The sequence below is a fragment of the Rutidosis leptorrhynchoides genome, chromosome 8 (genome assembly GCF_046630445.1).
Source record: "Rutidosis leptorrhynchoides isolate AG116_Rl617_1_P2 chromosome 8, CSIRO_AGI_Rlap_v1, whole genome shotgun sequence".
NCBI classification, from domain to species: Eukaryota; Viridiplantae; Streptophyta; class Magnoliopsida; order Asterales; family Asteraceae; genus Rutidosis; species Rutidosis leptorrhynchoides.
This window is the reverse complement of record NC_092340.1, coordinates 320,513,642-320,801,999: the sequence shown is the minus strand read 5'-3', so window position 1 is coordinate 320,801,999 and position 288,358 is coordinate 320,513,642. Positions and strand designations below refer to the sequence as shown.

General features: G+C 33.0%; 1 protein-coding gene across 1 annotated transcript; it reads left to right on the top strand.

Annotated features, from left to right (window-relative positions):
• Positions 1–212,345: 212,345 nt before the first annotated feature.
• Positions 212,346–213,557, top strand: LOC139861165 (uncharacterized). Its single transcript, XM_071849462.1, has one exon. It carries the CDS (start codon positions 212,675–212,677, stop codon positions 213,458–213,460), a length of 786 nt encoding a protein of 261 aa, XP_071705563.1. The 5' UTR covers positions 212,346–212,674; the 3' UTR covers positions 213,461–213,557.
• The last annotated feature ends 74,801 nt before the right edge of the window (positions 213,558–288,358 follow it).

Here is a 288,358-nt window from a genome sequence, read left to right as displayed (position 1 = left end):
TCATGATATTATGATATATAATATATCTTAGTATGATATATATACAGTTAAATGTCGTTACAACGATAATCGTTACATATATGTCTCGTTTCGAAATCATTAAGTTAGTAGTCTTATTTTTACATATGTATTTCATTGTTAATACACTTAATAATATATATATTTACTTATCATTTAACATAATTAACCAAGTGTATCAATATCTTAATATGATTCATATGTACCTAGTCAGACGTTGTTATAACGATAATCGTTATATACATCGTTTTCGAGTTTCTTAAATTAATAGTCTCATTTTTATGTATATAACTCATTGTTAAAATACCTAATGAGATACATACTTATAATAAAATCATGTTAACTATATATATAACCATATATATGTCATCGTATAGTTTTTACAAGTTTTAACGTTCGTGAATCACCGGTCAACTTGGGTGGTCAATTGTCTATATGAAACCTATTTCAATTAATCAAGTCTTAACAAGTTTGATTTGTTTAACATGTTGGAAACACTTAATCATGTAAATAACAATTTCATTTAATATATATATAAACATGGAAAAGTTCGGGTCACTACAATTGCGGCCATAACCCAGGACATTGCGGGCGTAACATTATGGGCTGTCCAAAATTATCATTTTTCGTTTAATTCTAACTATGCTACGCACCCCCGATCAACTTAAAACTTGGTCAACATGCTTATATATGATTAAAAACCTCAGAAAAATAGTTCGAGACCCGATCCGAACGTGTTTACTTTTTCGTTGACTTTGACCAAGTTTGACTTTTAGTCAAACTTAACTAAACACTTTTGCAATCGTTCTAACGTGCTTTTATACTTGATTCTTGCATGAAACTTGACAACGTGATTCACATGCTATACTAATCGAGTCGTAACGAGCCATAGGACTAATTGAACACATTTCACCCGACCTTGTGTCGTAACCGGTTAATTGATACAACATACTTGTTTAAGTCAAGGCTAAGCAACTATCATGCACACGTTTACTTTGTGAAGTACATTTATACTCGTACATTCGAGGTGAGATCATAGTCCATCTTTCAACAACTTTTATACTTTTAAATCATGGGATGAGAAACATATACAGTTTTATACTACATATTTTATACTTTGAACACAAGTACGGAAAAATACATTCCACAGCGAGTTAGAACAAAAATCCTCAATTCGATTATCATTAGTTACAATTTCAGGGTGTAAGCGAGAACTTATATTGTGTGGCCATACGGGTTTGACAAACCCTCATTCGAACGGTTCGCTACCGTTATGCGGATGAAATATATTTTTGAGAAACAGTGTATGTTCTAACACTATTGTGATGGGGTTCTATGTAAGGAAAGTTAAGTCTTGATAATTAGGTGCTCGCGAACATACTTTTAGAATGCAAACGATTTGGATAATCAACGTTATGGAAATACAAAATCTTGTGGTTCAAAAACAACGTTTATAAATACACCTATGATTTCACCAACGTTTTTCGTTGACAGTTTTCTATACGTTTCTCAGGTTCATGAATGGCTATTTGATACATGCTTCCGCGTACACTCTTACTTGCTTGGGGTCAAGCATACATGCATACACTTTAATTACTTGCTTGGGGTCAAGCATACATGCATACGCTAGTGATAGCACCTTTGGATTCAAATAAATGTTTACATACTTACGCTATTTATAGCAACCGTGATTTTCAACTAATTATGTCGCAAGTTATTTCATTTATACTTTATAACTCTTGTAAACTTAAGCTTGTTGTCGATCCGTTTGGTAAACTAAACTTTGCAAGTCTTACACGTTTCAAATGAACGCGACATAATTTTGGTCAAACACGTCTCATATAGGGACTATGACCACGTAACGGGACCTAAGTTAACGACGCCGTCAATGATGATTTGGACGGGTCGTTACAACCATGGTTAACCATAATGCACACAAGGGAATGGTACTCGCACAATGATCGTTGGTACTCGCACGATGACCGTTAGTATACACTAACCCCCTAGGTAGATGTCCGCACTTACCGAACCACCCTCCACGCACATGAGGTCTCCATCGCACAAAAGAGTAGTGAATCCACACGCCCGGATAACACTATAATGAATCCACACACCCGGATAACACTAACCATAAGTTCGCAAGCAAATAAACTATATACGCCTATACATAATTATTCCAGCCACCTTAGAGTTGCCCGCACAAGTCATGTACAACATGATCTACGTCCTCAAATCCGAGTAAGTAACCACCTATATCATACATAGGTACAATATCCACATAAATAGCCATTCTCTAAAAGAGAACCCGACACAAACATCCCTTAACCGAGGGATCACACCTTGCTCACCAAAACCCGCCCATTTAACACCTAATGGACACAAACCAATTACCAATTCGGGTGGTAATTCAAACCAACACAACAAAGTATAATTTACACCAATTAGACCAAACCTAGGTCTTAACACTAAATTACTACTTAGGTAGTAATCATTTCAAACGCCAATTACGCCAAAAAAACCCCCCAACACGTGCAATATTGATCCATATTACTTTTGACCACGTTTGACTTAATGGTAAAAATACCATTTTAACCTAAAATCACTTCCCACGTTTACTTTCATTAAAAAACGCCATTTAACACTTAACAAAAGTGTTTAACATAAATTTGACCAAAACTAGTGTCATCATCAAGTTTGACCCAAATCAATTTACCTATTTTGACCAAAGTTATAAAAATGCCCCATAATCACTAACAGCTAGTGATTATATTTCCAAAATACCAATTAATATCGGCCAAAAAGTCACGTTCTTACCCCCGATATTGAGCCCTAAAACCATAAATGTAACGACCCGACCAAATCGTCATTGACGGCGCCGCTACTTAGGTCCCGTTGCGTGGTCATAGTCTCTATATGAGACGCGTTTGACCAAAATTATGTCGCATTCATTTGAAACGTGTATGACTTGCAAAGTTTAGTTCACCAAACGGATCGACAACAAGTTTAAGTTTACAAAAGTAGTAAAGTACAAATGAAATATCTTGCGACATAATTAGTTTAAAATCACAGTTGCTATAAATAGCGTAAGTATGTAAACAATATGTTTGAATCCAAAGGTGCTATCACTAGCGTATGCATGTATGTATGCTTGACTCCAAGCAAGAAATCAGAGTGTATGCATGTATGCTTGACCCCAAGCAAGTATGAATGTACGCGGAAGCATGTATCAAATAGCCATGTATGAACCTGAGAAACATATAGAAAACTGTCAACGAAAAACGTTGGTGAAATCATAGGTGTATTAGTAAATGTTATATTTTGAACCACAAGATTTAGTATTTCCGTAAATTGATCATCCAAAAGTTGCATTCCAAAAGTTGGTTCGCGAGCACCCAATTATCAAGACTTAACGTTTCCTTCCATTGTATACCCCATCACTTAGTGCTAGAACAAACACTGATTCTCGAAAATATATTTCATCCGTAGACGGTAGCGAACCGTCCGTAATGAGGGTTTGTCAAACCCGTATGGCCACACAATATAAGTTCTCGCTTACACCCTGCAAGTGTAACTAATGATAATCGAATTGAGGATTTTTGTTCTAACTCGCTGTGGAATGTTTGTTTTCCTTGTACTTGTGTTCAAAGTATAAAAGCAAGTAGTACAAAATGTAACAAAGTATATGTTTCTCAGCCCACAATTTAAAAGTATAAAAAGTTGTTGAAAAGGTGGGACTATGATCTCACCTCGAGTGCACGAGTATAAAAGTACTTCAACAAGTAAACGTGTGCATGAAAGTTGCTTAGCCTTGACCTAAACAAGTAAGTTATATCAATTAACCGGTTACGACACAAGGTCGGGTGAAATGTGTTCAATTAGTCCTATGGCTCGTTACGACTCGATTAAGTATAGCATGTGAATCACGTTGTCAAGTTTCATGCAAGAATCAAGTATAAAAGCATGTTAGAACGATTGTATAAAAGTTTGGTTAAGTTTGACTAAAAGTCAAACTTGGTCAAAGTCAACGAAAAAGTCAACACGTTCGGGTCGGGTCCCGAACTATTTTTCTATGCTAGTTATTCATATATAAGCATGTTAAAACAAGTTGCATGTAAATTGGAGGTCTAGAACATGTCAAACATTTTTAGTAAAAAGGTCAAGGGAAACAGAATCTGGACGCGGCTTATGTCGCGCCGCGGCCAGGCCTGTCGCGCCGCGACAATGGCCGTGGCCTGGTCCCAGACCTGTTTCACTTGTTCAAGGCTTGGTAAAATTTCAAACAAACGCAAAACTCAAACCGTAAACAATTAGAAAGCGTATCTTATACCGTTGGAAAGCTCTTTTGACAAGGAACACAACTAAACATGTTTCATCAAACAAAAACAACATTTTCCATAACCGATTTCTCGTCAAGTGATCATTTAAAAGTCCATTTTCAAAGTTTCAAGTTCATCAATTGCATTTTAAGTTTCGGGAATCCAATTCACACATATGATATGCCGTTTCGAAGGTAATGAAGCATACATTACTACTAAACACTAACAATTAACATTCCATGGCATTTAAGCATCCAAAAGTTCATGTCAAGAACTATCAAACCCTAGTCAAACATCAAAAGAAATCATTAATCGGGTTTTTGAAGTTTTCTTAATCAACCTACACATCAAAATGTAGCTAATGATACTAGTAACACAATTAAAACATGCACTTTAACAATCTAACAACATTAACTCATCCAAAATCAAGGATTAAGCAAACCTATTTCAAAAACTCAAACTAGTTACTCCAAACCACAAATCGAGCAAACAAAACATATATTCATGTTACACACGAGCCATAGACACTAACTAACACAATTTCAAGTATATAAAACGAATTTAGAGAAATTTAGTGTTTTAGAAATGTTACCCAAAATGGATGAAATTGGTACCAAATCGAAGAGGATGATGAGAGGATCACGAATATGTAATTTGTTTTGAAGTTTGCTTCCCGATCCGAATTTAGATGATGAATTATGTTTGTGTTCTTGAGAGAAAAAAAAAAAGAAAGAGAGAGAGATGGAGGGATTGAATGGTGGTGATTGGGGTGGACTAGTTGACCTAGTCAACTAGTTTGCCCCGTGTCAATTTTAGTCCCTCGAGTTTAGAAGCGGGTGCGGGATTTAACCAAACGAATATTTAAAAAAAAAAACGCTCGAGTAGACGAGTGATGTTATAATTAAATAACGAGAATATTATAAACGTTAGTCAACAGAAATTGGGAATTTAAATAGCGAAAGATATTATTAAAAAAAAAGACGGTGTTAAAAATAAATTTAACGGAAAAACGCGGGATGTTACATTATCCACACCTCAAAAGAAATTTCGTCCCGAAATTTAGTTGGAAGTAGTAGTTGTTGAATTTTACTCGAGATCTTGCGTTGTAAATTCTACGAATAAGTGAAGGTACGTCCTTGAGTATTTCCACGAATTTTGACGGTCGGGATCATATGTTGTTTTAAGGTTTGGCTTCCATGATTCATGGTTTCAATCGGTCCTCCTAGGAAATGAGGTTTATCGTCGATAGTGAGTTCATCAAAGGAGATAACAAGTTCTCGTTTCGCAAAACACGTCTTTGAGTTGATACATCGAATGTAGGATAAACGGAGACTCAAAATGAGTCGGAAAATCTAAACGGCTAGCGACGGGTCCAAAACACCCCAAGAATTTAAAGGATCAAAATATCGCGGATTTAGCTTCCTACGTTTTCCCGAAACGGATTGCGCCTTTCCAAGGTGCGACTCTTAACGTGACGCGGTTTCCCACGTGGAATTTGAAATGTTTACGTCTAACATCGGCGTAGCTCTTTGTGATTACGAGTCGCGTAGGGTTTTGCCTGAATATGAATAAATTTTCTCGGTTGCTCATGAATAACCTCGGCCCCGGTGAATTGATCATCGTTTACTTGGTTCGACAAAGGAGAATGACGTTTCCGGTCACATGTGGTTTCAAAAGGAGTGACGTTAAAACTCGAATGAAAATCATTGTAGTACGAGGATTCGGTTAAAGGAAAATACTTTTCTCAAGTAAATTTGAAGTTGGTAATACAAATTCGTATTATGGTTTCCAAGGTTTAAATCGCATGTTTGTTCGGTCCGTCGGGTTGTGGATGGTACGCGGTACTCATGTCTAAACGCGGTCCCGAGGCTTTTTGTAAGGTACTCCAAAATCTAGAAGTGAAACGAGGATCTCAATCCGAAACGGGGTACATTTCCCTAAGGCATAGTGAACAAGTTTGCTAGGAATTGAAAACGTTAGCTAGGACAAGTTTCTCAAGAAAATTCGCGTCGCGGAAGATTTATCGGTTTCCAAAAACGTTCGTCGGGGCAAGTTCTTATCGGGTTTTGAAAACGATTGTTAGGACTATCCACCCTCGCGGCGAATATTTGTACGACGTGAAGAGTCGCTCTCCATTGCGAATTTAGAATAAGGACCTCCTGAACCGGAAGTACGAGGGTGATGCAAGAGAAGTTTCCGCCCCGATGTGAGCATAACGAGTAAATTGTAGTTAGTCAACAAGACTGCGCGAGGACGAGCTAGTATACCCATGTGACATACGGTTGAAGTCGAATGGAATCGGTAATTCATTCGGAAGCATAAATATAATTTGACAATAATTGAAGGTGTGTCCCCGGTATGGTTGTTATAAATATTCTCGGAGTTTTCGGATGTCCAAACCTGAAAAGATGAAGTCATGTACATGGCACATGGTGGTGTTTAGGTTGATCGAGTCTAACCACCATCACGCGTCACTAGAACTTTGGTATGTCTTACCGTAATATAACCACGTTGATCGAGTGTCGTTATATTACGCTAACTCATACCTCCATTCCCACATCACTCTATGGATTCAAGTTCGTGTAATCGCGAAAATCTAAAATAAACAAAATGTAACGACGTCTCAAACGTGACTCGTATTAAATCGAAAGAATTGGTGCAACTCTGAAGATGCGTTCCCCGAGGGAAGTGTATAGTTGATTGTTCACGTCAATGCGGTTCAAGTCAAGCGATAATGCCCTTAGGCACGAAAAGAGTAACGAATCATGATAACAAAAAGTACGCAACCGTAGTGATATTTAGCGATGACGATACTCACCTAGAGTAGTGATGGTAGTAACACCAAAAAGTTGATAGTAAGAAACACCAGTGGAAAACCGATAGTAAGTTGAAACGGTGGCAAATAACAATCCGGGAGACAGAGTTCCCGAACAAGTGTGACTAATGAAGTCGTTGTCATCCTTACGCGCATGAATCTTGAATTTACGTGTGTTACCAAAAAGTGGCGGAATACGAGTTCGTATGATGAAGGTTGGGTACCATTAAAAAGTTTGCCTAAGAATGATTCAAGTATAATGCACAAGTAGTCAAGTAAGTGCTATCTATAGCAAATGTATGTCAGAATGCAAATGTTAACTATCCGGTTGTAGTCTAGACTCACTAATGCGTCCTAACGACTCTGTTAGACACACTAATGCACATCCTAGTTCCCTACAACCAACGCTCTGATACCATCTGTAACGACCCGACCAAATCGTCATTGACGGCGCCGCTACTTAGGTCCCGTTGCGTGGTCATAGTCTCTATATGAGACGCGTTTGACCAAAATTATGTCGCATTCATTTGAAACGTGCATGACTTGCAAAGTTTAGTTCACCAAACGGATCGACAACAAGTTTAAGTTTACAAAAGTAGTAAAGTACAAATGAAATATCTTGCGACATAATTAGTTTAAAATCACAGTTGCTATAAATAGCGTAAGTATGTAAACAATATGTTTGAATCCAAAGGTGCTATCACTAGCGTATGCATGTATGTATGCTTGACTCCAAGCAAGAAATCAGAGTGTATGCATGTATGCTTGACCCCAAGCAAGTATGAATGTACGCGGAAGCATGTATCAAATAGCCATGTATGAACCTGGGAAACATATAGAAAACTGTCAACGAAAAACGTTGGTGAAATCATAGGTGTATTAGTAAATGTTATATTTTGAACCACAAGATTTAGTATTTCCGTAAATTGATCATCCAAAAGTTGCATTCCAAAAGTTGGTTCGCGAGCACCCAATTATCAAGACTTAACGTTTCCTTCCATTGTATACCCCATCACTTAGTGCTAGAACAAACACTGATTCTCGAAAATATATTTCATCCGTAGACGGTAGCGAACCGTCCGTAATGAGGGTTTGTCAAACCCGTATGGCCACACAATATAAGTTCTCGCTTACACCCTGCAAGTGTAACTAATGATAATCAAATTGAGGATTTTTGTTCTAACTCGCTGTGGAATGTTTGTTTTCCTTGTACTTATGTTCAAAGTATAAAAGCAAGTAGTACAAAATGTAACAAAGTATATGTTTCTCAGCCCACAATTTAAAAGTATAAAAAGTTGTTGAAAAGGTGGGACTATGATCTCACCTCGAGTGCACGAGTATAAAAGTACTTCAACAAGTAAACGTGTGCATGAAAGTTGCTTAGCCTTGACCTAAACAAGTAAGTTATATCAATTAACCGGTTACGACACAAGGTCGGGTGAAATGTGTTCAATTAGTCCTATGGCTCGTTACGACTCGATTAAGTATAGCATGTGAATCACGTTGTCAAGTTTCATGCAAGAATCAAGTATAAAAGCATGTTAGAACGATTGTATAAAAGTTTGGTTAAGTTTGACTAAAAGTCAAACTTGGTCAAAGTCAACGAAAAAGTCAACACGTTCGGGTCGGGTCCCGAACTATTTTTCTATGCTAGTTATTCATATATAAGCATGTTAAAACAAGTTGCATGTAAATTGGAGGTCTAGAACATGTCAAACATTTTTAGTAAAAAGGTCAAGGGAAACAGAATCTGGACGCGGCTTATGTCGCGCCGCGGCCAGGCCTGTCGCGCCGCGACAATGGCCGTGGCCTGGTCCCAGACCTGTTTCACTTGTTCAAGGCTTGGTAAAATTTCAAACAAACGCAAAACTCAAACCGTAAACAATTAGAAAGCGTATCTTATACCGTTGGAAAGCTCTTTTGACAAGGAACACAACTAAACATGTTTCATCAAACAAAAACAACATTTTCCATAACCGATTTCTCGTCAAGTGATCATTTAAAAGTCCATTTTCAAAGTTTCAAGTTCATCAATTGCATTTTAAGTTTCGGGAATCCAATTCACACATATGATATGCCGTTTCGAAGGTAATGAAGCATACATTACTACTAAACACTAACAATTAACATTCCATGGCATTTAAGCATCCAAAAGTTCATGTCAAGAACTATCAAACCCTAGTCAAACATCAAAAGAAATCATTAATCGGGTTTTTGAAGTTTTCTTAATCAACCTACACATCAAAATGTAGCTAATGATACTAGTAACACAATTAAAACATGCACTTTAACAATCTAACAACATTAACTCATCCAAAATCAAGGATTAAGCAAACCCATTTCAAAAACTCAAACTAGTTACTCCAAACCACAAATCGAGCAAACAAAACATATATTCATGTTACACACGAGCCATAGACACTAACTAACACAATTTCAAGTATATAAAACGAATTTAGAGAAATTTAGTGTTTTAGAAATGTTACCCAAAATGGATGAAATTGGTACCAAATCGAAGAGGATGATGAGAGGATCACGAATATGTAATTTGTTTTGAAGTTTGCTTCCCGATCCGAATTTAGATGATGAATTATGTTTGTGTTCTTGAGAGAAAAAAAAGAAAGAGAGAGAGATGGAGGGATTGAATGGTGGTGATTGGGGTGGACTAGTTGACCTAGTCAACTAGTTTGCCCCGTGTCAATTTTAGTCCCTCGAGTTTAGAAGCGGGTGCGGGATTTAACCAAACGAATATTTAAAAAAAAAAACGCTCGAGTAGACGAGTGATGTTATAATTAAATAACGAGAATATTATAAACGTTAGTCAACGGAAATTGGGAATTTAAATAGCGAAAGATATTATTAAAAAAAAAGACGGTGTTAAAAATAAATTTAACGGAAAAACGCGGGATGTTACAATAAAGTTCCAAACTTTATCGCCCAAATAATCATTTTGTTGGTTAATTTGGTAGATTTAGTCATTACGAAGGCTATTTTCAAGAATCACTAAGAACGGATGAGAAACGTGGAAAAACGAGCAAAACCGGCTAAGACGATTAACTCGCGTTTAAATAACTTATTTTATAATTTTTGGAAAAGTTTATTTACTTAATCTCATGTTGTAGGATATTCAATTACAAATGTGTGGGTGCAATAATCATCAAAAACGGAGCTAAAACGAAGATTCTAGAACGAAAACGGTGAAAGACAAGTTCGATCCAGCAAACGGCTTGCCAAACCCCTTGCCAAACGGCCTGCTAGGCTTGAAAATGGCCTGCCAGCAAATGGGCATCAAAAACAGCTTGCCTGGCTCATAAACCCCCTGCCAAACGGCTTACCAAATGGCCTGCCAAGTGGCAAGCCGTTTTTCAGCCATTTATTTGCATTTTTTGCCATCGAGCATTTTCTATAAATGGGGGTTTCATCCCACCATTTTAACACACACCATTCTTCACTTCTCTCTCTAAATATCTCTCTATAGTCGCTGTCTAGTGATCTATAGGAGATTAGTTCTCTCTCTACTTTCTCTCTAGATTCTAGAGAGAGAAAAGTACAGAGATTAGGAAATGTAATTATCTCTCTATTTTCGCTCTCTAGTGATCAATAGGAGATTAGTATGTAGTTAGTAGTAGAAGCTTTCAAGTATTGTAACGCTATGGATATTATGAAGAAATACAAGTGTTATTATGCCGACATTATTCGGTAACATCTATCCTTTCTTTTATTAATTTATTATAATATTCTTATTCGATGTTTGTAATTTATTAATATTAGAAATGCTTGTTGCCATGATGTGTGAGTAATTGCTCGATTGTTTGCCATGATTTAATAATGTTAGTTAGGGATGATTATCGTTTCGTACTCGCTTTCTGTCTATGATATTAAACCTCGTTATTATCGTCCTTCCACCAATAAACGTGATTAAAACCTTTTATAAAGTCGACAATTATAAGGTAATTAATTATCTGTGTTTATACATTGCTCAAGGTATGAACCTATCGAAAATACTATAAAGTACATGGAGGATTACCATAGGACCAGATCAAGACATTGGTCAAGAGAATAAGACTCGAGGAGATACTGTTGCAACAGTAGAGTACAGTGTTGATGTACTATAGGACCACTTGGGCATGGTCAAGGTTAGAAGCTATGGAACCACTATAAGTCTAGTACATGGTGGATAACTAAGGGATTTATTGGGTAGATTTAAGTAAGGTCTGGTTTAAATCATAAATGGGAATTTAACGCACTATAATACAAAGTAAGCTTATAAATCTTCAAGGATGACTGAGAACTATCAGATGTTCTAATTTGTCTACAAACCCTTAGATTTTACCAAACCATTGACAGAAAAGGGATTCGAAACACAATCATAACCACTCACTTGGGTGATACACCAAGGTGTTAAGAAAGGTTGGATATTCTATATATATGGCTATGCTACTTTATTCGTGCGCTCAAGGTATGCACTGCACCCAAGATGGTCCGCTTATATCCTTAAATCGGATAAAGCGTCGGGAGTTGAGCATAGTCCATCCGATCAGAATCTTCAAAGCCTAGTTCCTCGTGACATGCTAACGGGGAAACCGCTTAGTAGGGAATCTAGTGTTCACACCAAGGTATATCTATTCAAGGAGCGTCTCATAATCATCCCGACACTACGTTATCTTAAATTATGGTGAACCACGTCTTCTCTGTCCCTAGCTGTTGCATGATAGCTAGCTTATTTTAATTATATTGCTTTAATATCTTAATTACAATTATATAAACTATTTAACCCAACTATTGTCTTTACACAATTTGATATTCCGGATAAAAGTGGTGTCTAGAATAAATCGGTTGGACTTGGTTGTTGGATTTTCCGAACAGTCGCCAATTTATTGGGACCAAAAGGATCCTACCTCTCCACACAAGGTGTACCTGGCCACTAGTCTTGGATACTAAATTGTGTATAAACCCAATCTTAATTACTAAATTATCTAGATAAGCTCCATTTCAAATTCGACCGCTCAAGGAACGACCCTTGGTCATATTTTCCCTTGCTAACCATAGGAAGGAATAATAGATTTAGGCCCAGCATATATAAATTAAATAATCAACTTCTTCAGTTGATATCTTGAATTGACGTTTTTCGACCTAACGACACCGCATAAATAAACCGTCCGATTTGGGCATATCATAAGGGTAAGTTAATTTTTGGCGCCGCTGCCGGGGAGCGGTAGTACGATTTGGAGCCTGTTTAGATTAGTTAGTTTTTAAGAGACCCTTTTGACTGAGATTAGCTTTGTCAGAAGTTACTAGTTTACCGTAGTTAGGTTAGATAATATTAGCTTAATTTAGATTAATTAGAAAATTTAAAATGAACCTCCTTATTAGTGAACCTTTAGGATGGTTTAACCTACTTAGACCGCTAAGAATTCTTCCGACACATCCTTTCTTCTATCCGATATCATACATTGTACCCATCCGACGAGATCCACACTTACCTGCCTATAGTTCGATGATGGCCGCACGCATCACTCTCGCTGACATCACCAAACCCTCGTTAGAAGGACGAGGAGGACCGATATTCTATCCAGAAGTTAACGGAGAGTCTTTTGTACTTAAGAATATCATCATACAACTCATTCACAACCATTACCAGTTCCATGGCTTACCAAATGACGATCCCAATTCTCACCTACATAGATTCCTCTCTTTATCCAACTCATATAAGCAAAATGGGGTTGAGCAAGATGTAGTTTGTAGTGACCCGAACTTTTCCATGTTTATATATATTAATTGAGATTGATATTTACATGACTAAATGTTTTCAACGTGTTAAGCAATCAAACTTGTTAAGACTTGATTAAATGAAATAAGTTTCATATAGACAATTGATCACCCATGTTGACCGGCGATTCATGAACGTTACAAAATTGTAAAAACTACATGTTGTGGTATATATATAGACATATATATATGGTTGACATAAGATTATGATGAGTAAGTATTGCACTAAGTATATTAACAATGTGTGATATACATAAGAAATGAGATTACTAAGTTAAGAAACTCGAAATGATATATATAACGATTATCGTTATGATAACGTCTACTAAATACATATGTATCATATTAAGATATTGATACACTATATTTAACATGATAAAATGATATTTAAATATATCATTAAGTATGTTAACAATGAACTACATATGTAAAAACAAGACTACTAACCCAAGAATTACGAAACGAGTCTTATATGTAACGATTATCGTTGTAACGATATTTTAATGTATATATCATATTAAGAGATATTCATACATCATAATATTAGGATAATATAATAATTTAACATCTCATTTGATATAATAAACATTGGGTTAACAACATTAATTGAGATCGTTAACTTAAAGGTTTCAAAACAACACTTACATGTAACGACTAACGAAGACTTAACGACTCCATTAGAATGTATATACATGTTATGTTTTGATATGTATTCTTACACTTTTGAAAGACTTAAAGAGACATATCAAAATTCTTCTACTTAACAAAAATGCTTACAATTACATCCTCGTTCAGTTTCATCAACAATTCTACTCGTATGCACCCGTATTCGTACTCGTACAATACACAGCTTTTAGATGTATGTACTATTGGTATATACATTCCAATGATCAGCTCTTATCAGCCCATGTAAGTCACCTAACACATGTGGGAACCATCATTTGACAACTAGCATGAAATATCTCATAAAATTTCAAAAATATGAGTAATCATTCATGACTTATTTACATGAAAACAAAATTACACATCCTTTATATCTAATCCATATACCAACGACCAAAAACACCTACAAACACTTTCATTCTTCAATTTTCTTTATCTAAGTGATCTCTCTCAAGTTCTATCTTCAAGTTCTAAGTGTTCTTCATAAATTCCATAAGTATAGTTTCATAACAATCAAGAATACTTCCAAGTTTGCAAGTCTACTTCCAAGCTTTCTAATCCATTCCAATTAATCATCTAAGATCAAGGAACCTTTGTTATTTACAGTAGGTTATCTTTCTAATTCAAGGTAATATTCATATTCAAACTTTGATTCAATTTCTACAACTATAACAATCTTATTTCGAGTGAAAATCTTACTTGAACTGTTTTCGTGTCATGATTCTGCTTCAAGAACTTTCAAGCCATCCAAGAATCCTTTGAAGCTAGACCCATTTTTCTCATTTCTAGTAGTTTTATCCAGAAAACTTGAGGTAGTAATGATGTTCATAACATCATTCGATTCATACATATAAAGCTATCTTATTCGAAGGATTAAACTTGTAATCACTAGAACATAGTTTAGTTAATTCTAAACTTGTTCGCAAATAAAAGTTAATCCTTCTAATTTAACTTTTAAAATCAACTAAACACATGTTCTATATCTATATGATATGCTAACTTAATGATTTAAAACCTGGAAACACGATGAACACCATAAAATCGGATATACGCCATCGTAGTAAAACCGGGGGCTGTTTTGGTTTGGATAATTAAAAACTATGATAAACTTTGATTTAAAAGTTGTTCTTCTGTAAAAATGAATTTTCTTATGAACATAAAACTATATCCAAAAATTATGGTTAAACTCAAAGTGGAAGTATGTTTTCCAAAATGGTCATCTAGACGTCGTTCTTTCGACTGAAATGACTACCTTTACAAAAATGACTTGTAACCTGTAATTCCGACTATAAACTTATACTTTTTCTGTATAGATTCATAAATTTAAGTTCAATATGAAACCATAGCAATTTGATTCACTCAAAACGGATTTAAAATGAAGAAGTTATGGGTAAAACAAGATTGGTTATTTTTGCTTGTTGTAGCTACGTGAAAATTGGTAACAAATCTATATTAATCATATCCTAGTTAACTTATATTGTATTATACATGTATTCTAATATATTATGTAATCTTGGGATACCATAGACACGTATGAAACTATTTTGACATATCATATCGACCCATCTATATATATTATTTGGAACAACCATAGACACTCTATATGCAGTAATGTTGGAGTTAGCTATACAGGGTTGAGGTTGATTCCAAAAATATATATAGTTTGAGTTGTGATCTAGCCTGAGACGTGTATACACTGGGTCGTGGATTGATTCAAGATAATATATATCAATTTATTTCTGTACATCTAATTATGGACAACTAGTTGTAGGTTACTAACGAGGACAGCTGACTTAATACACTCAAATCTTTAAAACATAATAAAAATGGTTGTAATTATATTTTGATCATACTTTGATATATATGTACATATTTGTATAGGTTCGTGAATCGATCCGTGGCCAAGTCTTATTTTCGAGGAAGAAAATATCTGTGAAAGTGAGTTATAGTCCCACTTTTAAAATCTAAAATATTTGGGATGAGAATACATGCAGGTTTTATAAATGATTTACAAAATAGACACAAGTATGTGAAACTACATTCTATGGTTAAATTATCGAAATCGAATATGCCCCTTTTTATTAAGTCTGGTAATCTAAGAATTAGGGAACAGACACCCTAATTGACGCGAATCCTAAAGATAGATCTATTGGGCCTAACAAACCCCATCCAAAGTACCGGATGCTTTAGTACTTCGAAATTTATATTATATCTGAAGGGTGTCCCGGAATAATGGGGATATTCTTATATATGCATCTTGTTAATGTCGGTTACCAGGTGTTCACCATATGAATGATTTTTATCTCTATGTATGGGATGTGTATTGAAATATGAAATCTTGTGGTCTATTGTTACGATTTGATATATATAGGTTAAACCTATAACTCACCAACATTTTTGTTGACGTTTAAAGCATGTTTATTCTCAGGTGAATACTAAGAGCTTCCGCTGTTGCATACTAAAATAAGGACAAGATTTGGAGTCCATGTTTGTATGATATTGTGTAAAAACTGCATTCAAGAAACATATGTCAATGTAATATATTTCTATTGTAAACCATTATGTAATGGTTGTGTGTAAACAGTATATTTTAGATTATCATTATTTGATAATCTACGTAATGTTTTTAAAACCTTTATTGATAAAATAAAGGTTATGGTTGTTTTAAAAATGAATGCAGTCTTTGAAAAACGTCTCATATAGAGGCCAAAACCTCGCAACGAAATCAATTAATATGGAATGTTTATAATCAATATGAATGGGACATTTCAGTTGGTATCCGAGCGTTGGTCTTAGAGAACCAAAAAATTTGCATTAGTGTGTCTTATCGAGTTTGTTAGGATGCATTAGTGAGTCTGGACTTCGACCGTGTTTTCTTTAAAAATGATTGCTTAACATTTTTGTTGAAAACTATATATTATTAACATGTAAATATTATGTGATATATTAATCTCTTAACATGTTTGATATTGTGTGATAGATGTCTACCTCTAGCACAAATCCCATTGACTCACCTAATAATAACGAAGAGTCGAATATATATTGGCAAGATTCACAAGTTCCCGAAGAACCGAAAGAAGAGGAAACGGAACCGGAAGAAGAGGAACCGAAAGAAGAGGAACCGGAAGAAGAGGAACCAGAAGAAGAAGAGGTTCCGGAGGGGGAATAGTAGGAACCATAGAAAACCGGTCAAATAAAAGAAAATTCTCAACCAATGGACCAAAGTTAATAATGGTCAATGGTGTTTCCGCTAAGGAAGCAAAATATTGGGAAAATTACCAATTTTCCGATGAATCGGATCCTGATGAGGATTCCGATGATGTTATAGAAATTACCCCGACCCAATTTAATGAGGCAAAAGAAAATAATATGGGAAAAGGCATCAAAATAGAGAAATCTGATTCCGACCCCGATGAACTTTATATGTGCCGTCAACACCCGTATTTTCAATATCGTGACAATAACCTGGGAACCTCTAAACCACCAGGTTTTTCTAAACCAATGTGGAAAATGACGACTCGTATTAGAGGAACATCATATATCCCTAGAAGATTAGGAAAAAGAACCAAGTCCGAAGAAGAAGAAACCAGTGATTCAGATTAGAGGGGTGTGAGCATGTTGTGTAATAAATGTATTGTAGTGTACTTGTAATTTTATGTTCTATGTAAAAATTGCTTGTATTGTTTGTTATTACGAATCTAATTCTTGTCTATTTTACAGTATAAAAACAAAATGGACGTTAAGGGTAGACAACCGAATATTTTAGAAGACCTACCAGAGGATATGATTGAGGAAATTTTGTCTAGAGTCGGTCAGAATTCATCAGCACATTTAGTTATGGCGAAATTAACTTGTCAAACATTTGAAAGACTTTCCAGAAATGTCTTAGTTTATAAAAGGCTTTCCTTTAATAGGTGGGGTATATCACATGGGGGAGACTTTAAGTTACGCCGTGTTTTCTTTAAAGTGTTAAATGCGGGGAACCCAAATGCAATTTTACGCTACGGGTTAAGAACCTATTTTGACTCAACATATCCCAACATAGGATTTTGTGAATTAGAAAGAGCTTCTAACATGCAACATAAAGAAGCATGTTATGCTTACGGGTTAGTGATGTTCGCTTCTTACCAAAGTGAGAAAAAGAACATCGGATTGCAGCTTTTAAATAAAACTTTCCCACAAGTGACGGATTCAGAAGTTGGGGTGAGAAACAAGGTTTTTAGATTATTACGGGGCTGTTGGACATTACGAAATCCTCGTCCTTTTGACGACATTACAATATGCTGCCTAGCTAGTGGTCATAACGGTTATTTTCCACAAGACCAAGGATGGGAAGTCATCTTAGTAAAACCAGAATGCATGACTTGTTTCTGGACTTATGAATTACGTGTCTTTATTTCCTTTGCTGAACAACTTGCGTATTAACTAGATTTATCTTCAAAACTGTCCTGTATCATAGTGTACTATATTTCATGTTATATGTAATATAGCGAAGTTGTAAGTTTGAAGAATATTTGTATGTGATATATTATTATAATCAGTTTTTCATATGAAATTGTAGTAGTTGAATTGTATATTAGCTACTAAGTATGAACTTAACGGGTAGGTAGTACCCGAATTTAAACTTATAAAACGCTAATATGAAGAAAAAGCTTTTATAAATGAGTTCATATTATGCTACGAGATACTATTGACTACTCTTAATATTCTGTATGATTAAATTGTTTCATTTGACTATTTTGAAGGAAATGGCACCGACTACTCGACACACCTTGAATATGAGCGAAGAGGAATTTCGTGCCTTTCTTGCTTCAAACATAGCCGCAGTACAGGCCGCGCTACATACCAACAATAACTCTGAATCTAGCAATGCAGCTAACGGCGCAAGAAATCGTGTAGGATGCTCCTACAAAGAATTCACTGCCTGAAAACCTTTGGAATTTGATGGAACCGAAGGACCAATTGGATTGAAACAGTGGACCGAGAAAGTTGAATCGGTGTTTGCCATAAGTAAGTGTACTGAAGGAGACAAAGTGAAGTACGCTACGCATACCTTCACAGGTATTGCGTTAACATGGTGGAATACCTATCTAGAGCACGTGGGACAAGATGCTGCTTACGCGCTACCGTGGTCAGCATTCAAGCACTTGATGAATGAGAAGTACCGTCCCAGAACCGAGGTCAATAAGCTCAAGTCAGAACTTAGAGGGTTACGAACACAGGGATTCGATATTACTTCGTACGAAAGACAATTCACAGAATTGTGCCTATTGTGTCCGAGAGCGTTCGAAGATGAGGAAGAGAAGATCGACGCGTTTGTGAAAGGGTTACCGGAGAGAATCCAAAAAGATATAAGTTCACACGAGCCTGCCTCCATACAAAAGGCATGTAGAATGGCTCACAAACTAGTGAACCAGATTGAGGGAAGAATTAAAGAACAGGCGGCCGAAGAGGCCAACGTGAAGCTAGTCAAAAGAAAGTGGGAGGAAAACGGTGATAAGAGTCACCAAAACAACAACAACTATCCCAACAATCGCAACTACAACAAACGGCACAACAACAATAACAACAACTACAACAATCATCCCAACAACAATAACAACCGCAACAATAACAACAATCAGAAGCAGCTATGCCAAAGGTGTGAAAAGTATCACTCGGGGTTTTGCACCAAATTTTGCAACAAGTGTAAAAGAAATGGTCATAGCGCGGCGAAGTGTGAGGTCTACGGACCAGGGGTTAACAGAACGACAGGAACAAATTGTGTCAGAACAAGTAATGGCGGAGCAAGTAGTGTCGGAGCAAGTTATGCCAATATAGTTTGTTATAAATGTGGAAAACCGGGCCACATTATTAGAAATTGCCCGAACCATGAGAACACGAATGGACATGGCCGCGGAAGAGTTTTCAATATTAATGCGGCAGAGGCACAGGAAGACCCGGAGCTTGTTACGGGTACGTTTCTTATTGACAATAAATCTGCTTACGTTTTATTTGATTCAGGTGTGGATAGAAGCTATATGAGTAGAGATTTTTGTGCTAAATTAAGTTGTCTATTGACGCCGTTGGATAGTAAATTTTTACTCGAATTAGCAAACGGTAAATTAATTTCAGCAGATTATATATGCCGGAATCGAGAAATTAAACTGGGTAGCGAAATATTTAAGATTGATTTGATACCAGTAGAGTTAGGGAGTTTTAATGTAATAGTTGGCATGGACTGGCTGAAGGAGATGAAAGCAGAGATTGTATGTTACAAAAATGCAATTCGCATTGTACGAGAAGAAGGAGAACAATTAATGGTGTACGGAGAAAAGGGCAACACGAAGCTACATCTTATTAGTAATTTGAAGGCACAAAAACTAACAAGAAAAGGTTGCTATGCTGTTCCAGCACACGTAGAGAAAGTACAAACTGAAGAAAAGAGCATCAGTGATGTTCCCGTCGCAAAAGAAATTCTCGATGTATTTTCAAAAGAATTACCGGGATTACCCCCACATCGATCCGTTAAATTTCAAATAGACCTTGTACCAGGAGCTGCACCAATAGCTCGTGCTCCATACAGACTCGCACCCAGCGAAATGAAAGAATTACAAATTCAGTTACAGGAACTTTTAGAGCGTGGTTTCATTCGACCAAGTACATCACCATGGGGAGCTCCTGTTCTGTTTGTGAAGAAGAAAGATGGTACATTCAGGTTGTGTATCGACTACCGAGATTTGAACAAACTTACCATAGAAACCGCTACCCACTACCGAGAATCGACGACTTATTTGATCAACTACAAGGCTCGTCTTTTTATTCGAAGATCGATTTACGTTCTGGATATCATCAAATGCAAGTAAAGGAGGATGATATTCCAAAAACTACTTTTAGGACGCGTTATGGTCATTACGAGTTTATGGTTATGCCATTTGGATTGACTAACGCACCAGCTATGTTCATGGACCTTATGAACCGAGTGTGTGGGCCATATATTGATAAGTTTGTCATTGTTTTCATCGATGACATACTTATTTACTCAAAGAATGATCAAGAGCACGAAGAACATTTGATAAAAGTGCTAGAAGTATTGAGGAAAGAAAAACTGTACGCTAAGTTTTCAAAGTGTGCATTTTGGTTGGAAGAAGTTCAATTCCTCGGTCACATAGTGAACAAAGAAGGTATCCAGGTGGACCCGGCAAAGATCGAAACCGTTGAAAAGTGGGAAACCCCGAAAACTCCGAAACACATACGCCAGTTTTTAGGACTAGCTGGTTACTACAGAAGGTACATCCAAGACTTTTCCAGAATAGCAAAACCCTTAACTGCATTAACGCATAAAGGGAAGAAATTTGAATGGAAAGATGAGCAAGAGAAAGCGTTTCAATTGTTAAAGAAAAAGTTAACTACGGCACCTATATTGTCATTACCTGAAGGGAATGATGATTTTGTGATATATTGTGACGCCTCAAAGCAAGGTCTTGGTTGTGTATTAATGCAACGAACGAAAGTAATTGCTTATGCGTCTAGACAATTGAAGATTCACGAACAGAATTATACGACCCATGATTTGGAATTAGGCGCGGTTGTTTTTGCATTAAAGACTTGGAGGAACTACTTATATGGGGTCAAAAGTATTATATATACCGACCACAAAAGTCTTCAACACATATTTAATCAGAAATAACTGAATATGAGGCAGCGTAGGTGGATTGAATTGTTGAATGATTACGACTTTGAGATTCGTTACCACCCGGGGAAGGCAAATGTGGTAGCCGACGCCTTGAGCAGAAAGGACAGAGAACCTATTCGAGTAAAAGCTATGAATATAATGATTCACACTAACCTTACTACTCAAATAAAGGAGGCGCAACAAGGAGTTTTAAAAGAGGGAAATTTAAAGGATGAAATACCCAAAGGATCGGAGAAGCATCTTAATATTCGGGAAGATGGAACCCGGTATAGGGCTGAAAGAATTTGGGTACCAAAATTTGGAGATGTGAGAGAAATGGTACTTAAAGAAGCACATAAAACCAGATATTCAATACATCCCTGAGCGGGGAAGATGTATAAAGATCTCAAGAAACACTTTTGGTGGCCGAGTATGAAAGCTGATATTGCTAAATATGTAGGAGAATGTTTGACGTGCTCTAAGGTCAAAGCTGAACATCAGAAACCATCAGGTCTACTACAACTACCTGAAATCCCGGAATGAAAATGGGAAAATATTACCATGGATTTCATTACTAAATTGCCAAGGACTGCAAGTGGTTATGATACTATTTAGGTAATAGTTGATCGTCTCACCAAGTCAGCACACTTCCTGCCAATGAGAGAAGATGACAAAATGGAGAAGTTGGCGCGATTGTATTTGAAGGAGGTCGTCTCCAGACATGGAATACCTGTCTCTATTATCTCTGATAGGGATGGTAGATTTGTTTCAAGGTTCTGGCAGACGTTGCAACAAGCATTGGGGACTCGTCTAGACATGAGTACTGCCTATCATCCACAAACTGATGGGCATAGCAAAAGGACGATACAAACGCTTAAAGACATGCTACGAGCATGTGTTATTGATTTCAAAAACAGTTGGGATCGACACCTACCGTTAGCAGAATTTTCCTACAACAATAGTTATCATTCTAGTATTGAGATGGCGCCGTTTGAGGCACTTTATGGTAGAAAGTGCAGGTCTCCGATTTATTAGAATGAAGTGGGGGATAGACAGATTACGGGTCTGGAGATAATACAAGAAACTACCGAGAAAATCATCCAAATTCAACAACGATTGTAAACCGCCCAGAGTCGACAAAAGAGCTACGCGGACAGTAAAAGAAAAGATATAGAGTTTGAAATTGGAGAAATGGTCATGCTTAAGGTTTCACCTTGGAAAGGCGTTGTTCGATTTGGTAAACGGGGGAAACTAAATCCAAAGTACATTGGACCATTCAAGATTATAGATCGTGTCGGACCAGTAGCTTACCAACTGGAGCTACCTCAACAACTCGCGGCTGTACATTACACTTTCCACGTCTCGAATTTGAAGAAATGTTTTGCTAAAGAAGATCTCACTATTCCGTTGGACGAAATCCAAATCAATGAAAAACTTTAATTCATTGAGGAACCCGTCGAAATAATGGATCGTGAGGTTAAGAGACTTAAGCAAAACAAGATACCGATTATTAAGATTTGATGGAATGCTCGTAGAGGACCCGAGTTCACCTGGGAGCGTGAAGATCAGATGAAGAAGAAATACCCGCATCTTTTTCCAGAAGATTCGTCAACACCTTCAACAGCTTAAAATTTCGGGACGAAATTTATTTAATGGGTAGGTACTGTAGTGACCCGAACTTTTCCATGTTTATATATATTAATTGAGATTGCTATTTACATGACTAAATGTTTCCAACGTGTTAAGCAATCAAACTTGTTAAGACTTTATTAAATGAAATAAGTTTCATATAGATAATTGATCACCCATGTTGACCGGCGATTCACGAACTTTACAAAATTGTAAAAACTACATGTTGTGGTATATATATAGACATATATATATGGTTGACATAAGATTATGATGAGTAAGTATCGCACTAAGTATATTAACAATGTGTGATATACATAAGAAATGAGATTACTAAGTTAAGAAACTCGAAATGATATATATAACGATTATCGTTATGATAACGTCTACTAAATACATATTTATCATATTAAGATATTGATACACTATATTTAACATGATAAAATGATATTTAAATATATCATTAAGTGTGTTAACAATGAACTACATATGTAAAAACAAGACTACTAACCCAAGAATTACGAAACGAGTCTTATATGTAACGATTATCGTTGTAACGATATTTTAATGTATATATCATATTAAGAGATATTCATACATCATAATATTATGATAATATAATAATTAAACATCTCATTTGATATAATAAACATTGGGTTAACAACATTAATTGAGATCGTTAACTTAAAGGTTTCAAAACAACACTTACATGTAACGACTAACGAAGACTTAACGACTCCATTAGAATGTATATACATGTTGTGTTTTGATATGTATTCTTACACTTTTGAAAGACTTCAAGAGACATATCAAAATACTTCTACTTAACAAAAATGCTTACAATTACATCCTCGTTCAGTTTCATCAACAATTCTACTCGTATGCACCCGTATTCGTACTCGTAAAATACACAGCTTTTAGATGTATGTACTATTGGTATATACACTCCAATGATCAGCTCTTAGCAGCCCATGTGAGTCACCTAACACATTTGAGAACCATCATTTGGCAACTAGCATGAAATATCTCATAAAATTACAAAAATATGAGTAATCATTCATGACTTATTTACATGAAAACAAAATTACACATCCTTTATATCTAATCCATATACCAACGACCAAAAACACCTACAAACACTTTCATTCTTCAATTTTCTTCATCTAAGTGATCTCTCTCAAGTTCTATCTTCAAGTTCTAAGTGTTCTTCATAAATTCCATAAGTATAGTTTCATAACAATCAAGAATACTTCCAAGTTTGCAAGTCTACTTCCAAGCTTTCTAATCCATTCTAATTAATCATCTAAGATCAAGGAACCTTTGTTATTTACAGTAGGTTATCTTTCTAATTCAAGGTAATATTCATATTCAAACTTTGATTCAATTTCTACAACTATAACAATCTTATTTCGAGTGAAAATCTTACTTGAACTGTTTTCGTGTCATGATTCTGCTTCAAGAACTTTCAAGCCATCCAAGGATCCTTTGAAGCTAGATCCATTTTTCTCATTTCCAGTAGTTTTATCCAGAAATCTTGAGGTAGTAATGATGTTCATAACATCATTCGATTCATACATATAAAGCTATCTTATTCGAAGGTTTAAACTTGTAATCACTAGAACATAGTTTAGTTAATTCTAAACTTGTTCGCAAACAAAAGTTAATCCTTCTAACTTGACTTTTAAAATCAACTAAACACATGTTCTATATCTATATGATATGCTAACTTAATGATTTAAAACCTGGAAACACGATGAACACCATAAAATCGGATATACGCCGTCGTAGTGAAACCGGGGGCTGTTTTGGTTTGGATAATTAAAAACTATGATAAACTTTGATTTAAAAGTTGTTCTTCTGGTAAAATTATTTTTCTTATGAACATGAAACTATATCCAAAAATCATGGTTAAACTCAAAGTGGAAGTATGTTTTCCAAAATGGTCATCTAGACGTCGTTCTTTCGACTGAAATGACTACCTTTACAAAAACGATTTGTAACCTGTAATTCTGACTATAAACTTATACTTTTTCTGTATATATTCATAAATTTAAATTTAATATGAAACCATAGCAATTTGATTCACTCAAAACGGATTTAAAATGAAGAAGTTATGGGTAAAACAAGATTGGTTATTTTTGCTTGTTGTAGCTACGTGAAAATTGGTAACAAATCTATATTAATCATATCCTAGCTAACTTATATTGTATTATACATGTATTCTAATATATTATGTAATCTTGAGATACCATAGACACGTATGCAACTGTTTTGACATATCATATCGACCCATCTATATATATTATTTGGAACAACCATAGACACTCTATATGCAGTAATGTTGGAGTTAGCTATACAGGGTTGAGGTTGATTCCAAAAATATATATAGTTTGAGTTGTGATCTAGCCTGAGACGTGTATACACTGGGTCGTGGATTGATTCAAGATAATATATATCGATTTATTTCTGTACATCTAATTATGGACAACTAGTTGTAGGTTACTAATGAGGACAGCTGACTTCATACACTCAAATCTTTAAAACATAATAAAAATGGTTGTAATTATATTTTGATCATACTTTGATATATATGTACATATTTTTATAGTTTCATGAATCGATCCGTGGTCAAGTCTTATTTCCGAGGAAGGAAATATCTGTGAAAGTGAGTTATAGTCCCACTTTTAAAATCTAATATTTTTGGGATGAGAATACATGCAGGTTTTATAAATGATTTACAAAATAGACACAAGTACGTGAAACTACATTCTATGGTTAAATTATCGAAATCGAATATGCCCCTTTTTATTAAGTCTGGTAATCTAAGAATTAGGGAACAGACACCCTAATTGACGCGAATCCTAAAGATAGATCTATTGGGCCTAACAAACCTCATCCAAAGTATCGAATGCTTTAGTACTTCGTAATTTATATCATATCCGAAGGGTGTCCCGGAATGATGGGGATATTCTTATATATGCATCTTGTTAATGTCGGTTACCAGGTGTTCACCATATGAATGATTTTTATCTCTATGTATGGGATGTGTATTGAAATATGAAATCTTGTGGTCTATTGTTACGATTTGATGTATATAGGTTAAACATATAGCTCACCAACATTTTTGTTGACGTTTAAAGCATGTTTATTCTCAGGTGAATACTAAGAGCTTCCGCTGTTGCATACTAAAATAAGGACAAGATTTGGAGTCCATGTTTGTATGATATTGTGTAAAAATTGCATTCAAGAAACTGATTTCGATGTAACATATTTGTATTGTAAACCATTATGTAATGGTCGTGTGTAAACAGGATATTTTAGATTATCATTATTTGATAATCTACGTAAAGCTTTTTAAACCTTTATTGATGAAATAAATGTTATGGTTTGTTTTAATAATGAATGCAGTCTTTGAAAAACGTCTCATATATAGGTCAAAACCTCGCAACGAAATCAATTAATATGGAACGTTTTTAATCAATATGAACGGGACATTTCATAGTTCGTCTGTATCCGTTCCCCTATTCTTTAACTCTTCATGCAAAAACCTGGTTCGAGGGGTTAGAACCCAAGTCTATCACCTCATGGGAGGAAATGGCAACAACTTTCTTAATCAAGTACTTTCCCCCATCAAAACAAATCATACTTAGGAATGATATCGTAAGCTTTCAACTAGTGCACAATGAATCACTCTACACTGCATGGGAAAGATTCAAACATTTGCTTCGAAGATGCCCGAATCACCGTCTTGAGAGCTCTGATCAAATTTTGACCTTCTACAAAGGTCTTAATCGGAACAACAATTCTACTATTGATGCTGTTTCTCAAGGTAAATTCATGAAATTCACTGCTGACGAGGCCTGGAGATTGATCGAGGAGATGACTATGCACCATCACGATTGGAACACGGAAGAGCACATTTCATCAGCAACACCGCTTTCCGCCTCAGATCCTATCGAAAATAAAACCATCAAATTTCTCTCGGACCAAATAGAAAACCTCACCAAAGAAGTCAGAGAGCTAAAGAAACTCCCGCAACATGTGTCTGAAGTGCAATTATGCCAAAATTGTACTAACCCACATCCGGCCAAGGTATACGAGGCTGAATGTGAGGACTCTGTTGTCTACTCTGATAAGATCCTAGCTCATCCACACAACCCACCCACTAAACTCACTACCCCACCAGAGACAAGTCCAGATGATGTCCTACTATGTATCATCAACATGATCACAGCAAGACAAGACGCAGCTGACTTAGTCATGACTAATCACTTGAGTAGTCTTGAAAATAAAATAAGCCAGCTAAATCAATGTCTCGATTCGCTAGGTTATCCGAATAATGACTCGAAGGTGGCACATAGCCAACCTTTAGTTTCTTCTACGGAGAAGAAACTAACTAATACCCGTTCGTCATTGAGTCATCACCTAAACTCGATTGGAAAGCACCCATTCCATTCCCGGGCCATCTCAAGCAAAGACATAACAAGATGAAATCTTTCAAGCTTGACGTTAAATTTTTAGACACTGTATCTAAAAATCCTCATAGTAAGAAGTATTTTAGGAAACTGCTATCAACCAAGGATAAGATACCCGAGGTACCCAATGTCCCTCTGAACGCGAATTGTTCAGCCATTCTCCTAAATACTCTTCCCGAAAAATTAGGGGATACCGGACGATTTACCATTCCTTGTTCTATCTACCAATCTGGTACTATCTATTCTCTCGTTGACCTTGGTGCCAGCATCAATCTCATGCCCTACTCACTGTTCTAGAGACTCAAAATTGGAAACCTTAACCCTACCAAAATGAGCATCCAGCCAGCTGACCAATCCACTAGATATCCTAAGGGAATAGCTAAGAACGTCATGGTTAAGGTCGAAAAATTTCTCTTTCCGACCGACTTTGTGGTTATGGACTATAAAGAAGACATGAAAACCCCTATCATCTTAGGAAGGCCTTTCATGAATACAGCTAAAGCGACCGTTGACGTTTATTCACGGACTATCACCTTGAGAGCCTGTGGAGAAGAGGTCACCTTCACGATTGACGAGTCTATATGTCCTTCTGATGGGAACGCCGAAGTAAATACCATCTCCACTAGGAAAGTCACATTATATTCTGAGAATGTAGAGAAGGAGATAGAAGTAGAAGACAAGAAGAATAACCACTCCACACCTACCCAATCTTCACTCCCACCTTATCTTGAACTTTTAATGACTGGAATGGATTTCGTTCTAGAAGAACTCTCTGAACCAATTATTCTTGAAACTCCCAACCAAAGTGACGAGGAGGTGGATGAAGAAATAGAAATGGAGAGCCCAGAGAAGAAGAAAGAGATGGAGGATTCTAGCATCGAAGTAGTTGTTAATGTTGCTACCATATTGGAGATGTCAATGGACATCGTCCCACCTCCATTCTTACAGTACAACATTACGACCAACCAGAAGTCACAAAGAAGAAAGACGGGTTTTGCATCAGGGGTACCCTATAAACCAACACTCAAATACATAATGACATACACATCATTAAGTGATGAGGACCCGTTTGACTAACCCGCACAAATCAAGGAGGTAGAAGAAATTGATAGCTTTACTATACCTCAAGTTAAACAAAGCATTCACTTCAAACCACCTTCTCCTCTTACCCGACATACCTTATTCTATGTCCACTTTAATCGCATCGGTATGTTCCAATATTACCTCTTGTATCTAATGATGGATGCAAGGGAGCCGCCTAGATTTCCTGAGAAATAAGGCTAGAGTCAGGCTCGTGACTTGAACAAAAACAAGCGCTTCTCGGGAGGCAACCCTTGTGTTTATTTTTCTATAGCTTTAGTAGTAGTTAAATTAGGATAATTAGGTTGATTGAATATGAGAAAGTGAAACTTAAAATGAGATTTTCAAAGTTTCTTACTAGTCATGAACTTAATTGCATATTTTCAAAAGTCTTAAAATTAAAGGCAGTCAACACTTTAAGTGTGGGATTAAGCTTTTTAGTCATACATTGATTTGTTGAATTTAAAAAAAAAAAAAACTAATTTTGAAACCCTCAAGTTTTCAAATAACTTTTTCATCAAAACGCAAATCAGTGAGTTTGTGGCCTAAAGCTTAATCACCTGTCTAGGATTAATGTTTTCTATCTTTACAAGTAATAGACAATTATTGATGCCTGTGGAGGAGACTCTTTGAATAATGATGAAACGACAAGGAAACCCGTTGAATATTTCATTTCAAGTATTGGTGGAGGATGAGAACGCGCTAATGAGCTCGAGTACACTTCAAGAAGACCGATTCGAATCCAACAGAAGATGGTTCTGACTCAGTGTAGCTTCAGATCCTCAGCTTACAGCCGCACCCAAGGGGAGTAATTCGTTTCTTTTCGTTTATTTATTTTGCTTCGTTATATCCTTAAACTATACCCTATCCTAAGCTTATCAATAAGTGTGGGATTCCAACACAATATTGAGCTTAGATACATTTTTCGACATGTTCAAACTCTAAGTGTGGGATTTTAGATCCCTAAAATCTAAGAATGAACATTAGGGACAAAGTTCCTCTAAGTGTGGGATAGCAGTATAGTACACCGTAATTAGCTATGGGATGCTCGAAAAATGTTCTTAACTTAAAATATTACTAAGCTTTTCGAGTATACCTACTATTTAGATTCTTTATCCTCAACGTAAATTTTTCAAAATTTTTGACTAAATGATATTTTCTGAAAAAAGTACTTTCGAAAATCAAACTAGTTTTTCAAAAATTAAGACAAATGAGGACATAAATCTTCTTAAGGATGAACCGATTCTCTAAAAGAGCATTGCATGACTAGGCATTATTAACCCAATATAATTGTTGTTAGGCACCCCAAAAATGGCCCAATAAGCATTCATTTTTAATGCTTCACTATCTTTTCCGTTGAGAGTGCTCATGTTAGCATTTAGAGTTAGAACTTGACCTTGACATACATTTCGAGGCCAATGGTTAGTAAGCGCTATACGTGGTGTAGGTGCGATACTCCTTCCGAAATCATTCTGAATAGAGAAGACAAAAACCATCCGTTTCCGTTTCCACTCCACGCATTTAAACCGACTAACTCACGCCAAAGAGTTGATGAATCATAAAATACTCACCCTAAATTCACTATCAAATACGTTACCCTTTTCACCCTCTTTCCTTTCTCATTTCCAAAATCTAAAAATTCAAAGAGATAGATCGACCAAGTTTACTTCAAACACTTGTCGAAAAATTTCGAAATTCCAGATTGTTTTTATAGGTCATAAAAGACCTATTTCTGGGGAAATACCTTTCTCTCTGGGCACAAGAAGAAATAGACAAAGTTATGAAGATGGGATATGAAAAAAAAAACAAAAATTTGTTGAGCAAAGTCTCAAAAATAAAGAAGAGAAAAGTCTTCGAATAAAAGCATATATCCCCAAAGAAAATGAAGATTGTGACCCAGGAGGATTGCAGAAAATAAGCAAAGTCTTCGCTGAAAATCAGAACCCTTTAAAGGAACTCTTCAACAAAAATAGAGTACCATCTTTCTTAGAAAAAGTATATCCTCATGAAACCGAAATCTATCGAATCTCTCTAAATTTAAATGATTCGAAATCACCCTTTTTGCCATATCAAAACCTTTGCTTTTCTCCGAAAACCATCCTTTAAACCCGCTCTTCCTCTTGAAAGAATGATTAAGGAGAAGTTCAGTGCCTTCCTTATCTAACCGGTGGAGATTTGATTTTTGGTCAAGCCTATGAAAAAACTTGCAACATGACTGGCTATGAGCGAATTCATTTCATAGGTTGGTAGGGAACCCCAAACACTTGAGTGACCCGTGTAAGGAAGTCAATGTCATGTAACCTCCCCTCATGCTTGCAGAGATAGTTTCTAACCCTTTTAGAAGATGGTTTGTCAGATCTTTCTCTTATAATAAATAACAAGCTACTTGAATAATAGAATGGAAACCTCAGAAGCACCCTTGAACTCAAAATAAAAGAAAGGTTTTCTTGAGGACAAGCAAAGTCTAAGTGTGGGATATTTGATATCGGCCAAAAAGTCACGTTTTTACCCCCGATATTGAGCCCTAAAACTATAAAGTTCCAAACTTTATCGCCAAAATAATCATTTTGTTGGTTAATTTGGTAGATTTAGTCATTACGAAAGCTATGTTTCAAGAATAACTAAGAACGGATGAGAAACGAGGAAAAACGAGCAAAACCAGCTAAGACGATTAACTCGCGTTTAAATAACTTATTTTATAATTTTTGGAAAAGTTTATTTACTTAATCTCATGTTGTAAGATATTCAATTATGAACGCGTGGGTGCAAGAATCGTCAAAAACGGAGCTAAAACGAAGATTCTAGAGCAAAAACGGTGAAAGACAAGTTCGATCCAGCAAACGGCTTGCCAAACCCCTTGCCAAACGGCCTGCCAGGATTGAAAAAGGCCTGCCAGCAAACGGGCATAAAAAACGACTTGCCTGGCTTGCAAACCCCTGCCAAACGGCCTGCCAAGTGGCAAGCCGTTTTTCAGCCATTTATTTACATTTTTTGCCATCGAGCATTTCCTATAAATAGGGGTTTCATCCCACCATTTCAACACACACCATTCTTCATTTCTATCTTTATATATCTCTCTATAGTCGCTCTCTAGTGATCTATAGGAGATTAGTTCTCTCTCTACTTTCTCTCTCTAGATTCTAAAGAGAGAAAAGTACAGAGATTAGGAAATGTAATTATCTCTCTATTGTCGCTCTCTAGTGATCAATAGGAGATTAGTATGTAGTTAGTAGTAGAAGCTTTCAAGCATTGTAATGCTATGGATATTATGAAGAAATACAAATGTTATTCTGCCGATATTATTCGGTAACATCTATCCTTTCTTTTATTAATTTATTATAATATTCTTATTCGATGTCTGTGATTTATTAATATTAGAAATGCTTGTTGCCATGATGTGTGAGTAATTGCTTGATTGTTTGCCATGATTTAATAATGTTAGTTAGGGATGATTATCGTTTCGTACTCGCTTTCTGTCTATGATATTAAACCTCGTTATTATCGTCCTTCCACCAATAAACGTGATTAAAACCTTTTATAAAGTCGACAATTATAAGGTAATTAATTATCTGTATTTATACATTGGTCAAGGTATGAACCCATCGGAAATATTATAAAGTACATGGAGGATTACCGTAGGACCAGATCAAAACATTGGTCAAGAGTATAAGACTCGAGGAAATACTGTTGCAACAGTAGAGTACAGTGTTGATGTACTATAGGACCACTTGGGCATGGTCAAGGTTAGAAGCTATGGAACCACTATAAGTCTAGTACATGGTGGATAACTAAGGGATTTATTGGGTAGATTTAAGTAAGGGATGGTTTAAATCATAAATGGGAATTTAACGCACTATAATACAAAGTAAGCTTATAAATCTTCAAGGATGACTGAGAACTATCAGATGTTCTAATTTGTCTACAAACCCTTAGATTTTACCAAACCATTGACAGAAAGGGATTCGAAACACAATCATAACCACTCACTTGGGTGATACACCAAGGTGTTAAGAAAGGTTGGATATTCTATATATATGGCTATGCTACTTTATTCGTGCGCTCAAGGTATGCACTGCACCCAAGATGGGCCGCTTATATCCTTAAACCGGATAAAGCGTCGGGAGTTGAGCATAGTCCATCCGATCAGAATCTTTAAAGCCTAGTTCCTCGTGACATGCTAACCGGGAAACCGCTTAGTAGGGAATCTAGTGTTCACACCAAGGTATATCTATCCAAGGAGTGTCTCATAATCATCCCGACACTACGTTATCTTAAATCATGGTGAACCACGTCTTCTCTGTCCTTAGCTGTTGCATGCTAGCTAGCTTATTTTAATTATATTGCTTTAATATCTTAATTACGATTATATAAACTATTCAACCCAACTATTGCCTTTACACAATTTGATATTCCGGATAAAAGTGGTGTCTAGAATAAATCGGTTGGACTTGGTTGTTGGATTTTCCGAGCAGTCGCCAATTTATTGGGACCAAAAGGATCCTGCCTCTCCACACAAGGTGATCCTGGCCACTAGTCTTGGATACTAAATTGTGTATAGACCCAATCTTAATTACTAAATTATCTAGATAAGCTCCATTTCAAATTCGACTGCTCAAGGAACGACCCTAGGTCATATTTTCCCTTGCTAACCCATAGCAAGGAATAATAGATTTAGGCCCAGCATATATAAATTAAATAATCAACTTCTTCCGTTGATATCCTGAATTGACGTTTTGCGACCTAAGCACACCGCATAAATAAACCGTCCGATTTGGGCATATCACCAATTAACACCTAAATCAAGTATTTACATACTTGATTCACCAAAACTTGACTCAAAACTCATTTTGACACCAAACCAAGTCAACACCCATTTTGACTAGTAAACTTGTTCTTAAGAACATCAAAACCACCAATACACTTACAAACTAGTGACTAGCACCCAAATCCATGACAAATACTTCCGATTTCCATATCAAACCCTAAACCCACAATAATCGGGTTTACTTACACTAACAATACCCAAAACCCCCAAATTTCACAAGAAGTGGGTTTACAACTCATCACTAACATGAACCCTAACCCAAACAAGAATCAAACAATGAAAATCGGAGTTAAGACTTACCACCAGTGCTAAAATATAGCCAAGAACGAGATGAACAACTTTAACTCTCGCGACTTGACCCGATTCACTCTTCTTCTTCCTCAAACCAAGCTCTCTCTCTCTCTCTAAAATGGGTTCCTATCTCTAGAAATGGATGAGAGTGTTTGTGAGGGTGAGAAATGAGCTAGAGATAAGGCTTGATCAGTTTTGAGGCTAAAAAACCCGTCCTTAAAGTGAAAAGACACAAATACCCCTAATTTAAACCCCAAAAACGAGTTCAAAATGGTCTGTCGCGTTTCGCGATACCCCAAACGCGACAAACTCAGTTGGAACGCGATGAAGTGATTAGGACTTGGGTTTTTAAACCTGTCGCGTACCGCGACAGACTGGAACACGATAAACCCACTTAAAACGCGATGATACCAGTTCCTAGAAGTTCAGGGACTGAAGTTGACAGATTCTGATTCTGATGTAAATTCTGAAAATGCATAAGTGTTAGGTTCACTTTCAGTGGCACTTCTTGATGCACACATTTGACACTTCCTGATGCACACATTTACTGACACTTTCAGGAACATTTTCTGATGCACAAAATTCAGGATCTTACATAATATCACTACCGTCTTTCTTATCTCTGGCGATTTCCTTTCCTCTGCTAACCCTCGACTGATCTCAAGTGCAGTTATAGGGTAACTGGTACTCTATTTGCTGCAAATCGTGGGTGGTGAGTTATGCACCGTGGTTATAATTTAATCGTCAGTTTTCGTTCGTCGCCGAGAATCAGTGTTACTGGCTTGAGTTTCTGGCGGTGATATCTGGCAGTCTACGGTTTTTCTGTATTATGTTTCGCTGTCAACTTCGGTTTACGATTTGGAACTAAAAAATTTAGGGTTTATAGTTGGTTACTCGGTCGCGAGTGATTCCGATTTTCCTTGGTCACTAACACTGACTGAAGATGCACTTAACAGCTAAAATACCTCGGTATCACTATCTTATTGATACTTTTCATTTTTCTTTTTTCAGTTTCTCAATTATTTTTGCATCTCTTTTGCTGCTTCTTTCAGCTAATTGATCATTGATGTTTTTATTTATGATGTCTTTGGTAGTAGTTGTTTATATATATTGTTTTAATTTATCTCTTAATTTATTGTTGCTTTTTGTTACTATGAAGATGTTTGGCTCATACAGGTAATGTTTGTGGTACTGTTTTTTTATGCTTCGTTTTTGTTATATAAGTTCGTATTCAAATTACGTATCATATTTGTGTTGTTAATAGTTGTTTATATTAATTGTTTTTCATGATTAGTGTAATTATAGTTAGGTTTTGTGACTTAATGTTCTTTCTTACATTGTTTGTCTAATATATTTGTGTTGTTTGCCATTCTATTGTTCGTAGTTGTTTATATAGTCTTTGAATGGTTGCTCCTGCTTTTTGTGTTTCATTGATTTCGATAAAGGGTTATATGATCGATATTAGAACCTTCGGTTATATTGTCCTCATGATGCCAGAAAAGTGCTACATCAACAAGAATAGTTCGTTTTGAATAATTACATGAAGGCGTGCGTTACTTTATCGTTTAAATTTAACTTACTACCTGGAACATCTTCTTTTTTTTTCCCAGGTGTACGTAACGACATGGCAACTAATCTATGGAATGACCATCTTCTTTATGTGTTCACATTCAACAAGGACAACAGTTTTTTTTCCTTATCATGATTAACATATAGTGTCGTTTAATATAATTTGTCGAGTTAAAATACCGATTCTCAAAGTTATATAACATGAAGGGTTTTGAGTGTCCATTTTACCCTTTGACCCATTTAGATTATATAGTGTCAAACTGAGCATACATTAATTTAAACACACACATTGTGACTTATTAAACGATTTGCCAAGATTTTGGGTTCTCGGTTTTCTATTGCTACTTAATCAAATGCTTTTATTATTTTGAATGTACTAATTTTGATTTTGGGTTCTCGGTTTTCTTAAATGACTGCTATAAAAAAATAACTATAGAATTCTCTAATAGATGTGAAATCTCGCCCATTATTATTATGATGTTTGGTGATATGATTTCTTAAGAGTTAATATTTCACGATTCATTGCTACCTTCTTATAATATTTTGTTTATATTGTTTTTGTTTGTTAATTTAGCACATCAGTTTCGTTCTGAAATAACGCCTCCTAAAAAACGCCAAAGATGCTCCACAATACTAAGGAGGCTAAAGTATCGTTAATGATGCTTTTTAGGTCCTTGAGGTAATGGAACTTCTACAGATAACAAGAATCTTTTTCTTAAAAGTCATTCCTTTATGTGATAGCATTTATAAAAAACCTTCATTTTAGTAGTTTACCAATTTTGTGATATGAGGCCTTAATCTACGAGCCTTTTAGCCTATGTAAATTCTTTTGTAAACAATTCACGAAAATGATTTGACCGCTGCAACGCACAGTCCACCAAATGCTAGTTCATCATATAAGAACTATGTCGCCAACATGTAAAGTAGAAGAATATAAGATGAGTACTTCCATTAAAATTTGCACTTATTTACTGGGTAGTCTAAATCTATCCAATATTTTCACTTAATCTACCCATGTCAATATAATGGTGGACGAAGACTTGTAGAGTAGGGGCCAAAAAATCAAAATTTCCGGCAATCGTTCTTGGTAGCGCGTGCGAGAACTTCAGTCGGTGTGTTCGGTCGGGTTTAGTTTGTAAAATTTGTTAGACTTATTTATTACTCCCACATTAATGTGTCCTAACCTATTAATAATAAGTCACCATCTTATTGATATGGTGAGATCACAAGATATCATTATTAATAACAAGTCACCATCTTATTGATATGGTGAGATTACATGTTGTCTTTTATGATCATACTTAAATACCATAATGAATGCACTTAACTAATCTTGATGGGAGATATTAAGTTGCATACTCTTTAATATTTGGAGTTGATAATGCTAAAAACGAACATATATTTCATAGCATTATCCCTCAAGAAAGACAAGATTTCAGTTGCAATTGTTCTATTTACAAGTGATATTCGTTTAAATAATAAAAGGTGAAGACAAAAGACAGATTCGACGAATTGAAGACGCAAACGACCAAAAAGCTAAAAAGTACAAAGTACAATCTAAGTGGTTCAAATTATTGATGAGAAACGTCTAGAAATTACAAAAATACAAGTTATAAAACGCAAAGTACAAGATATTAAATTATACGAAAAGGCGTTCGAAAATCCGGAACCGGAACATGAACCAACTTTCAACGCGCGACGCAACTTAGTTAAAATTACAAGTCAACTAAGCACATAAATATAATATAATATATAAATAATTCTTAAAATTATATATATATATATATATTATATATATATTTATAAACCGTCGGCAAGCTAGGAGCCAAAGTTGGTGAGCTGGAATCCAACACTCCGCGATCGCGGAGCTGTGAAGAAGAATTCCATCGAGATCGCGGAGCACACCAAAACAGAAATGGGGCCTATAAAAGGCAACGCATTCGATCGATTTCATTACACTTTTATCAATCTATCTCTTACGATATATATATATATATATATATATATATATATATATATATATATATATATATATATATATATATATATATATATATATATATATATATATATATATATATATATATATATATATATAATTTTAATTTAAGATTAATAATAATAAGGTTATGTTAGCGAATGTTTTAAGGTTATAAGTCGAAACTCTCTCCGTGTAACGCTACGCTATTAATACTCATTGTAAGTTATGTTTAAATTATTTTTATTAATGTCTCGTAGCTAAGTTATTATTATGCTTATTTAAGCCGAAGTAATCGTGATGTTAGACTAAATATTAATGACGGGATAATTGATCTTTGGACCATAATTGGAGTTTGGATAAAAGAACGACACTTGTGGAAATTAGACTATGGGCTATTAATGGGCTTTATATTTGTTTAATTAAATGTTAGTTTGTTAATTTAATATAAAGATTTACAATTGGACGTACCTATAAATAACCATATACACTCGATCAGACACGATGGGCGGGATATTTATAAGTACTAATAATAGTTCATTTAACTGGACACGGGAATGTATTAATAGTTAATGGACTTATTAAAACAAGGGTGAATTATATACAATGACACTTGGTATAATTACAGTTTAAGTCCCCAATTAATTGGAATATTTGACTTCGGATATAGGGATAATTTGACGAGGACACTCGCACTTTATATTTATGACTGATGGACTGTTATGGACAAAAACCAGACGGACATATTGAATAATCCAGGACAAAGGACAATTAATCCATGATAATAAACTAAAATCAACACGTCAAACATCATGATTACGGAAGTTTAAATAAGCATAATTCCTTTATTTCATATTTAATTGCACTTTTAATTATCGCACTTTAATTTATTGTCATTTTAATTATTGTACTTTTTAATTATCGCAATTTTATTTATCGTCATTTTATTTATCGCCCTTTTATTTATCGCAATTTCATTATCGTTATTTACTTTACGCTTAAAATTAAGTTTTATATATTTAATATTTTACATTAGGTTTTAACCGCGACTAAAGTTTTAAAATCGACTAACCGGTCATTAAACGGTAAAAACCCCCTTTTATAATAATAATAATACTACTTATATATATTTTTGTATTTTTACAATTATAAGTTAAAAATATAGCGTTAAACTTGGCAAGTTCCCTGTGGAACGAACCGGACTTACTAAAAACTACACTACTGTACGATTAGGTACATTGCCTATAAGTGTTGTAGCAAGGTTTAGGTATATCCACTCTATAAATAAATAAATAACTTGTGTAAAATTGTATCGTATTTAATAGTAATTCCTAGTAAAAATATAACTATTTTGTATACACCTCTACGCACATCAACTATTTTTGGCGCCGCTGCCGGGGACTGCCGAAGTGAAACGCTATATAAAAAAAATTATAAAAAGAAAAACAAAATATATCTATTTTTAAGAGTTTGTTCAAAATATATAAAATTATAAAGTATTTTTATTTCCATTTTAGTTTTTAAATATAAGTTTTTATTCAATTTATATAAATATTTTATATAAATAATAAAACAGAAAAAAATAATAATAATAAAAATCGAACTGGGCCAGATTAATACGAAGCCCAAAACTGTTTTTAATTAAAATTCGAATTGGGCCGAACTGTTTTAGCCCAATACTGAGTCCGGTACTATTGAGCTCCGCGATCTCGGAGGAGACAAGGCAAAAAGCTACGAGATCGCGTAGCCTATTCTGACACGTCTGGTTTGACCTAATTTCGCATTAATTATGGAGTATTTTTATTTATTATTATTTTTAAACCCTAATTAGATTAATTATTATAATAATTTAGTTTAAGTTTTTAATTAATTTTGTATTTTAAGTTTTAATTAGTTTTATTAATTTATAAAATTAATACTTTTATAAAATAATAAATATAAAAATAATATTTTTATAAAAATATGTAATTTTATCACTTTTTATATCTTTTTATATTTCGTAACTTTTTAATCGTTTATTCGTAATATTTGTATTTTTATCGTTCGTAACTAATTTTAAGTTCTAGTATTTTGCCGTAGCTTATTTTTATTTCTAGATTTTTAGGCTTTGCCGTAAAATCCATTAAGTGCTTTTTCTTTAAACTAAGATTTAGGTGCTTAAGAATTTTTTGCGACACCGTTTTAAAATTTTAGTACCTTTTAAGTTTCGACGCGCTACTTTCTTATTTTTATTTTTCGACCTTTTATTTTTCGACGTTTTCCGACGCACTCTTTTTCTTTCTTATTTTTCGCCGCTCTAGTTTTTAGGACTTGGAATTTTTTCTATTTCTTCTCTAAAATTTCTTTAAATTTCAACTAAAAATTATTTTAAGTGGTTAAATTGATAGACATCCAAATTTTCTGCTTCGTAGTGATAGTTGAATTTGTTAGTGGCTGAGTTGTGAGCTTCCGATTTAAAGGGTTCTGGCTCCCTGCTACATCTTTTGGCTATTCGAAACGTGGGCAAAAGCAGAAAAGTCTATTAATTTGATAACTTATATAATTTTTATCTTTTATAACTAATAGGATATTCAGTGAATGCACCGAGCAAAACGTTCACCACCTTTTAAACGTTCACCACCTGTAACTCGATCAAGACATCTAGCCAATATTGTTGCTGTTGATTTTTCTTTAGAATCGTCATCAAGTCGACAAAGTACTCCAATTCAAATTTCCGATAATCCATTTTTTGAACCCGACCTCACAATTGAGAATCCAGAGGATATTCAGGGATAATTCAGAGATCCTGAACCAGTAATCTTTCCTCCGGAACCACCAATCATTCAAACAGAGATTGTCGAGGAACAACCCATTAAATCAGAATCCTCTAGTGATTCAGATTCAACAAATTCAATCATGGAAAATCTTGAACCTCTAAGTATGGAAGACCGAATGAGAGCTAAACGCACTGGCCAAGGTCACGCAATTACTCAACCAGACATTAATGCGCCAGATTATGAAATCAAATGACAAATCCTACACATGGTGACTAATCAATGCCAATTTAGTGGTGCACCGAAGGAAGATCCAAATGAACATCTTCGAACCTTTAATAGGATCTGTACTCTATTTAAAATAAGAGAAGTTAAGGATGAACAGATCTATCTCATGTTATTTCCCTGAACTTTAAAGGGAGAAGCCAAAGATTGGTTAGAATCGTTACCTGAAGGGGCGATTGATACATGGTATGTTTTAGTTGAAAAATTTCTTAAACAATTCTTTTCGGCATCTAAAGCCGGAAGACTTCAAGGAGAAATTGTTACGTTCACACAAAAGCCAAATGAAACTCTATATGAGGCGTGGACAAGATTTGGAAAATTGTTAAGAGGATGTCCGCAACATGGTTTAGACACTTGTCAAATAGTACAAATATTCTACCAAGGATGTGACATCACTACAAGAAAAGACATCGATATAGCAGCTGGTGGTTCCATTATGAAGAAAACCGCAACTGACGCTTACAAAATTATTGATAACACTGCTTCCCACTCACATGAGTGGCATCAAGAAAAAGATATCATTAGATCATCTAAAGCAGCTAGAGCCAATTCTAGCCATGACTTAGATTCCATTTCCGCAAAGATAGATGATGTCGAGAGACGAATGGAAAAGATGACTAAAGATATTCACTCAATAAGAATTAGTTGTGAGCAGTGTGGAGAACCACATTTGACAAAAGATTATCTCAGTATTGAACAAATAATGGAACAAAGAGAGAATGTTTCATACATGAACAAAAGGCCTGGAAATAATTATCAGAATAATTATCAACCACCAAGACCAATTTACAATCAAAATCAGAATTATAACCAAAATGTTCCATACAACAACCAACAAGGTCCTAGCAATCAACAAGTATCCAACAATACTTACAATCAGCAAAGACCTATTTTTCAAAACAAACCACCACAAACCGATGATAAAAAGCCAAATTTAGAAGATATGATGTCAAAGCTAGTTGAATCTCAAACTCAATTTTTCACATCTCAGAAACAAACCAATGAACAAAATGCTCAAGCATTTAGAAATCAACAAGCTTCTATTCAAAATTTGGAACAAGAAGTAAGCAACCTAGCAAGGTTGGTAGGTGAAAGAAAATCGGAAAGTCTACCTATTGATACAAATGCTAACCCCTGAAATGAAACAGCTAAAGCCATTACCACAAGAAGTGGTATTACACTTAAACCATCTGAAATGCCTGTGATTTATGATGACGCTATTCCTACTCCACAAGAACCACAACCTGAGCAAGATAAGGAAACAGAACCGGTAGTTGAAAAGGTTAATGAAGATAACACAGTTAAAGCTAAACCTTATGTTAAACCATACCAACCACCACCTCCTTACCCGAGTAAAATGAGAAAAGAGAGACTTGAAGCCGAGCAATCCAAATTCTTGGATATGTTTAAACAAATAAATGTAAATCTTCCTTTCATTGATGTGATTTCAGGAATGCCTAGATATGCTAAATTTCTGAAAGATCTAATCACAAATAAAAAGAAAATGGAAGAACTCTCGGCTGTTACTATGAATGCTAATTGTTCTGCAGTACTGTTGAATAAGATACCAGAAAAATTATCAGATCCAAGAAGTTTCACGATTCCATGTTTTCTGGGTAGTCTTAGTTCAATAGAAGCATTGGCAGATTTAGGTGCTAGTATAAATTTAATGCCGTATTCACTATACGCTAAACTAGACCTTGGAGAATTGAAAACAACACGAATAAGTATACAACTAGCCGATCGATCAGTAAAATATCCTAGAGGAATAATGGAGAACATGCTAGTTAAAGTTGGTACTTTAGTATTTCCAGTAGATTTTGTTATTCTGGACATGGAAGAAGATTCTCGAGTTCCTCTCATATTAGGAAGACCATTCTTAAACACGGCCAAAGCAATAATAGACGTGTTTGGTAAGAAACTGACCCTAAGTATAGAGGACGAGAGTGTTACCTTTTCTGTTGATAGAGCCATGCAACAACCGCAATCTGCAGATGATACATGTTATTATATTCAAACTATAGATTCACATGCAGAATTGTTAGAAGAATTTCCAGAATTACAAGGAACAGGAGAATGTTCTTTAGGAGAAGGAACTGAACCAATTGATGAAACTGAAATGTTAGCTACACTTATGGCTAATGGATATGAACCAACAAAAGAAGAAATTCAAATGCTAAAAGAGGAAGACAGATATCGATATAAATCATCGATAGAAGAACTACCGACATTAGAGTTAAAGCCACTTTCAAACCATTTGGAATATGCTTATTTACATGGTGAATCTGAATTACCTGTAATAATATCGTCTTCTCTTACGAAAAATGAAAAATCTCAACTCATTTCTGTGCTAAAAGCTCATAAACCAGCTATTGCATGGAAGATTCATGACATTAAAGGAATAAGTCCTTCATATTGCACACATAAAATCCTTATGGAAGAAGGTCATAAAACATATGTGCAACGCCAACGAAGACTAAATCCTAATATGCAAGATGTTGTTAAGAAAGAAATAATTAAACTGCTTGATGCAAGTTTAATTTATCCAATCTTTGATAGTCTATGGGTAAGCCCAGTTCAATGCGTACCTAAGAAGGGTGGCATGACTGTCATCACAAATGAAAAAAATGAGCTTATTCCTATTAGGATTGTAACAGGATGGCGTGTTTGTATTGATTATAGAAAATTAAATGATGCCACCAGAAAAGATCACTTTCCCTTACCTTTCATTGATCAAATGTTGAAAAGATTAGCAGGAAATAGTTACTATTGTTTTTTTGATGGTTTTTTCGGATATTTTCAAATTCCAATAGCACCCGAGGACCAAGAGAAAACTACATTCACATGCCCTTATGGTACTTTTACTTACAAATGCATGCCATTTGGACTTTGCAACGCCCCTGCAACCTTTCAAAAGTGCATGATGGCGATTTTTCACGACATGATAGAAGAATGCATGGAAGTTTTCATGGATGACTTTTCAGTCTTCGGTGATACTTTTGAAACATGTCTAGTTAATCTTGAACGAATGCTTATTAGATGCGAACAATAAAATCTAGTACTTAATTAGGAGAAATGCCATTTCATGGTTAAAGAAGGCATCGTTCTTGGTCATAAAATTTCAAAGGAAGGAATTGAAGTGGATAGAGCTAAAGTAGATGTAATTGCTAAACTTCCACATCCCACCAATGTTAGAGGAGTTAGGAGTTTTCTAGGGCATACCGGTTTTTACCCACGTTTCATAAAAGATTTTTTTAAAATTGCCACTCCTATGAATAAACTCCTAGAAAAAGATGCACCATTCATCTTTTTATATGAATGCATTAAATCTTTTAATATTCTTAAAGAAAAACTCACTAATCTGTCGATCATGATAACTCCAAATTGAAATCTACCGTTTGAACTTATGTGCGATGCAAGTGATTTTGTAATGGGAGCCGTTTTAGGACAAAGGATTGAAAAACAATTTCAACCTATTTATTACGCTAGTAAGACGTTACAAGAAGCACAAATGAATTACACAACTACTGAAAAGAACTCCTTGCTATTGTCTTTGCTTTTGACAAATTTCGTTCATATCTCGTTCTAGCTAAAACGGTGGTCTATACCGACCATTCTGCTCTTAGATACCTATTTTCGAAACAAGATGCCAAACCAAGATTAATCCGTTGGATCTTACTCTTACAAGAGTTCGATATTGAAATCCGAGACAAAAAGGGAGCAGAAAATCTCGCTGTTGATCATCTTTCTCGTCTTGAAAATCCCGAATTAGAAGTTCTAAATGAATCGGCCATACAAGATAACTTTCCTGATGAATATATATTGAAGATAGATTATAATGAAATTCCATAGTTTGCAGACTATGCAAACTACTTAGTATGTGAATTCCTTGAAAAAGGGTTGTCGTACCAAAAACGAAAGAAATTCTTTAGTGATATAAAACACTATTTCTGGGAAGATCCACATTTGTTTAAAAGTTGTCCGATGGAATAATACGCCGATGTGTATTCGGAGATGAATCTAGTCAAATCTTAAACCATTGTCACACAGGACCAACAGGAGGGCATTATGGGCCTCAGCTCACAGCAAGAAAAGTTTACGATGTTGGATTCTATTGGCCTACAATTTTCAAAGATGCACACCTTCTTTGCAAATCCTGTGATGGTTGTCAAAGGGCCGGAAAAATAAGTCAACGTGATGAAATGCCACAAAATGTCATTCAAGTATGTGAAGTATTTGACGTTTGGGGTATTGACTTTATGGGTCCATTTCCAAAATCTCATAATAATCTCTACATTCTCGTTGCCATTGATTATGTATCTAAATGGGCGGAAGCACAAGCTCTCCCAACTAACGATGCACGAGTTGTAGTCAACTTTTTAAAATGTCTTTTTGCTAGGTTTGGAACACCGAAAGCTTTAATAAGTGATCGGGGTACTCATTTTTGTAATAATCAACTTGAGAAAGTTCTTAAAAGATATGGAGTAACTCATAAAATCTCAACCGCTTATCATCCACAAACAAGTGGACAAGTTAAAAATACCAACCGAGCTTTAAAACGTATCCTAGAGAAAACCGTAGGATCAAATCTCAAAGGAATGGTCCATGAAATTGGAGGATGCACTCTGGGCTTTTAGAACAGCCTACAAAACTCCAATTGGAACCACACCTTTTAGACTCATTTATGGAAAAGCATGTCACCTTCCAGTAGAAATTGAGCATAAAGCATTTTGGGCTTTGAAGACATGTAATCTTGATTTACATGAAGCCGGACGTCTACGGTTAAGTCAACTAAATGAATTAGAAGAATTAAGACATGAAGCATATGAAAATTCGTTAATCTATAAAGAAAGAACGAAGAAATGGCATGATAAAAGAATCAGAAGTTCAAAAGAATTTAAAGAAGGAGACCGAGTTCTTCTTTTCAATTCACAATTCAAGCTATTTCCTGGAAAATTGAAATCAAGATGGTCTGGACCATTCATAGTCAAAAGAGTTTTCCCATATGGAACAATAGAGTTAATAAATTCAAATGAGATTGAATTTAAAGTTAATGGTCACAGAGTTAAACATTACATACATGATCCAATGGAAGTTGACAATGAAGTTAATCACAATTTCAATACCACATCTAACTAAGTGTGGGGAGATTCAAATCTTTTAAGGGTAATATGTATTTATGTTAGAGTTAGATTTTTAGTTTTCGTGTAGTTCTCGAAAATGGAATCCGTATGGTCTTTCCCTAGCAGACCTTAAAGAACTAGTCTTCTCCCCCCATTCTGAATTTTTATTTTTTTTAGGTTTTACAAGATGAAGAATTCCTTTGATCTAAACCATGGTCTAATGCTACACGCAATGATTACTAAACGTAATAATAACATACTTCCGAGTGAACTGGTATCATTCATAAGAGAAAAAATGGACGGAGTAAGAAAAGAACTCAGAAAAGATCATCATAAGATACATTTTGGTAAAGGAAAATCAAAATCGGCAACAAAAAGAAGAGCACGACACCTTGAAAGATGCTACAAATGCGGAAAATGGTCACACGAAGGTAAATGTTCAAATAATCAAACATATTCAAACACCGAATTTGTTACTCTATGCAGAGAAGGACCGTTTATATGTTTAGAAGAAAAGATACTGAAGAATCGAGGTTACGCTTATGTAGCTATGGAGAACCAAATCACACGACTCTCCTATGAGTCGGCTAAAGCAGGTATCTGAGAATTCTATCTCACAGGTAAGTATGTACAGTTTTTATTTATTTTTATTGCTTTTAACCTTTTGATAATAAACGCTGAATCGTTCGCTATAAAGTATTAAATTGGTATTCAATAAAATTAGGTATGCGTAACCGAAATTATTGATATCATACAAAAATTTATTACATCACTGCGAAATTTACCGTTTATTCTTAAGGTATAAATATCTTTAATCAATCAATCCAGAATATTTCAAAAATTCGTCAGGAGTAAAACTAGGTAAAATAGCCGAAATTACTTTACCCAAAAGAGGGGCGTATATTTTTGATAATATTTGATTGATTAAAGTGGGATAAAAGACAAAAAAGATTTTTAATTTTATTTTTACCTTGTTTTTAAAATTAATATATAAATATTAAATTAATATTGTAAATATTTTTAAAATCAATATATTTAAGTTTGTAAATATTTTAAAAAAAAACTAATATTTTTAATATGAGTTTGTAAAACTAAAATATATGAATATTAATAATATTAATATGAATTTTTAATTTTATGCATTTTAAACTTAAGTTTGGTGTGAATTTAAAAACAAAAATTTACTTTATTTCATTAAGTTAAAAATATGATTTCTAAAATTTGTCGTAAGTTGAAGATTAGGTCATTGAACCGAAATTGCTTTACCCAAGGGCGAGACGAGAAATTTTATTATCATTATTTTTAATCTTATTGATTTAAAGTATGCCAAAAATATTTAAAAAACCCAAAAATTTTTGCTTTTAAAACAACGCTTAAAGAAAGACAAATTTTAAAATTTTGTCGAGGGACGAACTAGGTCAACGTACCGAAACGCCCTCATTCCTAAAAAGAAACAAATTTTTTAAATTAATTACTTATTTATTTTTATAAGTTAAGATTTTTTATAATAATAATAAAAAAAAAACTTCGAGATCGCGGAGCTAGGAAGGTATCCACCTTCGAGATCGCGGAGCAACAAAAATACAGAAAGGATAAACTGGTCGAGACAGACCGGTCTCCATCCCCAATTCATTTTTTTCTGCGAAAAACCCACGAAAAAACACACACAAATCACCATTTTACACCGTTTTTTATCAAATTTGTTGCTATATATTGATGTCGAGATTCCTACCTAGATCCCTTTCAAGAAGAATGGTAATTACTACATCCAAACACTCTTAAATTCGATTTTTTTGTGTTCTTGAACTAAATATACCTAATTTGATTTTGTTAATTTCTAGTGTAATTAGAGTTAAATTGATGATATATTATGCATGTATAACCTAGATTGACGCTATTTAACATGATTTGAAGCAAAAAAACTTCAAATTTTTTAGAAATCTAGGGTTTGTGTTCTTGAGTAAAATTGGGGCTTTTTGATATAAACGACTTATGCCCGATTTTTGTTATGAATTGATGCTAAATTAAGTAGTGTAACATGTTTGATGTGTTAAATGATCCAAACTTTGATTACAAACATGATTTTTGAGACAATTTGTTGACTTTTTAAGTAAAAATTGAATGAACTTGCTTAATTTGATATGAATGCCAATTGAAACTCATTTAATTGTTATAATGACTCTTTTTGACATGTTTTAGAAGTTACATACTTATGAACATTATATACATTCTCATATTTGTTTATTTGAAAAAGTATAGAATTGATAAAAATATAAAAATGTGTATAAATTTGATTCTAATTAAACATGTCATGTTAGTTATTTTTAATTGTTATTTTGCTAATACCAATGCATTTTTGGATGAGCAAATTCCTTTTTGTTTAATGTGTTTAGCAGAATGAACGAGCTGAATCTTCATCCGCGCCACAAAACTTGAATACTTATAATGAAAGTGACGAGGATCAAGAACTCAGTGAACAATACAAATAAAATCAACCGCACCCTTTTATTCCATTGTCACAAGCAGTTGAAGAAAATCTACACCCTAACTTACGATTTGACAGAATTTGGATAGACTATCCAAATTATCAGAGGAACTTGAGCATTCTTTATCCCAAAGATGTTGAAGTGTCCAGGGTGATAGATTGGGCACCATTAGAGATAGTGGGATTGGCCGAGCCAATAAGAGAATTACTTACACAAAGGTATGGTAATTCTACTTTCAATGATTGGATTAATCTATTCACTATACGTAGACCTATATTTAAGGAATGGTGCGTTGAGTTAGTAAGTACTATTGAACTAAATGATGAAGTAACTAGGTTAACGGATAAAAGTTTTATTAGATTTTTATTAGGAGGTGTGATGCGCCGTATGTCTTTATTAGATATGGATGAAGCTTTGTGTATTTATACGCCTGAAGAACTATTAACTGATGATTGTAGACAGTTAATAAGTAATGGTAGAAGGGTTGATCATGATTTTGATAAGAATGAGTTGTGGAGTAGAATGACTAGCCATAATCATTTTCGTGGAGGTCATTATTCTTATACTGATATACATAGAGCTGAGCTTAGGGTAATCCATAGATTCATTTCCAACTCTATTACACAAAGGGGTAGAAATAAAGATAAAGTGACTGAAAATGATTTATTTTATCTGATGTGTATTAGAGACCCACAGAGCTTTGTAAATATTCCTTATTGTGTGGGTTATTATTTGTCGGAAATGATAAAGGGAATGCAAAACAATAGTATTATAGGAGGTGATATTTTTGTGAGTTTAATTGCCGAGTACCTCGGTGTGGATATTACTCGGGGAAGGGAGTTAGTACAAGTACCCCTTCCTCGTGATCAGATTGATATACGGGTATATGCTGGTGCAAAGGTTTTATTGAAAAGAAATAATGTTGCACAACCATATCAAGGGAATCATCCACAGGTAGAAAGAGGTCAACAACAAGGTAATGCGGGAGGGGGAAATTAGATGACAGAAATAGAAAGGTTTATGGCTCAACATGAGTATGAAATGGCTAGACAACGAGCATTTCAAGATTGGCAGTATCATCAAAGCCAAATCATAAGTCATTGTACACATGTAAGTCAAAATTACATTCCTACTCCAATGCCCATATTTCCTCCCTGGACTATAGAGAGCCGACCACCATACCCTACATATGACCCAGCTCAAGCATTCTACAACATTTACGGCTATGAATGGAACCCCTACTGGTTTCAGCATCAACCCTAGTTTCCTTAGTTTTATTTATTTTATTATTCGTAATGTTGCTACATTTAATACTTATGTTGGTATTGTAATAGTTTTTATAATTTTCTAACTTTTATTGTTAAATTTTATTAATTTTTGAATGTGGGGTGATATACCCAACTTCAAAAATATGTATATATATGCTTGTAGTTTATCTCATGTACAAAATAGGGTAAAACAACGCATTTTCAAAGACTGGCATTAAGTTCAGCAAAAGTAACTAATTTTGACGACAAGATGCAAAATATATGTGAAATAACAACTGCAAGAATGAACAAATGATATGCACCATTTATGATTCAACAAACAAACGCCAATATGTTTGGAAACTTTGGTAAAATTTAATCATTTTTCTACGCTAATCACCCTCAATAATTTAAATTGTTACTGATTTCTTGCAAATGAGGGCATTGCAAGATCTTAAGTGTGGGAAGGGGTTAAATTCTTTCGGATTTTTAAAATTTATGACTTATACACTTGGTTACCATTAAAAATACTAGTAACGCAGTAGTTGTATTAGAATCTAGTGCTCTCTGATAATAAAGAACAGCCCTAGTCTTATATACTGACTACCCAATTCTAGTAAAAAAATTTCAAAATTTTCAAATAAATAAATTCAAAATCATGTTTATACATATTTATGAACGATAAAACTAGGTGTTAACACTGAAATTATTGTTACCTCATAAAGGACATAAATTGAGAAACAACTTAAAATGTTAGAATTCATTTAAAATGGAATAGAGGACAATAAAAAGGCAAAGAAAGAAAAATAAAAGCCAAGTATGGGAAAAATTTACCAAGATATTTAGAACATATATCACATATTTTTGTACAAATAATTGAAGATACTTTTATTTTGGACAAAATTAACCGTTTTACTCGGTAAATTGTAATATATTTGAAAGAAAGATGGATCTACACGATGAATCAATTCCATCATTAAAAGGAAGTAAAGTCTTCCGAAAAAGACACGCACTTCTAGATTTAGGTCAGGAAGTTGTCGTCCAGACCAGTTGTAGAGTCTACGAAAAAATTTGAAAAGTTTTCTCGAAAATCAGCTGGAAATCCACGGACCTCAGCATCAAACAGGGTCGCCAAGTGGTCAGACTTATCCTAACCATGAGAGGATCTGTCTCGTAAAATGGGGAGGGCACTGTGCAAATTAGCTTGATAAGACTAATGAATCAGACCCCCAGAAAGGATTATCTCCTTAAAGATCAAAAATCGGCTTTTAAGACTGATATTACTCAATCCTTGAGATTGACTTTAAAGATTGAGAATTATAAACTCATGGAATTCGATGATATCTAAACTCGAGCTTGAACGAGAAAATATTTTGATAAAATTACAAACCGATTTGTTTTCTAAAAACCCATTTTTAATGCGTTCATTACCATTGAATGTAAAATCCTAGGAATTCACCTGGAATTCATTAGGTCGCCTGAACCAAATCGGGTATAAACCTTAAGAACGGTGGTTGCATAGCATGGTCAAAGACAGGACCTTGTGCCAGACCGAAAAACCATAGGGTGAGCTTTAATATTGCTCCTACAAAGGATAGTAATTGCATCCGACACGTTATAGACCATAATTAAAAGCATGTCATGGGACATTGCCTTAACAGTTACTTGTTCAACGCTTTCCTTTACAACTGGATGGTAGTTTAAGGAAAGGTAATATACGGAGCAAGTATACTGGACGTGTTGCTCTTCTAATACAAGGTTAGCAAGTGGGTGACACAAAACCGCAAGTTTTGAGCTAAAATTTTCAAATCTGAAACCCACCAAACCCACAAAAACAATTTTGCAAACACCGGTGAAGGGTTATTCCGGAAAACTTATCTAGGGTAAAAGCTAGATTTAATTTTCAAAAGATCAAATGTTTTCATAAAGATCCAATTTCCTTAAGGATCTAAATTTTCATAGTCATGTGAGACTGTAAACCATAACATTACTATCATTGTTTATACTGCCGTATAGAAATCACTGATGTATAAAGTGTGAAGAATAAAAGAAGTGATTCTAGTATTTTTATTTCGAGACTATATTGCTTGAGGACAAGCAACGCTCAAGTGTGGGAATATTGATAATGCTAAAAACGAACATATATTTCATAGCATTATCCCTCAAGAAAGATAAGATTTCAGTTGCAATTGTTCTATTTACAAGTGATATTCGTTTAAATAATAAAAGGTGAAGAAAAAAGATAGATTCGACGAATTGAAGACGCAAACAACCAAAAAGCTAAAAAGTACAAAGTACAATCTAAGTGGTTCAAATTGTTGATGAGAAACGTCTATAAATTACAAAAGTACAAGTTACAAAACGCAAAGTACAAGATATTAAATTATACGAAAAGGCGTTTGAAAATCCAGAACCGGGACATGAACCAACTTTCAACGCGCGACGCAACGGAGTTAAAATTACAAGTCAACTAAGCACATAAATATAATATAATATATAAATAATTCTTAAAATTATATATATATTATATATATATTTATAAACCGTCGGCAAGCTAGGAGGCAAAGTTGGTGAGCTGGAATCCAACACTCCGCGATCGCGGAGCTGTGAAGAAGAATTCCATCAAGATCGTGGAGCACACCAAAACAGAAATGGGGCCTATAAAAGGCAACGCATTCGATCGATTTCATTACACTTTTATCAATCTATCTCTTACGATATATATATATATATATATATATATATATATATATATATATATATATATATATAAAATTTATAATTTTAATTTTAATTTAAGATTAATAATAATAAAGTTATGTTAGCGAATGTTTTAAGGTTATAAGTCGAAACTCTGTCCGTGTAACGCTACGCTATTAATACTCATTGTAAGTTATGTTTAAATTATTTTTATTAATGTCTCGTAGCTAAGTTATTATTATGCTTATTTAAGCCGAAGTAATCGTGATGTTAGACTAAATATTAATGACGGGATAATTGACCTTTGGACCATAATTGGGGTTTGGATAAAAGAACGACACTTGTGGAAATTAGACTATGGGCTATTAATGGGCTTTATATTTGTTTAATTAAATGATAGTTTGTTAATTTAATATAAAGATTTACAATTAGACGTACCTATAAATAACCATATACACTCGATCGGACACGATGGGCGGGATATTTATAAGTACTAATAATAGTTCATTTAACCGGACACGGGAATGTATTAATAGTTAATTGACTTATTAAAACAGGGGTGAATTATATACAATGACACTTGGTGTAATTACAGTTTAAATCCCCAATTAATTGGAATATTTGACTTCGAATATAAGGATAATTTGACGAGGACACTCGCACTTTATATTTATGACTGATGGACTGTTAAGGACAAAAACCAGACGGACATATTGAATAATCCAGGACAAAGGACAATTAACCCATGGTAATAAACTAAAATCAACACGTCAAACATCATGATTACGGAAGTTTAAATAAGCATAATTCCTTTATTTCATATTTAATTGCACTTTTAATTATCGCACTTTAATTTATTGTCATTTTAATTATTGTACTTTTTAATTATCGCAATTTTATTTATCGTCATTTTATTTATCGCACTTTTATTTATCGCAATTTCATTATCGTTATTTACTTTACGCTTAAAATTAAGTTTTATATATTTAATATTTTACATTAGGTTTTAACTGCGACTAAAGTTTTAAAATCGACAAACCGGTCATTTTTTTGTATTTTTAATACTACTTATATATATTTTATAACCCCCTTTTATAATAATAATACTACTTATATATATTTTTGTATTTTTACAATTATAAGTTAAAAATATAGCGTTAAACTTGGCAAGTTCCCTGTGGAACGAACCGGACTTACTAAAAACTACACTACTGTACGATTAGGTACACTGCCTATAAGTGTTGTAGCAAGGTTTAGGTATATCCACTCTATAAATAAATAAATAACTTGTGTAAAATTGTATCGTATTTAATAGTAATTCCTAGTAAAAATATAACTATTTTGTATACACCTCTACGCACATCAGGAGTTGATCCCTCCTTGACCTCTCCTATAAATAGAGGCTCATTCTTCACCTCTAAAAAACACACAACAACAACACATTACAATTAATCTAAGTCCATCACTAAAGTAGAGGATCAAGTAGAAGATCAAACATCCTAGTTGTGTTCTTATAGCTTCATCTTTCCATTCAAGTAAGCCTTACATCTTCATGTCTTAATCTTTATCTAATGAATTACATGATGAAATACTATGTTATGTTTAACATGTGGTATCAAGAGTAAACTAATCTCATATATAAAAAATTCCTAATCATGTTTATCATTTGTGTGATGTTTATGTTCTTCGATCATGATATAATATATAGGATGAATATATGATGATGATCCATATTTTTTTTTAATCATGTAAATTATTAAGCATGATACTCATTTAATTTATTTATTTATTTTTATTAGATGGTTGATCAATTAAAATAATATATTGAGATCAATATGTCTTTCTGTTGAACTAATGTTCTTTATAGAGTAACTTTTAGTACTCATTATTTTACGGCTTTGAATAATTTAATATTCATATACTTATACATCCAAATGTTCACTGACTTAGCCTTTTTTGTTTGACTATATGAATATCACAAATTATATGCCATGTGAATTAATTAAAATATATAAAGCAAAAGTTGCAATGGTTTGTAAATTATCACTAGGTGACCATATATAATATAATTGTGAGTGTAAGATATTAGTAGAAAGTAGGATTCTTTAATATGTATGTTGTCCCACCCTCCAATTATCAACAATAAAGTAGACGAAAATTCGCTGTCTCCTTTATAATCAAATTGCATGAGTCCATGATTGATAATGACTACAAATCAACGATTCTTTAATCTTTATTAATAATATTGATAGTGACTAGCAACAACCCAAAGTTTGATGATGGGTGCATGTAGGGACTGGTTGAATCAGTAGTATAAGTTTCGAACTAGAACAGAAATTTCTTATGAGATCCATTTTTTTGCATTTTTGTTTGTTTGTTTATTAAGATAAACGAAAAGAAGTGTGCATTAAAATGTGATGATAATAAAGTATAGTTATTAGTATAAACCAACTATTCGATAGAATCATTCAATTAATTGAAGTTTTGATCAGTGAGAAACATTGATGATTAATATTATATTTCCTTAATGGTTTGTCACTTAATCTTATGTTTGTTCACATGAAAGTGAATTAATGTTTACGTTTCAACAATTAATTTTATTGGATGTTTTGGATGAAATGGAAACGTAACCGTAGTTGCAAATGTTACTAAAATGGAAATTTCTTAATGATTATTATTATTATTATTATTATTATTATTATTATTATTATTATTATTATTATTATTATTATTATTATTATTATTATTATTATTATTATTCCTTAATAATTGAGACAATAGAATTATTGTTACTTTACCTATGTATCACGATTCAGTATATTTTTTTTAACAGAAAATAAACATAAACAAACCTTTTATTAAAAGGTTATAATTTTCTGTTGATGATGTTTAATAAATAGGGCATTTTAAAATATTATAAAACATGACTACCTAATTATTGAGATTAGTCGTCAGCCCAACAGAAGACTACTAGTTAAAATAATTATAGTGAATGAAAAGTCATATTAAATTACGTTTGATGTTTAAGGATTGTGGGATAGCCCAACGGTGACCCATAATTTTGAGACACTGTACGGTATTTAGCAAATTATTTATAATTAGTTTACTTATATTTCTGCCCAACGGTGATGTATTTGCAAATTAATTTTGCATTACTTAATTAAGAAGTTATAAGTGCATTGTTGATGGAACCAACGAGAAGTCAATGATTTCACAACTTCTTCAATAAATTTAATTTCGTGTTGTGATTAAATTTATTATACCAACTTTTGCCCTATAGTTGGTGTTATTATTGTTATTATTATTATGTCACTAATATAGTCTAATTTTATAAATTTGATTTATTGATGTACCATGAAAATTATTTTAGTCATTAATCAAAATAATAATGAGCATAATGATGAGCATAATATTAATGACCGTTACATTTCAGCTTTAACACCCACTGCTATTGCAAACTGTATTCCTCGTATAGAACACTTGAACGGAACTAATTTTGCATCGTGGAAAGATCAAATTAAGATTTCCCTCAGCATAACTGATTTGGACTATGCTTTAAGATTTAATCAACCTGCACCTCTTACCGACGAAACTACGGTTGAACAAAAGAGGACTTATGATATATGGGAAAGATCAAATCGCATGTCCCTAATGATAATGAAGAATTCTATATCGCCCGCTATTCGAGGAGCCATTCCTGACTCCGAAAATGTTAAAGAATTCTTAGAATTTATCGAGGAACAATTTAAGGGATCATCTAAATCTCATGCGAGTACCCTTATTCTTAAGATGCTTACCACAAAGTATGATGGTGTTAGTGGGGTACGTGAGGACATCATGATGATGAATGACATGGCTTCAAAATTAAAGGGCATGGACATGGAAATATCTGAAGGTTTTCTCGTTCACTTCATTATGACATCTCTTCCTTCTCAGTTTGGTCCTTTTAAGATCAACTATAACACTCAAAAGGAGAAATGGAAAATGAGCAAGTTGATTGCCATGTGTGTCCAAGAAGAGGAAAGGTTGAAAACTGAAAAACCCGATGTTGCTCACCTCATCACCGCTAAGACTACTCGTAAGAAAGTTTTCAAAAGTAACAAAGGTTCAAAATGGGAGAAAGGAAGTTCCGCAAAAGAAAGTTCATTAAAGGCAAGTGCAAGTAAGGGTAAAGAAACTGGTCCAAAATGTAAATTTTGTAAGAAACATGGACACATTCAAAGAGAATGCCCAAAGTTTCGAGAATGGTTAGACAAGAAAGGTCCATATATATCCTATATAACTTACCATGAATATTTTTCAATTAATGTTCCCTCTAATACTTGGTGGGCTGATAGTGGTGCTATGGTTCATGTTACTAACTCATTGCAGGGATTCCTTTCAAAGAAGCAGCTACAAAAGGGGGAAAGAATCATTAAGGTCGGTAACGGAGATGAGTTACATGTTGAAGCTATTGGGACTCTCTTATTAGTTTTAGAGGGTGGTTTCAATTTGTACTTAAATAATACAATTTATGTTCCATTAATGACTCGGAACCTTATTTCTGTTTCTAAACTTGATCGTTTTGGTTATGATTTTAAGTTTGGGCATAATTATTTGGAAGTGTATTTTGATTCTCATGTTGTCGGTACTGGTTCATTAGAAAATGACCTTTATAAGCTTCATTTAGATAACAACTTTGCGGAATCCCTATTGACCATGGACGTATATATAATCACTAATGGAAAAAGGAAAAAACTAGAAAATGAAAATTCCTCAAGATTGTGGCATAAACGTTTAGGTCACATATCGAAAGACAGAATGCAACGTCTAACTAAAGAAGGAATTCTTCCTACTCTAGATTTTTCCGATTATAGCCAATGTATTGAGTGTTAAGGGAAAATTTGTAAAAACAAATAAGAAAGGATCCACAAGAAGTAAAGAACTTCTTGAAATTATTCATACTGACATTTGTGGACCTTTCATCACTGATATAGGAGGACATAAGTATTTTATCACTTTCATTGATGACTATTCTCGTTATACTTATGTTTACTTGATTAAGGAAAAATCTGAATCTCTTGATGTTTTCAAAATCTATAAGGCTGAAGTTGAAAATCAACTTAGATGCATGATTAAGATTGTGAGATCGGATAGGGGTGGAGAGTATTATGGTAAACACTCTGATGTTGGACAAAGCCCCGGTCCATTTGCCTTATTTTGTCATGAACATGGAATTATAAATCAATTTACTATGCCGGGAACACCGCAACAAAATGGTGTTGCCGAAAGACGTAACCAAACTCTTATGGATATGGTTCGAAACTGTGATGACCCGAAAATTTCCGATCAAATTTAAACCTAAATCTTATATGATTTCAACAAGATAAGCAAAGTCTATTAAACTGAGTCTCAAAATTTTAGAACAGTTTACATTAATGCATTTGTCCTTTAACTGTTACCGACAATTCACGAACAACTGTTTATAAATAAACATGTATATATTCATACATATAAAAATATTATATAAATATGTGTATTTATATAAAAACTTAAAAACTTTAACTTAACACTTAAAGTATAATATTATGTTTTAAGTTTATGTATTTAATATATATATCTACATTTAATCTATTATTCTAAGAAATAAAAACTTGTTATGAAAGAGTTATATATATAATATTTTTGAAGCCTTGAATATATTACCTAAAAATACTCGTTTTATTCTTAACAAAGTTAATAACGAATTTGTATATATATTAACGATTGTAGATCAATATAGATAATATATATATATATATATATATATATATATATATATATATATATATATATATATATATATATATATATATATATATATATATATATAAGCTTCTATACATAATTATATATATGGATTTATATATATATATATATATATATATATATATATATATATATATATATATATATATATATATATATATATATATATATAAGCTTCTATACATAATTATATATATGGATTTTGTAATAGAAATAAATTATAAAATTTTATTTAGAAACTTATAACATTGTATGAAGTAATAATTTGTTGTATTAATACTATTATCATTATTATTATAATCATTAATATTACTATCATTATTATCATTATCACTAATAATAAAAGTATTATTATTACCATCATATCATTATAAATTATTATTATTATTATTATTTATAATATTAAGAGTAATATTATTATTGTTATTTTTTAAGTAATAAGATTAATTGGAATGTATAAATACTGATATAAATAAATACTGTTATAAATAAATAAATAATATATATATATATATATATATATATATATATATATATATATATAGAAATACGAATTAGTATAAAGATACAGATAAATATACACACACCGATATATATATATATATATATATATATATATATATATATATATATATATATATATATATATATATATATATATATATATATATATATATTACATTAAAGCATATATACATAAGCATTATTCATTGAATCTGTTCGTTATCATGTTCTGTCCTTCTGTTTTGTCTGTGATTACCTGTCGTCCACCAGCAACCAATTTTGATCAATTGTACTGCATATATCAATTATTCAATTGCAATATGTTTCATCTACTACTACCATATGGAATTGAAAACAGAATCGATATTTTTTTTCCTTTCTTTTTCTCTCAAACCCATTTAACCTTTAAATTGTTTCAAAACGAATTGACAAGAAGTAGAAATGCAGAAGTATCCTAAATCATGTCGTGAACGTTTCCTCAAATTCTCAGGTCTCAATTTTCTAAATTGTGAATGAATTGTTGAGTCAAAGTTTTGAGGAAAAAAAAGTCAACCAGGTTTCTATGAATGAATTAAAGTCCTCTATTACAATTCATGTTCAATTGATGAATTACGAAGCTTCAAGTGAGGATTTACTACCTTTTTTATATAGAAATTATGATCTGAAACTGTCCGAATCTTAAAATCAATGATTGGGTTCTTCATGTTCATCGTTTCCATCGAGTTGTTGCTGTTACAGCTTTCGTTTTTTTTTTCTCTTATTCTGATTAGTCCCAATCACATTACAAAATGTTTTTGGAATCAATTTAACATTCTAATTTAATGTATAAACTCGTTGTTATTCATTTCCTGGTCGATGGAATTATAAGGAAGAAGATGAAGAGGGGATAATAATTAATACGGGTTATATCTATTTCTTTGGGGAATAAATTCAGAAAAACCGATATAGAGGAGTGGTCTTGGGTGTTTTCGGGTTTACGAGAGGTCACGGGTTCGAGCCCGGTTCACGGCATTTTCTTTTTTAAGAGAGTTTTTGAGGTAGTTCTCTATTTTAAATATTATTATTATTACTATTATTATTATTAGATGTTAATATTATTTTTTTTATTGTTATTTATTAGTATTATTATGTATGATGATCTTAGAATTATTATTATGATTATCATTATTAATTATTGAAATTATTACAAGTATTATAATTATTAATACTATTATTATTACTAATATATATTATTATTATTAGTAGTATTATTAGGATTATAATTAGTATTACGATGAAAATAATAAAAGTTACTATCATTTTTATTAATATTAGTATTTGTATCATTTTAGAATTATTATTATTTTTAATAAAAATATTACTATTAAGATTACCGTAAGTAATAAGGTTGATACAATTATTATTACTAAGTACTAAGTATTAACATCAAAAAGTATAATTTTCATTATTATTACTATTAAACTATTTAATTTTTTAAAAACTACAGATATTATCACTATTATGAGATTTATTATTAAAACTATCATTATTATTATTATCAGTATTATCTATATCAATATTATTAAAAATAATTACGTTTATGAAAATAAAAGTTTTAAGAATATTATTAAGGTTATACGTACGCTTTAGTCATATTAACAAAATTTATATAAATATTTATATATAACATATTAGGCATTTTATTAAAATGCTAATCAAATATATATATATATATATATATATATATATATATATTGATATAACTGTATAAATATTAAACATTTTGAATATATACACAAACTAAATAAATATAGTATATAAACTAAGATATAATATATAAACTTGTTCGATTACGATTAAATATTTTAATATATATACAAATGATATAGGTTCGTGAATCCGAGGCCAACCCTGCATTGTTCAGTATCGTCATATGTATTTTTACTACAAAATACAATATGTGAGTTTCATTTGCTCCCTTTTTAAATGCTTTTGCAATATATATTTTTGGGACTGAGAATACATGCGCTGCTTTTATAACTGTTTTACGAAATAGACACAAGTACTTAAAACTACATTGTATGGTTGGATTATTAAACCGAATATCACCCCTTCAAGTCTGTAACCTAAGAATTAGGGAAATGACCCCTAATTAACGCGAATCCTAAAGATAGATCTATGGGCCAAACAAACCCCATTCTGGAATTTGGAATGCTTTAGTACTTTGATTTAAATGGTGATTGCAATTGCCAATATTTATGGCATACTTGCAAGTATGCGGGGATATTCTATATGCATTATGTTAATGTCGGTTACCAGGTGTTCATCATACGAATGGATTTTATACACTTGCGAGTGTAATGATATTTATGAAAAAATGAGAATCTTGTGGTCTATTAAAATTATGGAAATGATTGATTACGATAAACTAATGAACTAACCAACCTATTGGTTGACACTTTAAAGCATGTTTATTCTCAGGTATGAAAGAAATCTTCCGCTGTGCATTTGCTCATTTAGAGATATTACTTGGAGTCATTCATGACATATTTCAAAAGACGTTGCATTCGAGTCGTTGAGTTCATCAAGATTATTATTAAGTCAATTATAGTTGGATATATTATGAAATGGTATGCATGCCGTCGACTTTCGATGAACTGAAAGTATGTCTTTTAAAAACGAATGCAATATTTGTAAAATGTATCATATAGAGGTCAAGTACCTCGCGATGTAACCAAATGTAATGTATTCGTCCAGATGGATTAGGACGGGTCGTTATAGGTGGTATCAGAGCGGTGGTCTTAGCGAACCAGGTCTTGCATTAGTGTGTCTAACTGATAGTTGTTTAGATGCATTAGTGGGTCTGGACTTCGACCGTGTCTGCATGTCAAAAGTTTTGCTTATCATTTAGTGTCGAAAATTATTTTCTTATCATCCTTAAAGTCTAGACACGTCTTACTGCCTCTATTGCATAGATAGTGTATAGATAAATTCATATATTAGCGTATCTGTTATCGTTACCTTCGCCTGACAGCTTCCGTAGATTCCTCCGTAACTTATGAGATTTTAGTATTATATATGCATATATAAATTATGTATTGCAGGGTACTAATCTACATCCTATAATCTATTTCTTATCAAAAATCCTTCATCTGATCGTACGAGATGAATCCCTCAACCAGTTCGAATCCCTCAGATTCCGATAGCTATTTTGATAGTTATTCCGACGGCTATTCCGATATGAATTTCCACTCGAACTCCGAAAGCAGTGTAACCAGAATGAATCAACCAATCAGCCATCCTCAAATTCATCTGATGGGTTCATAGCTGACCTAATCAATGGAGACGAGTAGAAGGCGATTCTTTCCACCCACCAACCTACACTCTTGGCAAAGAATCTGAAGCACTTACCAGCGAACCTATCAAAAACACCATTTTCAGCCTCATTTCCAGAGTAGCTAGACACGACTATATTCTACCTACAATTCTAAACCTTATTCATTCGCTAGTTCCTACCGACAATCATCGCAGAGTAATAAGTCAACGAGCTACGCGCCCGAGTTGTAGCCTTGGAAAATATGGTACAAAACGTACCAGCTTCAACAACATCACCGGCACCAACAGTACCACCAACATCAATACCAGTACCACCAACAACTCAAGTTTCAACATCACACGTCTCAACAACTCATTATGTACCTCGAGCATAATCATTGTTCTATGTATAGTTCTACATCAATTATCTTCGTTCTTCATGACGATTATATAATTTCTAATGTTTTAGAGATTATGTAAATCAAATGAATTTAATATATCTTATTAACTCATTAAATCCATAATTACATCTGAAGAAAATATATATGTAAGTATATTTTCATAAAGATTGTAATTAAAAATTCTTTTGTACAAACTGTTAATGGTGAAAATATTTTAACGGGTAGGTAATACCTGAGGAATATTTGGATTTCACATTAATAAGTTACATTGTACATTCTTCGAATCTGATTCAACAATCATTTACTATCCTACTTATATTCACAAATATACGTATCCGTTCACCGCAGAATAACCATTTTCATTCAATTTCATATTTGGATTTGGATTTTGACTTACAGGAATCCAACAACTGGCATAATGAAGAAAACATTGGACAAAATAAAATTTGTTAGAAACAAACAAATTAACTATGAGAAATTTTGTTAAGAATCCACGCTAACTGTTCCTTGCTAACTGATTACATTTTATTTATCGCAATTTATATTCTCGCAATTTTATTTATCGTCATTTAATTTCTGTTATTTACTTTACGCACTTTATTTATCGTCATTTAATTTCTGTTATTTATTTTACGCACTTTAAATATCGGGACACGTATACAAGGTTTTGACATATCATATCGACGCATCTATATATTATTTGGAATAACCATAGACACTCTATATGCAGTAATGCTGGAGTTAGCTATACAGGGTTGAGGTTGATTCTACAATAATATATATACTTTGAGTTGTGATCAAGTCTGAGACATGTCCACGGGTCACGATACGTATTAATTAATTCGAATATTATATATTAAACTATATATGAATTATTGAATTGCTAACTGTGGACTATCAACTGAGGACTACCAACATTGGACAATTAAAATGAATTAAAATATTGATTATAACATATGAAACTAAACAATTCTTCAAGTTTGCCACTTGATTTCATCTTAAACCTCGTTTGTATCTTGACGATTACAATCTGCGTTCAAACCTTTCATATTTTTTGAAAACACCTCAATCGAGAGAATAAACCAACCTCACTTCATCTACGGAAGGAAAGATTTATGCATATAGTTATTCACCTGAAAAAAACTCTCAGAAACTGAGTAAACGATTAACACGTATCTGTGCTAGCTCCTTTAGCGTTGTTATTATCGAAAATAACTTTGCAATCCCTTTCTAAAGTAGCCAATTTTGTCACAGCTTCAGCAATTCAATTTCAACTTTTCATTCGAATAAACTCTATTATAACCTTGTTATATAAGTTACCTTTCGTCATCGTTACCGGAAAACTGGTTATATTCCACCTTAATACCTTCTTTGTTCACTATGTGACCGAGGAATTGAACTTCTTCCAACCAAAATGCACACTTTGAAAACTTAGCGTACAATTCTTCCTTCCTCAATACTTCTAACACCTTTCTCAAATGTTCACCGTGTTCTTGGTCATTCTTTGAGTAAATAAGTATGTCATCAATGAAAACAATGACAAACTTGTCAAGGTATGGTCCACACACTCGGTTCATAAGGTCCATGAACACAGCTGGTGCATTAGTTAAACCAAACGGCATGACCATAAACTCGTAATGACCGTAACGTGTTCTGAAAGCAGTCTTTGGAATATCATCTTCTTTCACCCGCATTTGATGATACCCGGAACGTAAGTCAATCTTTGAATAAACAGACGAGCCTTGTAGTTGATCAAATAAGTCGTCGATTCTCGGTAGTGGGTAGCGGTTCTTGATGGTAAGTTTGTTCAACTCTCGGTAGTCGATACACAACCTGAATGTACCATCTTTCTTCTTGACAAACAAAACAGGAGCTCCCCACGGTGATGTGCTTGGTCGAATGAAACCACGCTCTAAAAGTTCTTGTAATTGGCTTTGCAGTTCTTTCATCTCGCTGGGTGCGAGTCTGTAAGGAGCACGAGCTATTGGTGCAGCTCCTGGTACAAGATCTATTTGAAATTCAACGGATCGATGTGGGGGTAATCCCGGTAATTCTTTCGGAAATACATCGGGAAATTCTTTTGCAATGGGAACATCATTGATGCTCTTTTCTTCAGTTTGTACTTTCTCGATGTGTGCTAGAACAGCATAGCAACCTTTTCTTATTAGTTTTTTTGCCTTCAAATTACTAATAAGATGTAGCTTCGTGTTGCCCTTTTCTCCGTACACCATTAAGGGTTTTCCTTTTTCTCGTATAATGCGAATTGCATTTTTGTAACAAATGATCTCCGCTTTCACTTCTTTCAACCAGTCCATACCGATTATCACATCAAAACTCCCTAACTCTACTGGTATCAAATCAATCTTAAATGTTTCGCTAACCAGTTTAATTTCTCGATTCCGACATATATTATCTGCTGAAATTAATTTACCATTTGCTAATTCGAGTAAAAATTTACTATCCAAAGGCGTCAATGGACAACTTAATTTAGCACAAAAATCTCTACTCATATAGCTTCTATCCGCACCCGAATCAAATAAAACGTAAGCAGATTTATTATCAATAAGAAACGTACCCGTAACAAGCTCCGGGTCTTCCTGTGCCTCTACCGCATTAATATTGAAAACTCTTCCACGGCCTTGTCCATTCGTGTTCTCCTGGTTCGGGCAATTTCTAATAATGTGGCCTGGTTTTCCACATTTATAACAAACTACATTGGCATAACTTGCTCCGACACTACTTGCTCCGCTATTACTCGTTCCGACACCATTTGTTCCTTTCGTTCTATTAACCCCTGGTCCGTAGACCTCACACTTCGCCGCGCTATGACCATTTCTTTTACACTTGTTGCAAAATTTGGTGCAGAACCCCGAGTGATTCTTTTCACACCTTTGGCATAGCTGCTTCTGATTGTTGTTGTTGTTGCGGTTATTATTGTTGTTGGGATGATTGTTGTAGTTGTTGTTGTTGTTGTTGTTGTTGTTGTTGTTGTTGTTGGGCCGTTTGTTGTAGTTGCGATTGATGTTGCGATTGTTGGGATAATTGTTGCGATTATTGTTGTAATTGCTGTTGTTGTTGTATTGGTGATTCTTATCACCGTTTTCCTCCCACTTTCTTTTGACTTGCTTCACATTGGCCTCTTCAGCAGTCTGTTCTTTAATTCTTTCTTCAATCTGGTTCACTAGTTTGTGAGCCATTCTACATGCCTGTTGTATGGAGGCGGGCTCGTGTGAACTTATATCTTCTTGGATTCTTTCCGGTAATCCTTTCACAAACGCGTCGATCTTCTCTTCCTCATCTTCGAATGCTCCCGGACACAATAGGCACAATTCTGTGAATCGTCTTTCGTACGTGGTAATATCAAATCCTTGGGTTCGTAACCCTCTAAGTTCTGTCTTGAGCTTATTGACCTCGGTTCTGGGACGGTACTTCTCGTTCATCAAGTGCTTGAATGCTGACCACGGTAGTGCGTACGCATCATCTTGTCCCACTTGCTCTAGATAGGTATTCCACCATGTTAACGCAGAACCTGTGAAGGTATGCGTAGCGTACTTCACTTTGTCCTCTTCAGTACACTTACTTATGGCAAACACCGATTCAACCTTCTCGGTCCACCGTTTCAATCCGATCGGTCCTTCGGTTCCATCAAATTCCAAAGGTTTGCAGGCAGTGAATTCTTTGTAGGTGCATCCTACACGATTTCCTGTACTGCTAGATCCAAGGTTATTGTTGGTATGTAGCGCAGCCTGTACTGCGGCTATGTTTGAAGCTAGAAAAGTACGGAATTCCTCTTCATTCATATTCACGGTGTGTCGAGTAGTCGGTGCCATTTCCTTCAAAATAGTTAAATGGAACAAGTTAATCATACAGAATATTAAGAGTAGTTAATAGTATTTCGTAGCATAATATGAACTCATTTATAAAAGCTTTTTCTTCATATTAGCGTTTTATAAGTTTAAATTCGGGTAGTACCTACCCGTTAAGTTCATACTTAGTAGCTAATATACAATTCAACTACTACAATTCTATATGAAAAACTGATTGTAATAATATTTCGCGTTCAAACTTTTATACAATATTTTACAAACTTACAATACCGCTTATTTTACATAAAGCATGAAATATAGCACACAATAACTTTGATACAAGATAGTTGTGAAGATAATTCTAGCTAGTACACAAGTCGTTCAGCAAAGGCAATAAAGACACGTAATTCATACGTCCAGAAACAAGTCATGCATTCTGGTTTTACTAGGACTACATCCCATCCTTGGTCTTGTGCAACATAACCGTTATGGCCGTTGATAAGACAGCGTGTTGTAACGTCATCAAAGGGACGAGGGTTACGTAATGTCCAACAGTCCCGTAATAATCTAAAAACCTCATTTCTTACCCCAATTACCGACTCCGTCACTTGTGGAAACGTTTTGTTTAATAGTTGTAGCCCGATGTTCTTGTTCTCACTTTGGTGAGAAGCGAACATTACTAATCCGTAAGCATAACATGCTTCTTTATGTTGCATGTTAGCCGCTTTTTCTAAATCACGAAGTCCAATATTCGGATATATTGAGTCAAAATAATTTCTTAACCCGTTGCGTAAAATAGCATTTGGGTTCCCCGCAATATATGCGTCAAAGTAAACACATCGTAACTTATGGGTTTCCCAATGTGATATCCCCCATCTTTCAAACGAAAGTCTCTTATAAACCAAGACATTCTTGGAACGTTCTTCGAATGTCTTACAAACTGATCTCGCCTTAAATAGTTGTGCCGAGGAATTCTGGCCGACTCTAGACAAGATTTCATCAATCATGTCTCCGGGTAGGTCTCTTAAAATATTGGGTTGTCTATCCATTTTGTGTTTTTAAACTGTAAAATAGACAAGAGTTAGATTCATAAAAAAATACTTATTAATACAAGCAATTTTTACATATATCATAAAGCATACGAACACTATATTACATATATTACACCACACGAATACAACTATCTTATTCCGACTCGCTCGTTTCTTCTTCTTCGGTTTTGGTTCGTTTTGCCAAGTTTCTAGGGATATATGATGTTCCCCTAATACGAGCCGTCGTTGTCCACATTGGTTTAGAAAAACCTGGTGGTTTAGAGGTTCCCGGGTCATTGTTACAACTTAAGGACTTCGGGGGTTGACGATACATATAAAGTTCATCGGGGTTGGAATTAGATTTCTCTATTTTTATGCCCTTTCCCTTATTATTTTCTTTTGCCTTTTTAAATTCAGTTGGGGTAATTTCTATAACATCATCGGAATTCTCGTCGAAATCCGATTCATCGGAGAATTGGTAATCCTCCCAATATTTTGCTTCCTTGGCGGAAACACCATTGACCATAATTAACTTTGGTCGGTTGGTTGAGGATTTTCTTTTACTTAACCATTTTATTATTTCCCCCACCGGTTCTATTTCTTCATCCGGTTCCGATTCTTCTTCCGGTTCCGATTCTTCTTCCGGTTCCGACTCTTCTTCCGGTTCCTCTTCGGGAACTTGTGAATCAGTCCACAAATCATTCCAATTTACATTTGACTCTTCATTATTATTAGGTGAGTCAATGGGACTTGTTCTAGAGGTAGACATCTATCACATAATATCAAACACGTTAAGAGATTAATATATCACATAATATTCATATGTTAAAAATATATAGTTTTCAACAAAAATGTTAAGCAATCATTTTTAAAGAAAACACGGTCGAAGTCCAGACTCACTAATGCATCCTAACAAACTCGATAAGACACACTAATGCAAATTTTCTGGTTCTCTAAGACCAACGCTCGGATACCAACTGAAATGTCCCGTTCTTATTGATTAAAAACGTTCCATATTAATTGATTTCGTTGCGAGGTTTTGACCTCTATATGAGACGTTTTTCAAAGACTGCATTCATTTTAAAATAAACCATAACCTTTATTTCATCAATAAAGGTTTAAAAAGCTTTACGTAGATTATCAAATAATGATAATCTAAAATATCCTGTTTACACACGACCATTACATAATTGTTTACAATACAAATATGTTACAACAAAATAAGTTTCTTGAATGCAGTTTTTACACAATATCATACAAGCATGGACTCCAATTCTCGTCCTTATTTAAGTATGCGACAGCGGAAGCTCTTAATAATCACCTGAGAATAAACATGCTTAAAACGTCAACAAAAATGTTGGTGAGTTATAGGTTTAACCTATATATATCAAATCATAATAATAGACCACAAGATTTCATATTTCAATACACATCCCATACATAGAGATAAAAATCATTCATATGGCGAACACCTGGTAACCGACATTAACAAGATGCATATATAAGAATATCCCCATCATTCCGGGACACCCTTCGGATATGATATAAATTTCGAAGTACTAAAGCATCCGGTACTTTGGATGGGGTTTGTTAGGCCCAATAGATCTATCTTTAGGATTCGCGTTAATTAGGGTGTCTGTTCCCTAATTCTTAGATTACCAGACTTAATAAAAAGGGGCATATTCGATTTCGATAATTCAACCATAGAATGTAGTTTCACGTACTTGTGTCTATTTTGTAAATCATTTATAAAACCTGCATGTATTCTCATCCCAAAAATATTAGATTTTAAAAGTGGGACTATAACTCACTTTCACAGATTTTTACTTCGTCGGGAAGTAAGACTTGGCCACTGGTTGATTCACGAACCTATAACAATATATACATATATATCAAAGTATGTTCAAAATATATTTACAACACTTTTAATATATTTTGATGTTTTAAGTTTATTAAGTCAGCTGTCCTCGTTAGTAACCTACAACTAGTTGTCCACAGTTAGATGTACAGAAATAAATCGATAAATATTATCTTGAATCAATCCACGACCCAGTGTATACGTATCTCAGTATTGATCACAACTCAAACTATATATATTTTGGAATCAACCTCAACCCTGTATAGCTAACTCCAACATTCACATATAGAGTGTCTATGGTTGTTCCGAAATATATATAGATGTGTCGACATGATAGGTCGAAACATTGTATACGTGTCTATGGTATCTCAAGATTACATAATATACAATACAAGTTGATTAAGTTATGGTTGGAATAGATTTGTTACCAATTTTCACGTAGCTAAAATGAGAAAAATTATCCAATCTTGTTTTACCCATAACTTCTTCATTTTAAATCCGTTTTGAGTGAATCAAATTGCTATGGTTTCATATTGAACTCTATTTTATGAATCTAAACAGAAAAGTATAGGTTTATAGTTGGAAAAATAAGTTACAAGTCGTTTTTGTAAAGTTAGTCATTTCAGTCGAAAGAACGACGTCTAGATGACCATTTTAGAAAACATACTTCCACTTTGAGTTTAACCATAATTTTTGGATATAGTTTCATGTTCATAATAAAAATCATTTTCCCAGAATAACAACTTTTAAATCAAAGTTTATCATAGTTTTTAATTAACTAACCCAAAACAGCCCGCGGTGTTACTACGACGGCGTAAATCCGGTTTTACGGTGTTTTTCGTGTTTCCAGGTTTTAAATCATTAAGTTAGCATATCATATAGATATAGAACATGTGTTTAGTTGATTTTAAAAGTCAAGTTAGAAGGATTAACTTTTGTTTGCGAACAAGTTTAGAATTAACTAAACTATGTTCTAGTGATTACAAGTTTAAACCTTCGAATAAGATAGCTTTATATGTATGAATCGAATGATGTTATGAACATCATTACTACCTTAAGTTCCTTGGATGAACCTACTGGAAAAGAGAAAAATGGATCTAGCTTCAATGGATCCTTGGATGGCTCAAAGTTCTTGAAGTAAAATCATGACACGAAAACAAGTTCAAGTAAGATCATCACTTGAAATAAGATTGTTATAGTTATAGAAATTGAACCAAAGTTTGAATATGATTATTACCTTGTATTAGAATAATAACCTACTGTAAGAAACAAAGATTTCTTGAGGTTGGATGATCACCTTACAAGATTGGAAGTGAGCTAGCAAACTTGAAAGTATTCTTGATTTTATGAAACTAGAACTTTTGGAATTTATGAAGAACACTTAGAACTTGAAGATAGAACTTGAGAGAGTTCAATTAGATGAAGAAAATTGAAGAATGAAAGTGTTTGTAGGTGTTTTTGGTCGTTGGTGTATGGATTAGATATAAAGGATATGTAATTTTGTTTTCATGTAAATAAGTCATGAATGATTACTCATATTTTTGTAATCTTATGAGATATTTCATGCTAGTTGCCAAATGATGGTTCCCACATGTGTTAGGTGACTCACATGGGCTGCTAAGAGCTGATCATTGGAGTGTATATACCAATAGTACATACATCTAAAAGCTGTGTATTGTACGAGTACGAATACGGGTGCATACGAGTAGAATTGTTGATGAAACTGAACGAGAATGTAATTGTAAGCATTTTTGTTAAGTAGAAGTATTTTGATAAGTGTATTGAAGTCTTTCAAAAGTGTATAAATACATATTAAAACACTACATGTATATACATTTTAACTGAGTCGTTAAGTCATCGTTAGTCGTTACATGTAAGTGTTGTTTTGAAACCTTTAGGTTAACGATCTTGTTAAATGTTGTTAACCCAATGTTTATAATATCAAAAGAGATTTTAAATTATTATATTATCATGATATTATGATGTACGAATATCTCTTAATATGATATATATACATTAAATGTCGTTACAACGATAAACGTTACATATATGTCTCGTTTCAAAATCATTAAGTTAGTAGTCTTGTTTTTACATATGTAGTTCATTGTTAATATAATTAATGATATGTTTACTTATCATAATATCATGTTAACTATATATATAACCATATATATGTCATCATATAGTTTTTTTTTTTTACAAGTTTTAACGTTCGTGAATCACCGGTCAACTTGGGTGGTCAATTGTCTATATGAAACCTATTTCAATTAATCAAGTCTTAACAAGTTTGATTGCTTAACATGTTGGAAACATTTAATCATGTAAACATCAATCTCAATTAATATATATAAACATGGAAAAGTTCGGGTCACTACAGTACCTACCCGTTAAATAAATTTCGTCCCGAAATTTTAAGCTGTTGAAGGTGTTGACGAATCTTCTGGAAATAGATGCGGGTATTTCTTCTTCATCTGATCTTCACGCTCCCAGGTGAAATCGGGTCCTCTACGAGCATTCCATCGAACCTTAACAATTGGTATCTTGTTTTGCTTAAGTCTTTTAACCTCACGATCCATTATTTCGACGGGTTCTTCGATGAATTGGAGTTTTTCGTTGATTTGGATTTCATCTAACGGAATAGTGAGATCTTCTTTAGCAAAACATTTCTTCAAATTCGAGACGTGGAAAGTGTTATGTACAGCCGCGAGTTGTTGAGGTAACTCAAGTCGGTAAGCTACTGGTCCGACACGATCAATAATCTTGAATGGTCCAATATACCTTGGATTTAATTTCCCTCGTTTACCAAATCGAACAACGCCTTTCCAAGGTGAAACTTTAAGCATGACCATCTCTCCAATTTCAAATTCTATATCTTTTCTTTTAATGTCAGCGTAGCTCTTTTGTCGACTTTGGGCGGTTTTCAACCGTTGTTGAATTTGGATGATCTTCTCGGTAGTTTCTTGTATAATCTCTGGACCCGTAATCTGTCTATCCCCCACCTCACTCCAACAAATCGGAGACCTGCACTTTCTACCATAAAGTGCTTCAAACGGCGCCATCTCAATGCTTGAATGGTAGCTGTTGTTGTAGGAAAATTCTGCTAACGGTAGATGTCGATCCCAACTGTTTCCGAAATCAATAACACATGCTCGTAGCATGTCTTCAAGCGTTTGTATCGTCCTTTCGCTCTGACCATCAGTTTGTGGATGATAGGCAGTACTCATGTCTAGACGAGTTCCTAATGCTTGCTGTAATGTCTGCCAGAATCTTGAAATAAATCTGCCATCCCTATCAGAGATAATAGAGATTGGTATTCCATGTCTGGAGACGACTTCCTTCAAATACAGTCGTGCTAACTTCTCCATCTTGTCATCTTCTCTTATTGGTAGGAAGTGTGCTGATTTGGTGAGACGATCAACTATTACCCAAATAGTATCAAAACCACTTGCAGTCCTTGGCAATTTAGTGATGAAATCCATGGTAATGTTTTCCCATTTCCATTCCGGGATTTCGGGTTGTTGAAGTAGACCTGATGGTTTCTGATGCTCAGCTTTGACCTTAGAACACGTCAAACATTCTCCTACGTATTTAGCAACATCGGCTTTCATACCCGGCCACCAAAAATGTTTCTTGAGATCCTTGTACATCTTCCCCGTTCCAGGATGTATTGAGTATCTGGTTTTATGAGCTTCTCTAAGTACCATTTCTCTCATATCTCCAAATTTTGGTACCCAAATCCTTTCAGCCCTATACCGGGTTCCGTCTTCCCGAATATTAAGATGCTTCTCCGATCCTTTGGGTATTTCATCCTTTAAATTTCCCTCTTTTAAAACTCCTTGTTGCGCCTCCTTTATTTGAGTAGTAATGTTATTATGAATCATTATATTCATAGATTTTACTCGAATGGGTTCTCTATCCTTCCTGCTCAAGGCATCGGCTACCACATTTGCCTTCCCCGGGTGGTAACGAATCTCAAAATCGTAATCATTCAATAATTCAATCCACCTACGCTGCCTCATATTCAGTTGTTTCTGATTAAATATGTGTTGAAGACTTTTGTGGTCGGTATATATAATACTTTTGACCCCATATAAGTAGTGCCTCCAAGTCTTTAATGCAAAAACAACCGCGCCTAATTCCAAATCATGCGTCGTATAATTTTGTTCGTGAATCTTCAATTGTCTAGACGCATAAGCAATCACCTTCGTTCGTTGCATTAATACACAACCGAGACCTTGCTTTGATGCGTCACAATAAATCACAAAATCATCATTCCCTTCAGGCAATGACAATATAGGTGCCGTAGTTAGCTTTTTCTTCAATAACTGAAACGCTTTCTCTTGTTCATCATTCCATTCAAATTTTTTTCCCTTTATGCGTTAATGCAGTCAAGGGTTTTGCTATTCTGGAAAAGTCTTGGATGAACCTTCTGTAGTAACCAGCTAGTCCTAAAAACTGGCGTATGTGTTTTGGAGTTTTCGGGGTTTCCCACTTTTCAACAGTTTCTATCTTTGCCGGATCCACCTTAATACCTTCTTTGTTCACTATGTGACCGAGGAATTGAACTTCTTCCAACCAAAATGCACACTTTGAAAACTTAGCGTACAATTCTTCCTTCCTCAATACTTCTAACACCTTTCTCAAATGTTCACCGTGTTCTTGGTCATTCTTTGAGTAAATAAGTATGTCATCAATGAAAACAATGACAAACTTGTCAAGGTATGGTCCACACACTCGGTTCATAAGGTCCATGAACACAGCTGGTGCATTAGTTAAACCAAACGGCATGACCATAAACTCGTAATGACCGTAACGTGTTCTGAAAGCAGTCTTTGGAATATCATCTTCTTTCACCCGCATTTGATGATACCCGGAACGTAAGTCAATCTTTGAATAAACAGACGAGCCTTGTAGTTGATCAAATAAGTCGTCGATTCTCGGTAGTGGGTAGCGGTTCTTGATGGTAAGTTTGTTCAACTCTCGGTAGTCGATACACAACCTGAATGTACCATCTTTCTTCTTGACAAACAAAACAGGAGCTCCCCACGGTGATGTGCTTGGTCGAATGAAACCACGCTCTAAAAGTTCTTGTAATTGGCTTTGCAGTTCTTTCATCTCGCTGGGTGCGAGTCTGTAAGGAGCACGAGCTATTGGTGCAGCTCCTGGTATAAGATCTATTTGAAATTCAACGGATCGATGTGGGGGTAATCCCGGTAATTCTTTCGGAAATACATCGGGAAATTCTTTTGCAATGGGAACATCATTGATGCTCTTTTCTTCAGTTTGTACTTTCTCGATGTGTGCTAGAACAGCATAGCAACCTTTTCTTATTAGTTTTTGTGCCTTCAAATTACTAATAAGATGTAGCTTTGTGTTGCCCTTTTCTCCGTACACCATTAAGGGTTTTCCTTTTTCTCGTATAATGCGAATTGCATTTTTGTAACAAACGATCTCCGCTTTCACTTCTTTCAACCAGTCCATACCGATTATCACATCAAAACTCCCTAACTCTACTGGTATCAAATCAATCTTAAATGTTTCGCTAACCAGTTTAATTTCTCGATTCCGACATATATTATCTGCTGAAATTAATTTACCATTTGCTAATTCGAGTAAAAATTTACTATCCAAAGGCGTCAATGGACAACTTAATTTAGCACAAAAATCTCTACTCATATAGCTTCTATCCGCACCCGAATCAAAAAAAACGTAAGCAGATTTATTGTCAATAAGAAACGTACCCGTAACAAGCTCCGGGTCTTCCTGTGCCTCTACCGCATTAATATTGAAAACTCTTCCACGGCCTTGTCCATTCGTGTTCTCCTGGTTCGGGCAATTTCTAATAATGTGGCCTGGTTTTCCACATTTATAACAAACTACATTGGCATAACTTGCTCCGACACTACTTGCTCCGCCATTACTCGTTCCGACACCATTTGTTCCTTTCGTTCTATTAACCCCTGGTCCGTAGACCTCACACTTCGCCGCGCTATGACCATTTCTTTTACACTTGTTGCAAAATTTGGTGCAGAACCCCGAGTGATTCTTTTCACACCTTTGGCATAGCTGCTTCTGATTGTTGTTGTTGTTGCGGTTATTATTGTTGTTGGGATGATTGTTGTAGTTGCTGTTGTTGTTGTTGTTGTTGTTGGGCCGTTTGTTGTAGTTGCGATTGATGTTGCGATTGTTGGGATAATTGTTGCGATTATTGTTGTAATTGCTGTTGTTGTTGTATTGGTGATTCTTATCACCGTTTTCCTCCCACTTTCTTTTGACTTGCTTCACATTGGCCTCTTCAGCAGTCTGTTCTTTAATTCTTTCTTCAATCTGGTTCACTAGTTTGTGAGCCATTCTACATGCCTGTTGTATGGAGGCGGGCTCGTGTGAACTTATATCTTCTTGGATTCTTTCCGGTAATCCTTTCACAAACGCGTCGATCTTCTCTTCCTCATCTTCGAATGCTCCCGGACACAATAGGCACAATTCTGTGAATCGTCTTTCGTACGTGGTAATATCAAATCCTTGGGTTCGTAACCCTCTAAGTTCTGTCTTGAGCTTATTGACCTCGGTTCTGGGACGGTACTTCTCGTTCATCAAGTGCTTGAATGCTGACCACGGTAGTGCGTACGCATCATCTTGTCCCACTTGCTCTAGATAGGTATTCCACCATGTTAACGCAGAACCTGTGAAGGTATGCGTAGCGTACTTCACTTTGTCCTCTTCAGTACACTTACTTATGGCAAACACCGATTCAACCTTCTCGGTCCACCGTTTCAATCCGATCGGTCCTTCGGTTCCATCAAATTCCAAAGGTTTGCAGGCAGTGAATTCTTTGTAGGTGCATCCTACACGATTTCCTGTACTGCTAGATCCAAGGTTATTGTTGGTATGTAGCGCAGCCTGTACTGCGGCTATGTTTGAAGCTAGAAAAGTACGGAATTCCTCTTCATTCATATTCACGGTGTGTCGAGTAGTCGGTGCCATTTCCTTCAAAATAGTTAAATGGAACAAGTTAATCATACAGAATATTAAGAGTAGTTAATAGTATTTCGTAGCATAATATGAACTCATTTATAAAAGCTTTTTCTTCATATTAGCGTTTTATAAGTTTAAATTCGGGTAGTACCTACCCGTTAAGTTCATACTTAGTAGCTAATATACAATTCAACTACTACAATTCTATATGAAAAACTGATTGTAATAATATTTCGCGTTCAAACTTTTATACAATATTTTACAAACTTACAATACCGCTTATTTTACATAAAGCATGAAATATAGCACACAATAACTTTGATACAAGATAGTTGTGAAGATAATTCTAGCTAGTACATAAGTCGTTCAGCAAAGGCAATAAAGACACGTAATTCATACGTCCAGAAACAAGTCATGCATTCTGGTTTTACTAGGACTACTTCCCATCCTTGGTCTTGTGCAACATAACCGTTATGGCCATTGATAAGACAGCGTGTTGTAACGTCATCAAAGGGACGAGGGTTACGTAATGTCCAACAGTCCCGTAATAATCTAAAAACCTCATTTCTTACCCCAATTACCGACTCCGTCACTTGTGGAAACGTTTTGTTTAATAGTTGTAGCCCGATGTTCTTGTTCTCACTTTGGTGAGAAGCGAACATTACTAATCCGTAAGCATAACATGCTTCTTTATGTTGCATGTTAGCCGCTTTTTCTAAATCACGAAGTCCAATATTCGGATATATTGAGTCAAAATAATTTCTTAACCCGTTGCGTAAAATAGCATTTGGGTTCCCCGCAATATATGCGTCAAAGTAAACACATCGTAACTTATGGGTTTCCCAATGTGATATCCCCCATCTTTCAAACGAAAGTCTCTTATAAACCAAGACATTCTTGGAACGTTCTTCGAATGTCTTACAAACTGATCTCGCCTTAAATAGTTGTGCCGAGGAATTCTGGCCGACTCTAGACAAGATTTCATCAATCATGTCTCCGGGTAGGTCTCTTAAAATATTGGGTTGTCTATCCATTTTGTGTTTTTAAACTGTAAAATAGACAAGAGTTAGATTTATAAAAAAATACTTATTAATACAAGCAATTTTTACATATATCATAAAGCATACGAACACTATATTACATATATTACACCACACGAATACAACTATCTTATTCCGACTCGCTCGTTTCTTCTTCTTCGGTTTTGGTTCGTTTTGCCAAGTTTCTAGGGATATATGATGTTCCCCTAATACGAGCCGTCGTTGTCCACATTGGTTTAGAAAAACCTGGTGGTTTAGAGGTTCCCGCGTCATTGTTACAACTTAAGGACTTCGGGGGTTGACGATACATATAAAGTTCATCGGGGTTGGAATTAGATTTCTCTATTTTTATGCCCTTTCCCTTATTATTTTCTTTTGCCTTTTTAAATTCAGTTGGGGTAATTTCTATAACATCATCGGAATTCTCGTCGAAATCCGATTCATCGGAGAATTGGTAATCCTCCCAATATTTTGCTTCCTTGGCGGAAACACCATTGACCATAATTAACTTTGGTCGGTTGGTTGAGGATTTTCTTTTACTTAACCATTTTATTATTTCCCCCACCGGTTCTATTTCTTCATCCGGTTCCGATTCTTCTTCCGGTTCCGATTCTTCTTCCGGTTCCGACTCTTCTTCCGGTTCCTCTTCGGGAACTTGTGAATCAGTCCACAAATCATTCCAATTTACATTTGACTCTTCATTATTATTAGGTGAGTCAATGGGACTTGTTCTAGAGGTAGACATCTATCACATAATATCAAACACGTTAAGAGATTAATATATCACATAATATTCATATGTTAAAAATATATAGTTTCCAACAAAAATGTTAAGCAATCATTTTTAAAGAAAACACGGTCGAAGTCCAGACTCACTAATGCATCCTAACAAACTCGATAAGACACACTAATGCAAATTTTCTGGTTCTCTAAGACCAACGCTCGGATACCAACTGAAATGTCCCGTTCTTATTGATTAAAAACGTTCCATATTAATTGATTTCGTTGCGAGGTTTTGACCTCTATATGAGACGTTTTTCAAAGACTGCATTCATTTTAAAATAAACCATAACCTTTATTTCATCAATAAAGGTTTAAAAAGCTTTACGTAGATTATCAAATAATGATAATCTAAAATATCCTGTTTACACACGACCATTACATAATTGTTTACAATACAAATATGTTACAACAAAATAAGTTTCTTGAATGCAGTTTTTACACAATATCATACAAGCATGGACTCCAATTCTCGTCCTTATTTAAGTATGCGACAGCGGAAGCTCTTAATAATCACCTGAGAATAAACATGCTTAAAACGTCAACAAAAATGTTGGTGAGTTATAGGTTTAACCTATATATATCAAATCATAATAATAGACCACAAGATTTCATATTTCAATACACATCCCATACATAGAGATAAAAATCATTCATATGGCGAACACCTGGTAACCGACATTAACAAGATGCATATATAAGAATATCCCCATCATTCCGGGACACCCTTCGGATATGATATAAATTTCGAAGTACTAAAGCATCCGGTACTTTGGATGGGGTTTGTTAGGCCCAATAGATCTATCTTTAGGATTCGCGTTAATTAGGGTGTCTGTTCCCTAATTCTTAGATTACCAGACTTAATAAAAAGGGGCATATTCGATTTCGATAATTCAACCATAGAATGTAGTTTCACGTACTTGTGTCTATTTTGTAAATCATTTATAAAACCTGCATGTATTCTCATCCCAAAAATATTAGATTTTAAAAGTGGGACTATAACTCACTTTCACAGATTTTTACTTCGTCGGGAAGTAAGACTTGGCCACTGGTTGATTCACGAACCTATAACAATATATACATATATATCAAAGTATGTTCAAAATATATTTACAACACTTTTAATATATTTTGATGTTTTAAGTTTATTAAGTCAGCTGTCCTCGTTAGTAACCTACAACTAGTTGTCCACAGTTAGATGTACAGAAATAAATCGATAAATATTATCTTGAATCAATCCACGACCCAGTGTATACGTATCTCAGTATTGATCACAACTCAAACTATATATATTTTGGAATCAACCTCAACCCTGTATAGCTAACTCCAACATTCACATATAGAGTGTCTATGGTTGTTCCGAAATATATATAGATGTGTCGACATGATAGGTCGAAACATTGTATACGTGTCTATGGTATCTCAAGATTACATAATATACAATACAAGTTGATTAAGTTATGGTTGGAATAGATTTGTTACCAATTTTCACGTAGCTAAAATGAGAAAAATTATCCAATCTTGTTTTACCCATAACTTCTTCATTTTAAATCCGTTTTGAGTGAATCAAATTGCTATGGTTTCATATTGAACTCTATTTTATGAATCTAAACAGAAAAGTATAGGTTTATAGTTGGAAAAATAAGTTACAAGTCGTTTTTGTAAAGTTAGTCATTTCAGTCGAAAGAACGACGTCTAGATGACCATTTTAGAAAACATACTTCCACTTTGAGTTTAACCATAATTTTTGGATATAGTTTCATGTTAATAATAAAAATCATTTTCCCAGAATAACAACTTTTAAATCAAAGTTTATCATAGTTTTTAATTAACTAACCCAAAACAGCCCGCGGTGTTACTACGACGGCGTAAATCCGGTTTTACGGTGTTTTTCGTGTTTCCAGGTTTTAAATCATTAAGTTAGCATATCATATAGATATAGAACATGTGTTTAGTTGATTTTAAAAGTCAAGTTAGAAGGATTAACTTTTGTTTGCGAACAAGTTTAGAATTAACTAAACTATGTTCTAGTGATTACAAGTTTAAACCTTCGAATAAGATAGCTTTATATGTATGAATCGAATGATGTTATGAACATCATTACTACCTTAAGTTCCTTGGATGAACCTACTGGAAAAGAGAAAAATGGATCTAGCTTCAATGGATCCTTGGATGGCTCAAAGTTCTTGAAGTAAAATCATGACACGAAAACAAGTTCAAGTAAGATCATCACTTGAAATAAGATTGTTATAGTTATAGAAATTGAACCAAAGTTTGAATATGATTATTACCTTGTATTAGAATAATAACCTACTGTAAGAAACAAAGATTTCTTGAGGTTGGATGATCACCTTACAAGATTGGAAGTGAGCTAGCAAACTTGAAAGTATTCTTGATTTTATGAAACTAGAACTTTTGGAATTTATGAAGAACACTTAGAACTTGAAGATAGAACTTGAGAGAGTTCAATTAGATGAAGAAAATTGAAGAATGAAAGTGTTTGTAGGTGTTTTTGGTCGTTGGTGTATGGATTAGATATAAAGGATATGTAATTTTGTTTTCATGTAAATAAGTCATGAATGATTACTCATATTTTTGTAATCTTATGAGATATTTCATGCTAGTTGCCAAATGATGGTTCCCACATGTGTTAGGTGACTCACATGGGCTGCTAAGAGCTGATCATTGGAGTGTATATACCAATAGTACATACATCTAAAAGCTGTGTATTGTACGAGTACGAATACGGGTGCATACGAGTAGAATTGTTGATGAAACTGAACGAGAATGTAATTGTAAGCATTTTTGTTAAGTAGAAGTATTTTGATAAGTGTATTGAATTCTTTCAAAAGTGTATAAATACATATGAAAACACTACATGTATATACATTTTAACTGAGTCGTTAAGTCATCGTTAGTCGTTACATGTAAGTGTTGTTTTGAAACCTTTAGGTTAACGATCTTGTTAAATGTTGTTAACCCAATGTTTATAATATCAAAAGAGATTTTAAATTATTATATTATCATGATATTATGATGTACGAATATCTCTTAATATGATATATATACATTAAATGTCGTTACAACGATAAACGTTACATATATGTCTCGTTTCAAAATCATTAAGTTAGTAGTCTTGTTTTTACATATGTAGTTCATTGTTAATATAATTAATGATATGTTTACTTATCATAATATCATGTTAACTATATATATAACCATATATATGTCATCATATAGTTTTTTTTTTTACAAGTTTTAACGTTCGTGAATCACCGGTCAACTTGGGTGGTCAATTGTCTATATGAAACCTATTTCAATTAATCAAGTCTTAACAAGTTTGATTGCTTAACATGTTGGAAACATTTAATCATGTAAACATCAATCTCAATTAATATATATAAACATGGAAAAGTTCGGGTCACTACATGTTGGGAACTGATGCATGAGTTAGTATAATATAATGACACTTGATCAACGTGATTATATTACAGTAAGTCATGCTGAGTTTCTAAATGGAACGTGATGATTCAGATATTATAACGTCATCATGTGCCATGTTACATAACTCTTTCATTCTAACTTAACCTCCGAACATATCAAGAAAATATATTCTTGATAGTTCTATCCTCAGTTAATCTGGTAATTTGACAAATCAAATCGTGCTATTACGTTCTTTCTTGTTTAGAACATTAAGTTCATTCGAAACTCCATACTTATGAATTCTGGACCATTACTCACTTCACTAGAGGTCGAGAAGAGAATAAAAAGGCAAAGAGCTCCGAAACATAAGGGAAGATATAAAACTCAACAACAACACATAAATTACAAACCGTGTACATCAATACGTATAGCCGTATAAAGACACGGGATAATTAGAAATACTATAACCCCAAGGTAATAATAGAAGTGAATAGATTCCTCCGGTGGTAAATGGAAAAGAAGAATGACAGATACGATAGTCAGAATAAGAACAAGGATCAGAACTGGATTAAGCATTTTCAAAATCTTTGAAAATATGAAATAAGAAAGAAAAGTATAGAATTGGTGAAAATAATGGAAACGGAAGAAGTTAAGTTATAATAGAAATATCCGACAGAGCAATCGAGATAGATGACTGCATTGAATTAAAGAGATCCTAATCTCCTTGAATCCCGAAGAATCAGATCTTATAGATTTCCAAGATTTTCTTTTAAATTCCTTGAATTCCAGAATTCAAACAAGATAACGTCAAAAGATTAGGCGCAAATTATTTTCTAAAAATTCAATCGTGACTACATCAAAAGTTAAGACGAAACTTTATTTATTCATTCCACTCTTTTGTGATAACTTCGCTCGTACTCTTCACATAAACGGATTGTTTTATCCATATTACTAAATGATGATAAAACTCTATTTATCAACTCATATTCGTCATGAAAACATTTTTATTGTTAGCCATGACCACCTCACTCAAATTTTGGGATGAAATTTCTTTAACGGGTAGGTACTGTTTTCATGACCCGTCCTAATCCATCCGGACGAAGTCCACATCGATTATAAATGATTCATAATAGTTGATTACATTGCGAGGTACTTGACCTCTATATGATACATTTTACAAACATTGCATTCGTTTTAAAAGACAAATTTTCATTTACATCGAAAGTTGACAGCATGCATACTATTTCATAATATATCTAACTATAATTGACTAAATAATAATCTTGATGAATTCAACGACCCGAATGCAACGTCTTTTGAAATATGTCATGAATGATTCCAAATAATATCTCTAAAATGAGCAAATGTACAGCGGAAGATTTCTTTCATACCTGAGAATAAACATGCTTTCAAGTGTCAACCAAAAGGTTGGTGAGTTCATTAGTTTAACATAATAATCATTTCCATAATTTTAATAGACCACAAGATTTCATATTTCAATTTCTTATAAACATAATCTCATATCAGGCATTTCGTAAACTGCATAGAGATAAAAATCATTCATATGGATTGAACACCTGGTAACCGACGTTAACTTAATGCATAGAATATCCCCAAAACAGAACCTCTCGTCTGTATAATAAACTCGAAGTACTAAAGCATTCGTACCTCGAATGGGACTTGTCAAGATCCATAGATCTATCTTTAGGATTCGCGTCAATTAGGGGCCATTTCCCTAATTCTTAGGTTACCAGACTTGAAGGGCGATATTCGGTTAATAATCCAACCATAGAATGTAATTTTAAGTACTTGTGTCTATTTCGTAAAATATTTATAAAAGCAGCGCATGTATTCTCAGTCCCAAAAATATATATTGCAAAAGCATTTAAAAAGGGAGCAAATGAAACTTACAAAACTGTATTTTGTAGTAAAAACACATATGACGAATCTAAACAATGCAGGGTTGGCCTCGGATTCACGAACCTATAATATATGTATTTTTATTAATACATATAATCGTAATCAAACAAGTGTATACATATTATTTTATGTATTAATATTAATATTTTTTATCAATACCTATATTACGTTATGATACATATTTGATATTTAATTAATGTTATTGGTTAAAACGAAATTTTTATGTAGTATTAGCATACATTATATAATACATATATTTATATCTATATATATATATTTATCTTTTGTTTTGTAAAAATACTAATTGTAGTAATTACTAGACTAAGGATGTTAATAATGATATTGATAATAATAATAATAATAATAATAATAATAATAATAATAATAATAATAATAATAATAATAATAATAATAATAATAATAATAATAATAATAATAATAATAATAAAATTTATAAAAAAATAGTAATTTTTCTAATTATGATAAAGTACAAATAATAGTCTTAGTAAAAATAAAATTTTAATAGTAATGATATGTTTAATAATAATTATTATTTTAATAGGAATTTAGATGATCATATACTTAATAATACTCTAACCAATGTTAAATGGTACTCTAATACAGATATTAATGATAATGATACCTTCTGTTATTCATAATAGGAATGATAATAATATCCATTAACCATACATATGATATTTATGTTAATATTAATGATGATAATAACCATTTTTATGATAATACTACTAATACATAATGATTTTACATATTAAAAACTATATTGATAATAACATTAATTAATACCTAAAATTATAATAATAATCCTAAAATTTGTCATACTTAATAATAATACTAACAATAATGACAATACTTACTAATACTTAGTTATAGTAATAATAATAATTATAATTATAATTATAATACTAATAATAACAATAATAATAATATTCATAGTAAAAACAATAATATAATCATCATCATAATAATACAAGTAATAATAATAACAATAATAATAATGAAAACAAAAGTTTTTTAAAAAAAAGACTACCTTTAAAAGCCTTAAATAAAGGAAGGCACCAAGTGAGGATCAAACCCGAGACCTCTTGGTTACACAAACACCCATCAAACCATCAGACCATTTCTGTTTTCCTGGAATTATATCTACCCTTAATTAATTTAACCCTGATCTTTCTGTTCTATTCTTCATCCTCAAAATCAAATCGGACCAAATTGAAATCAATCAATATCAACAAGTTACGGTTTGAAATTAAATCGTACAATGAAACGAAAACAATCCGTTGATTGTTGAATTGGTTTTAAAAAAAAATAATAAAAACAAAATAAAGAAACCGTCGCTGTTGAAACAAAAAAAAAAATATAACTCAAACCTCAACTTCAAATTCTTGAATGTTTTAGACAACGATTTCAAAACGAATTATGTTGCAAATGAGTCATGGAAACTATATGAATCATTAATTTCAACCGAAAAAGCACCTAGAACTCCAATTTGAACTTAGAACATACATTTAACTTTTTGAAAACCTATCTTTGACTTGAGAATTCGATTTCAATTCATTGAATTGGAGATTGAAACTTCACAGACAGATTAAATAGAAGATTCCTAACAACTCTGCGTTATTAGTTTTTGAAATATACTTTGAATTTGAGCTTTTCAATTTTCAAGTTCAAGAACAGGGATATTGACTATCTTCCTTTTTTTCTGTGTTATTTTCTCAGATTGCAGTAGGTTATTCATAGTGTGAATTGAATCATTGAATTAGACACGAATTATTCACGGGTTTATCTGGAATGGAAAAATTTGTGTCGACAGGTATCTGAAGTCAAAAGAAAACGAACCAGGAAGAAAAAGATATAAACAAAAATGATGGAGACTTTAAACAGATTCCATTCCTTTTATCTGTGTTAATAATTTGATAGCACAATTAATATATATAAATAAAATAGGTTAACAATCAGATAATGCTGTTACTTATAAAATATTAATAATAATATAATAATAATAATTATATTAATAATAATAATACTAATATTAATGATAACTATAATAATAATATAAAAATGATAACAATAATATTATTATTGATAATACTAATGATGATTTTTAATTATAAAGATGATACTAATATCTAATAATAAAACAAATAATAATTAAGATATAACAAGTTATATGTGTCCAATTTCATATCCATACATATATATTTTTTTATTAGAAATAATATTAATATTACAGATTTTAATATTAACATTGACATTAATAATAATAATAATATAAGTAGTAATAATAGTATTAATATAACAGTTAAAATTAAACTTGTACCAACATTTATTATATTTATATTTTATTTATGTTATATTTACTAACTATATAATATATTCTAAAATAACATATCTTGAATATTTATATATTCATTTTAATTATAACTTAATTATTTTATATCTTAATTCACATATTTAATTTTAAATGTTTAAATTATATTTCATAAATTTCAAATTATATATATATATACATATTTATTTACAAACAGTTGTTCGTGAATCATCCGAGATAGTTAAAGGGTAATGAATATATGAACACAGTTCAAAAGTTTTTGAGACTTCAACATTACAGACTTTGCTTATTGTGTCAAAACCATATAAAGATTAAGTTTAAATTTGGTCGGAAATCTCCGGGTCATCACAGTACCTACCCGTTAAAGAAATTTCGTCCCGAAATTTGAGTGAGCTCGTCATGGCTAACAATAAAAATATTTTCCTGGCGAATATGGGTGGTAAATAGAGTTTTATCATTACCGAGTAATATAGATTAAACGATTCGGTTATTTGAAGCGTATGAGTGAAGCTATCGCAAAAGACTGAAATAGGAAAAGTAAATATTCGTCTTAACTTTTGGCAGAGTCAGGGTTGAATTCCGGAATTCAAGGGATTTAAAGAAAATCTTCGAAATCTAAAAGATTTGATTCTTCGGCGAGTAAGGAAATTAAGATCTCTATAATTTAATACGGTGATCTGCCTCGATTACTCTATCTGATATTTCCACTATAAATTTAAGCTCTTCCTCCATTATTCTCACCATTCCTATACTTTTTTTCTTAGTTCATACATTCAAAAGATTATGAAATTGCTTAATCCTGTTCTAATCCTTGTTATTTTCCTAATTATCATTTCCATCATCCTTCTTTTAAATCTTCTACCAGAAGAATCTGTTTACTTCTACTATTACCTTGGGGTGATACTATTCTTAATTATACCGTGTTTTTATATTGCTATTCGTATTAATATCCACGATTTGTAATCTCCGTGTTGTTATTGGGCTTTATATTTTCTCTTATATTTCGAAATCCCTGCTTCCGTTTTCTATAATCATTGTCATCCACAGTTAATGCTCTCTCCTATTTTGCTGCGATTTATACTCCAATTTTCTATTTCTTTTGGAGCTTTGTCTTGGACATCTCTGGTAATGGTCCAGAATTTGTAGATATAGAGTTTCGAATGAATTTAATGTTCTAAACAAGAAAGATGTTATAGCACGATTTGATTTATCAAATTACCAGAATCACTGAGAATAGAACTATTAAGAATATATTTTCTTGATATGTTCAGAAGTTAATCAGAATGAAAGAGTTATGTAACATGACATATGATGACGTTATAATCTGTGAATCATCATGTTCCATTTAGAAACTCATCATGACTTACTGTAATATAATCACGTTGATCAAGTGTCATTATATTATACTAACTCATGCATCAGTTCCCAACACTACTTCAAAAACATTCATATTTTAAGCTCGAAAGTTTACAGAATATAGAAACTAACAGTTTCTATATGATGTAACACTGATAGCACGAAGAGATTATTGATTTCAGATAAGAATAGTTATGAAAATATCTTCAGAAATATGGAGGATATTTGTAATGAAATATACGATAATATCTTTGAATATCTAAGATCAGAGGATGATGGATACTATTGTCCACAAGAGTTTAGAGTAAGGAGCAAGATATTCGCTAAAGACTTCAGCAGGCATTGAATCATTTGGATTCTTTGAAGTCAAACTTATTCTTTGTTTTTTTTTTCACGGCTTCCTTCATAGTTTCACATAATCCGCTTTTCGGTACTAAATTTTCTATTGAGTGTTTCCAATACTCCATTCTTTATCATCAAACTTTCGACAGTTAAGGTCGTTTACGGTTGTCTACGGTTTCTGCTGCTTCATTCAGCTTCCTCAAAATTTGGAGTATTGATTCGTAGACTGGGTGCTTTTCAGAATTTCAGAATAAAAGATCATAATTCTAAGATATATATGTTATATGTATTCATATATCTGTTGATGTAGACATGCTACGAGATTTCAAAATACTGATTGTAAATTCTCGGTAATTAGAATGGCAATTCTCGTTATAAGATGTGAATGAGTATATGATAGAGTTTCAATGAGTATAAAGATTTTTCGAAAAGTCAAAGATCAATGGAGTTGCTAGCAAGTTTACTTCTAATGTGGTGCAATATAAACAGTTCCCAGGTAACGATGACGAAAGGTAAACTTATATATCAAAGTTATAATAAGGTTTATTCAAGTAAAAAGTTGAAATTGGTTTGTTGAAGCTGTGACATTATTGGCTACTTTGAAAAGGAATTTCATGGTTATTTTCGGTAATAGCAATGCCGAAGGAGCTAGCACAGATGCGTGTTAAACGTCTACTCAGGTTTCGAGTATTTTTCAGGTGCATAACTATATGCATAAATCTTTTCTTCCGTGGATGAAGTGCGGTTTGTTTCACCCTCTCGATTGAGGTGTTTTTAAGAATCATGAAAGGTTTGAATGCAGATTGTAATCGTCAAGATATAATTGAGGTTTAAGATGAAATCAAGTGGCAAACTTGAAGAATTGTTTAGTTTCGTATGTTATAATCAATATTTTAATTCATTTTAATTGTCCAATGTTATTAGTCCACAGTCGATAGTCCACAGTTAACAATCCAATGATTCATATATAGTTTAATATATAGTATTCGAATTAATTAATACGCATCGTGACCCGTATACGTCTCAGACTCGATCACAACTCAAACTATATATATTATTGTAGAATCAACCTCAACCCTGTATAGCTAACTCCTGCATTACTGCATATAGAGTGTCTATGGTGATTCCAAATAATATATATAGATGTGTCGATATGATATGTCAAAACCTTGTATACGTGTCCCGATATTTAAAGTGCGTAAAATAAATAACAGAAATTAAATGACGATAAATAAAATTGCGAGAATTAAAATTGCGATAAATAAAATGCGTTGAATAAATTGCGATAAATAAATTGCGATAAATAAAAGGTAATACGGAATTAAAAGTTAGCTAGGAACAGTTAGCTAGGAACAGTTAGCGTGGATTCTTAACAAAATTTCTCATAGTTAATATGTTTGTTTCTAACAAATTTTATTTTATCCAATGTTTTCTTCATTATGCCACTTGTTGGATTCTGGTAAATCAAAATCCAAATATGAAATTGGATGAAAATGGTCATTCTGCGGTGAACGGATATGTATATCGGTGGTTGTAAGTAGGATAGTGAATGACTGTTGAATTAGATTCGAAGAATGTACAGTATAACTTATTAATGTGAAATTTAAATATTCCTCGGGTATTACCTACCCGTTAAAATATTTTCACCATTAACAGTTTGTACGAAAGAATTTTTAATTACCATCTTTATGAAAATATACTTACATATATATTTTCTTTAGATGTAATCATGGATTTAATGAGTTAATATAATATTAATCTCATTTGATTTACCGTTAGAACAAGAGTATATAATCTCTAAAATATTAGAGATTACATAATCGCCATGTCGAACAAAGATAAATGATGTAGTACGATACGTAGAACGATGATTATACTCGAGGTATAGAATGAGACGTCGAGGCATGGTTTGTTGATGGTACTGGTGCTATTATTGATGGTACTGTTGGTGCCGGTGATGTTGCTGAAGCTGGTAAATTTTGCACCATATTCTCCAAATTGATTACTCGAGCGCGAAGTTTGTTGACTTATTCTATTATTCCAGGATGATTGTCGGTCGGGACGAGCAGATGAATAAGGTTTAGAGTTGTGGATAGAATATAATCATGTCAAACTACTCTGGAAATGAGGCTGAAAATGGTGTTTCGGATAGGTTCTCCGGTAAGTGCTTCAGGTTCATCGCCAAGAGGTAAATTCGGCTGGTGAAAAGGATCGCCTTCTTCGCATCTACATTGATTAAATCAACTACAAACCCATCAGATGAATTAGGGATGGCCGATTGGTTGATTCGTTCTGGTGACGCTACTTCCGGAGCTTAGGTGAACATCCATGTCGGAATAGCTGTCGGAATAACTATCGAAATAGCTATCGGAATCTGAGGGACTCGAACTGGTTGAGGGATTCATCTCGTATGATCAGATGAAGGATTTTTGATAAGAATTAGATTATAGGATGTAGATTAGTACCCTGCAATACATAATTTACATATGCATATATAATACTAAAATCCCATAAGTTACGGAGGAATCTACGGAAGCTGTCAGGCAAAGGTAACAATAATAGATACGCTAAGATATAAATTTATCTATACACTGTCTATGCAATAGAGGCAGTAAGACATGTCTAGACTAAGAATGATAAGCAGGTAATTTTCTAAAGATGATAAGCAGATGGTTTCTGACTAGAAATGATAAGCAAAACTTTTGACATGCAGACACGGTCGAAGTCCAGACTCATTAATGTATCCTAACGACTTATCAGTTATACACACTAATAAAGACCTGGTTTGCTAAGACCACCGCTCTGATACCAACTTTCATGACCCGTCCTAATCCATCCGGACAAAGTCCACATCGATTATAAATGATTCATAATAGTTAATTACATTGCGAGGTACTTGACCTCTATATGATACATTTTACAAACATTACATTCGTTTTAAAAGACAAATTTTCATTTACATCGAAAGTTGACGGCATGCATACTATTTCATAATATATCTAACTATAATTGACTAAATAATAATCTTGATGAATTTAACGACCCGAATGCAACGTCTTTTGAAATATGTCATGAATGACTCCAAGTAATATCTCTAAAATGAGCAAATGCACATCGGAAGATTTCTTTCATACTTGAGAATAAACATGCTTTCAAGTGTTAACCAAAAGGTTGGTGAGTTTATTAGTTTAACATAATAATCATTTCCATAATTTTAATAGACCACAAGATTTCATATTTCAATTTCTCATAAACATAATCTCATATCAGGCATTTCGCAAGCTGCATAGAGATAAAAATCATTCTTATGGATTGAACACCTGGTAACCGACGTTAACTTAATGCATAGAATATCCCCAAAACAGAACCTCTCGTCTGTATAATAATCTCGAAGTACTAAAGCATTCGTACCCCGAATGGGACTTGTCAAGGTCCATAGATCTATCTTTAGGATTCGCGCCAATTAGGGGCCATTTCCCTAATTCTTAGTTTACCAGACTTGAAGGGCGATATTCGGTTAATAACCCAACCATAGAATGTAATTTTAAGTACTTGTGTGTATTTCGTAAAACATTTATAAAAGCAGCGCATGTATTCTCAGTCCCAAAAATATATATTGCAAAAACATTTAAAAAGGGAGCAAATGAAACTCACAAAACTGTATTTTGTAGTAAAAATACATATGACGAATCTGAACAATGCAGGGTTGGCCTCGGATTCACGAACCTATAACATATGCATTTTTATTAATACATATAATCGTAATCAAACAAGTGTATACATATTATTTTATGTATTAATATTAATTTTTTTTATCAATACCTATATTACGTTATGATACATATTTGATATTTAATTAATGTTATTGTTAAAACGAAATTTTTATGTAGTATTAGCATACATTATATAATACATATATTTATATCTATATACATTTATCTTTTGTTTTGTAAAAATACTAATTGTAGTAATTACTAGACTAAGGATGTTAATAATGATATTGATAATAATAATAATAATAATAATAATAATAATAATAATAATAATAATAATAATAATAATAAAATTTTATAAAAAAAATAGTAATTTTTCTAATTATGATAAAGTACAATTAATAGTCTTAGTAAATATAAAATTTTAATAGTAATGATATGTTTAATAATAATTATTATTTTAATAGGAATTTAGATGATCATATACTTAATAATACTCTATTAATGTTAAATGGTACTCTAATACAGATATTAATGATAATGATACCTTATGTTATTCATAATAGGAATGATAATAATATCCATTAACCATACATATGATATTTATGTTAATATTAATGATGATAATAACCATTTGTATGATAATACTACTAATACATAATGATTTTACGTATTAAAAACTATATTGATAATAACATTAATTAATACTTAAAATTATAATAATAATCCTAAAATTTGTCATACTTAATAATAATACTAACAATAATGACAATACTTACTAATACTTAGTTATAGTAATAATAATAATTATAATTATAATTATAATACTAATAATAACAATAATAATAATATTCATAGTAAAAACAATAATAATCATCATCATAATAATACAAGTAATAATAATAATAATAATAATGAAAACAAAAGTTTTTTTAAAAAAAAAAAGACTACCTTTAAAAGCCTTAAATAAAGGAAGGCACCAAGTGAGGATCGAACCCGAGACCTCTTGGTTACACAAACACCCATCAAACCATTAGACCATTTCTGTTTTCCTGGAACTATATCTACCCTTAATTAATTTAACCCTGATCTTTCTGTTCTATTCTTCATCCTCAAAATCAAATCGGCCCAAATTGAAATCAATTAATATCAACAAGTTACGGTTTGAAATTAAATCGTACAATGAAACAAAAATAATCCGTTGATTGTTGAATTGGTTTTAAAAAAAAATAATAAAAACAAAATAAAGAAACCGTCGCTGTTGAAACAAAAAAAATATATAACTCAAACCTCAACTCCAAATTCTTGAATGTTTTAGACAACGATTTCAAAACGAATTATATTGCAAATGAGTCATGGAAACTATATGAATCATTAATTTCAACTGAAAAAGCACCTAGAACTCCAATTTGAACTTAGAACATACATTTAACTTTTTGAAAACCTATCTTTGACTTGAGAATTCGATTTCAATTCATTGAAATGGAGATTGAAACTTCACAGACAGATTAAATAGAAGATTCCTAACAACTCTGCGTTATTAGTTTTTGAAATATACTTTGAATTTGAGCTTTTCATTTTTCAAGTTCAAGAACAGGGGTATTGACTATCTTCCTATTTTTTTTCTGTGTTATTTTCTCAGATTACAGTAGGTTATTCATAGTGTGAATTGAATCATTGAAGTAGACACGAATTATTCACAGGTTTGTCTGGAATGGAAAATTTTGTGTCGACAGGTATCTGAAGTCAAAAGAAAACGAACCAGGAAGAAAAAGATATAAAAAAATATGATGGAGACTTTAAACAGATTCCATTCCATTTATCTGTGTTAATAATTTGATAGCACAATTAATATATATAAATAAAATAGGTTAACAATCAGATAATGCTGTTACTTATAAAATACTAATAATAATAATTATTATTATTATATTAATAATAATAATACTAATATTAATGATAACTATAATAATAATATAAAAATGATAACAATAATATTATTATTGATAATACTAATGATGATTTTTAATTATAAAGATGATACTAATATCTAATAATAAAACAAATAATAATTAAGATATAACAAGTTATATGTGTCCAATTTCATATCCATACATATATATTTTTTTTTATTAGAAATAATATTAATATTACAAATTTTAATATTAACATTGAAATTAATAATAATAATAATAATATAAGTAGTAATAATAGTATTAATATAACAGTTAAAATTAAACTTGTACCTACATTTATTATATTTATATTTTATTTATGTTATATTTACTAACTATATAATATATTCTAAAATAACATATCTTGAATATTTATATATTCATTTTAATTATAAATTAATTATTTTATATCTTAATTCACATATTTAATTTTAAATTTTTAAATTATATTTTATAAATTTCAAATTATATATATATATATATATATATATATATATATATATATATACATATTTATTTACAAACAGTTGTTCGTGAATCGTCCGAGATAGTTAAAGGGTAATGAATATATGAACACAGTTCAAAAGTTTTTGAGACTTTAACATTACAGACTTTGCTTATTGTGTCAAAACCATATAAAGATTAAGTTTAAATTTGGTCAAAAATCTCCGGGTCATCACAACTGTGACGACCCGGAAATTTCCGATCAAATTTAAACCTAAATCTTATATGATTTCAACAAGATAATCAAAGTCTATTAAACTAAGTCTCAAAATTTTGGAACAGTTTACATTAATGCATTTGTCCTTTGACTGTTACCGACGATTCAAGAACAACTGTTTATAAATAAACATGTATATATTCATATTCATACATATAATAATATTATATAAATATGTGTATTTATATAAAAACTTAAAAACTTTAACTTAACACTTAAAGTATAATATTATGTTTTAAGTTTATGTATTTAATATATATATATATATATATATATATATATATATATATATATATATATATATATATATATATATATATATATATATATATATATATATATATATGTATATATATATATACATTTAATCTATTATTTTATGAAATAAAAACTTGTTATGAAATAGTTATATATATAATATTTTTGAAGCCTTGAATATATTACCTAAAAATACTCGTTTTATTCTTAACAAAGTTAATAACGAATTTATATATATATTAACGATTGTAGATCAATATAGATAATATATATATATATATATATATATATATATATATATATATATATATATATATATATATATATATATATATATATATATATATATATATATATATATATATATAAGCTTCTATACATAATTATATATATGGATTTTGTAATAGAAATAAATTATAAAATTTTATATAGAAACTTATAACATTGTATGAAATAATAATTTGTTGTATTAATACTATTATCATTATTATTATAATCATTAATATTACTATCATTATTATCATTATCACTAATAATAAAAGTATTATTTTTACCATTATATCATTATAAATTAAAAATTATTATTATTATTTATAATATTAAGAGTAATATTATTATTGTTATTTTTTTTAAGTAATAAGATTAATTGTAATGTATAAATACTGATATAAATAAATACTGTTATATATATATATATATATATATATATATATATATATATATATATATATATATATATATTACATTAAAGCAGATATACATAAGCATTATTCGTTGAATCTATTCTTTATCATGTTCTGTCCTTCTGTTTCGTCTGTGTTTACCTGTCGTCCACCAGCAACCAATTTTGATCAATTGTACTGCATATATATCAATTATTCAATTGCAATATGTTTCATCTACTGCTACCATATGGAATTGAAAACAGAATCGATATTTTTTTTTCCTTTCTTTTTCTCTCAAACCCATTTAACCTTTAAATTTTTTCAAAACGAATTGACAAGAAGTAGAAATGCAGAAGTATCCTAAATCATGTCGTGAACGTTTCCTCAAATTCTCAGGTCTCAATTTTCTAAATTGTGAATGAATTGTTGAGTCAAAGTTTTGAGAAAAAAAAAGTCAACCAGGTTTCTATGAATGAATTAAAGTCCTCTATTACAATTCATGTTCAATTGATGAATTACGAAGCTTCAAGTAAGGATTTACTACCTTTTTTATATAGAAATTATGATCTGAAACTGTCCGAATCTTAAAATCAATGATTGGGTTCTTAATGTTCATCGTTTCCATCGAGTTGTTGCTGTTACAGCTTTCGTTTTTTTTCTCTTATTCTGATTAGTCCCAATCACATTACAAAATGTTTTTGGAATCAATTTAACATTCTAATTTAATGTATAAACTCGTTGTTATTCATTTCCTGGTCGATGGAATTATAAGGAAGAAGATGAAGAGGGGATAATAATTAATACGGGTTATATCTATTTCTTTGGGGAATAAATTCAGAAAAACCGATATAGAGGAGTGGTCTTGGGTGTTTTTGGGTTTACGAGAGGTCACGGGTTCGAGCCCGGTTCGCGGCGTTTTCTTTTTTAAGAGAGTTTTTGAGGTAGTTCTCTATTTTAAAAATTATTATTATTACTATTATTATTAGATGTTAATATTATTTTTGTTATTGTTATTTATTAGTATTATTATGTATGATGAATCTTAGAATTATTATTATGATTATCATTATTAATTATTGATATTATTACAAGTATTATAATTATTAATACTATTATTATTACTAATATATGTATTATTAGTATTATTAGGATTATAATTAGTATTACGATGAAAATAATAAAAGTTACTATCATTTTTATTAATATTAGTATTTGTATCATTTTAGAATTATTATTATTTTTAATAAAAATATTACTATTAAGATTACCATAAGTAATAAGGTTGTTACAATTATTATTACTAAGTACTAAGTATTAACATCAAAAAGTATAATTTTCATTATTATTACTATTAAACTATTTAATTTATTAAAAACTACTGATATTATCACTATTATGAGATTTATTATTAAAAATATCATTATTATTATTATCAGTATTATCTATATCAATATTATTAAAAATAATTACGTTTATGAAAATAAAAGTTTTAAGAATATTATTAAGGTTATAAGTACGCTTTAATCATATTAACAAAATTTATATAAATATTCATATATAACATATTAGGCATTTTATTAAAATGCTAATCAAATATATATATATATATATATATATATATATATATATATATATATATATATATATATATATATATATATTGATATAACTGTATAAATAATAAACATTTTGAATATATACACAAACTAAATAAATATAGTATATAAACTAAGATATAATATATAAACTTGCTCGATTACGATTAAATATTTTAATATATATACAAATGATATAGGTTCGTGAATCCGAGGCCAACCCTGCATTGTTCAGTATCATCATATGTATTTTTACTACAAAATACAATATGTGAGTTTCATTTGCTCCCTTTTTAAATGCTTTTGCAATATATATTTTTGGGACTGAGAATACATGCGCTGCTTTTATAACTGTTTTACGAAATAGACACAAGTACTTAAAACTATATTGTATGGTTGGATTATTAAACCGAATATCACCCCTTCAAGTCTGGTAACCTAAGAATTAGGGAAATGGACCCTAATTGACGCGAATCCTAAAGATAGATCTATGCGCCTAACAAACCCCATTCTGGAATTTGGAATGCTTTAGTAGTTCGATTTAAATGGTGATTGCGATTGCCAATATTTATGGCATACTTGCGAGTATGCGGGGATATTCAATATGCATTATGTTAATGTTGGTTACCAGGTATTCATCATATCATACGAATGGATTTTATACACTTGCGAATGTAATGATATTTATGAAAAAAATGAGAATCTTGTGGTCTATTAAAATTATGGAAATGATTGATTACGATAAACTAATGAACTCACCAACCTTTTGGTTGACACTTTAAAGCATATTTATTCTCAGGTATGAAAGAAATCTTCCGCTGTGCATTTGCTCATTTAGAGATATTACTTGGAGTCATTCATGACATATTTCAAAAGACGTTGCATTCGAGTCGTTGAGTTCATCAAGATTATTATTAAGTCAATTATAGTTGGATATATTATGAAATGGTATGCATGCCGTAGACTTTCGATGAAATGAAAGTATGTCTTTTAAAAACGAATGCAATGTTTGTAAAATGTATCATATAGAGGTCAAGTACCTCGCGATGTAACCAAATGTTATGTATTCGTCCAGATGGATTAGGACGGGTCGTTATAGAAGTATGATTTGTAATTCAAGTCGCCCAAAGTACTTATGGAGTGAGGCATTAAAAACATCCACTCATATCCTAAATAGAGTGCCTTCCAAGTCTGTCCCTAAAACACCGTTTGAACTTTGGACTGGAAGGATACCTAACTTGAACTATCTTAGGGTATGGGGTTGTCCAGCCGAGGTTAAAATTTTCAATCCTCAAATAAAGAAACTCGACTCCAAAACTATTAGTTGTTATTTTATCGGATATCCCGAACGTAGTAAAGGTTATCGATTTTATTGCCCTAATCATACTACAAGAATTGTCGAATCAAGAAATGTTGAGTTCATTGAGAATGGTGAAAATAGTGGGAGTGGGGGAAGAAATATTGAACTTGAAGAGAGTGTAAACACTCATAAGTCTGATATTCCATTACCACCGAACATGATAACCACACCATCATTAGCTCAAAATGAGGATGGTGTCCCTGTTGTTAATGAATCACAACATAATGAGTTACCACATGACACTCCCATCATCAATGAACAAACACATGATGATGAAGAAAATCATGAACCCGATACTCAACAACCATTACGAAGATCTACGAGAGCTAGAAGATCTGTCAACTATGATGATTTCGTAGTCTACCTAAATGAGATTGACTATGACTTAAGCAAAGTTGAAGATCCTACTTCCTATAACGAAGCCATTACGAGCAATCAATCAACTCAATGGCTTGAAGCCATGTATGACGAGTTGAAGTCGATGGAAATAAATGATGTCTGGGAACTAACAGAATTACCCAATGGTGCAAAACCTATTAGGTGTAAGTGGGTCTATAAGACAAAACTAGACCAAAAAGGCAACATTGAACGATATAAAGCACGACTGGTTGCTAAAGGCTACACTCAAAAGGAAGGAATAGATTATAATGAAACTTTTTCTCCTGTTTCGAGAAAAGAATCATTAAGGATCGTTATGGCTTTAGTAGTTCATTATGATTTGGAATTGCATCAAATGGATGTTAAAACTGCATTCCTAAATGGTAACTTGCATGAAGATGTCTATATGACACAACCCGAAGGTTTTAAGGTTCAAGGCAAGGAACACATGGTTTGCAAATTGAAAAAAATCCATATATGGGTTAAAGCAAGCTTCTCGACAATGGTATCTTAAATTTCATGAAGTTATTGATAAGTTTCAGTTCAAGAAAAACGCAGTGGATCAATGTATATACCTTAAGATCAGTGGGAACAAATTTGCTATCCTAGTATTATACGTTGATGATATTCTTTTGGCATGTAATGATAAAGATATGTTGTATGAGACCAAAAGATTCCTTTCAAGCAATTTTGACATGAAGGATCTCAAGGAAGCCTCTTACGTAATTGGCATTGAAATCCACCGAGATAGGTCTCGTGGCATTTTGGGTTTGTCACAAAGGGCATATATTGAAAAAGTCCTTAAGAAATACAAAATGCATAATTGCTCACCATCAGTTGCCCCTGTTGTTAAGGGTGATCGTTTTGGCTCATTTCAATATCCTAAAAATGAGTTGGAACGCGAAGAGATGAGACTTATACCGTATGCTTCAGTTGTTGGAAGTCTTGTATACGCTCAAGTTTGTACGCGTCCCGATATCGCTTACATAACGGGCTTGCTTGGACGTTATCAATCCAATCCAGGAATGGATTATTGGAAGCAGCCAAAAAGGTTTTGTGATATCTTCAAGGAACTAAGGATTTAATGTTGACTTATCGAAGAATGGATAACCTTGAAGTTATGGGTTACTCGGACTCCTATTTTGCCAAATGTAAGGACGATAAGAAATCCACTTCAGGGTACATTTTTATGCTTTCAGGGGGTCCTATTTCATGGAAGAGTCATAAGCAAGAATTAACCACCACTTCTACCATGATGGCTGAGTATATTGCATGCTATCATGCTACTAGTCATGCTATTTTGCTCAAGAACTTAATTTCTGGACTTAAAGTGGTTGACTCCATATCACGACCCATTAGACTATACTGTGACAATAGTGCTGCTGTTAGCTTCTCAAATAGCACTAGTTCTAGTGGAGCTGGTTTGTATCTCGACACTAAGTACTTGTACATTCGAGAAAGAGTTGAAGAAAAGAGCATTGCCATTGAATACGTATGCACTAATGACATGTTGGCTGATCCACTTACTAAAGGTTTACCTCCCAAGCTCTTTCTAGAGCATGTTGCCGGCATGGGATTATGTAATAACCTAGTTTAAGGATTACGTTCTTTTCTATTATGCTTTATCCACATCATGTTGAAGTTTGTTATTCTCTATTTTGTGCACATTATGAGATATTATTAACAAACGATTATTAATGGATCATTATTATGAATGGTTTATGTTGGTTACCACTTATGTTCTAATCACCATTTGAATTCATTATGGATTATGAGAATTATGAATTATGTAAATGACTAACGGTATAATTGATAGGGGTCCTGTATGGAAAAATGATACATGTGACTATATTGATTTGCGTTAGTAATTCTACCTAATGACGATTAATTATTAAATCAATTAATTGGTCAAACTTATACAAAACATTAATAGGTATACGGCCAAGTGGGAGGATGTTAGACTAATTTATTACTCCTACATTAATGTGTCCTAACCTATTAATAATAAGTCACCATCTTATTGATAGGGTGAGATCACAAGATATCATTATTAATAACAAGTCACCATCTTATTGATATGGTGAGATTACATGTTGTCTTTTATGATCATACTTAAATACCATAATGAATGCACTTAACTAATCTTGATGGGAGATATTAAGTTGCATACTCTTTAAAATTTGGAGTTAATCCCTCCTTGACCTCTCCTATAAATAGAGGTTCATTCTTCACCTCTAAAAAAACACACAACAAAAACACATTACAATTAATCTAAGTCCATCACTAAAGGAGAGGATCAAGTAGAAGATCAAACATCCTAGTTGTGTTCTTATGGCTTCATCTTTCCATTCAGGTAAGCCTTACATCTTCATGTCTTAATCTTTATCTAATGAATTACATGATGAAATACTATGTTATGTTTAACAAAATTATTTCGTCTTCAATGGTAGTGGTGGTGTATTTTTATAATTACAAAGATCAAGGTAGTTTACTATCAAAATGATATAGTTTGTTGAAGGATTTGGAGATGGAGCCTTTGGAACTTTGAGAAAAAAGAGGAGCGAGAGTCCTTTTTTTTGGCAAAAAAACATTAACTATATAAAAAACACGAAATCTTCATCAAAAAAATGAAGACTCGGAACAAAGTTACAAACAAAGGAAACTAGGCCCACAAACACAACTAAATCATAACCAAACAACATCCAATTTAACGAATTAAAACAAGATTAAAAGACACAACGAACGATCAGACGAAAATAAATTAATTCAACAACGAAATGGGGACCTCATGAATCTTTAACGCTTAGCTTAGCCTTACAAGGCACCTCCCCGTGAACTTTCTTTGCCCTAGATCTCTTACTTACAAAAAGCTTCGGGAGCGTCCTCGAACCGATCAATTTACCTTCCACCCTAATACAACTTTCAAGTTCTTTTGCATCCTCAAAAAAGCTAGTAGATGCTGGTCCAGGCCCATCTAAACTGCCACGGCCTAAATCAGACGTTGGTACAGGCCCATCTACACTACCACGATCTAAATCAGACGTTATCCCGAGCCCATCAATACTACCACGACCCATCTTCAAACCCTCTCTTCTTGAACCCAAATCGACCCGAGAATCATCAACGTCATCATTACAAACATGTTCATCAACAGGACGACCCTTCGCTGCCCCAAAATTAGACATTCGAACCGAATCACACACCTCAATAGCCTCCTCATACCCCTCCGAACCCACACCATCATCACCTGAATTTAAACAACGAGCCCGTTTACGTTTGGTAAAGCCTTGAGAATCTAGAGCTGCTTGGGGCAGCGAAGGGTAATCTCAAATTAAAAACTAATTATGATTATCAATCTTATCAGAATACTTACCCGATAAAATTTATCTTCAAATTTTAAATTTGTAATACGGAGTACTAAAGGATGGTTATATAATTATTATTTAGACATGGGTAGATTAAGTAAAAATATTAGATAAATTTAGACTACTCATTTTTCTAGTCTTTCTTTAAATATACACTGATATCTCTATTCTTCTCTCTCCTTAAAGTTCAAAACCACCATCTATATATTCTAATAAACCTTTAAAATGATAACATTATCATTAAGCTAAATTACCCTTTACTTTTCATAATAATGATGTCATAATTATATATTAATTTAATTAAAAAAATAATACAAAATATTTTATAAAAGGAAATATTAATTTCTCCTAAATTGTAATTTTATTTTTATAAAAAAATTTAAAAAGCATTTATTATTATTTATTATTATTATTATTATTATTAAAAATATAAATATAAATATTCAACTTTGAGCGAACTTTATGTTTATAAAATCAACGACAAGTTTCTTAGTCGGAATCCGTAGTTCCACAAGGCAATAAACTAAATGACTTTAACATTTACATTCACTTAATACCTAAAACATATCATTAAACTGTTTCATTTAAACAAACACGTGTTTCCACGGGTCATTTCACTAGTAACTTTCTAAAGTTGATTGCTCTCATTTACGGACAAACTAGAATTCACCACCACCACCATTAAACTCGAAATATAGTAATGTACCAACTAAGGTTAGTTATGACCTCATCGGACCTCTAACACTCTCTGAAGTGAAAATCATAGGTTAATTCGTCGGATCCATTTTTTTAGCCACCCTGTTTGTTTTTTCTGGTTAAATCTGGGTCGAAATTTTGGATTTCATGTAGATAACATGTTTTTTTGTGTTTGTTGCAAATATGGTTGAATTTGGTTGACATTATGGACTTCATTTGTAAAGTTGGATCTGGGTGATATTATGTCTTGTTGCAGAGACGGGTCTCACTAATTTTCACATTATATAGAGTACGGTCCAAATAGTATGACCATATATTTATTGTCTCCCATCAAATATGTTAAGTGTAATTTTAAGTTTTATTTTTTACTTTTTATCCATTATTTTATTTTACAAGTATAAAATAATAACATAAAACAACTTTACCTTATTATTCTTATAGTAGGGAGCCTACAGGGAAGATTGGGACAGTAGTTCGTTGAGTAATATAGAAAGTCAAGGCTTTAAGCTTCACTCCTTCGACTTATTGTTCGCATCGTATCTCAGGTTTTCTGTTCGATTCAATCAGCTATAGAAGTGGAAAATTAATTTGGGACATTCAAGAAAAGAAATATAATGTACATTTAATATGGGGCGGAAGGACTAAATTACAAGTTTAGTCCATGTAAACTTGTATAACTTGCAACTATCTCAGGTTTACTTTCTTTTTACAGTACGGAGTATTTTTGTAAGACTCGTCCCACATCGGTGGGGAGGAGTACGAAACACCCTTAATAATGGAGGGTGTGGATACCTCTTCTGGTAGACGCGTTTTGGAAAGCAAAACCATGAGACTATAGATGGTGTGATGACCCGACAAAATCGCCATTGACGACGCCGTTAACTTAGGTCCCGTTACGTGGTCATAGTCCCTAAATGAGACGCGTTTGACCAAAATTATGTCGCATTCATTTGAAACGTGTATGACTTGCAAAGTTTTAAATAAACCAAACGGTTCGACAACAAGTATAAGTTTACAAAAGTTAATAAGTATAATTGAAATAACTTGCGACATAATATAAGTTGAAAATCACGAATGCTATCAATAGTGTATGCATGTAAACATTAAGTTTGAATCTAAAGGTGCTATCACTAGCGTATGCATGTATGCTTAACCCCAAGCAAGTAATCAAAGTGTGCGGAAGCATGTATCAAGTAGCCAAGTATGACCCTGAGAAACATATAGAAAACTGTCAACGAAAAACGTTGGTGAAATCATAGGTTTAGTAAGTAAGTTGTATTGAACCACAAGATTTAGTATAAGTTGATTATCCAAATCGTTTGCATTCCAAAGGTGTTGTTTGTATCACGAGCACCTAATTATCAAGGCTTTACTGAATAGTACCTCTGCATCATAGTGTTAGAACCTACACTATACACGAAAATACATTTCATCTGCTAACGGTAGCGAACCGTCCGAATGAGGGTTCGTCAAACCCTTATGGCCACACAACATAAGTTCTCGCTTACACCCTATAAGTGTAACTAATGATAATTGGACTTGAGGATTTTTGTTCTAAGTTGCAAGTAGAATGTTTGTTTTTGTACTTATGTTTACTTTAGAAAATGAAACGTTTATGTTTTCTCATCCCAAGTATAAGTATAAAAGGGTAAAAGTGGGACTATGATCTCACCGTAGTTGTACGCCAAAGTATTTGAAATTAACGTTGTGCAAATAAAAGTTGCTTAGCCTTGACCTAAACAAATAAGTTGTATCAATTACTAGTTACGACACAAGGTCGGGCGAAATGTGTTCAATTAGTCCTATGGCTCGTTACGACTCGATTAATATAGCATGTGAATCAAGTTGTCAAGTTTCATGCAAGATATAAGTATAAAAGCACGTTAGAACGATTGCATAAGTGTTTGGTCAAGTTTGACTAAAAGTCAAACTTGGTCAAAGTCAACGGGGTCGGGTCGGGTCGGGTATCCGACAATTTTTCTTCAATTAGTAATTGATAATGCTAAAAATGAACATATATTTCATAGCATTATCCCTCAAGAAAGACAAGCTTTTAGTTGCAATTGTTCTATTTACAAGTGATATTCGTTTAAATAATAAAAGGTGAAGACAAAAGACAGATTCGACGAATTGAAGACGCAAATGACCAAAAAGCTAAAAAGTACAAAGTACAATCAAAGTGGTTCAAATTATTGATGAGAAACGTCTAAAAATTACAAGAGTACAAGCCGTGAAACACAAAGTACAAGATATTAAATTGTACGAAAAGGCGTTCGAAAATCCGGAACCGAGACATGAACCAACTTTCAGCGTGCGACGCAACGGACCAAAAATTACAAATCAACTATGCACAAGAATATAATATTATATATAATTAATTATATATATATTATATATTATTTTAATCAAAGCAGCCCACATTTAATTCAATTTGTGAGCTGGATTCCAGATCTCCGCACTCGCGGAGGTTTAAAGCTTAAAAGTTCAGCACTCGCGGAGATATACAGTGAAATGTGGGGCTATAAAAGTCGCGCATTCTGATCAATTTTAACACACCTTTTTCTAATCTATCTCTCAATCTCTACGATATATATATATATATATATATATATATATATATATATATATATATATATATATATATATATATATATATATATATATATATATATATATATATATATACATACATATAATTTATAATTTTAATTTTAATTTTAATTTAATAATAATAAGGGTATGTTAGCGAATGTTGTAAGTGTGTAAGTCGAAATTCTGTCCGTGTAACGCTACGCTATTATTAATCATTGTAAGTTATGTTCAACCTTTTTTAAATTAAGGTCTCGTAGCTAAGTTATTATTATGCTTATTTAAATTGAAGTAATCATGATGTTGGGCTAAATATTAAAGACGGGGTAATTGGGCTTTGTACCATAATTGGGGTTTGGACAAAAGAACGGCACTTGTGGAAATTAGACTATGGGCTATTAATGGGCTTTATATTTGTTTAATTGAATGATAGTTCGTTAATTTAATATAAAGATTTACAATTGGACGTACCTATAAATAACCATATACACTCGATCGGACACGATGGGCGGGATATTTATAAGTACTAATAATCGTTCATTTAATCGGACACGGGAATGGATTAATAGTTAATGGACTTATTAAAACAGGGGTGAATTACATACAAGGAAAATTGGTGTAATTATAGTTTAAGTCCCCAATTAGTTGGAATATTTGACTTCGGATATAAGAATAATTTGACGAGGACACTCGCACTTTATATTTATGACTGATGGACTGTTATGGACAAAAACCAGATGGACATATTGAATAATCCAGGATAAAGGACAATTAACCCATGGTAATAAACTAAAATCAACACGTCTAACATCATGATTACGGAAGTTTAAATAAGCATAATTCCATTATTTCATATTTCATCGCACTTTTATTACTGTCATTTTATTTAATTGCACTTTTAATAATCGTACTTTTTTATTATCGCAATTTTATTTATTGTCATTTTATTTATCGCATTTTAATTTATCGCACTTTAATTATTGTCATTTACTTTACGCTTTAAATTAAGTTATATTTATTTTTAATATTTTACATTAAGTTTTAACTGCGACTAAAGTTTTAAAATCGACAAACCGGTCATTAAACGGTAAAAACCCCCTTTTATAATAATAATACAACTTATATTTATATATATATTTATATACAAATTTAGTTTTAAATATAGCGTTAAACTTGGCTAGATCCCTGTGGAACGAACCGGACTTACTAAAAACTACACTACTGTACGATTAGGTACACTACCTATAAGTGTTGTAGCAAGGTTTAGGTATATCCACTCTATAAATATATAAATAACTTTTGTAAAATTGTATCGTATTTAATAGTATTTCGCAATAAAAATATAACTATTTCGTATACCCCTCTACGAACATCAGTAATCATATATAAACATGTTGGCCAAGTTTCATGTTAATCGGAGTTGCGAGTAAGCGGGAATGGAATTGTGAAAACACAAAGTGATTTTGGTCCGCCGAGATCGGAGCGGCGCTCCAAGTGGTGCTCAAATAGGCATATGGGGGCCTTGAGCGGCACTCCAGGGGCCTTGAGCAGTGCTCAGGGTGTCAGATCAGCAATCTTGGCAGTTTTGAACACTTAATGCACGAATCAAACTTCATTTTAACACAACTAATGAACCGTAAACACTCAAAACACGTATCTTATATCGTTGGAAAGGTAATATAACGAGGAATACAACTAGACACATTTCATCAACCAAAAGTAGCATTTACAACAATTAAATCCTCGTCGAAAGATCATTGAATGTTCATCATTCAATGTTTCAAGTTCAAAAAATGCAATTGATGATTCGGACATCCAATTTACACATACGATATGCCATTTTGAAGGTAATTAAACATACATTGGAACTAAACACTTACCAACAACATTTAATAGCATTTAATGTATTAAAAGTTCATATTTAAGTCTATCAAACCCTAACCAAAAATCACAAAATCAACAATCATGTTAATGAGGTCTTACCAAGCCAACCAGCATATCAAATTAAAGCTAATGATGCTAGTAACACATTTAATACATGAACTTTAACATATAACAACATTAAATCAACCAAAAACCAAGATTTAACAAACCCATTTCAAGTGTTCATGCTACTTATGCAAAATAACGAGATCGAGCAAACAAATCATGTAACAACTCGAAAATTTCTGACCAAATTTAAACTTTATCTTTAAATGATTTAATGTTTCCGACACGATAAGAAAAGTCTGTAATATTGATTCTCAAAATTTTTGAACTAATGTTATATATTCAGTTAACCTTTGACTATTGACCGACGATTCACGAACATCTATTTGTAAATAGATATATATATATATATATATATATATATATAAATATATATATATACAATAAGTTGGAATATTAATTATTAAAATTAATTATAAATAACTTGCAATGTGTATTTAAAAACTGATTTATGTATATTAAATAAAGATATATACATATATATAATTTCAAGTTATTTAGTAAACGATAGTAACATTCGTTTGTTGATTCGATTGATATTTAGATAAGTGAACTAAAACGTTTAAGATGAACAAGTAAAACACTAATTTGCTACAGTATTTTAGAATTGCTACAGTACCCAAAAAAGCTACAGTGTTTTTGAAAATCACTATTTGCTACAGTAAAAACACTATTTCAAAATGAAAATGTATATATATATATATATATATATATATATATATATATATATATATTTTACAAGGTGATAAAATAAAATAATCTTAAAACGATTTGATTTAAAATAATATTATTAAATATATATTAATAAATAACGAGACGTTGATTTAAAGAAGCAAATGACCAAAACACTCAAATGAATAAGTTACATTTCAATTAGTATAATTATTGATGAAATAAGTCTAATTATTGATAAAGGTACACGTCGCGAAACGTAAAATACAAGTTTTCTAAGCGTACGAAAATGCGTTCGAGAAACCGGAATTGGGACTTTGGTCAAGCGACAACGTACGAGTCATTAAAACTAAATTTACAAATTAACTATGCACGTAAATATAATATAATATTTAAATAATTATAAAGATTAAAATATTATATAAATTAAAACGTGTGACGGCAGAGTAAAACAAACAATGTCAGCTGTAAAACCTTCCCATGCGATCGCATGGGAAATGGCTTAGAGAGCCATGCGATCGCATGGCACCTCTGGCCATGTCACACTATAAAGCTCGATCGAATTCATTCAGTTTAAGCACACATTCTTCTTCTATATTATTTCCTCCGTATAAATATAAATAAATATATATATTTAAGAGTAATATTAATATTATTAATCTTATCATTATTATTATTATTATTAGTAGTATTAAGTATTATTATTATACATAAAATACTACGACGAAGTGATGTTCGAGTCATTTCAAAATAAGTTTTTCGAGCGGGTTAAAGCTAAGGAAATTATGGGTTATAACTATGGAGGTTATGGGTATTGACCGGGGGTATGCTCATGAGGTCAAACTAGTGTTTATCATTTCCGTTGCGTCTACGTACTTTTCTGCAATATTGAATCACAATATTGATACATAAGCATTAATATCTTATCTTTTATATATTAATAGTGTATCCATGTCTAGTGCTCGAGTATATATGTTTATACACGCTTGTATGCTAAATTTCGTCGTTAGATAGTTTATGATGAATCACGAATTTGATACATATGCTACTGATATAAAGTATATGATATGCATGTTTTTGGAAAGCTGGCGAAAAATTATTAACTTTTCATTTACAAATCGCGTGATTTCGATGAACGGATTAAAAGATATGGTCAACTGAATTATGTTTGACGTTAATTGAGATTGTGTTTGAAACTGTAAATTAATATTTAAAAAACTTGTCTATAAGATTGATAAATTAGATTTTTAAATATTACTAATCGAGTAAATGAATTTCTATATAAGGCACGTCTCGTTTTGGTAAACAATTGTCAAAATTGACTGTCTTATCAGATTTTAAAGCTTTATAAACACTATAATCTGATTTTACATGTATTGGAAAGGTATGTGAAATAATAAAATATTTTCAATTGCCATAATAATTCATTTATAATATAGCTCCTGAAATAAATAATATTTTGAGTTTGATAAACTATAAATTCGTTCAATTATCAAGACTTATACTATGATAATAAACATGTATAGATTTAAAGATCGTATTGGGTCAGATTGACTATTGAGATGATTTTTGTTAACTTTTGCATGTCGGTCTCGAGCATTAGGATTGCGATACACTATGACCCGACCTAGCTTATTAGACATGTATTGACCAACATATGTTCTCTAGGTTGAGATCTATGGTTATTTTGCATTTCGAGTTTCGGTCACATTTCGGTGAATGACCTTATGTGCTGCTAAGGTGAGTTTATAGATCCCTTTTTAAATGCTTTAAATATTTTTGGCTGAGAATACATGTAATTTATTTTAAACGCAATGGATACAAGTACATACTTAATTCTACACTGAGTTAAACCGAAAATCCCTTAACTTTGGTAACTAGTAGCTGCCAGTACATATGATGTGGACTGGTGGGCGCTAATAATTGTATATGGATCCATAGGGCTTGACATCCCCGTCTGAGCTAGAGCGCTAGCCTTTTAACGGACGTATGTTATTTGAGTTTATGACACGTTGATTTGCGTGTATTAAAATGAATAGGGTAATTATCATTATAACGTTAAGTTTGGTTACCAGAGTGCTCTGTTACGTAGAATCTTTTGATAAACGTTTCGGATGAAACAACTGAAATCTTGTGATCCACCTTTATCTACAGATTATGCGTAACATTAAAACTATGAACTCACCAACCTTTGTGTTGACACTTTTAAGCATGTTTATTCTCAGGTTCCTAGAAGTCTTCTGCTGTTTGCTTATACGTTATAAAAGCTATGTGCATGGAGTCATACATGCTTTATTCGAGAAAACTTTGCATTCACAAAATCATCACCATGTATCTTATTTGATTGTATTGTCAACGGATGTATTGTTAAAAACTATTATATACGGTGATTGTCTATACGTAGAAATCATCAGACGTCGAAAACCTTGGATTTATATATTCATTTATGGTGTACCTTTTCAAAAGAATGCAATGTTTACAAAACGTATCTTATAGAGGTCAAAACCTCACTATGAAATCAATGAATGGTGTATTCGTCCAAGTAGATTAAGACGGGTTATCACAGTTGGTATCAGAGCTTGAGGTCATAGGGAACCAGAATTTGCATTAGTGTGTTTAACTGGTAATTGTTAGGATGCATTAGTGAGTCTGGACTATGACCTTATCTGTTTTTACCGAGTTTTGTTATCATTTTGAGTCTAGACACGTTTTCCTGCAATTATTGCATATATAGTATATAGACGAATTTATATCTTAACATATCTGTTACTGTAAACTTTTCCTGACATCTTTCGAAAATTTCTCCGTAACTTATGGAATTTTGGTGTTATATATACATATGTAAATTATGTGTTGAAGAATACCAATCTAAGTCCTATAATCTATTTCATATCAAAAAAATCAATACCCTGATTATACAAGATGGATCCCGCATCTAGTTCAAATTCCTTAAACTCCGACAGCTATTCTGATATGGATATTCACCTGAACTCCGAAGACAGTGTAACCGGAATGGATCAACCAATCAGCCATCACCTATTCTGGATGAATTGGGGATGGGTTTGTAGTCTACTTAGTCATTGGAGACAAGAAGAAGGTGATCCCTTCCATCCACCACATTCTCCTCTTTGCGAAGAACCTGAAGGACTTACCAGCGAACCTGTTCGTAATACCATTTTCTCTCTCATCTCTAGAGTATCTTGTCATGATTATATACTATCTTAAATTCTGAATCTTATTCATCCGTTCGTCCGAACCGCCAATCATCCCGGTGTATTAGAAGAAGTCAACGAGCTTCGCGCTCGGGTAGTGGCTTTGGAGAATATGGTGCAAAGATTACAAGCACCAGCAGCATCACCGGCATTAACAGTACCACCATCATCAACGCCAACAGTATCATTACTACCACCAACAACAACATCCGCATCCCACATTTTAACATCACAATCTGTACCTCGAACATCAACGTCATACGCACCATAGATACCAAGGAATACCAACAACAATAAACGATGAAGTATTGATTCATAACTTCATCGAAGAAATATTATGTAGAGAATATGCAGTTTCTAAAAGTTTTAGAGATTTTATTCTAGTTCTAATTGTAAACCAGATGAGTGAGCGAATAGAAATGATGAAACAAAACCCTGATCGGAATGGTGCATGATTTACAAGCTAGATCTATTTTACCAGCAGCATCAACAGTACCGTCAGCATCACCAGCACCGTCAGCACCGTCAGCATCGTCAGCATCAGCAGCATCTACAACATCACAAGCTCCGCCAGATCCATAATCACCGCAAACATCATCACTAATCAACAACGCGTATATTGTATCAATGAGTTATGAAGTATTAAATCATTCCCTCTAAAGAAATTATATGTATATTTTTTATATATATGAATTTTGAGATCAAAATAAATCTTTTCGTACTAAGCTATTACGTGTGAATCTTAACTACTCGGTTAGTTCATGTTATTAATATGCTATGATGTACATCCTTCGTTAATGACTCAACAATCGTTAACTATAATCTCTGCTTCGACTTAATAGATTCCATTTCATAATAAATCAAGTGTATTATTTAAATACATGTTTGATTTTACACTTTCATTTTCGATGTACTTGAAACTTTCAAGAAAACATCATTCGTACCTTGCGAAGTTAGCAAGAGTTCCATAAGCATCAACATGATTCACTGAGGAAATATCAATAAAACTAAATAACGAAGTATTGATTACATTAGTGAAATACTCCGCGAAGATTATGAAATCTTTAATGTTTTAGAGATTATATATTTCTAATCCAGCCGAAAATCAAATGAGCTTAATATGATATTAACTCATTAAATCTGTATTACATCTGAAGAAAATATACATACATATATTTTCATAAAGACTGTAATAAAATTCTCTGGTACAAAATGTAACTTGTGAAACTTTTAACGGGTAGGTAATACCCGGGACATATATAAAGTCACAATTAATATGTTCGATTTTGATTCAGCAAATCATCAACAATACTCACTACTTTCACAACGATATGCATTCTTTCATGGAAATCAAAACAACCATTCTAACCCAAATTTGATTACATATTCTGATTTTGACAAATCAGAATCCAAGTTAAGATTTAACAGAAGATATCACTCTTAGATTCCTACATCTTTCAAAGCTATACTTTGACTTCAGAATTGTGCTAGGACATCACTTCTATTCATAAAACCCAGAAAAATATTTGTATCATTCAAAATTCTAGAACATCATATGTATCTTGACAATTACAATCTTTATTCAAACCCTTCGAACTCTTGAAAACACCTCGGATTGGTAACTGACGATTCGGTTATGATAACTTTGAATGCTGATGAAGCAGCAAAACTGTAAATGGTCTTAATGGCCAAAAGTTTGACGATAAAGAGTGGTGTGCTGGCAAAGCTCAGAAATGTTGGAACTGGAAAATGGATTGAGCAAACCATGAAGGAGACTATGGACAAATCACAAAGACTAAGCCTGCCTTCAAACAATCCAAATAATTCAGTGTCTGCTGAAGTCATTAACGAATACCTTGCTCCTGACTCTAAACTTTTACGGACAAAATCTTCTTCATCATCTTTCGATATTAGAAATTCGAAGATATCATCGTATCTTTCATTATAAATATCCTCGATATTTCTGAAGATATTTTCATAATTATTCTTATCTGAAATCATTTATCTCCTCGCGTTATCTGTTTACATCATAAAGGAAACTGTTTAGTTCCTATATTCTGTAAACCTTCGAGTTTAAATTATGAATATTTTTGAAGCAGTGTTGGGAACTGAAGCATGAGTTAGTATAATATAATGACACTTGATCAACGTGATTATATTACAGTAAGTCATGCTGAGTTTTTAATGGAATGTGATAAAGGTTCACAGATCATATCCTCATCATGAACCATGTTACATAAGTCTTTCATTCTATTTAACCTCTAAACATATCAAGAAAAATATTTTTCTTGATGATTCGGTCTTTTCCGGATATTCTGGTAATTTGACAAATCAAATCGTGCTATTACCTTTCCTTTCTGCTTTGTATATTATGATCATTCAAAACTCAATATCTACGAATTTTGGACCATTATTCGCTTGACTTAAAGTCGGGAAGAAGAAGAAAACAAAAGCATGAAGCTCCAAAATAAAAATGGGAGTATAAATCGCAGCAAATAGGAGAGAACATTAACTGTGAATGTCAATGATTATAGAAAGACGGAAGCAGAAACATCGAAATATAAGGGAAAATATAAAGCCTGACAACAATACATAAATTACAAACCATGTATATCAATATGTATTGCAACGTAAAGACACGGAAGAATTGAAAACATTATAACCCCAAGGTAATAGTAGAAGAAAATAGATTCTTCCGGCGGCAGATGAAAAAGAAGGATGACAGATATGAAGGTTAGGAGTATATCAAGAATTAGAATCAGATGGAGCATAATGACGAATGTTTTAGAAATATGAATTGAGAGAGAAAGAATAGAAAATGGGAGGTGTGAAAATAAGGAAATGAAGGGGGTAGATTTATAGTATAATATCAGACAGGAAAATCGAGACAGATCATCGCATTAAATCGAAGAGGATCATAATTTCCTTAATTACCGAAGAATCAAATCTTATTACGAAGATTTTCTCCAAATCTCTTGAACTCCGAAAATCAACCCATCTACGTCAAAAGATATGACGAAACTTACTTTTTCTCATTTCACTCTTTTGTGATAACTTCACTCGTACACTTCGCATAAACAATTTGTTTTATTCATATTACTCAATGATGATAAAACTTTAAATTTCAACTCGGATAAGTCATGAAAACATACTTATTGTCATCCATGACCATCCCAACTAAATTTCGGGACGAAATTTCTTTAACGGGTAGGTACTGTGACAACCCGGAAATTTCTGACCAAATTTAAACTTTATCTTTAAATGATTTAATGTTTTCGATACGATAAGCAAAGTCTGTAATATTGATTCTCAAAATTTTTGAACTAATGTTATATATTCAGTTAACCTTTGACTATTGACCGACGATTCACGAACATCTATTTGTAAATAGATATATATATATATATATATATATGTATATATATATGTATATATATATATATGTATATATATATATATATATGTATATATATATATATATACACACAATAAGTTGGAATATTAATTATTAAAATTAATTATAAATAACTTGCAATGTGTATTTAAAAACTGATTTATGTATATTAAATAAAGATATATACATATATATAATTTCAAGTTATTTAGTAAACGATAGTAACATTCGTTTGTTGATTCGATTGATATTTAGATAAGTGAACTAAAACGTTTAAGATGAACAAGTAAAACACTAATTTGCTACAGTATTTTTGAATTGCTACAGTACCCAAAAAGCTACAGTGTTTTCGAAAATCACTATTTGTTACAGTACCCAAAAAGCTACAGTATTTTTGAAAATCACTATTTACTACAGTAAAACACTATTTCAAAATAAAAATGTATATATATATTTTACAAGGTGATAAAATAAAATAATCTTAAAACGATTTGATTTAAAATAATATTATTAAATTTATATTATTAAATAATGAGACGTTGATTTAAAGAAGCAAATGACCAAAACACTCAAATGAATAAGTTACATTTCAATTAGTATAATTATTGATGATATAAGTTTAATTATTGATAAAGGTACACGTCGCGAAACGTAAAATACAAGTTTTCTAAGCGTACGAAAATGCGTTCGAGAAACCGGAACCGGGACTTTGGTCAACCGACAACGTACGAGTCATTAAAACTAAATTTACAAATTAACTATGCAAGTAAATATAATATAATATTTAAATAATTATAAAGATTAAATATATTATATAAATTAAAACATGTGTCGGCAGAGTAAAACAAACAATGTCAGCTGTAAAACCATCCCATGCGATCGCATGGGAAATGGCTTAGAGAGCCATGCGATCGCATGGCACCTCTGGCCTGGTCACACTATAAAGCTCGATCGAATTCATTCAGTTTAAGCACACATTCTTCTTCTATATTATTTTCTCCGTATAATTATAAATATATATATATATATTTAAGAGTAATATTAATATTATTAATCTTATCATTATTATTATTATTATTATTATTAGTAGTATTAAGTATTATTATTATTATACATAAAATACTACGACGAAGTGATGTTCGAGTCATTTCAAAATAAGTTTTTCGAGCGGGTTAAAGCTAAAGAAATTATGGGTTATAACTATGGAGGTTATGGGTATTGATCGGGGGTATGCTCATGAGGTCAAACTAGTATTTATCATTTCCGTTGAGTCTACGTACTTTTTTGCAATATTGAATCACAATATTGATACGTAAGCATTCATATCTTATCTTTTATATATTAATAGTGTATCCATGTCCAGTGCTCGAGTATATATATGTTTGTACATGCTTGTATGCTAAATTTCGTCATTAGATAGTTTATGATGAATCATGAATTTGATACATATGCTACTGATAAAAAGTATATGATATGCATGTTTTTGGAAAGCTGGCGAAAAATTATTAACTTTTCATTTAGAAATCGCGTGATTTCGATGAACGGATTAAAAGATATGGTCAACTGAATTATGTTTGACGTTAATTGAGATTGTGTTTGAAACTGTAAATTAATATTAAAAAAACTTGTCTATGAGATTGATAAATTGGATTTTTAAATATTACTAATCGAGTAAATGAATTTCTATATAAGGCACGTCTCGTTTTGGTAAACAGTTGTCAAAATTGACCGTCTTATCAGGTTTTAAAGCTTTATAAACACTATAATCTAATTTTACATGTATTGGAAAGCTATGTGAAATAATAAAATATTTTCGATTGCCATAATAATTCAAATATAATATAGCTCATCATTACTACATGAAGGTATGGGCGGCTCTTCAATAGGAGCGGTCGGAAAAGGAGGCATATTAACATTCCACAAGGGCTAAACTTTCTTATACATAACGGAGAGTCCCATAATTTTTTTTTTTTTGAGTAATTAGATTGATTGATTGTGTTCTTAAGAACTGTGAGAGAAACCAGCGTTATTAACTGTAAGACCCGTGTAATTATTGTACATAATGTTTGTATGTGTAATTATATGACTAGAGTTGTGGAGTTCATGTTTCATACATTTAAAAAGGGGAAAATCATTGCTGAACTGGGGTCTGCGCGCCGCGCAACGCGGCTGCCAGCTATTCCTTGTTTTTATTTAAATTTAAACGTGGGTATTTTGGTAAATTCACATCAAGGCCGAGTTTAATGCTTGGTTCAGTAGTTTGGGAGCTCATTTACTCCCTTGTTCACCAACCTTATCACCTCCCAATTTATTTTAGTGAGAGAGTGAGTTTTAGAGAGGGAAAGCTCACTTTGAAGAGGAAGAAGAGGGTTTCTTGCTAAAGTCCAAGTTCTAAAGTTGTTCATCTCGTCATTCGCTACATTTTGATAGTTGTGGTATGCCTTAACTTTCAATTCTTGTTTTGATTTCGTGTATGGGTTAGGGTTTGTGTGAAGATGAACATTAAGACCCATTTTTGGGTAAATTGGGTGTTCTTGGGTAAATTGGGTCATGTAGGCTCAATAATGGGTTAGCTAGGGTTTTAAAAGTATTAATTGTTGTCATGAAACCCTAATTGGCTAATAATTTGTTAGAACACCTTAAGGAAGAGTAAATGGGTGTGATTTGGGTATAAATGACCCAAAATGGGTGTATTGACTTTTATTGAGTCAAATGGGTCAAAATTGGACCAAGGTTGGTAAATGGTTGTGTTTTGTGATAAAACCTAGTGATCTAATGTGTAGGAAGGCCTTGAGTGCCAAGCGTTAGGGTTTTTGGTGAAAATGACCCAATTTAGGGTTAAGTGTCCAAATGGGTCAAGATGACCTAGGATGGTGTGGGTTGTAAGATTAGACCAAGTTGATTGATTATATGCTTGTGAAAATAGGTACGTTACCTTGGAACTCAAGCTTGGTTTAATAATCACCGAAGGCATAAGGTGAGTGGAATAATTATGCGTATGTGTATATAATGTATTTATTTATGTCGTATGAATGTGGCATTGTCGCGTTTGCTTAAGACACCACATTGTAAAGAAGTGGATGTCGCGTTGTTTAAGACACCACATGGTAAAGAAGTGGATGTCGCGTTGTTTAAGACACCACAATGTATGGGAGTGGATGTCGCGTTGTTTAAGACACCACCCATCGTATTGAATGACATGTGGAATCGTCGCGTTGTTTAAGACGCCACATTGTAAAGGGTGAGTGAGTCGCGTTGTTTAAGACATCACCCGGGGGATTAGTGACTACGCGTTGATTAAGTAGCACTAACGGATGTTATGAACTCCAACGGTCTTGTATGTACCGTTTCCCTTGTTCGAATTGGTTAACCAAGGTTGCGTGAGTTATGTATTGAAAGTATTTATTTATGAATCGTATGCTTTTGTATTATTAGCTACTTGTGGATTTGCGGTTTATGGTATATGCATAATATTGTTGCATGATTGTCGAATTGTTAAACCGAGTATGATGTTGTGTAAGTGATGCAAGTAAGTAGATTATATATGTGTATGTATAATTATTGTGCTCACTAAGCTTTGCTTACCCTCTCGTTGTTTACCTTTTTATAGGTTCGTGTGTGGATAAGGGTAAGGGCATTACCTTGGATTGAGTTTCCCGCTTTGATGATTAGGAAGCGCTTTTGGTTATGGCTTGGAGTTTGACCGAGACTTGGGTAGTTTAACTCCAAACACCATGCTCGTTGTGTCGTTTGGCAATTAAACTTTTTGTGGTCGAAACTCTCATTTGTATTAAACTTGTATTTTTACACTTAATGGCATTTTGGGCACGTGTGGGCCCCACTTTGTAAAACTCGTTCATACCTTAGTTATGTGCTAGTTTTACATATATTAACGTACGGTTAAAAGCGTTTTGGCCAAATGTGTCGGGAAGCACCTCATCTTTTTCGCATTAAAGTGCACCGGGGACAGCCCGTATTTGCGCGGCGCGCAAGGGTATCCGCGCGGCGCGCAGATGGTCAGTCAGCAAAATTTTTTTTTTGTCACGAATTTACAATGGTTTTTGTAATGTATTGGGTTGGGTTGTTACATTAACTTACATTTTCATTATAATTAGTATCTAAGTGAGGAAAACCAGCTTAGCTTACTAATTAATAATTGATTAATGAACTAGGTTAACGACAGTTACACTTAGGGAAATGATTATAGCGGTCTTAATAAAAGCAACCCGAATCCTAAGAAATTGAATCTAAGGTGTTGTTTGTTTTCCTGTTTGCAGACCTTATTATGTCTTATGTCTGCGCGCCCACAGACGTTTTTACTGCAGACAGTTTGTTTTTCTGAAGACTTAAGATAAAATAATGTCTTATTATGTCTGCATCCTCGCAGACTTAGAAGTGTGCTTCTAAGTGCTGCAGACAGAATTAAGTTATGTTGCAGACATAAAAACAAACAGTCTTCATTATTCAGCATACAGACCTTTAGACCACATCTTCTTAACAGACATGGTCCGCAGATCTTCAGACAAAAATATCTTAAAAACAAACAGCACCTAAGTAAATGCCTCTATCTCATCTGAATTCCTATTTGTTAATTTGCGTTACTTAGTTTAATTAGTTTTGAATTAACCTCCCCCCCCCAACACCCACCCCACACCACCCACCAATTTATTTAGAATAATCACTACTAGAAAATCTGGAATTAGCTTCGGATTTACGACGGCTTATAATTCCGTTCCTAATTATCGACGAATTCCCGACGACTTTCCAACGAACTCATAAAAAGCACATTTGCGACGACTTAGCGACGGATTAACTACGGCGACTCATCCGTAGGTAATCTGTCCCTAAATATAAGTTTTGAGACAGATTACCGACAGATTAGCTACGTCCATAAATTCGTCCCTAATCTGTCGGTAATTTGAGACGGATTTGGGACGGATGTTTTTAATAATTGAGATTTTATCGAGTTTACGAGCACGAATGAACATGTATAAGTACCAAAATGTCTTAGAATACACTTTTACTATCAAATATAACAAATATACATCAATATATTATACGTTTTCGGATGTATACCTTTGGTCTATTGTGTTTATATATAAGTTTCATAATCGTTGTTAGTAAATATATGCATACTCGTACGTTTGTTTGCATTTATACGCTACTTAATATTTTTAAAATGTTTGTTAACTAATATAGATGCATTTAGGAATGAGTGTCTATGCATTTTCGTCTCAATCGTTATTTAAAAAAATATATAAATATATGGCCGTCCCTAATCCGTCGGTAATTAGGGACGGATTTGGGACGGGTGTTTTTAATAATTGAGATTTTATCGAGTTTACGAGCACGAATGAACATGTATAAGTACAAAAATGCCTTAAAATGCACTTTTACTATCAAATATAACATATATACATCAATATATTATGCATTTGTCCGATGTATATCATTGATCTAATGTTTTTATATATAAGTTCCATAATCGTTGTTAGTGGATATATGTATACTCGTACGTGTGTTTGCATTTATATGCGACTTAGTATTTTTAAAATGTTTGTTAACTAATATAGATTCATTTAGGAATGAGTGTCTAAGCATTTTCGTCTAAATCGTTATTTAAAAAAACATAAAAATATATGGTCGTCCCTAATCCGTCGGTAATTAGGGACGAATCTGGGACGGATGTTTTTATTAATTGAGATTTTATCGAGTTTACGAGCACGAATGAACACGTATAAGTACCAAAATATCTTAAAATACACTTTTACTATCAAATATGACATATATACATCAATATATTATGTATTTGTCGCATGTATATCATTAATGTAATGTTTTTATATATAAGTTCCATAATCGTTGTTAGTGGATATATGCATACTCGTACGTTTGTTTGCTTTTATACGCTACTTAGTATTTTTAAAATGTTTGTTAACTAATATAGATTCATTTAGGAATGAGTGTATAAGCATTTTCTTCTAAATCGTTATTTAAAAAAATATAAATATATGGCCGTCCCTAATCCGTCGGTAATTAGGGACGGATTTGGGGCGGATGTTTTTAATAATTGAGATTTTATCGAGTTTACTAGCACGAATGAACACGTATAAGTACCAAAATGTCTTAAAATACACATTACTATCAAATATAACATATATACATCAATATATTATGCATTTGTCGGATGTATATCATTGATATAATGTTTTTATATATAAGTTCCATAATCGTTGTTAGTGGATATATGCATACTCGTACATGTGTTTGCATTTATACGCTACTTAGTATTTTTTAAATGTTTGTTAACTAATATAGATTCATTTAGGAATGAGTGTCTGTATTTTCCTCTAAATCGTTATTTAAAAATATATATTCATATATGGCCGTCCCTAATCCGTCGGTAATTAGGGACGGATTTGGGACGGATGTTTTTAATAATTGAGATTTTATTGAGTTTACGAGCACGAATGAACACGTATAAGTACCAAAATATCTTAAAATACACTTTTACTATCAAATATGACATACATACATCAATATATTATGCATTTGTCGCATGTATATCATTGATGTAATGTTTTTATATTCCATAATCGTTGTTAGTGAATATATATCCATACCCGTACGTGTGTTTGCATTCATACGTTACTTAGCATTTTTAAAATGTTTATTAATTAATATAAATGCATTTAGATATGAGTGTTTATACGTTTTCAACTAAATCGTAATTAAAAAAAAAAATATATAAATATATGGTCGTCCCCAATCCGTCGGTAATTAGGGACGGATTTGGGACAAATGTTTTTTATAATTGAAATTTATCGAGTTTATGAGCACGAAATAACACATATAAGTACTAATGGAACGATATATACACAAATACAAATATATAAATTAATTAATATAATAATATATTTATAATTATAATATAAATATAAATATATAAATATAAATACTCCAATAATAGTGAGTAACATGGAGTATAGTATAGTATAGATGTAAAAGCAATGGAGCAAGTTATGGTGATTGGTGAAAACACATCACACGGATTGCCATTTTAGCTACAAATCTACCGTCTGATTAAATTTCATCAAACGGATGTCAACCACTAAAATAGAAAGCTTCTTATTTTCAGATTTCTAATTTCTAAATCCCACTTGTGATAAGCTTTTCTAATACTCCGTATCTCTCAATCAATCCTCTCTACTCTCCATTTTTCTATATCTTCTTTCTTCATCTTGAAACTTAAAAAGTACAAAATCTTGAACTTCTATTTTCAAGCACCATCTCCGGCTACCTCCGTCATCCAACTCTGCCATCAATCTATACCAGCCACCACCGTAATCCAGCACCTCTATCCACTACCACCGACATCCACCACCACCGTATCTGTTGGTTCTGTTTTTATTTTTTCGACCGACATGAACTCCGGCGACCACTAGGTGGTGCATTTTTCCGACCACGACTCTTAAAAGACTCGTAGTTTGTGCTTATTTTGTTGTACTTTGTGTATGTTTTGTTGTATCATGTAACCTTGTGCAATTTATTACTCCGTATTATTATTTATTATAATAGTTTCTTTTTTGTTAATTTATTTGTGTTAAAAAGTGTTTACAGTAAAATTTAAATAAATGGTAATGAGAATAATGTTACGCTACCGTCATTGTTGGTGCACCGATGAATAAAGGTGAAATGATATAAATTTTATTTGTTGGATACATTGAAAATTATAGGACAATTGCAGACATTCATAACATGTGCAAATTATAAGAAAAAATATTTTTTTACATTAGCGACGGATTAGGAAGGGTAAATTCTGTCGGTACAATTCGGTCGCTAATCTGTCACAAAAATCTGTCATTGCTAATCCGTCGCTAAAATCTACCATCGCTAATCCGTCGCTAAAGCCACTGTCGTTAAGTTGTCGCTAAAATCCGTTGTCGTTAATCCGACGGTAAGTATGTCCGTCCCTAATATGTCCGTCCCTAATATATCCGTCCCTAATATATCCGTCCCAAATGCGTCAGAAAGACCTAATGAATATCCGACGCAAATCTGATGCAAATCCGTCGCTAAATCTGTCGTCGAAAATATGTCACTAAGTTTTACTGCCGTCACAAAATCCGTCCCTAATTTTTACCGAGGGCGATTTTAGGGTCGGACTAAATCCGTCGGAAATCCGTCGCTAAACGTGTTTTGGGACGGATTAGGGACAGATTTTGCCGTCGGTAATTTCAGATTTTCTAGTAGTGAATTATTAGTTTTAGATCCAAAAATTTAACTGCTCCCTGTGAAGTGAAGCTTGTGCTTGCTATATCTTTACTGCATTGATCATGAATAGTTGCCTGATTTATGTGTTAATATGATTAGTTTAGTTCTCAATATTTTGGTTGTATTTTAGCACATCAACCACACTATTTAATCCTAGCGTAGTACTCCCTCCGTCCCTATATTATTGTCCACTATTCCATTTTGGGATGTCCTAAATTAATTGTCCACTTTCATAAATGGAAAGGAAAGAAGATATTTCATTGGTGGATCTGGAGAGAGAAAATATTTCATTGGTGGAGAAATGAAGTTAGTGGGATTTTCTTAAACTGTGTGTTTTTTGTCTGGTGACAATAAATATGGGACGAGGGAGTAGTTCATATTGTCTTATTACCTCAACCACACTATATAATCTGATCTGAAAGTTATGTATTTCCACTTCATTCATTCCATCTCTTAATCTGAAAATTTTTACCAACTTGTTATGTCTATTTAAAACTTCGATTAATTGGTAATCTCATTGGCCATGTCATATATATGTGTGTGTGTGTGTGATTGCAGGAAACCGTTGAGGATCTTATTCTTCAAGGCATAAAAAACCTATCCAATGGTATATTTGGACATGTAATTGTTCATATGTTCTCCATATAACTCTTACTATTCAAGAGCTCCTTAATCGCATGTGGAGGTTCCATTTCTCTATCTAAGTCAACACGGCCACCTTCACAACGAAGATGATAATGAAATCCCGTTAAAAATGGCCGAAGGTGCTCTTCATACCAAAACACAGCATCACAGTAAGTGCAAGCACGACTGCAATAAACTAATGTCTTAGTTAAAACGTGTTAAACCTGCACATTAAAATATAAAGATATATATAAACATAAACATGCATCAATTAAAAAGATAAGACATAAACAATGTATGTATATTTCACAAAGTCTATATAGACAAAAGGCATAAAGATACATGTGTATATAAAGTAAACATATCATACCCAAAGTTGAAAACTTCCAATTCCCATCAACATAGTCTTGCCTTTTTGAACAACAATGCAGAATATACCTTTATTTGCAAACGATACTTGATATATATCATAAACAACACAGGACCTGAAAGAACTGAAATAACTATAACTAACAAATACTCAAGCAACTAATCAAAAGAAACGATGACTAATACCTTATTACCGCAACGTTAGCTACTGGACACATATATGCAAAAAAGGCGCATATACGGGAATTATAAATCTATACAAAAAGCAGAAAACGTCAACTAACGCTTGCACTTACAGATAGAAAGATATAAAAGTGAGCGAATCGACAATGTAATCCCTTTAAATCGACGACGACGATAGCATGCAGTTGGCAAAAGAGTAATCGCCTACGACAGAAATTTTGAAAAAGATATATTGAAAAAAAAAAACATACTAACATAAATAACGGGATAAACAATAGCCACATCAGAAACACGGGGGTCGAAAATAATTCTTAAAAGGACACGTGTTTACAAATCAGAAAGAATTAATTAAAAAAAAAAAGTCAAATGAAGGGTTGCACTCGGGACGTTTGGAAAACATTGACACCAATATGACCATTCAAGCCAGAATAAAAACTCTGTCCGAAATCTATTTTACTGTTTTGACTTTAGGGCATTTTTCTTTCAACTTTGACTTTATTTATTTTTTTTTTGCATTATATATTTTTGTTCGATGAAATTTATATCAATGGATTGGTTTTTGAATATATATTTTAACAGTATAACGTTCATTAAGTATTATATAACACATAACAAATAATTCAAAGTCAAAGTTGAAAAAAAAAAATCTTTAAAGTCAAAACATGACAATAGATCTAGGACAGAGAGACTACATCAATAGGTTGCTCGTTTAATTCTGTGTCTTTTTTTTTTGAAAGATCAAAGTTTTATTCACTAAAAGAATTTGGTACAACGATGAGAAGCTCAAAAGGAGCCCACAAAGAAATACGAAACTAGATGTTAATTCAGCTTTTAATATCACATATATATTTTTTTAACATCGGTATTAAGGTCATTTATAGAGGCCATAAACCACTCACCCGGTTATATCTAGGAAGTCAAGGAAAATCTCGGGATATTGCCACTTAGCTAAATGAAAATGTATTTTTTTTTATCTCAAAAATATAATTATTTTGAGTTAATTATGCAATTGGTCCCTGTGGTTTATTTAAAATTATACCGGTAGTCCTTATCTTTTTAAAGTTATACCAGTGGTACCTATGGTTTTTAAAATGCATAGTCTTGATCCAAAACTTAATATCGGTTAGTTGATTAACGAAACAAATTAACTGCCGTTATGTTTAGGACTATAACTGCGCATTTTAAAAAGAGAATATTACATGAAGCGTCCCTGCAGTTCACCTGATATATCATTCGAGGTCTTTAAACATTTTTTTAACATGATGGATCTCTAAAGTTTTCCCTTTTTCATCTTCTTCGACCTAAACAACTTCCCTACGAAATCAAAAACATAAACTATAAACTCCAAATCAAATCACTTTCCTATGTATCATAAGCTTTGAAGTATTCGATTCCCATATATGTATATTAAGATCTTACATTTTTTTTACAATTAAATAAATAGAATATAATATAATATTTCCCTGCAATCGATATTTGAAACTTAGTAGCTTCATTTATGCAAAATGGGTGGGTGGGTTTCTCAAGAATCAAGTGGCTTGTTGTGTAAATATATATGCGTATGTATTTTATTTAAAGATTTTGTAATGCATAAACCTTAATTTACATCTTCACATCCATCTCCAAAATTAAAAAATCTAGGATTAATGGTGACTTCATCATCTCCGGCAGCAAAGTCGACAGTCACTTCATCAACTCCGGCAGCAATTTCGGTGGTGACTTCATCAACTCCGACGCCGTCGGCGGTTTCAACACCACCACACTCCTTTTTTTCTTCCCTATTCGTTTATTTAGATATTCAATAGTTTCAGTTTTGGCGTTTTTCGTTTCAGATCTGATTTGGTTTTTGGGTTTGGATTCAATTTTTGTAAGAAGTTTATATCCAAAATTCGTTTCAGATTATAAGTACGTTTCAGATTTGGGAAATAAAGTCAATGGTTCTTGATTAGATTTGGAAACCTTCCTTTAAAATAATAAGCAATTGTGAAAAAAAGGTGATGGTTTTTGAACAGATTTAGGAAATAAAGTCAATGTGTCTTGAAATATAGGTACGCTTCAGATTTGTGTTTTAATCGTAACCAATTGTGTTTAGTATCTCTTCTGCAGTTGATAAAGAAATGGAGGATTTAAGTTTGTTTGATGGGGGAGATGAAGGTGGGTGTAGGAAAAAAGGGGAAATACAAAGGATACAGCGAATTATACCCGTCACATGCTAGTCATGTGATTGATTTTAACGAAATTATTTAAAGGTCGTTAGTCATAGGGAACCAATTATCCGGCGTTAGATTTTCGACAACCATTGTGCATTTTAAAAACCACAAGGACTACCAGTATAATTTTAAAAAGAAAAGGACTACCGCTATAATTTTAAATAAATCATAGGGACCAATAGTATAATTAACTCAATTATTTTTCTACTCCTCTTATCCAATCATATGCAACTTGGTTTTCCGCATATATTGCAACAGAACATTGCAACTTACTAGATTGCATTTTGGCATATTGTAACGTGCAATATGTATAATGTATTACGTAGTATTAGAATTTTTTTCGTTACTGTATATAATAGATACGGAGTAGATAGATAGATCCACATAACCTAATCATGGTAGTTTTGGTTTTTAAAAGGACTAAAAAGCTAAAAACAAAAACCATATACAGTAATAATTTAAAAACCACCATAGTCCTTAGACAGATACCATGTTAGTTATCATAGTTTTATTCGACACCGTACACCCCATTTTCAAGAATCCAATGGGAAAATAAATGAAAATTTTGATTTTATATTATTACTTGTACTATATCTTAGGAATCGTAGGATCCAACCAACACAAATGATTTATCTAATCACTAACCCACGAACGATAAACGATTAATAAGGCATAAAGCGATAAACATAAATGACACAGGATTTAACGTGGTTATATCTCAACTCCAAAACATGGAGAAAAGTTTACTCCACGAGCGCAAACCAGAGATTTTTCACTATGTTTTTCGTGTTCCCAGCTCTCTTTCCTTTGTTTAACTCTTTTTTAACCAGAGATTTTTCACTATATTTTTCGTGTTCCCAGCTCTCTTTCCTTTGTTTAATTCTTTTTTTTTTTTTGGGACAGCGATTGGGATCAGCCGAGGGGGACTAAACGACCAGTTTCGATCATCTCCCGTTTCGACTATGCCGATGCAGCGATAATAACCCCGCCCCCATCACTGCAGGGTAAAGGTGCAGTGATGAAATTGTGTTTTTAATATGTAGCCAACGGGGGTCGAACTTCTGACCTCCCCTAAAGAAGGCTGGCCACCAACCGCTAAACCACATCACAACTTCTTTGTTTAATTCTTCGCACTCAACACTATATATTTAAATTAAATTAAGTTGAGGTTAATTCGTTAGATCACCACCATCGGCGATTGTATGTCCAACCAACCTTCCATCACCAAAAAACTGATAGTCACCTCGACTGTAAGCAGGGGCAGATTCAGAGAAACTGAGTTAGCTGCTCCTCATGTTAATTATTTTTTTAAGATTTTTATGTTAAATTTCGATGACCTGGATATACCCAAAAAAAGATATCAATTTTTAGTTCTGTCAATTTTTTTTTAGATTTGTCAGTGACTGTAAACACTACAAATAGCCAGCCACCTCTGCAGAGGACTTGCAAATTAAATTCTCCGGCAACTATTTGGCGTTATCAATAGTCTTTGATTAAAATCAGAATCAACACTACCATTAACTCATTAAGAGGTGGTTTGAGTTTCTTGTTATAAGGAATATTCAAATGAGACCAAGTTTTAAGTTGAGATTTAAGGAATCAATCAGATTGCGACACGTGGCGCGATAATCACATGCGATTGAAAAAAAAAATTCAAAAAAATTTTTTTTTTCGAAAAAAAATTTCAAAAATTTTTTTTCGAAAAAAAAATTTCAAAAAACTTTTTTTTCGAAATTTTTTTTTCAATTTTTTTTTTCAATCACATGTGATTAAATTTGACATGCAGTAAATCACATGTGATTGGGCATGCCAATCACATGTGATTGTAAAACCCAATCACATGTGATTATTGCATGCCAAATCCAATCACATGTGATTGAAAAATAAAATTCAGTAAAATGACGAATAATGACGAATTTCACTAAATTTGTGCTAAAACCTTCAAACACCAAGTTTTGGATCAAAACTTGATCAAATCACCGAATTAACGTCTAACATTTTGAAGATATGATCACGAAACGCTAACAAATTTGATCAAATCACCGAATTAAAGTATGTTTCCAGTTGATTTTTTTTTTAAAATTGTAATTTTTTTTAATCACATTTGATTGGATTTGATATGCAGAATCACATGTGATTGAGTTCCACAATCACATGTGATTGGGTTTTACAATCACATGTGATTGGATTTGACATGCTAAATTTAAAAAAAAAAAATTCATAAAAAAAAAATTTCAAAATTTTTTTTTAATTTTTTTTCCAATCACATGTGATTGTCGCGCCACATGTCGCGCTCTGATTGGTCCATTGAATTTCAAGCAAATTTTTGGTTTCAAAGGAATACAACTCTTCTTGTTATACAAAATTAAACATTCTTTAAAAGTAAATACTCCGTATATATTTAGTCAATATTGATAATCTCAAAATTAAACATGAAAGTAAATACTCCATGTAGTTGTAGAGAAATGAGTGTTTTGCGAGAACAAATGGAATGGGATGTATTGTATTTAACTATTTATAGAGTTATAAAAAATTTATTATTTAAATAATTTATTACAATTTTATTTTTGCAACGGCTACATACTCCAACATCACAACGGATATATGCTCGAACAACCAATCAGAACAAAGCAAAAATCAGAACACTCTCGGTGATGGCTTCATCGCGCCTAAGATTTTTTTGCCCCATCACGCCCCACAGCGGCGCTATGGTGGCGTGATGGTGGTGTTCCGATGGTGACCACGCTCCACTATTTATGGTCTAAGGGGTTTGTACTTTGTATAATTTAGATATTTGTGTTGAAAATAGTACCTGAAAATATATTTTATATTTTTATATATTTATATATATTATAATAATGAATCCAATCAAATATAATGAAATAAGTGGTGTATCAAAAATATGTAAAATGATATATGAATCATCTTACAAAGAGAAGCTGAGGTCCGTGTTTAACACGGTTCCCTTAAAACAATTTCTCCATCTACTGCCTCTCTTAACGAGAGGGCTGGAGTTCAACTTCCGTGGGGTTCAACATCGCACACAAATTGCCCCTTTACCCTTAAATTCCACCTTTTTTTGAACGGCGATATCGACATCGAATGCTCTCATTTGTCACCTACACACGCGTTAGGAGGAAACCCAATTCGCGACGATGTTGGCAGTACCATCGAAGGTTGGAAAACCCCCCCAAAGACCTTCCCAAATCGCATTGATGTTGGCAGTACCAACAAAGGTTGGAAACTCCTTGCTTGAAGTAGGAATTGAACCTGGGTTGGCAGTACTCCAAGTTGAATCCCACCCCTTACCACTCACGCCAAGCTTCGGTGGTTTAAATTCCACCTAAGGGTGTCTTCTGTACATCGCATCGCAGGGGCAAGGGGAGGGGCGGTTTTATCGCCCATGCCCTCAAATTGGGTTGGGTTTTCTCCTGGGCAACAGTTGGGGGCGGGTTATACAACTGTGGGAGATGAATGCGTGAGTGGCTAAATCTCCCTGGATGATCTCGTATTGTTGTTAAAAAAAAGTCATAATACTCGTATGTTATGAAATAATGAAAAGTCACATTTAATTATAACATATATCATATTAAGTAGTAACTTCTAATTTTCGTGTCATTGATTTTATTCAAATTTTTCCAACAATCCGCCACATGATCGAAATTGATAATTAAGAGTATCAATAACACAATTTTTCATTCATCTTGGCGCTAAACATCACTTTATGCATCGATCTCATTCACTTAAAATCTACTTTGAAAATATAACTTGTTGTTATGAAATCTTGGTCACCGACTACATAACCATATATTCCAATGTTGATGTGAATCTCGTTTCACATTGAGTTTCAAAACGTGAATAGTAATCGATCTAGAAAAAAACACACATGTTCCAACAAAATTTCAGCAATTGAATCCTGCATACGATATGTATGTGTTACCCTTTGAATCTTGGCTCATGAAACACACTTAGTCTACTGGATCTGAGTAGACGATGTCTTTGAACTCGTCTGCCGTTTGTGTAGGCGACTATACGCTTTACACAAGACTCTTATTAACAAAGTCAAGTCCTGATAGTCATGTTCATTATGGTCCTGAAACACTAGCCTTGTTATACAAGATCCATTAAGTATTTTGCCCAACAATACCTTTCGAAGCGATCCCACTTCTCTCTCACATAGATGATTCAGCATGAATGTCTACTGATCATGTATGGCTACCTCAGTCGAATCATAAAAAGCCATAGGCTTAGCCTCATACTTGTCACTTTTAGAAATGGACTAGGAAGTCTACTAATCACTGAATAAACTCCCTTTGAAAAACTTAGGTTTGACCTAGAGACGTCGAATTTAGAAAACTAAATAAATTTTCGCATTCAAATTATATTTGTAAATCTGAATTCTCTTTTGGCAATTCCAAAATAATTGATCAAGATAATATAATAAAGATAGCTATCTTTATGTTTAAAAATTATCTTCAACTTCATACTTCGAATCTCATTCCATATACAATGGAAATAATTCACACCATTGTTATCACTGTTTTAGTTTCACAATATATTAAATATTTCAATTACTGAATTTAATATTGATATTGTCTTAACATCAATTCTACAGAAATGGAGCATTCATTGTTAATTGATCTCTGCGGTGATCATTATTAATATGTCTAAGTCTAGCATGCTATAAACTTCAAGACCAATACAAGAGATTCGAAGAGACATCATTCAAATTCTCCATAGCTTTCTCACAAGGAATCCCATACCATGTCTTTTGTATCATGACAAAATCCACTTGAGACTAAGACATCATTCTAAGTGTCTTATTAAGTCTCTTATCAGTTATTCAACTTCACTTTCTTCATAATCACAAAGTGTATGTGACTTATATATGAAGTTTCTTTGATTGTCTCGAAAAAGAGTTTATCTTAGACTTATCCGGAGTCCATATCACAAAATAAATCAAAATAACAACATCATAATCTTATAACATTTTAAAGGATATAAATAATCCCTTTATTACAAACTTGACCTCGGTATTGTCAAGCCAGTACTCCGAACACTTAATCGGACCATCCAAGGTAGAAATATCTACCAACCGATATGTGAATCTTGAAAGACTCTACATTATAGTGTTATATCTTAAATTCGCACATAGAATTTTCTCATACGATGACATATCCTCAAGCCATGTTATTTACAATAACATGCGTTTCAATACCATAAACTTGAATCGTATTTAACTTAATACGTCCACACATAGTTTTGTCATATCAGTTCAAGTCGTGAAATTACATATATGATTTATCTTCCAATTATTGTCATGACCCATTTTTAAAGGCATTACAACTAAAATCCTTTTTTTACCACTTCGTTAAAATCATAATTATAAAGAGGGAACACTATTTCATTGATTAAAACTCTTTTATGAAATGTAGTAGGTTTATATCGCAAATGAACCAACCAAAACTATTCATTTCAAGTTTTTGTACTTAAATGTATCTTTATGTAACACCCTGATTTTTTTTAACACAGCGGAAGTAAATACTTAATTACCAAAATAGCCTTAATTAACGTTTACATAACCTTGTTTACAAACCAACTTTATACAACAACGGTGTTACGTGAAAACATCATTAAAATTGAAAACATCAGAGTTAATCACGTAGTCAAACATGTCTTCAAACCCGTCCACAACACCCATTTTAAACAGCAGTACCTAAACCTGCAAAGGGGTGGAAATGTGGGGGAATTGGCACAACTGCTAAGTGAATGGATACTATCTAACAAATCAAGCATAAGCAACTAAACATGCAAAGGCCACAGATATGCTAACGTCCTGAACTAGCATATAACAACAACTGACAATATGAGGATCGACGACTTGTACGAGCACACGACTTAGTTGATCAAGCTACAGTCTACCGATAGTCTGCTTTACTGACTCCACTGCATAACCGTCCAGACGCAACACATGCTTCCTTCTATGCTATACTGAACAATCAGTAACACCATGACCCGACCAGGCTACCACAGTCGACCTCACATCAACCCTACCTTGCCATCTGGGTGGGTTCCCAACCTTGCCGCCTCGGTTGGTGTCCAACTAACAGTGCGCACATAATTTCACAGATATTCAGTCATGCAATCATCCTAACTAGCATGCCAATATCTAACTACACATGGTAATCATACAAGGCATAAACATAATAATAAAGAGTCTGAACAAGTAGCGTGTCAGCTACTTAATACTCTATCTGGAGATAGACCCACTCACCGAATACCAGCAACTAGCTCAGATAATCTATCACTGAGCGGCTTCCTTAGCCTTATCACCTGAACATAAGGCAAATCAAGTTAGTTTCTGTCGGTTAACACAAAACAGCACAGTACCGTAAATCAGTCACAAAAAGCGCCGATAAAAGTCCACTAACACTTATGCATTTTCAGAATTTACATCCTGATCATCATAAGTCACGCGGACAGTATAACGGCTAGAAAACAACTAAATTACACAATACTGCATCACTTATCTACATCTGTACGGTTGCACATGCATCCGTACGGTTGCAAGTCCATCCGTACGGTTGCATAGTGCATCCGTACGGTTTCACACTTTTTGCCCAGTTGCACCACACCACTGCATCCGTACGGTTGCACATGCACCCGTACGGTTGCAACGTGTACCAGTGCGGTTGCAAGCTGAAACCGTACGGTTCTGTTCATCGAGCAGCAGCAGTAGAAAACTGACAGGTTTCATCCCCAATTCACCAAATCTCGATTTTGGACTCGTTTTTTGACCTTGAAAATGGTTACATCTCTTGGAAAAAACCTTTTGGGACTTAAACCCACAAATTTCATACTCAAACAACATTAAATTAGACCAATTTGACATCAAAACCTACTTTAATAAAAACCTAATTTTAAAAGCCATTTTGACACAGATTCAAGCACGAATTGGAACGATTAATACCTTGTTAGAACACAAGAAATGACTAGACACTGATCTCCAACTAAATTAAAGATCAACAACAAGTTTTGGTGAATCTAGGGTTTGAAAGTAGAAGAAAAGTAGGTACGGTGTGTGTAGAAGATTCAAGAAAAATGAGAGAAAAGGTTGAATTCTTGCTTATATATTTATGTTAAATACCATACCCCATCACACACGGGTATTTACCAGTTATCTGATAACTTTCGTACTTAATTTGATTGCCCTAACGGAGTCCAAATTAAATAAACGAACCCGTTCTGTGACCCTTGTCACAAACTGGTCTTAACCAAATAATAAAATAATAATAAACATTATATTAAAATAAAAGCATAATTAACCACACAATTATACCTAAGGGCAAAAATGTCATCTTACATCTGGGCCCGATCTGAGGATGTTACAAATCCAACCCCCTTAAAGAGATTCCATCCTCGGAATCTGGTCTTGATCAAATAGACGTGGATAACGAGCCTTCATCAGCTCTTCGGTCTCCCACATAAGGTTCGATCCTAAACTATGCTTCTACTCAACAAGCACCATATGGATCTCCTTCTTTCTCAGCTTAGTTACCTTTATATCAACTATCCTAACCGGTTCTTCAACTAAATTTTGATTTAAGTCAACCCTCAAATCACTTAACAGAACCAGTTGCGTCTCATCATCAACCTTACACTTCCTAAGGTAACACACGTTGAAAGTGTTATGTATCCCTGCTAACTCTGCTGGAAGCTCTAACACAACCGTCTGATCATTAATCCTCTAAATAATCTTGAACGGCCCAATGTACCTTGGAGCTAACTTACCTTGCTTACCAAACCTAATAACACCCTTCCATGGCGAAACTTTCAAGTAAACACGATCACCCACCTCAAAATTTACTGGACGTCTACGTGGATCGGCATACATTTTCTGTCTGTCACGTGCCGCTTTCAACTTTTCACGTGCTATCGCTACCTTGTCAGCTGTTATCTGAACTAATTCTGGACCTGCAAACTGTTTCTCTCTGGCTTCTAACCAACAAGTCGGCGTTCTACATTTGCGACCATACAACATCTCATAAGGCGGCATACCAATACTCGAATGATAAATATTGTTGTAAGCGAACTCGATCAACGGTAGATGTATATCCCATGGACCACCGTACTCTAACACGTAGGACCTAAGCATATCCTCTAGTGTCTGTATTGTACGTTCACTATGACTGTCGGTCTGTGGATGATATGATGTACTTAGATTTACCCTCGTTCCCAATCTTTTCTGTAAACTGTTCCAGAAGTTAGACATAAATCTAGAATCCCTGTCGGATACGATAGACAACGGAACCTCATGTCGACTAACTATCTCTCTCAAGTATAATTCTGCCAAAGTACTCAACGAAGCTGTCTCTTTTGTTGCTAAGAAATGTGCACTCTTCGTCAGTCAATCAATAATTACCCATATCATATCATTACCTCTCTGAGATCTAGGTAATTTAGTTACAAAATCCATCGTAATATGATCCCATTTCCACTCTGGAATTTTCAACTGCTGTAACGAACCATAGGGTTTCTAGTGTTTGGCCTTAACCTGTGCACAAATATGACACTTTTCTACCAACTGAGCAACATCTTTCTTCATCGTGGGCCACCAATACATCGGTTTTAAGTCATTATACATCTTGGTACTACCCGGATGGACAGTCAACCTCGATTTATGTGCTTCATTTAAGATCAATTTCTTTAAATCTCCAACCATAGGCACCCAAATTCGGTTGTTAAATGTCTTAAGTCCTCTGGAATCGGGAGTCAATTGGTCTTTTATTTTGGTCATCAATTCAGTCTTTAAATTCTCCTAAAATAAAGCTTATGCTTGAACTTGTCTTATTTGTTTAATAAGGTCTGAAACTATTTCGGTTCTCATAAATTTCACGGTCTCTACGGTCTTTTTACGACTTAAATCAGCAACAACATTTGCTTTACCCGGGTGATATTTTATTTCATAACCGTAGTCTTTTATAAGCTCAATTCATCGTCTCTGTCGTATATTCAGTTCTTTTGGCGTGAAAATATATTGGAGGCTCTTATGGTCTGTACATATCACACACTTTGTACCGTATAGGTGGTGTCTCCATAATCTTCAACGCAAATACCACTGTGGACATTTCTAAATCATGAACCGGATAATTACGTTCGTGTGTCTTTAACTGACGAGAAGCGTACGCGATAACTTTATCCCTCTGCATCAGTACACACCCCAACTTGGCAATAGACGCATCACAATAAACCACGAAGTCGTCTGAACCCTCTGGCAACGCTAACACTGGAGCCTGACACAACAACTGTTTAAGCGTCTGAAAAGCATGTTCATGTTGGTCACTCCATCGAAAACTTACGTCTTTTCTGGTCAATTTAGTCAACGGACCCGCTATTTTATAAAAATCTTTTATAAATCGGCGATAATAACCCACAAGACCTAAGAAACTCTTAACTTCTGTCGGCGTCTTTGGCGAATTCCAATCCATTACCGCTTCTATTTTCGACGGATCCACTTTAATACCTGCCTCACAGATAACATGACCCAGAAACTACACCTTTCGAAGCCAAAACTCACACTTCTAGAACTTAGGATATAACTGTTCTTTCTTTAATAACTCTAACACTAATCGAAGATGCGTCGCATGATCAGCCTCTGACTTTGAATACACCGGTATATCATCGATAAACACAATAACAAACTGATCTAAGTACGGTTTACAAATCCTGTTCATTAGATCCATGAAAACTGCTGGAGCATTCGTCAAACCAAATGGCATAACCAAGAACTCGTAATGCCCATATCTCGTTCTAAACGTTGTCTTCGGTATATCTGATTCTGCAACCCAAACCTGATGTTACTCGGATCTAAGATCTATTTTCGAAAAGTACGACGCACCCTGAAGCTGATCGAACAGATCATCGATTCTAGGCAACGGATACTTATTCTTAACCGTTCTTTTATTCAATTCTCGATAATCTATACACATTCTCAGAGTACCGTCTTTCTTATTTACAAACAACACCGGCGCACCCCACGGCGAAGAAGTCGGTCTTATAAACCTTCTGTCTAACAATTCGTGTATCTGAGACATCATTTCTCTGATTTCAGAAGGTGCTAACCTATAAGGAGCCTTAGCCACTGAAGTTGTTCCCGGAACCAACTCAATTTTATACTCTACTTCTCTTACCGGCGGCAATCCCGGTAACTCATCAGGAAACACCTCAGGAAATTTCGAAACCACTGGAATATCAGTAACAGATCTCTTCTCTATCTTAGCATCAATAACATAGGCCATAAAAGATTCACACCCCTTAGAAAGTGACTTCTTCGCTTTCATCATAGAAATCAATGGAAAACTGAACCCACTTTGTTCCCCTCGGGCCACAATACGGGTTCCATCATTCAAACGAAAGGTCACAATCTTCTTATCACACTTAATGTGGGCCTTATACAGGCTCATCCAGTTCATCCCGAACACTACATTAAAACTTGGGATATGCAACACTAAACAGGACATAGCAAGCGGTCTACCATCAATTTCTATACTATCTCCAGACACATACGTTGTGACTAGAACCGTCTTACCGTCAACTACCTCTACTCTAACAGGCTCAGGCAGCACAATAGCAGGTAACCCTAACTTAGTACAGAAATCTATAGACATAAATGTCCTATTTGTACCTGAATCAAACAATACTCTAGCAGGTATTGAGTTGATCAAGAACATACCGGTTATGACATCATCATTATTAGTTGAGGCCTCAACTGTCATCTGAAAGGCCCTGGCTTCCGCACTCGGCGGGTTCTTTCTCTTTTGTCCACTTGAGGCTGTGGAACCCCCAACAGATGCTGAACGCGCCCCTGACCCTGTCCCGGAACTTGCGCCCTTTGACGCCTGACAACTTGCTGAACGATGACCTAGCTGATGACAACTCCAACACACATTCTCCCTGAAGGAACACCCCTGGTATTCATGATCTACCATAACACATCTTAAACACCTTCTCGTTGCCTCTGAACACTGCCCACTGTGAGAAGACATACAACCTTTACACCATTCTCTCCTTCCTGAACCAGACCCTGACCTTTCTTGATTACCTTTACTCTTTTGTCTAAACCCAAGAGATTTCTTAGACTTAGAACCTGACTGACTGGTAGCCTGACTACCCTGCGATATAACGTTTCCCAAATTCATACCCCTTGCTGCTCGTACATCACTTTCTACCATCTTTGCCATCACAAATGCCTGAGATAACGTCGGCGCGGACCTTACAAATGTTATGTATTCTGGTAAGATCATATTCACAAAATGATGGATTCTTGATCGTTCATCAGGCACCCATTGTTGCACAAACCTTAACTTGTCCATGTATTTCTCCATCACCTCATCAATTGACATCTGAGGTGTCATCCGCATCTCCAAAAATTCCATCTTGATTATGTTCATGTCAAACACATTACAGTACTGTTCACATACCTTACTATAAAACTGTTCCCAAGTAATCATTTTAACTTGTTCTGGAGGGACACTAGCTATCACAGAATCCCACCACACCATTGCTCTATCTTTCAACAACATGCTCGCATAAGTCACCTTTAATTCTGGCTCACATTGACAGGCATCAAATGCCTTTTCAACCTCCCGTAACCAATTGAGAGTCACGGCTGGGTCAGTACTTCCCGAAAAAGGAGAAGGTCCACAATCCCTGAACTGTTTAAAGGTACATCTTTTTGGTGGCTGGTATTGTTGTTGGAATTGCTGTTGTGGAAATGATTGGTGATATATGGGTGGCTGAACTTGATTCATCATCATTGTGTTTGGGTACTGGTAGTTGATCTGTGGTGGCGTGATGCATTGAGAGAATTGATTCTGGAATGGGTATTGGTATTGGTTCTGGTGTATTTGCGGTACAGTGTGTGATTGAGCAGTGGCAAAACCCGGTGGTGTATCCTCATTACTCGAATTTCTAGCTAACTCAAGCTCAGCAATCTTTTCCTGAGCTTCCTTAAAATTGCTTTCAAGCTCATGCACATAATTAGCATCGTAAACCTCTGCCTCATCCTCCACATCTAGAGCACTGAACGTTCTGGGGTGGATCGGGTTTGTAGCGTTCACATCCCTATCATCTGCCATATGTGCTACAAAACACTCGAACAAAAGCTTAGTGGATAACTGTTAGTTTTCTAAACACTAACATGCACCAAATCCTACATTCACTTTGTCCCACCCCACGGACATGTTTGACTTAACTCAGGGTTTAGGAACAAATACGCGCACATACTTGCTGCTAAACCACGCTCTGATACCAAGTTGTAACAACCTGATTTTTTTTAAACACAGCGGAAGTAAATACTTAATTACTAAAATAGCCTTAATTAACATTTACATAACTTTGTTTACAAACCAACTTTATACAACAACGGTGTTATGTGAAAACATCATTAAAATTGAAAACATCAGAGTTAATCACGTAGTCAAACATCTCTTCAAACCCGTCCGCAACACCCATCCTAAACAGCAGTACCTAAACCTGTAAAGGGGTGGAAATGTGGGGGAATTAGCACAACTGCTAAGTGAATGGATACTATCTAACAGATCAAGCATAAGCAACTAAACATGCAAAGGCCACAGATATGCTAACGTCCTGAACTAGCATATAACAACAACTAACAATATGAGGATCGGTGGCTTGTACGAGCACACGACTTAGTTGATCAAGCTACAGTCTATCGATAGTCCGCTTTACTGACTCCACTGCATAACCGTCCAGACGCAACACATGCGTCCTTCTATGCTATACTGAACAATCAGTAACACCATAACCTGACCAGGCTACCACAGTCGACCTCACATCAACCCTACCTTGCTGCCTCGGTGGGTTCCCAACCTTGCCGCCTCGGTTGGTGTCCAACTAACAGTGCGCACATAATTTCATAGATATTCAGTCATGCAATCGTCCTAACTAGCATTGCAATATCTAACTACACATGGCAATCATACAAGGCATAAACATAATAATAAAGAGTCTGAACAAGTAGCGTGTCAGCTACTTAATACTCTATCCGGAGATAGACCCACTCACCTAATACCAGTAACTAGCTCAGATAATCTATCACTGAGCGGCTTTCTTATCCTTATCACCTGTGTAACATCCCGCGTTTTTCCGTTAAATTTATTTTTAACACCGTCTTTTTTTTTAGATAATATATTTCGTTATCTAAATTCGTATCTTTCATTAACTAACGTTCTTAATATTTCCGTTATTTGATTTAACATCTCTCGTTTACTAGCGTTTTTTTTAAATATTCGTTCGGTTAATTCACGCACCCGCTTTGAAACTTGAGGGACCAAAGTTGGCTAGTGGGCAAACTAGTTGACTAGATCAACTAGTCAACCCACCATCTCATCCATTCATTTCACTTCTTCTCCTACCTCCTCCTTTCTTTCTCTCTAGTCACCAAGAACACCCTTTCACCCAACTTCAAAGATTCATCATCTATTTCAATTCAATCAAACAAACATCAAAACAAATTGTACTTTTGTTATCCTCTCTTCATCCTCTACATTTTGGTACCAATTTCACTACTTGGGGTAAGATTTCTAAAAGCTCTAGATTTCTCAAATTCGTTTTATAGACTTGAAATGGTGTTAGTTAGTGTCTATGGCTCGAGTCTAGCATGAATATGTGAAATATTTGCTCGATCTTGTTGTTTTGCATAAACTAGAATGAACACTTGAAATAGGTTTGTTAAATCTTTGATTTTGGTTGATTAAATGTTGTTAGATGTTAAACCTTGTGTGTTAAAGGTGTTACTAGCATCATTTGCTTCGTTTTGGTATGTTGGATGACATGAAAACCTTGCATTAACATGATTATTGATTTTGTGATTCTTGGCTAGGGTTTGATAGCTTTTAAAATGAACTTTTGATGTCTTGAATTCCATGAGACATTGTTAGAAAGTGTTTAATTGCAATGTATGTTAAATTACCTTCGAAACTGCATATAATACATGTAAATTGGTTGCCCGAATCATAAAATGCGTTTTACGAACTTGAAACATCAATGATGAACTTTTAACAATCATTCGATGAGGATTTGGTCATTTTAAATGATGTATTTGTTTGATGATATGTGTTTAGTTGTATTCCTCATCAAAATACCTTTTCAACGATATCAGATACGTGTCTTGAGTGTTTTTGGTTCATAAGTTGTGTTTGAAATGAGTTTGGTTCGAGACTTGTCAAATTTCAGCTTCAACAACCTGTAGTTCATTGGGACGCCGCCCCATATCTTGGACGCCGTCCTGGATTTCACATCTGGACGCTGTCCAGCCTATTTGGACGCCTTCCAGATGAACTACAAATTTTTTCTTCGTTTGGTCGTTTGCCGTTTAATTCTAACTATGCTACGCACCTCCGAGTAACATGTAACTTGTTCTAACATGCTCATATATGAATATATATATAACTTAGAAAAATCGTCGGATACTTAACCAAAGTTGACTTTGACTTTGACTTTGACTTTGACCAAAGTTTGACTTTTAGTCAAACTTAACCAAACACTATTGCAATCATTCTAACGTACTTTTATACTTATATCTTGCATGAAACTTGACAATGTGATTCACATGCTATATATAATCGAGTCGTAACGAGCCATATGACTAATTGAACACATTTCGCCCGACCTTGTGTCATAACCGGTAATTGATACAACTTACTTGTTTAGGTCAAGGCTAAACAACTTTCATGCACACGTTTACTTTGTGAAGTACCTTTATACTCGTGCACTCGAGGTGAGATCATAGTCCCATCTTTCAACAACTTTTATACTTTTAAATCACGGGATGAGAGACATATACAGTTTTATACTACATACTTTTATACTTTGAACACAAGTACGGAAACAAACATTCCACAGCGAGTTAGAACAAAAATCCTCAATTCGATTATCATTAGTTACACTTGCAGGGTGTAAGCGAGAACTTATATTGTGTGGCCATACGGGTTTGACAAACCCTCATTCGGACGGTTCGCTACCGTTGTGCGGATGAAATATATTTTCGAGAAACAGTGTATATTTTAACACTATTGTGATGGGGTTCTATGGAAGGAAAGTTAAGTCTTGATAATTGGGTGCTCGCGAACATACTTTTGGATTGCAAATGATTTAGATAATCAACGTTATGGAAATACTAAATCTTGTGGTTTAAAACAACGTTTACAAATACACCTATGATTTCACAACGTTTTTCGTTGATAGTTTTCTATATGTTTCTCAGGTTCATACTTGGCTACTTGATACATGCTTCCGCACACTTTGATTACTTGCTTGGAGTCAAGCATACATGCATACGCTAGCGATAGCACTTTTGGATTCAAACTTAAAGCATACATACTTACGCTACTTATAGTAGCCGTGATTTTAAACAAATTATGTCGCAAGTTATTTCATTTATACTTTATAACTTTTTGTAAACTTAAACTTGTTGTCGATCCGTTTGGTAAACTAAACTTTGCAGTCTTGTACGCTTCAAATTAATACGACATAATTTTGGTCAAACGCGTCTCATATAGGGACTATGACCACGTAACGGGACCTAAGTTAACGGCGCCGTCAATGACAATTTTGTTGGGTCGTTACAACCTGAACATAAGGCAAATCAAGTTAGTTTATGTTTGTTAACACAAAACAGCACAGTACCGTAAATCAGTCACAAAAAGCGCCGCTAAAAGTCCACCTAACACTTATGCATTTTCAAAATTTACATCCTGATCATCATAAGTCATGCGGACAGCACAACGGCTAGAAAACAACTAAATTACACAATACTGCATCACTGATCTACATCCATACGGTTGCACATGCATCCGTACGGTTGCATAGTGCATCCGTATGGTTTCACACTTTCTGCCCAGTTGCACCACACCACTGCATCCGTATGGTTGCACATGCACCCGTATGGTTGCACCGTGTACCCGTGCAGTTGCAAGCTGAAACCGTACGGTTCTGTTCATCGAGCAGCAGCAGCAGAAAACTGACGGGTTTCATCCCCAATTCACCAAATCTCGATTTTGGACTCGTTTTTAGACCTTGAAAATGGTTACATCTTTTGCACAAAACCTTTTTGGACTTAAACCCACAAATTTCATACTCAAACAACATCAAATTAGACCAATTTGACATCAAAACCTACTTTAATAAAAACCAAATTTGATAGTGCTCTAAATGAACATATATTTAGTCGCAATATCATCCCAATATGTAAAGTTTTTAGTTGCAATTGTTCTAATCCCAAGTAATATTCGTTTAAATAAATAAGTGCGAAGACTGAAGACACAAATGAAGATTTGAAGACGCAAATGACCAAAAATCTCAAATGTACAAGATACAATCCAAGTGGTTTAATTTATTGATGAGAAACGTCTAAAAATTACAAGAGTACAAGTCGCGGAACGCAAAGTACAAGATATCTAAGTACACAAAAAGACGTTCGAAAATCCGGAACTGAGACATAGACCGGGCGTAAACGAGCGAGACATCGGAGCTAAAATTACGAGTCAACTATGCACAAGAATATAATATAATATATATATATATAATTATATAAAATTATATATATATTATATTATATATTATTAAAATCGAGCAGCCCACGATTTGAAAAGCAAAAATATCTGTCCCAGCTGGCCATGCGATCGTATGGCCTGGAAGCACAAATCTCATGCGATCGCATTAGCCCAGAATCCTGGCCAGGTCCTATAAATTGCAATGTTTTCAGCCGAATTTTACACACTCTTTTCATTCCTTCTTCTGTAAACATAAATATATTTATATTATAAATTTAATATAAGTTAATTTTAATAATAAAGTTATGGTTTAGTTGGGTTATTGTAAGAAATGTTTTACGGGGTTTTTAGTCGAAACTCTGTCTGGGTAACGCTACGCGATAAATAATCACTGTAAGCTATGTTCTTCCTTTTTAAATTAATGTCTCGTAACTAAGTTATTATTATGCTTATTTGATCCGAAGTAATTGTGATATTGGGCTAAATATTAAGATGGGGTAATTGGATTTTGTACAATAATTCGGGTTTGGACAAAAGACCGATACTTGTGAACATTGGACTATTGACTATTAATAGGTAGGGGTATTGTCTAATTGAATGACAACTCATTGGAATCTGTCGAACCTATCTTCAAATTAGTTAATCTAATAATTATTAATTTGATTACGAATGTCCTATTTAGTGACGTTTATACATCATCGTTTACAATCATTTAATTAATCAATTGGATTGGGCAATTGATTATTCATTTTGGCCAAGTGGATAAATTAATATATCATGGACTAATTAAAACAGGGGTGGATTACATACAAGGGTATTTTGTGTAATTGTTAACAAAGTATTAAAACCTTGGATTACATGCAGTCGATAACCTGGTGTAATTATTAACAAAGTATTAAAACCTTATTACAGTTTAAATCCCTAATTAGTTGGAATATTTGACTTCGGGAATAAGGTTAATTTGACGAGCATTTTATAATTATGACCGATGGACTATTATGGACAAAAACCAGATAAGTTTCAAATAAATCCAGGACAAAGGATAATTAACCCAGAGTAATGAATTAAAATCAAAACGTCAAACATTATGATTACGAAAGTTTAAATAAGCATAATACTTTTATTTCATATTTCATCGTACCTTTATTTACTGTCATTTTAATTACTGCAATTTACTTTATTGCAATTTAAATTCTGTCATTTACAATATCGTCATTTATCTTTACGCTTAAAATATAAAATTGACAAACCGGTCATTAAACGGTAAACCCCCTTTTATATAATATTACTATATTTAATTATATATATAAATATAGTTGTTAAAAATATAGTATGTAATCACTAGCTCCCTGTGGAACGAACCGGACTTACTAAAAATTATACTACTCTACGATCAGGTACACTGCCTATAAGTGTTGTAGCAAGGTTTAGGTATATCCCATCCGTAAATAAATAAAACTTGTGTAATATTTCTTCATATTTCGTAGTAAAATATGATAGTATTTCGTACACCTCCGCTCGCACATCAAGATTCAAGCACGAATTGGAACGATTAATACCTTGTTAGAACACAAGAAATCACTAGACACTGATCTCCAACTAAATTAAAGATCAACAACAAGTTTTGGTGAATCTAGGGTTTGAAAGTAGAAGAGAAGTAGGTACGGTGTGTGTAGAAGATTCAAGAAAAATGAGAGAAAAGGCTGAATTCTTGCTTATATATTTATGTTAAATACCATACCCCATCACACACGGGTATTTACCAGTTATCTGATAACTTTCGTACTTAATTTGACTGCCCTAACGGAGTCCAAATTAAATAAACGAACATGTTCTGTGACCCTTGTCACAAACTAGTCTTAACCAAATAATAAAATAACAATAAACATTATATTAAAATAAAAGCATAATTAACCACACAATTATATCTAAGGGCAAAAATGTCATCTTACATCTGGGCCCGATCTGAGGATGTTACACTTTACGGGTACAATTTTTTTTTATGACAAGCTATAAAAAAACCCTAGACATCGTCATTGTCCGTTTCAATTTAATTATGAGATATGTCAATTCCGTCCTTGATTATAGTTATCTCATTCAAGTGATAACCTGATACAATCAGGGCCGGCTAAGGCTATGGGTGAAGCGGGCGACGGCCCGGGACATCACGCGATTAGGGGCATCATTTCAAAAAAAATTATTAATACCCATAGTTTAAACATCACAAAGATATATGTTTGCGTAACTGTTGGGGGCATTTTATAATCATTTCCCCCGGGGCATGCACAAACTTTAACCAAAGTTTGACCGGCCCTGGATACAATCAGAAATGACCACCAAGTCATTCTCACTCGTGATCATCTCTTCACTAATTCGGAAGTTCTAATGATCACAACTAGGTTAAACCAAATAAGTTTCAACTACCAAACAGGTAAACCAAACCGGTTTCAACCAAAACATGTTTGTAACAACCTCACATTGGGCCTAGTAGTAATTATCTTAATTGCCCTTGTGTGTTATTATATGTAATTTTAATAATTACATGTTTATAATTATTTAATTATATACTTGAAACTAGTCCGTGACAAGGGTCACGGAACAAGTTTGTTTATTTAAATTGGACCTCATTTGGACTATTTAATGAAATTTTTCGTATTTTTTGAAAACTGATACCCGTGTGTTATACGGAAGAGGTTTCCTTCAAGTGAAGAAAACCCCTTTTGCCTTATATGCATCTGCTTCTTCATTATTTTCATTTTTGGAAATTATAACACATACACACACATACGCTTCCATATCCTCACAAACCCTAACCTAAATCTTGTGATTTTAATCTCAACTGAAAGCTGATTTTCGTGTTTAGTGATTTCAATAACTCCACAAGGTAGTTTTAAGCTGATTTTATATGTTAATTCAAGTGAAATCTTTGGTTTTATGAGTTTTTGTGTTAAAATGGGTTTTTGAATCAAAACTTGTATTTGAAGTGTTGTTTATGTTAAATTGAAGTTAGTAAACATTTGTACATGAGTTATGTATGTTTTCTAAGTGATTTTTAGTGTCAAACCAGTGCAAAAATGAGATTTGAGGCTTAAAATCACGAGAACATCGACCTGGTGCTGATGAATAGCATCCGTAAGGATACAGGATGCATCTGTATGGATACGGGTTGTATCCGGGCCATTTTGGGTGCATCCTTATGGTTACATATGCAATCGTACGGATACAAATGCATCTGTACGGTTGCAGGTACATCCGTGCGGTTGCAAGATGTCAGCATTTTATAAAACTTGTTTTGGCCGTAACTTTCAAACCGTAACTCCGTTTTCGATGAATAAACTACCGTTGGAAATGTAATAAGGTCTATTTTCCAATGGTAAGGTTTTAAAACACTAAATTAAATTTTAATTTGGTTCAACATGATGTGATAGCGTGTATGCCTTGTCTTACAAGTGTTTGGTAGTTGCAATTGAATGGGGAACCATGTAAACTTGTCATATATCGATATATTAGACTATATGATGTTGCTTAGATATGAAATGACGATATTATTGATTAGATATGTGCTAAATTTAGATACGGTATTCTCAGGTAATAAAGGAACGGAGAAGACTCAATAATATAAGACTTCTGAGTTCTTGTTGTTTATAAGATGCGTAAGACTATCTGATACTGTTATATGTATGCAGAAGCGGGTTATGCTACTGTTGTCCTTCTATGTTTGACCTGATTTAATAGTGTATGATATACTATGTTATTTGTGGTGATGGTGTACACATTAGTATTGTCAGCTTTGAATTGTGAAGCTCGACAATTGGCTTTGAATTGTGAAGTTGGGTGGAGGTCAACCTTGAATTGTGAGGTTGGGTTCAAGTGTTACTATTCATGTAGTATAGTATTGAATGACGTATTTCCTACGTCCGGATTACTATATGAAGGAGACAGTAACAGGAACTAACGGTAAACTCTAGCCCGATCAGCTAGTAGTGGAATGGCCCGTACAAGCCCCCGTTCCTCTATTTGTTGTTTGTTTAATTAATGTTATGCATTTGTGCTTAGCTTGATGCTAGATACCTATGACTGTTAGGATATTTCCATTCACTTAGCTTTATGCTAACCCCCACAGTTTCCTCCCTTGCAAGTTAAGCTTTGCATGTGATGACCCGGAAATTTCCCATCAAATTTAAACTTTAATATTTATATGTTTTCGACACGATAAGTAATATCTGTAATGTTGAGTCTCGAAAGTTTAAAATCTATATTCATGTAATCGATTACCCTTTGACTGTGCTTGACGATTCACGAACAATTGTGTGTAAATAAATATGTATATATATATATATATATATATATATATATATATATATATATATATATATATATATATATATATATATATAATATTTTGAATTAATATGATACACTTTAAGAAATTGGAATTAAAAATGTAAAATAATATATAGATATAAAAATTGAAACATATTACTTGATATTACTAGTATTAATATTAAGAATCATCATTAAGAATCATTATTATTATTATTATATTACCATTTATTTTATATAAATAATACTACTTAATATTATTATCATTTATCATCTTTATAGTTATTATTACCATTATTATTAATTATTAAACTTAGTGTTTTTATTAAAATAATTATCATTATCCTTGTTATTTGTATTATTATTATTACTTTTATTATTATTAATAATATTAGAAATATTAATATTATTAAGGAATTTATATTTATTAATAATTAATATTAATTATGTATATATAAATCAACCAGACAAATCCAAAAGTGGGTTCAAGACTTTTTCCTCACTTTTGATTTTTGGCTCAATTCCTGTCTTTTATCTGATTACTTAAACAATACACGATACAAACAAATTCATTTAAATATCACACTCATATAAATATAAAGTAAAAAGATAGAAGTATTCCATTCAGTTAGAAATCACGATCTTACTATTGTGATTTTTGTTTCCTGTCTCTAAAATAGTTACCAGTCGAAATCAAAGTTCTATAACAAACAAAAATTTGTTATCCATCATAATCAAACCGCACTCTTTTTCTCCTTCATTATTGTTTTCGTGTGATAAAGAAAACAGGTACGATCGAATTCAATTATATAAATCAATCGTGGGTAGACAAGTACTGAGGGAATTTTCTTAATGTATCCATCCTCAATTCATCTTTAAAAAAAAAAAACTATCTTCATCTTCTGTTCCACTATGAACCACCAAGCCATCTTGCAAATCCTCGCCACCTTCTTGAACCACCACCTCAAATGATACCAATTTTTTTCCCTTGTCTTTCTTCTTCGTGGAAACCTCACTTTCATTTTCCTCTATAAACTTCCATCACCAAGCTAACCAACTCCGCCACCTTCAACCACAAATCACCAAACCTCCCACCACCATGAACAATTGTGAGTCACCTTATAATCACCATCCACCACCATTATTAAACCAACAAAAACTGCTACAAAATCACCATTGTATTGCATCCTTATTCTGTTTCTATAAACCGAGAATAACCACCACTCCATCACCATTTTTCTTCACCATCTTCACCGAGAGTCGTCACCATCTAAATCACCACCTTCCTTCAAACACCATCACCAACACGACATGAATTATTAATGCTACAGCTTGTACTCTACTTTCGATTAACATCACAAACACTACTTTACTATCTTCACCAAATCTCGACTATTTCTACCCGTCTCTGTGTACTGGTTGAAGCAAATTCGAAAACACCACATAACCATTATATATATTCAAACCAAAGTTGACACTAATGATTCAAATTGTTTGGCGTGTACTTCTTGTCAATAATGGCCGACACTTCTATCTCAAACCCACTCAAGTTATTATAAAAGATTAAAGGTATCAAATGGTTTATTATTAAATTTGGTCTTGTGTTAGTGCGGTTATGGTTATAGATTATTATATGATGATACGAGTAGGATATGGAACATATAGAATTAGAAATGGATTAGGTGATCAACAACCACACCACTTGCAAGTAAACAAATACAAAGACTTTACATGCATTGGTTTTTTTTTGGCAATAAGTGTTTGAGGTTTGGCCGTATGATTTTTTTTGCAACTTGTCTGTTATATTTGTCCTTAAAAAAATGAATCCTAAAAATTATCCCTTGCTGCATACGAACCTAACAATAATACCGAGTGCTTATTATTATTTTTTTTTTTCAAAGACCCCATCAACAATAATATCCAGTTATTATTTTTTTTAAAACTCACAAGTTATGTAACTAATTAGGCTTGAAAATTGGGATAATAATGATATAGTGGGGTCTGAAAGTGGAAACAAGTCCTAGATGATTTGTTGAGGAACCGAAATTGTTGAGTGTTTTATATTTTTTTTTTAAACGACCAACAATCATCATCAGTATGTGTGATCTAATTTTGGCCGAAATTTGTTTGTGTGGTGGGCTGAAGATCCATCTTGTGTAGCTGGGCCGAGGGCTGTTAAGTGTTGTTGGGCCGAAAATGAAATTGGGCCAAGTAATAATGTTAAGGGAAGCAAATAATTCGGGCTAAATATTTTGGGTCTGCGAGTTTGTTAGAAAAATAGTAGACGGATCCATGGTTAAGGGAGTTACTGGGTGAGCGAGAGGTCTTGGGTTCAAGCTTTGTCTGAGGCATTTATTTTTGGAAAAGCTCTTAAGGTAGTAAGATATCTATTATTATTATTATTATTATTATTATTATTATTATTATTATTATTATTATTATTATTATTATTATTATTATTATTATTATTATTATTATTATTATTATTATTATTATTATTATTATTATTATTATTATTATTATTATTATTATCATTATCAAGATTTTCATATATTATTATCATCATTTTTGCCAACACTATTATTATTTATTATTATTATTAGTATCCCTATTTTTATAAAAATATTACAACTTTCTATTATAAATTTTATTTTACCAAATAAAGTAGTAGTTATATAAAAATATATCTTAATATAATCCTATATATATAAAGATATTAATCTTAATACATTACATAATATAAATAAACTTAGTCGATTAAATGTGATATGTGTTAATATATATACATGATATAGGTTCGTGAATCCGAGACCAACCCTACAGTTGTTCAATGTTGACATATGTATTTTTACTACAAAATACAGTATGGTGAGTTTCATTTGCTCCCTTTTACTCTTTACATTTTTGGGACTGAGAATACATGCAAATGCTTTATTAACTGTTTTACAATAATTATATGCGTGAGTTTCATTTACTCCCTTTTTAAATGCTTTTGCAATATATATTTTTGGGACTGAGAATACATGCGCAACTTTTATAACTGTTTTACGAAATAGACACAAGTAATCGAAACTACATTATATGGTTGAATGATCGAAGTCGAATATGCCCCCTTTTATTTAGTCTGGTAATCTAAGAATTAGGGAACAGACACCCTAATTGACGCGAACTCTAAAGATAGATCTATCGGGCCCAACAAGCCCCATCCAAAGTACCGGATGCTTTAGTACTTTGAAATTTATATCATGTCCGAAGGAGGATCCCGGAATGATGGGGATATTCTTATATGCATATTGTGAATGTCGGTTACCAGGTGTTCAATCCATATGAATGATATTTTTGTCTCTATGCATGGGACGTATGATTATGAGAAATGGAAGTATGAAATCTTGTGGTCTATTAAAAATTATGAAATGATTCTTTATGATAAACTAATGAACTCACCAACCTTTTGGTTGACACTTTAAAGCATGTTTATTCTCAGGTACGAAAGAAATCTTCCGCTGTGCATTTGCTCATATTAGAGATATTACTTGGAGTCATTCATGACATATTTCAAAAGATGTTGCATTCGAGTCGTTGAGTTCATCAAGATTATTATTAAGTCAATTATATTTGGATATATTATGAAATGCTTTACATGCCTGTCAACTGTCGATGTAACGAAAGTTTGTCTTTTAAAAACGAATGCAATGTTTGTAAAAGTTATCATATAGAGGTCAATTACCTCGCGATGTAATCAACTGTTGTGAATCGTTTGTAATCGATATGGACTTCGTTCGGATAGATTAGGACAGGTCCTTTCAGTTGGTATCAGAGCGGTGGTCTTAGCGAACCATGTCTGCATTAGTGTGTCTAACTGATAAGTCGATAGGATGCATTAGTGAGTCTGGACTACGACCGTGTCTGCATGTCAAAAGTTTTGCTTATCATTTCGTGTCAAAAATTACCTGCTTATCATTCTTAGAGAATCACTTGCTTATCATTCTTAGTCTAGACACGTTTTACTGCGTTGACTGCATGAATAGTGTATAGACAAAATTCATATCTTAGCGTATCTGCTACTTCATATCTTAGCGTATTTGTTACTGTAACTTTGCCTGACAACTTTCGTAGATTCCTCCATAACTTATGGGATTTTAGTATATATATGCATATGTAAATTATGCATTGCAGGGTACTAATCTACATCCTATAATCTATTTCTTATCAAAAATCCTTCATCTGATCGTACGAGATGAATCCCACAACCAGTTCGAGTCCCACAGATTTCGATAGCTATTCCGATAAGTATTCCGACAGCTATTCCGACAGGGATATTCACCTAAATTCCAAAAGCGGTGTCATCGGAATGAATCAATCAATCAGCCATTCCCAATTCATTTGATGAGTTCGTAGTCAACTTAAACAATGGAGACGCGAAGAAGGCGATCCCTTCCACCAACCGAATTCACCTCTTGACAATGAACCTGAAGCGTTTATCGGCGAACCTGTTCGAGACACCATTTTCAGTCTCATTTTCAGAGTAACTCGACAAGATTATATTCTATCCACAATTCTGAACCTTATTCATCCGCTCGTTCAGATCGACAATCATCCTGGAATAATAAGTCAACGAACTTCGCGCTTGAATAATCAATTCGGAGAATATGGTGCAAAATATACCAGCTTCAGCAACATCACCGGCACCAACAGTACCACCAACATCAATATCAGTACCACCAACAACTCAAGTTTCAACAAAATACGCCTCAACATCTCATTATGTACCTCAAGCATAATCATCGTTCTACGAATCGTTCTACCTCATTTATCTTCGTTCGACATGACGATTATGTAATCTTCAATGTTTTAGAGATTATAGATATTCTAGTTCTAACGGTAAATCAAATGAGATTAATATCATATTGACTCATTAAATTCATAATTACATCTAAAGAAAATATATATGTATATATATTTTCATAATAATTGTAATTGAAAAATTCTTTCGTACAAACTGTTAATGGTGAAAATATTTTAACGGGTAGGTAACACCCGAGGAAATATTTAACCTTCATATTAACATGTTATACTGTACATTCTTCGAATCTGATTCAACAGTCATTTACTATCTTACTTACAACCACCAATATTCGTATCCGTTCACACAAGAATAACCATTTTTATTCAATTTCATATTCGGATTTTGACCTATCAGAATCCAATAAGTGGCATAATGAAGAAAACATATGACAAAATAAAATTTGTTAGAAACAGACTAATTAACTATGAGAAATTTTGTTAAGAATCCACACTAACAAAATCCTAGCTAACTGCGGATTAATGAACTGAGGACTACCAACAGTGGACAATTAAAATGAATTAAAATATTGATTATAACATATGAAACTAAACAATACTTCAAGTCTGCCACTTGATTTCGTCTTAAACCTCAGTTGTATCTTGACGATTCCAATCTGCGTTCAAACCATTCATGATTCTTGAAAACACCTCAATCGAGAGGATGAACCAACCACACTTCATCTACAGAAAGAAAAGATTGATGCGTATAGCTATGCACCTAAAAACTCTCGAAAACTGAATAAACGTTTAACGCATAGCTGTGCTAATTCCTTTAGCGTTATTATTACCGAAAATAACTTTGCAATCTCTTTCTAAATTAGCCAATTTTTTCACAGCTCCAGCAAGTCAACTTCGATTTTTCGTTCGAAACAACCTTATTGTAACCTTGATATATATGTGTACTCTTTTATTGTTACCGGGGAACTTTTTATATTCCATCATATTACCAGCAGACGTACCAGCAACCTCGTTGCTTATTGGTTTAAATCTCTCCGATAAATTATTATATTTATTTATTGAAACCCTATCATATACTCATCCGCATCTTGTAACGAGAACTGCCATACCAATTATCGGGAATCAACAATCAGTACTTTGAAAACGCACAACATATCTACATCAACAGTTATATATATAACCTTTATCTTTTAGAATTATGGTCTTTCATTCTGAAATTCTGAACAGCACTCAGTCTACAAACCAATACTCCGAATGTTGAAAAAGCTGAATGAAGCAGCAGAAACTGTAGACAACCGTAAACGACCTTAATCGTCAGAAGTTTAATGATAAAGAATAGTATGTTGGAAAAGCTCAGAAAGGTTGGAACTGAAAAATGGATTGAGCTAACCATGAAGGAGACCAAGGACAAATACAAGGACCATACCCTATACTCAAAGAATCCAGATAATACTGGATCCGTTGAAATCTTTAGAGTATATCTTGCTCCAAAGTCATGTTAAAATCTTGCGGAAAATCTTTCTCCGTCGACCATCGAACTTAGAAATTCCAAAATATCATCATCAATATCTTCGATATTTCTGAGGATATTTTCATAAATATTCTCGTCCGAAATTATATACCTCTTCGTGCTTCCTGTGTTTCATTATATTGGAAACTTCTGTAAAATCTAAGTTCAATTTATGAATAAATTCTGGAGAAATGTAAAGAAATTGATGCATTAATTTGTATAATATAATGACACTTGATCAACGTGATTATATTACAGTAATTCATGCTGAGTTTCTAATGGAACGTGATGATTCACAGAACATACCGTCATCATGTGCCATTTACACGACTCTTACATTCTACCTAATCTCCAAACATATCAAGAACATATCTTCCTGATAGTTCTATATTTTCTCTTGAATTCTAGTAACGTAACCAATCAAGATCGTGCTATTACAATCTCTCTCTTAGAGCATTAACTATGTTCATTTCAAAATCCATACCTACGAATTCTGGACCATTATTCGCTCGACTTGAAGTTGGGAAGAGGAGACAAAAGTATGGAACTCTTGAATATAAAAGAAAATGTAAACCTCGACAACAACACATAAATTACAAACCGTGCATATCAATACGTATTGCTACGTAAAGGCAAGGGAGAAGAATGACAGATATGAAAGTTAAGAGTATATCAAGGATCGGAACGGGATGGAGCATATTTACGAATGTTTTAAAGTATGAATTGAAAAGAAAGAATAGAAGGTGTGAGTTGTAAGGAAACGAAGACGGTGGATTTATAGTAAAATATCCGACAGAGCAATCAAAACGGATGATCGCACTTAAAGCGGATCCTAAATTTCCTTAATTTTCGAAGAATCAAATCTTATTACTAGGATCTTCACCAAAACTCTTAAAATCTGGAAATCAATCCTATCTATGTCAAAATATATGACGAATCTACACTTACTCAATTCACTCTTTTGTGATAACTTCACTCGTACTCTTCACATAAGCAAATTGTTTTATCTATATTACCTAATGATGATAACACTCTATTTATCAACTCATATTCGTCATGAAAACACTTTTATAGTTAGCCATGACGACCTCACTCAAATTTCGGGACGAAATTTCTTTAACGTGTAGGTACTGTGATGACCCGGAAATTTCCCATCAAATTTAAACTTTAATATTTATATGTTTTCGACACGATAAGTAAAATCTGTAATGTTGCGTCTCGAAAGTTTAAAATCTATATTCATGTAATCGATTACCCTTTGACTGTGCTTGACGATTCACGAACAATTGTGTGTGAATAAATATATATATATATATATATATATATATATATATATATATATATATATATATAAGTGTATATATAATATTTTGAATTAATATGATACACTTTAAGAAATTGGAATTAAAAATGTAAAATAATATATAGATATAAAAATTGAAACATATTACTTGATATTACTAGTATTAATATTAAGAATCATCATTAAGAATCATTATTATTATTATTATATTACCATTTATTTTATATAAATAATACTACTTAATATTATTATCATTTATCATCTTTATAGTTATTATTACCATTATTATTAATTATTAAACTTAGTGTTTTTATTAAAATAATTATCATTATCCTTGTTATTTGTATTATTATTATTACTTTTATTATTATTAATAATATTAGAAATATTAATATTATTAAGGAATTTATATTTATTAATAATTAATATTAATTATGTATATATAAATCAACCAGACAAATCCAAAAGTGGGTTCAAGACTTTTTCCTCACTTTTGATTTTTGGCTCAATTCCTGTCTTTTATCTGATTACTTAAACAATACACGATACAAACAAATTCATTTAAATATCACACTCATATAAATATAAAGTAAAAAGATAGAAGTATTCCATTCAGTTAGAAATCACGATCTTACTATTGTGATTTTTGTTTCCTGTCTCTAAAATAGTTACCAGTCGAAATCAAAGTTCTATAACAAACAAAAATTTGTTATCCATCATAATCAAACCGCACTCTTTTTCTCCTTCATTATTGTTTTCGTGTGATAAAGAAAACAGGTACGATCGAATTCAATTATATAAATCAATCGTGGGTAGACAAGTACTGAGGGAATTTTCTTAATGTATCCATCCTCAATTCATCTTTAAAAAAAAAAAAAAACTATCTTCATCTTCTGTTCCACTATGAACCACCAAGCCATCTTGCAAATCCTCGCCACCTTCTTGAACCACCACCTCAAATGATACCAATTTTTTTCCCTTGTCTTTCTTTTTCGTGGAAACCTCACTTTCATTTTCCTCTATAAACTTCCATCACCAAGCTAACCAACTCCGCCACCTTCAACCACAAATCACCAAACCTCCCACCACCATGAACAATTGTGAGTCACCTTATAATCACCATCCACCACCATTATTAAACCAACAAAAACTGCTACAAAATCACCATTGTATTGCATCCTTATTCTGTTTCTATAAACCGAGAATAACCACCACTCCATCACCATTTTTCTTCACCATCTTCACCGAGAGTCGTCACCATCTAAATCACCACCTTCCTTCAAACACCATCACCAACACGACATGAATTATTAATGCTACAGCTTGTACTCTACTTTCGATTAACATCACAAACACTACTTTACTATCTTCACCAAATCTCAACTATTTCTACCCGTCTCTGTGTACTGGTCGAAGCAAATTCGAAAACACCACATAACCATTATATATATTCAAACCAAAGTTGACACTAATGATTCAAATTGTTTGGCGTGTACTTCTTGTCAATAATGGCCGACAATTCTATCTCAAACCCACTCAAGTTATTATAAAAGATTAAAGGTATCAAATGGTTTATTATTAAATTTGGTCTTGTGTTAGTGCGATTATGGTTATAGATTATTATATGATGATACGAGTAGGATATAGAACATATAGAATTAGAAATGGATTAGGTGATCAACAACCACACCACTTGCAAGTAAACAAATACAAAGACTTTACATGCATTGGTTTTTTTTTGGCAATAAGTGTTTGAGGTTTGGCCGTATGATTTTTTTTGCAACTTGTCTGTTATATTTGTCCTTAAAAAAATGAATCCTAAAAATTATCCCTTGCTGCATACGAACCTAACAATAATACCGAGTGCTTATTATTATTTTTTTTTTCAAAGACCCCATCAACAATAATATCCAGTTATTATTTTTTTTAAAACTCACAAGTTATGTAACTAATTAGGCTTGAAAATTGGGATAATAATGATATAGTGGGGTCTGAAAGTGGAAACAAGTCCTAGATGATTTGTTGAGGAACCGAAATTGTTGAGTGTTTTATAATTTTTTTTTTAAACGACCAACAATCATCATCAGTATGTGTGATCTAATTTTGGCCGAAATTTGTTTGTGTGGTGGGCTGAAGATCCATCTTGTGTAGCTGGGCCGAGGGCTGTTAAGTGTTGTTGGGCCGAAAATGAAATTGGGCCAAGTAATAATGTTAAGGGAAGCAAATAATTCGGGCTAAATATTTTGGGTCTGCGAGTTTGTTAGAAAAATAGTAGACGGATCCATGGTTAAGGGAGTTACTGGGTGAGCGAGAGGTCTTGGGTTCAAGCTTTGTCTGAGGCATTTATTTTTCGAAAAGCTCTTAAGGTAGTAAGATATCTATTATTATTATTATTATTATTATTATTATTATTATTATTATTATTATTATTATTATTATTATTATTATTATTATTATTATTATTATTATTATTATTATTATTATCATTATCAAGATTTTCATATATTATTATCATCATTTTTGCCAACACTATTATTATTTATTATTATTATTAGTATCCCTATTTTTATAAAAATATTACAACTTTCTATTATAAATTTTATTTTACCAAATAAAGTAGTAGTTATATAAAAATATATCTTAATATAATCCTATATATATAAAGATATTAATCTTAATACATTACATAATATAAATAAACTTAGTCGATTAAATGTGATATGTGTTAATATATATACATGATATAGGTTCGTGAATCCGAGACCAACCCTACAGTTGTTCAATGTTGACATATGTATTTTTACTACAAAATACAGTATGGTGAGTTTCATTTGCTCCCTTTTACTCTTTACATTTTTGGACTGAGAATACATGCAAATGCTTTATTAACTGTTTTACAATAATTATATGCGTGAGTTTCATTTACTCCCTTTTTAAATGCTTTTGCAATATATATTTTTGAGACTGAGAATACATGCGCAACTTTTATAACTGTTTTACGAAATAGACACAAGTAATCGAAACTACATTATATGGTTGAATGATCGAAGTCGAATATGCCCCCTTTTATTTAGTCTGGTAATCTAAGAATTAGGGAACAGACACCCTAATTGACGCGAACTCTAAAGATAGATCTATCGGGCCCAACAAGCCCCATCCAAAGTACCGGATGCTTTAGTACTTCGAAATTTATATCATGTCCGAAGGAGGATCCCGGAATGATGGGGATATTCTTATATGCATATTGTGAATGTCGGTTACCAGGTGTTCAATCCATATGAATGATATTTTTGTCTCTATGCATGGGACGTATGATTATGAGAAATGGAAGTATGAAATCTTGTGGTCTATTAAAAATTATGAAATGATTCTTTATGATAAACTAATGAACTCACCAACCTTTTGGTTGACACTTTAAAGCATGTTTATTCTCAGGTACGAAAGAAATCTTCCGCTGTGCATTTGCTCATATTAGAGATATTACTTGGAATCATTCATGACATATTTCAAAAGATGTTGCATTCGAGTCGTTGAGTTCATCAAGATTATTATTAAGTCAATTATATTTGGATATATTATGAAATGCTTTACATGCCTGTCAACTGTCGATGTAACGAAAGTTTGTCTTTTAAAAACGAATGCAATGTTTGTAAAAGTTATCATATAGAGGTCAATTACCTCGCGATGTAATCAACTGTTGTAAATCGTTTGTAATCGATATGGACTTCGTCCGGATAGATTAGGACGGGTCCTTTCATTGCATGCTAGAATTTTGGGGAGTGATTGCTTTGGAAGTGTTTGACAAGCTTACTCTGATGACTGTGTTTTGATACTTTAAAACATATAATTTTGTAATAACGTAAAACCAGTGTTGATGCAATAATTATGTTTGGTTAATTATATAATTATAGATGTTTATATATACATACGATATGTTTCCGCTGTGATTTAAAAAAAAAAAGTAAAAAAAGTGCGGTGTTACAATGTTCAACCAAATAGGTTTCAACCAAAACATGTTAAACCAAATAAGTCTCAACCCAAGTAGGTAAACCAAACAAATTTTTCTCACACGTATGAGATATGTAATATGTCCATATAACTCTCGTCACGGCCTTCATATAATTTGCTTTAGTTCTACCAATTTGGAGATCCTGACATCACCATTTCATATTCATGTTTCATTAAGAGACTAAAACTTAGAACAAATAAGAATAAATTCTTAAGTTTTATCGTTAAATAATTAACTAACTACGCATGGAGTAGTAGGCCGTTCTTGTTAACTACTATTGAAGAAGGTATCCAACAACCTTGAATCTTGAATACAATCACATTCTAACTATGAAGGTACTTAACCTTGCGTTTTGAATACCAACTATATTTTCGGAACTAAGAAGCAATAAACCTCAAACAAAATAAGTTACTAGAACTTACGTTTTGCATTTATTCAAAACCAATATGTTTGAATTCTATTTTTCAAATTACATCATGTTGTTAAATTCATCATTCAAAATTACTTTAACAACTTAGATAATGTCAATAATCTTTACCATATGTAAAGATATATTTTTTGTAGAAACACACTCCACACATCTTTATAACCTTAATAAAGGATTTAAACATTATCCCAAAAAACATTGAAGTTAAAGGTATGTTCTAAACCATTCTAACAAAACATATATGTTTGTTTCTAGTAGAGCCAATACGTGGCACTTATAACGATTTCTCAAATAACGTTTTGTCAAAAGGACTACAATTATGAATTTTGTCAAATATTTTCTTGTGTAGAAACATACTCTACACCAATAATTGTTTGGTCAATAAGACTAAATTAGTCTTCAGTATTTCATATGTAGAAACAAACTCTACATAAATATTGTCTCCTTTCAGAACTCACGATTTTGAGTCGTTTTTTCTTCAATCATCTATGTTTGAAACAAACTACAAACATAGGTCATTTTATCAAACCATATAAACTCATAATACAGAGTATGATACTAGTAAGTACCATACTTAATTCAATCATCGAATCGTTACATGTTTGATCATGGGCTCGTGGAATTAATTCCCTACCTGTACACTTTGAAAACAACTCTAAACATTTGACTTCTACTATGTTTTAACATAACATAAATCAAAACAACGTTTGCATTTTTCAACCAAAAATTATGTGAACATTTTATCATTAGTTATCATTCATCATCAATGTTAGCAAAATATTACACATTCAGAAAGTTAATACAAAATTAACGGTTTTACTTAACATTGCCAATTGATATCCTAAATTAAAATTTCATTTAATTTGTACTTGTATCACATTAACTTATATATAATGCAAATAAATGTTCAACTCACCATTTTCCTTCTTTAAATGAAATGAACATGTTTCTACGTGAGTATTAAAACATATAGACGAAATGAAGTAAACCAACCAGGTTCATCCATTAAGAAGAAATCCATAATGAAAAAACTAGTTCAATTATATAAGCTAGTCACATTAGTATTAGTATTTAGTATTTGTACTAATAACAAAAATAGTTTAGAAAACTATTCTAAATAGTACCCGAATTAATTCTAGCAACATACCACAAAACAGAATCTGCATGTAAACTAATCAACTTGATTAAAAATAAATTGGGTCTTGTACCTATGCTCATAGAAAACGCATGCATTTCCTAAATCGTATCTACCTTTTATATCAATAATTATTCCATTAGCCATCATAAAATACCTTTTTTTTTTCTTTACGGATACAAACTCTTTGCTTTCCAATTTTCCATATTCATTCCCGTATGTGGTCCAACAAAATAAAGTGCAAAGAAGCTCACAAAATTACAAAATAAAGTAGTCTTTCAACCAAATATTTACAGCTATGTTTTCAACAAAGGTGCTAAAGAAGTTTTCCGTAAACCTTTACACTCAAAGACACATATAGTCAGATTCATGAGCATCAAGTCAACAACGCTTCTATAAAAAAACAATCTTTTTATATTGAAAATATATCCAAATAAATTTTAACTAAAAAAAAGTTAAAGACATTAATAATTATTAACATATCTACTAATAGTTACAAAGAATTTGGTCGTTTCATTTGATAGAGTTTGTGTTTTGGCCAACGAAAGTTTGAGCAAAATGCCAAATAGTTTAAGAGTACAACATGTAATTATTTAGGGGTAAATGTTGAAAATGTTTAGAAACTTCAAGGGTTAAAATATAACTTTTCAATTTAATATAAAAATTAATAAATAAAACCACCAAATTTTTTTACGATATTTTTTTTTTATTCGATGCGAGTCAGGTTTATCCGTCGTCACCGTTAAACTCGAAATAATTTTACGAACAATATGGAAATAATTATATTCGAAACGAAGCGTTTTATATTATACTATTATATATATATATATATATATATATATATATATATATATATATATATATATATATATATATATATATATATATATATATATATATATATATAAAATGTCAAGTAGTTTAAGAGTACAACATGTAATTATTTAGGGGTAAATGTTGAAAATGTTTAGAAACTTCAAGGGTTAAAATATAACTTTTCAATTTAATATAAAAATTATTAAATAAAACCACCCAATTTTTTTACGAGATTTTTTTTTTATTCGATGCGAGTCAGGTTTATCCGTCGTCACCGTTAAACTCGAAATAATTTTACGAACAATATGGAAATAATTATATTCGAAACGAAGCGTTTTATATTATACTATTATATATATATATATATATATATATATATATATATATATATATATATATATATATATATATATATATATATATATATATATATATATATAATAAACAAACTCAACTAATTATATCATGTGGATGGCTAGAGAAAGTAGTAAGCTCTTGAGTTTGTAAGAGAAAAGATTCGAGTTCGATTTCTTCTCTCTCATTTTTCGCAATTTTTTTACTCACTTTTCGGTCAACATTAGTTTCTTAAAATATGTTAAAATGTTCCATTGAACGTAACGCGCGGGCCATTAGATGTATTAGGTATCAAGCAACGTATATCCAAATATATATAATAGTAGTAAGTATGTCGTAATTAGTAAGTAGTAGTTGTCATATGTAATAAGCAGTACGTATATACTCAGCAGTTATGCATAACCAGTTATATAATCAATAATATGTGAGCTATGTCCATATACAAATCAATTTTCAGATAAGGTATTAAACAAAGAATATCCGAATGCAATCAAACAAAACCGTCGCAAACTATATATATATATATAATAAACAAACTATATATATATATATATATATATATATATATATATATATATATATATATATATATATATATATATAAAATAAACAAACTCAACTAATTATATCATGTGGATGGCTAGAGAAAGTAGTAAGCTCTTGAGTTTGTAAGAGAAAAGATTCGAGTTCGATTTCTTCTCTCTCATTTTTCGCAATTTTTTTACTCACTTCTCGGTCAACATTAGTTTCTTAAAATATGTTAAAATGTTCCATTGAACGTAACGCGCGGGCCATTAGATGTATTAGGTATCAAGCAACGTATATCCAAATATATATAATAGTAGTAAGTATGTCGTAATTAGTAAGTAGTAGTTGTCATATGTAATAAGCAGTACGTATATACTCAGCAGTTATGCATAACCAGTTATATAATCAATAATATGTGAGCTATGTCCATATACAAATCAATTTTCAGATAAGGTATTAAACAATGAATATCCGAATGCAATCAAACAAAACCGTCGCAATGCGCGGTCAATTATTGTTCTAGTTCATTTTAAAGGCAACCAATGTAATTTGGTATTCTCAAATTGTTAGAGCAACCGTGTAAGCCTTTATTTCTCAACCCAAAATAAACCAATTTAGTTTGTGAAACTTAACTTTTTATAATTGATCTTTCAAGTATTCCATATATTCCGTTTAACCAGATAGACTCTTTCAAGGTTTATTTTTAACATTCAAACGGGTATCTTAAAAGTTAGACTGTTTTAAATTTGTAGGAAATGTACCCGAAAATGCATTTTATATTTTATATATTCATTATAATAAGAAAAAAAATATAACAAAATACACTTTAAAATGGTGTAGTCAAAAAGATATGTAAAAGGACTAAACGAGCTCGAGCTACTCGAGCTCGACTCGTTAAAAATTCGATTCGAGTCGAGCCTAAATGAGCTCGAGCCCGAGCTTGAACATATTCTGAAGCTCGTTTAGTAAACGAGCCGAGCTCGAGCTTCATATATCTCGAGCTCAAACAAGCTCGCGAGCCTAAACGAGTTTTTTTTTAATTTATATACACTAAATTACTATTTAATAAAAAGATATTCACAAAAAGTATTATGTAATAAACGAGTCAAGCTCGAGCCGGGCTCGAGCTTCTATAATACCAAACAAGCCGAATTCGAGTTTAAGATATTAGGCTCGAATCGAGCCTAGCTCGAGCTCGAGCCCTATGAGTTTTAAACAATCCGAACTCGAGCCTAGTCGAGCTCGGTCTCGGCTCGGCTCGTTTACACCCCTATCTGTTTCCCAGGGTACAATAGCCAAAGCAGTATCACTGTCAGACTTGAACACTTTCCGAAAAAATAGATGTCAGGAGTTCGACTCCGCTTGGCTGCAACATTGCAATCAATGTTATCCCTGGCATGAGGTATCCACCCAGGTCGCCTTTCGCTTAGTGCGGGGACAGCGGGGAGGGGTTTTTACCGGCCATGCCCTCGAATTGGTTCGTGTTTCCTCCAGGACAGTAGTTAGGGGCGAGTTATACAACTATGGGAGATGAACGCCTGGGTGGTTAAGCTCATCTGGGTGATCCCAAACTGATGTCCCAAAAAAAGTCCTTCGCAAGTTAACTCAAATATTTTGTTTCTCACTTGACCAAACTTGTCAATGAATTAGAACAAAACTAATAAACTTATGATAAGTAATTTTTTTATATGTGCGTGTTTTATGATGACATAATGTCTACTATCAAATAAGAACCAAGATAATAAATCATTACATGAGCAAATTCTCATTTCATATCAAATGGAAGATGTATAGTTATTAACAACAACTTTAATACCAATTAAACTAAATTTTAATACAATAAATGCATAATACTCATTTGTTGTGAAATAATGAAAAGTCACATTTAATAGTAAAAATACCACATTAACTAGTAACTTCTAATTTTCTTGCCATCATTTTATTCAATTTTTTCAACAAATGTATAATGTACATGAGATTTGATAGGGAAAAATGCTTAGATCTCGATTGAATTTTATGTTATGTAAAAAACACACTCCTTATAAACTTTGGAGTAACATCCATTTATTCGTTCGGTGTGATGTTTGTATCAAATATGATCTAAAGTTGATCGTTGGCTTGGCATTAGTATTCCCATTTGGAATTCAATTGACGAGATTTGGGGTTGGTTAGAGTCATTTGCTTCTCAAAGGAACAACAGATTGATCATTCAGGCCGTTGTTTATTCGACTTTGTGAAACATATGGAAGCTCCGCAACAGTGTAGTCTTCAAAGATCATAATTTTAGAAAATCCCATGTGTTTGATTGGATTGTTGTTTCAAGTTTTAATTGGTTGTATTCGAGATATCAAAAGTCTACTATTAATTGGACGACGTGGTTACATACTCCTTTGTACTTTTTGAAATTTGTTCCTTTTTCTAGCTTCTCGCTAACTTAATAAACTTTTGATCGTTCGAAAAGAAAGTAACAGTTGGTGTTAAACTATGGCTTTATGCCCTATTAATAATATATATATATATATATATATATATATATATATATATATATATATATATATATATATATATATATATATATATATATATATATATATATATATATATATAGGGGCAGGATCAATGGGGAAGTAACCAATCGGGGGGAAGCGGGGGGAAGCAATTTTTTTTATTTTTTTTTCGTTTTTTTGAATTTTTTTTCTGACATCAAGATCACACGAAAATATGAACATTTAGAAGAGACACTTCGTGATGAATGTTATTATTTAGGCGGAAAAACGATCGACAAAAATAACATTCAAGATAATATTGTTCGTGAAGAACATGAACCTTTTTTTCATGTTTTGTGAAGTAAAATTTAGCCCGATTTAGAGTTTAGGGTTTAGGGTTTAGGGTTTGGTGTTTTGGGTTTATTCCATAAACCCAAAACACCAAACCCTAAACCCTAAATCCTAAACTCTAAACCGTCCGTGTTAAAAACTCAATCTAAATCCTAAATCTAAACCCTAAATCTAAACCCTAAACCCTAAATTTCTAAACCCTAATATCTAAACCCTCTAAACGCTAATATCTAAACCCTAATATCTAAACCCCAATAGCTAAAACCTCAAAATACGCTCGAAAAACACGATAATTGTTATATATTACTTCTTCGAGCGTTTTCCCGCCAAAATAAAAACATTTATCACAAAGTGTCTCTACTAAATGTTCATATTTTCATCTCATCTATAATGTTCGTAAACAAAGTTTTTTCAAAAAACAAAAAAAAAAAAGTTTTTGCTTCCCCCCGCTTCCCCCGAATGGTTACTTCCCTCTTGATCCTACCACTATCTATATATATATATATATATATATATATATATATATATATATATATATATATATATATATATATATATATATATATATATATATATATATATATATATATATATATATATATATATATATATATATATAAAGATAAAAAGAACCTATTAATAATATATGCTCAGCTCTCCAAATCAAACAAACAATGTAAAATGTATAATTCTTATTAATAATATAGCCAACGTTCTTGTCCATTTCTTTATGCAACTAATCAAGGTAAACATATTCTGGTATACCTGAAGCGATCATGTTATTTAAGATTCTGGGGAGTAATACGCTTTTAAATTTGATCAGATCAGATATATAAAAATAACAGGTGATAAAATTATATAAAAATGAAAAAAAAATATAAATATAAATATCAAAAGAACTAGACAAGGTCACATGTGAATTCGGGTATCATGTGAGCCAACCAATAATAATAATCAAATAAGTTAATGAATGTGTTAAATACCAACATTAAAAAATTTCTTTTTACTTGGTAATCTTTTTGGTGACAATTATTTATAAAATAACAAAGTGAAAAAAATTTAGAGACGAAAGGTGTATACTATTATATTATGCATGTGATACATAAACTTCAAATTAAACGCATTTATATATGAGTTTATTTCAGAACATTTTATTAGAGCAAGGGCACGGGTGACAAGGTCGTCATTCTTTACCTTTAACATCATACTGAGGTTAATTGTTAGATATAGGGTATGTAAACAGATAATCCGGATATTTCTATAATCGTGAAACACTTTTCTAATTGAATATTCCGACCCTCTTTGACTCGGCTTACACGAAATTTCAATTGGGATAAGACTAGAAATGCAAATCATTTCCAGAGAAGAAGAACGCGATTTAGTGTATAGATTTTTGTGTATGTTTCTGTGTGAAATTGAAAGAGAATATGAAAGCAGTGTTCAAACTGATGATATAAAATAGTTTAATCGGCGGTTATTATTTGAATGGTTATGACTGTTGAAAGGAGCGGGAAAAAACGTTTTCTTTAAACGTTTCATTAAAACGTATCACTCTGCCCCTTGGACCCCGCCAGGGGCGCTACCCCTTGGAACCCGCAAGGTGGCGCAGCCCCCTTTGAAAGGACCCGTTCATATACATTATAAACGATTCACAATAGTTGATTACATTGCGAGGTATTTGACCTATATATGATATATTTTACAAACATTGCATTCGTTTTTAAAAGACAATCTTTCTTTACATCAAAAATTGACAGGCATGCATACCATTTCATAATATCCACTATCCAACTATAAATTGATTTAATAATAATCTTTGATGAACTCAATGACTCGAATGCAACGTTCTTCGAAATATGCTATGAAAGACTCCAAGTAATATCTTTAAAATGAGCAAATGCACAGCGGAAGATTTCTTTAACACCTGAGAATAAACATGCTTTAAAGTGTCAACCAAAAGGTTGGTGAGTTCATTAGTTTATCATAATCATTTATTTCCATCATTTTAATAGACCACAAGAATTTCATTTCCAGTTCTCATAAATATACGTCCCATGCATAGAGACAAAAAATAATCATTCATATGGTGAACACCTGGTAACCGACATTAACTAGATACATATAAGAATATCCCCTATCATTCCGGGATCCTCCTTCGGACATGATATAATTTCGAAGTACTAAAGCATCCGGTACTTTGGATGGGGTTTGTTAGGCCCAATAGATCTATCTTTAGGATTCGCGTCAATTAGGGTGTCTGTTCCCTAATTCTTAGATTACCAGACTTAATAAAAAAGGGCATATTCGATTTCGATAATTCAACCATATAATGTAGTTTCGATTACTTGTGTCTATTTCGAAAAACATTTATAAAAATTGCGCATGTATTCTCAGCCCAAAAATATAAAGGGTAAAAAGGCAAATGAAACTCATCATACTGTATTTCGTAGTAAAAATACATATAACGTCATTGAACAAGTGCAAGGTTGGCCTCGGATTCACGAACCTAAATTAATTATATATATTTATGTGTTGATCAATATTTGTCTAACAAATTAGGTCAAGTCATAGTGTACCACAATCCTAATGCTCGAGACTAATATGCAAAAGTCAACAAAAGTAAATTTGACTCAAAATAATTTCCAAAAATTTATACATGATTAATATATAGTTTAAATATCGTCGTTTTATATTTTTAAATAGTTTTTAAAGATTTATTAGAGTAAATAATATAATTTATTTATTAATAAATAAAATTTTATATTATATTTATATAATAAAATATACTTTTATATATATTAAGTAATAAAATTTATAGGGTTCATTTAATATTATAAAGATAATATGATACGTATTATTAAAGTAAGTTATTATACGTAGTAAAATATGTTTGTATCAAATATTTATTTGATAAAATAATATCTATAATGATAGTAAGTAAAAGTTGTATTATTTTGTAATAATAATTATTATTATAAAAATATCAACATTTATAATTACTAAGATGACATTATGATAAAACGATAATTCTAATTATGATAACTTTAATATTTACGATAATTTTTAATATTATCTTTAAAATAATAATTCTATTTAAAATAATAATAATAATGATATTTTATAGTAACAATGACATTTCTATTAAAATGATAATTTTTGTTAAAATGATAGTTTTAATACTAACGATAATTTTAATAATAATAGTAATGATAAAAATAATAAGAACGATAATTTTATCTAAATCAATATCTTATAATATTTTAATTTCATCATGATACTCTTACCCATTATTTCCTAATCGTTTCGTTTAATAGCTTTTAATCGTCTTTTATATCGTGTTCGTAATAATGATAATAATAGTAATCAAAATAATTAGGTGTTACAAATATTTGTTTTAATTACACTAATATTAATAATGATAGTTACTATAACATTATTAACGATAATACTAATAATTATCTTAATGATAATATAGTAATAATAATAATAACAATAACAATAACCATTTTTAAATAATGATATATATATATTAATAATGATAATAATAATAATAATAATACCAATAATAATAATAATAATAATAATAATAATAATAATAATAATAATAATAATAATAATTGGATAATAATAATAATACTAATTATAACTTTAACGATAATAACGATAGTAATAATAAAAAAAATAACAATTTTTAATGATAAATCCTTTTATTAATAAAGATAATAATAATAATAATAAGAAAAAACTAGAACGACGATAATAACGACGATAATAATAATCATTTTTAATAATAATACAAAAATTCGATGGACTATAACTTCAAATCCGTTCATCGAAATCATTCGATATCTAAATGAAAAGTTCTTAATTTTTCGCTAGCTTTCCAACGACATGCATATCTTATACATTATCTCAGTCGCATATATAACTAATTCAGGATTCAACATAACCTAACTAAAGGCAATATCAAAAGTACAAAAATGCATAATCCTATATACTCGAGCACTAGTCAGGGATACACTATTAGTATGTAAAAGTTAAATTATGAGTACTCACGTATCAATATTGAGATTCAATATTGCAGGAAAGGTACGTAGACGCAACGGAGATGATAAACACTATATTGACCTCACGAGCATACCCATGAACCATACCAATCACCTCCATAGCTATAACCCATAATTTCCTTAATCCAATCCCACTCGAAAAACAATTTCGAAATCACTCGGACAGCACTCTGACGTAATATTTTATGTATACTAATAATATCTTGAAATAATACGGAGTAAATATATATATGTAAATCGATTGAGAGAGTTTAGAGAAAAATATTTTTAAGTTTCTATGAAATAATGAAACCTATTGAATTCTATTTATAATAGATTTTTGAATTATTAAAATGAATTATTAAAGTGAATTATTAAAGTATGAATTATTAAAGTGAATTATTAAAGTGAATTATTAAAGTATGAATTATTAAAGTGAATTATTAAAGTATGAATTATTAAAGTGAATTATTAAAGTATGAATTATTAAAGTGAATTATTAAAGTTAAAGTAAAGTAAAAATAAAGTAAAGGTAAAGTTTAAGTATAGTAAAAGTATAAAACTATGTACGTATAATACGCGTATAAATATATATAATATTAATTTAAATCGTTATATATATTTAATAAAATAAAATATAAATATCGTTATCTTTATCATACTGGTTAAGTAATGAGTTGTCAAAAGTGGTTCTAGATATTTATAAAAGTTATATACGTTTTAATAATAAAGTTCTTTTTAAACTGAAAACGTTTTTGTACGTTTGAAACTAAATCAAATAAATATAATAATTTTGTTTTCCAAAACCAAATATATTTTTAAGAATCATTTTGTTTAAAGGTTAAAATAATGGAAATCGTTATATCATAAAATGTTTTAAAAAAGTAGAATCATATATATTCATAATAGGTTTCAAGTTTTTAAATTACAGTTTGTTGGTGAAGCATGGGATAAAGTTCAAAGGTTAAATAAACGTATGAAATTATCTTAATGAAAAATGTCGAGTTACTTAACTTGTCGATATCCAACATCTAAGTTATTTACACTTCACGTTCTTACTTATAAATCACTTTACCATTTTCCGAATTTTGTCAAAAAGAATAGATTTCTTAAATCACAGTGGACCTCATAACATAGACCCGTAATCATATCATAATGTATCTGATAAATCAACAATTTGATATTATCTTCTAATTCCATCGATAAACATATTGAAACAAATACGATCATGTAAAGTATTATACGTTTAATACTTTATTAATATTCTCAAGTTATAATATATATATATACATATATATACATATTTATTTATATATAACGGTTCGTGAATCGTCTGAATTTGGTCGAGGTTATAATGAATGTATGAACACAATTTAAAATTCTTGAGATTTAACTTAACAAACTTTGCTTATCGTGTCGGAATAATATAAAGATAAAGTTTAAATTTGATTGGAAATTTCCGGGTTGTCACAGTACCTACCCGTTAAAGAAATTTCGTCCCGAAATTTGAGTGGAAAGGTCGTGAATGATAATAAGTATGTTTTCATGATGCATACAGGCTGAAAATTTGAGTTTTATCATCAGCGAATAATTTGGATAAACAATCCATTTATATGAAGAGTACGAATGAAGCTAACATAGAAGAGTGAAATGAGTAAGTGTAGATTCATCTTATCATTTGACGTAGATATGATTGATTTCCAGATTTCAAGGGATTTGAAGAAAATCTTTGTAATAAGATTTGATTCTCCGGTAACAAAAGGAATTAGGATCCGCTTTAAATGCGATCGTCCATTTTAATTGTTCTGTCGGAGATTTTCTAATAAATTCACCTCCTTCCTTTTCTTACAACTCACACCTTCTGTTGATGCATTTTATGCAAGTCCCTAGACATCTACCCACGTCCATTGCAGGTACAACAGTTTACAGGCCACCATGATCGTTCGTTATTATCCTATTTGTGTTTGTATGTGGTTTCAGAAACTGCAGGAACGAGATGTGGATGTTTGACTATGTTAGACTTAGTTAGACGTCCGAGTGAAGCCTCACTCGTACGGCTGACAGGCTCATACGCACGGTTGATGCTGAGCTAAGTCACAATTATAATCTAAATGAGAAGACACGAGTGAGTGATCACCCGTACGGCTGATGAAGCCAACTCGTATGTGTGATGGATGAATCGTATGGGTGAGTCAACAGCAGGGGTATATAAAGTCTTATGTTCTTCATTTTTAGGTTAAGCCTCTCATTTGTTACACACACTCAGATCTGGTGAGCTCCTCCGATTCTCTCTCAACCCAAATCACCCAGGTGGTGAATAATAGCTCTAGGTGTTGATCTAATCACACTTGATTTAGTTGTGGTATGACTAAATTAATCACAAAAAGCTTAACCTATTCACTAGAGGGTTTGATTCACTTATTCCGTCATTGTGTGAATTAAATCTGTTGATTTCTAAGTTCCTAGTCATGTTTCATCACCTTCTATTCTTTCCCCCTCAACTCATATTTTAAAGTATTCATCAATATGCTCCATCCAGTTCTGATTCTCGATATACTTATAACTTTCATATCGGTCATTCTTCTTTTTCATCTACCGCCGGAAGAATCTATTTACTTCTACTATACTCTTGGGTTTATAGTGTTTCTAGTTCTCCCGTGTCTTTATATTGCTATATGCATCGATATATATGGTTTATAATTTTTGGTTTGTCGTTGGGCTTTATATATTCCCTTATATTTCAAAGTCTCTGTTTCTATCTTCTATAATCATTGTCATCCACAGTTAATGCTCTCTTTTATTTGCTGCAATTTATACCCCAATTTCTATTTCGGAGTTTTGTCCTTTCGTTTCTTCTTCTTGCGATTAAGCACCGCTTGTAATGGTCCAGAATTCACAAATATGATTTTCGGAATGAACATTGTTAATGTTCTAGGAAGGAAATTGTGATGGCACGATCTTGACTTGTCAAATTACTAGAATACCTTGGAAAAGGCCGAATCATCAAGAAATATTTTCTTAATATTTTAGAGGTTAAATAGAATACAAGAGTCATATAACATGGCACATGATGATGTTATGATCTGTGAATCATCACGTTCCATTTAGAAACTCAGCATGAATTACTGTAATATAATCACGTTGATCAAGTGTCATTATATTATACTAACTCATGCTTCAGTTTCCAACACTACTTCAAAAACATTCATATTTTAAACTCAAAGGTTTACAGATTATAGGAACTAAACAGTTTCCTTTTTGATGTAATACAGATAGCGCAAAGAGATAAATGATTCCAGATAAGAATAGTTATGGAAATATCTTCAGAAATATGGAGGATATTTATAATGAAAGATACGATGATATCTTAGAATTTCTAATATCAGAGGATGATGAAGAATATTGTCTGTAAGGGTTTAGTGTCAGGAGCAAGGTATTCGTTAATGACTTCAGCAGACACTGAATCATTTGGATTCTTTGAAGGCAGGTTCAGTCTTTGTGATTTGTCCACAGCCTCTTTCATACTTTGCTCAATCCGTTTTCCAGTTCCAAAACTTCTCTATTTCTGAGCTTTGTTAATACACTAATCTTTATCATCAAACTTTTTACTGCTAAGGTCGTTTACAGTTTTTGTTGCTTCATCAGCATTTCGAGAACTAGTTCGCGGTTCAGAGTGTTTTTCAGAAACTTCACATTCGAAGTATGTAAGCCTTGGAAATAGACGTTATGTATAACTGTTGGCGTCAACATGCTGTGAGATTTCAAAATACTGATTGCTAACTCCCAATGATTCGTATGACAATTCTCGTTACAAGAGGCAGATGAGTAAATGATGAGGTTTCGATAAATATAAAGATTCTTCGGAATGCCCAAGATCAGTGAAGTTGTTGGTAAGTTTATTGCTAATGTGGTGGAATATGAAAGGTTCTCCGGTAACAAAAGGGTAATCACATATATCAAAATTATGATAAGGCTACTCCGAATGAAAAAATCGAAGTTGTCTTGCTGGAGCTGTGATATAATTTGCTACTTTGCAAAGGAATTGCAAGGTTATTTTTGCTAATAAATGCCAAAAGATCTGACACAGATATGTGTTGAATTATGACTTTGGTTTCGAGAGCTTTTTAAGTACATAACTGTGGGTAATATGTGGTTGGATCATCATCTCGATTGCTCATTATTTGAAGTGTCTTCAGAGATTTTCGAAGGGTTTGAACATAGATTGTAATCGTTTGTATACATTTGATGTTCTAACACACTTTTGAAGTCAAAGTATAGCTTTGAAAGATGTAGGAATCTAAAAGTAATGGTACCGGTTATATCTCGAATTGAATTCTGAGATTTTAAAATCAGAATACGTAATTGGGTTTGAATGAGTATGGTTGTTTTGATTTCTATGAAAGAATGTATATTATTGTGAAAGTAGGAAGTATAATTGATAATTTGCTTAATCTGATTCGAAGAATGTAACATATTAATTGTGAATTTATATATATCTCTCGGGTATTACCTACCCGTTAAAATTTTTTTACAATTAATATTTTGTACATAAGAATTTTATTACAGTCTTTATGAAAATATATATGTATATATTCTCCTCAGATGTAACATAGATTTTAATGAGTTAATACTAAATTAAACTCATTCGATTTACGGTTGGAACTAGAATTGAATAATTCCTTGAAGGTTTAGAGGTTACATAAGTATTTCTTCAATAATATTGAAATTATGAATCAATACTTCGTTATTTGTTGAGAAGTGATGTTGGTTTTCGTTAAATTCTTGTGAACTTCGCAAAGTACGAATGATGTTATCTGAAAAGTTTCGGTTACATCAATGATGAAGTGTAAAATTAAATATATACTTGATTTATTAGGAATTGGAATTTGTTGAATTGAGACAGAGATTGTAGTTAACGATGGTTAAGTCGCGGGTGAGGGACGTACATTATTGCATATTTGTAATATGAATTAACTGAGTAGTTAAGATTCACACACAATAGCTTAGCACGGAAAGATTTGTTTTTTATTTCAAAATATATATATATATATATATATATATATATATATATATATATATATAATTTCTTCAGAGGAAATGAGTTAATTCTTCATAACTTGTTGATACAATATAAACGTTATTGATTCGTAATGATGTCCACAGTGATTCTTGAATTGACGGAGTTTGTGATGTTATAGGTGTTGTTGATTCTGATGTTGACTGTACTGACGATGCTGGTGACGTTAACGGTACTGTTGATGCTGTTGGTGACATCTTATCTTACATTTATGCCAACATCATAAAATTGCTACTATAATAGATCAAAAAGTATGTTGCACTTTATTAATCCGTTGAGCTTGAACATTTTCAAGAAGAGATATAATAAAATCTCAAAACTTCACCATATAAGCTACAAAACTCACAATTCTATATTGAGACAGAGATTGTAGTTAACGATGGTTAAGTCGCGGGTGAGGGACGTACATTATTGCATATTTGTAATATGAATTAACTGAGTAGTTAAGATTCACACACAATAGCTTAGCACGGAAAGATTTGTTTTTTATTTCAAAATATATATATATATATATATATATATATATATATAATATATATATAATTTCTTCAGAGGGAATGAGTTAATTCTTCATAACTTGTTGATACAATATAAACGTTATTGATTCGTAATGATGTCCACAGTGATTCTTAAACTGACGGAGTTTGTGATGTTATAGGTGTTGTTGATTCTGATGTTGACTGTACTGACGATGCTGGTGACGTTGACGGTACTGTTGATGTTGTTGGTAAAACAAGTTTAACTTGTTAATCACACACCATTTTTGTCAGGGTTTCTACTCTTCTTTCTATCATTTTGGTTCGCTTAACTGATTTATGGTTAAGGCTAGATTAGATAATCTCTAAGACTTTAGAGATTATATAATCACCGCGGAATGTTTCTCCAATGAAGTTATGAATTAATACTTCGTCAGTTATTGTTGTTGGTACTCCTTGGTATCTATGGTGCGTACGACGTTGATGCTCGTGGGACAGATTGTGAAGTTGAGGTTTACAACGCGGTTGTGGTTGGAGGTGGTAATGGTACTGTTGGCGTTGATGATGGTGGTACTGGTTATGCTGCTGGTGCTGCTGCTGGTGTTTGTAATCTCTGCACCATATTCTCCAAAGCCACTACCCGAGCGCGAAGTTCGTTGACTTCTTCTATTATTCCAGGATGATTGTCGGTCGGAACGAGCGGATAAATAAAATCTAGAATTTGATGTAGTATATAATCGTGACGAGATACCCTGGAAATGAGAGAGAAAATGGTGTCTCGAACAGGTTCGCCGGTAAGTGCTTCAGGTTCTTCGCCAAGAGGGCAATGTGGTGGATGGAAAGGATCGCCTTCTTCTTGTTTCCAATGATTGAGGAGGCTACGAACCCATCCCCAATTCATCCAGAATAGGTGATGACTGATTGGTTGATCCATTCCGGTCACACTGCTTTCGAAGCTTGAGTGAGATTCCATTTCGGAATCCGAGTGACTTGAACTGATGACAAATTCCATTTCGTACGATTGGATAAAGGATTTTCGATATAAAAATGATTTTTCGGCTATCGGGTGGTATTCTATTTACATAGGATATCTATATATAGAGATCAAAAGATTTCATAGATTACGGAGGAATTTGCGGGGTATGTCAGGTAAAGTTTAAAGTAACAGATACGATAAGATATGATTTAGCAGATACGCTAAGATATGAAGTTTGTCTATACACTACTCATGCAATTAATGTAGCAAGACGTGTCTAGACTAATAATGATAAGCAGGTAATTTCCTATGGATGATAAGCAGATGATTTCCGACTAGAAATGATAAGCAAAACTTTTGACATGCAGACACGGTCGAAGTCCAGACTCACTAATGCATCCTAACGACTTATCAGTTAGACACACTAATGCAGACCTGGTTCGCTAAGACCACCGCTCTGATACTAACTGAAAGGACCCGTTCATATACATTATAAACGATTCACAATAGTTGATTACATTGCGAGGTATTTGACCTATATATGATATATTTTACAAACATTGCATTCGTTTTTAAAAGACAATCTTTCTTTACATCAAAAATTGACAGGCATGCATACCATTTCATAATATCCACTATCCAACTATAAATTGATTTAATAATAATCTTTGATGAACTCAATGACTCGAATGCAACGTTCTTCGAAATATGCTATGAAAGACTCCAAGTAATATCTTTAAAATGAGCAAATGCACAGCGGAAGATTTCTTTAACACCTGAGAATAAACATGCTTTAAAGTGTCAACCAAAAGGTTGGTGAGTTCATTAGTTTATCATAATCATTTATTTCCATCATTTTAATAGACCACAAGAATTTCATTTCCAGTTCTCATAAATATACGTCCCATGCATAGAGACAAAAAATAATCATTCATATGGTGAACACCTGGTAACCGACATTAACTAGATACATATAAGAATATCCCCTATCATTCCGGGATCCTCCTTCGGACATGATATAATTTCGAAGTACTAAAGTATCCGGTACTTTGGATGGGGTTTGTTAGGCCCAATAGATCTATCTTTAGGATTCGCGTCAATTAGGGTGTCTGTTCCCTAATTCTTAGATTACCAGACTTAATAAAAAAGGGCATATTCGATTTCGATAATTCAACCATATAATGTAGTTTCGATTACTTGTGTCTATTTCGAAAAACATTTATAAAAATTGCGCATGTATTCTCAGCCCAAAAATATAAAGGGTAAAAAGGCAAATGAAACTCACCATACTGTATTTCGTAGTAAAAATACATATAACGTCATTGAACAAGTGCAAGGTTGGCCTCGGATTCACAAACCTAAATTAATTATATATATTTATGTGTTGATCAATATTTGTCTAACAAATTAGGTCAAGTCATAGTGTACCACAATCCTAATGCTCGAGACTAATATGCAAAAGTCAACAAAAGTAAATTTGACTCAAAATAATTTCCAACAATTTATACATGATTAATATATAGTTTAAATATCGTCGTTTTATATTTTTAAATAGTTTTTAAAGATTTATTAGAGTAAATAATATAATTTATTTATTAATAAATAAAATTTTATATTATATTTATATAATAAAATATACTTTTATATATATTAAGTAATAAAATTTATAGGGTTCATTTAATATTATAAAGAAAATATGATACGTATTATTAAAGTAAGTTATTACACGTAGTAAAATATGTTTGTATCAAATATTTATTTGATAAAATAATATCTATAATGATAGTAAGTAAAAGTTGTATTATTTTGTAATAATAATAATTATTATAAAAATATCAATATTTATAATTACTAAGATGACATTATGATAAAACGATAATTCTAATTATGATAACTTTAATATTTACGATAATTTTTAATATTATCTTTAAAATAATAATTCTATTTAAAATAATAATAATAATAATGATATTTTATAGTAACAATGACATTTCTATTAAAATGATAATTTTTGTTAAAATGATAGTTTTAATACTAACGATAATTTTAATAATAATAGTAATGATAAAAATAATAAGAACGATAATTTTATCTAAATCAATATCTTATAATATTTTAATTTCATCATGATACTCTTACCCATTATTTCCTAATCATTTCGTTTAATAGCTTTTAATCGTCTTTTATATCGTGTTCGTAATAATGATAATAATAGTAATCAAAATAATTAGGTGTTACAAATATTTGTTTTAATTACACTAATATTAATAATGATAGTTACTATAACATTATTAACGATAATACTAATAATTATCTTAATGATAATATAGTAATAATAATAATAACAATAACAATAACCATTTTTAAATAATGATATATATATATTAATAATGATAATAATAATAATAATACCAATAATAATAATAATAATAATAATAATAATAATAATAATAATAATAATAATAATAATTGGATAATAATAATAATACTAATTATAACTTTAACGATAATAACGATAGTAATAATAAAAAAAATAACAATTTTTAATGATAAATCCTTTTATTAATAAAGATAATAATAATAATAATAAGAAAAAACTAAAACGACGATAATAACGACGATAATAATAATCATTTTTAATAATAATACAAAAATTTGATGGACTATAACTTCAAATCCGTTCATCGAAATCATTCGATATCTAAATGAAAAGTTCTTAATTTTTCGCTAGCTTTCCAACGGCATGCATATCTTATACCTTATCTCAGTCGCATATATAACTAATTCAGGATTCAACATAACCTAACTAAAGGCAATATCAGAAGTACAAACATGCATAATCCTATATACTCGAGCACTAGTCAGGGATACACTATTAGTATGTAAAAGTTAAATTATGAGTACTCACGTATCAATATTGAGATTCAATATTGCAGGAAAGGTACGTAGACGCAACGGAGATGATAAACACTATATTGACCTCACGAGCATACCCATGAACCATACCAATCACCTCCATAGCTATAACCCATAATTTCCTTAATCCAATCTCACTCGAAAAATAATTTCGAAATCACTCGGACAGCACTCTGACGTAATATTTTATGTATACTAATAATATCTTGAAATAATACGGAGTAAATATATATATGTAAATCGATTGAGAGAGTTTAGAGAAAAATATTTTTAAGTTTCTATGAAATAATGAAACCTATTGAATTCTATTTATAATAGATTTTTGAATTATTAAAGTGAATTATTAAAGTATGAATTATTAAAGTGAATTATTAAAGTATGAATTATTAAAGTGAATTATTAAAGTGAATTATTAAAGTATAAATTATTAAAGTGAATTATTAAAGTATGAATTATTAAAGTGAATTATTAAAGTATGAATTATTAAAGTGAATTATTAAAGTTAAAGTAAAGTAAAAATAAAGTAAAGGTAAAGTTTAAGTATAGTAAAAGTATAAAACTATGTACGTATAATACGCGTATAAATATATATAATATTAATTTAAATCGTTATATATATTTAATAAAATAAAATATAAATATCGTTATCTTTATCATACTGGTTAAGTAATGAGTTGTCAAAAGTGGTTCTAGATATTTATAAAAGTTATATACGTTTTAATAATAAAGCTCTTTTTAAACTGAAAACGTTTTTGTACGTTTGAAACTAAATCAAATAAATATAATAATTTTGTTTTCCAAAACCAAATATATTTTTAAGAATCATTTTGTTTAAAGGTTAAAATAATGGAAATCGTTATATCATAAAATGTTTTAAAAAAGTAGAATCATATATATTCATAATAGGTTTCAAGTTTTTAAATTACAGTTTGTTGGTGAAGCATGGGATAAAGTTCAAAGGTTAAATAAACGTATGAAATTATCTTAATGAAAAATGTCGAGTTACTTAACTTGTCGATATCCAACATCTAAGTTATTTACACTTCACGTTCTTACTTATAAATCACTTTACCATTTTCCGAATGTTGTCAAAAAGAATAGATTTCTTAAATCACAGTGGACCTCATAACATAGACCCGTAATCATATCATAATGTATCTGATAAATCAACAATTTGATATTATCTTCTAATTCCATCGATAAACATATTGAAACAAATACGATCATGTAAAGTATTATACATTTAATACTTTATTAATATTCTCAAGTTATAATATATATATATATATATATATACATATATATACATATTTATTTATATATAACGGTTCGTGAATCGTCTGAATTTGGTCGAGGTTATAATGAATGTATGAACACAATTTAAAATTCTTGAGATTTAACTTAACAAACTTTGCTTATCGTGTCGGAATAATATAAAGATAAAGTTTAAATTTGATTGGAAATTTCCGGGTTGTCACACCCTTAAACCCCGCCATTACCGTGCGCCAGTGTCTAGTTCACTCTTATGGGCGTGCACTCCGCACTTACCGAACTCATGTTAAGTATCACTAGTCAACTGCTGCTTTCTAATAAATCACAATCAGCTAAAATGATAGTTGGATGATACTAAAATCACCAACATTAATCATTCACGCTAAGTCCATCATCAATAACTATTAAACTTTACATTTGATAAAATAGAACAATTAAACGTTGAATGCTTTAAAATGAGAATATTCAAATGTTCTTATTGAATTTGGTTATGGAGGACAGTTGCTCGATTTCCTTGACTTCCTTTCGTGCCTCTTTTCTGAGTCGGAAACTATCTGCTTTTAGCTTGAGCCGTGACAATCTTTAGTGAAACTGAGAAGGTAAGGTCAATGTCCATGTACAACTCCTCCCTTCGACTCAACTCCTCAAACTTTTTGTGAAGAACGGCAAGAGAACGGCTTTATAGGTGTGATGACCCGAAAATTTCTAACCAAATTTAAACTTAATCTTTGTATGATTAACATTTCTGACACGATAAGCAAAGTCTGTAAAACTGAATCTCAAAATTTTTGAACTACTCAAATACCTTTCAGTTGTTCTTGACGATTCACGAACAATTATATGTATATAGATACATATATATATACTATAACTTGAAAACGTAACAATGTATTAATTGTTTGATACCGTACATTAAACTTATTGGTTTAAATATTTATTTGAATATATATAATAAGTTGAAATTGTATGAATAACTTGCGACGTATATTTAAAACGTGTTTATGAATGTTGAAAATATATATTAACTTGGTCATAAAACGATTTGTTATTATATATATATATCAACAAATAGCGAGACAATGATTTATAGAAGTAAATGACCAAAACACTCGAAAGTTTAAGATACACTTTGAATGATATAGTTTATTGATAATTTAAGACTATATTTTGACAAAGGTACGAGTCACAAAACATAAATTGCGAGTTTTCTAAGCGTACGAAAATACGTTCGAGAAACCGAAACCGGAACATAAGTCGAGTGACAACGTACGAGTCATCGGAATGAAAATTACAAGTCAACTATGCACATGAATTTAATATAATATATAATTAATTATTTAAATTATATATATTATATATATATTATATTTAATTATGTCGACAAACAAGAAAACAAAAAATATGTGAGCTGGATCTGACGGTCATGCGATCGCATGGGAAATAGGCATAAAACTCATGCGAGTGCATAAGCTCATGCAAGTGCATGAGATTTGCACTAAAATCCCATGCACTCGCATGGGCATCAGAATCAGGCCACATTATAAAGCTCAATCATTCGGTTCAGTTTTGCACACACAATTCACTTCTCTAGATCTCTCAAGCATATAAATACAAAAAATATTTATTATTAATTTTATTATTATTATTATTATTATTATTATTATTATTATTATTATTATTATTATTATTATTATTAATTATTATTATTAGTATTATTATTATTATTATTTATACATAAAATACTACGACGAGGTTCTGCTTGCATGTTTTCAAAATGAATTTTTCGAGAGGGATAGAATTAAGGAAATTATGGGTTATAGCTATGGAGGTTATGGGTATGGATCGGGGTATAGCTCGTGAGGTCAATCTAGTGTTTATCATCTCCGTTGCGTCTACGTACTTTCCTACAATATTGAATCACAATATTGATACGTAAGCATTTATATCTTATCTATTATATATTAATAGTGTATCCCTGACTAGTGTTCGAGTATATAGGATTATGCATGCTAGTACGATTAATTTTGTCGTTAAGTAGTTTATGATAGATCAGAAATTTGATACATATGTTATTGATAAAAGGTATATGATATGCATGTTTTTAGAAAGCTGGCGAAAAATCAATAACTTTTCATTTAGAGATCGCGTAATTTCGATGAATGAATTAAAAGATATGGACAACTGAATTATGATTAGCGTTAATTGAAATTGTGTTTGAAACTGTAAATTAATATTTAAACAACTTGTCTATGAGATTGATAAATTGAATTTTTGGATATTACTAATCGAGTAAATGAATTTTCATATAAGGCACGTCTCGTTTTGTTGACCAATTGTCAAGTTGACTGTCTTATCATGTTTTAAAGCTTTATAAATACTAAATCTGGTTTTACAAGTATTAGGAAACTATATGAAATGTTAAAATATATCCAATTACCATGATCATTCAAACTATAGTATAGATTTTAAAAGTTACTATTGAGTCAGGTTGACTTTTTGAAATGACTTTTGATAACTTTTGTATGTCAATCTCGAGCATTAGGATTGTGATACACTATGACCCAACCTAGCTTATTAGATATGTATTGACCAACATATGTTCTCTAGATTGAGATCTACGGTTAATTTTGCATTCCGAGTTTCGGTCACTTTTTGGAGAATGACCTTATGTGCTGCTAAGGTGAGTTTCATATGCTCCCTTTTTAATTGCTTTTGCAGTCTATATTTTTGGGCTGAGAATACATGCACTTTATTTTAAACGCAATGGATACAAGTACATGCTTAATTCTACACTGAGCTTGAACCAAAAATCCCTTAGCTTTGGTAACTAGTAACTACCGGTTATAAGAACTGGTGGGCGCGAGTAGTAGTATATGGATCCATAGGGCTTGACATCCCCGTCCGAGCTAGAGCACTAGCCTTTTAACGGACGTATGCTATTTGAGAAGCGTATACGTTGGTTTGTGTGTATTATTAAGATTATTATACAAAGGGTACTTATTATATAGACGTTAAAGTTTAGTTACCAGGGTGCTCTGTTACGTAGAATCTTTTGATAAACGTTTCTGGATGAAACAACTGAAATCTTGTGATCCACCTTTATATACAGATTATGCGCAACATTAAAACTATGAACTCACCAACCTTTGTGTTGACACTTTTAAACATGTTTATTCTCAGGTTCCTAGAAGTCTTTCGCTGTTTGCTTATACGTTATACAAGCTATGTGCATGGAGTCATACATGCTATATTCAAGAAAACTTTGCATTCACAAAATCATCACCGTGTATCTTATTTTGACTGCTTTGTCAACGAACGTAGTATTGTAAACTATTATATACGGTAATTGTCTATACGTGGAAATTATCAGACGTTGAAAACCTTGGATTTATATATTCATTTATGGTGTGCCTTTTTAAAAGAATGCAATGTTTACAAAACGTATCATATAGAGGTCAAAACCTCACTATGAAATCAATGAATGATGTATTCGTCTAAAGGGATTTGGAAGGATCGTCACAGTTGGTATCAGAGCTTGAGGTCATAGGGAACCAGAATTTGCATTAGTGTGTTTAACTGGTAATTTTTAGGATGCATTAGTGAGTCTGGACTATGACCGTATCTATTTTTACCGAGTTTTGCTTATCAATTCTTGTCAGAAATTACATGCTTATTTAGACACGTTTTCCTGCATTTACTGCACAGATAATGTATTGACAAAATTCATATCTTAGCGTATCTGTTACTGTAAACTTTACTTGACATCTTCCGAAAATTCCTCCGTGATTTATGGAATTTTAGTATTATATATACATATGTAAATTATGTATTGAAGAGTACCAATCTATATATTCTATAATCTATTTTATATCAAAAATCATCTCTCTAATTATACAAGATGGATCCCGTATCTAGTTCAAATTCCTTAAACTCTAACAGCTATTCCGATATGGATATTCACCTTAACTCCGAAGACAGTGTAACCGGAATAGATCAACCAATTAGCCATCATCTATTCTGGATTAATTGGGGATGGGTTCGTAGCTTACTTAGTTATTGGAGACAAGAAGAAGGCAATCCCTTCCATCCACCACATTGCTCTCTTGGCGAAGAATCTGAAGCACTTACCGGCGAACCTGTTCGTAATACCATTTTCTCTCTCATTTTCAGAGTATCTAGTCATGATTATATACTATCTCACATTCTAAATCTTATTCGTCCGCTCGTCCGAACCGACAATCATCCCGGTGTAGTAGAAGAAGTCAATGAGCTTCGTGCTAGAGTGGTGACTTTAGAGAATATGGTACAAAGGTTACAAGCACCAGCAGCATCAACAGTATCACCATCATCAACGCCAACAGTATCATTACCACCACCAACAACAACATCCGCATCGCACACCTCAACATCACAATCTGTACCTCGAACATCAACGTCATACGCACCATAGATACCAAGGAATACCAACAACAACAAACGATGAAGTATTGATTCATAACTTCATCGAAGAAATATTCTGCAGAGAATATGTAGTTTCTAAAAGTTTTAGAGATTATATATTCTAGTACTAGTCAAAAGCCAGATGAGATTAATATTATGTTAACTCATTAAATCCATGATTACATCTAAAGAAAATATATATGTAAGTATATTTTTATAAAGATTGTAATTAAGAAAATTCTTTTGTACAAACTGTTAATGGTGAGAATATTTTAACGGGTAGGTAATACCCGAGAGATATATAAATTCATAATTAATATGTTACATTCTTCAATTCTGATTCAACAAATCATCAACTATACTCACTACTTTCACACAATATATATTCTTTTATAAAAATCAAAACAACCATCCTCATCCAAATTTGATTACATATTCTGATTTTGAAAGAAAAAAAATTAGAATCCAAGACAAGATTTAACAAAAGACATCATTCTTAGATTCCTAAATCTTTCAAAGCTATACTTCGACTTCAAAACTGTGCTAGAACATTATATGTATATTAACGATTACAATCTGTGTTCAAACCCTTCGAAAATTCCTGAAGACGCTTCAAATAATGAATCATCGAGATGATGATCCAACCACATGTTAACAACAGTCTTATACCTGAAAAACCCTCGAAACTAAAGTCATAGATTAACACATATCCGTGTCAGACCCTTTGGCATTTATTAGCTAAAATAACTTTTCAATCCCTTTTCAAAATAGACAGTTTTGTCACTACTCTAGCAAATCACCTTCAATTGTTCATTCGAATAAGCCTTATTATAACGATTACCCCTTCATCATTTTTACTGGAGAACCTTTCATATTCCACCACATTAGCAGTAAACTTATCAGCAACCATAATGATCTAGGATTTTCTGAAAAATTGTTATATTTATCAGAACCCTATTATTTACTCATCCGCATCTTGTAACAAGAATTGCCATACGACTCATCGAGAATTAGCAATCAGTATTTTGAATCTCGTAGCAATTTTATGCCAACAGTTATATATATACATATAAATTCTACCTCCAAGACTTACAGACTTTGAATGTGAGGTTTCAGAAAAACACCTTAAACAACTAGTTCTCAAAATTTTGAAAAGTACTGATGAAGCAGCAAAAACTGTAAACGACCCTAACAGTAAAAAGTTCGATGATAAAGAATAGTGTGTTGGAAAAGCTTAGAAAAAGAAAAGGTTTGGAACTGGAAAACGGATTGAGCAAAGTATGAAGGAGGCTGTGGATAAATCACAAGGACGAAACTTGTCTTCAAAGAATCAAAATGATTCAGTATCTGCTGAAGCCATTAACGAATACCTTGCTTCCGAATCTAAACCCTTGCGAACAATATTCTTCATCATCCTATGATATTAGAAATTCTAAGATATCATCGTATCTTTCATTATAAATATCCTCCATATTTCTGGAGATAATTCCATAATCATTCTTATCGAAAATCAATTTTCTCCTTGCGATATCTGTGTTACATCATAAAAGAAACTATTTTAGTTTCTAAATTCTGAAACCTTCGAGTTTAAAATATGAATATTTTTGAAGTGGTGTTGGGAGCTGAAGCACGAGTTAGTATAATATAATGACACTTGATCAACGTGATTATATTACAGTATGTCATGCTGAGTTTCTAAATGGAACGTGATGATTCACAGATCATAACGTCATCATGTGTTATGTCATACGACTCTTGTATTCTAGTTAATCATTAAAATATCAAGAAAACATTTCTTGATGATTCTGTCTTTTCCAGGGTAATCTGGTAATTTAACAAATCAAGATCGTGCCATTACCATTTTCTTCTTAGAACATTAATAATATTCATTCCGAAATTCATATCTACGAATTCTAGACCATTACAAGCAATGCTTAGTCACAAGAAGAAGAAACGAAGGGACAAAACTCCGAAATAGAAATGGGGGTATAAATCGCAGCAAATAAAAGAAAGCATTAACTAGGGATGACAATAATTATAGAAGACAGAAGCAGGAACTTTGAAATATAAGGGAGAATATAAAGCCCGATAACAACACATAAATTACAAACCGTGTATATCAATGTTTATCGCAATATAAAGACACGGGAGAATTAAAAGCACTATAACCCCAAGGGAAAAGTAGAAGTAAGCAGATTCCTCCGGTGGTAGATGAAAAAGAAGAATGACAGATATGAAAGTTAGGAGTATATCAAGAATCAGAACTGGATGAAGCATTTTTTACAATCTTTTGAAAATAGGAAATGAGGAAGAAGATGTAAGAGTGATGAAAATAATGAAACGAAAGAGGTCAATTTATAGCGAAATATAAAACATAGCAATTGAGGCAAATTACGTATTTAAATCAAAAGAAATCTTAATTTCCTTAAATTCCGAAGAATCAAATCTTATTTAGATTATGAAGATTTTCTATTCCTTAAATTACGGAAATCAATCGTTAATACGTCAAGAGTTAAGACGAATCTCTATTCTTCATTTAACTCTTTTACGATAACTTCTCTCATACGCTTCGAATAATCAGATTGTTTTATCCATATTATTTAACGGTGATAAAACTCTATTTATCAATACATATATGTCATGAAAACATTTTTATTGTTAGTCATGACGACCTCACTCAAATTTTGGGACGAAATTTCTTTAACGGGTAGGTACTGTGATGACCCGAAAATTTCTAACCAAATTTAAACTTAATCTTTGTATGATTAACATTTCCGATACGATAAACAAAGTCTGTAAAACTGAATCTCAAAATTTTTGAACTACTCAAATACCTTTCAGTTGTTCTTGACGATTCACGAACAATTATATGTATGTATATATATATATATATATATATATATATATATATATATATATATATATATATATATATACTATAACTTGAAAACGTAACAATGTATTAATTGTTTGATATCGTACATTAAACTTATTGGTTTAATTATTTATTTGAATATATATAATAAGTTGGAATTGTATGAATAACTTACGACGTATATTTAAAACGTGTTTATGAATGTTGAAAATATATATTAACTTGGTCATAAAATGATTTGTTATTATATATATATATATATATATATATATATATATATATATATATATATATATATATATATATATATATATATATATATATATATATATATATATATATCAACAAATAGCGAGACAATGATTTATAGAAGTAAATGACCAAATCACTCGAAAGTTTAAGATACACTTTGAATGATATAGTTTATTGATAATTTAGGACTATATTTTGACAAAGGTACGAGTCACAAAACGTAAATTGCGAGTTTTCTAAGCTTACGAAAATACGTTCGAGAAACCGAAACCGGGACATAAGTCGAGTGACAACGTACGAGTCATCGGAATGAAAATTACAAGTCAACTATGCACATGAATTTAATATAATATATAATTAATTATTTAAATTATATAAATTATATATATTATATTTAATTATGTCGACAAACAAGAAAACAAAAAATATGTGAGCTGGATCTGACGGTCATGCGATCACATGGGAAATAGGCATAAAACCCATGCGAGTGCATGAGCTCATGCAAGTGCATGAGATTTGCACTAAAATCCCATGCACTCGCATGGGCATCAGAATCAGGCCACATTATAAAGCTCAATCATTCGGTTCAGTTTTGCACACACAATTCACTTCTCTCGATCTCTCAAGCATATAAATACAAAAAATATTTATTATTAATTTTATTATTATTATTATTATTATTATTATTAATATTAATTATTATTATTAGTATTAGTATTATTATTATTTATACATAAAATACTACGACGAGGTTCTGCTTGCATGTTTTCAAAATGAATTTTTCGAGAGGGACAGAATTAAGGAAATTATGGGTTATATGGAGGCTATGGGTATGGATCGGGGTATAGCTCATGAGGTCAATCTAGTGTTTATCATCTCCGTTGCGTCTACGTACTTTCCTACAATATTGAATCACAATATTGATACGTAAGCATTTATATCTTATCTATTATATATTAATAGTGTATCCCTGACTAGTGCTCGAGTATATAGGATTATGCATGCTAGTACGATTAATTTTGTCGTTAAATAGTTTATGATAGATCAGGAATTTGATACATATGTTATTGATAAAAGGTATATGATATGCATGTTTTTAGAAAGCTGGCAAAAAATCAATAACTTTTCATTTAGAGATCGTGTAATTTCGATGAATGAATTAAAAGATATGGACAACTGAATTATGATTAACGTTAATTGAAATTGTGTTTGAAACTGTAAATTAATATTTAAACAACTTGTCTATGAGATTGATAAATTAGATTTTTAGATATTACTAATCGAGTAAATGAATTTCCATATAAGGCACGTCTCGTTTTGTTGACCAATTGTCAAGTTGACTATCTTATCATGTTTTAAAGCTTTATAAATACTAAATCTGGTTTTACAAGTATTAGGAAACTATATGAAATGTTAAAATATATCCAATTACCATGATCATTCAAACTATAGTATAGATTTTAAAAGTTACTATTGAGTCAGGTTGACTTTTTGAAATGACTTTTGATAACTTTTGTATGTCTATCTCGAGCATTAGGATTGTGATACACTATGACCCAACCTAGCTTATTAGATATGTATTGACCAACATATGTTCTCTAGATTGAGATCTATGGTAAATTTTTCATTTTGAGTTTCGGTCACTTTTTGGTGAATAACCTTATGTGCTGCTAAGGTGAGTTTCATATGCTCCCTTTTTAATTGCTTTTGCAATCTATATTTTTGGGCTGAAAATACATGCACTTTATTTTAAACCCAATGGATACAAGTACATACTTAATTCTACACTGAGCTTGAACCGAAAATCCCTTAGCTTTGGTAACTAGTAACTACCGGTTATAAGAACTGGTGGGCGCGAGTAGTAGTATATGGATCCATAGGGCTTGACATCCCCGTCCGAGCTAGAGCACTAGCCTTTTAACGGACGTATGCTATTTGAGAAGCGTATACGTTGGTTTGCGTGTATTATTAAGATTATTATACAAAGGGTACTTATTATATAGACGTTAAAGTTTAGTTACCAGGGTGCTCTGTTACGTAGAATCTTTTGATAAACATTTCTGGATGAAACAACTGAAATCTTGTGATCCACCTTTATATAAAGATTATGCGCAACATTAAAACTATGAACTCACCAACCTTTGTGTTGACACTTTTAAACATGTTTATTCTCAAGTTCCTAGAAGTCTTTCGCTATTTGCTTATACGTTATACAAGTTATGTGCATGGAGTCATACATGCTTTATTCAAGAAAACTTTGCATTCACAAAATCATCACCGTGTATCTTATTTTGACTGCTTTGTCAATGGACGTAGTATTGTAAACTATTATATACGGTAATTGTCTATACGTGGAAATTATCAGACGTTTGAAACCTTGGATTTATATATTCATTTATGGTGTGCCTTTTTAAAAGAATGCAATGTTTACAAAACGTATCATATAGAGGTCAAAACCTCACTATGAAATCAATGAATGATGTATTCGTCCAAAGGGATTTGGAAGGATCGTCACAATAGGTAAACAAGCTACTCATCGTAAGTCGTAGCAGAAACATTGAAAACGCATCCACATTCCCCAAATTAAGGTCCGCATAGACGTTGCGGACATGTGGAGCTTGATGTTGTCGTTGTTGTTGTCGTTGTCATTGATATTATCGTTGTTGTCATCGTTGTCGTTGATATTATCGTTGTTGTTGCTATGGTGGAGTGGGCACACTCGTAGAAATGCCCACACCACTCACTGAGCTGGATTTTTTCAGAGCAAGTAGTTCTTTTTTCAATTTCGGTGTCTGAATCCTCAATGTCAACAAGCTCGCCATCATCTACAACAACCAAAATGACAATTTAATACTTCCGTAACATGCAATAAGTAACTCCATAGATTGATGTGAACCTTCGTCAAGGGGGTTTTCTTAGCATCTCCTGCAAGTTTCCTATGCGCATCCACTTCAGAGTCGACAAACGTTAATGGCCACTCTTCTTTCTGTTCCACTAATAATAGATTTTTTGTGCGGCCACCACCACCAACAAATTTCTTCCTCTTATTACCATGAGTTGCTTCTACTTGTAGGGTTGGATCTAGTACACATTCTTCGGGGTGGGGAAATTTGATTATGTCTCCTTCGGGATCATTCAAAAACTTCTTTCCAGTAAGGATCCCCCAACTGGCTGGTTTACTATTATAAATGTTTTCATCTTCATCTCTGTAGAGGAACAACAACAATAGGTGTAGTTAAAGCGCACAATATATAATTAAATAGATGTGTACATTTTCTATACCAAGCTTGTTTCGCATAATGTGTAGTGACCCGAACTTTTCCACGTTTATATATATCAAATGAAATTGATATTTACATGATTAAGTGTTTCCAACATGTTAAGCAATCAAACTTATTAAGACTTGATTAATTGGAATAGGTTTCATATAGACAAATGACCACCCAAGTTGACCGGTGATTCACGAACGTTAAAACTTGTAAAAATAATACGATGACATATATATGGTTATATATATAGTTAACATGATTTTATTATAAGTATGTATCTCATTAGGTATTTTAACAATGAGTTATATACATAAAAATGAGACTATTAAATTAAGAAACTCGAAAACGATATATATAACGATTATCGTTATAACATCTTACTAGGTACATATGAATCATATTAAGATATTGATACACTTGGTTAATTATGTTAAATGATAAGTAAATATATCATTAAGTGTATTAACAATGAACTACATATGTAAAAATAAGACTACTAACTTAATGATTTTGAAACGAGACATATATGTAACGATTATCGTTGTAACGACATTTAATGTATATAGATCATATTAAGAGATATTCGTACATCATAATATCATGATAATATAATAATTTAAAATCTCATTTGATATTATAAACATTGGATTAACAACATTTAACAAGATCGTTAACCTAAAGGTTTCAAAACAACATTTACATGTAACGACTAACGATGACTTAACGACTCAGTTAAAATGTATATACATGTAGTGTTTTAATATGTATTCATACACTTTTGAAATACTTCAAGACACTTATCAAAATACTTCTACTTAACAAAAATGCTTACAATTACATCCTCGTTCAGTTTCATCAACAAATCTACTTGTATGCACCCGTATTCGTACTCGTACAATACACAGCTTTTAGATGTATGTACTATTGGTATATACACTGCAATGATCAGCTCTTAGTAGCCCATTTGAGTCACCTAACACATGTGGGAACCATCATTTGGCAACTAGCATGAAATATCTCATAAAATTACAAAAATATGAGTAATCATTCATGACTTATTTACATGAAAACAAAATTACATATCCTTTATATCTAATCCATACACCAACGACCAAAAGCACCTACAAACACTTTCATTCTTCAATTTTATTCATCTAATTGATCTCTCTCAAGTTCTATCTTCAAGTTCTAAGTGTTCTTCATAAATTCCAAAAGTTCTAGTTTCATAAAATCAAGAATACTTCCAAGATTGCAAGTTTACTTCCAAGTTTTTTAAATCCATTCCAAGTAATCATCCAAGATCAAGAAACCTCTGTTACTTACAGTAGGTTATATTTCTAATACAAGGTAATAATCATATTCAAACTTTAATTCAATTTCTATAACTATAACAATCTTATTTCGAGTGGAAATCTTACTTGAAATTGTTTTCGTGTCATGATTCTGCTTCAAGAACTTTCAAGCCATCCAAGGATCCTTTGAAGCTAGATCCATTTTTCTCATTTCCAGTAGGTTTATCCAAGGAACTTGAGGTAGTAATGATGTTCATAACATCATTCGATTCATACATAAAAAGCTGTCTTATTCAACGTTATAAACTTGTAATCACTAGAACATAGTTTAGTTAATTCTAAACTTGTTCGCAAATAAAGTTAATCCTTCTAACTAGAATTTTAAAATCAAATAAACACATGTTCTATATCTATATGATATGCTAACTTAATGATTTAAAACCCGGAAACACGATAAACACCATAAAACTGGATATACACCGTCGTAGTAAAACACGGGGGCTGTTTTGGTTGGGATAATTAAAAGCTAAGAAGAACTTTGATTTAAAAGCTATACTTCTGGAAAAATGATTTTTCTTATGAACATGAAACTATATCCAAAAATCATGGTTAAACTCAAAGTGAAAGTATGTTTTTCAAAATGGTCATCAAGATGTCGTTCTTTCAACGAAAATGACTACCTCTTTCAAAAACGACTTGTAACTTGTATTTCCGACTATAAACTTATACTTTTTATATTTAGATTCATAAAGTTAAGTTCAATACGAAACCGTGGCCACTGGAATCACTCAAAACGGATTAGAAACGAAGAAATGGCGAGTAAAACAAGATTGATAAAAACTACTCATTTTACCTACGTGAAAGTTAGTAATAAATCTATTCCAACCATAACCTAATCAACTTATATTATATATTATGTAATCTTGAGATACCATAGACACGTATACAATGTTTCGACCTATCATGTCGACCCATATATATATATATATATATATATATATATATATATATATATATATATATATATATATATATATATATATATATATATATATATATATATATATATATATATATATATATATATATATATATATATATATATATAGCGGAACAACCGTAGACACTCTATATGTGAATGTTGGAGTTAGCTATACAGGGTTAAGGTTGATTCCAAAATATATATATAGTTTGAGTTGTGATCAATACTGAGATACGTATACACTGGGTCGTGGATTGATTCAAGATAATATTTATCGATTTATTTCTGTACATCTAACTGTGGACAACTAGTTGTAGGTTACAAACGAGGGCAACTGACTTTATAAACTTAAAACATCAAAATGTATTAAAAGTATTGTAAATATATTTTGAACATACTTTGATATATGTATATATTGTTATAGGTTCGTGAATCAACCAGTGGCCAAGTCTTACTTCCCGACGAAGTAAAAATCTGTAAAAGTGAGTTATAGTCCCACTTTTAAAATCTAATATTTTTGGGATGAGAATACATGCAGGTTTTATAAATGATTTACAAAATAGACACAAGTACATGAAACTACATTCTATGGTTGAATTATCGAAATCGAATATGCCCCTTTTTATTAAGTCTGGTAATCTAAGAATTAGGGAACAGACACCCTAATTGACGCGAATCCTAAAGATAGATCTATTGGGCCTAACAAACCCCATCCAAAGTACCGGATGCTTTAGTACTTCGAAATTTATATCATATCCGAAGGGTGTCCCGGAATGATGGGGATATTCTTATATATGCATCTTGTTAATTTCGGTTACCAGGTGTTCACCATATGAATGATTTTTATCTCTATGTATGGGATGTGTATTGAAATATGAAATCTTGTGGTCTATTGTTACGATTTGATATATATAGGTTAAACCTATAACTCACCAACATTTTTGTTGACGTTTAAAGCATGTTTATTCTCAGGTGAATACTAAGAGCTTCCGCTGTTGCATACTAAAATAAGGACAAGATTTGGAGTCCATGTTTGTATGATATTGTGTAAAAACTGCATTCAAGAAACTGATTTCGATGTAACATATTTGTATTGTAAACCATTATGTAATGGTCATGTGTAAACAGGATATTTTAGATTATCATTATTTGATAATCTACGTAAAGCTTTTTAAACCTTTATTTATGAAATAAAGGTTATGGTTTGTTTTAAAAATGAATGCAGTCTTTGAAAAAAAAACGTCTCATATAGAGGTCAAAACCTCGCAACGAAATCAATTAATATGGAACGTTTTTAATCAATAAGAACGGGACATTTCAGTTGGTATCCGAGCGTTGGTCTTAGAGAACCAGAATTTTGCATTAGTGTGTCTTATCGAGTTTGTTAGGATGCATTAGTGAGTCTGGACTTCGACCGTGTTTACTTGAAAAATGATTTCTTAACAAATTTTGTTGGAAACTATATATTTTTAACATGTGAATATTATGTGATATATTAATCTCTTAACGTGTTTGATATTATGTGATAGATGTCTACCTCTAATACAAGTCCCATTGACTCACCTAATAATAATGAAGAGTCAAATGTAATTTGGAATGATTCGTGGACTGATTCACAAGTTCCCGAAGAGGAACCGGAAGAAGAATCGGAACCGGAAGAAGAATCGGAACCGGAGGAGGAGGAACCGGAAGAAGAAATAGAACAGGTGGGGGAAATAATAAAACGGTTAAGTAAAAGAAAATCCTCAACCAACCGACCAAGGTTAATTATGGTCAACGGTGTTTCCGCCAAGGAAGCAAAATATTGGGAGGATTACCAATTCTCCGATGAATCGGATCCCGACGAGGATTCCGATGATGTTATAGAAATTACCCCAACTGAATTTAAAAAGGCAAAAGAGAACAATAAGGGAAAGGGCATAAAAATAGAGAAATCTGATTCCAACCCTGATGAACTTTATATGTATCGTCAACACCCGTATTTCTTAAGTTGTAACAATAACCCGGGAACCTCTAAACCACCAGGTTTTTCTAGACCAATGTGGAAAACGACGGCTCGTATTAGGGGAACATCATATATCCCTAAAAACTTAGCAAAAAGAACCAAGTTCGAAAAAGAAGAAACGAGTGAGTCAGAATAAGATAGTTGTATTTGTGCGGTGTAATATATGTAATACAGTGTGCTTATGCTTTACGATATATGTAAAAATTGCTTGTATTAATAAGTATCTTTTATGAATCTAACTCATGTCTATTTTACAGTATAAAAACACAAAATGGATAGACAACCCAAAATTTTAGAAGACTTACCCGGAGACATGATTGATGAAATCTTGTCTAGAGTCGGTCAGAATTCCTCGGCACAACTATTTATGGCAAAATCAGTTTGTAAGACATTCGAAGAACGTTCCAAGAATGCCTTGGTTTATAAAAGACTTTCGTTTGAAATATGGGGGATATCACATTGGGAAACCCATATGTTACGATGTGTTTACTTTGACGCATATATTGCGGGGAACCCAAATGCTATTTTACGCAACGGGTTAAGAAATTATTTGTACTCAATGTATCCGAATATAGGACTTCATGATTTAGAAAAAGCGGCTAACATGCAACATAAAGAAGCATGTTATGCTTACGGGTTAGTAATGTTTGATTCTCACCAAAGTGAGAAAAAGAACATCGGGCTACAACTATTAAATAAAACGTTCCCACAAGTGACGGAGTCGGTAATTGGGGTAAGAAATGAGGTTTTTAGGTTATTACGAGACTGTTGGTCATTACGTAACCTTCGTCCTTTTGACGACGTTACAACACGTTGTCATACTATCGGTCACAACGGTTACGTTCCACAAGACCAAGGATGGGAAGTGGTATTAGTAAAACCAGAATGCATGACTTGTTTCTGGACGTATGAATTACGTGTCTTTGTTGCCTTTGCTGAACGCCTTATTTATTAACTAGAATTATCTTCGCAACTACTTTGTATCAAAGTTTTATGTGCTATATTTCATGCTATATGTAAAATAGCAGTATTGTAAGTTTGCAAGTTATTGTATAAAGGTTTGAATATGATATATATTTTTTTGTGATTAGTTTTTCATATAGAGTTGTAGTAGTCGAAATGGTATGTTAGCTACTAAGTATGAACTTAACGGGTAGGTACTACCCGAATTAAAGAGTATAAAACGCTAATATGAAGAAAGAGCTTTTATAAATAAGTTCATATTACGCTACGAAATACTATTGACTACTCTTGATATTCTATATGATTAACTCGTTTCATTTGACTATTTTGAAGGAAATGACACCGACTACTCGACACACCTTGAATATGAGTGAAGAGGAATTTCGTGCCTTTCTTGCTTCAAACATAGCCGCAGTACAGGTCGCGCTACATACCAACAATAACCTTGGATCTAGCAGTACAGGAAATCGTGTAGGATGCACCTACAAAGAATTCACTGCCTGCAAACCTTTGAAATTTGATGGAACCGAAGGACCGATCAGATTGAAACGGTGGACCGAGAAGGTCGAATCGGTGTTTGCCATAAGTAAGTATACTGAAGAGGACAAAGTGAAGTACGCTACATATACCTTCACAGGTTCTGCGTTAACATGGTGGAATACCTATCTAGAGCAAGTGAGACAAGATGATGCTTACGCACTACCGTGGTCAGCATTCAAGCACTTGATGAACGAGAAGTACCGTCCCAGAACAGAGGTCAATAAGCTCAATACAGAACTTAGATGGTTACAAACCCAAGGATTTGATATTACCACGTACGAAAGACGATTCACAGAATTATGCCTATTGTGTCCGGGAGTGTTCGAAGATGAGGAAGAGAAGATCGACGCGTTTGTGAAAGGATTACCGGAAAGAATCCAAGAAGATATAAGTTCACACGAGCCCACCTCCATACAACAGGCATGTAGAATGGCTCACAAACTAGTGAACCAGATTGAAGAAAGAATTAAAGAACAGACTGCTGAAGAGGCCAATGTGAAGCAAGTCAAAAGAAAGTGGGAGGAAAACGGCGATAAGAATCACCAATACAACAACAACAGCAATTACAACAATAATCGCAACAACTATCCTAACAATCGCAACATAAGTCAAAACTATAACAAACGGCCCAACAACAACAACAACAACAACAACAACAACAACTACAACAATCATCTTAATAATAATAATAACCGTAACAACAACAACAATCAGAAGCAGCTATGCCAAAGGTGTGAAAAGTATCACTCGGGGTTCTGCACCAAATTTGGCAACAAGTGTAAAAGAAATGGTCATAGCGCGATGAAGTGTGAGGTCTACGGACCAGGGGTTAACAGAACGAAAGGAACAAATGGTGTCGGAACGAGTAATTGTGGAGCAAGTAGTGTCGGATCAAGTTATGCCAATGTAGTTTGTTATAAATGTGGAAAACCGGGCCACATTATTAGAAATTGCCCGAACCAGGAGAACACGAATGGACAAGGCCGCGGAAGAGTTTTCAATATTAATGCGGCAGAGGCACATGAAGACCCGGAGCTTGTTACGGGTACGTTTCTTATTGACAATAAATCTGCTTACGTTTTATTTGATTCGGGTGTGGATAGAAGCTATATGAGTAGAGATTTTTGTGCTAAATTAAGTTGTCCATTGACGCCTTTGGATAGTAACTTTTTACTCGAATTAGCAAATGGTAAATTAATTTCAGCAGATAATATATGTCGGAATTGAGAAATTAAACTGGTTAGCGAAACATTTAAGATTGACTTGATACCAGTAGAGTTAGGGAGTTTTGATGTGATAATCGGTATGGACTGATTGAAAGAAGTGAAAGCAGAGATCGTTTGTTACAAAAATGCAATTCGCATTATACGAGAAAAAGGAAAACCCTTAATGGTGTACGGAGAAAAGGGCAACACGAAGCTACATCTTATTAGTAATTTGAAGGCACAAAAACTAATAAGAAAAGGTTTCTATGCTGTTCTAGCACACGTCGAGAAAGTACAAACTGAAGAAAAGAGCATCAATGATGTTCCCGTCGCAAAAGAATTTCCCGATGTATTTTCGAAAGAATTACCGGGATTACCCCCACATCGATCCGTTGAATTTCAAATAGATCTTATACCAGGAGCTGCACCAATAGCTCGTGCTCCTTACAGACTCGCACCCAGCGAGATGAAAGAACTGCAAAGCCAATTACAAGAACTTTTAGAGCGTGGTTTCATTCGACCAAGCACATCACCGTGGGGAGCTCCTGTTTTGTTTGTCAAGAAAAAAGATGGTACATTCAGGTTGTGTATCGACTACCGAGAGTTGAACAAACTTACCATCAAGAACCGCTACCCACTACCGAGAATCGACGACTTATTTGATCAACTACAAGGCTCGTCTGTTTATTCAAAGATTGACTTACGTTCCGGGTATCATCAAATGCGGGTGAAAGAAGATGATATTCCAAAGACTGCTTTCAGAACACGTTACGGTCATTACGATTTTATGGTCATGTCGTTTGGTTTAACTAATGCACCAGCTGTGTTCATGGACCTTATGAACCGAGTGTGTAGACCATACCTTGACAAGTTTGTCATTGTTTTCATTGATGACATACTTATTTACTCAAAGATTGACCAAGAACACGGTGAACATTTGAGAAAGGTGTTAGAAGTATTGAGGAAGGAAGAATTGTACACTAAATTTTCAAAGTGTACATTTTGGTTGGAAGAAGTTCAATTCCTCGGTCACATAGTGAACAAAGAAGGTATTAAGGTGGATCCGGCAAAGATAGAAACTGTTGAAAAGTGGGAAACCCCGAAAACTCCGAAACACATACGCCAGTTTTTAGGACTAGCTGGTTACTACAGAAGGTTCATCCAAGACTTTTCCAGAATAGCAAAACACTTGACTACATTAACGCATAAAGGGAAGAAATTTGAATGGAAGGATGAACAAGAGAAAGCGTTTCAGTTATTGAAGAAAAAGCTAACTACGGCACCTATATTGTCATTGCCTGAAGGGAATGATGATTTTGTGATTTATTGTGACGCATCAAAGCAAGGTCTCGGTTGTGTATTAATGCAACGAACGAAGGTGATTACTTATGCATCTAGACAATTGAAGATTCACGAACAAAATTATACGACGCATGATTTGGAATTAGGAGCGGTTGTTTTTGCATTAAAGACTTGGAGGCACTACTTATATGGGGTCAAAAGTATTATATATACCGACCACAAAAGTCTTCAACACATATTTAATCAGAAACAACTGAATATGAGGCAGCGTAGGTGGATTGAATTGTTGAATGATTACGACTTTGAGATTCGTTACCACCCGGGGAAGGCAAATGTGGTAGCCGACGCCTTGAGCAGGAAGGAAAGAGAACCCATTCGAGTAAAATCTATGAATATAATGATTCACAATAACCTTACTACTCAAATAAAGGAGGTGCAACAAGGAGTTTTAAAAGAGGAAAATTTAAAGGATGAAATACCCAAAGGATTGGAGAAGCATCTTAATATTCGGGAAGACGGAACCCGGTATAGGGCTGAAAGGATTTGGGTACCAAAATTTGGAGATATGAGAGAAATGGTACTTAGAGAAGCTCATAAAACCAGATACTCAATACATCCTGGAACGAGAAAGATGTACAAGGATCTCAAGAAACATTTTTGGTGATAAGGTATGAAAGCCGATGTTGCTAAATACGTAGGAGAATGTTTGACGTGTTCTAAGGTCAAAGCTGAGCATCAGAAACCATCAGGTCTACTTTAACAACCCGAAATCCCGGAATGGAAATGGGAAAACATTACCATGGATTTCATCACTAAATTGCCAAGGACTGCAAGTGGTTTTGATACTATTTGGGTAATAGTTGATCGTCTCACCAAATCAGCACCCTTCCTGCCAATCAGAGAAGATGACAAGATGGATAAGTTAGCATGACTGTATTTGAAGGAAGTCGTCTCCAGACATGGAATACTAATCTCTATTATCTCTGATAGGGATGGCAGATTTATTTCAAGATTCTGGCAGACATTACAGCAAGCATTAGGAACTCGTCTAGACATGAGTACTGCCTCTCATCCATAAACTGATGGCCAGAGCGAAAGGACGATACAAACGCTTGAAGACATGCTACGAGCATGTGTTATTGATTTCGGAAACAGTTGGGATCGACACCTACCGTTAGCAGAATTTTTCTACAACAATAGTTATCATTCTAGTATTGAGATGGTGCCGTTTGAGGCACTTTATGGTAGAAAGTGCAGGTCTCCTATTTGTTGGAATGAAGTGGGGGATAGACAGATTACGGGTCCGGAGATAATACAAGAAACTACCGAGAAAATCATCTAAATTCAACAAAGATTGAAAACCGCCCAGAGTCGACAAAAGAGCTACGCGGACAGTAAAAGAAAAGATATAGAGTTTAAAATTGGAGAAATGGTCATGCTAAAGGTTTCACCTTGGAAAGGCGTTGTTCGATTTGGTAAACGGGGGAAACTAAAACCAAGGTACATTGGACCATTCAAGTTTATAGATCGTGTCAGACCAGTAGCTTACCAACTGGAGCTACCTCAACAACTCGCAGCTGTACATAACACTTTCCACGTCTCAAATTTTAAGAAATGTTTTGCTAAAGAAGATCTCACTATTCCGTTGGACGAAATTCAAATCAATGAAAAACTTCAATTCATTGAAGAACCCGTCGAAATAATGGATCGTGAGGTTAAGAGACTTAAACAAAACAAGACACCGATTGTTAAGGTTCGATGGAATGCTCGTAGAGGACCTGAGTTCACCTGGGAGCATGAAGATTAGATGAAGAAGAAATACCCGCATCTATTTCTAGAAGATTCGTCAACACTTTCAACAGCTTAAAATTTTGGGACGAAATTTATTTAACGGGTAGGTACTGTAGTGACCCGAACTTTTCCATGTTTATATATATTAAATGAAATTGATATTTACATGATTAAGTGTTTCCAACATGTTAAGCAATCAAACTTATTAAGACTTGATTAATTGGAATAGGTTTCATATAGACAAATGACCACCCAAGTTGACCGGTGATTCACGAACTTTAAAACTTGTAAAAACTATACGATGACATATATATGGTTATATATATAGTTAACATGATTTTATTATAATTATGTATCTCATTAGGTATTTTAACAATGAGTTATATACATAAAAATGAGACTATTAAATTAAGAAACTCGAAAACGATATATATAACGATTATCATTATAACGTCTTACTAGGTACATATGAATCATATTAAGATATTGATACACTTGGTTAATTATGTTAAATGATAAGTAAATATATCATTAAGTGTATTAACAATGAACTACATATGTAAAAATAAGACTACTAACTTAATGATTTTGAAACGAGACATATATGTAACGATTATCGTTGTAACGACATTTAATGTATATAGATCATATTAAGAGATATTCGTACATCATAATATCATGATAATATAATAATTTAAAATCTCATTTGATATTATAAACATTGGATTAACAACATTTAACAAGATCGTTAACCTAAAGGTTTCAAAACAACATTTACATGTAACGACTAACGATGACTTAACGACTCAGTTAAAATGTATATACATGTAGTGTTTTAATATGTATTCATACACTTTTTAAAGACTTCAAGACACTTATCAAAATACTTCTACTTAACAAAAATGCTTAAAATTACATCCTCGATCAGTTTCATCAACAAATCTACTCGTATGCACCCGTATTCGTACTCGTACAATACACAGCTTTTAGATGTATGTACTATTGGTATATACACTCCAATGATCAGCTCTTAGCAGCCCATGTGAGTCACCTAAAACATGTAGGAACCATCATTTGGCAACTAGCATGAAATATCTCATAAAATTACAAAAATATGAGTAATCATTCATGACTTATTTACATGAAAACAAAATTACATATCCTTTATATCTAATCCATACACCAACGACCAAAAACACCTACAAACACTTTCATTCTTCAATTTTCTTCATCTAATTGATCTCTCTCAAGTTCTATCTTCAAGTTCTAAGTGTTCTTCATAAATTCCAAAAGTTCTAGTTTCATAAAATCAAGAATACTTCCAAGATTGCAAGTTTACTTCCAAGTTTTCTAAATTCATTCCAAGTAATCATCCAAGATCAATAAACCTTTATTACTTACAGTAGGTTATCTTTTTAATACAAGGTAATAATCATATTTAAACTTTAATTCAATTTCTATAACTATAACAATCTTATTTCGAGTGGAAATCTTACTTGAAATTATTTTCGTGTCATGATTCTGCTTCAAGAGCTTTCAAGCCATCCAAGGATCCTTTGAAGCTAGATCCATTTTTCTCATTTCCAGTAGGTTTATCCAAGGAACTTGAGGTAGTAATGATGTTCATAACATCATTCGATTCATGCATAAAAAGCTGTCTTATTCAACGTTATAAACTTGTAATCACTAGAACATAGTTTAGTTAATTCTAAACTTGTTCGCAAATAAAAGTTAATCCTTCTAACTAGACTTTTAAAATCAACTAAACACATGTTTTATATCTATATGATATGCTAAATTAATGATTTAAAACCAAGAAACACGATAAACACCATAAAACTGGATATACGCCGTCGTAGTAAAACCGGGGGCTGTTTTGGTTGGGATAATTAAAAGCTAAGAAGAACTTTGATTTAAAATCTATACTTCTGGAAAAATGATTTTTCTTATGAACAAGAAACTATATCCAAAAATCATGGTTAAACTCAAAGTGAAAGTATGTTTTTCAAAATGGTCATCAAGATGCCGTTCTTTCGACGGAAATGACTACCTCTTTCAAAAATGACCTGTAACTTGTATTTCCGACTATAAACTTATAATTTTTCTATTTAGTTTCATAAAGTTAAGTTCAATACGAAACCGTGGCCACTGGAATCACTCAAAACGGATTAGAAACGAAGAAATGGCGAGTAAAACAAGATTGATAAAAACTACTCATTTTACCTACGTGAAAGTTAGTAATAAATCTATTCCAACCATAACCTAATCAACTTATATTGTATATTATGTAATCTTGAGATACCATAGACACGTATACAATGTTTTGACCTATCATGTCGACCCATCTATATATATTTTGCGGAACAACCATAGACACTCTATATGTGAATGTTGGAGTTAGCTATACAGGGTAGAGGTTGATTCCAAAACATATATATAGTTTGAGTTGTGATCAATACTGAGATACGTATATACTGGGTCGTGGATTGATTCAAGATAATATTTATTGATTTATTTCTGTACATCTAACTGTGGACAACTAGTTGTAGGTTACTAACGAGGACAGCTGACTTAATAAACTTAAAACATCAAAATGTATTAAAAGTATTGTAAATATATTTTGAACATACTTTGATATATATGTATATATTATTATAGGTTCGTGAATCAACCAGTGGCCAAGTCTTACTTCCCGACGAAGTAAAAATCTGTAAAAGTGAGTTATAGTCCCACTTTTAAAATCTAATATTTTTGGGATGAGAATACATGCAGGTTTTATAAATGATATACAAAATAGACACAAGTACGTGAAACTACATTCTATGGTTGAATTATCGAAATCGAATATGCCCCTTTTTATTAAGTCTGGTAATCTAAGAATTAGGGAACAGACACCCTAATTGACGCGAATCCTAAAGATAGATCTATTGGGCCTAAAAAACCCCATCCAAAGTACCGGATGCTTTAGTACTTCGAAATTTATATCATATCCGAAGGGTGTCCCGAAATGATGGGGATATTCTTATATATGCATCTTGTTAATGTCGGTTACCAGGTGTTCACCATATGAATGATTTTTATCTCTATGTATGGGATGTGTATTGAAATGTGAAATCTTGTGGTCTATTGTTACGATTTGATATATATAGGTTAAACCTATAACTCACCAACATTTTTATTGACGTTTAAAGCATGTTTATTCTCAGGTGAATACTAAGAGCTTCCGCTGTTGCATACTAAAATAAGGACAAGATTTGGAGTCCATGTTTGTATGATATTGTGTAAAAACTGCATTCAAGAAACTGATTTCGATGTAACATATTTGTATTGTAAACCATTATGTAATGGTCGTGTGTAAACAGGATATTTTAGATTATCATTATTTGATAATCTACGTAAAGCTTTTTAAACCTTTATTTATGAAATAAAGGTTATGGTTTGTTTTAAAAATGAATGCAGTCTTTGAAAAAAAAAACGTCTCATATAGAGGTCAAAACCTCGCAACGAAATCAATTAATATGGAACGTTTTTAATCAATAAGAACGGGACATTTCATAATGCACGGTCGCATATTTGTTTCCGACCAATGCGCGGATATGCACCCTGTGACAAGAGGGAGGTATCCATATGGACTGGCAGGGATGTGTCTACCGTTGAAAAGATTAAATAAGGTCTCCTTTGCGGGGCGAAATCTAGGGTTTTTCGGCTACCTGCGGCTACTGGTAGCTGTTGGCAGCTGGTGGCAGCCAACGTTGGTTGCTAGCAGACATTGGTGGCCTTGGTGGCTGTTGGTGGATCTTACCAGTGGTTGTAGGTGGCCAGTAGTGGCTGTCGACGGCTACCTACCCGTTAAAGAAATTACGTCCCGAAATTTGATTGGGATGGTCATTGCTAACAATAAATATGTTTTTATGATGCATATGAGTTGATAAATAGAGTTTTATCATCACTGAGTAATATGAATAAAATGATTCGATTAATCGAAGCGTATAAATGAAGCTATCACAAAAGATCGAGATGAAGAAATGGAGATTTTTCCATATGTGATGACGTAGTCACGATTGAATTTAGAAAATATGATGCATCGTAGCTTTTGTCGTAGAGGGTTGAATTCCGGAATTCAAGGGATTTAAAGAAAATCTTTGAAATCTGAATAAGATCTGATTTCCTCGGGATTTAAGGAAATTAAAATCTCTTTAATTTAATGCGATCATCTGTCTCGATTGCTTTGTCTAGTATCTCTACTATAAACGAACTTCTGTCGTTCCATTATTTTCATCACTCTTATACTTAATTCCCAAATTCAAAATATTGTGAAAGTGCTTAATCCAGTTCTAATCCTTGTCCTTATCCTTACTATTGCAACAATCATTCTCCTTTTCCAACTTCCCCAGGAGGAATCTGTTTATTTCTACTATGCTCTAGTGATTATTGTATTTATAATCCTCCCTTGTCTTTATATTGCTATACGTACTGATATCCAAGGTTTGTAATTTCGGTGTTGTTGTTGGGCTTGGTATTTTCCCTTATATATCGGAGTTTCATGCTCTTGTCTTCTTTTCTCGACTTTAAGTCAAGCGAATAATGGTCCAGAATTCGTAGGTATGGATTTTCGAGTGAACATGGCTAATGTTCTAAACGAGAAAGAACGTAATAGCACGATTTGATTTGCCAAATTACCAGAATCACTGAGGATAGAAGTATCAAGATTATATTTTTCTTGATAGGTTCAGAAGTTAAGGAGAATGAAAGAGTTATGTAATATGGCACGTGATGACGTTATAATCTGTGAATCATCACATTCCATTAGAAACTCAGCATGACTTACTATAATATAATCACGTTGATCAAGTGCCATTATATTATACTAACTCATGCTTCAATTCCCAACACTTCTCCGCAATTCATTCATAATATATACTTAGATTTTACAGAAGTTTTCAATATAATGGAATACAGAAAACACGAAGAGGTAGATAATTTCGGACAAGAATATTTATGAAAATATCCTCAGAAATATCGAAGATATTTATGATGATATTTTGAAATTTCTAAGTTCGAAGGTTGATGAAGAAAAATTTTCCGCAAGATTTTAACATGACTTCGGAGCATGGTATTCTCTAAAGATTTCATCGGATCCAGAATTACCTGAATCCTTTGAATATAGGATTTGGTCCTTGTATTTGTCCTTGGTCTCCTTCATGGGTAGCTCAATCTGTTTTTCAATACCCAATTTTCTATCGAGCGTTCCTAACACTCCTTTCTCTATCATCAAACTTTTGTCCGTTTAGACCATCTACCATTTTTCTGTTTCTCTGCATTTAATGTTATGATATCTAAATCATCGGTTATTAATCCGAGGTGGTTTCAGGAGAATTGTGTTTTTAGATGATTAAACGCAGATGGTAATATGGTGGAATATAAAAGGTTCTCTGGTGACAATAAAAGAGCACGCGTATATATCAACGTTATAATAGGTTGTTTCGTACAAAAATTCGAAGTTGTCTTGCTGGAGCTGTGACAAAATTGGCTACTTCGAAAAGGGATCGCAAAGTTATTTTTGCTAATAAATACCAAAGGATCTGATGCGACTACGTGTTAAACTTTTACTCAGTTGCCGAGAGTTTCTCAGGTGCATAACTATATACCAAAAATCTTTCCTTCCGTATATGAAGTGCGGTTGATTCATCCTATCGATTGAGATGTTTTCAAGAATCATGAAAGGTTTGAACGCAGATTGTAATCGTCAAGATACAAATGAGGTTTAAGATGAAATCAAGTGGCAACTTGAAGAATTATTTAGTTTCATATGTTATAATCAATATTTTAACTCATTTTAATTAGTCCACAGTCGATAGTCCACAGTTGATAGTCCAATAATTCATATATAGTTTAATATATAATACTCGATTTAATTAATACGTGTCGTGACCCGTATATGTCTCAGACTCGATCACAACTCAAACTATATATATTATTGTAGAATCAACCTCAACCCTGTATAGAGAACTCGATCATTACTGCATATAGAGCGTCTATGGTGATTCCAAATAATATATATAGATGCGTCGATATGATATGTCAAAACCTTGTATACGTGTCCCGATATTTAAAATGCGTAAAATAAATAACAGAAAATTAAATAACGATAAATAAAGTGCGTAAAGTAAATAACACAAATTTAAATAACGTTAAATAAAATTGCGAGAATATAAATTGCGATAAATAAATTGCGATAAATAAATTGCGATATTTAAATGGTAATACGAAATTAACAGTTAGCTAGGAACAGTTAGCAAAGATTTTGTTAGCGTGGATTCTTAATAGAATTTCATATTGTTAATTAATCTGTTTCTAATCAATTTTTATTGTGTCCATTATTTCTTCGTTATGCCACTTGATGGATTCTGATAGATCAAAATCCAAATATGTAATTGGATGAGTATGGTTATTCTGTGGTGAACGGATTTGTATATCGGTGGATGTAAGTAGGATAGTATATGACTTGTTGAAACAGATTCGAAGAACGTACAATGTAACTTATTAATGTGAAATTTAAATAGTCCTCGGGTATTACCTACCCGTTAAAATATGTTCACCATTAACAGTTTGTACAAGAGAATTTTTAATTACAATCCTTATGAAAACATATATACATATATATTTTCTTCAGATGTATTCATGGATTTAATGAGTTAATATGATATTAAACTCATTTGCTTTTCAGTTGGAACTAGAATAAATAATCTCTAAAACTTTAGAGATTACATATTTGCCATGTCGAACGAAGATAAATGAGGTAGAACGATACGTAGAACGAAGATTATACTCGAGGTACAGAATAAGATGTCGAGGCGTGTGATGTTGAAACTTGGGTTGTTGGTGCGGTGATGTTGCTGAAGCTGATACATTTTGCACCATATTCTCCGAATTGATTTTTCAATCGCGAAGTTCGTTGACTTATTACTCCAGGATGATTGTCAGTCGGAACGAGCGGATGAATAAGGTTCAGAATTGTGGATAGAATATAATCTTGTCGAGTTACCCTGGAAATGAGACTGAAAATGGTGTCTCGAACAGGTTCGCCGGTAACCGCTTCAGGTTCATTGTCAAGAGGTGAATTCGGTTGGTGGAAGGGATCACCTTCTTCGCGTCTCCATTGTTTAAGTCGACTACGAACTCATCAAATGAATTAGGGATGACTGATTGGTTGATTCATTCCGATGACGCTGATAGGTGAAACTCCATATCGGAATAGCTGTCGGAACCCGAGGAATTCGAACTGGTTGAGGGATTCATCTCGTACGATCAGATGAAGGACTTTTCGATAAGAAATAGATTATAGATGTAGATTAGTACTCTGCAATACATAATTTACATATGCATATATAATACTAAAATCCCATAAGTTACAGAGGAATCTACGAAAGCTGTCAGGCAAAGGCAACAATAATAGATACGCTAAGATATGAATTTATCTATACACTGTCTATGCAACAGAGGCAGTAAGACATGTCTAGACTAAGAATAATAAGCAGGTAATTTCCTAAGGATGATAAGCAGATGATTTCCGACAAAAACGATAAGCAAAACTTTTGACATGCAGACACGGTCGAAGTCCAGACTCACTAATGCATCCTAACGACTATCAGTTAGACTCACTAATGCATGAACTGGTTCACTAAGACCACCGCTCTGATACCAACTGAAAGGACCCTTCCTAATCCATCCGGACGAAGTCCATATCGATTACAAACGATTCACAACAGTTGATTACATCGCGAGGTAATTGACCTCTATATGATAAATTTTACAAACATTGCATTCGTTTTTAAAAGACAAACTTTCTTTACATCGACAGTTGACAGGCATGTAAAGCATTTCATAATATATCCAAGTATAATTGACTTAATAATAATCTTGATGAACTCAACGACTCGAATGCAACATCTTTTGAAATATGTCATGAATGACTCCAAGTAATATCTCTAATATGAGCAAATGCACAGCGGAAGATTTCTTTCGTACCTGAGAATAAACATGCTTTAAAGTGTCAACCAAAAGGTTGGTGAGTTCATTAGTTTATCATAAAGAATCATTTCATAAATTTAATAGACCACAAGATTTCATATTTCCAATTCTCATAAACATACGTCCCATGCATAGAGACAAAAATCATTCATATGGATTGAACACCTGGTAACCGACATTCACAATATGTATATAAGAATATCCCCATCATTCCGGGATCCTCCTTCGGACATGATATAAATTTCGAAGTACTAAAGCATCCGGTACTTTGGATGGGGCTTGTTGGGCCCGATAGATCTATCTTTAGAGTTCGCGTCAATTAGGGTGTCTGTTCCCTAATTCTTAGATTACCAGACTAAATAGGGGCATATTCGGTTTAATAATCCAACCATAGAATGTAGTTTCGATCACTTGTGTCTATCTCGTAAAACAGTTATAAAAACAGCGCATGTATTCTCAGTCCCAAAAATATATATTGTAAAAGCATTTAAAAAGGGATTAATGAAACTCACGCATATAAATATTGTAAAACAGTTAATAAAGCATTTGCATGTATTCTCAGCCCAAAAATGTAAAGAGTAAAAGGGAGCAAATGAAACTCACAGTACTGTATTTTGTAGTAAAAATACATATGACGACATTGAACAATGCAGGGTTGACCTCGGATTCACGAACCTATATTATTCATATGTATTAAAATATATAATCGTAATTGAATAAATTTATATATATTTGGTTATGTATTAAGATTAATATTTATATATATTTCTATTAATACTTATAATATATTATAATGCTTATATGATATGTGATTTAATTAACGTTATATAAATAATATTATATTAGTTAAAACATAATGTTATGTGGTATTAGTATACATAAATATATTTTTATATAATTATTTTCTGTTGCAAAAATTAATACTTGTAATAATACTAAGTTATAGATAATATTAACAATGTTAGTAATAATAGTAATAATAAAAATGTTAATTTTTTTTTAAAAATGATAATTTTAATAATAAATTTAATAAAAATGATAATTTTATTAAAAATGATTCTTTTAATAATAATATAATTGTAATAATAATAATAATGATATTAGTAGTAAAAATGATAATATTAATAATATAGTTGTAACAATAGTAATTTTTAATAATAACAACACTAATAATGATAATAAAAATGATAATAAAGATAATGATACTTAATACTTTATAATAATAGTAATAATGACAATAATATTAATAATTATAGTAATAGTAATAATAATAAATAAGTATAACAATACTACCTTTGAGAAAAAGGATCAATCAAACAAGTAAATTGCCCGCGCCCAGGCTCGAACTCAAAACCTCTCGCTACGCACTAACACCCCAAACCACTCATCCCTTTCTGTCTTTGTGATTTAATATGAAACCCATTTATATTTCTCCAATTCTCTTCGGCCCAACTGCAATCACATCCACTTGGTTCATGTACGGACCAAGAAGTTATAATTTGGCCCAGATATTTAAATTAGATTTGGCCCAAGTATTTAAATTAGATTTGGCCAAAATATATTTGTCTGTATCAATTCATTTTCCACACTTCAACTGCAAAAATCGATACAGTCTTCTTCATCATTCAATCATCATATTACATCATAATACCCATCTTCATCGTCATCATCATCTCTTCCGTAATTATGCTCACCATCTTCTTATCATCTAACCTCATCATATTCACGCTATCATCATCATCATAATAACCGTATCATCATATTCATCATCGTATCATTTTCACCATGACTTTGTCATCACATTATTATTATCAATATTATGTTATACGGTATTAATCAGACACTAGGTGTATTTAACCGGCAATATTTACTTTGTCCTTGTTTCGGCCCAATCCCAAAAACAGCTATATGGATTAAGGCCCAACATTTGTGTGATCTAAAAGAGTGCAGATGATCCACTAAACAAAAGGGTTCGGTAAAAAAAAAATAAAAAAAAATAAAACACGAAGCAGCAAGAAACACAACTAAATCAAATAAAAATATATGAGTATAACCTTCGGCCGGTTGTTTATTGACTGAGGCAGGAAGAAAAAAAATATAACAGACTATGGTGATTGTCCAACAAACACGTACAGGAGTTTCATCATCATCATCGACATATTCATAGCGGTAATCATCTCCTCTCCATTATTATAATTATCATTGATATAATAGCAGTAGTGTGTGGGTCTGATGAACGGTATACAGGCAGCTTGGACACCGAACAGTAAAAGAAAAATAATTTAAATGACAGCCTGTTTTATCATCTTATTGGGGTGTCGGTGGTGATATTTTTATTGAAACAATAGTGATTTAAAAAGGTTTAATTTGTGTTGGACCAGGATGATCAGAAATATACATTGCAGTTTAGTGGTAATCGAAAAAGAAAAAAATAAATAAATAAATAAATAAATAAATAATAACAACAACAGCGATAATAGTGGCTATTAGGTTGTGGTGGTCGACAGCGGTTCATTGGAGGTCGATGGTGGTGATAGGAGATGGTTGTGGAGAATCTCTTTGGCCAATATCTTAGCGAAAAGAAAAAAAAATATAAATGAGGGTTGTGTGGTTATGGTGATGGGTCACGAGGAAGTAACAAAGAACACAATGTGTTTTTAAAATAGGTGTCTGTGAATATATGTATATGTATACTTTATATAAAATGATTAGATAGATGGTGGTTCATAGTGGTTGAGCTGTGGTGAGAATCTTGTTCATGTCGACAGAAAACAGTAACAAGCACAATGGAAATTGAAATTCTCTAATGGCTTTGGTTGGTGATTGTTCATGATTCAAAAAAAAAATATGTAAGATAGAGAGAGGAGATAGATGGAAGTTGTAAGGTGGCAAGGGTGGTGTGGCTCACGATGGCAGCGCTGGGTGGTCATGATGGCCAAAAATGATGGCGGGTATGAGCTTTGTGAATGAAGGTGGTGAAGCCTATGGTATGTCATGTATATGTATTATATATATATATATATATATATATATATATATATATATATATATATATATATATATATATATATATATATATATATATAATGGAATATGAATCGGATAGAATGGATAGAATTGTTGTGCAGACAAAATCTCCAATTAAGCACAGTAACATATAGATTTTTAAATTGATTGATAGGTTGAGTCAAGAAAGGGATAGTAGTAGAAAAAGTAGAAATAATTAGATCAAATTGGTGTTTGATTAAAATGTGACGGAGATATATATATTAATATATTTACCTTTATGTCATCTATCCATATAACTATAATATATATACATTCGGATAATTGTGGAGAGAAAAACAAAAATAGCACTGTAGTCATATAGTTAATATTGTAAAGGAATCAAAAGCATAATAATCCTAATTACATCATATACAGTGGTTGATTGATATATGTAACAAATTTTATTGGATGTAAGTGTTTGTCAAGAATAAATATATAATTATAATAATTATAATATAAAGTAATACTATAATAACCATCATGAAATTAAAATGTGCCATCTTAATTATTATCTGCCCACAGTCTAATTTCAAATAGTATATCGTGGTCCGTTGATAATCAGGGGCGGATAGAGATCTTCAGAAAAATCTCATATTTTTAAGTTAAATGTTTTTATTTATTTTGGTCATTATGGTATAGAATTCAGTCACTAGCTATTAAATAAAAATTTACATTAATTATTCACTCCCAACCCTATGTAAAATATAAAAAGTTTTAAAATTTAATAACTAGATCCTAAATACATTTTTATTTTTAGTAAGCCTATAATTTATAAAACTCATTTTCGGATCACCGTTTATTTTAAAATCATATAAGTTCGAATTAAACTTCTCTAAATAATAATCGAAACGTCAAACGATTATTACAATCGATTAATTATTATTATTATTATTATTTTTAATCTACTTATATATATATATATGTAGATTCATAACAACTTAATTATATCATTTATTATTTTTACCACTTAATCGAATCATCTATTAATATATTATATTTCATATATTTATATACTTACATATATATGTATCTATTTATAAATAGTGGTTCGTGAATCGTCGAGAACAGTCAAATATCAAATTGAATATATGAACATTGTTCCAAAATTTTCTAGACTCAATTCTACATACTTTGCTTATCGTATCGAAATCATATAAAGATTAAGTTTAAATTTGATCGGAAATTTCCGGGTCGTCACACCGTTAGTGTGCGCGGTTTTGTTTTTAGAAGGAAAAAAATTATAAACCTTGGAAAAATTGGTGGAGATGGCCTGGTTTATTTACGGTTTGATTCTGCGTCTTGTCTGTTTGATTGTCGTGCATGAGGTTTCATTCATTCCATTAGCCCGTCATCGAGTCTATTAGGGAGAGTTCGGTGTTGTTACCGACGTTGTTGACTTGGTCAACTTTAGAAAATTGATGTATGCTGGGGTGATTTCTTAGAGTCTTTTTGTCTGCCTGAACGGTGACTGATACTTATTGGATGTGCTATGTGTTTCTCTGGGGGTTTTTCGAGAGGTCATGGTGTTTATCAGCTACGAGAGATTTCTTTAGTTTGCAGGTCTCGATTTAGTGTTTGTGGGTTGTCTGGTGAATGTTTCTTCACTGTGGCTTTTAAGGAGTGGTGAATGCAGCGTTTGAATATAAGATCGGATTTATATGTATGATTTAGGTTTATCGTATGGTGGTTGGTTGTTTGATAGAAATTTTAATAGTAATTCCAATAGTGTTCGCTATGTAGTTTCAATGTTGTTCAAAGTGTGTAGGGCGTGTAGAGTGAACGTCAATGAATTTTTGTCGGATGTGACCAATACTTATCAATAGATCGGTAAGATCTATCAATGTGTAACTACCGGATCTTTTGGTCTATTATATATGGGAGATGATTCTAACACACTCTTTTTTGATCCTCACACACCTATTTTAACCTTTTACTCTTTTAATAATACTCAATTTCTTTAAATTGGTGTGTGAGGATCAAAAAAGTGTGTGTGAGAATCATCTCCCATTATATATTATATATATGTATTAAAAAAAAATTATTAATATTATATTATTCAAGATTTTGAAGAACTTTGCCTCCTATTTTGGAGAAGACTAATAACGGAGTAATAAATTCAACACTATCTACCATTGACTCCAAACTTCCCTTTTCACACACCACCCTCACTTTCATTTCTTTCTACACCAGTACACCACCTTAACGACCCTTTACAACAAATAGAATTAGATTCCACTCAAATCTTGATCATCTCAAACTACCATTCTTATTCAACTTTTACTCCTAAACATCCCCAAACCACCATATCACCACCCAAATCCGCCATTATCCACCACCATCCATTGCATCACACTTACCAAAGATCCATTTTTTAACTTTCAGATAGTAGGTCGTTGTATTGTCACTTTAAACCCACCCAACATCTCAGACACATGAAACCACCGTATCACTACCGAACACCGCCGCAAACCACCGCCATTTATTTCAAGATTCAATTTTTTTAAAGTTCTAATCTTTTTCAGTTTTTACAAAATGGGTTGTTGTGCTAGCACAAACAAACCAACCCCATCTCCTCAATTTCAAATGCAATCATCAAAATCAAGCCGAGCTCCGCCGCCGGTAGATGAAGAAACCGTGAAAGAAGTGCTTTCCGAAACCCCCAACTCAAACCATTTCACAAAAATCGAAAACCAACCCAGAAAAATCAAGATCCCAAATCAACAAAGTTACAATTTTGATGAAATTCATGTTTCCGGCGAAGTCTCCGAGATCTGTAGTAATGTAAGCGAGACTATTTCAACCACTACATTTGAAGAAGACAACGAAGTTTTTCGCCGGAGAGTTACCGACAGATCTCCGGCTAAGTTAAGAAACCGGCAGCCAGTTTCCGGCGAGCTTCGGATGCTAAGAAGTTCACCGGTGAAAGGCAAGCAACAATCTCCTGTTCGAGTCAGATCCGGATCCGGAAACGAAATGAACAACCGGGGACCCGGGTTAGGTTCAACCGGTCGCCAGAGGCCTGTTCCGGGAAATGGACCGGTGGGTCGATCGAGATCTCCAGCAAACCGAACGGTGGCTAGAAGTGGAGGTCGTAATGGGGTGGTAAATGGGATGGGAAGAAGTCCGTCGGCGAAAAGGAGAGAAAACTCTCCGGGTCGGGTCGGTGCAAAATTACCAGAAAGGGCTATGATACCCGATTATAATTCGGGTTATGATAGAGACGAAGATGGTGCCTGGGGCCCGGGTCAGATTGATAGAAACGACGCCGAATCACTTGATAACCCGCTTGTGTCATTGGAGTGTTTTATATTTTTGTAAAAGAAAATGTATTACAGAGTATTATACGGAGTGTGTTAAAAAATCCTTTTATTGTAATATTTATTCATCATAAATTTATAACTTATTATTTAATTAATATTATTTGTTAACAATAGTAGTGGATGAAATTAAACATTGTTAATTTATATCACACATTTACACGAATTGATTCCACACCTTCGTGGTTGGATAGATTCATTCGATATCACTAGGTCAATAAGGCCTTTATTAAAATATTATTAGTACTAAACGATATTTTTCATTAATCAAAATTATTGTCGATGGTAATTTTTATTATTATTATTATTTTTTATTTTATTTTTGCGAAAAAGATGAGAATATATGAAAGAAGAGTAATTCAAAACTACAAAGCCGGTGACTGAATTTATTCTGGTTAGCGGATAAGATATGAGCGTAAAACTTGATAACGTTGATGGTGAACAGCTTAACCGAAGTCGGTCTCCGTTTAACGATGATTACCAAATCCAAATAAAGCTGGAGTCCTGTCTAGCTGTCTTGCTCAGTGTGTAGCGAGAGAAACACTTTCTCAGAGAAGAAAGTATATGAAGAAGAAAGTATATGAATTCTGACCAAATTTCAAGTGTCCCAATAAATTAACGGAACCTCATGTGTCTTATTTATATGCAAAGTCCAAGCATTGACTTCAATATGACACATGTCTAATCATATTGGTTAGTCTAACTATAAGACTCGAAGTTGACCGGTTAATCCATGAATGTTCGGAGCTAGGTGCTTACGCGACCTCTTTGATGGATGGCGCGCATTGCTACATCATGTAGGGCTTACGCGGTAAACGCGGTGAATGTTGCCTATAAGGTTAAGATATGTGTTATCCAGTCTTAAGCACAATCAAGGTTTATGGCCTTTAATCACGCTTATCGTTTATGATGATCAATTTTATTCTTAAAAAGGCTTATTTAATAGGTTGGTATACGATGAACGGACATTGTATCATCAATTCCCCAGTTTGGGAATAATTAGTTTAAGAAGTTATTATTGTCAAACTTAAATAATTCTTCTCGACTCCGTATCTTTTTCCCTGTTGTGTTTATTTGAGTAACGACCCGACTTTTTCGACTTGCTTTTTGTGCTTTGACCCTTCACGAAACTGCGTATTTGTGCGTACTGAGCTATATTATACTCTGGGATCTTACTTCATGTGGATTACTTTCGTTTATATGTTAAAACGTGTCATTAAGTACGTAGGTTACTTAACTTGATCCCCGGAAGCTTTTACGACCGTTAGTGTCGCTTAACGTTTAGAACAAGCTATGTTTGTCGGTACACGTTTAACTTTGGTCATAATCGGAATATTATGACTACGAAATACTAATTGTTATTTTATAATAACAATTACTTGAGTTTTTGGATGCTTAATTACACTTAGTGATTCACTAGAACATACTAGTTAGTCTTGTTGGACTTTCTCTCTTGTTGGACTTTAGCCCACTGTAACACCGGCCATTTTTTTTTTTAAAACGCACAGCGGAAGACTTTATTTACAAACACAATATAAGTCACGTCATTACATTAATACGTGTAATTACGTTTAAGTTTACACAACGGTGTTACGTTATTACAAAACATTATTTATACAAAAGTCCACATCAGAGTTGGGTCGTCAAACATGTCTTCTGCAACAGCACCCATCCCGACTAGCAGTACCTAAACCTGCAAGGGGAGAATATGTGGGGGATTAGCGCACCGCTAAGTGAATAGAATCTATCTAACAGATATAGCTTAAGCCACACACAAGCTATATACATCAACAGTACCTGCTAACTATCAACTAGCATACAATAAGACAATACGAGGATCGACAGCTTGTACGAGCACACGACTCCCAGCTGATCGGGCCTGAGTCTACCGATAGTCCCTGCTACTCAATTCACAGTATAGTTATCCAGATGCAGGGGGTGCATCGTTCACACTATACTCCACAATTAGTAGCCTATGGACCCAACCTCCCCTAGGCACGGTTGACCTCATATGGACTCTAACCTCTCCTAGGCACGGTCTCGAGTCCCCAGTCTCCCTAGACCCGACTGGTGCCATTCACACAGTGTACACATAATTCACATAAAACATCAGACAAACAATAATATTCTATCATGGCAATTCCTACACTATGCATGGTAAAAGAGTCAACCACAGTAGCATTATATGCTACTTAAACTCTATCCGGAGATAGACCCACTCACCAATTACCAGCAACTGCTCAGTTATTATTTTTGAGCTTCCTCCTTGTCCTTATCTCCTGAGAACAGCAAAAACCAAGTTAGAATAGTGTTCCCATCAAGATTAGACACACTGACAGCGAATTATAGCAAATTAGTAAAAAAAAATGCGTCCGCTAAAATCATAAAAACACGCGGACAGCATAACAGCTATAAATTAACACTTAGTAAAAATTTCACTGTCTAAGACCATCGGTCGATGGTCTCCCACAATCGATCGATCATCAAAATTACATCAGCTGGTCAGAATCTAACACCATCGGTCGATGGTCTTGTCCACCGGCCGATCGACCCTCACCATCGATCGATGGTCAACGACCATCGGCCGAAGGTAGTTCATCAGCTGCAACAGCAGCAGAGTGACGGGTTTCAACCCAAAATCACCAAATCTCAACTTTGGACACGTTTTTTACCTCAAAACAGGTTACATCTTTTACACTAAACATTTAGAAACATAAACCCACAACTTTTATGCACAAACAACAACAAATTGAACCAATTTGGACATCAAAACCCACTTTCATAAAACTTGACTAAAACACCCATTTTGACACGGATTTGATCACGAAATCAGATAAACTTTACCTTGTTAGAATCACAACAACATAAGGAACGATTTGACACCAAAATCAAGCTTTAATTCGAGATCAAATGATTTAGGGTTGTTTGAAGGAGGTGAAGTTAGGTGAGAGTGAGTGAGAGGAAGGTTCAGGAGCAATTGAGAGGAAATTAGCTGGTCTCACACTTAATTTGGGGTTAAAATCTCATACCCCACAACACACGGGTATTTAGCAGTTATCTGATATCTTTCGCACAAGATTATGTAACCCAAACGAGGTCCAATTAAAATAAACAAACCTGTTCTGGAACCTTTGTCACAAACTGGTCACAACACAATTATATTAAAACACTAATAAAATAATTAAAATAAAAAGCACTTAAGACTAAGCACAAACTCTAAGGGCAAAAATAGTCCACTTACAACTAACCCGGGTTTCAGTCTGTTACATCCACCCTACTCTAGCTAGTGGACTATTTAATTAGCCCAATTATTAATGACTAGTGACCCAATTATATGAAAAACAAATGCTCATTTATTAGAGGGAACATACTAGCATTTTTGTTAACCATAATCCATAATGTTGCATGGGGTCCTAACATAAGCACCAAATTTAGACAACCATTAACCAAAAAGAAAATATTGTCCCCCTTTTTGTCCCCCAAAGCCGATGGCCACAAGGGCCTCCCCACCACCCTCACCTCCTATAAATACTAAGTCATTTCCTCACATTTCACACTTGATTTCATTCTCATTTTTCACACACTTGTTCTCTTATTTTCTCTCTAGTCTTTCTCACTCTAAAACTTGTAAGTTTCTTGATTTTATTCTTCTTCTTCTTCCTTCTTGGGCACGAAATCATCATCATTGGAAGATCAAGCTCTTTAGCTTTTAGATCTTGTTATATCTTGTAGATTCAAACTTGGATTTGAATCCTTCAAGAACATGGAAGATTCAAGCTTTCTAGCTTTGAATCTTCACTTATTTTGTTAGATCTAAATCTTTTAGCTTTTAATCTCTTTATTTTGTTGTAAAGATTCAAACTTGTATTTGTAATCTTCATGTAACTTGAAGATCTAGCTTCATGCTTCAAGGATCTTCAAGAACAACCAAGATTCAAGCTTTCTAGCTTTAAATCTTCATTTCTTTTGTTGGATCTAAGTTTTCTAACTTATGATCTCATTATTTTGTTATAAATATCAAAACTTGTGTTTATGATCTTCATGTAACTTGAAGATCTAAGCTCTATGTTTTAAGATCTTCAAGAACACCAAAGATTCAATCTTTCTAGCTTTGTAATCTCATAACTTGTGTGAAAAGGATCCAGCTCTCTAGCTTAGGGTTCCATTACTTTATTTTATCAAGTTTGTGTTCATACTTATTTGATTGAAGGAAAGTTTATAGCTTTAGTTGTAAATAGAACTTGTATTTGTGTTAAGACTAAGAATATGATGTAACCTTGGTTCATCATCCTTCTAAAACTCTTAAGTGAGTTGTATTCTAACTTGGTCTTAACATATTGTGTGTTGATGGTTGAATCTTGGTCAAAGTGATGCTAACACATCAATGAGTTATACACTTGAAGCTACAAGCATCAAGGATGAGAACCGTGATGAGCATCAAGCTCCAAGAATCCCACCGGAGCACTTGTTTACTATTTTTCGCGGTCTGATCAGACTCTCTGGGCTTCTGTAAAGTTGATTTTCAGATAGTTCGTTTCGATTAGATGACTTTTCATTTAGTCCTCGCCTAAATCCGATATACGGTTTAGGATTTATAGCCTTCCGAAAGTCACTATGCCTTTGTAACGACGTGCTGAAAATTATGACCTACTCGCACTTAAACCATTGCCACGGTCAAACGAATATGAGTTAGGTTCTGAAAATTGGAAAGAGGTTAGAGAACTCACATACGGAGCCTTGGACACTGACTACGCATCTTTTCGATTTGTATAGAGGTCGTAACAGCTGTCCAAATTCAGCCTTTTGTTTCGATCTCTATTCTTGTTAAACTTACTTTAGATTTGATGATGATGATGATGACACTTAAACTTAATTTATGCACTTTTAAGCTTATGGGGACACCATAAATGAATATTTAAATCAAAGGTTTTCAACAGCTGATGATTTCTACATATAGACAATCACCGTAAATAATAGTTTACAATAGTACTTCCGTTGACAATGCAGTCAAAATAAGATACATGGTGATGATTTGGTGAATACAACGTTTCCTTGAAAAATATGCCATGTAAGACTCCATGCACGTAGCTTGTCTAACATATAAGCAAACAGCGGAAGACTTCTAGGAACCTGAGAATAAACATGCTAACAAGTGTCAACACAACGGTTGGTGAGTTCATAGTTTTAATGTTTCGTATAATCTGTATATAAAGGTGGATCACAAGATTTCAGTTGTTTCATCCAGAAATGTTTATCAAAATATTCTACAAGATTGAGCACCCTGGTAGCTAAACTTTAACGTTATAATAAGTACCCATGTTTTAACATACATGCAACCAACATGTACAATACACGCAAACCAACGCGTACTAAACTCAAATAGCATACATCTGTTTTATAGTTCAGGCTAGGGTTTCTATACCTGGAACAGACGGGGATGTCAAGCCCTATGGATCCATATACAACTATTCGCGCCCTCCAGTTCTTATAACCAGCAGTTACTAGTTACCAAAGCTAAGGGATTTTCGGTTCAAACTCGGTGTAGAATTTGGTATGTACTTGTATCCATTGCGTTTAAAATAAATTACATGTATTCTCAGCCCAAAAATATAGATTGCAAAAGCAATTAAAAAGGGAGCAAATGAAACTCACCTTAGCAGCATATAAAGTCGTTCACCAAAATGTGACCGAAACTCGGATTACCAAATAACCGTAGATCTCAACCTAGAGAACATATGTTGGTCAATAAATGTCTATCAAGCTAGGTCAGGTCATAGTGTATCATAATCCTAATGCTCGAGATCGACATACAAAAGTTATCCAAAGTCGTTTCAAATAGTCAATTTTGACAATAGTTCAACAAAACGAGACGTGCCTTATATAAGGATTCATTTACTCGGCTGGTAATATTCAAAAATCCAATTTATCAATCTTACAAACAAGTTGTTTAAATATTAATTGCAGATTCAAAAGCAATTCCAATTAACGTCAATCATAATTCAATTGACCATATCTTTTAATTCGTTCATCGAAATTACGCGATTTCTAAATGAAAAGTTATTGATTTTTCGCCAGCTTTCCAAAAACATGCATATCATATACCTTTTATCAGTAATATATGTATTTAATTCGTGATTCATCATAAACTGTTTAACGACAAAATTTAGCATACAAGTATGCATAAATATATATACTCGAGCACTAGACATGGATACACAATTAATATATAAAAGATAAGATATGAATGCTCACGTATCAATATTGTGATTCAATATTGCAGGAAAGTACGTAGACACAACTGAGATGATAAACACTAGATTTGACTTGCGAACAATACCCATGAGCATTACCTATAACCTCCATAACTATAACCCATAGTTTCCTTAGCTCTATCCCGCTCGAAAACTCGTTTTGAAAGTGATACTCTCATGACCTCGTCGTAGTATTTTATGTATATATACTACTACTACTACTACTACTACTACTAATAATAATAATAATAATAATAATAATAATAATAATAATAATAATATAAATATATTAAATAATAATAAGGAGAAATGAAGAATGAATCAGAAATCAGAAAAACGTTCGATTTATAGATGTTGGCCACCAAACACCACCATGCGATCGCATGGTTAATGTGAGGGGATGCCATGCGATCTCATGGATCCCTTTTCCAGCTCACACATGTTTTTAACTCTTCATCGTCGACATATTTATTTATTAATATATAATATATATAATTTAAATTAATTAATTATATATTATATTATATTATATTCTCGTGTATAAGTGACTTGTAACTTTTGTTCCGACAAGTCGTACGTCGTCACTCGACTTATGTCCCGGTTCCGGTTTCTCGAACGCATTTTCGTACGCTTAGAAAACTAGTACTTTTCGTTACGCGACGTGTACCTTTATCAAAAATTAAACTTAATCATTGATAAACTATGTCACTCGAAGTGTAGCTTTAATCAATTAAGTGTTTTGGTTATTTGCTTCTATAAATCATCGTCTCATAGTATATACATATACATATATACATTTTCATTTTGAAATAGTGTTTTACTGTAGCAAAGTTATCGTAGCAAAGTTTTTTTTACTGTAGCAAATAGTGATTTTTGAAAACACTATAGCTTTTCGGGTACTGTAGTAATTCGAAAATACTGTAACAAATTAGTGTTTTACTGGTTCATCTTAAACATTTTAGTTAACTTATCTAAATATCAATCGAATCAATAATCGAATTTTACTATCGTTTACTAAATAACTTGAAATCATATATATATATATATATATATATATATGCACATTAAGTTATATATATATTGTTCGTGAATCTTCGAGAACAGTCAAAGAATAATTGATTACATGAATATAGTTCCAAAACTTTGAGACTCAACATTACAGACTTTGCTTATCATGTCGAACACATTAAATCATTTAAAGATAAAGTTTAAATTTGGTCAGAAATTTTTGGGTCATCACAACGGTTTTATGAACGAATATGTGTTGTTCAAGGGTTAGTGATATATGTTGTTATACACTAACGGTTGTTATGAACACCGATGAGAAATTCGAGTACCATTCTTTTGTACGATTGGTTAACCATGGTTGTGTGAAATTGTGTAGCATATTAAATTTTGAACTATATGCTATTGATGTTGCTAGCTTAATGTGAATTGCGGATAGTAGTTTATGCTTGTTGCTCGCTTGGTTGTTGAATTGCTAGCTTGTATGCGGTTTTGTGTAAGTGATTGCAAGTAGATAGATTATATATGCACATGTATAACTATTGCACTCACTAAGCGTTAGCTTACCCCTCTCGTTGTTTATCTTTTTAGATGCAGGTGCGAAAAAGGGAAGGGGGTTGTCGGATACTAGTTGCCCATGATGGATTATTGTTGAAGTTTTGAAGCCGACTTAGCGTTTTAGGTAGTTTAGCCTCAAACCATGCTCGGGTGTAGTTTGGATTAAAACTATCATTTTAAATGGGTCGAACTTGTATTACATTTAATTATTGGCCTTCGTGCCTTTTGTAAACATTAAACTTGTTGCATGTTTTAATGGGCCGTATGGAATGGTTTACATCTTTTGAATGGCGCGTAAATGTTTAATTATATATAAAAAATTTTTTACTCGTGTTAAATACGGGTTGGGTTGTTTCAATGATCTTCATGTAACTTGAAGATCTAAGCTTTATGTTTCAAGATCTTCAAGGACACCAAAGATTCAAGCTTTCTAGCTTTGTAATCTCATAACTTGTGTGAAAAGGATCCAAGCTCTCTAGCTTAGGGTTCCATTACTTTATCTGATCAAGTTTGTGTTCATACTTGTTTGATTGAAGAAAAGTTTGTAGCTTTAGTTGTAAATAGAACTTGTATTTGTGTTAAGACTAAGAATATGATGTAACCTTGGTTTATCATCCTTCTAAAACTCTTAAGTGAGTTGTATTCTTACTTGTTCTTAATATATTGTGTGTTGATGGCTGAATCTTGGTCAAAGTGATGCTAACACATCAATGAGTTGTACACTTGAAGCTACAAGCATCAAGGATGAGAAACTTTATGAGCATCAAGCACCAAGAATCCCACTGGAGCACTTGTTTACTGTTTTTCGGGGCCTGATCAGACTCTCTGTGTAGTGACCCGAACTTTTCCATGTTTATATATATTAATTGAGATTGATATTTACATGATTAAATGTTTCCAACATGTTAAGCAATCAAACTTGTTAAGACTTGATTAATTGAAATATGTTTCATATAGACAATTGACCGCCCAAGTTGACCGGTGATTCACGAACGTTAAAACTTGTAAAAACTATATGATTGCATATACATGGATATATATATAGTTAACATGATACTATGATAAGTAAACATATCATTAAGTATATTAACAATGAACTACATATGTAAAAACAAGACTACTAACTTAATGATTTTTAAACGAGACATATATGTAACGATTATCGTTGTAAAGACATTTAATGTATATATATATATATCATATTAAGAGATATTCATACATGATAATATCATGATAATATAATAATTTAAAATCTTATTTGATATTATAAACATTGGGTTAACAACTTTTAACAAGATAGTTAACCTAAAGGTTTCAAAACAACACTTACATGTAACGACTAACGATGACTTAACGACTCAGTTAAAATGTATATACATGTAGTGTTTTAATATGTATTTATACACTTTTGAAAGACTTCAATACACTTATCAAAATACTTCTACTTAACAAAAATGCTTACAATTACATCCTCGTTCAGTTTCATCAACAATTCTACTCGTATGCACCCGTATTCGTACTCGTACAATACACAGCTTTTAGATGTATGTACTATTGGTATATACACTCCAATGATCAGCTCTTAGCAGCCCATGTGAGTCACCTAACACATGCGGGAACCATCATTTGGCAACTAGCATGAAATATCTCATAAAATTACAAAAAATATGAGTAATCATTCATGACTTATTTACATGAAAACAAAATTACATATCCTTTATATCTAATCCATACACCAACGACCAAAAACACCTACAAACACTTTCATTCTTCAATTTTCTTCATCTAATTGATCTCTCTCAAGTTCTATCTTCAAGTTCTAAGTGTTCTTCATAAATTCTACAAGTTCTAGTTACATAAAATCAAGAATACTTTCAAGTTTGCTAGCTAAAACATACTTCCAGATTCTATAAATTCTACGTCTACATAAAATGGTCATCTAGACGTCGTTCTTTCGACTGAAATGACTACCTTTACAAAAAAAGACTTGTAACTTATTTTTCCGACTATAAACCTATACTTTTTCTGTTTAGATTCATAAAATAGAGTTCAATATGAAACCATAGCAATTTGATTCACTCAAAACGGATTTAAAATGAAGAAGTTATGGGTAAAACAAGATTGGATAATTTTTCTCATTTTAGCTACGTGAAAATTGGTAACAAATCTATTCCAACCATAACTTAATCAACTTGTATTGTATATTATGTAATCTTGAGATACCATAGACACGTATACAATGTTTTGACCTATCATGTCGACACATCTATATATATTTCGGAACAACCATAGACACTCTATATGTGAATGTTGGAGTTAGCTATACAGGGTTGAGGTTGATTCCAAAATATATATAGTTTGAGTTGTGATCAATACTGAGATACGTATACACTGGGTCGTGGATTGATTCAAGATAATATTTATCGATTTATTTCTGTACATCTAACTGTGGACAACTAGTTGTAGGTTACTAACGAGGACAGCTGACTTAATAAACTTAAAACATCAAAATATATTAAAAGTGTTGTAAATATATTTTGAACATACTTTGATATATATGTATATATTGTTATAGGTTCGTGAATCAACCAGTGGCTAAGTCTTACTTCCCGACGAAGTAAAAATCTGTGAAAGTGAGTTATAGTCCCACTTTTAAAATCTAATATTTTGGGATGAGAATAATGCAGGTTTTATAAATGATTTACAAAATAGACACAAGTACGTGAAACTACATTCTATGGTTGAATTATCGAAATCGAATATGCCCCTTTTTATTAAGTCTGGTAATCTAAGAATTAGGGAACAGACACCCCAATTGGCGCGAATCCTAAAGATAGATCTATTGGGCCTAACAAACCCCATCCAAAGTACCGGATGCTTTAGTACTTCGAAATTTATATCATATCCGAAGGGTATCCCGGAATGATGGGGATATTCTTATATATGCATCTTGTTAATGTCGGTTACCAGGTGTTCACCATATGAATGATTTTTATCTCTATGTATGGGATGTGTATTGAAATATGAAATCTTGTGGTCTATTATTATGATTTGATATATATAGGTTAAACCTATAACTCACCAACATTTTTGTTGACGTTTTAAGCATGTTTATTCTCAGGTGATTATTAAGAGCTTCCGCTATCGCATACTTAAATAAGGACGAGATTTGGAGTCCATGCTTGTATGATATTGTGTAAAAACTGCATTCAAGAAACTTATTTTTTTGTAACATATTTGTATTGTAAACCATTATGTAATGGTCGTGTGTAAACATGATATTTTAGATTATCATTATTTGATAATCTACATAAAGCTTTTTAAACCTTTATTGATGAAATAAAGGTTATGGTTTGTTTTAAAATGAATGCAGTCTTTGAAAAACGTCTCATATAGAGGTCAAAACCTCGCAACGAAATCAATTAATATGGAACGTTTTTAATCAATAAGAACGGGACATTTCAGTTGGTATCCGAGCGTTGGTCTTAGAGAACCAGAATTTTACATTAGTGTGTCTTATCGAGTTTGTTAGGATGCATTAATGAGTCTGGACTTCGACCGTGTTTACTTGAAAAATGATTGCTTAACAAATTTTGTTGGAAACTATATATTTTTAACATGTGAATATTATGTGATATATTAATCTCTTAACGCGTTTGATATTATGTGATAGATGTCTACCTCTAGAACAAGTCCCATTGACTCACCTAATAATAATGAAGAGTCAAATGTAAATTGGAATGATTCGTGGACTGATTCACAAGTTCCCGAAGAGGAACCGGAAGAAGAGTCGGAACCGGAAGAAGAATCGGAACCGGAAGAAGAATCGGAACCGGATGAAGAAATAGAACCGGTGGGGGAAATAATAAAACGGTTAAGTAAAAGAAAATCCTCAACCAACCGACCAAGGTTAATTATGGTCAATGGTGTTTCCGCCAAGGAAGCAAAATATTGGGAGGATTACCAATTCTCCGATGAATCGGATTCCGACGAGAATTCCGATGATGTTATAGAAATTACCCCAACTGAATTTAAAAAGGCAAAAGAAAATAATAAGAGAAAGGGCATAAAAATAGAGAAATCTAATTCCAACCCCGATGAACTTTATATGTATCGTCAACCCCCGAAGTCCTTAAGTTGTAACAATGACCCGGGAACCTCTAAACCACCAGGTTTTTCTAAACCAATGTGGAAAATGACGGCTCGTATTAGGGGAACATCATATATCCCTAGAAACTTGGCAAAACGAACCAAAACCGAAGGAGAAGAAACAAGCGAGTCGGAATAAGATAGTTGTATTCGTGTGGTGTAATATATGTAATATAGTGTGCTTATGCTTTATGATATATGTAAAAATTGCTTGTATTAATAAGTATTTTTTTATGAATCTAACTCTTGTCTATTTTACAGTATAAAAACACAAAATGGATAGACAACCCAATATTTTAAGAGACCTACCCGGAGACATGATTGATGAAATCTTGTCGAGAGTCGGTCAGAATTCTTCGGCACAACTATTTAAGGCGAGATCAGTTTGTAAGACATTCGAAGAACGTTCCAAGAATGCCTTGGTTTATAAAAGGCTTTCATTCGAAAGATGGGGGATATCACATTGGGAAATCCATAAGTTACGATGTGTTTACTTTGACGCATATATTGCGGGGAACCCAAATGCTATTTTACGCAATGGGTTAAGAAATTATTTTGACTCAATATATCTGAATATTGGACTTCGTGATTTAGAAAAAGCGGCTAACATGCAACATAAAGAAGCATGTTATGCTTATGGATTAGTAATGTTCGCTTCTCACCAAAGTGAGAACAAGAACATCGGGCTACAACTATTAAACAAAACGTTCCCACAAGTGACGGAGTCGGTAATTGGGGTAAGAAATGAGGTGTTTAGATTGTTACGGGACTGTTGGACATTACGTAACCCTCGTCCCTTTGACAACGTTACAACACGCTGTCTTATCAACGGCCATAACAGTTATGTTCCACAAGACCAAGGATGGGAAGTAATCCTAGTAAAACCAGAATGCATGACTTGTTTCTGGACGTATGAATTACGTGTCTTTATTTCCTTTGCTGAACGACTTGTGTACTAGCTAGAATTATCTTCACAATCATCTTGTATCAAATTTATTGTGTGCTATATTTCATGCTATATGTAAAATAAGCGGTATTGTAAGTTTGTAAAATATTGTGTAAAAGTTTGAGCGCGAAATATTATTATAATCAGTTTTTCATATAGAATTGTAGTAGTTGAATTGTATATTAGCTACTAAGTATGAACTTAACGGGTAGGTACTACCCGAATTTAAACTTATAAAACGCCAATATGAAGAAAAAGCTTTTATAAATGAGTTCATATGATGCTACGAAATACTATTAACTACTCTTAATATTCTGTATGATTAACTTGTTCCATTTGACTATTTTGAAGGAAATGGCACCGACTACTCGACACACCGTGAATATGAATGAAGAGGAATTCTGTACTTTTCTAGCTTCAAATATAGCCGCAGTACAGGCTGCGCTACATACCAACAATAACCTTGGATCTAGCAGTATAGGAAATCGTGTAGGATGCACCTACAAAGAATTCACTGCCTGCAAACCTTTGGAATTTGATGGAACCGAAGGACCGATCGGATTGAAACGGTGGATCGAGAAGGTCGAATCGATGTTTGCCATAAGTAAGTGTACTGAAGAGAACAAAGTGAAGTACGCTACGCATACCTTCACAGGTTCTGCGTTAACATGGTGGAATACCTATCTAGAGCAAGTGGGACAAGACGATGCGTACGCACTACCGTGGTCAGCATTCAAGCACTTGATGAACGAGAAGTACCGTCCCAGAACCGAGGTCAACAAGCTCAAGACAGAACTTAGAGGGTTACGAACCCAAGGATTTGATATTACCACGTACGAAAGACGATTCACAAAATTGTGCCTATTGTGTCCGGGAGCATTCGAAGATGAGGAAGAGAAGATCGACGCGTTTGTGAAAGGATTACCGGAAAGAATCCAAGAAGATATAAGTTTGCACGAGCCCGCCTCCATACAACAGGCATGTAGAATGGCTCACAAACTAGTGAACCAGATTGAAGAAAGAATTAAAGAACAGACTGCTGAAGAGGCCAATGTGAAGCAAGTCAAAAGAAAGTGGGAGGAAAAATGTGATAAGAATCACCAATACAACAACAACAGCAATTACAACAATAATCGCAACAATTATCCCAACAATCGCAACTACAACAAATGGCCCAACAACAACAACAACAACAACAACATCAACTACAACAATCATCCCAATAACAATAATAACCGCAACAACAACAACAATCAGAAGCAGCTATGCCAAAGGTGTGAAAAGTATCACTCGGGGTTCTGCACCAAATTTTGCAACAAGTGTAAAAGAAATGGTCATAGCGCGGCGAAGTGTGAGGTCTACGGACCAGGGGTTAATAGAACGAAAGGAACAAATGGTGTCGGAACGAGTAATGGCGGAGCAAGTAGTGTCGGAGCAAGTTATGCCAATGTAGTTTGTTATAAATGTGGAAAACCGGGCCACATTATTAGAAATTTCCCGAACCAGGAGAACACGAATGGACAAGGCCGCGGAAGAGTTTTCAATATTAATGCGGCAGAGGCACAGGAAGACCCGTAGCTTGTTACGGGTACGTTTCTTATTAACAATAAATCTGCTTACGTTTTATTTGATTCGGGTGCGGATAGAAGCTATATGAGTAGAGATTTTTGTGCTAAATTAAGTTGTCCATTGACGCCTTTGGATAGTAAATTTTTACTCGAATTAGCAAATGGTAAATTAATTTCAGCAGATAATATATGTCGGAATCGAGAAATTAAACTGGTTAGCGAAACATTTAAGATTGATTTGATACCAGTAGAGTTAGGGAGTTTTGATGTGATAATCGGTATGGACTGGTTGAAAGAAGTGAAAGCGGAGATCGTTTGTTATAAAAATGCAATTCGCATTATACGAGAAAAAGGAAAACCCTTAATGGTGTACGGAGAAAAGGGCAACACGAAGCTACATCTTATTAGTAATTTGAAGGCACAAAAACTAATAAGAAAAGGTTGCTATGATGTTCTAGCACACGTCGAGAAAGTACAAACTGAAGAAAAGAGCATCAATGATGTTCCCATTGCAAAAGAATTTCCCGATGTATTTCCGAAAGAATTACCGGGATTACCCCCACATCGATCCGTTGAATTTCAAATAGATCTTGTACCAGGAGCTGCACCAATAGCTCGTGCTCCTTACATACTCGCACCCAGCGAGATGAAAGAACTGCAAAGCCAATTACAAGAACTTTTAGAGCGTGGTTTCATTCGACCAAGCACATCACCGTGGGGAGCTCCTGTTTTGTTTGTTAAGAAGAAAGATGGTACATTCAGGTTGTGTATTGACTATCGAGAGTTGAACAAACTTACCATAAAGAACCGCTACCCACTACCGAGAATCGACGACTTATTTGATCAACTACAAGGCTCGTCTGTTTATTCAAAGATTGACTTACGTTCCGGGTATCATCAAATGCGGGTGAAAGAAGATGATATTCCAAAGACTGCTTTCAGAACACGTTACGGTCATTACGAGTTTATGGTCATGCCGTTTGGTTTAACTAATGTACCAGCTGTGTTCATGGACCTTATGAACCGAGTGTGTGGACCATACCTTGACAAGTTTGTCATTGTTTTCATTGATGACATACTTATTTACTCAAAGAATGACCAAGAACACGGTGAACATTTGAGAAAGGTGTTAGAAGTATTGAGGAAGGAAGAATTGTACGCTAAGTTTTCAAAGTGTGCATTTTGGTTGGAAGAAGTTCAATTCCTCGGTCACATAGTAAACAAAGAAGGTATTAAGGTGGATCCGGCAAAGATAGAAACTGTTTAAAATGTGTAACCCCGAAAACTCCGAAACACATACGTCAGTTTTTAGGCCTAGCTGGTTACTACATAAGGTTCATCTAAGACTTTTCCAGAATAGCAAAACCCTTGACTGCATTAACGCATAAAGGGAAGAAATTTGAATGGAATGATGAACAAGAGAAAGCGTTTCAGTTATTGAAGAAAAAGCTAACTACGGCACCTATATTGTCATTGCCTGAAGGGAATGATGATTTTGTGATTTATTGTGATGCAACAAAGCAAGGTCTCGGTTGTGTATTAATGCAACGAACGAAGGTGATTGCTTATGCGTCTAGACAATTGAAGATTCACGAACAAAATTATACGACGCATGATTTGGAATTAGGCGCGGTTGTTTTTGCATTAAAGACTTGGAGGCACTACTTATATGGGGTCAAAAGTATTATATATACCGACCACAAAAGTCTTCAACACATATTTAATCAGAAACAACTGAATATGAGGCAGTGTAGGTGGATTGAATTATTGAATGATTACGACTTTGAGATTCGTTACCACCCGGGGAAGGCAAATGTGGTAGCCGATGCCTTGCGCAGGAAGGACAGAGAACCCATTCGAGTAAAATCTATGAATATAATGATTCATAATAACCTTACTACTCAAATAAAGGAGGCGCAATAAGGAGTTTTAAAAGAGGGAAATTTAAAGGATGAAATACCCAAAGGATCGGAGAAGTGCAATGACCCGGAATTTTCCTACCAAATTATACTTATGAGATTAATATTTACATAAATTAAACCATACCAACATGATAAGCAATCCAAATTGTTGAGACTTGTGTTTTTGAAAAGAGTTTTACACAACGTTTGACCGTCTAATATGACCGATGATATCACGAACTATATAACATACGATAATTATAAGTTTGTGTATATATAAGTATTTATATATATTTAACATGATCTAAGGATGGTTTAACATCTCATTGTGTACTAATGACAATGAGTTATAAGTATATTTTGAAACTACTAACTTAAGTTTTCAAAACGATAACTATACGTAACATTCTTTGATATATATACTTATAATCTATAATGCTTATACTTGTATCGTATATATAATGTATTTAATCACTTTTTAAGGACTTAAATACATAAAATAATATAAGTATATTCACAAAATATAGCTATATTTGAATTCTCGTTCCGTTTCCTCAAGATTTCTATATGTATATCTAGGGTATATGTACCCGTATCATACCCAGCTTCTATATGTATTTACTATTGGTATATACACATCAAATCAACATCCTAATCAACATTATTACTGCCCTAGATATGAGGTAACTAGGATTTGTCAAGTAGTATGAATTATTAGTAAGAAAACAAAATTAGGAATCCTTTTCTTTCTTTATAAACTAAAAACGTTTTTATAAATGAACACCATTTCTTCACTCCATTTTCTCATACCTACACCCTCATTTCTCTCTCAAAATACTCCTAACTTCATACTTGATCATCTCCAAGAATTTTCCCCATCATTTAGCTTTAATTACAAGCCTTAAACACCATAAGAAAACTCTTTCAAGAACATATCAAAATAACCACCCATTTGAAGAAGTTTACTTCCAACCTTTTGATCTAACTCCACCACTCTTTGATTCCAAGATTATTTCTTATCTTTTGCAGTAACTTTGTCCAAGTAACTTGAGGTAGTAACCTTGTTCATAATCTTATTCAATTCATATTCATATAGCTATCTTATTTTGTGGTATAAAATTTTAACAACAAGAACATAGTTTGAATGATTTCAAACTTGTTCGCAAACTAAATAGATCCTTCTAACTTGACTTTTAAAACACTTCAATACCTTTAATATATCATAATTATATGCTAACCTAACAAGATATAACTTGGTTTTACAAAGAACATCTTAAAAACTGAATCTACGTCGTCGGAGTGCAACCAGGGGCTGTTTTGGGTTGGATAATTAAAAACCATCTTGAACTTTGAATTGGAAGTTCATGTTATGTAAAAATGATATTTCTTATGAATATGTTAACACATAAAAATTTCATGATTTAACTCAAAGTGAAAATATTTTTAGAAAAATGATCATTAAATGTTATTTTTATGATGGAAAATGATCACTTTCATAAGTTTCATCAAAGTTTGACCTATAACCTATGATTTTGAATACAAACTAAGGTATTTTCAGTTCATATTCTTAAAATTTGACTCGATCCAAGGAAGTGGCAAGTTGAACCAACAAAAACGGAGTTGTAATGAAGAAACTACGACTAAAACAAGATTGGGTATCCGAAGCTAGTTTAGCTACGAAAATATTTGGAGAAAAATTAAATTAATCATATATTTTCTAATTAATATGATATTTTATATATAATTACTTATGATTTGATTTTATATATTTCAGGACCACCCGTAAACAACACGAGAAGATTAATCATAAGACCTCATGATTGTACGCAACACGTCATTTGACAACACGGTACTTTATGTACGCAACACGTCATTTGACAACATGGTACCATGGGTCGAGATTAATTCTGATCAATACGAATACGATGGGGTCTTTATTTATTTTATTTAAGCAACTAATTGTGGACCGCTAACATCGGACTGCTAACTACGGACTAAGAAAATATTAAAAGTATTAAAAGTATATATATATATATATATATATATATATATATATATATATATATATATATATATATATATATATATATATATATATATATGTAACGATTACTTAAAAAGAAAAAATGTTGATATATTATATATATGGTTAGGTTCGTGATATCTATCGGAGACCAAGTCGAATTAAATACCTTCAAGGCAAAAGTGAGTTTCATTTGCTCCCTTTTTAATTGCTTTTGCTATATATATTTTTGGGCTGAGAATACATGCGCTGCTTTTATAAATGTTTACAAAATAGACACAAGTACTTAAAAATATATTCTACGTTGAGTTGTACCACTGGCATATTTCCCTGTAGCTTGGTAACTACTAATTACATGGGTATTGTAAACACGAATCCTGTTGATAGATTTATCGGGCCTGACAACCCCAACCGGACTGGACGACCAGTATTCAATGGTTGCACAGTACTTCGTTTTGGTGACTACACTTGGTACAGTGTAGTGAGATTTCATAATAAAGGGAATATGCGACGTTGATTAAATGTTAAGTATGGTTACCAAGTGCTCAACCACTTAGAATGCTTTACATACACTTGCGAGTGTATTATGTTTATGATTATGAAATCTTGTGGTCTATTAACATATTGAAATGATTGTTATGATAAACCTATGAACTCACCAACCTTTTGGTTGACACTTTAAAGCATGTTTATTCTCAGGTATGAATTAAGTCTTCCGCTGTGCATTTGCTCAATATAAGGACATTACTTGGAGCCGATCATCGCAATGGGACCAAATGTTGATGACTTCGTCCAGGTAGATTAGGACGGGTCCTTTCAGTTGGTATCAGAGCGGTGGTCGTAGCGAACTAGGTCTTGCATTAGTGTGTCTAACTAGTAGTTGTTAGGATGCATTAATGAGTCTGGACTTCGACCGTGTCTACATGTCAAAAGTTTTGCTTATCATTTCTAGTCGGAAATCATCTGCTTATCATCCTTAGGAAATTACCTGCTTATCATTCATAAGTCTTGACACGTTTAACTGCATTTACTGCATTGATAGTGTATAGACGAATTCTTATCTTAGCATATCTGTTATTGCGAACTTTGACTGATATCTTTTCAAAGATTCTCCGTAATTTACGAGATTTTGGTATTATATATACATATGTAAATTATGTATTGAAGAGTACCAAATCTAACTCATATAATCTATTCCATACCAAAAATTCATTTTCACCATTATACAAGATGTATTCCGCATCTAGTTCGAATTCTTTAGATTCCGACAGTTATGCCGATATGGATTTCCATTCGGGCTCCGAAAGCAGCGTCACCGGAATGGATCAACCAATTTCCCATCATCTATTCTGGATGAATTGGGGATGGGTTCGTAATATACTAAATCACTGGAGACAAGAAGAAGGTGATCCATTCCATCCACCAAATTGCCCTCTTGGCGATGAACCTGAAGCACTTACCGGCGAACCTATTCGAAACACCATTTTCTCTCTCATTTCTAGAGTATCTCGTCACGATTATATACTATCCCATATTACAAATCTTGTTCATCCACTCGCTCCAACCGCCAATCTTCCCGGTGTACTAGCAGAAGTTAACGAACTTCGTACTCGCGTGATGGCTTTGGAGAACATGGTGCGAAGGTTGGAAACACCAGCAGCAGCACCAGCAGCATAATCAGCACCACCATCAATAACATCAACAATACCATCATCACCACTAACAAACAACATCCGCATCACACGTCTCGACATCATAATCTATCCCACAAACATCAACATCATACGTACCATAGATACCAAGGAGTACCAACAATAATGAACGATGAAGTATTGATCCATAACTTCATTGATATTCTGCGAAGAATATGTGGTTTCAAAAAGTTTTAGAGATTTCTTATTCTAGCTCAAACCGAAAAGCAAATGAGATTAATATCATATTAACTCATTAAATTCATGATTTCATCTGAAGAAAATATATATGTATATATGTTTTCATAAAGATTGTAATTAAAAGTTCTTTTGTACAAAATATTAATGGTGACATTTTTTTTTAACGGGTAGGTAATACCCGAGGAATAATTAGATTTCATCTTAATAAGTTACATTGTACATTCATCGAAGCTGATTCAATAGTCAGTTACTATCCTACTTACAACCACCGATATACGTATCCGTTCACCGCAGAATAACCATTTTCATTCAATTTCATATTTGGATTTTGACTTCCCAGAATCCAACAAGTGGCATATGAAGAAAACATATGACAAAATAAAATCTGTTAGAAACAAACAAATTAACTATGAAAAATTTTATTAAGAATCCACGCTAACTGTTCCAGCTAACTGTTCCTAGCTAACTGATTACATTTTATTTATCGCAGTTTATTTATCGCAATCTAATTATCGCACTTTTATTTATCGTCATTTAATTTCTGTAATTATTTTACGCACTTTAAATATCGGGACACGTATACAATGTTTTGACATATCATATCGACGCATCTATATATATTATTTGGAATCACCATAGACACTCTATATGCAGTAATGATCGAGTTCTCTATACAGGGTTGAGGTTGATTCTACAATAATATATATAGTTTGAGTTGTGATCGAGTCTGAGACGTATACGGGTCACGACACGTATTAATTAATTCGTATATTATATATTAAACTATATATGAATTATTGGACTGTTACTGTGGACTATCGACTGTGGACTAATGACATTGGACAATTAAAATGAATTAAAATATTGATTATAACATATGAAACTAAACATTTCTTCAAGATTGCCACTTGATTTCATCTTAAACCTCATTGTATCTCGATGATTACAATCAGCGTTCAAATCTATCATGATTCTTAAAAACACCTCAATCGAGAGGATAAACCAACCGCACTTCATCTACAGAAGAAAAGATTGATGCATATAGTTATGCACCTGAAAAACTCTCGGAAACTGAGTAAACGTTTGACACGTATCTGTTCTAGTTCCTTTGACATTGTTATTACCGAAGATTGTTTTGCAATCCCTTTCTAAAGTAGCTAATTTTGTCACAGCTCCAGCAAGTCAACTCCGAATTTTCATCCGAAACAACTTTATTATAACCGCGATATATATGCGTACTCTTTATTGTTACTGGGGAACCTTTTATATTCCACAATATTACCATCAGTGATTAATCATTCTAAAAACACAATTCTCCTGAAACTACCTCGGTTTGATAACCGATGACCCAGATCAGTTAACTTTGAAAATGCTGACGAAGCAGCATGTTGTAGATGATCTTAATGGCCAAAAGTTTGATGATAAAGAAAGGAGTGTTAGGAACGCTCGATAGAAAATTTAGTACCGAAAAGCGGATTATGCGAAACTATGAAGAAAGCCGTGGATAAATCACAAAGAATAAGTTTGCCTTCAAAGAATCCAAATGATTCTGTGCCTGCTGAAATCGTTAGCAAACATCTTATTTCTCATTCTAAACCTTCACAGACAAATATTCTTCATCATCCATTGATATTTGAAATTCTAAGATATTCTCTATGTTCTATTATAAATATCCTTCATATTTCTGGCGATATTTTCACAACTATTCTTATCTGAGATCATTTATTTCTCCTTAATATCTGCAACATAAAAAAACTGTGTTAGTTTCTAAATTCTGAAACCTTCGAGTTTAAAATATGAATGTTTTGAAGTAGTGTTGGGACTGAAGTATGGATTAGTATAATATAATGACACTTGATCAACATTATTATATTACAGTAAGTCATGTTGAGTTTCTAATGAAGCATGATGATTCACAGTACCGTCATCATGTGCCATTTACACGACTCTTACATTCTATCTAATCTCTAAACATATCAAGAGAATATTTTTCTGGATGACTCGGTCTTCTACAGGGTATTCTAGTAATTTAACAAATCAAAATTGTTCTATTACCATTTTCTTCTTAGAGTATTAGCTATGTTCATTCTGAATTTCATATCTACGAATTCCGGACCATTACTCGTTTGACTCGAAGTCGGGAAGAGAAAACGAAAGCATGAAGCTCCGAAAAATAATGAAGAATATAAACTCCGATAATAACCCCGAAATTACAAATCGTGTATATCGATGCAGATAGCAATATAGAGACACATGAGAATTAGAAACACTATAAACACAAGAGTATAGTAGAAGTAAATAGATTTTTCTGGTGGTAGATGAAAAAGAAGAATGACAGATATAAAAGTTAGGAGTATATCAAGAATCAGGACTGGATGGAGCATATTGATGAATGCTTTAAAGTAAGAATCAATGGAGAAAGAATAGAAGGTGTGCGTCGTGGAAAATAAGGAAACGAAGGGGTGAATTTATAGTGAAATATCCGACAGAGCAATCGAAACAGATTATTGCATATAATCAAAGAAGATCCTGATTTCCTTAATCATCAAAGAACCAAATCTTATTACGTAAGATTCTCTTTAAATCCCTTAAATCCCGGAAATCAATCATAACTACGTCATCGGTTAAGACGAATATATTTTACTCATCTCACTCTTTTACGATAGTCTCATTTATATTCTTCGCATAATCGAATCGTTTTATCTACATTACTCAATGATGACAAAACTCCATTATCACCTTATATTTGTCATGAAAACCTTCTTATTGTTATCCATAACAACCTCTATCAAATTTCGGGGACGAAATTTCTTTAACGGGTAGGTACTGTAATGACCCGGAATTTTCCGACCAAATTATACTTATGAGATTAATATTTACATAAACTAAACCATACCAACATGATAAGCAATCCAAATTGTTGAGACTTGTGTTTTTGAAAAGAGTTTTACACAACGTTTGACCGTCTAATATGACCGATGATATCACGAACTATATAACATACGATAATTATACGTTTGTGTATATATAAGTATTTATATATATTTAACATGATCTAAGGATGGTTTAACATCTCATTGTGTACTAATTACAATGAGTTATAAGTATATTTTGAAACTACTAACTTAAGTTTTCAAAACGATAACTATACGTAACATTCTTTGGTATATATACTTATAATCTATAATGCTTATACATGTATCGTATATATAATGTATTTAATCACTTTTTAAGGACTTAAATACATAAAACAATATAAGTATATTCACAAAAGATAGCAATATTTGAATTCTCGTTCCGTTTCCTCAAGATTTCTATATGTATATCTAGGGTATATGTACCCGTATCATACCCAGCTTCTATATGTATTTACTATTGGTATATACACATCAAATCAACATCCTAATCAACATTATTACTGCCCTAGATATGAGGTAACTAGGATTTGTCAAGTAGTATGAATTATTAGTAAGAAAACAAAATTAGGAATCCTTTTCTTTCTTTATAAACTAAAAACGTTTTTATAAATGAACACCATTTCTTCACTCCATTTTCTCATACCTACACCCTCATTTCTCTCTCAAAATACTCCTAACTTCATACTTGATCATCTCCAAGCATTTTCCCCATCATTTAGCTTTAATTACAAGCCTTAAACACCATAAGAAAACTCTTTCAAGAACATATCAAAATAACCACCCATTTGAAGAAGTTTACTTCCAACCTTTTGATCTAACTCCACCACTCTTTGATTCCAAGATTATTTCTTATATTTTGCAGTAACTTTGTCCAAGTAACTTGAGGTAGTAACCTTGTTCATAATCTTATTCAATTCATATTCATATAGCTATCTTATTTTGTGGTATAAAATTTTAACAACAAGAACATAGTTTGAATGATTTCAAACTTGTTCGCAAACTAAATAGATCCTTCTAACTTGACTTTTAAAACACTTCAAGACCTTTAATATATCATAATGATATGCTAACCTAACAAGATATAACTTGGTTTTACAAAGAACATCTTAAAAACTGAATCTACGTCGTCGGAGTGCAACCAGGGGCTGTTTTGGGTTGGATAATTAAAAACCATCTTGAACTTTGAATTGGAAGTTCATGTTATGGAGAAATGATATTTCTTATGAATATGTTAACACATAAAAATTTCATGATTTAACTCAAAGTGAAAGTATTTTTAGAAAAATGATCATTAAATGTTAATTTTATGATGGAAAATGATCACTTTCATAAGTTTCATCAAAGTTTGACCTATAACCTATGATTTTGAATACAAACTAAGGTATTTTCAGTTCATATTCTTAAAATTTGACTCTATCCAAGGAAGTGGCAAGTTGAACCAACAAAAACGGAGTTGTAATGAAGAAACTACGACTAAAACAAGATTGGGTATCCGAAGCTAGTTTAGCTACGAAAATATTTGGAGAAAAAGTAAATTAATCATATCTTTTCTAATTAATATGATATTTTATATATAATTACTTATGATTTGATTTTATATATTTCAGGACCACCCGTAAACAACACGAGAAGATTAATCATAAGACCTCATGATTGTACGCAACACGTCATTTGACAACACGGTACTTTATGTACGCAACACGTCATTTGACAACATGGTACCATGGGTCGAGATTAATTCTGATCAATACGAATACGATGGGGTCTTTATTTATTTTATTTAAGCAACTAATTGTGGACCGCTAACATCGGACTGCTAACTACGGACTAAGAAAATATTAAAAGTATTAAAAGTATATATATATATATATATATATATATATATATATATATATATATATATATATATATATATATATATATATATATATATATATATATATATATATATGTAACGATTACTTAAAAAGAAAAAATGTTGATATATTATATATATGGTTAGGTTCGTGATATCTATCGGAGACCAAGTCGAATTAAATACCTTCAAGGCAAAAGTGAGTTTCATTTGCTCCCTTTTTAATTGCTTTTGCTATATATATTTTTGGGCTGAGAATACATGCGCTGCTTTTATAAATGTTTACAAAATAGACACAAGTACTTAAAAATATATTCTACGTTGAGTTGTACCACTGGCATATTTCCCTGTAGCTTGGTAACTACTAATTACATGGGTATTGTAAACACGAATCCTGTTGATAGATTTATCGGGCCTGACAACCCCAACCGGACTGGACGACCAGTATTCAACGGTTGCACAGTACTTCATTTTGGTGACAACACTTGGTACAGTGTAGTGAGATTTCATAATAAAGGGAATATGCGACGTTGATTAAATGTTAAGTATGGTTACCAAGTGCTCAACCACTTAGAATGCTTTACATACACTTGCGAGTGTATTATGTTTATGATTATGAAATCTTGTGGTCTATTAACATATTGAAATGATTGTTATGATAAACCTATGAACTCACCAACCTTTTGGTTGACACTTTAAAGCATGTTTATTCTCAGGTATGAATTAAGTCTTCCGCTGTGCATTTGCTCAATATAAGGACATTACTTGGAGCCGATCATCGCAATGGGACCAAATGTTGATGACTTCGTCCAGGTGGATTAGGACGGGTCCTTTCAAGAAGCATCTTAATATTCGGGAAGACGGAACCCGGTATAGGGCTGAAAGGATTTGGGTACCAAAATTTGGAGATATGAGAGAAATGGTACTTAGAGAAGCTCATAAAACCAGATACTCAATACATCCTGGAATGGGGAAGATGTACAAGGATCTCAAGAAACATTTTTGGTGGCCGGGTATGAAAGCCGATGTTGCTAAATACGTAGGAGAATGTTTGACGTGTTTTAAGGTCAAAGCTAAGCATCAGAAACCATCAGGTCTACTTCAACAACCCGAAATCCCAGATTGGAAATGGGAAAACATTACCATGGATTTCATCACTAAATTGCCAAGGACTGCAAGTGGTTTTGATACTATTTGGGTAATAGTTGATCGTCTCACCAAATCAGCACATTTCCTGCCAATAAGAGAAGATGACAAGATAGAGAAGTTAGCACGACTGTATTTGAAGGAAGTCGTCTCCAGACATGGAATACCAATCTCTATTATCTCTGATAGGGATGGCAGATTTATTTCAAGATTCTGGCAGACATTACAGCAAGCATTAGGAACTCGTCTAGACATGAGTACTGCCTATCATCCACAAACTGATGGGCAGAGCGAAAGGACGATACAAACACTTGAAGACATGCTACGAGCATGTGTTATTGATTTCGGAAACAGTTGGGATCGACATCTACCATTAGCAGAATTTTCCTATAACAACAGCTACCATTCAAGCATTGAGATGGTGCCGTTTGAAGCACTTTATGGTAGAAAGTGCAGGTCTCCGATTTGTTGGAGTGAAGTGGGGGATAGACAGATTACGGGTCCGGAGATTATACAAGAAACTACCGAGAAGATCATCCAAATTCAACAACGGTTGAAAACCGCCCAAAGTCGACAAAAGAGCTACGCTGACATTAAAAGAAAAGATATAGAATTTGAAATTGGAGAGATGGTCATGCTTAAAGTTGCACCTTGGAAAGGCGTTGTTCGATTTGGTAAACGAGGGAAATTAAATCCAAGGTATATTGGACCATTCAAGATTATTGATCGTGTCGGACCCGTAGCTTACCGACTTGAGTTACCTCAACAACTCGCGGATGTACATAACACTTTCCACGTCTCGAATTTGAAGAAATGTTTTGCTAAAGAAGATCTCACTATTTCGTTAGATGAAATCCAAATCAACGAAAAACTTCAATTCATCGAAGAACCCGTCGAAATAATGGATCGTGAGGTTAAAAGACTTAAGCAAAACAAGATACCAATTGTTAAGGTTCGATGGAATGCTCGTAGAGGACCCGAGTTCACCTGGGAGCATGAAGATCAGATGAAGAAGAAATACCCGCATCTATTTCCAGAAGATTCGTCAACAACTTCAACAGCTTAAAATTTCGGGACGAAATTTATTTAACGGGTAGGTGCTGTAGTGACCCGAACTTTTCCATGTTTTTATATATTAATTGAGATTGATATTTACATGATTAAATGTTTCCAACATATTAAGCAATCAAACTTGTTAAGACTTGATTAATTGAAATATGTTTCATATAGACAATTGACCGCCCAAGTTGACCGGTGATTCACGAACGTTAAAACTTGTAAAAACTATATGATGACATATACATGGATATATATATAGTTAACATGATACTATGATAAGTAAAAATATCATTAAGTATATTAACAATGAACTACATATGTAAAAACAAGACTACTAACTTAATGATTTTTAAACGAGACATATATGTAACGATTATCGTTGTAAAGACATTTAATGTATATATATATATATATCATATTAAGAGATATTCATACATGATAATATCATGATAATATAATAATTTAAAATCTCATTTGATATTATAAACATTGGGTTAACAACATTTAACAAGATAGTTAACCTAAAGGTTTCAAAACAACACTTACATGTAACGACTAACGATGACTTAACGACTCAGTTAAAATGTATATACATGTAGTGTTTTAATATGTATTTATACACTTTTGAAAGACTTCAATACACTTATCAAAATACTTCTACTTAACAAAAATGCTTACAATTACATCCTCGTTCAGTTTCATCAACAATTCTACTCGTATGCACCCGTATTCGTACTCGTACAATACACAGCTTTTAGATGTATGTACTATTGGTATATACACTCCAATGATCAGCTCTTAGCAGCCCATGTGAGTCACCTAACACATGTGGGAACCATCATTTGGCAACTAGCATGAAATATCTCATAAAATTACAAAAATATGAGTAATCATTCATGACTTATTTACATGAAAACAAAATTACATATCCTTTATATCTAATCCATACACCAACGACCAAAAACACCTACAAACACTTTCATTCTTCAATTTTCTTCATCTAATTGATCTCTCTCAAGTTCTATCTTCAAGTTCTAAGTGTTCTTCATAAATTCTACAAGTTCTAGTTACATAAAATCAAGAATACTTTCAAGTTTGCTAGCTCACTTCCAATCTTGTAAGGTGATCATCCAACCTCAAGAAATCTTTGTTTCTTACAGTAGGTTATCATTCTAATACAAGGTAATAATTATATTCAAACTTTGGTTCAATTTCTATAACTATAACAATCTTATTTCAAGTGATGATCTTACTTGAACTTGTTTTCGTGTCATGATTCTGCTTCAAGAACTTCGAGCCATCCAAGGATCCGTGGAAGCTAGATCCATTTTTCTCTTTTCAAGTAGGTTTATCCAAGGAACTTAAGGTAGTAATGATGTTTATAACATCATTCGATTCATACATATAAAGCTATCTTATTCGAAGGTTTAAACTTGTAATCACTAGAACATAGTTTAGTTAATTCTAAACTTGTTCGCAAACAAAAGTTAATCCTTCTAACTTGACTTTTAAAATCAACTAAACACATGTTCTATATCTATATGATATGCTAACTTAATGATTTAAAACCTGAAAACACGAAAAACACCGTAAAACCGGATTTACGCCGTCGTAGTAACACCGCGGGATGTTTTGGGTTAGTTAATTAAAAACTATGATAAACTTTGATTTAAAAGTTGTTATTTTGAGAAAATGATTTTTATTATGAACATGAAACTATATCCAAAAATTATGGTTAAACTCAAAGTGGAAGTATGTTTTCTAAAATGGTCATCTAGACGTCGTTCGTTCGACTGAAATGACTACCTTTACAAAAAAGACTTGTAACTTATTTTTCCGACTATAAACCTATACTTTTTCTGTTTAGATTCATAAAATAGAGTTCAATATGAAACCATAGCAATTTGATTCACTCAAAACGGATTTAAAATGAAGAAGTTATGGGTAAAACAAGATTGGATAATTTTTCTCATTTTAGCTACGTGAAAATTGGCAACAAATCTATTTCAACCATAACTTAATCAACTTGTATTGTATATTATGTAATCTTGAGATACCATAGACACGTATACAATGTTTCGACCTATCATGTCGACACATCTATATATATTTCGGAACAACCATAGACACTCTATATGTGAATGTTGGAGTTAGCTATACAGGGTTGAGGTTGATTCCAAAATATATATAGTTTGAGTTGTGATCAATACTGAGATACGTATACACTGGGTCGTGGATTGATTCAAGATAATATTTATCGATTTATTTCTGTAAATCTAACTGTGGACAACTAGTCGTAGGTTACTAACGAGGACAGCTGACTTAATAAACTTAAAACATCAAAATATATTAAAAGTGTTGTAAATATATTTTGAACATACTTTGATATATATGTATATATTGTTATAGGTTCGTGAATCAACTAGTGGCCAAGTCTTACTTCCCGACGAAGTAAAAATCTGTGAAAGTGAGTTATAGTCCCACTTTTAAAATCTAATATTTTGGGATGAGAATACATGCAGGTTTTATAAATGATTTACAAAATAGACACAAGTACGTGAAACTACATTCTATGGTTGAATTATCGAAATCGAATATGCCCCTTTTTATTAAGTCTGGTAATCTAAGAATTAGGGAACAGACACCCTAATTGACGCGAATCCTAAAGATAGATCTATTGGGCCTAACAAACCCCATCCAAAGTACCGGATGCTTTAGTACTTCGAAATTTATATCATATCCGAAGGGTGTCCCGGAATGATGGGGATATTCTTATATATGCATCTTGTTAATGTCGGTTACCAGGTGTTCACCATATGAATGATTTTTATCTCTATGTATGGGATATGTATTGAAATATGAAATCTTGTGGTCTATTATTATGATTTGATATATATAGGTTAAACCTATAACTCACCAACATTTTTGTTGACGTTTTAAGCATGTTTATTCTCAGGTGATTATTAAGAGCTTCCGCTATCGCATACTTAAATAAGGACGATATTTGGAGTTCATGCTTGTATGATATTGTGTAAAAACTGCATTCAAGAAACTTATTTTTTTGTAACATATTTGTATTGTAAACCATTATGTAATGGTCGTGTGTAAACAGGATATTTTAGATTATCATTATTTGATAATCTACGTAAAGCTTTTTAAACCTTTATTGATGAAATAAAGGTTATGGTTTGTTTTAAAATAAATGCAGTCTTTGAAAAACGTCTCATATAGAGGTCAAAACCTCGCAACGAAATCAATTAATATGGAACGTTTTTAATCAATAAGAACGGGAAATTTCACTCTGGGCTTCTGGAAAGTTGATTTTCAGATAGTTCGTTTCGAGTAGATAACTTTTCGTTTAGGCCTCGCCTAAATCCGATATACGGTTTAGGATTCATAGCATTCCGAAAGTCACTACGCCTTTGTAACGACGTGCTGAAAATTCTGACCTACTCGCACTTAAACTGTCGCCACGATCAAAGAAAGATGAGTTAGGTTCTAAAAATTGGAGAGCGGTTAGAGGACTCACATACGGAGCCTTGGCCACTAATTACGTGTCTTTTCGATTTGTATAGAGGTCGTAACAGCTGTCCAAAGTCAACCTTTTGTTTCGATCTCTATTCTTGTTAAACTTACTTTAGCTTTGATGATGATGATGATGACACTTAAACTTAATTTATGCACTTTTAAACTTATGTGGACAACATACTGACCTAGTGACCTTTGACTTAGGTTGACAACCTTTCGGACCGACTTACTACCTGCATACGTTTCATATCGACTTTTACTGCTTATTCACTGTGAGTTATAGCATCCCTTTACTACTTTTACTATTTTTTGGGACTGAGAATACATGCGCTTTTTACGTTTTACATACTAGACACGAGTACTTAAACTTTATATATGTGTGAGTTACAAAACGGCACAAAGATTCCCCTTAGCTCGGTAATGTTTAATCATTGGTTTCTGAACCGTGAACGTGAATCTTAGATATGGATCCATAGGGTTTGACATCCCCACTCGGGCTAGTCGCGCTAGCATTCAACGGGTGTTTAATACTTCGAGGACAAACACACTCGCCAGGTGCACTTTTAGGGAGTGATATACATACGTTAAGTCTAGTTACCGGGTGCCCACGGTTAAGCATATACTTTTCATACTGATTTAAACTGCTGATTGAAGCACTAAAATCTTGTGGTCTACATTACTTTAATGATTACAAACTATAGCTCACCAACATTCGTGTTGACTTTTAAGCGTGTATTTCTCAGGTGCTTAGACGATGTTGCTTCCGCTGTTAGACTTGCTGTCTTGGTGTTATAGACTTGTTGTTATGGACCTGCTGTGTTAGATTTCCGCTGCATTACTTAGAGATGTCTCAATCATGAAACTTTTATTTTACATTCGTAACTTATGTTATTTTCAAAAAATGGCTTTGTAACGACCTTTGGGTCACATACTTATGTTAACGCTTCTATTCATAGGAAGCACGTTATCTTTTGTAAAACGCTATCTTTTATGAATGCAAAACTGGTTTTCAAACAGCATATAGTGTTTGACCTTGTAATGATCCTGTTGTTGATGAACCGTACACGATGATTTTGTACGGGGCGTCACAAATTGTAATGGCTGCAATTATTGCTTCGACGTTTGATTTGACATAATAAACATTCCATTGATTTCACTTCCATTACTCATGCCAAGCTACTAGTTTTCATCTCCTAAGTACAAAGCATATCGATTGACATAATTGACTTCATATTACTATAGCTATTATATCCTAATCATTTCTTGTTATAATTGTATATATTTTTGTTGTTGGTGTTGCCATCTTGGCATCTAATTTCGTGTATTGTATTTGTTGCGGATTTGACTAGTTACTCAAAATGAGCTATAGCCTTGAGTTATATAATAAAACAATTGTTGCCTTTTAAAAAAAAAACAAAAACTAATTGTAACTACCTTTCTTCCTCATATAAACACCTCATTTCTCACATGTTCACCTTTACATTAACACATCTTCTTCCTAAAAACATTTGCACTCTTCTTCACTCAAGATTTTCTTTCATACTCAAGGTTAATTTATTTCAAGCTATACTTCTATTCTTTTCTTCCTACCATGAAAACTACTCAAGTATCCACCAACGGTCGTGATAAGACGAATGTTCATGATGTAGAACCCAAAACTACAAAAGCTTATTTAGATACTCTTTATGAGCGCTTTCCAGCTCTTCTTGCATTTAAACCTATCGTTTCTTTTATTTCTTAAAAAGTTGATAGCCCTCTTAAAGACATTATTGCTTTATACAGAGACGCTCTTCATGTTGGAAAGATTCACATTCCTTCTACTAATTTTGTATTAAACGTTCTCAATCATTATGGTATTAGTATTACTCAAGTTCATCCTCATGCGCTTCAAAAGATCATCATTTTTTAAATGTATTTTAAGGCTCACCGGACACCTCCATCTATGAACTTTTTCTGTTCTCTTTTTCGCATCCGATCTTCTCATATTGGTTGGTTTACTTTTGATCGTAAAACCAAATGTCTTTTTACTTTAGAAATAAGTTCGAAATTTCCTGACTGGATAGACTATTTATTTTTTGTAAATTCTTCAATTATCTATAATGGATTTCCTTCTGTTCATTTGGGTCGATAATTATCGTTTGGATCTAGCAAAACTGCTTCTCCTTTTGATGACGAAAGACATGTTTTTGATAACCTCTTTAACCTAAAAGTTCCACAACATATTTATAATGACCATGTCTTGGCGTTTGGCGGTATTTGTAAAAATTGTGAAGGAAAATATACAGTTTCGGTGATTCAACTATATGGCCATGGTATGAACCTTTTCATCTTCCTGCTTTTAAATTCTCTTATACCATAATTATATTCCTCTATTCACATATTTTGCAGAAAGTACATATCTGACCGCGTAGCGTATAACATAAGACCCGCAGGCTGCCATCAGCACGTACGCTCTAAACATTAAAGCATGATGCATATAAGCATCATGTGCGCCACGTCAGAATACACGTGTTAAGTCGGTTACGCTTTCTTCGGATATAATCAACCAATGCTAGCATGACACGTGTCTCTGAACATTCCGGAGCTCCCAATGCCTATAAATCGAACACCTGAACCATCACTTTTTGAACACTTGAACTTTGACAAAGAACACATTTTCTCTCACACACAATACTTTCTCTCTCAGAAAACCTAAGCATTAGCATCAAATTGCTCAACTGTAATAGCCTAATTTTTATTAGGTGTAATTTATTGTTAAATTAGTTGTTTGACCCACATTTGACTAGATGAGGACCCATTTTTGTAAAAAGCTTAAGTGGAGAAGGGTAAAAGGATAATTATACATATAGCAAGTCTCTAGATAAGTCTAAACACTCTCATTTAATCATTAGTTCAGAATTTTAGTGTGTGTGTGTGGGTGTTCTTGAGGGTGACGAAATTGAGAGAGAGCAAGCTCAAGATCTTTGAAATCCTTTCATGCAATTGAGCTTTTGGGTAGAATCAACCTTGCCAATACTTGCTAGCACCATTCGAAGTCTTGTTTCTTCCATCTTCTTCATCTTCATTGAATTAATTTGGGGTTTGAAACCCTAACTTGAGGTATGATTGAATTATGCTTTGTGGTTGATTTTTGTGAGTCTGGATGGTGTTATTGTTGTTAGTAATCAAGGTTTTGGTTACTCAGAAACCCTAATTCGAATTTAGGGTTAGGGTTCATGAAATGGGTTTTGTTAAGAAGATGAACCAGTCAAACTAAGCTAGTAAACTTGTAAAATTGTTTTGGGTCAAAATCTAAGTTTTTACTTTTACATGGGTAAGTCAAGACTTAGTGTGATTTTGGTGTTGAGATTGAAGACTTGCAAATTGTAAGTCTTGTGTTCTTGTTTAGAAATTGTCAAAATGGGTTTTATGGGTCAAGTAAGTTTAGAAGTGGGTTTTAGATGAATTTGAAAGACTTATGGTTATAAGTCTTGAAAATAGCTAAAAAGATGTTAAAATGGGCTTATGAATTAAAATGGTTAATCTTAGTGTAGTCGGTCTTGTTTGACCGAATATGAATGAATTATGATATTTGTGTATGTATATACTTATTATTAGGTGGATTTGTGCTTGATGACGGATACGTTGACTTCTTGACCGGATGTGTGATAAATTGTTGTTAAATAGTGGCTTGAAACTTGTTTGTTGCGTAAATTGCTCGGATTTGAGGTGAGTACAATGTGTGTTTACTTGTTAATAAGATTTGTATTGGTATGCGGTTGTTTGTATTACGATGGTATGAGTGCTCGGTTCACGTTGGGAGCGCATCGGGCAGGATCTCGGTTCATGGTAGACACATGCGCATTGTGATGATTGATATGATGGTAGGGTTCTCGGTTCACGTTGGGAACGCATCGGGAACCATATGTAAATTGAATGACTTGATTGGTTGGTGGTATGCGGATAATTGTTTATCTTTATAGATGTTATTAACTCGAATGCACATATTGTATTCACTAAGCGTTTTTGCTTACTCCGTTGTTGTTTAAAAAAAAATTATTTCGAGTAAATGGTTTGTAGTCATTTCAAGTGGTATCAGAGCGTGGTTTAAGGAATCTAGTGGCTTACTTGTAGAGTAGGAATTCCTAGACTTAAACCGTAGGGATTGTGTGCTATGTGCAAATACGTGGGACCTAACTTTGTGATTGATGATATGATATGATAAGATGAGACTAGTGCCTATTAAGATAGGTAGAAGATTGACATACCATATTAGTATATTATGCTAGTTGTGTAGTACATGTCTTGTGTGTTGTTTTTCGGAAACATGTACTTGATTCGCCATGTTGAAATGTGTTAGACAGATTGTCGAGTAGTATTGTGGTTATGCATACTTGAATTGCCATGATGATATTTGTTAGACGAGTTGTTAGATGGTAATTAGTGGAAGTCTCTATATAGTGTTCGGAACGCGACACTTCTGGAGCAACACACTTGTGAAAAGCCTTGTGTATCTCTAGTCGTGAGTGATTTAGAAGTTCCTAATTGCATATTATTTATGTGTAGTATTGAAAGTGTGAATAGTTGTAACTTAGTTCATACAAGATAGTGACGTTTCGATAAAAGATAGTAGACTACCTTTAGTAAGTAGTTAACGTGATTTGCTGATGACAAGTGCTATGTGATAATTGTGGGACCCGAAAGTGTGTTGGATGATGTGCTTAGTAGGAACTTAGTGCCTATAGAGTATAGGTAGCTACATGAATGTCTATGTTTGGTAAATGCGAATATGTATGTTTGTAATGATGTATAGATTGAAATTATATGCGTAGCTTTGTGTAAAGAATTGCGTGAATGTTGCCTCACTTCATGTAAAGTACTTTCTATGCTGTGTGAAGGCGATAAAGTACATGCTTGTAATAGTGCCTGATCACCATTATTACAATCGCGTATTTTGTCACACGAGCATGACATATTGAGTACCGAACGGAGGAACGTGACATGATTAGAAGAGGTTAGTGACGAGTAGGATATCATGTAGTGATTCTTAGATTATGTTGACTTTATGATACATGTCGAGTATCATGTATACTAGATTAAGTAGGCTGACGTTGGGTTCGGGAGCAATTTTGGAGTCATGTAATGGTTCCTAGATTGCGGTGGTCTCGGGTCATATGCTCGTTGTCACATCGGGTGTGTTGTAGGTCGAGGAGAGTTATGGTGAATATAGACACCAAAGGGAAGTAGGTACAATCGCGAGAGTGTTGTGTTTGTAAAAACCTAAGTAGTGGGTTCCGGATCGAGATTGTATGGTGGTGGTCTTCTACCGAATTTGAATGACCGACATTGGTGAGTGGCGGAGACTTGGATCCCGTATTGGGAAGTAATAGGTCTTGTGAGTGTGTAAGTAATAATACTCGGTTGAGTACGGGTTAGTGAATCTGGTAGTGATTTTGGATGTAGGTCATCTTCAGTGATGGTGTGTCGGTGAGTCTTCGGGTCATTAAACTCGCGGGAGTGAGACACTTATAATGATGATTCGTGTTAATGTGTTTGTAGGATTGTAGGGTAAGTTCCTTATGGAATTTTTCCCGTATTAACGGATGTGTCGGTATGCGATGGAGTGTAAGCCTTGGTATTACCAAGCAATCTCTGGTGTGTTGTGAAGGATTTAGCTAGGCTATGCTGCTTAGCTTGGGCGAGTTCGTTGTGGTGTGTGTTTGATGGGAAGACTGGTGGCTTAGTGAACTGTAAGATTCATCGGGTAGGTATGACCTCGGGTCATTAGGTTGCGTATCGGGTGTCATCGGGTGTATGGAATCGTAGTAATCGAGTCTTTAAACCTCGATAGAGAGTGGAGGGAGTCGGCAAGACACTGCGTCAGGTACCCTTTTAATACTTGTTAGTGTGATGTTCGCCTCCGATGATTATGAATTCGTGTTGTGCTTAGGGAACCGGTGAGAGACCTTTGGGGGTAGTGGTGGATGGTCGTATTGTACGTCGGATTTTCACGATTCGACAATTGCGAGAGTCGAAGTTTGAGAATGTTGGAGTAAACACTTCATATGAAGTAAAGAAGGACCATCTAAGATCCTTCGCATGCTCAATGTTGGAGCAAAGTTTAATGGAGTGTGTATGATGAGTTTGGGAGACGGATGAATCTCATCTATTTAAAGAAGTTAGGTGTTTGAGGTTTCCGGTAGGGCTCGGACTTAACGGTCTGATAAGTCGAGGGAGGTATTGATGATGCGGGCGACGCATTCACGATGTTGTAGTAATCACTCCTTCCCATGAGAGTGAGCAAACGTATGTCAGAAGTTGGATGGTTAAGTGAATGAAAGGTCGAGTGGATTCAACTGAACTGTAGAATTGGTAAAGCAAGGTGGCTTATGCCTAGGTCCAGAGATGTAGGTAGACTTTTGAAGAAGTTTACCTTGTGGATAGCGAAGAGGCGGAGCACGAGGTACACGTTATGCAGGCGTTATGTCATTGTTTGAATGATGTTAAAGGGTGACTATGTACGTCGGATTTAATAGCCTAAGGTGAATTCTTGAGAATTCAAGGACTATGACCAACGATGAGAGCGGTCATGCCTGTCGGAGAGTGGTAAATTCGCAAGGTGTTATCATCTTGGCGATGTGAATGTGGAGCAGAGTTCTAAGTGGGGGGACTTTATACTACCGCATGAAGAAGCTCAGGCAGTATTATAGTGTAAGATGTGTTGAAAAGAACCGTTATAGACCTCAATAAGGATTCTAACTCTTATCGATGTAGAGTAACGGGGCATTGGTATCGGACTAGAGGTAGGATGATTTGACCGCTGAGTTATGGTTCGAGAGTGCCATGAGTGGAGTCTATGACGATGTGTTTCGAATGAAGAGTCGGTTCTCTTATGAGGGGCGATCGGGTGTCATCAGTAAGTGATAGGAGGTCGGTGATGACCGATCTGGGAATTTCGAAGGGGTTGTTTGGGTGTATTGTGAAGGGTATTTTCACAAAATTTACTAGGATGGCGTAAAGTTCGGATGGTGTTTGTGAGTGATTCTGAGTTTGTGCCGAGATGGATTGTCATTTTTCCCTGCTCGGGGAACATATTGTAGGAATCATAAGTGGATTACTCCACTATGAGGACGATGATATGGTGAGGATTTCTAGTTCCGACTGTCTCATATGGAGACACATGGTTGTTTGCTTGGGTACACGGGTATGGTCCCTGGTGTTGTGAGAGACATAATGAGACCTGTGATTGAGTTGGAATGTCGGGGTCGTCTTTACGGACGATCAATGCAAGAGGCTCATCCGACGTTGGTGAGCATAGGGTGAGAGGTGTAATGAAGTGCGACGGTTGACGAGGTGAGAACTCGTTGATGACGGAATTCTAGTACAATAATAGTTTCCATGTTAGTGTTAGGAAGTCAGCTGGCGTTAGGCATTGCTAAGAATAAAGAAGAAACCTCGTGTAATGGGGTGGTGAATTGTCGAGAGTGTTGTGTAGCGATATTGTCCTGAAATGATTCAAGGACGAGCAATCGTCTGCAGTAGGTTGAAGGGACTGCTAGTGCCCTCTGAATGATAGTAATGGTGACATTTGAGATTTCACCACGGAATGGATTAGTTCGAATGTGGTCAAGGTAGACAAATTTTACGCAAGCAGATGTGCGACTGGTTGAGTCGTGCTAGTGTGAGCCGTCAAGGTGTAGAGTATTATCGCTAAATAAATACTTCTAGATTTGGATTGATGCAAGACTAGGTTCACATCGGGGTGAACCCGGTAGATCGTTATCGATGAGTTAGTCATGGACGTGGTTCGTTGCGGGTTGTAATATGGGAGAAATTGTAGGGATACATGGTGCTTGTTGTGTTTCCTAAGAGTAGATAATGGTCGTTGGGTGTATAAAATACTACTTATTGTGGTGATGCCTGTTAGTGAATGTTAGCGAGTGATAAGATCGTCGTCCTATGAAAGGGTAGTACAAACTTCGGGTCTCGACTTCGGAGGGTGGTCGTGTCTAGCGAGATTGTTGAACGTAGTTTCGAGATGTAGATAGTAGGTGTGTTGGTGTTGAAGTGCTTACCTTTAGTACGTGGCATGGATCACGAGGACGTGATCCGAGATAAGTGGGGGAGAGTTGTAACAGCCTAATTTTTATTAGGTGTAATTTATTGTTAAATTAGTTGTTTGACCCACATTTGACTAGATGAGGACCTATTTTTGTAAAAAGCTTAAGTGGGGAAGGGTAAAAGGGTAATTATACATATAGCAAGTCTCTAGATAAGTCTAAACACTCTCATTTTCTTATTAGTGCAGAATTTTAGTGTGTGTGGGTGTTCTTGAGGGTGACGAAATTGAGAGAGAGCAAGCTCAAGATCTTTGAAATCCTTTCATGCAATTGAGCTTTTGGGTAGAATCAACCTTGCCAATACTTGCTAGCACCATTCGAAGTCTTGTTTCTTCCATCTTCTTCATCTTCATTGAATTAATTTGGGGTTTGAAACCCTAACTTGAGGTATGATTGAATTATGCTTTGTGGTTGATTTTTGTGAGTCTGGATGGTGTTATTGTTGTTAGTAATCAAGGTTTTGGTTACTTAGAAACCCTAATTCGAATTTAGGGTTAGGGTTCATGAAATGGGTTTTGTTAAGAAGATGAACCTGTCAAACTAAGCTAGTAAACTTGTAAAATTGTTTTGGGTCAAAATCTAAGTTTTTACTTTTACATGGGTAAGTCAAGACTTAGTGTGATTTTGGTGTTGAGATTGAAGACTTGCAAATTGTAAGTCTTGTGTTCTTGTTTAGAAATTGTCAAAATGAGTTTTATGGGTCAAGTAAGTTTAGAAGTGGGTTTTAGATGAATTTGAAAGACTTATGGTTATAAGTCTTGAAAATAGCTAAAAAGATGTTAAAATGGACTTATGAATTAAAATGGTTAATCTTAGTGTAGTCGGTCTTGTTTGACCGAATATGAATGAATTATGATATTTGTGTATGTATATGCTTATTATTAGGTGGATTTGTGCTTGATGACGGATACGTTGACTTCTTGACCGGATGTGTGATAAATTGTTGTTAAATAGTGGCTTGAAACTTGTTTGTTGCGTAAATTGCTCGGATTTGAGGTGAGTACAATGTGTGTTTACTTGTTAATAAGATTTGTATTGGTATGCGGTTGTTTGTATTACGATGGTATAAGGGCTTGGTTCACGTTGGGAATGCATCGGGCAGGATCTCGGTTCACGTTGGGAACACATCGGGATCCATGGTAGACACATGCGCATTGTGATGATTGATATGATGGTAGGGTTCTCGGTTCACGTTGGGAACGTATCGGGAACCATATGTGAATTGGATGACTTGATTGGTTGGTGGTATGCGGATAATTGTTTATCTTTATGGATGTTATTAACTCGTATGCACATATTGTATTCACTAAGCGTTTTCACTTACTCCGTTGTTGTTTAATTTTTTTTTTATAGGTTCCGGTTTGGACAAGAAAGAGTATGATGGACGATTAGCTATTTAATGTTATATGTGCTTTTGGATGACTTGCTTTTGGATTAGTTGTGGATGCTAGATATCATTGGTAGGCGCTTGGGTGGGATAGTGATATCCTAAGAATCATGCTTTGACCTTTTGGTTGTCGTTTTGTCATTTGGGTCAAAATAACCACATTTTGTAAAGATGGGTCGAATTTGCCACCTAATGTTGTAACGGGTCGGTTTAATATCAAGTATTGTAATTATGATAAAAACTTGTTAAAAGTGGTGGTTTAATTACATTTGAAATGAAATATGGTTTGGTATCGAAATGGAAATGAAATGGGTCAAGGTGCAAAATTTGGCTAAAGCATCTACTTTGGCTTGATCCCTGATGGGGATCGTTTGAGATCCCTGATGGGGATCAGTTGATACATTTATAGATTTTAGATCAGAACAGGATCCCTAATGGGGATCATTTGGGATCCCTGATGGGGATTGGCAAAAAAAAAGAAATAAAAATAAATATTTCGAGTAAATGGTTTGTAGTCGTTTCATCAACGGGCCAACTCAGAGTTTGAGTACGAAGATTGACTTCCTTGGCCACCCCACGATATCTAGATCGTGATCCGGGTCTTCGCTGATTACTGTCCGGAGAGCAAATAGTAAATCAAGAATGCATACCGCTAAGAATTTGGAGCTTGTACTTATACTTGTGGTCGCTAACAAAAAATATGGATAAACATACTTGTAACCGCTAACAGAAAATATGTATAAGCATAAGACGTCATCTCTCTCAAACAATCTCAGGTACACACACACACAAAAAAAGATATATATGGGCCTTTAATCGAAGAAGTACCGCTAGATATGGGCCTTTAATCGAAGGGAACGAAGTACCTTTGACGAGTATACCCATAAAAGCACAATATGGGCCTTTAATCGAAGAAGTACCGCTATATCCACATACACATATACATATATATGTATTCTAATTTCTAAGAAAGATATATATGTATTGTTCTTTTCCAAATAACAAGTTTACGAAAGCAAGTTAACAATAGTACTGAAACGTCTATGCACGAGGTCATATATGAAATTCATCCACATATATAAATATATATATATATTTTTTTTAAAAGGCAATAATAATTATATTAATAAATAAAATCTAGCAAGATGCTAGGATACATATCACACGACTCACGACTTCAAACTCGAATCATACACGAATCGACTAACACAAAAATCTAAACACGGTAGCACAAAAAATTTAAACACGAGTAGGTGAACTAATAACCTAGGAAACCACCTTGATAACCACAACATATTACACGACCACTTCAGGGCAAGCACCCGAATGAAAGCATGAAAACCTACTATAACCCGAAAACCACACCATGGAACCCATGAAAATCTTAAACCAAACTCCAATTACGCAATCAATCGAGTGGTGATAATGCAATATGTAAAATGATTAACGAAGGATTACCCCACGATTATGTTCACCACCGTCTGAAAGCATCGACCACCACAAGCTGCAGATACTCACGAATCGACCACCACAAGCTGATTAACCCACGAATCGACCACCACAAGCTGCAGATACTCGCGAGTAGAACCAAATAATACCCACGATATGAAAACGAAACAAGGAGGCAAGATCCGGTCGAAATGCTTGAAATACTCACGAAAGCATTTAACAATAACCACAATCTGAGTACCTAAAATCAGTTACCGAGAACCTTACACTCGATTTGAACACACTCGATTTGAATACAGTCGATTAGAAGGATATTTGAATACACACAAGAAGGATGTAGGATCGATGACACGAAACCGATAACCTCTCGACGATCTCCGATGCAAGTGAAACTTAACCTTAGATCGGAATCTTACACTCGATTAGAAGGATATTTGAAATACCCATGCGAATAATCGGACTAAAACCTCAAAAAAACCCGAAAAATAAACGAAACAACGAAAAAATGGAAGGATCTATAAGAGAGTGGGGTAAGAGGGAAAGCTCTCCGGACCGCCGGACAAAGCCGACGGCCGGAGAGAAGCAAAAGTATGGTGGCGGCTGGTAATTTAGGGTTAAGGATGGAGAGTTTGAATTAGGGTTAAGGACGGAGAGAACCTTTACATACTTACACTCCAGTAAAAGGATTCTTCCTTTTATTCAACATTAAATTAAATGTTAAATGTATGTTATTCAATGAAGTGGTGGAGTGAGATACCCGAGATGAATTTTCTCATCTTTGATCATTTTCATAGCAAGCATTTCGTGCTTTAATTTATTTTGCATAAACTTCTCTGAGTTGTTGCACTCTGAATAGCATATACACACTTCCTTTTCATCACACATATACTGTAAAATTTTGCACCTCCTATGCAATGATCTTTACAATTTTTTAGGATTGGTAGACATTCCTGAATTGCGGCACTTATACATACTTTTTCCGTTGAAACTTCTTCTACACAAATTATGCAAAATACAATTTAATAAACCAAAAATTACTTAGCTAAGGTTCATTTTAATAATGTAAAGGTTTTCCCTAAGTTATAGTTTGCATTTACTACTCATTAATTCAATTCAATAGTTACCATTTATTACAGAGGCATACGTTAACAAAACTTTTTCATTAGATTACTTTCTTTTCGTTGAATTAAAAATAAAGATCATTTAATTTCAAAGTGGAACATGGCTTTCTATTTCTTTGTAATTTCTCTCTTAGCGCCTTACTATGGAGTGTTGTTTGTTATTATATATAATTTTGGCCGTTAAAAAAAAAAACTCTTACAAATTTGATAGCAATGTTGAACATAATTATACCATGTTGCTATTAAAAGGGATCACAAATCTACCATCAAAGTTGGACATAATTGCAAAGTTACCATTATGAATATTTTCATGTTTCGACAATTAGTATAAGAGTATAATTAAACTTGTAAATTTAACAAAATATTATTTATTAAACTAATTAACTCCCATTATTTTTATTTTTTTTATTATTTTTATTTTTTGAAAAGCAAAAAAACTTTATTGATATAATAGATGTTTCATTATGACCTATACATGAAAACTATACAGTCCGTGTAAGAAAATTGAATTACATAATTAACATAGGAAAACAAAAAGGAGAATGGACAGATTATCCGCAAACCAAGAGCTATGGGAGTATGGACGGTTGAACTTGCAAACAAGCAGGCAAGTTGAAACCCCCAGTACGGAAAACCATCGGCGACAAAGGGGGCAACAAACAAACCTTTTAATCCCGAGAGCATACAACCCATGGCGTTGGGAAGCGAATAATTAGCCTATGCCCGTACACATGTTGGAGACGACAACATAGAATGTAGGATTGATGAGCCATTGTTGCCATTCGAGTCTTGATTTTTTTGCACGTTTGGAGATCCACGAGAAGGATTAAGTTTGGATTTCGGAGATTATCGTAGCCGGGATCCATTCTTATTGGAAAAGACTTTGAGATTTCGGTATTTCCAAATTATGTAACAAACAACCCATTTGACGGCTTGCCAAATGTGACGACCCTGTGTGGAAATGGTAAACGATTGATCGTTTGTAAGGATATCATCAAAACATGTAAAATAGCTTGATGGTAAGTTCCACCATCGCAAATTTGGTGCCAAATTATATTACTGAAACATTATATTACTGAAACATACACTAAAAAATTACATCTTCATTAATTAGTCAACATTATATTACTGAAACATCTATACTCATAAAGGGAATTCATTCACATACATTAAAACATTACAGTTGTATGTTAGGATATGGGTAACTTGTGCTCTAACGACATAGAAGTTTACTAGTTGTATATTACTGAAACTTCTATGCACGGACTCATATATGAAATTCATTCATTCACATACACTAAAATGGTTACGTAATTATACCCCAGAAGAAGATTCATCTCTTATTCAATATTAAACATTTATGTTATCCAACGAGGGAGTGAGATACTTGAGATATATATTCACATCTTGAATTATTTTCAGCAAGCTCTTTGCCTTAAAGTTTATTTTGTGCAAGCTTCTATGCGTTTGTGCACAGTGAAGAACATATACATACTTGCTCTTCATCACAAATATGATATTTTGCACCTTTTTTCTCGCAATGATCTGGACACTGTCTAGGATATGTACACATTCCTGGATAGGGATCGCTTGTACATATTCTTTCCATTGAAACTTCTAGACAAAGTATGTAAAATACATTTAATTAAATAAAAATTACTTTATTAATATGTTCATTTGTAACCAAAAGAATTCTAATTAATTAGGTGGATAATGAAACACTATAAATTAATAATATAATAATAATGTAAAAATTTTACAAACTCTGTGAAGCAAGTAATCTAAAAAATACAACTAAACCTTAATATTGTAGGAATTATATGTGTGTATTTGTATGGCTAAAGAATAAGGAGTTGGCGTAGTGGTGGTGACCGCCTAACTTTGCATATGAGAGGTCAGAGGTTCGACTTCCACTCGCTACAAAATGTTCCATGTTGTTACTCGTCTATTCATGGGCATCGGAAGTTGCGTACGTCTTGCCTTCGAACATCACCCGAGGGGTTTTACCACAAGTGATGCACGTATGGATTCGTCATGAGGGGCGGTATAATATATTCTTTTGTACAACTTACGTCTAGATCGGAACGGCTTGCCGAAACTTAATCTTCCACCGACCATGCCCAATCAAAACATGCAAGATCACCACAACACTGCCAAAATCACCACTACTTTTTTCCTCACGAGCTTTCCCCATCATTTTAAAGAACAAGAACTCCGTCAATTATGTGAAGAACACGGTACGGTAATCGATGTTTATATCGCACGGAAGCTTTCAAGGAATGGCTATCGATTTGCTTTTGTCAGGTTTCTAAATGTATCTTCCGTCAAAGCAATTGAATCTGCCATCTCTGCCATATGGATCGGTAATTTTTACATTCATGCAGCCTTAGCTAAGTTTGATAAATCATAATCTTTAAATAAAAAAAATTATTATTCCAACAAAGCTAAAAACACTGATAATCGGCCTCCCAATCCCATACCTAATCCCGACAATTCACATAACCGTAATAGGAATGGGGGAGTGCATAATTTTGATAAGGATGTTTCGTATGCATCCCTCGTTGGTGGGTCTCTTACAAACATCGCTCGTTCCTCCCCAATGAGGAAGATTACCATTGAGGAGGATGAGCTACTTAACATCGAAAACTTGGAATTGATTCTCTTCGGGAAGGCTTCCAATCCTGCTCAGATCCCTTTTCTACACCGAATATGGCATGAGGAAGGATTTGATTCACAGAATGTTCAATATGCTGGTGGTTCTTGGATTTGGATCGAATTTCCTTGTTTGGAATCTCGAGACAACTTCAAAAAGAATCTTACTGTTCGTAATTCGTTATCCGATATCTGCCATTACTCGAATAATTTCACTGTCAAGGAGCGTGCAATTTGGATAGAAATTGTTGGCCTTCCTGCTTGTGCATGGGACTGTGATGTTTTCAATAAAATTGCTATTCACTTTGGGAAAGTTCTTTTTCAAGATACTGAAATTGAAGATAAGAAAAGTGTCGGTAAGGTTTGTATTGTCACCACTAATCTTGATACTATCCATGAACGTATTGTTGTCACTGTTAAAAAGAAGGAATTTATAGTTTTGGTTAAAGAGGCAGAGGATTGGCGACTGTGTATTCTCAAGGTTATTAACGAGTCCCTTTTTGACAAATATGATGACGAGGCTATCCCAAATGTTGATGCATCTATCTCGTCTTCTAATGATGAATTGGAAGAAGGGGAGTTTGTAAGGGATGATTTTGCCAATTATAATAAGGTACCCTCTTGTAATGATAGGATGTTCGATGATGCATCTCATGTAAGTGAGACGTTGGAAAGCAAAAGTTTTCCCGCTACTAACAAGAAACCATCCAATGATCCTGGGATGGAAAAGCAGAATGAGGGGGATGTTGAGGCCATTACTACGCCTACTAAAGATACTTCACCTTTGGATTCCCACAAAGACAGCCGTAACAATGTTCCCATTTTTGAAGATACTCTTAAAGAAGCTAGAAAGATAGGAGGGTCACCTTCTGTCTCACCATCTTTATCCAAACCACCTGGATTTAATTGTTACCGGTTCTTTTCCCCGAAATTTTCTAACGGTGAGCGTGTCTTCTCTTCATACTCAACTAGTAACGACAATAACAATGAGGATGCTATGAAGCACGAGGTCTTGCTAGAAGACCTACACAAACATATTGAGATCGATATCGCCCTTGGATATGAGATGAACGGATGCCAAGCAGACCTTAAAAACATGCTGAATAGGATGGGTGTCAACAACCAATTTAAATGAATACACTCTCGATCAATATAGGCGGAGGGGCGAGTTTCTCTATCAAACAAAAATGGATCTGAAATCTTTGTAATGAGTTCAAAATTATATTGTTAGGCATTCAAGAGACCAAGCTCACTCAGCTTGATCTTTTTATTGTTAAGTCTTTTTGGGGTAACTCCTCATTCGATGTTGCTAGTTCTAGTGCAAGGGGTAGATCGGGGGGATTCTCACAATCTGGGATCCTTCGACTTTCCATAAAATTCGGATTCTCTCTTTCGAAAATTTACTTATTGTTGACGGGTGTATTGCTGGGAATTCATCTCATTGCTTCTTGTTAAATGTCTACACGCCTCAAGAGAAATCAAAAAAGACTGCCCTTTGGTCTCTCATCTTGAGGTTTATCTCGAATAATCCGGGGGAGTACTTTATTTTTGGCGATTTTAATGCAGTTAGAACAGCCAACGAATGCCAAGGCTCTCTCTTTTGTGCCCCGACAGCCCGAGATTTTAATAATTTTATTCACTCATCGGGGTTGATTGACTTCCCTTTAAGTGGCCGAACATTTACTTATTCCAGTAAATCATGTGACAAGAGAGCCAAACTTGACCGATTCTTAGTGTCCCAAGGTATCTCAGACTCTTTCCCAGATTTGAAAGGCCGAGTTTTGCCTAATCTTTGGTCTGATCATTGCCCGATTGTTATCTTTAATGACCACGTGGACTACGGCCTGACCCCGTTTAAACTTTTTTCGTCATGGTTTTTGTTAGATGGTTTTGATGCAGTTGTTAAAAATGCTTGGGTGAACCCAGCCATTCTGTCTTTGTGTGCTGATAAAAACCCCTTTATAGCATTCAAGCTGAAATTGCAACATGTCAAGGGTGAATTAAAAAAATGGCATAAAATTGCAAGAGGCTCTATTGGTGATGATAAACGTTTGATTTTGTCTGATATCGATGATATCGATGACGAGCTGGTCAATGGAGGGGATAATGTCTCTCTTTCCCTGAGAAGGCTTAACTTTATTAAAAAGCTTAATGACATTGAGAAAATTGATAGTATGGATATTGCCCAAAAAAATAAGAAAAAATGGTCAGTATTTGGTGACGAGAACTCCGGGTTTTTTCATACCTCTATCAAAAGAAAAAGGCGTAAATAGGCGATAACGGGTGTGAATTTGAATGGAGTCTGGTCTTCGTCTCCCCCTTTGGTGAAATATACCTTTCTCGATTTCTTTAAACACAAGTTCAAGCATGTTAAAGCGGTTAAGATTGCTAGACCTTCTTCCCACTTTCGATCATTATCTACTGAGCAGGCTGCTGCCATTGAATCTCCTTTTTCAGAGACTGAAATTAAAAACGCCGTATGGAATTGTGGTGACGATAAAACCCCCGGGCCCGATGGATTCTCCATTCGATTTATTAAACATTTTTGGGAATTGGTTAAACATGATGTGGTAGCTTTTATTCAGAATTTTCACTCTTCAGGTTATATTCCGAAAGGATGCAACTCATCATTCTTCTCTTTAATCCCGAAAGTTGATAACCCCTTGTTTGTGAAAGATTATAGACCAATCAGCCTAATCGGTCTTCAATATAAGATTCTCGCCAAGTTACTTGCATCTCAGTTGGCTCAAGTCATCGATGGTATCATTAGTAAGGAGCAATCTGCCTTTGTTAAGGGGAGGCACATTCTCGATGGTCCGTTGATCATCAATGAATTTGTCGATTGGTGCAAATGTAAAAAGAAGAGAGCAATGCTACTTAAGGTTGACTTTGAAAAAGCCTTCGATTCTATCAATTGGGAAATCTTAATCTTTATGCTCGAATCTCTCGGCTTTGGCCGAAGATGGATTTTTTGGATTAAAGGGTGCTTATCATCTTCTTTTGCTTCGGTTTTGGTAAACGGTAGCCCGTCGGAGGAATTCAATATTGGTAGAGCCCTCAGACAAGGTGATCCACTATCACCTTTTCTGTTTATTATTTGTATGGAAGGCCTGCACGGCGCCATCATGGAGGCGATGGATAAGGATTTGTTCTCTGGAATTCGTGTCGGCCAAGGAGACTCCTCAGTCATAACGTCTCATTGTTTCTTTGCGGACGATGCTCTCTTTGTCGGGGAATGGAGCGATAGAAATATTCAAAATCTTATATATATTTTGGAGTGTTTCTACATGAATTTAATCCGTAGTTGGGATCCTATTATTATTAAAGTAAAGTCAAGCCTTGCTTCTTGGAAGGTAAATCTTCTCTCACACGGTGGCCGATTAATCTTATTAAAGTCTGTTTTGGGTTCGCTAGGAACGTATTACTTCTCCCTCTTCAAAGCTCCTAAATTTGTTATTAATTCTATCGAAGCTATTCGGGCTAATTTTCTTTGGGGTGGTTCTAATTAGGATCGTAAAATTCATTGGGTTAAATGGTGTGTTGTTTGTAAAAGTAAAGAGAAAGGTGGTCTCGGTGTCACTAGTCTCGACTCTCTTAATTCGGCTCTTCTTTACAAGTGGAGATGGAGATATGTCACGTGCAAAGATTGGTTTTGGGTCAATTTTGTTCAAGCTATTCATGGCCCTCAACTGGACAGTTTTAAGCCATTGATTAAAGCTTCAATCTTAGGAAAGTGGGCTTGTATTAACCGCATGATCTCGAATATTCATAAAAAAAACCCCATCAGCCAACACAGTTATGTCCATAAAGATTGGTAACGGTTCTGATTCTCTATTTTGGACCGACTCATGGATTGATCACACACCGTTATGTGACCGGTATCCCCGGTTATATGCTCTTGAATTGTATAAAAACTGCCATGTTGCTGACCATTGTGTAAATGATAGTTGGGTTTGGTTCTGGCGACGCCCACTGAGATCAGGAACTGAATCCCAGTAACTCATGGACTTGCTTTCTTGTTTGAACCAGGTTTCCCTTTCTAATGTTCCGGATAGATGGACTTGCTCGTTAAATTCGGATGGCTCTTTTTCGGCTAGTAGATTACGGAATCTGATTACTTTCGAGACCATGGGTCCTTGGCCGACCCACTGGTGCAAGGTTGTCCCCCCGAAGATTAACTTCTTTCTCTGGCATATTCGTTTGGACTGTATTCCGGACAAGTGCAGCTTGCTCGATCGTGGAGTTGTCACTTCTAACCTTCTTTGCTCCTCATCTAATACTCAGGTCAAAGACTCTAACCATATTTTATTTAATTGCCAGATCGCCAAACAAGTTTGGAGTTATGTGGCTTCTTGGCTCGAAATTAATATTCCTCAGTGTAGTCGTTTTGAAGATCTATGGCAATGGTGTATGTCGGTTTCTCAAGATCCCAAGAAGGTGATCGTGACAGAAGTGATTTGTTATGCGGCTTTATGGACTCTTTGGAGATTCAGAAATGGAATTATTTTCAACCCGGAAAGGTTTCGGAATTGTCATATTATAGATAATATTGTATTTTCCTCTTTTGATTGGCTTTCTTCTCGTCATAAGAAAGCCAATCTAAACTGGAATACTTGGTTAATTTCTCCTTTATTGTCTCTGTAATGTTACTTTTGTCCTAGCTACTTGCTAGTTTTATAAAATTTTCTCAGCCGTTCAAAAAAAAAAAGAACTGTAATATATATATATATATATATATATATATATATATATATATATATATATATATATATATATATATATATATATATATATATATATATAGAAAAGATCCGGAGAGAACTTTTCGTAGGAAGGAACTCATAGAACCAAAGTAGAAACAAAAGCGGGCTTGTGATGAACGATGAACATGAATTTGGGTCATCAATCCTATGCATTTTAGATGATGATATCAACACGAAAGTTGTTTAAAATGATGCATCTAATACTTGTCAATTATCATTATAACTTGAAATATCATAAAGATTCTGAATTTGAATTACGAAGAAATTGTTGACTTTTTCTCCTATTGACTCGCAAATTCGAACTCAAAAACCCTAAACTCTAAACTCAAAACCCTAAACCATTCGTGTTACAAGTTCAATCTAAACCCTAATTTTTAAACCCTAATTTTCGAACCCTATTATCTAAACCCTAATTTCTGAACCTTAATTTCTAAACTCTAATTTCTAACACATAATTTCTAACCCCTTAAAAAACATTAATTAAAACATTGCATCTGATACATGTTATCATTTATTTCTTCGAACGTTTTTCCGCCAAAATAAGAACATTTATCACAAAGTGTCTTTTTAAATGTTCATTTTTTCATGTGATCTTAATTTGAGAAAAAAATTCAAAAAAAAAAAGAAATAAAAAATACTTGCCCCGATTTTCTCTAAAAAGTGATTTTCTCTTGATTAAATATATATATATATATATATATATATATATATATATATATATATATATATATATATATATATATATATATATATATTAAATGAGTGTTAGAGCTAAATTTATATAACTTTGTAATAATCATAATCATAAACTTTCTTCGACACATGAAATAATTAAATAAATTAAATTAACTATATATATATATATATATATATATATATATATATATATATATATATATATATATATATATATATATATCTGTGTGTGTGTGTGTGTGTGTGTGTATTTTAAATCAAGCGATTTAAGGATTAGTCTCGATTTTTCTTTCTCTTTTAATTCCAGTGATTTAAGAATTAGTATTAGGCTGACGTTGTTTGAAATATAGTGTGCACCATCAAAAATGCAATCATACATTTCTTTGCTTCCTAGGACTATAACACTGCAATTTTTTCTGGCCAAATTTTGCATCGATGTATTTATCTTTAATTCGTGATTAACATAGAAGATATTTTCCAACTCATCTTATAATTTTCATATTTTATATTTCATTAATAACATAATACATATAGATCCGATTATTGTAATTGTTTTCATATGCACGTTATTGCTTTATATGATTTAATATTATATATGCGTGCAAATATTATATCTGTTGTGAAACTATTACTATTACTATTTACTATTACTAATTATTACTTTACTAAACCTTCTAAAACAAAAGTGATGGATACTGTTATGATTTGACAATTTTTTTTTTTTATATTATTAATAACCAATCATATTTTTATTACTATTAATATATTTGACACTTTTTTTTTCTAAATATTTTTAATAACACGGATTTTATTATTATTATTATTAATATTAATTATTATATATTATTTTTAAATTGTTTGTACCAATCGTTGATTTACGTTTTATAAAATGTTTAACGTACTACTCAAACACAAAGAATAATATGAATTTCCATATTATTTATCTATTTGCATATTTTTATATATTTGCATATATGTATTTTAGCCATTTAAATTTATGTCCTTTGTTTCTATTTTTCTCCCATTCAATAGAATTTAGCCAAGGTTCTCTCGCCACAACGGGAAGACACCCAACTCGTTTTTTCCTAAAACCTTAATCATGCACCAAATGTTTGAAGAAAAAAATGGACAACCTAATTCAGATGCAATCTCGCGGATTTTTGATAGTTACAAACTTTCTATAATATAATATAATATAATTACCTATGATAGCTTAAACGAAAATATAATATAATATAATATAATTATTATAATTACCTATGATAGCTTAAACGAAAATAGCTACTATATATAGTGAAACCTGAAATGGAAATAACGAAGAGAAGTAATGCATCTATTGTAACTGAGTTTCTGGTCATTGTGATTTGCCGGAGCTCGTACGTTGTTAAAACTTAATCGTTGATTATATACTGTATTTATATATATGGAAAACATAAAAGAGGTTCAAGAAAACTAAATTTAAGATAAAGATAAAATATGTGGACGATATAAGGTTCCTATTAGTATCAAATGTTTCATCGGCCTAAAGTTTGGTGCTACAACAGAATTCACGTGCAAAATTAATAGATATGTATGGATTTTAGTCGTTATCTTGTTATATCTACTCCGTAGAAGATTAATAAGTTGGCGAACATTGTTTATGTTGAAAGAAACAATATTCAAAGTCAAATAATAAATTTAGAGAGTCAAAATCTAGTGCACACTCTAAGTGATGAATACTCAGAAGATTATAGAGATTCAAACTCATCGTAATTGAATATATCTAGTTACATGAATTGATTATTTGATTTGATTATAAATTGATGAGCCTATTACATGAATTGATTTGATTATAAATTGATGAGCCTATGGTGGTAAATGAAGTGATGGATTGATATAAAAAGAAGAAAAAGAAACTTATGTTGATTTCAAGAATATATATATATATATATATATATATATATATATATATATATATATATATATATATATATATATATATATATATATATATATATATATATATATATATATATATATATATATATATATGTGTGTGTGTGTGTGTGTGTGTGTGTGTGTGTGTGTGTGTGTGTGTGTGTGTGTTTGATTCAATTTAGTTACATGTAAAAATCTTTATAAATCAAAAGTTCTCGCAGTTCTCGCCTTTTTTATGGTTCTCGTTTGAACTTTTGAATATATATATATATATATATATATATATATATATATATATATATATATATATATAGTGGTAGGATCAAGAGGGAAGTAACCATTCGGGGGGAAGCGGGGGGAGCAAAAACTTTTTTTTTTTCGTTTTTTGAAAAAACTTTGTTCACGAACATTATAGATGAGATGAAAATATGAACATTTAGTAGAGACACTTTGTGATAAATGTTTTTATTTTGGCGGGAAAACGCTCGAAGAAGTAATATATAACAATTATCGTGTTTTTCGAGCATATTTTGAGGTTTTAGCTATTGGGGTTTAGATATTAGGGTTTAGATATTAGGGTTTATAGGGTTTAGAAATTTAGGGTTTAGGGTTTAGATTTAGGATTTAGATTGAGTTTTTAACACGAACGGTATAGAGTTTTGGGTTTAGGGTTTGGTGTTTTGAGTTTATTCCATAAACCCAAAACACCAAACCCTAAACCCTAAACCCTAAACTCTAAATCGGGCTAAATTTTACTTCACAAAACATGAAAAAAAAACGTTCATATTCTTCACGAACAATATTATCTTGAATGTTATTTTTGTCGATCGTTTTCCCACCTAAATAATAACATTCATCACGAAGTGTCTCTTCTAAATGTTCATATTTTCGTGTGATCTTGATGCCGGAAAAAAAATTTCATAAAAAGTGAAAAAAAAAAAATTTTGCTTCCCCCCGCTTCCCCCCGATTGGTTACTTCCCCATTGATCCTGCCCCTATATATATATATATATATATATATATATATATATATATATATATATATATATATATAAACATACGTAACACTAACAAATCCAAACAAACGAAAAGAGTCAAAGACAAACAAACCTGCCGTGTACATCTCTCTTCAGATGGCCCCCGATTCCGATCAACAACGCAATAACAAATCCCTTTCAACCTTTTTCATCACCAATTTCCCCCACCACTTTACCTCTTCAGACCTTCGTGAGCTGTTTTCATGTTTTGGAGCGATTGCAGATGTATACATCGCAAGGAAATTATCAAAATTGAATAAACGATTTGCCTTCATTCGTTTCCACTCTCTAGCATCGAATCGTAACCTAGACAAAGAGGCTGCGTCGATTTGGGTAAGCAATTTCCATGTCTTTGTCTCTCGTGCACGTTTTGACAGGTCTTCCAATTTTAAACCTAATCGTACACAAGCTACTCCTGTTAACCCCACGCTTGCAAACCACAATTCCAGTCGTGTAAATCGTGTTAATCCACCTCCCATTAACTCTTATGCATCTGCCATTATTGGCAATCGTTTGGATGCTCAGATTCACACACCTCTGAAACGGATCTCTATTGTTGATGAGGAATGTCTTCAATTGGAAAACTCTGATCTGATCCTTTTGGGTAGAGCAAAAACACCAACCCAAATCCCTTATCTCAATCGAATTTGGTTGGATGAAGGTTTTGACTACCTTTCTGTCCGCTACATTGGTGGGGATTGGGTTTGGATTGAATTCCCTAACATCGAATCCGTTTGGAACTTTAAGAAATGCCTTGCAATACATAACACCCTTGCTGATATTTTGCCTTACTCTGAAACTTTTTCTGTTAAGGAGCGTGCAATTTGGATCGAAATATCAGGTTTACCGATTCGTGCGTGGACTGCACAGGCTTTTAAGAAAATTGCCTTTCGTTTTGGAAGAGTCCTCTTTCAAGATACTGACATCAATGATAAAAAAAGGAGCAGGAAAAGTTTGTATTCTATCCACAAACTTGAACCTTATTCACGAGAAGACTTTGGTCCCGGTTGCAGATAAAGAATATTCTGTACTTGTGAAAGAAGTAGCTGACTGGAATCCGACTATTTTGAAGGCACAAGTAGATTCGAATGAAGAAAAATCAGATGATGAGGACCATCAGAACTTTAAAGTTCTCTCTGATGATTCTAGTAGCGACGATATAGAGGAAGGTGAATACGTCAATGATTCTTTTGATTTGTTGGGGCAACCACACACATTTTAGTCTATTCCCAAAGTGCAACCTCAAGGCGAGCAGGATTTCAATCAGTCTGTTGCCAACTCTCCTAATATCGGCTTTAATAATTCTGGTATCAATGAAAAAAAGGAACAACCTGTTCCCGAGGAATGTAATTCTCAGCCTCAAGACGATAGTAGCTTATCCAAACCACCTGGTTTTAGTGGAACGAAACAAAATAATGGGAACCCAGTTTTATCAACCGAATCAACGGGAAATAACAAGTCTCCTTCGGTCAACGTGGACGAAGTGCTCTGTGAAAAATTAGATAACTATATCACTTTTGGGAATTCCTTAGGCTATGACATGAAAGGTTGTCAAAGAGATCTCAAGAAACTGCTTGCTAGTTTGGGTGCTCATAACTCTGTTTAATGAATACGTTGTCAATTAATCTTGGTGGAGGGGTGAGATCATTAAACAAACAAAAATGGGTGAGAAGTCTTTGCATAGATCATGGTATTGTCGTTTTGGGTATTCAAGAAACGAAACTTACTCAACTTGATATTTTTGTCGTTAAATCGCTTTGGGGTAACTCCCTTTTTGAGGTGGCTTCTTCTAGTGCCCGTGGTCGTTCAGGTGGTATTTTAACCATTTGGGACCCTACTAGTTTTGTGAAGAAAAGGATTCTTTCCTTCGATAATTTCCTGATCGTTGAAGGTTTTAGAAAAGGTTTTCAAACTCCCTGTTTTCTTATTAACATTTATGCTCCTCAACAAAGACCTAAGAAGATTCTTTTGTGGTCCTATTTATCTTCGTTTATGGCTAATAATATTGGTGAATTCTTACTTTTTGGTGACTTCAATGCTGTTCGGGCTCCTCATGAACGAGATGGATCTTCCTTTTGTCACCTAACTGCAGGCGACCTCAATGGCTTTATTCTTAACACTAGCTTAGTGGATATTCCTTTAAGCGGGCGTAAGTTTACTCGTTCCAATAAATTTTGCAACAATAGAGCTCGGTTGGACCGGTTCTTAATGTCTTCTGACTGCTTTAATGATTGGCCTTCAATGGTTGGTAGAATCCTGCCTAACTTGTGGTCGGACCATTGCCCGATTATTCTAACTGTCGACAAGTCTGACTTTGGCCCGATCCCCTTCAAGATCTTTAATTCTTGGTTTTGCATTGACGGTTTTGACCAAATTGTTGTTGCTGCTTGCGATGAATTCGATGCTTCATATGCATGTTGCGACGTAAATTCTTTTGTTTACTTTAAAGACAAGTTGAAATTTCTTAAAGGTAAGCTGAAGGTGTGGCATAAGTCGAAAAAAGATGTGAATTTTGTTGATCGATCTAATTTGCTTACCCTTATTGATAATATTGATTGTGAGCTTGATAATGGAGGTGATTCCGCTACTCTTTTCCCTCGTCGTATTGAGGCCTTAAACAATCTTTTACGCATCAACAAACTTGATGCGATGGATGTAGCTCAGAAGAACAAGAAACAATGGATTCAGTTTGGCGACGAAAATTCGGCTTTCTTCCATTCTTCTATTAAGAGGAAGAGAAAAAAGCTTGCTGTTCCTGGCATCATGTATAACGGAGTTTGGGAGGCTGACCCGTTGGCTGTGAAAGGCGCTTTTCTTGACTGTTTTAAAGAGAAATTTATGCGCGTAGATTGTGTTAAAATCATTAGTCCAAGTTCTCACCTTTTGAAGCTGACTCCTGCTACTGCCGATACTATTGAACAACCTTTTTCAGCTTTTGAAATTAAGCGTGGTGTTTGGGACTGTGGAGATGATAAGGCTCCTGGCCCGGATGGTTTCTCGTTTCGCTTTATTAAACATTTTTGGTCTGTTCTGGAGCCTAATATTACTGATTTCGTTGAAAACTTTTATGCATCAGGTCACTTTCCAAAAGGTTGCAACTCATCCTTTTTCACCATGATCCCGAAGGTTGATAATCCGTTGTTTGTCAAAGACTATCGCCCGATTAGCTTGATTGGCATTCAATATAAGATCCTAGCGAAGATTCTTGCTAATCGTCTTGCTGGGGTCATCGATTATATCATTAGTCCAGAGCAAACTGGTTTTATTAAGGGACGTCAAATTCTTGATGGACCTTTAATTATTAACGAAGTCATAGACTGGTGCAAACGTCGCAAGAAAAAGGCCATGATTCTCAAGGTGGATTTTGAAAAAGCCTTCGACTCAATAAGTTGGGATTTTATTTTTTCGATGCTTTCTTTCCTGGGATTCGGTAAGAGATGGATTATGTGGATCAAAGGATGCCTCACCTCCTCTTGTGCTTCCATTCTGGTTAACGATTCTCCTTCTGAGGAATTTCGTATCGGTCGTGGATTGAGGCAAGGAGATCCCCTGTCTCCGTTTCTTTTTATTATTGGTATGGAAGGGCTTCATGCGGCTATCCAAGATGCCATGGACGCAAGCTTGTTTGCGGGTATTCGTATTGGCAATCGTAACACCTCCTGTCTCCTTTCACATTGTTTTTTTGCAGATGATGCTCTTTTCGTGGGAGAATGGAATGACGATAACATATGCAACTTGATAACCTTGCTCGAGTGCTTCTATACTGTTTCTGGCTTACGTATAAATATTCATAAGTCAAACTTGTTAGGGATTAGCATTCCTCAAGATGAAGTGATTCGTGTGGCTTCTCTTATTGGGTGTGCTCATTCTCCTCTCCCTTTTAAGTACTTAGGCTTTCCCGTGGGTGCTAACATGAGTCGTATTGACAATTGGTCCCCGGTTCTTGATAAAGTCGAGAAAAGACTTGCATCGTGGAAGGTTAATCTATTATCTTATGGCGGTAGACTTACCTTGGTGAAGTCGGTTCTTGGCACTCTTGGTACATATTTTTTTTCGATCTTTAAAGCCCCAAAGAGTGTTATTAATCGCCTTGAATCTATTCGTGCAAATTTCTTTTGGGGTGGTAATCCGGGCGATAGAAAGATTCATTGGGTCAAGTGGGATGACATTTTGAAAGAAAAAGATAAGGGCGGTCTTGGTGTGATTAGCATGGAATCTCTCAACAATTCTCTTCTTTATAAATGGAGGTGGCGTTATGTCCATAACAAGAACCAAATTTGGGTCAAAATTATTCAAGCTATTCATGGTGTTCAACCGGATGGCCTTTATCCTTGCATCACGCGTGCTCCTGCTACTTGTTGGGGCAAAATTAACAGTTGTCTTTTATCTTTGCACTCTTTGCAGGTTATTCACCCTTCAATCTTGTCCATTCATGTTGGAAATGGTCTTCATACTAGATTCTGGATGGATAGATGGTGTCATGATTCCACTCTTGGTGCTCTTTTCCCACGTCTTTTCTACCTTGACGTGAATAGGGAATGCTTGGTTTCTGATAGATGGCAGAACCTTAATTGGGTTTGGCAATGGCGAAGAGGTGTTCGTGGTGGGGCAGAAGCTGATCAACTCACTTCTCTTTGCAACTTATTGGAGAATGTTTCATGTACGGATAAGGTGGACAAGTGGGTTTGGTCTCTTACTTCTGATAATGTGTTTTCGGTTAGCTCTCTTCGGCATATTTTAGATAGCTCTATGGACGTCTCCCGACACACGTACTGGAATAAAGTGATCCCTTCTAAAGTCCTTATTTTTTATTGGCGCCTTTTGCTTAATAGATTGCCCCATAAGAAGAATTTGCAGGCCCGAAATGTGTATTGTTCTACTTTCTCGTGCTCTGATTGCGGATTTTTCTTGGAGGATTCGAACCATATTTTCTTTCATTGTCAGTCTGCTTCTCAAGTGTGGAGTTTTGTTGCTTCATGGACCGGTATTTCCCTGCCTAGGTGGTCAAATGGGTTGGAGCTTCGGAATTGGCTAGCTTCGGCCTCCCCAGACCCAAAAGTTACGCTTGTTTTACACTGCATCTGCATCGCATCTCTCTGGTCTATTTGGAGGCTCAGGAACGATATTGTCTTCAGCTCCGGTTTGTTCAAGAAGAGCCATCTTTTAGACTACATTGTTGTTAATGCTTTTGATTGGTTATCCTCTAGATCTAAGTTATTTAAGATCGATTGGAATGTTTGGCTTCAATTTCCTTTGAACATTTTGTAATTTTTTCCTAGCTTCTTGCTAGCTTAATTTAATTCTGCCGTTCTAAAAAAAATATAGAAAGAGGATCCAGTGAGAACTTTTTAGTGTGAGAACTCTAGGAACTCCATATACACTAAAATTCGAGCAAAAAAGTGGCGAGCGAGCAAAAACAAGGAAATTCAAGCAAAAATTAAAAACACGGACGAACAAAAAATCATAGTCGAACAAAAAAAAATATTTTTTTTGTTCGAATTTCAAAAATGTAGAACAAATTTTTATTCGACTATCATGTGTTCTACATTTTTTTTCGAATTTCAAAAATGTAGAACACATTTTTGTTCGAATTTCACAATTTTTGTTCGCCCGCAACTTTTTTGTTCTAATTTCAAAAATGTAAAACACATTTTTGTTCGACTATCAACTGTTCTACATTTTTTTGTTCGAATTTCAAAAATGTAGAACACATTTTTGTTCGAATTTCACAATTTTTGTTCGCCCGCCACTTTTTTGTTCGTCCGCCTTTTTTTTGTTCGAATTTCCTCATTTTTGCTCGAATTCCTTGTTTTTTGCTCATCAGCCACTTTTTTTTGCTCGAATTTCAGTGTATTTTGGTGTTTTTTGGAGTTCTCAGGGTTCTAACACAAAAAAAGTTCTCATTTGATCCCTCTAATATATATATATATATATATATATATATATATATATATATATATATATATATATATATATATATTTCAGTTAGTTGAAAATACATTAGCCATATGCTTATTAAACTTGGTTTTGGTGATACTTGAAGAAGTGAATTGATATGTGCTTAAAGTCGTCTCGAACATCAGTCTTGGTGAACGGTTGTCCTATTAAAGGGTTTAGTTAAAACAAGGTGATCATCCCTTAAGTTCATTTTTATTTCTTATTGTAATGGAGGGCATACACTTGGACTTGAAAAAGACGAAAGGTTAGGAGTTTTAAAAGGTGCAACGACTGGTAACCAAGGTATAAAAGCTTCTCACTTATTCTATGCGAATGATGCTTTGTTTATATTCGATCGGAAGTCCAAAGAGTTAGATACTATCTTACGTATTTTCTCCCTTTTTTATTATGTGTCTGACCTCAAAAAAATTAATTTAAGCCGAATATTTTTGGTGTTGGGACTTCTAACGAGGAGTTGAATTTGTGGCAATTTGTTCTGGATTTACACGTCGGGAACTCCCATTTGTACCTTGGGTTACCTACTGGAGCTAATGTGAATTTGGTTGATAACTAGACGTTGCTAGTCATGTTTTCAATTGTCTATGTTTGAGGAGAGATATCTGATTCTATATTTTCTAGAAACAAACTTGTTTTCAGAGTATGTGACAAACAAACAAAAATTTTACATATTGAATTAAAAGTTGTATAGAAACAAACAGATAATTAAGTGAAAACTAATAGACCCTTAGACCATTCGCAATGCAACGTGATCGAAGGTTTTTTGCCACCATCACGCCTCCATGGCGCCACAACGCGGCGTGATGGGCTGCAAAATTCGTCGGCGCGATGGCCGCATCAAGGGAAGGAAAAATGGCGTGAGGATGACTTCGACCAATCCTATGATGCCATGTACTTGATCTGTTTTCATATATGATTATAAATCAAAATTATCGAAGTTTAATTGCAAATAGGAAGAAGATGGGATTTTTGGTTTTCAGCATCTGCATTCGATGAAGTAGTTTGAAGAAGTACAGAAAATTACACTTTAAGTCCATATACTTGTAGCGAGTTAACAAAATAATCAGATAGCTTACTAAATATACCATTTGAACCTTTAGAAAAATATAATATAATATAAATATAAACTGAATAATAACAAATCAAAATAAGTTGTTTACACCTTTAGGGATCAATTATTATATATGTATTATATTAATTTTAATTATTATATATGTATTATTTTTATAAAAAAATGAAACGAGTAAAAATATAACTCAAACAAAAATAAAAAACAAAATTAATATGTGGGACCAATTTAATCCATCACATAACCATCACGCCCACAACTACAAACTCCATCACGCCATCACCTTTGACAAATCAGCATTATACCCCATAAAAACACTTCATCACGCCCTATCACCCCGGCACCACTGTGAATGGTCTTAAACTTATTAAATTTGTTTGGGTGAAAAAAAATCATTTTTTTCTTTGTCTCACTACAAGTGTCCCCTGTTGACTTTTTAGGTCTTTGTTTTTTAACTTTGTCTGTAAATATGTTTATTTTTGTTGTATATTATTTGATACAAATTATATGAATGAATTGAGTTTTAAATGTGTTTTATTCATATAATTTTTATAAAATAATATATAACACAAATAAAAATATTTACAATCAATGTTGATAGAAAAACACTTTGAAAAGTTAACACGGGACACTTGTAGTGGAACGCAGAGATTATTATTATTATTATTTGTAGTGACCCGAACTTTTTCATGTTTATATATATTAAATGAAATTGTTATTTACATGATTAAGTGTTTCCAACATGTTAAGCAATCAAACTTGTTAAGACTTGATTAATTTAAATAGGTTTTATATAGACAATTGACCACCCAAGTTGACCGGTGATTCACGAACGTTAAAACTTGTAAAAACTATATGATGACATATATATGATTATATATATAGTTAACATGATATTATGATAAGTAAGTATCTCATTAGGTATTTTAACAATGAGTTATATACATAAAATTGAGTTTATTGAATTAAGAAACTCGAAACGATATATATAACGATTATCGTTATAACAACGTCTTACTAAATACATATGAATCATATTAAGATATTGATACACTATGTTTAATCATGATAAATGATAAGTAAACATGTCATTAAGTATATTAACAATGAGCTACATATGTAAAAACAAGACTACTAACTTAATGATTTCAAAACGAGACATATATGTAACGATTATCGTTGTAACAACATTTAACTGTATATATATCATACTAAGATATATTAATATATCATAATATCATGATAATGTAATAATTTAACATCTCTTTAGATATAATAAACATTGGGTTAACAACATTTAACAAGATCGTTAACCTAAAGGTTTCAAAACAACATTTACATGTAACGACTAACGATGACTTAACGACTCAGTTAAAATGTATATACATGTAGTGTTTTAATATGTATTCATACACTTTTGAAAGACTTCAAGACACTTATCGAAATACTTCTACCTAACACATGTGGGAACCATCATTTGGCAACTAGCATGAAATATCTCATAAAATTACAAAAATATTAGTAATCATTCATGACTTATTTACATGTAAACAAAATTACACATCCTATATAATCTTATCCATATACCAACGACCAAAAACACCTACAAACACTTTCATTCTTCAATTTTCTTCATCAAATTGATCTCTCTCAAGTTCTATCTTCAAGTTCTATCTTCAAGTTCTAAGTGTTCTTCATAAATTCTATAAGTTCTAGTTTCATAAAATCAAGAATACTTCCAAGTTTGCTAGCTTACTTCCAATCTTGTAAAGTGATCATCCAACCTCAAGAAATCTTTCTTATTTACACTAAGATATCTTTCTAATACAAGGTAATACTCATATTCAAACTTTGATTCAATTTCTATAACTATAACAATCTTATTTCGAGTGGAAATCTTACTTGAACTTGTTTTCGTGTCATGATTCTGCTTCAAGAACTTTCAAGCCATCCAAGGATCCTTTAAAGCTAGATCTATTTTTCTCATTTTCAGTAGGTTTATCCACAAAACCTGAGGTAGTAATGATGTTCATAACATCATTCGATTCATATATATAAAACTACCTTATTCGAAGGTTTAAACTTGAAATCACTAGAACATAGTTTAGTTAATTCTAAACTTGTTCGCAAACAAAAGTTAATCCTTCTAACTTGACTTTTAAAATCAACTATACACATGTTCTATATCTATATGATATGCTAACTTAATGATTTAAAACCTGAAAACAAGAAAAACACCGTAAAACTGGATATACGCCGTCGTAGTAACACCGCGGGCTATTTTGGGTTAGTTAATTAAAAACTATGATAAACTTTGATTTAAAAGTTGTTCTTCTGGAAAAATGATTTTTCTTATGAACATGAAACTATATCCAAAAATAATGATTAAACTCAAAGTGGAAGTATGTTTTCCAAAATGGTCATATAGACGTCGTTCTTTCGACTGAAATGACTACCTTTACAAAAATGACTTGTAACCTGTATTTCCGACTATAAACTTATACTTTTTCTGTATATATTCATAAACTTAAGTTCAATATGAAACCATAGCAATTGGATTCACTCAAAACGGATTTAAAACGAAGAAGTTATGGGTAAAACAAGATTGGATGTTTTTACTTGTTGTAGCTACGTGAAAATTGGTAACAAATCTATATTAATCATATCCTAGCTAACTTATATTCTATAATACATATATTCTAATATATTATGTAATCTTGGGATACCATGGACACGTATGCAAATGTTTTGACATATCATATCGACCCATCTATATATGTTATTTGGAACAACCATAGACACTCTATATGCAGTAATGTTGGAGTTAGCTATACAGGGTTGAGGTTGATTCCAAAAATATATATACTTTGAGTTGTGATCTAGCCTGAGACGTGTATACACTGGGTCGTGAATTGGGTCAAGATAATATATATCAATTTATTTCTGTACATCTAACTATGGACAACTAGTTGTAGGTCACTAACGAGGACAACTAACTTAATAAACTTAAAACATTAAAACGTATTAGAAATGTTGTAAATATATTTTGAACATACTTTGATATATATGTACATATTTGTTATAGATTCGTGAATCGACCAGTGGCCAAGTCTTACTTCCCGACGAAGTAAAAATCTGTGAAAGTGAGTTATAGTCTCACTTTTAAAATCTAATATTTTTGGGATGAGAATACATGCAGTTTTATAAATGTTTTACAAAATAGACACAAGTACATGAAACTACTTTCTATGGTTGAACGATCGAAGCCGAATATGCCCCTTTTACTTGGTAACCTAAGAATTAGTAAACCAGTCTACTAATTGACGCGAATCCTAAAGATAGATCTATTGGGCCCAACAAACCCCATCTGTTGTAGCGGATACTTTAGTACTTCGAGTTTTTATATCATGTCCGATGGATGTCCCGGAATGATGGGGATATTCTTATATGCATCTTGTAAATGTCGGTTACCAGGTGTTCACCGTATGAATGATTTTTATCTCTATGTATGGGATGTATTGAAATATGAAATCTTGTGGTCTATTATTATGATTTGATAATATATAGGTTAAACCTATAACTCACCAACATTTTTGTTGACGTTTTAAGCATGTTTATTCTCAGGTGATTATTAAGAGCTTCCGCTGTTACATACTAAAATAAGGACAACATTTGAAGTCCATGCTTGTATGATATTATGTAAAACTGCATTCAAGAAACTTATTTTTGATGTAATATATTCATATTGTAAACCATTATGTAATGGTCGTGTGTAAACGGTATATTTTAGATTATCATTATTTGATAATCTATGTAATGCTTTTTAAACCTTTATCAATAAAATAAAGGTTATGGTTGTTTTAAAAATAAATGCAGTCTTTGAAAAACATCTCATATAGAGGTCAAAACCTCGCGATGAAATCAATTAAAATGGAACGTTTATAATCAATATGAACGGGACATTTTATTATTATTATTATTATTATTATTATTACTATTATTATTATTATTATTATTATTATTATTATTATTATTATTATTATTATTATTATTATTATTATTATTATTATTTTGAACGACAATTTTTAAGAACGTTCAACATTTGAATTATATCATTTGATTTGAATACATAAATGGAACCAAGTTTAGAAAAAATATACTGAATTTAACAATGAAAATTCTGATCAGTTGAATCAAAATAGAATTTGAACTTGATTTTTGATATGGTCTCGGGTTCGATTTTCAGTTTGATTTTTAGTGCCAATAACTAACATTCGTTACACTAACTGACGATCCACGTAACATTGGTACTCTTAATAATTATTTCATTCATTTATATATGATAAATGTTAGGTTCGCATAAAATTTACAAAGAAAGTTCATAAAAACGTTAAAGCTACAAATTGATCATTTACTTTTATTTTTGTTCTGATGTATGTTATATTCTTTAAAAAAATCTAGTATAGGTTATAAACTCATTGTTTATCTGTCATTATCAATAAATGTAAAGTTTTGACCCGATAAATTTTTATCAAGCTGACATGGCAATAACTTGGCACATACATGACATCTTGGTGGAATTTTGTTGCCCACCTGAATTTAATAAATAAAGTATTTATTAAACATGCTCTTTCTAAAATTTAATTATGTAAATTTGATAATGTTATAATTTTTTTATAAAGTTAAAAACGAATTAAAGTTAAAAATATAACATTTTCTTTATCAAGTTTAAATCTAAATGGAGTTATCTTTTTTATTAATTGTAATATTACTTAATTATAATTATTTCCTATGTCATTTTTAATTATTTTTTTTAATTTTTACTAACATCATTCTCGAACAATAAAATATTATCAAGATGTCATGCTTATGTCAAGTCATCGCCATGTAAGTTTGACACGTAAACAATTAATTAATGGTCTACATTAGTATTTTATATATATTGGCCGGAAGTCCACTCGGATGCAATTTCTCTATCCGTCGAATTGAGAGAGGGATGACTTTTCCCACTTTGAGAGTTTTACTCTGGGTAGAGAAATGACTTTTCTTTACTATCGGATAGAGGAAGGATTGTCTACATCTGAAAGGACCCGTCCTAATCCATCCGGACGAAGTCCATATCGATTATAAACGATTCACAATAGTTGATTACATCGCGAGGTACTTGACCTCTATATGATACATTTTACAAACATTGCATTCGTTTTTGAAAGACAAACATCTAAGGTAGACAGACATGCATCACATTTCATAATATATCAGACTATCAATGACTTAATAATAATCTTGATGAACTCAACGACCCGAATGCAACATCTTTTGAAATATACTATGAATGACTCCAAGTAATATCTTTAAAATGAGCAAATGCATAGCGGAAGATTTCTTTCGTACCTGAGAATAAACATGCTTTCAAGTGTCAACCAAAAGGTTGGTGAGTTCATTAGTTTAGCATAAATAATCATTTCATAATTTTAATAGACCACAAGATTTCATATTTCTATTTCTCATAAACATACGTCCCATGCATAGAGACAAAAGTATCATTCATATGGATTGAACACCTGATAATCGACATTCACAATATACATATAAGAATATCCCCATCATTCCGGGATCCTCCTTCGGACATGATATAAATTTCGAAGTACTAAAGCATCCTGTACTTTGGATGGGGCTTGTTGGGCCCGATAGATCTATCTTTTTAGTTCGCGTCAATTAGGGTGTCTGTTCCCTAATTCTTAGATTACCAGACTTAATAAAAGGGGCATATTCGACTTCGATAATTCAACCATAGAATGTAGTTTCGATTACTTATGTCTATATCGTAAAACATTTATAAAAGCAGCGCATGTATTCTCAGTCCCAAAAATATATATAAAAAGGGAGTAATGAAAACTCACGCATATAATTATTGTAAAACAGTTAATAAAGCATTTGCATGTATTCTCAGCCCAAAAACCGTAAAGAGTAAAAGGGATTAAATGAAACTCACGCATATAAATATTGTAAAATAGTTAATAAAGCATTTGCATGTATTCTCAGCCCAAAATGTATATAAAAAGGGAATAATGAAACTCACCGTAATGTATTTTGTAGTAAAAATACATATGACGACATTGAACAATGCAGGGTTGGCCTCGGATTCACGAACCTATATCATTTATATATATATATATTAAAATGTATAATCGTATTCGAACAAGTTTTATATTATAACTTGAATTATATATTATACTTATTTAGTTTTGTGTATATATTTTAAATGTTTAATATCTATATATTTGGTTATATTAATATATCTCTCTATATATATATGGTTAGTATTATATGAAATTATTCTTAATTCATTATATATAATTATTTATATATAAATAATGTTATTATAATTGGTAGGTGATATATAAACTATTAATATGATTATAATATATGTATTAAGTATATTTTAGGTACAAAATATTTATTTGTAGTGAAAATGATAGTGTCGATAATAATGACCTACTAATAATAATAATTTTCTTAATATTGATAATACTAATATAAATAACGAGATTGTTAAAATTGATACATATGTTAATAATAATAATTATAAAACTAATAATTACGAAAATGATATTTATACTAATATTAGTGAGAGTAATAATAACTTGTATTGTTATATAACAATAATAATAATCCTAAACATATTCATAATAATAATAATAATAATAATAATAGTACAAAAAGGATATTAATACTAACAATAATAATTTGTATTATTTTGGTAATAGTTATAATAATAATAATCATATTCATAAAAATGATAATAATACTAAATTGGTAAAATAATAATAACAATAACATTAATAATACTTTAATAATAATATTTGTTATAATACTTATAATTATGGTCATAATAATAATGAGGATCATAATACCAAATATAACAATAATAATAATAACAATAACACTAACAATAACAAATCAATGATATAAATAATAATAATAATAATAATAATAATAATAATAATAATAATAATAATAATAATAATAATAATAATAATAAATATAAATATGAAAAACTACCTTAAAAGGCTTAAAAAGAAACAAATCGTCCTAGTCAGGACTCGAACTCGCGACCTCCAGTAAACCCGCTAACATCTGGAACCATGGGGCTGTGGCCCGTTTTCTGTTTTTAAATTCCTTTTGTTTGATTATAACTCGTTCTAATTATCATCATCTTCTTCCAATCCAAATCGACAGGGACCAACTCAACTTCTAACATCCATTATTTTTCGATGTAGTATTGAAACAGAAACAACATATATATAAGATTTTTAATTTGGCAGACACGAAATAATAAAAAAAAACGAATAGCAGTAGCTGTATCTTCGAAGAACACCACATGAACTCAAGATCCAAATTCGAATTTAAGGATGTTTTAGACAAAACTCATAACACGAAATCGGTTCTAAATGATGCATATAAACTTTCTGGATCGTTAATTGTTCCAAAGTTTCAAAAACAATTTCAAATTTTTACATGAACACTTTAGTTGACTTTTTGTAAAAAAAGTTTGACCTCCAAATTAAGAATCGATAAGAAAAATTGAACTTAGAAACGTTGCAGATAGATTGAACACTTCATTCCTAACAAAATGGCATTCTTACATTTTGGAGTTTATTTCAAATTCCAGCTTTTTAAATTATGGAGTAAAAACAGAACCGAACCTGTTGTTCTTCTCTTTCCAGATTGAAATTGAAAATTTGAAGGTTGTAAAGGATATTTGGTGTTGATAGTTGATAATGTAGTCGAAGGATTTCATTTACACTGATTATGCTTGAGTGGTTAGCATTTTAAGGGTCGACAAACATAAATCCTAGCAGGTACAGAGGAGAATATATATATATATATATATATATATATATATATATATATATATATATATATATATATATATATATATATATATATATATATTCGATATCTATCTGCTTTTGTTTGATTCTGCTGAGTAAATTCCTAATTGGTACAGAGTTAGAGACTGAGTTATCAATCAACAATAGTTTGATTGCTACACATAACAACTTGCACGAATTTGTTGGATTCTATTAAAGTTTTATAATTAATCGACAAGTAGGAGAAATAAAAAATAATAAATAATTAGAATAAAATCCACAAGAGATTTAATCTGTGTTGGGAGTTAGATGTCGACTAGTACCAGCTCAATTGAAAGACAGAAAGTCAATTATTTGATGGGGATGTTAAACTGAGTTTGATTCCCTTAAGTATCAAACATATTTATCTATATAATTATTCTGTATTTTTAGATATACCTATATATGTATTTGAATATATACATATGCATCTGGTTATAAATCTGTATGTATAAATATATATCAGTATTAATACTAAAAGTAAATATCTAAGTAATAATAACAATAAAATTAATGATAATAATATCCATGATCTTAATAATTAATGATTAATAACTAATAATTTAATAATTTAATAATACTAATTATATTAATAATAACTTTGTTAATAAAATAACAAATAAGTAATATGATTGATTATAATAATTATAAGATCTATAACAATAATATTATTAATAATAATAATATAACAATTTGTATGTATCAACTTCCATATCTATATATAATATATTAATATTAATAATATTGATATTAATATTAACATTAATAATCTTAGTAATAGAAATTTTTGTATAATAATTATATTTTTAACTCATAACCCCATTCAATCTATTAATATTGTGTGTCATACATTATTCACTAATCGATAATAGCATATGATATGTAGACTTTTATATACAATCTCATATACATAATAATTATTTAGAGAGTCATATATCTTTATATATGGTTTCGGTTTTATAATCATTTTATTATTTTATATATTATTTTACGTTCTTACTTCTACTTATTATATTGAGATTTGATTAAATCTAAGTTATTATGTATTTATATTTATATTTACTTTATACATATTTATTTACAAACAATCGTTCGTGAATCGTCGGAATAGTCAGAGGTCAAATGTAAACATGAACACAGTTCAAAAATTTTAAGACTTAACATTACAGACTTTGCTTATCGTGTCGAACTTATATAAAGTTAAAGTTTAAATTTGGTCAGAAATTCCCGGGTCATCACAGTACCTACCCGTTAAATAAATTTCGTCCCGAAATTTGAGTGAGGTCGTCATGGCTAACAATAAAAATGTTTTCATGACGAATATGAGTTGATAACTAGATTTTTATCATCATTGAGTAATGTGGATAAAAAATTCTATTATTCGAAGAGTACGAATGAAGCTATCATAAAAGAGTGAAATAGAAAAGTAAAGGTTCATCTTAACTTTGGACAGAGTCAGGGTTGAATTTAGAAAGTAAGGTGCGTCTTAACTTTTGACGTTGTCTTTGTTGAATTCCGGAATTCAAGGAATTTGAAGAAAAAATCTTCGAAATCTAAAAGATTTGATTCTTCGGCGAATAAGAAAATTAAGATCTCTATAATTAAATGCGGTGATCAGCCTTGATTACTCTGTCTGATATTTCCATTATAAATTTACCTTTTTCGTTCCATTAGTTTCCACCACTTCTATACCTTCTTTCTCAGTTCATAAATCCAAAAGATTATAATAATGCTTAATCCGGTTCTAATCCATGTTCTTATTCTGACTATCGTAATGATCGTTCTTCTTTTCCTACTCCCACTAGAAGAATCAGTTTATTTCTACTATGCTCTAGTGATTATTGTATTTATAATCCTCCCGTGTATTTATATCGCTATACGCACTGATATTCACGGTTTGTATTTTATGTGTTGTTATTGAGCTGTATATTTTCCCTGATATTTCGAAGTCCCTGCTTCTATCTTCTTTAATCATTGTCATCCCCAGTTAATACTCCTTCCTCTTTGCTGCGATTTATACTCCAATTTCTATTTCTTTTGGAGCTTTGTCCCTTCGTTTCTTCTTTTTACGATTGGACATCTCTTGTAATGGTCCAGAATTCGTAAGTATGGAGTTTCGAATGACTATAATGTTCTAAACCAGAAAGAACGTAATTAACACGATTTGATTTGTCAAATTGCCAGAGTCACTGAGAATAGAACTATCAAGAATATACTTTCTTGATATGTTCAGAAGTTAAGCAGAATGACAGAGTTATGTAACATGGCACATGATGACGTTATGATCTGTGAATCATCATGTCCCATTAGAAACTCTGCATGACTTACTGTAATATAATCACGTTTTATACTAACTCATGCATCAGTTCTCAACACTACTTCAAAAACATTCATGTTTTTAAGCTCGAAAGTTTACAGAATATAGAAACTAACAGTTTCTATATAATGTAACATTGGTAGCACGAATAGATTATTGATTTCAGATAAGAATAGTTATGAAAATATCTTCAGAAATATGGAGTATATTTATAATGAAAGTTACGATGATATCTTGGAATTTCTAATATCGATGGATGATGAAGAAGATTTATCCGTAAGGGTTTAGATTCGGAAGCAAGGTATTCGCTAAAGATTTCATCAGAAACGGAATCATTTGGATTCTTTGAAGTCAAACTTATTCTTTGTGATTTGTTCACGGCTTCTTTCATAGTTTCGCATAATCCGCTTTTCGGTACTAAATTTTCTATTGAATGTTTCCAATATAATGATACACAGGAAGTACGAAGAGGTATATAATTTCGGACTAGAATATTTATGAAAATATCCTCAGAAATATCGAAGATATTGATGATGATATTTTGGAATTTCTAAGTTCGATGGTTAATGGAGAAAGATTTTCCGCAAGATTTTAACATGAGTATAGAGCAAGATATTCGTTGAAGGTTTCATCGGATCCAGAATTATCTGGATTCTTTGAATATATGGTATGGTCCTTGTATTTGTCCTTGGTCTCCTTCATATTTAGCTCAATCCGTTTTTCAGTTCCAACTTTTCTGAGTTTCTCCACATATTATTCTTTATCATTAAACTTCCGACGATTAAGGTCTTTTACGATTGTCTACAGTTTTCGCTGCTTCATTCAGCTTTTTCAACATTCATAGTATTGGTTTGTAGACTGAGTGCTGTTCAGAATTTCAGAATGAAAGACCATAATTCTAAAAGATAAATGTTATACATATAACTGTTGATGTAGATATGCTGTGAGTTTTCAAAGTACTGATTACTGATTCCCGGTAATTGGTATGGCAGTTCTCGTTACAAGATGCGGATGAGTATATGATAAGGTTTTAATGAATAAATATAATGATTTATCAGAGAGATTTAAGCCAAGAAGCAACGAGGTTGCTGGTACGTCTGCTGATAATATGATGGAATATAAAAGAATTCTCCGATATCAAAAGGGTAATCGTATATATATCAGGATTATAGTAAGGTTACTTCGAATGAAAAGTCGAAGTTGACTTGCTGGAGCTGTGACAAAATTTGCTACTATGAAAAGGGATCGCAAAGTTATTTTTGCTAATAAATGCCAAAGGATCTGACGCGGCTGTGTGTTAAACTTTTACTCAATTGTCGAGAGTTTCTTAGGTGCATAACTATAGGCATAAATCTTTCCTTCCGTAGATAAAGTGCGGTTGATTCATCCTATCGATTGAGGTGTTTCAAGAATCGTGAAGGGTTTGAACGCAGATTGTAATCGTCAAGATACAAATGAGGTTTAGGATGAAATCAAGTGGCAACCTTGAAGAATTGTTTAGTTTCATATATTATAATCAATATTTTTAATTCATTTTAATTGTCCAATGTTATTAGTCCACAGTCGATAGTCCACAGTTAACAGTCTAATAATTTATATATAGTTTAATATCTAATATTCGAATTAATTACTAAATATCGTGACCCGTGTACATGTCTCAGACTCGATCACAACTCAAAGTATATATATTATTTGAGAATCAACCTCAACCCTGTATAGAGAACTCGATCATTACTGCATATAGAGTGTCTATGGTGATTCCAAATAATATATATAGATGCGTCGATATGATAAGTCAAAACCTTGTATACGTGTCCCGATATTTAAAGTGCGTAAAATAAATACAGAAATTGAATGACGATAAATAAAATGCGTAAAGTAAATAACAGAAATTAAATAACGATATATAAAATTGCGAAAATTAAAATTTGCGATAAAATAAATTGCGATAATTAAATTGCGATAAATAAAATGTATTATGGAATTAACAGTTAGCTAGGAACAGTTAGCTAGGATTTTGTTAGCGTGGTTTCTTAACAAAATTTCTTATTGTCAATTAGTCTGTTTCTAATCAATTTTTATTGTGTCCATTATTTCTTCATTATGCCACTTGTTGGATTCTGATAGGTCAAAATCCAAATATGTAATTGGATGAATATGGTTATTCTGTGGTGAACGGATTTGTATATCGGTGGATATAAGTAGGATAGTATATGACTGTTGAAACAGATTCGAAGAACATACAATGTAACTTATTAATGTGAAATCTTAAATATTTCTCGGGTATTACCTACCCGTTAAAATATTTCTACCATTAACAGTTTGTACGAAAGTATCTTTAATCACAATCTTTATGAAAATATATTTACATATATATTTTCTTCAGATGTAATTATGGATTTAATGAGTTAATATGATATTACACTCATTTGCTTTTTGGTTGGAACTAGAATAAATAATCTCTAAAACTTTAGAGATTACATATTCGCCATGTCGAACGAAGATAAATGAGGTAGAACAATACGTAGCACGAAGATCATACTCAAAGTACAGATGATGATATTGAAGCATGGATTGCTGATGGTACTGGTGCTGTTATTGATGGTACTGTTGGTGTCGGTGATGTTGCTGAAGCTGGTACATTTTGCACCATATTTTCTGAATTGATTATTCGAGCGCGAAGTTCGTTGACTTATTACTCCAGGATAATTGTCGATCGGAACGAGCGGATGAATAAGGTTCAGAATTGTGGATAGAATATAATCTTGTCGAGTTACCCTGGAAATGAGACTGAAAATGGTGTCTCGAACAGGTTCGCCGGTAAACGCTTCAGGTTCATTGTCAAGAGGTGAATTCGGTTGATGGAAGGGATTGCCTTCTGCGCGTTTCCATTAATTAAGTCAACTACGAATCCATCAGATGAATTGATAATGGCTGATTGGTTGATTCATGCTGATGACGCTGTTTTCGGAGCTTAGGTGAACATCTATGTCGGAATAGCTGTCGGAATCTGAGGGACTCGAACTGGTTACAGGATTCATCTCGTACGATCAGATGAATGATTTTCGATAAGAAATAGATTGTAGATTAGTATCCTGCAATATATAATTTACATATGTATATATAATACTAAAATCCCATAATTTACGGAGGAATCTACGGAAGCTGTCAGGCAAAGGTAACAGTAACAGATACGCTAAGATATGAATTTTGTCTATACACTATTCATGCAATTAATGCAGTAAGATGTGTTTAGACTAAGAATGATAAGCAGATAATTTCCGACTAGAAATGATAAGCAAAACTTTTGACATGCAGACACGGTCGAAGTCCAGACTCACTAATGCATCTAAATAGCTATCAGTTAGACACGCTAATGTAAGACCTGGTTCGCTAAGACCATCGCTCTGATACCAACTGAAAGGACCCGTCCTAATTCATCCGGACGAAGTCCATATCGATTATAAACGATTCACAACAGTTGATTACATCGCGAGGTACTTGACCTCTATATGATACATTTTACAAACATTGCATTCATTTTTGAAAGACAAACATCTAAGGTAGACAGACATGCATCACATTTCATAATATATCAGACTATCAACGACTTAATAATAATCTTGATGAACTCAACGACCCGAATGCAACGTCTTTTGAAATATACTATGAATGACTCCAAGTAATATCTTTAAAATGAGCAAATGCACAGCGGAAGATTT

Excerpts from the sequence above, each read along its gene's own strand:
- LOC139861165 (XM_071849462.1), top strand. The coding sequence starts at position 212,675 with ATGGGTTGTTGTGCTAGCACAAACAAACCAACCCCATCTCCTCAATTT.